This window comes from Mustela erminea, chromosome 18, assembly GCF_009829155.1.
Source record: "Mustela erminea isolate mMusErm1 chromosome 18, mMusErm1.Pri, whole genome shotgun sequence".
Classification (NCBI taxonomy): Eukaryota; Metazoa; Chordata; class Mammalia; order Carnivora; family Mustelidae; genus Mustela; species Mustela erminea.
Genome location: NC_045631.1, coordinates 23,802,311 through 24,053,380, shown reverse-complemented (window position 1 = coordinate 24,053,380; position 251,070 = coordinate 23,802,311). Strand labels below are relative to the sequence as shown.

Here is a 251,070-nt window from a genome sequence, read left to right as displayed (position 1 = left end):
ATGATCTCAGAGTCCTGGGATCGAGTCCCGCATCGGGCTCTCTGCTCAGCAGGGAGCCTGCTTCCTCCTCTCTCTCTCTCTGCCTGCCTCTCTGCCTACTTGTGATCTCTGTCTGTCAAATAAATAAATAAAATCTTTAAAAAAAAAAAAAAAAAAAAAAAAGAGTTCTAACTTCCTATCCTTTATTGTATGTTTGATATGAAGTAATAAAAAATCACGTGCTTTTAAAACTTCTGCAATTTCCTGAGTAACAGGTATGATAGGAGCATTTTTTGGGTTATAATATTTGGTCTTAGTCTCTATTTCCAGAGAAAACAGAGCTTAGAAGCTTAGAGCTTCAGGGGCGCCTGGGCGGCTCAGTGGATTAAAGCCTCTGCCTTCTGCTTGGGTCATGATCCCAGGCATTGCATCAGGCTCTCTGCTCAGCAGGGAGCCTGCTTCCCCGCCCCCCGCGCCCTCCCACCGCCAGCCCCGCTCTGCCTGCCTCTCTGTTTACCTGTGATCTCTGTCTGTCTAATAAATAAGTGTATTTTTTAAAAAAAAACCAAAAACAAAAAAGAAGCTTAGAGCTTCTAAGACCATTGGAATTTTTGGAACTAATGATTGTCTTTTTGTATGCTAATTAGTGACTCTTGATGGGCCCTTAGGAGGGCAACTGGGTGCCAGAGCAACTGGGTTAGAACTTTCAGCCTCTCCCCACATGTCCCACTCCACCCCTCTACCTCTATCTAGGGTAGGTAGAGGGGCTGGAAATTGAGTTACCAACCAGTCATGCCTATGTGATGAAACCTCCGTAACAGTTTCTAAACTGTGGGATTCAGTGACCATCCAGATTGGTGAACACATCCATGTGCCAGGAGGGTCGGCCCAGTCCAGCTGTCTTCGGGACAGAAGCTCCTGTGCTTAGGAATCCTCTGGACTCGTGCTATGTACGTCTTCCTTATGTTGTTCATTTATACCCTTTATAATGTCCTTTATAATCGGCTAAATGTGTTCCCATGAGCTTCTGTAGCAAATGATTGAACATGAGGAGGCAGTGATGGGGAACCCCTGATTTGTAGCCCAGTTGGACAGAAGTGTGAGTAAAATGGGTACCCACAGCTTGCAATTGGTGTCTGAAGTAGGAGTCTGTCTTGTTGGACTCAGCCCTTGATCTGTGGGGTCTGCCCTTCCTGCAGGTAGGTAGTTGTCAGAACTGATTGTAGAACACCCACTGGGTATCTGGACAGTTGGAGGATTGGTTGGCATACGGAATCCCCGCACATTATTTGGTGTCGGAAGTGTTGTGAGTAGGGGAAGCAGTGTTCCCTTAGTAGGCTACTGCACTTTTCATAAAATTGAATCTATTGGGATTCTTAGACTGTTGGACAACTTTTAGTGAACAAAATACAGAGCACAGGTTTTTGAGTACCCAAGTCAATCTCCGGTTTATCAGAGGGTATAAATGTAACAGGACAGCATTTTATTCTCTCTCAAGATTCCTTCAGTAACTTCTTACTGCCACTGATTCCGCTTATAAGTATGACATCAGTTTGTGATGATAGCTTCGGATTTCATTGAAACCTGACGTTTTATTTTGCATATAATGTATTATATTTTATCTGGCTCTTTGGTATATATGATCAGCTGCTTACACTTCTGTGCTAGCTCTCTGACCAGGTGGTTAAATGGAGCAGGTCTCATCTGGAAAGCTGGGGGGAGTGTTGGCACTAATATTGGTAAATAATTGTTTTTGGCTTTGAATGGAGCTTTCTGTATCAGTATTATAGCAATAGCTTTCTTGTTTGAAACACTAGAGAGAATTAATCTGTTGTATTCTTTATTATCATTAGACTGCTTGTAGTTAATTTCTTTCCATGGATGTAAGTTCATAAGAGATTAAAAGCCAAGTGCATTTAAAGGAGCTTTGGCCCGTTAGTGCATAAAAGAGGTTTGTTTAACCATTTCCTGCCTGAGTTGAAAACCTGTACTTTCATACCGCATTTCCCCCGACTTGATACGTTGTCAACATCTTTCCAAGTTAATAACCATCCTTCTGAGCTGTAATTTCTTTGTGGTTACATGATATTTGATTGTATAGCTATTCTGTGATTTATTTAATTCTGTTTTCGAATTTTTTTTCCCATTAAAAACAAACATCTGGGGGTGCCTGGGTGGCTCAGTGGGTTAAACCTCTGCCTTTGGATCAGGTCATGATCTCAGGGTCCTGGGATCAAACCCCGCATCGGGCTCCCTCCTCTGCAGGGAGCCTTCTTCCCTCTCTCTCTCTGCCTGCCTCTTTGCCTACTTGTGATCTCTCTCTGTCAAGTAAATAAATAAAATCTTAAAAAAAAAAATCTCCTTTTTTAGTTTCTATCCTTGTTTTATAGGATAGGTCTTTTAAGACGTGCACACCATGCATACTGCCAGACTTTGTTCTACATAAAATGTTTAAATTATGAAATATTTTAAATATACCAGAAGGACAGAAAAAATATAAACTCCTTTGTATCCTCCACCTAGCTTTAACAAATAGTAACATTTTGTCATGTTTGCTTCAGATTTTCTTTGTTGTTAAATTGCCACCCTTCCCCACCCACATCCCATCGCATGCTTTTCCCACCATTCCTCCCTAGAAAAAGATTGCCTAGAGGTAGTCTTTGATCTTCGATATATATCATCCCCATGCACTTAAAAAAAAAAAATCCACCCTTTTTATATGTATGCATATGCCCGTAGCAATGTAAAATTATTCTTTTTGGGTTTTTAAAATGTAGAGAAAGAATATACTTTTGCTGCTTTTATTTCCTACTTGACATATGGTTTTGAGATTTATGTATTTGTTCGCTTTAGCTGTTTTTGAGTATTCCAGTGTATTTCTGTACTATAGTGTATTGATCCATCAGTGGGCCTTTTGGTTATTTCTAATTTTACATCACTTTAAACACCACAGCATTGACTTTCTCTGTACATGTCTCTTTGGGCGCATTTGTGAGAGTGTTTCTAGAGATTTTACCTACAAATGGAATGGCTTGGGTTTAGCATTCCTCATCTTTATATTTACAAAGTGATTATACCAGTTCACATTCTCCCTTGCAATATATAAAACTGTTGTTCCATGCCCTTACAACCTTGCTAAGTCGTAATATTTTTAAAGTTTGAATTTTTGCCCATCTGAGATATTTAAGTTATAGGTTATCTTACACAGTTGCCTTAATTACTAGTGTAATTGAACATTTGAATATTGGCCATTTTCAGTTCTACAGAATTGCCTATTCACACTGTTGACCATTTTTTTCATTGGATTTGTCTTTCAGGTTGGCATATTTGGGGTTCTGCCTCTACTTATCTATCTATCTGTATTTTATAATATTTCCTTCCAGCCTGAAGCCTTCTCACCTTTGCAAAATACACAGAAGAATTTGATACACATTTTTATTTTTTAGACTGAAATTTGTCATATTTTTCTTTTCAATTTTTTTGTGTCTCCACAAGAAATTCTCTACTTCAATAATAAAGATCTTTAAAATAGTTTATGAGTTTTCAGATTTTATCACATTACGCCTTTAATTCATCTGGAATTTATTTTTGTGTATAATGTGTGTTGTGGATCTGGTTTTTGTCCCCCTACATTGCCAACCAAGTGTTTTCAGACTGACTGATTTATGTTATCACCTCTATCATATATTGTATACTCTTGGATTGAAAAAATTTTAAAACTTGCATTTGTTTCTGATTTAAATATTTTGTTCCCTTGGTCTGGGTAGATTGTTATTCTAACAATATTGCTTTAATTCTTAAAACTTTATTTAAAAAGTTTTGATATGTGGTAGGGTGGCCCCCAACCCCTTCTTCATTTTCTTCAAAATTATTTTGGCTATTCCTGGATCTCATCTTTCCCTTCTTCCATATGAATTTTAGGATCAGCTTGTTGAGTTAGTGTTTTGATTAGAATTGCACTAATTTTATAGGTGATTTCAGGTTGAAATGGATATGTAGGTGTATATACACACTTCTTACTCATAAAAGTTTAATATCCCTTCATTTCTGTCTTACTAAGTGCTTCAGGTTTTTTTTTTTTATTTTTTAAAAAGATTTTATTTATTTATTTTGAGAGAGTGAGTGGGGTGAGTGGCAGGGGGAGAGGAAGAAAGAGAATCTCAAGCAGACTCCATGCTGAGCATGGATCCCGATGGGCGCTTGATTCCACAATCGTGAGGATCATGACTTGAGCCAAAATCAACAGTTGGATGCTTAACTGACTGAGTCACCCATCCACCCCAGTGATTCAGTTGTTTTGTATTAGTAAATGTTTTGTTTACAATAAAGCTTTAGATGTTTCCTATAAAAATGCATTGGCTCTTTGGCTAGATTTATTCCTGTTAGTCTCATTTTGGAAGCTATTATGAATTGGATATTTTATAAAAATTGTACTTTTTAATTGTTCATTACTGTATTGTAGGCCCTTTGTGGAGTCTTCATATTGGGTTTGTATTCCACAACCTTGCCAAACTCTCTTATTAGTGCAGTAGTTTTTTGTAGCTATACAGGGTTAAGTCTGTTTTTTGTTTTGTTTTGTTTTGTTTTTAAATTTATTTGAGAGAAAGGGAGCGCATGAGCCAGGAGAGGTATCTCGGGAGAGGGAGAGAGAGATTCCTCAAGCAGACTTCTTGCTGAGTGGGGAGCCTGATGTGGGGCTCAATCCCAGGATCCTGAGATCATGACCTGAGCCAAAATCAAGAGCTGGCAACTTAACTGACTGAGACACCCAGGTGAGGTGTCCCATCAGATAGCATAAATTCTTCATCTGTGCGTGAGCATGGTGCAGACTTTGGGCTTTTGTTTCTTGTAGGAGCCCTGAGCAGAGCAAGTTTCCTTACTGTTTACTTGGTAAGTGGGTAGAGTTTGCCTAGTATCATGAAGAGGTGGCTTTCAAAGGCTCTTCTTTCCCTTGGGGCCTAGTATCAACTCCTTCCTTCAACGGTGGCCTTCCTTCTGTGTGAGCATCAAAAACTTGACACCTGAACTAGATCTTACTACTAGTTTCTTATTTTCCTGGGCTTCTGCTATTCACCTTTAGAGTTTATCACTCTGTTTGGGTTTCCTCATGAGGAAAACCTCCCTCCCTTTTAAGTTCAGTATAGTTTTAAAAAATAATAAAATAATTAAATAATATTTATTTATTTATTTGACAGGGAGATAGAGCCAGAGAGCACAAGCTAGGGGAATGGCAGAGGGACTGGGAGAAGCTGGCTCTGTGCTCGACATGGGGCTCAATCCCAGGACGCTGGGATCAAGACCTGAGGCAAAGGCAGACGCTTAACGGACTGAGCCACCCAGGTGCCTCTGTAGAGTAGTCAACTTTTAGTATGTAAAAAATTCACGACAGTTCCCTTAAAAAAAAAAAAGACTTTGTCCCAAGTTTGTTTCATAAACCTCTCAGTTTCAGTTAAAGTTTCATGAGCCAAGAATTGTTATCCCTCGTCTGCCATTCTCCTAACAGTTTGTTTCTTACCTTTTTTTTTTTTTAACAGTCTTTTCCATAACAATAACTCTCTCTTTGAGATCACATTATTGGTGCCATCACTATTGTTTTATGTTTTGATCCTATCTGATAGTCACACATTACTCTCTTCCCAGCCTCCCACAATACCACTGAGATCCCAGAGTTTTGGCTCTTGAATATAATTCAGTTTAATATCTCTAAGTATTAAGGTCTTGTAACAATCCATTCACTCTTCTTTTACAGCTGCCTATATAATTGTCAAAGAGATCTAGGGGAACAGGAATACAGTCATTAAGGACATCCCCAGTGACTCTATAAATAGACTTGCTTTCCTTATCCTATTCTAGATTGAGGTCTTTAAGCTTATCAACAAGGAAATCAAGGGCCTCAGGAATTAATCTTCAGCCGTACTTTTCCTGGACAGATCTTTAGGCTATAAAGGAAAGGGACAGAAATGGAAAACTGGAAGATCAGTGTTTTAGAGTTTAGAAGATCAGTGATTTCAGTGCTTTAGTGAAAAACAAACATATGGCTAAGCTATTCTTAAAGATTGCCTTGCACCGTAGACTTGACTATGGATTCTTTAAAGATTTTATTTATTTATTTGACAGAGAGAGTGAGAGCAGGGGGAGCAGGAGCAGGAGAAGCAGGATTCCCGCTAAGCCGGGAGCCTGATGTTGGCTTGATCCCAGGACCCTGGGATCATGACCTGAGCCAAAGGCAGATGCTTAACTGACTGAGCTACCCAAGCGCCCCTTTATTATGGATTCGTGACTACATTGCTGTTTAGTTATTTCATAAATATTAGCCCTTAAGGGTTTTTAAAAAGATATATTTATTTTACCGAGAGAGGCCCAAGCAGATTCTGTGCTGAGTGTGAAGCCCAGTGCAGGGCTCAATCTTATGACCCTGAGGTCATGACCTGAGCTGGACCAAGAGTCACATGCTTAGCTGAGACACCCAGGAGCCCTAATGTTAGCCTTTCTTTAAAAAGGAGACTTGGGCATCTAAATTGGAGCCTTTACTGAGGGGGGGTTTTATTTGAGGACAGAGAGAGAAGTACCAGAGTGCTGATATTTCCCCAGAGCCTACAGATGGTAAGAGTGGTTTACTCATGACCAGATTTGCCATCTTCTCCATGCTCAGTAGAGTTCTTGATGGTATAGAACCGAGCTGATGACAGTCACAATGAGCAATGACTGCAGTTTCCTTCCTTCTGAGATTTTCTCAGCATTTCTCAGTTACTTGGTCCCAGAGTCAGCTGGCATAGCCCTGTGTCTGCTCATTGCCTAGGCCAGGATGGAGCCAAGTGTCTTGTTGGACAAACAGCCTGTGGGCCTAAATCTGGCTCCTGCCCATGTCTTGGAGATAAATGTAGATGCAGAGGTTACAGAACAGGTTTGGGCCATATGCTTGCCTGGCAGGTGCTTCACAAAAAGCTCAAGATGCATAGGGGAAAGCTGCAAAAGCAGTGAACTTAAAAGGATCTTTCCTATTGCCTCTTTTCTTCTGTAGCCCTTGAGTTATATGCAAGGCCCCTGTGCTGTATGCCATTTGTTGGCGGAGGCGCTACTGATGTATGGGAGGCACTATTCATTGTGCTTGACTGTTCTATCTATTGTTGAATGTTCCACATCCCTGGCGCTCAGGCAGTATACCCCAATTTCTTATGACAACCAAGAATGCCCTTGCATTTCCAGATGTCCTCTGAAAGATGGTACCACCGGAGAAAACTCCAGCCGTTCAGGAATCGACCCATTTGTATATTGTTTTATTACCTGGCTCTTTGTCTTCACTAAACTTCAGCCTCAACAAGTACTGTTTTCTCCTTCACCCCCAATCTGGGTCAGAGAATGTGACGGGCTGTCCTCTGCAGAAGATAGTGCTGGAGACTCCCTTTGTCACGCGCTTGTCTTTGTGGAACGGGGTTGTGCTGGCAGTTAAGAACGCTCATCCTGGAACCAGACTGTGTGGGATCATATTCTGTTTTGATCATCTTTTAGCTGTGGGGCCTGGGGTCAGTTAATTAACCAAAGTTTTCTCATCTGTTAAAGAGGGATAATATTGTACCTATCTTAGAGGATTCTTGTGGGGATAAGTTAGTATATATAAATTGCTTTACTCAGTGCTTGGTCCATGTTTTATAATTAACAGCTGTTTAGCTATTATTTTTATTACCATCGATGGTATCCGTAAGAGAAGGGTAGTTGGTGACATAAATAGAGTAACATCAACTAGTGACAATAACTCTGCAAGCTTCTGGCTTTAGCTGCTAGAGCTCAAGAAGTGTCAACACTGCTTCAGCGGTAGGACCGCGATCCTGCTGCTTGGAGGCAGGTTGGATGCTCGCGACTATGCCAGAGGGGTGTGTTAGATGAGTGTTTTCTTTCCTGTTTCCCCGTTGGACGCACTGTTAGTCTCTACCGCAGACTATGACTGATGAAACTTGTGTAGGTTTTTTTTTTTGTGTGTGTGTGGAGGGTTAGGTAATGTTCCTGAAAGACCATAAGGTCTATAAAGCCATTTTCCCTACAGTGTAGGGAAAATATTTCTGCCTAGGCACTGTGTGACATTAGCTGAGAGTTCTTTTCTGTCACTCCAAATTAAACTTTCTAGAGATGCAGGCTTGACCTACGCATACATGTGGGTAAGCTGGAAGTAGCATCCTCAGTAGCATCAGGGGCCCAGGACCCTAATTTTTTAATTGCACAATTCTAAACATAAGATTTCCATCCTCAGGGTTGCCTCTATGATCCATGATGTCTTCTGGAACTTCAGCCATCATAACTGAGTTCCAGGCAGGAAGCAGGAGAAAGGGCCCACCTCAGGAGTCTCTTCAATTTAAAGATCTTTTCCAGAAGTCCCACACAATGACTTTGACATTTCCTTGGCTATAGTTAAGTCTTATGGCTATACCTAATTGCAATAGAGACTTTAAAAAAGTGGTCTTTAGTTAGGCTCATTGACATTCTCATTAAGACCAGAGTTCTCACGCTATAGAAGTACGGAAGCGTGGCATGGGATAGGCAGAGCAGTCCCAGCCACATCTGCCTTGCTGAGCTAGCTGACGGAAGGGTTCCTGGATGTCATGCACAAAAAAACCAAGCTCAGAGCAGGAGCTCAGGGGTTTTCTTCCCCACCCTCTGGCTCTTGCTAGCTGTGGCCAGGAATAAAATGAATGTTCCTTAGGGGGCTGAGTAGAGGATGTCGGTGACAAGGGCACTAACCAAGGGCTCCTTCTAAGGGCTGTGTCTTTCCCCACGTTTGAATACTTGGTTCAGTGCCACTTCGTCGATGCCCATCAGTGCTTTTGGATGAATGGAAGAGCAAGGGATCTGGAGTCAGGCAAACCTCGTACTGGAATCTTCTCTTTGCCTCTCCAGTACTTGGGCTGCTGTTCTGGGAGCCCTGTTTTCTCTCCTGGCTCCAGCCAGCACGGCTTGGCTCTCTGCTCTGTCTCTTAACTGGCTGGTACTTAACTGTTCTGTGCCCCAGTTTCCTCATCTATAAAATACACAGACCTCAAAGGCTTGTTGGGAAGATGAGGAGACTTGATACAGAGCTTTAAGAACAGTTCCTTGCGCATGGCATTAGCTGCTACCTTCATTTGCCATTCTCCTTCCTCTGCCCGGCACCTTGTCTCCACCAATGCTCTTTTCTCTTCTCCACGGTGATTCACATCCTCTTGTCTCTCGTGAATAATGAGAGACAGGTGCTTGTGGCCACCTGGGCAGCCCTCCCTCATCACCCCGCTTCTCTTTGGCGATGCCTCAGTGGGTGACAAAGAGTTCTAGTTCTAGTCCTCGTCCTAGAACCTTAAGCAGCAGCAGAGCGTGCACAGAGAGTGGGGGGTGTTGCTGCGGTGGGAATGGGAGGAGGGCTCCTGTCAGGAGGGCTCTCCTCCATCTTCGGCCTCCACCCAGGACTGTCGCCTAACAGGCCTTAACCTTGTACCACCCCACCCACGTCTGCAGCCTCAGCTCTTGCCTCTCCCTCCCCCCCCATTCACTTCTCTTTAGCCACACCGCACTCCCTGTTGTTCCTCCCCCCACGCTTGTTTCTGTCTGGGGAACTTGGCTTTTCTCTCAGCCTAGAACATTCTTCCCCCAGGTCCCTGCATGCCTTACTCCCTCACTTAATTTAGTCACACTTTTTTTTTTTTTTTTTTTAAATTACCCTCTTCCTCCCATGTTCTGTATTGTCTGCTTTATTTTTCCTCAGACCAGGCATCACTGCCTGGGATTTCAATAAAAATGCTAATTGTTAATTGTTTATCTCCCCTGCACTGGAATGGAAAGTGCTTTCTATTTCCATCTGAGTGCTCAGTGCCTAGAACAGTCCCTGGCACATAGTAGGAGCTCCAGCAGCTTTTGTTGATGGAGTGGGATGCTGGTTAACGCTGACCTTTCTCTGACCATTTTTTCCTTTTTAAGCCTAAGGTTGGGGTTGAACTCTGGGTTGAGATTGGGGGTGGGGGAGGCTGATTGTCACCTGGTGGGCTTCAACATCAAGGCTTGGGGTGCTGTTCTGGGACCCCTCTTTTCTCTCGTGGCTCCAGACCCTCTGCTCCTGTAATTGTTTATTTTTAGAGAGCGAGAAAGCGTGAGTGAGATCAAGCGGGGAGGGGGGGGCAGAGGGAAAGAATCTTAAGTAGGCTCCATGCTCAGCCTGTGATGTGGGCTTCGATCTCATGACCCTGACATCATGATCTGAGCCAAAATCAGGAGTCAGTTATTTGACCAAATGAGCCACCCAGGCGGCCCTCTGTTCCTGTAATTAAAGTTACTTACAATTAGCTTACAAAGTAAATTCGTATACATTGTCTCCCTTTTAATATCCACAAGGATCAAACAGTTGACCTCAGGTACACCTGGTCGCTGTGTGAGCTGCTTCCCCTCCCATCCTCCTTTACTGCATGCTGCTACAGCACAGAAAATCCAGGGTGCAAGACTTTCTCATCCTCAGGGCAGGCCCAGGGGTGCAGACTGGGCTGGCCACAGAGCGACAGGGCTGAAGGGCAGGGCTCCTTCTCCAACTTGGGCATCATCCCCTGACTGAGGGCCTGCTCAGGGCCAGCCTACTCCACCACCATCCCCAGCCTCAGCATTTTGCTGCAGGCTTTTAAGGACCCCCATCTGCAAATCTCTCATTAATTAAAAATGCTACAACCATCTGTTTTGAGAGGAAGCCTCAGAGAGGGGCTGCCTGCCCGAGACTGCTTTTTCTCATGCCTCTCAACTTTAATTGAAAACTTAATTTTAGAATACAACCCAGACCCATAAACCCTTCTTGTTGCCAGTGGCAGTGATGATGGAGGGGGGTGGGCCAGGCGAGTCCCTAGGTTACAGAGGCTTTGGGGTCCTGGGGTCCTGGTGGTGCTGGGCAAAATTTAGGAGCTTGTGTTAGCCAGCTTATCAGAAAGGGTGGAGAAAGGAGCTAAAAGCCAGAAGCTGGTGGCTAGGGGAACAAGGCCAGAGATGCAGGGGTGGCCCAGCTTAGAGGAAGGCACCTTGGACATGAGGGGAACCAGGAACCCCAAAGCATCTCCTAACTGCCCCGTGTCTGGCCAGGCCACTTCCCCAAGTCAGCTTCTTCCCCTCCCTGGGATACTGGAGTCAGGATGGGTCCTTGGCTCTGTGCAATGGGATGGTTTAGGGATGAGGGCCTTCTCAGGGAGTGGGGGCAGACCCTGGTTTTATCCTGCCTCTGACTGCGTCCTTACACCCTCAGTTTCTTTTCCTGTTGCTCCTGCCCTCCCTGTTTCCCTGGGAACATGTTAGGCTTTGAGGTCACAATCATTTATGACACTTATGGCAGGGGTGATGGAGATGTTATCCAAGGCTTGATCCCCTGGATATTCGGCCCCATGGCTAGAGTTCTTGGAGATGGGGAGGGCAGCTCCCTGGCAATTGAATAGATGGCAGTCCTTCTCCACCATCACGTACAAAAGGCCCTTGGGTTCACTAATGACATTCTTTTTTTTTTTTTTTTTAAAGATTTTATTTATTTATTTGACAGAGAGAAATCACAAGTAGATGGAGAGGCAGGCAGAGAGAGAGAGAGGGAAGCAGGCTCCCCGCTGAGCAGAGAGCCCAACGCGGGACTCGATCCCAGGACCCCGAGATCATGACCCGAGCCGAAGGCAGCGGCCCAACCCACTGAGCCACCCAGGCGCCCCACACTAATGACATTCTTTTCAATAGTAGCCCTCCCTGCTCTTCCCCCTCCACTCATCCCCCCGGCAAGATAGAACAGGAGTCATCATCCCCGTTTCCCCATTTTCCAGAAAAGGAGACTGGTGGGTAGGCATAGAAAGTGACTTGCCCAGGTCACTAACACAGACTTAGAGCTACAGCTGGTTCCAGAACCCAGGCCTGGCACAAGACCAGTTCTCTTTCTGCCCCATCTCACAGTCTCTTCTGGTCCTTGCACTGTGAGTCTTGGAGCAGAGGGAATGATGGAGGCAGGCAGTGTACTCTGAACCTGGTGCAGAGCTCAGTCCATGGTGAGGGTGACTATGCCAGCCAGAGGCAGCTGATTGACACCTGTGTCCTCAGGGCCCACTGCAGAGCCTCCTACAGGTCCTCAGTCATGTGGACTGAGTGCAGAGGTGAGTGAATGGATGGATGAGGGAAAGCAGGAAGGAAGGAAGCTCATTTCCTCCAAGGCAAGCCATTCTAGCATCCTCTGAGACTTAGACACTGGAGTCATGCAAGCCAGGAGAAATCACTGGTAAATCTGGACTAGCCCAGCCTTCTCATTTTAAAGGAGAGGCCCAGGCAGGAAGTGACAGGCCTGGGTCACAAGCCCGCTTTTGGAGAGCCAGGCCCGGAACCCACATCTCCTGACGGTTTTTTCTTTCTCCTCTTGCCCTGGGTGGGAATCAAGGGTGGGAGGAGCTGAGCTGCTTAGAATGGGCTTCACATCAAGTCACACCAGCCTCTCTCCATCTAATCTCCCCAAATCAATTTGCAGAACTTCCATTAATGCTGTCAGAAAATCTGCAAGCTGTTTAAAGCCAGGGCAGCACCGTAACAGCCGGCATAACAGCTACCTGGGGGGAGACCAACATTAATGGCATAATTAAAGATTAGCGTGGCCTTGGGCAGTTCAATAAACTTTACCTTTCTCAGCAACTGCTGGTAGAACTTGGAGTGGTGGGAGAGCCCCACACTCGCCAAGGCCTGGGCCAGGTGGCTTTGCCCCTCTTTTACCGACACTGCGCATATCCCCAAGAGGCTGGCATCTTCTGGGGACAGGGATAAGGAGCAGCAACTTGTTTGGCCAGGTAGAGTGAGGTTGATCCAAAGAAACACTGTAGAGCAGAGCTTCTCAGACTCTGGTGGGGAGCCACACCACCTGGGCATCCTGTGAATGCGGGTTCTCATCCAAGAGGGTTGGGGTGGGGCCCAAGATTCTGCATTCCCAACAAGCTTCCTCCGGGTGATGCTTGTGCTGCTGATTCTTGGAACATATAGTGAAGAGCAGTGCTATAGAGCCAAAATCCAGCATGAGGACAGGAGCTATAGCTCTAACACTCACGAACACAAGGTTGTTTCACAGGTGTTTCCAAGCCAGCCCTGAAAGGGGGTTCTTTCTTATGTGGGAACCATGGCACAGGGCTTAAGACATAGTTCTGAAACCCCAGCTGCCCCAGTTCAGAGTCTTGGCTCCAGCGTTCAGTGCCCAGAAGATGAAGATAGTAATTGTAATTACTATAGAGTTGCTGAATGAGATCATTCATTTAAAGTATTAGTTCTGTGCATGTAGGAAGTCCTCTGTGTCACTGAGATTTCTTTGGAGCCTGAAGACAGTTTGCACAGAAAGGATGTTAAGAGGATTCTTACTTTTTTGAAAGGAATATCTAATTCATCAAAGTTAAAAGTTTTATAAAAATATGAATTTTAAGATTTAGCTTAAAAAGATTTTTCTTTTTCTTTTTATGTCTACCAAAATTTTAATAGACATTTCAAGGGGCCTTTGGATGATATTTGTTCCACTTACAAAGTTAGGCAGACGTCCTCAAATACTTAAATATCATTTGATAAGTTTAATATCTTTCATCTTATTTTTAAGTACTACAATTTACTACCTATCTGACAAAACTTCCCAAGTAATTAAGTAATTCTTGTAAATGCAAGGGAATCTTAAGTTATCTTAAGTGTTCTAACACTTAACACATATGAATTTTAAGATGATTTTTTCACCTTAAAATCACAAATCTAACTCAATTATTAAATTACATTTTAGATTGGAACTAAAGGCCAACTTGCTATTCAAATAGGCCAGATTCTCAAAACATTACAAGTACTTAAAGGTGCCAATATGCACGGACCCTTTAACATCTAAAAATATTTATCCCGTGAGTTTGAATTTCTATCCTTGAGGATACTTCTAAACATTTCTATATTTGAGGATGGAAGATTTTTTACCCAGTAAGGAGATAATTATACCTTCCTAAGTGGTTTTGGGGGTCACCTTCTCAAACAGTTGAGGTTGCATAATAATCAGTTATTGGCCACGATGCTGGCTGGATCCTTATCAGTGGCCTTGATGGAACCCGCTCAGCTCCATATTGAACTGCTTTGTCAGGGACTTCTTAAGTAAAAAGGAGGTGGGTATGCGGTCTGTGCCCCAGGATTGGGGGCCTTCATTATGCAGTTCTTCAGTTCACTACAGAAGGGTGAGGCCCCTCCTAAGCCACCACAACATATGGTCAGTCTTTGCATCTGTTGGCCTCTTGAGATACTGAACTATCCTCTTGTCCCCAGGTTTCAATAACCTTCGACCTTGAGGAGATGCTGTTCTGTTTATATTCTTTTTATTTCTTGGGTTCACACTTCCTTAGATAAGAAAATGGTATCATTTGGGAATTTTGGTTCTCTCTTGTGATTTGGTTTAACTTTGTGCCTGCCACTCCCAGGGTCATGCTCTGATAAATCAATGTTAGCACTAAATTAAGATTATCATTTTTTTAAAGATTTTTATTTATTTATTTGACAGACAGAGATCACAAGTAGGCAGAGAGGCAGGTAGAGAGAGGGGGGAAGCAGGCTCCCCACTGAGCAGAGAGCCCGATGCGGGGCTCAATCCCAGGACCCTGGGATTATGACCTGAGCTGAAGGCAGAGGCTTTAATCCACTGAGGCACCCAGGTGCCTCTAAGATTATCATCTTAAAAGGAAGGTGAGGTGGTCTCTGTGCAGATCCCTAGGATATCCAGGAGGATGTCAGATGATGGTCCCCAGCTCCTCAGGTCCTGAGCACTTGTGGTTGCTCCTTTTCTGGATGCTTACAGTGCAAGGGAAGGATCATGGGCTCAGGTTCTGGGTGGTCACTTCCCTGAGCCTCAGTTTCCTCTTGTGTGAGATGGGGATTGTGGTATTTCCCTTGGTAGGGTAATCAGGAGAAGCCAGTGAGAATGAACAATACAGTATAGTACCTGGTACATTTTAGTCCATTTCCTTTAGTCCATTTTCAAAATGGCAGCTGATTATGTATATCTCCATAATTACAGGCAAGAGAAATCTAAGCTGACAGACCAGACAGCATCGTCTTTAAACGGCATTGTCTAACCATGGCCACTGTCCACTACAGCTGTCTGGCTGACTGAGAATGTCACCCCAAGGACAGGGTATTGCTCAGCTCAGACCTTGCAATGTGGGTGGATTGGCCTGAGTCTGGGGGTGGCAGCTGACCTATTTCGGGGAGCCATGGGCATTTCTTCACAGCCCTCCCTAACCCTGCCTTGGGCCCACTCCAATCCCACTGCCTCCCCTGCAGCACCCTCCTCCTGGGGATAAATTGGCTTCCTTGAGAAAGAGCACAGGTTCATGGAGTCAGAGAAACCTGAGCTTGAATTCCATTTCTGCCATTGATTGGCTGGAGTCACTTCACCCACCCAGGCCTCTGTTTCCTCATCCACAGTGAGGGCTATAGAATAAGCCCTGCTTCACAGGGGTGGTACGAGATGAACTAAGATGATCGTACCTTTGCAAACTGTAAAGCCCTGTACACATTTACTGTGCAGTATTAGAATGCCATTATGAAATGGACATTTTATCCTCCCCATATCACTTGCCTTTCTGAAGAGCAGCAAAAATTCCTTGTCCACTGCAAAGTCTTCCATAGCCAGAGTGAAGCCTTCCCTGGTCCTTGCTCCCTGAAAGCCCAGACTTTCCCCTATCTGAGTTTGTGGAACACTATAATCTGTATAGCTAGTGGCTTATAGGTTAGTGTCCCCCATTACACTGTGAATCCTGAACTGTGTCTTTCTCTTTTCTGTCTGTCCAGCATAAAACGGGGCCTACCTCAATGGATACTGGTTGAGTGAAAGCATGATGCACGCACTAAGTACATAGTAGAGAAGCAATGCCCTGTCTCCCCAAGAATTTCGTTTCCAGCCATCTTCCCCTCTGAGTCTCTTCCTGGACTCCACTGGCCCTGGGCTTCTCCACCCCTCTTCATTTCAAACCTGGAACTGGATGCGCAGCTCCCGTTCCCTGCCTGAAGGATTAAACGCAGTGATGAGAAATGTGTTTTCTTATTGTTTTAGGAAGCCCCATAGGGCGGGGGCGAGGGAGGGAGAAATGAAATCAGAGGCAACAATTTATCTTGTGCTAAAGGGTTCCAGGAAGCTGTGCTCTTACTGCACACCTCTCCCCCAGTGCTGACCCTATGAGCTGGGACAGCTGGAAGCCCAGGTGTGCCAGCACTTGTGCCTGAGGGGATGGGGCTCCCTGGCCCTGGATGGAATTCTGATTCTGTTCAGGAACCTCTCATTGTAGGGGCAGGCTGGGGGTCACACTTCGCCCTGCCTGCCCTCTGCCTGCCCGTGAGGCCTTTGCCTCGGTTTCTTAGGCATTGAGGTGCCATAGAGAGATGCAGTAGGAAGGAGGCAGGAGACAATTGCCATTCCTAGGTATGCCACCTTGAGCCTGTTTGCCTCTTTGAAGTGGGGATAAGGACAGAGGTGTGTGCCTCACATGGGCTGGATGAGTCCTATGAGCTGGCCCTTGCCTCCTAAGCTCCTAGCCCTAAATTTGTCCTGTGCTGAGAAAGTTTGCCTTTGGGGCTGATTCACAATGACACATACATGGAAGAAGCCGATGCACACCAGCCAGGATGCTATCCTGTGGCTTATACAGAGAAATACAACTACCAGGTGCGCGGAATAACCACCTGGGTAGGGCTGATGTAACAGAGACCCAGGCCCAAATGTGGGCTCTGCCACTTACTTACCTGCAGTGTAAATCTCTCCAAGTTGGAGCCTCAGTTTCCTCTTCTCTAAACTGGAAAGAATAACCATACCTACCTGATAAAGTTGTATGAGGAACGAGGTAAATGCTTACCTCTGTGGCTTTTAGAAAACACATCACAGTATGTTAGCTGTTACTGTTATTATTAGTTGGCCTTAATTAAGGCTTTCATCCATTGCTTGGGTAGATTTTCCAAGAAAGAAGGAATAGGTTCCACCTGCTTAACCAAAACATTCCCAGGGCAAGAGCTGGGATGGGCTCTTCAAAATTTGCTTCTGGGAAAGCCATTCTTTCTGTTCCCATTGCTGACCAAGCTGCTATGCATATTGGACAGAACACAACAGCTGGGGGCATCTGGGTGACTCAGCCCATTGAGCGACTGACTCTTGGTTTTGACTCAGGTCGTGATCTCTCAATGGTGGGATCGAGCCTCGCATTGGGCTCAGTGCTCAGCGTGGAGTCTGCTTTAGATTCTTTCTCTCCCTCCCTCCCCTCTTGCCCTATCCCACTCCCCACTTCCTAAAAATCAATCAAGTCTTAAATTTTTTTTCCAAATTGCCTTCTATACCCATTTTGTCAGTTCACCAGCAAAATGTGACACTTCCTGTTTCTCCAAGAATGTTCTCAAACTTTAAAGTCAAATTTTTTTTTTCCAGCTTTATTGAAGTATAATTGACAACTTTTTTTTTCAATGATGGATAAAAAGCCATAGGTATAGTGCTTCTGGTTTTGTGTGTTTCCTTGTTAATGAGGCTGAGGATCTCATGTCATATGTCTGAGAACTATTTTTGTTTCTTTCTCTGTGGATTGTCTGTTCTTTACCCATTTTTTCCAAACTGGGTCTTTGTTATTTTCTCATTCATTTCTGATTCTCTAAGAAATGAGACCTTTCTCTGAAATATGTATTGAAATATGTTCCCTTGACTTTATCATTTGTCTTTTAATTTTGTTTACAGTTTTTTTTTCATGTAAAAATAAATAATTTTATGTAGTTAAATTGATCTGTCTTTTCTTTTACAGTTTCTGGGTTTTGTGTCCTACTTAGAAAGGTGTTTTTCCCACTTTCAGATTCATTTTTTAGAAGTACATTTATGGTTTCATTGTTTACGTTTAAATCTGGGATCCATCTGGAATTTATTTTGGTGCGTGGAGTGAGGTAAAGATCTAACTTTAAATATTTCCCAGATGGCTAGTTTCTCAAATAAGAAGAAATGGAAGTCCTTCATATTTGAAATCAAACCCAAACAAATCAGAGGCTGTGATTTGTTTGAATTTGTTTGAATTGAGCCCAAACAAATCAGAGGCTGTGATTTGTTTGAATTTGTTTGAATTGAACCCAGACAAACCAGAGGCTGTGATTTGTTTGGGTTTTGGCAGATGTTAGATGTTAGGACCCACAATATTCCTGGGTCCATATGAGCAGTGAGAAGCCACAGTGATGGAACATGTCAATAAAGTGATCTCCCATGGCCCAGCCAAGCGACGGGCATTTGCTACAGGAATTTTCCTGAAGGCTGGCAAAAGATAACTTAGTTAACACTTAGTGCTTTACCACAGGCCAGGCAGTATTCTAGGTGTGTTTTAGGTATTTGCTCATCCAAAGCTCACAGCATCAGTAGGAACTACTGTTTTATTCCCATGTTACTGACTGAGGTTTGGAGAAATGACTTGCCCAGGCTCTCACTGCAGAGGGACGCCCCAAACATAGGCTCTACTGCCTTTCATAGGGTATGAGCAGTGATAGCACCCCAGAGTCTGAGCCTGGAGCTTCCCAAAAAAAGGCGGTGGGGTGAGCAGTGGAGGCCCTGTCCTGTAGGAGCACGTCAGAATCTCTGGGGAGCAAAGAGGAGTTAGCACAAGAAAAAGCAACTTCGGGGGCGCCTGGGTGGCTCAGTGGGTTAAAGCCTCTGCCTTTGGCTCAGGTCATGATCCTAGGGTCCTGGGATCGAGCCCCACATTGGGGGTCTCCACTCAGCAGGGAGCCTGCTTCCTCCTCTCTCTCTCTGTCTGCCTCTCTGCCTACTTGTAATCTGTCTGTCAAATAAATAAAAATCTTAAAAAAAAAAAAAGCAGGGGTGCCTGGGTGGCTCAGTGGGTTAAGCCGCTGCCTTTGGCTCAGGTCATGATCTCAGGGTCCTGGGATCGAGTCCTGCATCGGGCTCTCTGCTCAGCAGGGAGCCTGCTTCCCTCTCTCTCTCTCTCTGCCTGCCTCTGCATCTACTTGTGATTTCTCCCTGTCAAATAAATAAATAAAATATTAAAAAAAAAAAAAGCAACTTCGGTGTTAGAATCTTTGGAAATGGAGCGTCTCTTTGAAAACAAAATTTTGTTTTGGGAAACAAAATATCCTTTACTTTTTCCATAGTGTAGGTCACTGCAGGGCATGAGATCTTGATGTTGCTTAAACAGAAGTGTATATTTAAAAAAAATATATATATATATATATATACATATATATACACGTATATGTGTGTGTGTGTGTGTGTGTGTGTGTGTGTGTGTGTGTATGTTAGGGTGCCTGCGTGATGCAGTTGGTTGAACATCTGACTCTAGATTTTGGCTCGGGTCACGTTCTGGGGTCGTGAGATTGAGCCCCTGTTTTGGGCTCTGCACTCAGCATGGAGTCTCCTTGAGACTCTCTCCCTCTGCCCTTCCCTTCCACTTGAGCTCTGTCTCTCTCTCTCAAATAAATAAATACATAAATAAGATCTTAAAAAAAAAAATATATATATATATATATACACACACACACATACATTGGTCCAAACCAATTTGCAGTCAAGAAAAGGAAGGTCTAATGAGGTGTCCGAGGTGGTGGTTGGGAAGCACGCCAGCTTTAGCGTCAGGGAGTCAGGGACATGAGAGGTCCAGCATCGTGTCCTACTAGCTGAGTGACTTTGGGCCTCCCCCGGGGCCTTCTTCAGACATACCCTCTCCTGTAAAATGGGAAAAAGACCTGACTGTCAGGGGAGCCAGGAGTAAATAAATTGGCCCAGCTTTATGGGCTGCATGTGCTGCATGCGATGTGCTGCATTGTTACCATATGTTAGAGGAAGGCCCATACAGCAGCCAGGGTCATGAGTCACTGCTGCGTGCTCTGGCTGACATCTGGGGAGCACATGCGGCAGAGTGCACCCCGAGGGTTCTGCCGCCTGGGTCTCTTTTCTGTTTCCTGGCACTGTGCTGACCTCTTCCCAGGCTAGTACTGCTGAGCCTGGAGTGAGGCTGGAAGGTGGGTTCCCCCTCCTCTGCAGGGGTGGAGTCGGGGGCTCTCTGCCAGCAAGGAGATGGTCAGTGGGGGCTGGGAACCTGCCTGCGAGCTGCTCAGGAACTGCGGCTCCTGTTTGGAAATACAAATTGCTGCAGATTTGTCATCTCTGGAGAGAAACTGCATTTGGTAATTTCAGTGTTTTTTGTGCTTTGTTGCTCCTGCCTGTTTAAAGGGAGGGGAGAGTGTGCAGAGCCTTGGTGGTAGTGGGGGGGGCGGTGGCAGTTTGCAGGCTGAAAAGCAAGCAGGAAAAGCAACCTGATGTGTAGGAAAAGGCTCCTCTCCCTATCCTGATGGGTGGGCCTTCATTCTGGGGCTGAGCTCTGGGGTGTGGATCATCCTCCAGCCCCGGTCCTGGCTGGGTGCTGGCCTGGGTATATCGTGGCTGTCTTTACAGAAATATCAACAGACTCAGACGAGGGGCTAGAAGTCCCTTGCTGGTGGCTCTGCCTACGAGTAAGGGCTTGGGCCGAGGATGTAAAATAATGCACCAGGTTGGAAAAGCTGCAAGCCTAGTGATTGGTCGATAAGAGTGCCTAACAGACACTGTGCCTAGAGTTACTTTAAGGCCATGCGTCTCTTAACTCATGAATCCCCACAGCAACTCTATGAGGAGGGTACTATTATTTCCCCCATTTATAGATGAGAAACCCTAGACACAAAGAGGTTCAGTCACCGGCGCAGGGTCATACAGCAAGTTGGCGGCAGGAACTCAGGTCTTTTGACTCATAGGCCTGAATTTATTGCCGAGCGTCATCTGTGAGGTCAGTCCAAGTGCTGCCCCTCTAAGACCAGGTGTTGGGGGAAAGTGGTGGGAAGTAACCAGGGTGTTTTAAATCCAGGAGGATTGTTGGGGTCCACCTGGTTAATTGTGGGTGCCTCCTGAAGCAGGTGAATCTTGGGGAACAGGTAGGATGATCTGAGAAGTTGACGCCTGTGTGCTGAGCACCCCTGGCATACGACCCTGCATCGGCAAAGGCTGGGCGGCTGGAGTGGGATGGTTACGCAGAGGGGCCTTTGGGCCACTTAGCCATCTGGGAGGCTTGTGTAAGGAAGAATGGGAAGAGATACCAGTAGTCAGAGCAGTGGCACCTGGGCTTGTTCATTCATTCTTCTATTTACCAAGCATTTCTGCAGCCTCTTCTTCATAGCAGGCCTTAGGTGCTGGGGCCATAGAAATGGGGAAGACTTAGTCCTGGCCCTGGACTTGACTGTTGTCTTTGCAAGACAGGTTGGTAATAAGCTCAGTCATAGTATCATGTGTTAAGGGCTTTGGTAGTTGGAGGTATTAGGGGACCCGGGAACTCAGAGGGGAGGTGACCTGTCCAGGCAGGGAGTGGAGGAATGGTTAGGGAAGGCTTCTGAGGAGAGGTGACTTTGGGGCTCAGGTATGAGGAAAAGAGGCAGTTCCACTAGAAGAAGTCCTCATATTGGCATGGTGGGACCTGCCTCCCACACGCGTGAGCTTTTAAAAGATGCTAATGCCCAGACCTTGCCCGGACCCTCTGAATCAGAATGTCCCTTCATGATTCTAATGTGCCACCAACAGTGAGAGCGGCTGAGCTGTAGGGAGAAAGGAAGAACTGATGATGGGGAGGGGGAGAACAGTGTGAGGCAAGGGATGGCATGGAGGTGGGAGAGAGGGCCGCGTGTTCTGGGGGCCGCAGACTGGATCACAGGGGCTGTGAAGCAGAGGCCAGGAGGTTGAATGCAAGAAGAGCTATGAGGGCTGCAACCGGGGCCATGGTGGGCACATACCCAACAATACAGCTCCTGGCGTCCTGGGTAGGGCTCTCCATGCTGCCAGCCCATACCCTGGACCTATCCTGGGGGTGCTGGCCGCCTCGATGAGGGGCAGGGGGAAAGTACCTCTTTCCCCCTCACTGCCCCTCCACGGAGCTGCCAGCCGTGCTGCTAGCTGCGTGCAGAGCTTAGCTTGCAGAATGGTGCTAGTTCAGTAGTAGAGAGCCCTGGGCTCCCAGAGTCAGCTCAGGGCTTCCAGAAGGGCATGGAGGCCTCATTGGGTGGATGGCCATTGCCTGTCAGAGACCTTGGGATTTGGAGGAACCCTGGAGGGCCCTGATGACTCACCATGGGAGCCCAGAGCCCAGGGCTACTGGGAGGGGTGGGGAAGGTGGCTGCGCTGACTTGGTTAAGCTCTGACGGCCCTGTGGGTGCTGGGCACTCTTCAGAGGCCTGTTTTTGAGCAAGCTCTGTTTCATAGACTCCTGGCACCAGCCCTGAAATTCTGGATTCCCGGGGTCCGCAGATCTGAGTTCCCTCCCCAGGGCTGTTACACATCTGCTCTCTGACCTTGCCCAAGGGACTTCTCTCCTCTGGCCTCAGCAGCTTTATTGGTAAAATGAGGGGTTGAAGTCCTAATCCAACAGGGTGTGGGGATTGAGAGAGTGTGTGTAAAATGCTCAGCACACAGTCAGTACAGGCTCAGCGAATGTGCTTCTCACTTCTTTCCCCTGCTGCACTCGGCCTTTCCCTAAACATTGGTCCCTGGCGTTACACAGCTCTGGGTCTTCACATCTATGTCTTCCGAAAAGTGTTCTCTGATGGCTCTGGATTCCTGCGGGATGGTTCGGAGTGGGCTCTGCCCTTTCTCTCTTCTCAGGGCAGGACTGTGGGCTTCCTCATGGGCCCTGATCCTGCCCAGCCCACGCCGGCTGCCCCTTCCCTGCACAGGGAACAACCTTGTCATCGAGGTCACCGCAGTGCTTCCCACTGAGAATTGGGCACAGGGGACACAGCAGGGGTGGATTTCCAGGCAGCTTGTGCCTGGAGGGTGGGTGATGGGGAGTATGGGAGGCACTGCTGAGGAGATTGAGGAAGGGTTCAGGATAGACGCTTGTTGCTAGGTGACCAGAGGGGCCGGTTGGGAGAGGTGAGCAGGATTGCGGTGGAAAACCCAGGTCCCTTTTTTGTTAGCTCCTAGGTGAATTCCTGCCTCTTGTCATGTCTGGTCCTCCTACTTCCTATTCTCCCTCTTTTCCCTCTCCCCCAAGTGCCATCAGAAGCAAATTTGTACAGGGATGAGACAAAGTCCCAGGTTTTGGCTTAAGGTTTTAATTTTCTTCCTTTTCATTAATATTTACAGTTTGTGGTGTGCGTGCTTGTTTGAGTGGGCATGTTTGTGTGTGTGGGGTGTGTATGCACATTTGTGTGCAGGCATGCTGTGTGTGCCTCTGTGTGTGTGTGGGTATAAAACAATTCGTAGAGGGATGGTCGTGGCAACTGCTCCCCCATGTTGCATGCTTCTCATGTACCAGGCACTTACTATGTCCTTTTCCCTAACTCATTTCCATCATCTCTCTGAATCCTCCCAGCCTCTGGTAAAGGAAGCAATTTTGCCACCATTTTACAGATTACATAAATAAACAAATAAATAAATAATCCACAGAGGCTTAGAGAGTTTAAGTGGGTTTGCGTGAGGTACCTGGGAAGTGGGAGAACCAGACTTTGAACTCAGATCTGCCTGCGCACTTTAGCACTGAGTAACGCACTGTTGAGACAGGGCTCCCCAGCTCAGGGAAGCCATTCCCGGCCTCGGGAGAAAGGCGGGTGCAGAGGAAGTACTCTGGCCAAGGACTTAGCAGGCATGAGGTCTGCTCTCAAGTCTGTCACTGGTGACTCATTCTCTGACCCTTATTTCTCTGGGCTTCTCCTGTAAGTGGCCCTCTCCCCAGCCACAGCCTGACTCCTGTAGACATGGCAGCTCAGACGGACTGTCTTAGCCAAGGGCTGGCCAGCTCTGGGGAATCCTCAGGACAGAGCCCTGAATGGAGCCAGGCAGAAGCCCACTCTCTGTGTCCTCCTGGAGGTTCCTGGGCTCAGGCAGGCAGATGGAGAGTGAGTTGATACAAATGGTCTCAGAGCTAGAGTTTAGGGCGAGTCTAGCATGGTGTGAGGGCCCTGCGGTGCAGACAGGTAGCTAACTTGTCCACACCACACCAGGGGACCAGTGGTGATCATCACCAATCTGCAGACACATCTTTTTGCTTCTTCCCCAGTAAGGGGTCAGGGACTCTGACCCTGAAATCCTGGGCCCTAAAACATTGGGTATGACTGCTCAGGTGGAGGAAACAGCATTGGAAGGGCTGTCAGGAAACCCCTCAGCTGGCTTCAGAATTCCCTTTAACATGTCAGAGTTCCTTGCTCTGTCCAACAATTGGCTGATGGCATCTGGTTACCAATGATTCCGACTCAGCACAGACCTACTATGTGCCAGGAGCTTTTTACCAATGCTGCCTTATTCAAGTGTAATGGCAACCTTGTGGTGGGTATTGTTGTCTGTGCTCTACAGATGAGGAGACTGAGGCACAGAGAGGGCAAGTGAACCAAGATGTCTGGATAAGCAACCCAGTCAAGGCCATGCCTGGAAGGACTTGCTGTTGAACGTGTATGGAGCACTGAGAATGTTGGTTGGTATATGGCTTGGTGTTAAAACCTTCCAAAGCAATACCCCACTTAAATTCTTCCCAATACCAAATGAGACAAGGACTATTCTTCCTCCTAACAGAAGAAGAAACTGTGGCTCAGAAGGGAAGTGGTAGAGCTGGCATTCCAACCCCAGGAGAGGCTGCTGTGTCCAGGCCCTGGCCTGGCCACAGGGGCAGCCACAATCTAACCCCTGCTCATGCCGGCTAATGATGTTCCCGCTGGTGTCAGCACGCGTTCCTTCCTACAGACATGTTCCAATTAGGCGAAAGAGCAGTGAGGGTATCTTAATGGAAATGGGACTTTGGGCTGTAGGAAGCAGAGACATCTGTCTTAAGGAAATGCTCTGTTCTTGGCTTTGCTGCCCCTGTCCTGAAGATTTCCCCTGGGACTCCCCCACCCTGCTGGCTCCCTTCCAGTACTTGCCCTGCCTGCTTCTCTACTCCGGGCGGCCCTGAGGGTGCAGCGCTGTGCCCACTCACCCGTCTCCCCCAACCCTGGACTGACCGGGACCAGAGAATTTGGGCCTGGGCTTCAGTTGCAGCAGATGGGATTCTGATTGGCTCCTAGGAGGCACTTTGGGACACTTAGGAGTTGTGGGAGGGTACACGTGGGACGGGAGTTTTTAAGCCCCAGAACAGGCAGTAGGGACAGGGAAAGGGGTGGGGTTGTGGTTGGGGGGCGGGGAAATGTCCTCTGACCCTGCTCTTGGGGAGAGTTCTGCTTCAGAAGTTATGTCCCCACCGCCTTCCCCAGTTCACATCCAGGTGCTGGACTTAGAACCCCTTCCTCTGCAGTGTCTACTCTGAGCCTGCTCCTAATATCCTTTTAAGTGGATTTCTCCCAGCTTCAGGGTTTGGGGGTGAGGCTTAGGGTTCCAGCTACAATCCAGCATAGAGACACCCGACCCCAGGTTTACAGAGATTTCAGGTTTTCTGAGCAAAGCAACCTCCTCCCCTGACTGCCTGTGGGGGGCAGCCTTACCCTACGCACCCTCTGTAGAGCCCTGTGGAGCCCAGTTGCTCTAAGGTTAGCGTGGGGCTCCTGGAGGAAGAGGCAGAGGAACTTGACCCCCTCCTCCCTTCTCCTGGGCTTGTGAGAGGGGAGAGGAGGGAAGATTGCACCCCGAGTCTAACCAGGGGCACAGCTGGGCATGTGGGTGGGAGTGTCTGGGGATTCTGAGGGGCAGCTCAGCCAGGTCCAGGGGAGCAATTCTCACCCATAGCCCAAAGCTCTCCAGTGCCAAGCTATGGCCCTGCCAGGCTTGCCCCCCCGCAAGGCTCTTTTGGGTGCCCTGGACAGGACAGGCAATGGGAAGAGAAGGTAGGGAGCCCAGCAGCTGGCTACCTGCACAGGGAGAGATGGACCCTGTGGCGGGGGTGTGAGCATGGTGTGGCCGATGTCCAACCTCTAGTCGCCTCACTGCCCATCCCCCAGGGTGCAGTCCTTGGCACCTAGGAATGCAGGGGATGGGAGGGGGTTTGGGCTCAGGAAGACAAAGCTGGGGACGAGTGGGAGTCAAAGGAAAAGGGCAGTGGGAAGACACGGCTCAAAGCCCTATCAGCCAGGAGACCTTGGGCTTTCTGCCCCTTAGTCACCTGGGGTAGTGTTGGGGAGGGTATGGGTGGACTGGAGGGTGAGGATACCTTTCCCCCAAGGCTGCTGGATGGCCAAGTGAGGAAAGTGCTTGGCACATGGTAGGTGCTCACCCAGGGGCAGCTCCCTCTGGCCATCTTGTCTAGAGAAGTTAACTCCCTGATCTTTCTCCCCATAAACTGCAGCTCTGGAGAGGCAGCATGGTCTAGTGATTAGAGCAGAGTGTGGAGCCACACTGTCCTGCTTCACAAGCCTGCAGCAGCCACACACTAGCCAGGTGAGCCAGGTAACTTACTTAAACTCCCTGTGCCTCAGTCTTCTCATCTCTAAAATGGGGTAATAATAATTCCTACTTCAGAGGGTTGTGTTGAAACTAAAATGAGTTTTAAAAAAGATTTATTTATTTATTTGAGAGAGAGTGCATGAGCCAGCGGGAGGGAGGGGCAGAGGGAGAGAGAGAGAGAGAATCTTTTTTTTTTTTTTTTTTTTTTTTTTTTTAAAGATTTTATTTATTTATTTGACAGACAGAAATCACAAGTAGACGGAGAGGCAGGCAGAGAGAGAGAGAGGGAAGCAGGCTCCCTGCTGAGCAGAGAGAGCCCGACGTGGGCCTCGATCCCAGGACCCCGAGATCATGACCCGAGCCGAAGGCAGCGGCCCAACCCACTGAGCCACCCAGGCGCCCGAGAGAGAGAATCTTAAGTAGACTCTGTGCAGAGCGTGGAACCCAACATGGGACTTGATCTCACGGCCCTGAGACCATGACCAGAGCTGAGACCAAGAATCCAACACTCAACTGACTGTGCCACCCAGGCATCCCTAAAATGAGTCTGAATGTTTGGAAAGCACTTAGGACAGTGCCTGCTCCATGTGAGTACTCTGTAAGGGTATGTACTATTGTCACTATTAATTGTCACAGTCCCATGTATGTGCACGACCCTGGGCTCCCTGTAAAGCTTTCCCCTAAGTGAGCTGTGTGAATTCCCCACAGCAGCCTCTGAGACAGATCCGTTAGGACTCCCACCCATTTTACAGGTGAGCACGTGGAGGCTCAGAATATAAAGTGCTCAAGATCAGGCTGTCTCCTTCACTTAAAAGTGACTCTTAAGTTCTTTTCAATGTGTGTGTGGCTCTGAGTACCCTGTAGCTGCCCTAGATCCTGGGACCTTTGCCGAGCCAGGCCCTGGGCCTTGGGCCAGCAAAGATATCTCTTCGTCCTCCAGGTTGCCCATCCATCCTGGCCAGTTTGCTAGGTAGCCAATTAACTGTAGCTTTGATTTGACCTTATATGTTAGTATCTTTTCCCACTCATCAAAACAAAATAAAAAATAATAATAATTTAAAAAAATACAAGGGAGGCAGTTTTAAGGCTCCGGGTTTGGGAAAGGGTCTAGAGGCCTGGGTGACTGCAGTGAGGAGGGAACAAGGTGAGGTGCGCCTGTGGGTCTGAGCCAGGAGTTTCAGCTGCCTCTGAGGCCCTGGGCTTCCCTTTAGTTATGATTTGCAGGTGGCCGTGCGCCCAGGGTAAGGCTTTCATCTGACAGGTGAGGCTTATCTGCTGGAGCCGGAGAATTGACTGTGTAATTGACCAGGATGTTTTACCTTTGATGGTGTCCTCCGGCAGTCTGAGTCCCAGCACAAGGGACCTGGGGCAAGGGAGGGCGGGTGGGTGAGGGTTAGGGGTGGCATTGTCGGTTTCAGCCGAGCCTCTGGTTCTTTGCATGAGGGACCCTCACAGATCCTAAAACCCGAACAAGGGGTCACTGTGTGGTGAAGTGGGGTGTGAATGCCCAGGGGCTGGTATGGATAAGAGCCTGCACTCCAGAGTCAGACAAGTCCAATTTGAAGACTGGATCTGCCGCTAAGTAGCAGTGTCACCCTGGTCACCTTAATTAACCCTCTGATCTTCCATTGCCCCATCTGAAAATGGGGCTAATGGTGTCCATGTGACATAGTTATTGTGAGGAGTAAATAGGATAATGGGTGTAAAGTGCTTCGTGCAGCACCCAGCACCCTTGTAAGTGCCCAGTTAATGTTAGCTTTACTCATGGTCTGTGCATGTGGTGTGCTCTGTATATCCAAGCCCTACCCGGGTTCCGGTGGATTCGGCCCCAGGCCCTCTTGTAGTGCTAGATCTGCAAAGGCTTGAATCCAGCCTTCCGAGGGCTCCCCTCCCAGGCAATGGGAAAACTGTGTCATCGCCCAACCTTTCCCGGGCACCTGCTATGTGCTGGCACTGCCCTGCTGTCAAGGAGCTCAGTCTTTTGGGTCTACAGTTACATCACAGGGTGATGGGGATGGCAAAAGCGGGAGTCCTGGTGGGCACTGAGCAGGGAATGATGAACACTGGGTGTGATTGGTGGGGAGCTTCCCAGAGTGGTAAAGCCATTCACATGTGCTCTGTGCATTGAAGGAAGATTTGCGGGGCAGGATGGGTGAAGGGTTTTCCTGAAGATGAGTTAGCATTTATAAAGGCCAAGTGATAGAGTTCAGGTAGCTCCCCCGCTTGGTCAAGGGCACTCAAGCTCCAACTACAGTGAAAGGACACATCCCAGGCTGGGGGATGCAGACTTGGGGCGACTATTCAGTCCCTTTTCTTGGAAGAGGCGGTGGGAGGCCAGGTTTGACAAGACTGGTGACAGGATCTGGGAGCTCGAGGAGTGGCTCTTCTGACTGGGAGAAGGGGATTTATTTAAACAAAAGAGAAATAGGAGAGTGAGGGTAGAGGAGGAAAGCTCTTTCCTCCTGTGCTGGGGCAGAGCATGAGGGTTGAGGGGGAGTACAGAGCCCCTCGCCTCTGTTTGGGGCCATGGCCCTGGAGTGAGTCTGGGCAAGGTGCTTAAGAGACACTCCCCACACGTGGTAGAGGGGCACCTGCCAACCTGAGCCCAGGAGCCTGTTCTCAGGGGAGCAAAGGACCTGCTTGTCAAGCTTGGAGGGCCTTTTAATTAGTTTTACAAGAGGCCTCCATCTCTGTGTGTCTCTCTTCACCAAGATTCCCCAGGGAAGGAACAGGGTGGAGGGGAGAAGGGTACAGCATTCAGACAATTTCTCCAGGCCCTCGTGCCCCCAGCATTTGCCTGCCTGCTTTTTCCTCTTGCCTTTTGTCTCCCTTAGAACAGAGACCCCCTGCCACCGACACACACACACCAGGACCAGAGCTGGAGAAGGGAGAAGAGTTAGGGGTGGGACCTCTGCCTATCAGAATTAAATGCTGGCTATTTGTGGAGAGGGGATGCTGGGTGGGAGGGAGCAGGAGGACAGGTTGCCGTGTATTTCCTAGCTTTGCCACTGACTAGCTCGGTGGACCCGGCCATGTCCCTCCTGAGCTTCACTGTTGGAATTTACGGATAGTGCAATAATGCTCATTGCCTGGCTCACTGTCAGAAGTCATGTTGGGGATGAAATAAGATGTAGGTGAGACATCTCCACAGACCTGGCAGGGTCCAGTCTTCAGCTTTGCCACCAACTGGCCATCTGATGTCCAGGGGAAGTGTGAGATGAAGGGTCAGCCTTGCAGAGGTCTGTTAGCAGGTGGATGGGAAGGGCCATCAGCCTTTGGGGTATATTCCTCAGCTTTCAAATCTGCAAAGTGGGGTTAATAATGTATTTATTTCATAGGTGTGTGAAGATTAAATGAATTCTATGTAATAGTGTTTGGCTATAGGGCTTAATAAATATTAGCCATTATTACTGATTTTATTATTGCTGTTAGTTAGCTGCTGAGGCAAGCTCTCCAGCCCAAGGATTGGGTCACAGGTCTCAGAATGGGATGGAACTTGGCCTTAAGGTGGGAGGCCAGAGAAAACATTCATTAGAACCCCGGTCCAGGTCAAAGTTGGAAGCGTTAGGTCATGCGAAGGTGTGGATAGGTTGTCCTGTCTGGGACGTGTGTGCCCAGTGTTGGTGTGTGGCTTCTGGTAACACCCTCCTACCCCTTCAGAGTTTTATTTTCTGCTCACCTTGAGTGCCACCTGGGATGGCCGTGTTAAAGCTCCCAGGCCAGGAACACCTTCCTCCCGGGGTGCTTCCACACTGGGCTCAGAGAGGAGCAGGCCTGGCTCTGCAGGAGAGGCGATGTCGGAGGAGGGGCCTTTCATCCCAGCTAGAGCTTCAGTGACTTTTTCTCACAGGAGGGGCTGAGAGTGGAAGAGGGAGACAGCCAAGTCTGGGGTGGCCCAGCTTCTGATGTCGCTGGCAAGTGACATCACTTCGAAGTGATGATCCTTCTTACCCTCAGTATCCCTGCATTCGCCAATTCATGGGAGAGGAAGACTTTGCTGGTGGGGAGGAGGGCACTCAAAGCCTTAACTCTGTCCACAATTGGGGTAACATATTTAGAGTTGTGTCTGCTGGGCCAGTGGAAGGGGCTGTGGAAGCCGGGATGTTGGGGAACAGTGGGGTCTAGGAGGGAGAATTCATCACAGGGGGCTGAAGAGGTCTGGTCTTGACGTCTGGCTGCTGTGCATGCCTGAGGCCTGGAGGGGCGGTGGTTCTGGGAACAAGCTGGTCATCAAGTCTGTTTGAACCCATTGACAGTGCTAGTCTGAGTGTCCCCAGAGAGAGAAAAAAAACAAAAAACAAAACTGTGTATATGCCAACGGGAAGAGTCATTTCATTTACTTTTTAACCTCTTGGGGCCCAAAGAACACTGCAGTGGGCTCCTTCCTGCCAACACCCGAACATAACACAGGTTGCGGGAATGTTCTTCCCACCCCGGAGGAGAAGGCTGAATTCTTAGCACCATGCCTGCTACAAAGTAGGTGCTCAAACATACTTGGTTAAAGTAATGATAAGATTAAAAAAAAAACAACCCACCTCATTTACTGAAGGGTTTTGTTGCAGCTAATTTGCAGAGCAATCAAGAGTGTGGAAACCCAGGCCTAGTCATGAGTGAGATGCCCGTAGGGGCTCCCAGATACGGGAGGGAGTTGGCAAAGGATTGAAATCCCCGAGTTGGCAGGTAGGTGCTTGGAGCTAGCAATATTTTGTGTTGTTTGTGCCATTCATGCCCCCAGGCTGGTGAAGAAGGGTCCATCTCGATATTCTCCGAATGAGGGAGAAAAGTAGTTTGTCCATGGGAGAGGTGGGATCTAAGTGAGGGAAATGGAAGTCATTTGGCAACGTGGGAACAGGCATTACACACTTATGACTCACACATTATTTTTTCCTTTCTCTACCCTGCTCGTCTTACTGATGCACTCACGATTTCCGAACTTGTTCATGTAGCTCTTGACATCCGGGGGTGTGGGCCCTCCGCGAAGAAGGATCAGCGGGTCTGCCAGCGTCGCGACCGTGGGAGCTTGTCTCTGACGGGGACTTGACAGGCCAGAGAGCCTGGAAAAGGGTTATGATATTTCCCTTCTCATCTTCTGGTGCCCGGTGAGCTGATGGTCTTCTCCCTCTCCCTCCTCAGCAGTGTTAAGATTAAAGGCTGTAAATTATTCATTCCCAGTTAAGTGGAGCACATTTCAAAGTCAGGGCTTCCGGGCATCTTGTCACAGAGTTGCTAAGGGCAAAGGCCCACACTTTTGGGCCCATCATCTCTGTCAAGTCAAAGTCTGGGGGGCCAGCCCTGCCTGCACCCTGGCCTTTGCACCTGATTTCTTTCCCTGTTTAGATTTCCTGGCCTGCCCCTTTACCCACCCGAGGAAGTTTGGTTGTCAGTGTGACCACTTACTGGGCCTGTAGCTGTGGCTTGTGGGCTCCAGGGTTACTGTTGCCCAGGGCTGTCAGGCTGTCCCTTCCGGTGGGAGCAGGGAGCCCTCGCGTTTGAGAGGAGGGCTTCAGGTGTGCTAGGCATTGAACAAGCAACGGGACTGACAGGCACTTCAGGAAACAAGAGCGTCAAGAGCAGGATTCCAGGCACTTGTTGCATGCCCTCTGAGCGTCAGCCGTTCTCCCTAGCACTGTGCTTGCAATGTCTCTGTCGAGCCCCACCACAATCCCAGAAGTTAGGGACTGTTTCTATTCTGATTTTGCAGACAAGGAAACTGAAGCTCAGAGAGATCAAATGACTTGCCCAAAGCCACACAGTTGAGGGAGAGCCAAGTTGGGATTTCATAGCCAAGCAGTCTGATGCCAGAGTCTGCACAAGGTGCTGCTCTGTTAGTTTGTCTGTCCTTACAACGACCTCAGGGAGAGATGGAGAAACTAAAATCTTGGTAGACAGGTGATGCATTCCAGGTCATGTACAGCTTGTAAGGGGGCAAGGCCAAGGTTTGAATCCAAGGGATTCCAATTTAGAATCCTTGCTCTTCCCGAGACCAGTGGACAAGCTGACATTCTAGACACCCTGAAGAAGGGAGGAAAGGAAGGGGCACTTGCAGATCCGGGGAACCTCAGCCTGTATGTGTGGGTGGGGTTGAGGGCCACAGGGAGCCCTGGTGGATGGGTCCAGGCTCTTTGGAATTTCCTGAGAGCGAATCTCAGTAGATGTGTTTGTGATACAGATTCAACCTCACACCACAACTACTTAAAGATTCAGAACTGACAGAGGAAAAACACAGATGCCTCCTATCTGAGCCATTGCTTATCATTGAGAGTTTATCACCAACAAGCAGAATAATCATAATACACAGACCCCACATGTGGCTGATTAGCTTGGTTGTGTGTTTTATTCAATTACAATGTGAACGTTTGTTCATGACTTAGGGCACAGCTCTGTGGCTGCCTTGCTCACAACTGAGAAATAGAAGTAGAGGCACCCGGAGGGCCCAGGAGCATCAGATACTGAGGCTGGTGCTTTAAGAACAGTTAGTTGATGGAGACCACTGTGTAGCTCTTCCAGTGTGCAAAGCCGTCCACATGTCTTCTTCATGGGCCGTCACAGCAGCCTGGAGCTTTCTTCCCAGGGAGGCACTGGCAGAGGTATGGGCCATTCACAGAGGGTAGGGAAGAAGGGGAGTAGGGCGAAGGCAGAGTCTGGTTTGTGTGAAAACTGTGAATGTGGGGTGTGGAGGGTGTGTTTTATTTTTTAGACGAATTTAAAAAACAACAGCAATCTTCTCTTGTGCCTGAATCCAAATAATACTAATGTTATTTAAGGTTTTGTTGTGTGGCGTGTTTTGTTTTGTTTTGTTTTTTGAGCACTTACTATCTGTTGGGCACTATGCCAGGTGTTTACAGTGCAGCCTTATCAAGTAGGGAAAATCATTAAGTTCATTTTACAGATGAGGTAAGTGCCTCTGGAAGGGGCAAAGGGAGCTGCCCCAGGAGTAGTTAGTAAGGGAAAGAACCTGGCAGGCTGATTCTGGAGGCTGTACACCTTTCTTGCTTGGCTGTTCTGTTGGACGGCATCTCTTGGCAACCCAGGCTTCCCCTCCAAAAGCCTGGTGGGCAGTGGGAATGAAGGGTCTTCCAGCAGGAGGGAGCTACTGTTGTGGCCTCAACTTTCCCAGTTAGCCTCTCTGGGAGCCTCCTGCAGTGACCAAATGATATATTCTCTCGAAGGAGGGGGTATGGCTTGTTCCACATTATGTGTCACTCTATGTTTCTAAGGCAGACTTTCCTCATTGCTAATTTTTTTTTTAAGATTTTATTTATTCATTTGACAGACAGAGTTCACAAATAGGCAGAGAGGCAGGCGGGGGGTGGGGTGGAGAGCAGGCTCCCCGCTGAGCAGAGAGCCCGATGAAGGGCTCGATCCCAGGACCCTGGGACCATGACCTGAGCCAAAGGCAGAGGCTTTAACCCACTGAGCCACCCAGGTGCCCCAACGCTCATGTTTTAATGATCTATCTCAGAGGCGGTCTGAGACCTGTGGCCCGGGCCTGGAGTCTTTGCACATGTCATTCTCTTGTTGGAAATGCCCTCCTCTCCCCTCTTCCCCTGACTGGGTTTTTTCAAACTTTCAGCTGTCAGCTTCAATGTCATCTTCTCAGAGAGACACTCCCTTCTCCCTCCCCTGATGGACTGGCCTTAGCCCCTACCTCTGTCAGTGCTGGGGGCTTTCCCTGGCTCCTCTACTTCATCCCAAACCTTTCTAAGAGACCCAGGCCTACCTGTGTATAAATTATTCAGGTAGAGGCTGAGAGCTCATTATGGGGACAAATATTCCAGCAAAAGCCATCTGGCTAGAACAGAAAGAGAGAGTGGGGTAGAATTTAGTGTCAGGAAGTGATTTCCCATGGTAATTAAATGCCCACACCAGTGTGTGTGTGTGTGTGTGTGTGTGTGTCTGTGTGTGTGTGTGTGTGTGTCTGTGTGTATTGGGGGAATGTATTTTATCACCGTTCCCTCCCAGGATCTAATCTAGCCTGTGTCACACAAGACTCCTGTGTCTAAACAGAGCACCATCCCTCCCCTGACTTGAGGGGGATTGATGTTTTCAATTAAAAAAAAAATAAGAGGAAGAATCAGGGCCTCTGTGAGGTTCCCTGAGAAATGATGGGAGCAGTGGGGTCAAGGGGAGCTGATTATGTAGATGGATTTAAGCTCTCAGCAGGGAATGAATGGTTTCCATAAACCTGCTGGGGGCCAAGACCCCCACTGTGTATGCTGGCTCAGATGCAGCTGGGAGTGTTTTCTCAAGTTACAGAGGAAGGGGATGAACAGGTGTAGGGTGAGGGGCTGCCTGTCAGGTGGGGGACCTGGTGGGGTATGGAGAACAGTGGGAAGAGCCCTTTCTCTTCTGGAGCATACACTCAGCCCCCGTCTCCATAGGGGTCTGCCTCTAGGTGACACTTCACTGGACAAATTCTAACTTGGTCTGTGCTGCAGACATGCTGTGTAGCCCTGCTCTGGTCCTCTTGTCGTTCTGCACTAGGTTTTCAGTGTGTAAAATCAGGTAGCAAGGGGCGCCTGGGTGGCTCAGTGGGTTAAGCCACTGCCTTCGGCTCAGGTCATGATCTCAGGGTCCTGGGATGGAGCCCCACATGGGGCTCTCTGCTCAGCGGGGAGCCTGCTTCCTCCTCTCTATCTCTGCCTGCCTCTCTGCCTACTTGTGATCTCTCTCTGTCAAATAAATAAATAAAATCTAAAAAAAAAAAAAATCAGGTAGCAAGTTCTAGAATTAGAAGGTGGTGATGGTTGTACAACAATATGAGTATACTTATCGATCCACTTAGATGTGGTTAAAAGGGTAAATTTTGTTATGTATCTTTGAGACACACACACACACATACACACACACACACACACCCTCACACCCTCAAAGAAAAATTAGGTGTATCTGAAGTTTCCTTCCAGCCTTAATGCTGTAGATTGATGACCCTGGATTCAAAGAAATGCCAAGAGCTTTATCATTATTTGAGAAAAAGCTATGTGACCTCTGCTAAATTTGTTTCCCCCTCTGATTCTACCTCCTTTGGTGGTGGCCCAGTAGTTTCTCCGGACCTGGCCACTTGCTTCCCCTCACTGTTTTCTGTAAGTTTCCTGCTGTATGCCTGTATCCCCCTCACCACACCAAACTGCTTTGGTACTTCCACCGTCATTCTTCTTGGGCTCTGTTGTTTCTTCTAGGGACCAAGGGGGACCTCTGCTTGGCTGTTCTTTGAGCCATTGAAAATTTCATGGATAATTCAGGAACACAAATCAAACAGGAGGCTGTAAGCTCTGGATTTATGAAGAAAAATGAGTCAAACTTGGCAATTTATGAGCAGTTCAGAAGAACAGCATGGTGGAGGTAGGGGAAGACTGGAGGTCTGGCCTAAAGGGCTGGAGGGCATAGTTAGGGGAGGCAGAGATGGGAGTAGGGCTGGAAAGAGTGTAGCAGGCCTGGGCCTAAGCACCCAGACCACTAGCTCTGTGGGAATTTGTTTGTATCCTGGCAAAATGGGGCAAGTGGAATCCAATGAGGGGGCAGGGATGCCTCAGGCTTCAAGGGGAGTGGCCAGCCCCCAAATCTGAACTTGGTCTTCCTGTGGCCTAGGCTTTGCTTGGGTACCAAGGAGAAGGGAGGTGAAGGGAGGGGGCATATTCTCCATCCTTAGGGAAGTACTAGGCCAGAACTAAGAGGCTTGCTTGGCTTGAGAGAGGAAGACAGACCCCCCAGTTGTCTAAGTGGCTTCTTTGAGCCTTTTCTAGTATCCCGGGGAGTAGGGAAGGGATCCCTCAGTCTGAGGGTGGTGGTAGACTCCATGTAAATCCAACTCCAGGAACCCAGAGGGACATCCCAAAGGCTATCCCCAAGGTCAAGGCCTGAGAAATGTATGGGTCCCAGTAGAAGTGGGGCAGGAATCTGACTGGCTTTGCTGTCATGGCTAATCAGTAGCACCTGGTTCCTGCCACCTCACCAGCATGGTTCCTTCTGGATAGTCCCACCTTCTATCCAGGTCCCCTTGCTTGGGGTGAACTCCAAGAAGGGCATTTGCAGATAAATAGCCAAATAGAAAGGGCTAGATCTGAGGATCAGGGAGGGAGAGACCAGGATGAGACCCCAGTAGACAATGCTTGACAGGATAATACAGAAGAAGGCGCATCTTCTTCTTCTGGAAATTCCTTTCCATCACCCCTTTTATAACTGTGTGTGTGTAGTATGGATGAAATAAAATTATGAATGAATGTGTGCTTGGTATCCTCTAAGGTATTGTGTCAAGGTGGTGGATTCACTTAATTTTCCGTGGAATCTACCACAGTCACTTCTTCCCTTCCTTTTCTTCTTCAGGTTTCCAATGTCTGAAATGAAGAGATTAGATCAAGTCAACTCTCAGTCCCCTTCTGACCTGAACAACAGCTGATCCTTTGACTGTCTTGGTATTTCAGTTCCTGATCAACCTGTTCCTAGTTGAGAGTGTTGCTTTCAGGGTCCAGGGCTTTCAGTAGGCAGGACTTAGTTCAGATAGCCATTTAACAAGATGATATCTAGGTAGGGAGCTTTGCTGGTTTCTCTTAATCTCTTCTAGGGCACTACTGAAGGTGTGGCTGGATGTGTGCATTTGGATGACTTAGATGGGTGGGGCTGTCCCTTAGAATGTATCAGAGACATTTCTCTAGAACTCCAGTACTTTAACATAAAACATTCCCACTTCGAGAATGGAAGGAGGTGGCATGTAAAGAGTTTAGACTCACTAGGTAGGGGCAGAGATGCCCTATTGACCTGGGAATCATTATTTAGAGTCAGTGCATAGTTATTGAGCTCATACCACATTCCAAAGGCTGTTCCAGGCATTTTCATGTTCTTATTAATTTTGGTTCCAAGATAACCACGAGAAGAATGTGCTGTTACTCTGTTTTGGCAAATGAGGAAACTGAGACTGAGAGAGGTAAAGGAACTGTTCAAGGTCACACGGCCAGGAATAGTACAGCTGGGACACAAACCAGGCCTATCTGACCTCAGAGCTGGAACTTCTCCAACAAAGTGATGTCTTATTCCAGGCCCACTTTTGTGTCTGGTAAAGCCCCAGAGTCATCTCACCATTGGTCTTCTTTGATTTTTTTTTTTTTAAGATGGTCACATTTTCCTGTTTCTTCATATGTCTAGCAATTTTGGATTGTATCCTGGACATTGTTAATGAACTACTAGACTTAGATTCTATTATATTCCTCTAAAAGACTATCAATTTTTTTTTAATTTTTAATTTTTTTTAAAGATTTTATTTATTTATTTGACAGAGAGAAATCACAAGTAGATGGAGAGGCAGGCAGAGAGAGAGGGAGGGAAGCAGGCTCCCTGCTGAGCAGAGAGCCCGATGCAGGACTTGATCCCAGGACCCTGAGATTATGACCTGAGCCGAAGGCAGCGGCTTAACCCACTGAGCCACTCAGGCGCCCCAATTTTTTGTTTTTAATTTGACTGAACTCAAACTTGAAACTCTGTTTCCCATATGATTGGCAGCAGCTGAAATCTGAGTTCAGTTCATTTAATTTTAGCTGGGGTTTTTGTCTGTACTGTTCATGTATGTTGAAGGATCAGCCAGAGATTTGGGCAGAGATTATACAAAGAAATTGGGGCTTAATCTCTGCAGCTCTTTCCTTTCTGGGGTTTCTGCCATCACTTTCCAGCTGCTGTGTTCACCCACATTTTCTCTGTTTCTTTGAGCCACTATGATTTCAGATTTCCTATAAATTTAGTTATCCTGTTTGACACCAGCTATGGTCTATTTTCAGGGAAGATGCTTTAAAAACAAAATACACACTTGTAATTCTTCCAAGTATCAATTCTTCTGCAATTTCTGCCTGTTTTTTGTTTTACCAGTGCCTCTGGATAGTTTTGAAATATTTTATACAGAGTTTGTAGTTGTTACCTATGGGAGGACAAGCCTGATAGAAGCTACTTGAAAGTCATTAGAAGGTTTGTTCTGCTTTTGAGCATGTAGTTCCTTCTATGGCTCTCACCATGTGGTCCTGTTGATTTGTTCATCCTTTCTTCCCTTCCTTCCTTCCTTCTTTCCTTCTTATTTTATTTATATGTTTTAGAGAGAGAGAGAGAAAGTAGGGGAGGAGTAGATGGAGAGAGTGTTCAAGCAAACTCCCAACTAAGTGTAGTGTCTGATGTGGGGCTAGATCCCACAACACATGAGATCATGACCTGAGCTGAAATCAAGACTTAGATGCTCAAACTCAAATGCTCTGCAGGTGGGTCTGTTCTTAAAGGTATATCAGGCCTATCAGAGTCTCTAGGATTCTAGTCTTTAAGTCATAATAGCAGATACTTATACCAAGACAATGATGTGTTGTAATTGGCTCTTGGAAATGTCATGCAACTGTGTCCAGGACAACCTTCAGGCTTTGCTTCATGTGTATATCTTGCCTTCAAGGAAGGTGTTCCTTGGGAAAGAGTGCTTCTAGGCTGCAAGGGGGCATCTACCCTCAGACCACTGTTCCAGGTACCATGATGTCAGGAGTTGGAGCGGCAGGCTTTTTCCCTCTCTCAAGTACATTTTTGGCCAAGTCTCTGGTGGAAGGGTCAGAGGGGTCAGGAGGGAGAAGGAGGCAGATTCCCCAACTTGCCAATGTCATCTGAGTGTATGTCTGCTTAAACTTTGCCTTAGGGAGTTTGTCAGATGGCCGCCACCTGTTTAAGTTCCCCCAGACACCTTCTGGAGCTGCAGGTGTGTGTCAAGGGCTGGAGGAAATTGGCTCTTCCCCAAAGTTCCTCTTCTCTTTCGTTGGTGATAACAAAAAAGCCAGAGCATGATGGAAAAATCCATGTGCTTTAAAAAAATATTACTGCTTTGTAGAAGGGTTGTTTTTCTCCCCCCTTTCTTCTTCTTCAAAAAAATCTCTTGTGTGTCAGAAAGATGAAGCCAGAAGAGAAATGTCCCTTTGATGGCTGAGAATTATTGTTTTAAAGGCTTTATTTAAGCTGCTCTTAACAAAACTCAAACATCTGGCTTGTGGCGCTTGTGTGCCAACTTTCAGCTTGAATGGAATGCACGAAGATGGCAGGCTCCCAGGCTGGAAGGAAGGAAGGCAAAGCCTGCTGTGGTCTGCTTGGCTGCTGTGATTGCTGTGGCCACTGTCTGCGTTGTGCCTCCTCAATGGGGCAGAGGCGGAGGAAGAAAATCACTTTCTTGAGCATGTTTTTATGCTACAGACAATTTGCCAAGTTGAATGTATCTGTGCCTATCTCTCAAGACTTATGATGTGTAGAGAATCAGGACTTGGGCTTAAGAGAAGCTGGGCTGGGGGGAAAGGAAAGGAGGGTTGTGTTTATCCAACACATATTCTGTGCCAGGCATTTTCTTATCCATTGTTGGGTTCAGTTCTTACAACAACGCCAAAAGGTAGGTGTTTCTGTCCTTTCATTCCAGGTAAGAAAGCTGGTTAGACCTTGCCCAGGTTTACCCGGTTAGCAAACGGCAGAGTCAGGAGTCAGTCTCAAGGCTGGTGTGTCTCAAGTCTGGCTTTCTTTATCTCTGACTGCTTCTCATATGAGCCCTGGAGCCTGGCTTCTCTGAGCCACGGGCCATCTTCCTCCTTCTAAAATGGAAGGGGCTAGTCTTTGACTTGGAGCCCGGGGAAGAAGGAGAGAGGGGATGGACTCTCACTGCAAGTGACTTCCTTGATGATTCCGTAGAGTCAGAAATAGATTCTGTACCCTAAATTTGTGTGGGGGAGGCTTATGAGGGTGTGCCCTCAGGAAGCATACACTGTTTCAGGCTGAACTGCCCACCGAGAGTTGTGTAATGTTGAGCAAGTTACTTGACTTCTTTGAGCCCTAGACTTCTCAGGTGGGGATAAAACTATCCATGGGAAGGACCTAACTAGAAATGCATATAGGAGCCCGTGGTTCTGGGCCTGGCACCAAGTGTTGGTCTCTCTTCTTCTCTTGAGCTGTGAGAGGTCCGGATTCTGACCCCAGAGCCAGCAGCTGAGATGCAGAGAGCTCTAGGAAAGCAAGGGAGACTAGACTGGGAGGCAGATGCCTTGAGGGGCTTCAGCTTTATTAATTGACTGGTCAGAGATGGCCAGTGTCCAACCCGGTGAGGAGGGCTGGGTGAGAGAGCGGGAGGCTCAATGTGGGGCTGCTCATATGTCTTCTACCTGGTGGGCCCCAGAACCTGGAGGCCTTCTTCCTGGAAAGCTCCCCTGGAAGCCATCATGTCCAGCTTTCACATTTTACAGGCAGGGAGAGTGAGGCCGGAAAAGGAAGAGGCCTTGGGGCCAAGGCTCTGTAGCAGGTAGGAGGCAAAGCTGGTGCTTTGCCTCAGCTCTGAAGGCAGGGCTGGGTGCAGAAGGCAAATATAGAGTGGCACAGCCTGAGGGCATCAGGGCTGTCACCCCCTAGCTACTGCACAGGTCCTAGGGCACAGCAGCAGGAGTGGGGGCGGGGTTGGTGGTGGCAAAGAAGCTGGAGTAGCTCCCGTGCCTGCTGATGCACTTCTGATCTGGCCGTGAGTATCTGTTTGCCTGCTCTCCGATCACTGTGTGGGCGGAACCTGCCCATTAGTATTTCACACTCAGGGTCTTAGCACAGCCAAGCAATTAGGATGCCCAAGATCTGAATCTCTTACTGCTGCCTCTAAATGTACTCAGGAAAGCTTTCTCTTGTTTTCTTGAGACTCAGTGTTTCCAGCTGTAAGATGGAGGCAAGTGGCCTGTCTTGGAGGATAGGGGCGCAGGAGAAATCCCTAAATGGTGCACTGGACACCCTAGAAGTTAAAACAGATAAATATAGGGCATCGCTGTCATGAATTGGTTATTTGGTCTTTTTCTTCTCTCCTCCTCCCTCTCCTCCCCTCCCCTTCCCTTCTTTCTTCTTTATTCCTTTTCTCACACACATTGAACATCTGAGAGGCCTGGTGTAGTGGCAAAAGCCAGGACTGGGAGGTGGGACGGTGTAATAGAATTTTGCAGAAAAGGATGAATATGTTTGGAGAACTTCTTGAGACTTCCAGGAACCCAGGGAGACATAGGAAAGAGTGGAAGGAAAGTATATAAAAGATAAAGTGGCCTTCAGATCCCCAGGAGAGGCTGGATGAGGGGAGTTCAGGGGAACATTGGATCTTCACTGTGCTGAGGGGACAGTGGATACAGTGGATACAGAATTCCATATCCTTTCCCAACAAACAAGACACCTAGGGGTCCTTTTGTCCAGGCTTACCCTAAGGAGCTCAGGTAGCAATGGCTGCTCTAGGTCCTGCTGTCTGGGATCTTTTCTGGAGGTTGCAGGGTCTATGCTGAGCCTGGGGGAAGCCTGGGGGAAGGAACCTGGCAGGAGCATTTTTGTGGTCTAGATCCCAAGGCAACCAGTCCTGGTGCGGCTTCCTATGGGTTTCTCCAGCACTAGTCCACTCTGTCCTTTGCATTCTGTTCCCACTGGTGGGTTGTATGGGGAACTGTCTTTCCGTGAGCACCGAGATGACTCAAAGACAAGGACTTTGTCATATTCACCACAGGTAGCCTACCTATGGCTGACCAAAGTCAAGGCTAAGGCCGTGTAGAAGAGCCAAAAGAGTAAGGATGTTGCAGTTGATTAGATCTGAATTAGAATTCAAGTTCTGCTAGTTTCAAGCTATGTGACTATCATAGGTCAGGTTCCCCTAGAAATAGATTCTGTAACCTAAATTTGTGTGTGAGAGGTTTGTGGGGGTGAGAGCTCAGGAAGCATACCTGTAATGGAGTGAGAGAAGCAGGATGGGGCAGAGCAAGAAGTTGAACCAGATCAAGAAGTTGCAACAGAAGCCTCAGCCAATCCCTAGGGGAGTCTTAGGGCCAGAATGGCTCTTGGGTATTGTCCTAGACTGAGGGAACCGAGCCAGAACTTTGTTACCCACACTGACCAGTCACTGGGTGTAGGCTTCCCAGGGAAGGGCATACACTTTGGCAAGGCAAATTTTAGCTGAGGCCAATGCCGGAAGCAGAACTCAGTAGTCAACAGCCCTGCTGCTGGGGAGGTGGGCACCTCAGCCCCGAGGGGGCAGCTGGGAAGCACACCACATCACCCATTACAGCGACCTTGGGTGAGCCATTTAGCCTAACTGAGCCTCAGTTTCCACAATTGTGAGATGGAGATGACCGATGTACTCATTCAGAAGTTCTTTTAGGTGTTGGGGAAAACTCAGCAAACAAGACAGACACAGCTCACCCCACCCCCCTCAGGAAGCTTACATTCTAGCTGGGAAGAGAAATGACTAGAGTCAGAGAGTACTAAGTTCCAACCAGAAACCCAAGACAGTAAGGAGATAGGGGACTGCTGACCTGGCCAGTTCTCTATTTTATATAAGAAGGACAGAGCAGAAACCTGAAGGAAGGGAAGGAAGGCACCATGAGACACCTAGGTCAAGATTTCTCAACTTTGTCACTCCTGAGGTTTCAGGTGGGATAATTCTTTGTTGTGGAGACTCTCCTGGGCATTGTTGGCATCCCTGATCTCTACCTACTAGGTGCTAGCAGCACCCTCTCTCCAGTTGTAACAACCCCAAAGACACCTGACTTAGTGTCAGATGTCCCCTGGTTGAGAATTACATGTCCAGAGGAAGAAAGTTCCAGGCCCAGGGAATAGCAAGAACAAGGGCCAAGAGGTGAAAGCATTCTTGTTACACCCACAGAACACTGAGGAGGCCAGGGTGGCTGCAGTGATGTGAGAAGAGGGGAGAAAGGAAGCAGAGGGGAATGGAGAGATGGCAGATCATGTAGGATCTTATAGGGTGTCAGGATTTTGGCTTTGACTCCAGGTGAGAAGGAAGCCCTTGGAGGGTTTTGTGGAAAAAAAAAAAAAAAAGATATGATCTGGCTTATATTTAAAAGGGATTCCTCTGGCTTCTCCTTTACAATAGTGATGGAAGATTAAAGACAAGGTTTCTGACACACAACAGGGCCTGTCATCCTCAAGAACAGGTGTAGTGTGCCCTTTGTTGGCATTTAAAGTCATTGTGCAACTTGGCTACCGTCCCATCCCAGGCATATTATAGTTGCTTTTTTGTGACTCAGGCCTTGATGAACGCCCACGAATGTTAAGGGCTAGAAGGGGCTTTCAGGAGAGTGGAACCCAAACTACTTATTTGAGGAAAAAAACCCCAAAAAGCTAAGCCTAGGGATATGAAGCAACCTGGACAAATCCACCCCCTGCATCAGTGGTAATGCTAGGGTTAATATCTATAGAGTTGCTCTTTGGGAAAGAGAGTCTTTGATGGTGACCTAATTTGTGCTGCCTTATGTGAGTGCTTTTTTTTTTTAATTAAAAAGATAAAATTCAAAGACAAGAAGAATGTGCTCAAGGCTGGATGGGCTTTTGCACAAATAAAGGATTTGTCGGGAAAATTGGTTGTAAAATAATAATAATCAAAAGATGGGTTTGGACCCTGTCTTCCTAGCAGGAAGCCAGATTGCCAGATCAGCACCTGACAGTTACTCCTTTCTGAAGCTATGGAGCTACCATTTTGTTTAAGCAGAATGGGCAGAAGGAATGGTTGCTGCGAGACCCACTTGTGGCCGCCTTTGTTTTCTTGGGCTTGGACAATATTTCTTTAATGGGCAAGTCACATTCTTAGATGGGATATGGAAACAGAGGTAATCCTGAGTTTGACCCCATTGACTGATGTTCATTATAGTGTAGATAGAGCCTGAACATAGGGCCCAGAGCTCTGGACTTTATTAGGTCACCACTGTCTGGTTTTATCGCTTTGGTGAAGTTATAAAATGTTCTGGTGCCTCCATCTGCTCCTCTGTAGACCAGAGACTTTAGTTTCTCCCTCTTTTCAAGGTGATCTAAAGAGAAAAACACTTTATCTCTTAGTTTCTCTGCTTAGTGCTTTGCATCAAATGGGTATGTGATACACATTTGTTGAAAGAATGAATATTTACAGGGAAAAATGAGGTGATATATGGGAAATATTAAAGTGAAGCATGAAGGACTTTGTAAGACTCTCTTAATACTACTGGGTGAGGTCTTGGCCTCTGGCAAGTTGATGGGTCCTAGATTGAGAAGTTCCTTTTATCCATCTACCTGCCACAGGCCACCCTGTAGAGTGTACACACATTCCAGTTGGAAGAATTTCTCTTCTGTGCTTTGTGGCCCTTTGAAGCAGACTTGCTGTGTAGTATCAGTACTTGGGATAGGGTAGCCCTATTTTATTGCCAGGGCCTGATGCCTTGGCCATTCCTGACTCCCATGGGCAGGGTTAGGATTTGGCATTCTCTCAGGGCTTGGAGACCTGCCCAAGTTCAGGCAGGACTATGGGAGACACAGTGATTTCTTTAGGCCCTCAAAGGAAGCTTTGGAGTTTCTTCAGAGTGATTTGGCTCTGCCAGTTACTATTATATGTTCATGGGTAACTTTTTAGCAATCTGCCTCATTTTTTTCATATGAAAATGGGGTTATTATGGGCAACAAAAACACAACAGATACATTGGACTTGGACTTCATCAAAATGAAAAACCTTTGTGTTTCGGAGGATTCTATCAAGAGAATGAAGACAGCCCACAGAATGGAAGAAAATATTTTCAAATCATATATCTGATAAAGGACTCATATTTCAAATACACAAGGAACTCTCACAACTCAATAAAAAGACAAGTAACCCAATTAAAAATGGGCAAAGGATCTGAATAGACACTTCTCCAAAGAAGATGTACAGATGGCCAGTAAGTACATGAAAAGATGCTCCACATCATTAGCTGTAAGGGAAATGCAAACCAAGCCCACAATGAGATAGTGTTTCACAATAGTAGGATGATTATAAAAAGAGAAGAAGACAGATACTAACAAGTGTTGGGGACATGGAGAAATTGGAGCCCTCATACACTGGAGTATATAAACTGTTGCAGTCACTTTGGAAAGCAGTTTGGGAGTTCCTTAAAAAGTTCAGCGTGACTTACCATATGATTCTGCAGTTCTACTCCTATGTGTATACACAAGAGAATGAAAACATATGTCCACATAAAAACTCGTACACCAATGTTTATAGCAGCATTATTCATAATAGCCAAAAGGTAGAAACACACCAAATGGCCATCAACTGGTGAATGGATAAACAAAATGTGGTCTATCCATGCAATGAAATATTTTTCAGCTGTAAAAAGGAAAGAGGTATTGCTACATGGTGCAACATGGGTGAATCTTTTTTTTTTTTTTAAGATTTTTTTTAAAATTTATTTGTCAGAGAGAGAGAAAGAGCGCGAACACAGACAGACAGAATGGCAGGCAGAGGCAGAGGGAGAAGCAGACTCTCTGCCAAGCAAGGAGCCCGATGTGGGACAAGATCCCAGGATGCCGGGATCATGACCTGAGCCGAAGGCAGCTGCTCAACCAACTGAGCCACCCAGGCGTCCCACATGGGTGAATCTTGAAAACATGATGCTAAGTGAAAGAAGTCAGTCACTGAGGACCACATGCTGTGCGATTCCACTTATATGAAATGTCCAGAAGTGGCAGATGTATGGAGACAAACAGTAGATAAGTAGTAGTCTGGGACTGGAGGGGTGGAGGGATTGGGGGAGTGATAACTGAAAAGGTATGGGTTTTTTTTGGCAGGGGGTGATGAAAACATTCCACGACTGTGCAGCCATCCTCTGAGAATGTACAAGAAACCACTGATTTGTGAACTCTAATGGGTGAATCATGGAGTATGTGAATTATATCTCAACAAAGCTGTTACCAGAGAAAAATGGGGATATTAGTAGGTCTACCTCTCAGTTTTGTTGGGAGGGTCAGTGAGCTAAAGCACAGTGTCTGGTTATATAATTATCTCCCAGAATATGCTAATTGTTTTACCATTAACATTATCACTGGGCTGTTGGAGATTATAGGAGATAAGGGACAAACTAGCATAGTTTCGGACACATAATTGGTGACTGCAGTGTTAGTGCCTGTCCTGTGCTTCTTTTTATAGGCAAATTTAGGAGATGTAGGGAGACTCCCACTGAATCCAGGACTCTGGTCAGCTCACCCCTAGGAGGGGATCTTTATGGCTCCAGCTGGGAGATCTACCATGAGAAGCAGCCAGAGGAAAGTGTGGTTTGGGCCCCATAACAGGGTTTATTAAAACCATGACATTTACGTTTCTTTTTAGAAATTCAGAGGGACAGACATTAGCCCAGTCTGTCAGCTTATCTCTGTCTCACCTCCTCTTGTCCCCCTTACTCATCAGCAGCTTCTCCTCTTTGTTCTGGGATTGCTCAGTAAGGAGCTGAATTATTGTTTTTATTAATGGGGCCCCCTGAGCATTTTCAATTTGAATCATTCCCTGTAGCCTAAGTCTCTCTCCCCAATTTCTCTTTGTAGTGCAGATTAGCTACAAGGAAGGATATTTTACATTATTTTGCTTCCAGGAGGGTTGGGGAAGATGGGGCTGAGCTGGGGTTTATGGTGGGAGGCTTTGGTGCAAAGGTGTTAGATTTAGTGGTTTTATTTATTTATTAAAAAAAATTTTTTTTTAATTTGACAGACAGAGATTGCAAATAGGCAGAGAGGCAGGCAGAGAGAGAGAGGGTGGGGAAGCGGGCTCCCCGCTGAGCAGAGAGCCCGATGTGGGACTCGATTCTAGGACCCTGAGACCAAGACCCAAGCTGAAGGCAGAGGCTTTAATCCACTGAGCCACCCAGGCACTCAGTTTTAGTGGTTTTAATTCTCTCCCCAACCTGTGGTCCAGGCCAAAGCCCTGTAGTTCACCCTCTTTCACCTCTAGTCTTTCTCTCTTCTAACCCATTCATCAGTTCAAAATGGTAGATGTGGGTGTGGTGGGAGGGAGTTATGGGGCTGAGGCACATGGTTTCCTATATTTCCCTGTAATAAGGCATAGTACAGAGAGAGGTTTCAGGGTCCTGGTTTCACATAGGGTGTGTGTGTGTGTGTGTGTGTGTGTGTGTGTGAGAGAGAGAGAGAGAGAGAGAGAGAAAGAGAGAGAATGAGATTGAGTGTATTGGTGTGCTGTACTGCTCAGATGCCCCCTTCAGGGCTGAATCATTCATTTCCCTAGCAGATGGCTCTCAGTTGAGTTCTCTGGAATTGCTTCAGCCAAAAACGTGGTTGACTCACCCAAGGTCTTACCCCCTCCCAGGAATGGTGTGCATCCAATGACTGCTCATTGTGGGGAGGGGCAGGTATAAGGGATCAGCCCCTTCCTCAGAGCAGGACAGCTTTGAAGGGCCATGTCAACTCCATAACTCTCTGTGGGATCTGCTGAGGCCTAAGCTATGACTACATCACAATTCTGTTTCACCCTCCACCCAATCTTGCCTCCTTCACTTCTTTTTTTTTTATATTTTATTTATTTATCAGAGAGAGAGAGGGGGAGAGAGCAAGCATAGGCAGACAGAATGGCAGGCAGAGGCAGAGGGATAAGCAGGCTCCCTGCTGAGCAAGGAGCCCGATGTGGGACTCGATCCCAGGACACTGGGATCATGACCTGAGCCGAAGGCAGCTGCTTAACCAACTGAGCCACCCAGGCGTCCCACCTCCTTCACTTCTGACAAAGAGAAAAGCAGCCTCTGACATTCAGGAGCTGGCCCTGCACTCATACCTAGGCCTTGGTATTGCCCTGTTAGACAGAAACCTTCTCACAGAACACTGGATGAGACAGAACACAAAATAAGACCACACTGTAATCTCATCTAAGCAAGGACAAAAACATGATCATTGTCCAACAAAAATACCAAACATTCCCCTGTCCTGACTAATGTGCATGACGCTGCTTCTTTACCAACTATAACTTTAGCTTCATTGTGTTCTTCCTTCCTTCTAGATAAGATTTATTAAGATACCCAATCATAGAATTACCCTTGCTTGCTAATAGCAGCCAATTCAGAGCAAAGTCTTACTTCCTTGAACCATCTCCCAAATCACTACTGTAAGCCCAAATCCTATAAGAAATCCTTTTTAACACCTTCTTACTGAGATGCTCTACAGGTCCCCATGATATCTGGTCATCCTTGTTGTAGCAAGCAAAAAACCCCACTTGTGCACCTGCAGAGGTGTTCCTTGAAGTCTTTGGCTGGAGGGAATTGACACTCCCCCATGGACATTCATCCCAAGGAAACTCTCAATAAACTTTCTGAACATGAATCTCTTTCTTAAAGTCTGCTTAAGTCGGCTTAAGAAATTAGTGCCAGGAGTGGTCCAAGGAGGAAACCTTTGAAATGATCTTGGAACTGAAGGGCAGAAAAAGCTGAATATCAAGTCTAGTCTGCTACTCCAAGATCATAACTATGACCAGGAAGGAGTGGGCTGCCAGGTTTGTGATTGGAGCATTTGGGTCCATGCACTTGAATACCATGAATCTTCAGGTCCTTTTGGTCTCTTTGGGCCTGCAAAAATGGCTTGCTCTTCCCTGTTTAGGGTGAGGAATCTCACCTGCTTTGCTCTTACAGAAGTTGATGCAGAGTCCTGTCTTGGACAATATGCACTGCTTTCTGGATCTACCTTCATTTCTCCTCTGGCTATCAGACCAATAACCAGAGTTAACATACAGCCTGGCTAGAGGACGTGCTGGGCGTGCTGTAAGAGGAAAGGGACTATCTACCCTAGTTGTTGCAGACCCAGATGACACTTTGAGCAAGGGTGAGTATGTATGGGACTGGATCCCTTAGAGTGCAAGGGGGATAGGCAGCACTCAGTTCCCCAGGGGAATGTGTATAGCTCTCAGCTCTTAGCTGAGATAGCTCTCAGCTGAGTCATTCTCCAGAAGTTTCCCTCAGTTGAAGAGAGCTGCTTAGCCTTCCCTGGCATAGTCTATATTCAACAACCAGACAATGGGATGGGGAGGTTAAAATTCATGGCCCCTCTCCTCAAGCTGGCATGATTCTGAAGAACTATTTCAACTCCAGAGCTATCTTTGGGATCAGCTGGTGTCTTTACGGCAACTGTATTACAGATCTCTCTGCCCATTTCTACTTCCTTCACCCTCTCCTCAGGGTGGATCCAGGGGCATTCCCAGTAAGTTCCCTGCATGTGAATTGCTGTTTCAGAGTTCACTTCCTCAGGGAATCTGACCTTAGACAATGAGAAAGAGAATGAGAATAAAGAAGACACAGAAAGCAGGAATGGTGAAAGGAAAGAGATAGAACCTCTGAAGCTATGCATCCCTCTCTGGAACTTCAACCAAGGCCAGATGTTCCAGCTTTTTGCTTCTGTGCAGAAAGCCCTGCAAGCAGTGGCAGTGATCCCCAAGTGACATAAAAGGGCAACTCTCCATTAACAAGTAGAAGGAAAGCAGATCTGTGGAATAAGGACAATGGGAAAGCAAAATAGAACACTAGGAAATTAAAAAAAAAAAAACTATTGTTGAAATAAAATTCAGTACAAGGATTGAAAGGTAAAGTTGAGATTTCTTAGAAGGTAAACAAAAAAGAAAAAAGGCAAAAAAAAGTGAGAGAGAAAAAAAGTGACCCAGAGAAAGAATCCAGAAGGTCTAACATTAAGAGTTCCAGAATAGGGGCACCTGGGTGGCTCAGTGGGTTAAGCCTCTGCCTTCGGCTCGGGTCGTGTTCCCGGGGTGCTGGGATTGAGCCCCGCATCGAGCCCCGCATGGGGCTCTCTGCTCAGCGGGGAGCTTGCTTCCTCTTTTCTCTCTTTGCCCATCATAAAGACATATAGCTATTCTTCTCACTTTTTTTTCTCCTAGATATGTTATTGTCTTACTTTTCACAATTTTTGTATATGGTACGAGGTCAGGATGAAGGTTTATTTCTTTTTCATAAGGAAACCCAATGGGCCTAATATTTTCAGTATGCAGACCTTTTCAATATGTAGATTCAGGTCTGCCAGCTTTAGAAAGTTTTATTGCATTGTTTCTTGATAATCTTTACCCCTCCCTTTTCTCTATTCTGGAACTCTTTTTTTTTTTTTAAAGATTTTATTTATTTATTTATTTGACAGACAGAGATCACAAGTAGGCAGAGAGGCAGGAAGAGAGAGAGGAGGAAGCAGGCTTCCTGCTGAGCAGAGAGCCTGATGTGGGGCTCGATCCCAGGACCCTGGGATCATCATGACCTGAGCTGAAGACAGAGGCTTTAACCCACTGAGCCACCCAGGCACCCCTGAGCAAAGATTTCTTAAATAAAACTCAGAACCACTAAGTACAGAAGAAAATATTGCTAAATTTAGGACCTATTAAAAGTAAGAACTGCTTATATGGAACCACGAGAGACACTGGCCATAGAAACCGTGAATAAGAAAAGCAAAACTGAAGGCATCAAGATTCCAGACTTCCAGATATATTACAAAGCTATAGCCATCAAGACAGTATGGTACTGGCACAAAAACAGACAATCGATCAGTGGAATAGAATAGAAAACCCAGAAATGGACCCACAACTATATGGTCAACTAATCTTTGACAAAGCAGGAAAGAATATCCAATGGAAAAAAGACAGTCTCTTCAACAAATGATGTTGGGAAAACTGGGTGGCAAAATGCAGAATAATGAAACTGAATCACTTACACCATACACAAAAACAAATTAAAAATGGATGAAAGACCTAAATGTGAGACAGGAAACCATCAACATCCTAGAGGACAACACAGGCAACCTCTTTGACCTCAGCCATAGAAACTTTTTACTAGATACATCTCCATAGGTAAGGGAAACAAAAACAAAAATGAACCATTGGGACTTCATCAAGGCAAAAAACTTCTGCACATTGAAGGAAACAATCAGCAAAACTAAAAGACAGCCTGTGGAATGGGAGAAGATTTTTGCAAATGACGTATCTGATAAAGGGTTAATATAAAAAATTTATAAAGACTTTATCAAACTCCACACCCAAAACAAGTAATCCAGTTAAGAAATGGGCAGAAGACATGAAAAGATATTTCTCTAAAGATGACATCCAGATGGCCAACAAACACATGAAGAGATCCTCAACATCACTCATCATCAGGGAAGTACAAATCAAAACCACAGTGAGATACCATCTCACACCTGTCAGAATGGCTAAAATTAACAACACAAGAAACAATAGATGCCAAGGGTGAGGAGAAAAGGAGAACACTTTGCACAGTTGGTGTGAATGCAAACTGAGGCAGCCACTCTGGAAAACAGAATGGAAGTTCCTCAAAAATTTAAAAATAGAACTACCATATGATCCAGCAATTGCACTACTGGGTATTTATCCAAAGGGCACAAAAATACAGACTTGAAGGGGTACAGGCACCCTGATGTTTCTAGCAGCATTATCAACAATAGCCAAACTATGGAAGAGCCCAAATGTGAATAAAGATGACTGATGAATGGATGAGGGATATGTGATACATGCACACACTGGAATATTACCCAGCCATCAAAAAGAATGAAATCTTGCCATTTGCAATGATGGGGATGGAGCTAGAGGGTATTATGGTAAGGGAAATAAGTCAGTCAGAGAAAGACAAATACCATATGATTTCACTCATATGTGGAATTTAAGAAACAAAACAGATGACCATATGGAATGGGAAGAAAACAGAGAGAAAGGGAACCAAACCATAAGAGACTCTTAATGATAGCTGATGGAGGGAGTTGGGCAGGGGATGGGCTAAATGGGTGATGGGTATGAAGGAGAGCGCTTGTGATGAGCACTGGGTATTGTATGTAAGTAATGAACTACTGACTTCTACTCCTAAAACCAATATTGCACTGTATGTTAACTAATTAGAATTTAAATAAAAAGTTGAAAGAAAAAAGATAAAATTAAGAACTCCTCTTCAGTAGAGACAATATTGAGAGTGAAAAGCCCAAGACCTGAATTATTTGTAATACATCACCCAACAAAGGCTGAGTATAGAATATATACAGAAATCCTACAAATTCACAAACGAAGAGAACTTTGCTTTTAAGAATGAGCAAAAGATCTACAAAATAAGTCACTAAAAGAAGTACAAAAATGTTTATTGAAACATATGCAAAAATGCCCGATACTGTTAGTCATTAGGAAAATGTTAACAAAACCACAATAAAATATTTCTCCATCCCTACAATGGTGAAAATAAAAGGTCTGAGAGTAGGGTGAGAACGTAGAACAAGGGGGACTCTTGGGCATTGCCACAGGTAGTCTAAATTTGCATACCACATTGGAAGACTGTTTGGCAGCATCTACAAGAGAGCTCAATGTGTGCCTACCCTGTGATCCAATAATTCTTCTACTAAATGTAGCCTGTAAGGACACGAATACTTATTTCCACTGAAAGACATATGCAAGAATATCACAGAAGTGGCTCAAAACTAGGGACAGTTCCAAATGCCCATCACCATTTGTATAAATAATTGTTTGTGTATGCTCACAAGGGAATATTATGCAGCAATGAAAAAGAACCAGCATTCTGTACATGGGGTAAAACATGGGTGCATGTTAGAGACATAACATTAAGACAAAGAAGCCAGACACAGAAGGGTATTCACTGTGAAAGTCCATTTATATAAAACTCAGGAAAGGCAAAACTAGTCTATGGTGTTAGGAGAGAATAGTGGCTACTCTTGCAAAGCTACTAACCAGGAGGAGGCACAGAGGACCTTGTTGGGTACTGGAAATGTTTGTATCTTGATATGTGTTTGTGCGGTTTGCAATACATAAGATAGAAAATTACATGTGAGTTACATCTTAAAATAAGAAAGGGCCCATCGGGTGCTCATCACAATAAATGGAAAGAGTTCATATCAATTTTCACACTATTTTGAGTCAGGACAGCAAGAGAAGAGAATATTCTGAAGATCTCCAAGAGGGAAATCAGCTCACTTACAAAGGAGTAAGAATCAGATGGGCATTAGATTCTCATCAGCAATATCAGATATCTTCAAAATTCTGAAAGAAATTATTGTCAGCCTCTGATTTCTATATTCAGGCCACCCACCATTCAAGTTGCAAGAACCCAGGAAATTTATGTTCTACAAATCCTTTTTAAAGAAGCAACATGAGGATGTGTTACAATATTGGAGGAGTAAACCACAAAAGGGGGAAAACTGGGAAGGCAAGAAGCTGTAGATAGAACCAGAAGAGCAGGGGTGAATCCCAGGGTAAGTGCTAGAGAGCACCCAATCTGGACTGAAGCAAGAGATCCAGTGGCTGGGAGTGGTGGTCCCTGATGAAAAGGGAAACTGGGTAGAACACGCTTTATAAAGACTCTTAAATAAAAGAATTGGGAATATGAGAAAGACAGCCACGACAAAAGAATAAAGAAAGACAACTGGAAACTTACAAGTGTGCATGTGCGTGTGTGCCTGTGTGTGTACGCACACAGTTGCACACAGGCACAGCTGTACCTGGAAGAAACCATAATCCCAGTACACCACTCGGCTCTGCAAGGAGTAGTCTTTAGTGAGGCACAAATCTGTAAATGCTTTTCAGTGATCTTTAACTCAGAATCAGTCTGAAAGACCTATATGTTACAGGATAAATGTAAATGTTAGCAACTTTACCAACATAAGGGTAAAAGTATGCGCGGCAGAAGTTAGGAGGTGGAATGGGAGAAGTGAGGTGAAAGCAAGGATGGGAATATTAATATTCCATTTACAAAACACAGATTCTCTTTTTGCCAAGTGCCACTCTAGAGCATGGAAGATGCCAGGGGTAACTAATGATGAACGAAAAAGAGAGATATGGCAGGGGTGTGAGGGAGATAAATCCTCATCTATTACAGTAGCAAGTCAATAGATTGTGTCTAAAATTGATGAATCAAGAAATATCAGCAGAAGCATATTATGTGGAAAAATGGAGGTAAATATAGGTAGAGATGTTTTAAAAAGGCACGACTGCCTGGGGGAACAGAGCTGGGAGTAGGAAGTAGTTTAGCAGGATACTGTATTTAAATTTGTGCATATATTATTTTGTGTAAAAATAGTTTTTTTGTTTTGTTTTGTTTTTTAAAGAAGACACACGCAGGTCAAAACGAGGACAGTTTTTTTCCCCTAAGGACAATCAAAGGCATCACGGAGCTCCCGGGCAGCCCCCACCTGGATTTGAAGTCATGGCTTTGACATCTGGGGGCTGAACTCAGTCACTTTTTATAGGAGCAGGGATTTGGGGACTTTGAAGTGTCACTAATTTTCATGCCAATGCTTCTCTGTGATAAACTTCAGCCCTCCCCTTCTTCCCCCTCCAAAATACAATTTTCAATAAATAGCAAGCTCATAAATAACATGGGGCACTGCGGATCCTAATGAAACAGTGACAAATGTTATATCTTCATGGGATCAGGAGAAATAACAAAGGGGAGCATGGGGAGGGGCCTGGAGTTCCCAGAGCTCCCGAGATTTTATTAAAAATCCTTTTAAGTTTCATGTGGCCCATTAAAGCGATTCTCCTGAAAAATAATTAAACATCATTCAGAGGCGTTGCTGCTTTATTAGGAGGATGCAGTGCCCAAGCTTCGGCGGGTGAGGGGTGTATTTTGAGTCTGTCCAAGACATGGGGGAAGTGGGGTGGCCTGGGTCCTCACCCTAGCTCCCCTCCTGGATAGTTGTATGGCTTGGGGGACCCTTGCCACTTGGGCCTCAGACTCCTCATCTATAAAATGGGGGAGCTGGATTAGATCTCTGTTCCTCGTCTGTGTTTTGGGGGATGGGCAGATTTCTCTCCCTCCACAAAATCCTCAGCCGCACACACAATTTTATACATAATTTCATGGCCCCTTCATGACCATCTGTACTCCTCTAAAGTCATTTCAGCTTGAGTACTCCAGGATTCTAGTCTTTTCCTTTTCTATGGCTTACAGCTTATAGCAGCTGGCTTCAGTCTTAATCATAGTTACTTTAGTGTGTTTTTTTTTTTTAAAGATTTTATTTATTTGACAGAGAGAGAGGTCACAAGTAGGCAGAGAGGCAGGCACAGAGTGAGGGGGAAGCAGGCTCCCTGCTGAGCAGAGAGCCCAATGCGGGGCTCGATCCCAGGACACTGAGATCATGACCTGAGCCAAGGGAAGAGGCCTAACCCACTGAGACACCCAGGTGCCCCTACTAGTTGTTTTAACAGGGTGAAGCAGAACTCTTCATGGAAGTCCTTCCCTCTCCCCAGACACTGTTTTTCACCAAGCACTGGCTTGTGGTATGCGCAGGCTCCCCGGACTTGCAAACGTAGGAACATCCTGTGTGATCAGCCAGATGGCCCCTGCTGGACCCACTGGTTCCATTTAGATCTCCCTGGGGGAGACCACTTCCTTGGGACTCCAAATCCCTGCTTCTGAGAGAGGAGGTCCTAGTCTTCAGGGTTCCTGGGCCAACATCTGCAGGGTCCCCTGTGCTTCTATGCCCCAAACTCTTCCGGTTACACTGCCTCTGGACTCCAACTAAACCCCTGATTTCCTTTTCTCCCTCCAGACCAGGAAGGCCACATTCCTGGTCCTCCATCCTGCACTGCGTCCCTGGGTGTGCCTGGCAGCTCGTTAGCCCAAAAAGTCTCTCCCGGAGTTCAAGCCTACTGATAGTACTTAGAAGACTAATAACCCCATTGGCTGAGTACTCTCTATGTGTTTGATGCTGAGCACAGGATACCCTGTCTGTGGTTATAGAGGAGGAGACCGATACTCAGCAAGGTGAGGGAGTGTGGGCAAGGACCCACAGCTAGCAATGGCTGTGGCAGGGCGACTTAGAAGATGGCCCCCAGGGATCTGGTGTTCAGTGATCTGCTTCCTGGTGTTCATGACCTTGTGTAATCATCTCCCCTTCGGTGTGGGCTGCACCGAGTGACTTGATTCTAACTGAGAGAATATGGCAAAGGTGATAGGTTGTCACTTTCATGATTAGGTTACCAAAGCATGTGACTTTCTTCTTGCCCTCAGACTCTCCTTCTTGCCCTGCTGGCTTGCATGCTTTGAGGAAGCGAGCTGCCATGGGTGGGCGGGGGGACACGCAGCAAGTTTCTGAGGCCCTCACCGCAATAGGCAACAAGAAATGGAGTCTTGCCAGTAGCCAGGTGGGTGAGCTTGGAAACAGATTCTTTTTAAGCCAACCGTCAGCTGAGGCTGCAGACCATGGGCTGACTCCTAAGTTGCAGCCTTGTGAGAGACCGTGGCTCACAGAGGGCCCGGCTAAGCTGTAGCCAAATTCCTGCCCCACAGAAATAGTGAGATAGTAAATGTGTGTTGTTTTAAGCTGCTAAGTTTTGAGATCATTGTTGTGTTGGTTATGGATAACCAGGATAATGGCCGAGCTGGGGTTTGAAGCCAGGTCTCTTTGGTGCTAACGTTCTGGGTTGGTCCTGTTGCTGCTCTCTCTCTCTATCCTTGCCTCTTAGCCCCACCGTGGAGGAGCTCTTGAAGTTGGCAGGCCCTCTAGCATCTTGGCTTCCAGCTCCAGCACTCACCTATGCAGTGGCAGACTGGGGTGGGGGTGGGGCGGCAGTTACATAGTCCAGCCTGAAGGCTCACGGGATGCCTAGTGAGGGAGCCCTGGACCAGGAGCCAGGAGACAACTTCTCATCTGAGCTTTAACCTAACGAGCCTTGTGACCTGGGACAGGCTGTCCACTCTTTGGGCCTCTTTCTCTCTGTGTGTCAAGGAGGTAGTTGGTTGAGAACATTGTGAAAGTTCATTTTACCTGGGTCTTCTGAGTAGGGATGAATCATCTAGCTGCAGGAGGCTCTGCCAGGCAGCCCCAGGGCCAGGGTGAGGGACACTTCACCTGCAGAAGCTTGAGGGCTGGACAGAGGCTGTGGGCAGCTGCCCTGTTTGATTCTGGGAAGGGAGCAGTTATGACTGGAACCCCTCATAGGGGTCCTGCCTTGGCCCCTGAAATTCCTATTTAACCACCATTTTCTGGGGAACTTTCAGGGACCTTTGGGTGGGGAGAGCCCTCTGGAGTGGAGGCTTTGTTCCCAGAGCAAAGGGCAAGGGCGGTGGGATTGCACGTATGTGCGTGCATGTGCGTGTGTGTGTGTGTGTGTGTGTGTGTGTTGAAAGGAGTGCTACTCATGGGCTTCAACAGGGGGCATTTATTATGAACAGGGGAATGTGATAAATGGGGACCCATCCTCCTGTCTTCTTTCAGTTCCCTACCCCAGGGGTGATTTATGCTGCTCCATTTGTGGTCTTGGGAGGCTAACACAAAAGTTATTCAACTTCTTTCTTTCTCTTTCTCTTGCCCTTTCCTGTGTCTAGGCGAGGCAGGGGTGAGAGGAGTTCTTTAGCATCTTCAATATAATTATAATTATAAATTATAAGTGTGGATGCTCATACGGGCTTCTTTGCTGTCTTTGATCTGCATGGAGTCTCGGGTTCAGAGGGATTTGCTTTAATGCTCGAAGGAGGCAGAAAAGCAGAAGGCTTAAGGGTTCAGGCTTGGAGGCAGACCACTGTGTCTGAATCCTTGCTCTAGCATTTCCTAGCTGTGTGACCTCAGGCAAGTTACTTAATCTCTCTGAAGCTGGGTTTCCTCATTCTGTAGGATGTTGTCTCATGGAGTTGTTGTAGGTACTAAATGCGACAAGGTGAGAGGCTCGGCCTAATGCCGGCATATAGTACGCAGTCAATAAATGCTCGTGCTGGTGAGCGTCCACGGTCCTGAGCTGGGACGGGCCCGCTGTATGCTGACCTTCAACTCTGCTTCTTCCAGTAAGCCGTGTTACCTGCTGTCTCTCGGTGGAGTACTGTTGTCCTGAAGGTGGCTCTTTGGCTTGAATTGGACCTTGTTTTTCTGCGGCTTGTTCAATGTGTCCTTCAGTCTTTTCCTGGAGGCAGCAGAGGCGGGAGGAGGGGGTGGGGGAGAAAGAAGAGAGCGCGGTGCTGGGAGCCAGAGCAGGAGGCCTGACTTCTAAAGCCCACCTCTGTGTTCCTATTTATAATTCCCCAGGGGTTTTTGCTTTTCTCGCCTCCTTCTTTCCCCATCTGTACATTGGCATTTATCAACATGTGTTAGGCTTTGTTCTGTCATGACAGAAAAGAAAAACGAAGACTCAGAGACGAAGTGGATTGTGCAGGGTCTTATGGCTAGAGAGAGGTAGAGTTGAAATCAGTCCCTGATATTTGGACCCTGATCTAGAACCTTGACCCTTTTCCCAGAGCTTCAGGCTCTGAGTGACCCTGAGTGCATCTCCCTCTCTAACCCTCATTTCTCTTGCCTGGAAATGAGGTATGGGGCCCAGATCATCCCTGACAGCCCTTCTGGCCTGGGTTTCCTGACCCCAGGTGGAGCCCAGGTCAATCTGATTCTTTCATGGGAGGAGCAAACTTCTCCAACTTTCTCTGGCTTGGTTGCTGATGGAAAGTTTCTGCCTCAGCTTCACTGTGCCTTTTGGAGGCTTGGGCCCTGGAAGCTGAGTGTCGTACTTAATTATTCAGAAACCCATATATCCTCTGTAAGCAAGAAATCCACTCCGACAGGCGAGAAATGCCAAAAATTGTTTATTGCTCTTTGCTTCAAATCTGGAGTAGGAAGCAAGGTTTGGGAGGTGTCTCCAGCTGCCGAAGACAAATCTCTGTTCACTGCCGGGTTCTCATTCTTCTATCTCTTCCAGCTTTTTTAGGAGCAGGGTGACCCCTGGGTCAAGGATGGGAAGGCAGGAGTCACATGACCCAGGTCCCCATTTTTCCACAAACCTGCTGACTGGCTTTTGGAGAGCCATTATCTCCTTGGAGCATTAGCTTTCTCGTCTGGAAAATGGGTTCACATATACCCTGCCCCATAAAAACAATGAGGTTGTGAAGATCGCTCAGGACCTGAGGGAATGCTTGAGCCTGTGGAGTTAAGCATTGCCAGGCAGGAAGGGAATAGAAAGCAGACAGAGAATGGGCAGAGATCGCTCATTTCAGAAGTTTTCAGAGAAGCAGGATGCTCAGCCTCCTCTCGCAGGATTTCCAAGATTTCTCCTTGTGTGGGTTCTTGGAAAAATTCCACACCATCTCTGTCCAGGGCCTTTGGGGGCAGGGTGGTAGGAGGTCACTGTTGATTCTCCAGGTCAGGCAGGAAGTGAGGAGGGAGACAAGCGCTTGCTGTGCATTGATCACCAGACCATGGACTTGGCCTGGATTTCTTCTCTTTCAGAAACTTTGTCCATTTTGCAGATGAAAAAACTGAGGCATACTAAAATTGACACTTGCACAGGGCCACAGAAGGATAAGTAGCAGAGCAAGGATTGAAGCACATGGGTCACCTAGTGTCCTTCCCCATCAAATCACAGAACACCATCAGGGAAGTTCACTTTGCAAGTGGAAAAGAACTTGAATGGCACCCAGAGGCCTGGCTTTTTAGATGGCTGCAGTTCAGTGACAGCCAGCTAGCTGATGGTCTTTGTCTTGGTTCCTTGTCTCTGTGGCTGGGCATGGCTCAGGTCGTTGGTTTTGGAGTCAGAGCTGTAAGAGGAGGGAAGAATGTGTGGTGTTGGTGGAGTATGTGCCCCATGCAGCCTCTCATCATGGACGCCTCTGATATACTTTCTGCCTCTCCTTCTACCGGGCCAGTGGACTCCTGGCCACATGTGGCCTCTGGTCCAAAGAATTTCTCAAGGTGGGGTCATAGCACTAGTCATTACTCAATTCATTAATTCATTTACTTAGACATATATTTGAGAACATGTGGTAGGCCTGACTCTGAGTCAGACTCTCGGCTCAGCTCTGGACAGTGCATGCCCACTAAGACACGGCTAAGACTCAGTCTCCCAGGGAGGCCGCCTTGCACTAGGGCTTGGAGTAGGAGCCTGTACCAGACAGAGCGAGACTCCCAAGGAGGGCAAGGTCCTTTTTTAAGTAGAAATGGTGGGGAGGGGCTCTCAGGGAAGCTGACCTTCCCCTCACCACCAAGGAAGTTTGCTTCAAATCCAGCACAATTCGCTGAGCACCTGCTAGAATCAGATCTCCCAGAAATGGTGGTAAGACTAGTCGGGGAGCTGCAGGGGCACAGTGGCTGATAATCCCAGAGTTTCCCATGACGTCGTGAGCATCCCTGGTTCCAGGATTCTGTTCCACCTGCTACTCGGGTTTGATCAGCCCCGGAGTCCACCTGCCATGGGCCTGAACCCCTCAAAACTCAGTCATGGAGCCTCATCTCACGGTTGCTTACCCCACCCCCTTTTGTGCCCGGGCTTCACCTGAGATGCTAAGGAAGGATTCAAAGATAATCCAGACCCCATGGTCTCTGCCTTTGTGTGGCCAAGGATGTTCCCCAGCCACCAGCCAGGTGTTGTTCTTGGTGGAGGGGATACTTTTCCAACCCTCCTTTGCTATGTGGACTAAGGTGGAACTGCATATTGGATATTTGGAGCTGGGGGGTCAGTCAGATGGGGCGTCAGTCAGATGGGGCAAACCCAAGGCGGGGGGGGGACCAGTTAGGTGACTGCTGTGTTTATATGGTGAGCGATGACAGGGGTCCAGATGGGGGCCTGGGCAGGGAGGCAGTTGCTATTGGTAGCTCTGCCCAGGCCTCCCCTGTACTCACCATTTCCATGTCCCTAGACCCGGGCCACCAGCTGCAGCTTGCAATCTGGGGCTCCTTGCCCAAGGCTTTCTCTGCCGACTAGAACCTGCTCAGCCATCTCAGCAGGGCGAGAGAGCATCCACTCGTGGTTGACGGGAGTTGATGGAGACAAACCCCAGCTCCCTCACTCATGGGGCAGGATTACCCTGAGGTGTGTTCTAAACTGTCCCCAGAACCGCTTGGTCATCTTCTGTGAAGCCAGCTTGTAACACATTCTGCGTTGGCATTACTCTTTCCCTGTCTCATAGCCCTGCTCTCCTCCTGAGACTTCCTGGGGCTGCCTCCCAAATACCCATCTCACACTCAAATCCTGGCCTCAGGATCTGCTTCCGATGGAGCCCAGCCTCAGACCCGTAACGAGGAGGACAGCGTGGTGAGCCAGGTCTGCGTGAAGGTCTGAGGCCACCGCATAATCACTGTATGGTCCTGGGCAAGTCGCTTAACCCTCTGGATTCCAGTGAACCTCTCCTGTGAGCTGGGGGTGGCAATAATGCCAGGGGTGGGGGGTGCTGTGGGAATTCAGTGAGCAGTGCTCCTCACCCCTGGTAGATGTGGAGTAAACAGAAGCTAGTACGATTGTTATCTCATTGTGAAAAATTGCAAGGCGACCTAGACGTCCAATTATTGAGCTGAGATATGTGTGTCCCCTAATCATAGAGCATCATCAGTGGGGAGGAGGGGGGCAGGGGAAGGCGAAGGAGGATGCCCTTTAAGACAAGTCAGAGCCGGATGTGAGCATGAGGAAGAGGATATCTATGGACTTTGGACTCAGGCCCCAGTGGCCTCTGGGGGAGTCGGGCTCCCAGAGGGAGATTCTTGATCTCCCAGAAATGGCGGTAAGACTAGTCGGGGAGCTGCAGGGGCACAGTGGCTGATAATCCCAGAATTTCCCATGACGAGGTGAGCATCCCTGGTTCCAGGATTCTGTTCCACCTGCTACTCGGGTTTGATCAGCCCCGGAGTCCACCTGCCATGGGCCTGAACCCCTCAAAACTCAGTCATGGAGCCTCATCTCACGGTTGCTTACCCCACCCCCTTTTGTGCCCGGGCTTCACTGGGAAGTATTTATTACACGTCAGTGTGATAAATGAAAAGTCATATTTTACTGTGAATTATCCCCAGCCCATGTGAAGTTCAGATCTATAGCCTGGAGAGTTATTAAGTGCTTACCACGGAATGCTATAAAAATCTCATCATTTTCCCCGGGGGCCTCTCCCACCAGGGAGTGAGGAGGGAAAGGGGCCGGGGAGAGGAGGGCCTACTGCCTCAGTTGTGGGAGGGGGACAGGGAAGGGTGGCCGGGGCTGGTTGGATTGCTCCGTTCAGGGAAGACACCCTGGGGTGGGATCCTGGGGTTCCTGGCTTCTTGTGTTTGGCTGGGTACCGTGTTGGAGGCCTCAGTTTCCCTATTTGTAACCAGCAGTCGAGGGCAGCAATGGTATTGAAAGTTGTGAGCCACAGGCCACATCTGATAGCGGCTGACAACATAAAGTTTAGTACAGTAATGAGATAAAGCTGACGACGAAGTGAACCTGATTCACGTTTCATGGAACTGCTGAATTAATTGTACAATGTAAAGAGGCCATATAGTTTAATTTTATTTTTTGTCAGATTAGGAACTCCCACGTATCAGCCAGGATCCCAGCAGGAAACAGATGGCACATTCACATTTGGATAATTCTGGGAGGGTTTTAATAAAGGAACAATTTACAAAGGTGTAGGCAGGGTGTAGGGAAACCACAAGGGTGGGCGCCATACCCTTAGGGTTAGTGAGAGTGACTCCCTGGCTATGTCCCTCCTTGGGCTGTGAGAGATGAGAGAAGAGAGCTGAAGCCAGAAGCCGGAGGGAGCTGGGGCTGTGTGTTGTAGGCGCGTCCAAGGGCAGCTGGGACTTTCTGTTCTGAGGCCCAAGGAGGCCCTTCCTCTCTCCTGTGCCCTGCCAGGGCTCCCGCTGGCCAGGCCCAACAGAAGACAGAGGGAATTGGGGCCTGGGATCAAGGGTCCATGCCGGTCAGCCTCTGGGGGTGGGGGCAGGGTGAGGATGGAGAGGGGATCCGAGAGGCAAATAGAAGGGACCCAGCCAGCCCCCCATTGAGGCTGGTTTTCAGGATGGGGTGGGTGCAGGCAGGCACGTGTCCTCCCTGAGCAACAGGTCCCACTGTTAGGCTGCCCTAATTACTGGGGAATTCTTCCTTAGAGTTAGCTCAGGTCGGCTTTCCTATAAACCCTCCCCATTCCACAACAAATACAACAGTTACTAGGCTGCATCTGAGACATAAAGGGTAAACAGTGTGACTACGGTTAGTAGCAGTTGTTTGCTTTGCATGACCTACGCTTGTTTTTATGGCTTTCCTCTTTATCTTTGGTGACTCTCCTGAACCTATAAACAACAGTGATGTGGACGTTTCCACTAATTACGTGCACAGACTGGCAGGTTTGTCCTCCAGACACTGATATGTGAGGAACAGGAAGGGGCATGGCGAATGCCTTCACCAATTTCTTTTTTAGCTGGGCCCCTTCTTCCCTGCCACTATTGCCTGAAACCTCCTGTTCATCGACTCTGGGGATCTCGTGAATGGGAGGGACCCTAGAGGTCTGTCTTTCTGATGCGGAACCCTTGAGAAAAGGCCAGGATGGTGGCCCAGTGTCTGTCTGCATACCTCCAGAGACAGGAAGCTTGCTACCTTTTAAGGATAGCCTGTGGATGTTGTAGAAGCTGGGATGATTATCCAATCGAGGAGGGTCCTGATTGTTTTAAGGGTTTTTCTGCCAATGAGGGTGAACACGAAGTGTGAAGAGAACAGCAAACACATGAGTGAGTGACACAGGCTATTGGTGCACCTGGGTGGGTCAGTCGGTTAAGCATCTGAGTTGGTTTCGGCTCAGGTCATATCAGGGTTGTGAGATCAAGCCCTGTATTATGCTCTGTGCTCAGCAGGGACTCTGCTTGAGATTCTCTCTCTCTGCCCTTCCTGCTTGTGCTCTGTCTCTCTCTCAAATAAATAAATAAAATCTTTTTTTAAAAAAAAGATTTAAAAAAAGATTATTTATTTATTTATTTATTTGACAGACAGAGATCACAAGTAGGCAGAGAGGCAGGCAAAGAGAGAGGGGAGGGAGCAGGCTCCCTGCTGAGCAGAGAGCCTGATGTGGGGCTCAATCCCAGGACCCTGAGATCATGACCCGAGCCGAAGGCAGAGGCCTAACCCACTGAGCTACCCAGGTGCCTCAATAATAAATCTTAAAAAAAAAAAAAAAAGACACAGATTTTCACAAATGTGGCTTCTGCTCTGTTTTTCCTATCTTGTTTCAGAGAAGACCAGGAAGGCAGTTCACCTACCACTCCCTTCCCATCCTGGATCTCATCAAACTTCCGTGCTTCCCATCAGATCAGGAGCTCCACAGAGCTCCCCACCCATCGAGCTCTAAAGCCCCCAGCGGGGTGCAGCACTTGGAGAATCTGGATTTACCCTCCCAGCTGCCTTACCCATCATTCTGGGCCCCCTGCTCCCTGCCAGGTCTACTTCTGTCTCTGAGGCGGCTCCCAAGCAGCCTCACGCTCTCGAGGGAAACAGCGCAGACACACGCAATGGTTCCGCATCTCTACGACCATTCTGTTTCTCCCTTTCGGTATGGTATGCAGTACGTTACACGAGATACCCAATACTTTCTTATAATGTAGGCTTTGTGTTAGATGATTTTGCCCAACTGTAGGCTAATGTGAGGCTAAGTACGATGTCTGGTAGGTTATAGGTACTAAATGCATTTTCAACTTATGATGGGTTTATTGGGATATAGCCCCACTGTAAGTTGAGGAAGATCTACATATCCTTCCAGACTTATATAAAGATGTTTTTCTCCCTTGAAGAACGGCATCATACCATACATATTATTTTGGAACCTGCCTTTTCACTTGAAATATATGTGCACATTCTTCTATGACAATAAATATCCTTCCCCACATTGCAGTTTACGGCTGTACAGTGTTCTACGCATGCACAGGTCACAGCTGGGGTTTAAATACCTAAGGTGCTGGGGATAGTGTGGAGATTGCCCCCTCCCCCAACATATGCAGTCTGCCTTGTTGCTGGTCTGTTGGCAGTTGCCCCATTGCCCCCCTGAGCTTTCCGTCTTGCCCTATTTCTAGGAGCTTAGCCAGGCCTGCTTGATGAAGTGTTTTTATTCTCCCTGCCTCCTCCCTCTCACTTTGCCTCTCATCTTTCTTGCACCTTCCATCAGTGCTGCTGTTCAGAGGGTGGTGCTGAAGTCTGCCACTCTTCGGGGGCCCTAGTAGGTGTTTTGGCAGAGAGTGGGAGTCAAGTGCTCTTGGAATTTTCAGTTAATAGAATTACTTATTCCCCCTTCCCTAAATGTTTGCATGTCCCTGTCTTTCAACGGCCCATGTCTGAAGCCACTTCCTCCAGGAAGCCTTCCTTCTCCAGAATACTCACAGTATTTTGTATTTACTCTTATCCTGACTCACTACTTACTAGCTGTGTGACCTTTGGGCAGATTACTAAACCTCTCTGAATCTGTTTCTTTGTCTATAAAAGGAGGATAATACTAGTTAGGATTCCCTAACTGTTAGCTGTTGGTAATATTATCAATCTTAACTTCTCTATAGACTGCAGGTGCTCTGAGAGCAGAGACTGTGTCTTTCTTAGTCATCTCCTGGTCTTAACCTGTGCTCTTCATTTGCAGGACCTAACACAGGGCCTGGCACCTAGAGAGCATGTATCACTCACTCCATGAATAAGTGAGTTTGAACGCAGATCTCAATGTGTAGACCAGGAGGGACCATGGCTTGCCAGGATCACACAGCAAGCTGGTCGTGGGGCTCAGAGATCCTGCTTTCTACTCATTCTCCTCTTCCTGGCTGGCCTCTGCACCATGGATCTTATCTCTTTTCAGCAGTGGTTAGTTGTTTACTCTATTTAGGAGTATTTGGTCTGATGGCTTGGGTGACTGGAGAGCTCCTTCTAAGAGCCTGACTCTGTGGTCCCAGGAGGTTAGGTGCCCCTTCCTGTCCCAGTATCTATCTCCTTATTCCCCAATCCTTAAATCTGTAGTCTTCCCCTCCCCACCAGTCCTCTGCAGGTATGGGAATGGGATGGAGCCCTTGTCCCTTCCCCTGGTTCCAGCTCCCTGGCCCCCTTTTCCACCCCTGCATCTGTCCCTTGGCACCTGAGGTCTGTCATTAGGGGATGGGATCAGCCTGCGCACTTTATTATGTGGGGTGGTCATGGGTCAGGCAGCTAGGGGGTTGGGAGCCCAGCAGGCCTGTGGGCACAGCGCAGCATGGTAGAAATGGGATGGCAGGGAGACACTGCTGCCTAGTCCAGAGGTGACTGAAGTGCCCAGAGAGGACATGAGTGTCTGATCGTTGACCTCCCAGGTGTCTGGCTCAGAGCCAGAGGGACACAGCCGTGGCTAGGCTACGTGAACCTCCTGGGAGCAGGACAGGTGTGGCGGGGGAGAGGGACAGGGGCCTGTCTCCACATACCGTGGGCAGTGACTGCCCACCTAGTGCATTGAAGGGAAGCATGGTGAGGCTGTATTCTGAGCTCTCTAACCACCGTCCTCTGTGGACTATTCCATGGAAAGAACCTGTACTTTGGAGTTTTGAGTCTTTCTGCCATTTCCTCGCTATGTGATCTTAAACAGGTCATTTGAACTCCCTGAACCTCAGTTTTCTCATCTGTAAAATGGGGCTAGCAATAGTACGACTTCATAGGGCTGTGGGGATTAAGTGCCGTGATTTGTGTGCCTAGCAAAACCTCAGCAAGCCTTAGTTTCTTCTTACATCCTTTTCGCTTTTTGGCACTTCCCTTCCTTCTCCACAGGATGAGCCCTGAGGGCTCAAAGAAAATCACAACTGCCAGGTTCCCAGGGCCCTGTCTACACCCTGCTCAAGTTTTCACCAGCCATACCCTCCCCTAACAGAGACGGGAATCTAAGAGTTTAATCCCCTTTGCTCCTACTCTCTGCCCGAGCTCCCCCTAGGGGCCAGGCTGCTGCTCATTCTCCCACACAATTAAAAACTCCTCCCTAACGCAAATGCCCAGTTTGGGGAGCCTGTGGCTCCTGTCCTGGGGCCTTGGGAAGACCAGACTAATATCCTGAGGTGGATAAAATGCTCCTGTGATGACTCCTCCAAGCCCGGACCCTCTCTGTGTTATAGACCCCCAACAAAGACACACAGCTGTGATTAGCACTCACGTGATCCAGTCCCTCCCTTTATAGACGGAGACAGTGGGGGACAGAGGGGCAGTGGCTTATCCAGGTTTGAATAGTGAGTGCAGGGGTGACTAAATTGGGATCTGTACCCTGTTTTCCCAACTCCCAATCTGGAGCTCCTGATATGTCTTCATCCAACATCCTCTGTGGGTCTCTTGGTGGTTTCTAAGCCCTGGGAGGGCACTTAGCCTTAACCTTGTCCCCTTCCTTTGGGGAACTTGGCTTCCAGAGCTGTGCACAGGGTATGGTTGGTGGGGCTATGCATTAAAATGAGTTCAGGGTCTCTGGGGGGCCACCACATTTGAGGCTGATGGCTTGTGGTAGGTGATGTCTTGGAAGGTGATGGTAGGTGGTAGGTGATGTCTTGGAAGTGCCTAAGTCCTTTCACTGAAGTACTTTGGGGCCTTTCCAGGTTCAGAGAGCTGGAGATTGAGCAGGGGGGAGGGAGGGATTGGTGTTTGGGGGAGGAGGGTGCTCAGTGGGGCCATTTGATATTATAGGGTTACATCTTCTGTGTCTTGTTCCAGCTCAGAAAACATAAAAATGGCCCTATCTCCTTTATCCCTTTCCAGGTGGTGGAAGCAGAGGTTCCCAAAGGGACAGATTTTTAAAAAAGATTTTATTTGATTATTTATTTGAGAGAGAGAGAGAGAGAGAGAGAAGAGTGCAGCAGGGAAGGAGCAGAGAGAGAGGGACAGGCAGACTCTGTCCTGAGTGTGGAGCTGGAACCCATCCCACGAACCCAAGATTGTGACCTCACACAAACTGAGTCAGACACCTAAATGACTGAGCCCCTGGATGCTCTCAAAGGGACAGACTGAGCTTAATTCCCTACTTGCCTGCCTGTTTCCTGGGCTGGGGTGGAAGGGGAGTGTGTTCTGTTTCTCCGTGTCCACTGTGGGAGCCACAACCTTCAACCTTTCCTATGTGGCAGGCTGAGTGCAGGGTCCCCCATAAGGAAACTTAGCATGCACTAAGGGTGTCAGTACAAACCAGACACTTAGCTCTGATAAGTGTGTGCATCACAGAAGCTGCGTCTGAGAGTTCAGTGCTGTTTTCAGTTGCATCCCCTATGATGGGTGCAGGTAGGGCTGTACCATGGTTTTTCCAGAGCTTGGTGCTTCCAGAGGCCTCATCCTGGCTCTGAACAGATCCATCTGAGGATCTCTTGAAGGCTATGTACTCTTTTCCCTGAAATTGCAAATATGTACAGACATTTGGTGTGTACTTTCAGACTTCATAATATCTCCTCTTGCTTCAGAAGGTGGAATCAGGGCGCTTCCCCAGCTAAAGCAGGGTGAATTGACCTGCCAGAGGGATAAAGGTAGGGAAGCATGTTTTCTGTTCTTAGTAGTGCCTGGATTGATGCGGGAGACATATCCTGCCCTGGGGGAGCTCCTAGTCTGATGGCGGAGGCAGTTGGTACTGTCTAGGAGTTTCTGGGCCAGTGTTCATGGACCGAAAAGTGATGAATAGTTACAGAATGACTTAAACTCTTTGGGGGCTAAGAAGGGGCCAGAGCTTGGGTTGGAGGGCTGGGAAAGCGACAAGCATAATCGGGGAGGGCTTCCTGGAGAAGGGGTTGAGGCTGATTCAGAGTGAGGGAAGAGGTAGGGGAGTCAGAGGAAGGTGGTGAGATGGTGCCTGTCAGTGTGCATGCTCAGGTATTGGTGCAAAAGCCAAACCCAGCTGAGTTGCCAAAAAAAGGCACGAGGCCCCAACACATCTGCACTGATTTACAGGGTTCACCTTTAGGAACATCTGCTCATTTTCTCCCCCGACAAAGGAAAATGGTTTCAAACATAAATCCTGGAATGGCTTGGATAGATTTCTTCACCCCTCCCTCTCCCTGATTGCAGGGCCTGAGGGTGTAGGAAATGTGTTGTCTTGTGTTTATCATAGCCAAGCAGAGCTCGGGGTGGCAGGCCTGACAACCTGGTCGTGTGGAGGTGATATACGGAGGTTCAGGAGAAGGCGCCGCAGAGGGGCCTTGGCATTCGTCCTTCAAACACAAAGTCACGCTTGCTATTTATTTATTTATTTACTTATTTGCTGCATGGGGATAGCTTGCTCCCAAGTCTGTGGTGGGCACGAAGCACACACACTGGGAGACGAGATGCTGGGGGCCTGCTCACCCGGGTGTCCCCAGGAACGAATGGGCCAATGGCCCCGGTGTAGGGTAGGCCTTTCTGGCCAAGCAGGTGAGTGACCCTGCTCTCCTGCTTTTTTGTTTTTTGTTTGTTGTTGTTGTTGTTGTTTGTTTGTTTTATTTTTTTTCCAGGACTGTTCCATGGGTTTCAGATTCCTATGACTCTAGAATTCTGTGCTGCTACTGTAGACTCTGTGATTGATACTAGGTCTTTGATTTTTGGATTGGGATAATCCAGAATTATTTCCTCCATCAGGAAGTTCGTGATTTTCTTTCTTTCTTTCCTTCTTTCTTTTTTTTTTAATGAGTCACAAGTTCTTTAGGATTCTTTCACTCTGTAGCAATGAGAAAGGATCCATTTCTTTGTCATATCCTGGAGTCCCCTCCAGGAGAAGGGAAAGAGAAGCCTGGGCTGAAGGTCTGCTGCTGGGAAGGAGGAAAACCCAATGGTACTTAATTCTTCTTTGATATCCTCGGGATAGAGGGAACCCCAGAGTAAAACCCACACACAAACACTTTCTTCTTGACTCTGAAATCCATACCATGATTCTTCTATCACTAGACCCAGTTTTTCCTTTGTAATGTCACAAGGGACCACTCCCCACTGGTACCTGAGAATGTCTGGTCCCTCACTCTTTACCCTGGTCCCCACCCTTGGGGCTGCTTACAGATTGCAGTGCTCGAATCTTGGTTTTGAGCTCATCATTTGAGGGGTTCTGGGGAGCACGGTGGGGTTGCCTTGTGGGGAGCACTCATATCGCTGAACCACCCTCTTTGTTAGGAAGGCCTCTCTCTCTTGCCATAGTATCGTTCTTCTCTTATTAGCAGTAGGAGGCAATTACCTCCAAATCCTTTATTTAGGAAAATCATCATTTGACTTCTTGGGGGACAATAACCTCAGGAGGCAAGAAAAGCTAGGTTATGCTATGGTAACAGTAGCCTGCAGATCCTCATGACGTAATACTACGTCGAAGGCGTCCCTCTTCCCTTGCAAAGTCCATTGGGCATGGCCTCCGAGTGGCAGTTTGACAGTCTGGGCTGCTCCTGTCTCAGCTGAATTCCGCCATCTCACCACGTGGTGGTCTTGGCCACAGCGTGGGAGAAACCACCCCGGGGGCAGTCCCGTCCTTGGTCTTTGGTGCTTTGTCATGGAAGTGATAGATATCTTTCTGCCCACAGCCTCTTGGCAGGGCTCGCCCCAGCCAGGGTCCCCGGATGACTAGCTCAGCATCCTATCCCTGCGCTCTGTCATGGCCCGGTCTGGTGGGGCGCTTCGGAGGGCAGGTGGAGGCCTGGGAGTTCTCTGGGGCTGCGCAGCTCGGGGTGCTGGGGCGCGGTCCTGGCCAGTCTCTAGCCTCTGACTCCATCCATCCAGGGCACGAGGGCCAATTAGTCAGCGCGCACCATTATGCCTCCTTAACAGCCACTTTAGATGCAGCCAACATGGGCGTCGGGAGGCAGCTGCGATGGACGGCGGCAGCTGTAATTAGCCGAGAACTCGGGGAAGGACAAATGGGAGGCTTTTATAGTCAAGCAAACCTCAGAATTGAAATAACTCTGCTAATTGTGCTTCGTGTGCTTATTAACATGACTTCAGGCAGTCAATAATGCCCCCATCCGCGGGTCTCTCTTTCCATTGTCTTTGGGGCTGAGAAGAAGAATGGCGCTCTCAATGACTGACCACCTCCTACGTGCCAGGGACGGTTCTGACTAGTTTACGTGTGTCCCTCATTCCATTCTCACAGGAAACTGAGAGGCCAGACAGCGGGGTTTCTTGCTCAGGGCTCAGCAGCCTGGTGTCCGCGCTCTTCATTGCTGTTCCCCAAGAACAAAGCAGATTCTTTGTGTAAGGTGGAGGCTTCTCTCCTCGTGTCTTGGAGATCCCAGGAGGTGTGGAGGGAATTCTGCAGGTCCGTGAACTTGGAGGTGAAAAAGTCATGCAATCGAGTCTTGCAATCGAGTCTTTCCCTTTAGTATGAATGCAGGGGGCAAACTGCTGTAAGCAGAATGAGCAAGACTTGGGATTTGTCACCGAAAGAAATCACAGGCATTTTCATATTATATTTACTGTCTTGAAAAACGTTTGCTCAGCATTACTTCCTGCCACTAGATCTTGTCATTTAATACATTGTTAAAGAGGTACATATATTACACTGAACACACATATATTTATTTGTTTATTTAAATGTTTTGAAGTGTAGTTGACTTGCAATACTGTATTAGTTTCAGGTGTACAACACAAGGATTCAACATTTCTATTAGGAGTGATCGCCACGAGAAATCTAGCGACCACCTGTCACATGCAAAGCTGTTAGATATTATTAACTGTGTTCCCTCTGCTGTGTGTTGTATTCCCAGAACAGATATGTATTTTTTAAAAAAGTCTCGATAGTAACTACTTTGCTATAATTGGTTCCCTTTGCAGTTGTACATACTTTATTTTGTGTTTTTAAAGGCGACATCCCGTAGGCTTCCACACACTGTCAGAGGCTTCCAGAGCACAAAGAGGGTCATGAACCCCTCTGAGAGGGTCTCTCTGAGCCTCACTCACTTGCCCCAGAAACCATTTCATCTGGAAGTGAGTGGGTTACATCCTGGTTGACGCTCTTCTTACTTTATATGAAGCTAGTGGCAATTGCTTGAATATGCCAGGTTCTCTCTCTTTTCCGTACCTTTGTGCAAGCTGTTCCTGTTGCCTGAGCAGCTGCTCCTCTGCCCCCACCCCATCACCTGGCTCCTTGGGTTTACTCCCATCACCTGGAGCGCAGCATCTGCCTTTGGCCTCTGGGGTGGCCTCCTGGCTCCTCCAGGCTGGGTTAAGTGGGCCTCCCTTGTGCCTCCCCAGGGTAAGCTCCAGGGTAGTAATGATCCCATTAGATCAGCTTAGAACATGTTAACTGTGATGGGGCACTTTGGAAAGGCAGCCTTCTGGAACACTGAGGTGCTGGCCAGGGTCTGGCTAGGCTACCTGGGTCCCTACTCTGCTTTCTCCTCTGGATGACAGTGCAGCCCTATTAGTGCCAGGTCGGCTTTACAATAATCCCGAGTGACTGTGAGTTTCCAGAAGTGTGAGCACAAAGACTGTCAGGGTCAAGTGTCTGGATGGTGCCATAGCCCTCAAGCAGAGAAAGCTCGTGGTGTCACTGGGGTGGGAGGACTCTGTTTTTGTGAAGTTCTCTAATAGCCATGCGATTCTGGGGACCCTCTGGGCAGCAGCTCCTGCTTAACAGTGTGTGTCCAGGACCCCTTCCTACCAGCTCACTGCAAACACCCCCGCTGCAGGAACTTGCCAAGAACATCACATGGAAGAATGCCTGTAATCCTCATAAACCCCTTAGAGGGAGGCGCTGTTATCGAGATTGTACGTATGAGGAAACTGAGGCAGAGGCTTCATCTGTGCCTCATCCAGGATCATACAGTGGCAGAACCAGTAGCAACACCCCCACACTCAGATTCTGCAGCCGCAACTCTGAACACCAGACCTGTTGTGTTGCCTGTGAGACACCCGCTGCAGAAGGCCTTGTATAATTCAGAAACTTGCCTAATTTAAGACAATCCCTGACATGCCGGTAGGTGTTTCTGCTTATCAGCTAACGTGGCATTGCTGTGTGGTGAGCACGCAAACACGGTTCACAATTCACTGGGCCTGCCAGCTTCCACAGTCTTCATGCTTAATAAATATTTGGGATAGACATTATTTAAAATTTTGCATATGAAGTGAGACTATATTAATATCTTCATCAGGGTGTCAAATCCACATATACACAATCTCGTAAAACGGGAAGGTACTGTGCTGCTGAGTAACTGGATTTTAATCAGCAACGGAGCCTGGACCGGGAGCTGCTACAGAGAAGGTATATCTTAAATCACGTGTGTTCCTGTGCCTAGCACGGTGCCTGGTGCCTGGCACGTGCTCAGCAGCAAAGGGTTAAGGGAACGCTGTCTAACTCAAAGCAGTATAGTTCGATTGGTTGTGATTTCTTCTTTGGAGGAGAGCCACTTAAGCTTGTATTTCTTTGTAGTTTTGTTAATCCTGGATTTACCACCTCCTTCTTTTCCATCCTTAAAAAGGGGAAGAGAAAGAAGAGACATCAGTAACTGATAATGAAAAGGGACAGGGACAGAAGACCCGAGGATGAGCAACAGGGCCAGCGTGTCATCTTAAAGATTGGGGGCTTCTTTGTTTAGGGCATGGGCATGGTTTACGTACCTGTTAGGGTGTCTGCAGCAATGGAAACCAATTCTGCATAACTTAGCAAAAAGGGGATTCAATTTAAGGTTCGTGGAGCTAACTTGGGGGAGGGAGCCTAGTCTTGGGACAGCAGGAGCCCAGGGGCTGCTGCTGAAAAGGAAGTAGGAAGAGGACACGCTGCAGCCTGGTCAGGATGCTCCACCAGAAGTGACCTCTGACCCTGCTACATACAGTGGGAGGTTTCCTCACAGGGAGGTCAGGTGCTAAAGGGAAGGGGATTTGAGTGCTGGTGTGACAAAGGGGACTTGTATCCACAACTTGCATCTCCAAATCATCAGGTGGAGGGGACTGTGAAGGTCGTCTAATCCCTGCTTGTGTCACCAATGAGGGAATGGAGTCCAGCTTCATTTCCACTTCATTTCCAGTTGGTGACAGAAGCAGGACCCAAGCTCTCACGAGGTGCTCTGTGCAGAGAGGGGGCAGAAATGTTTTAACACTGGAAAGGCCTTCAGAGCACCATCTGTCTTTATTAAGATGGGTCAAAGGCCTGCTTGTCAACATGCCCTGATGGGGCCTCCCTCCCTCTCACCCCAGTTCCCTCCACCCAGAGGTTAGAGGGTAGAGACCCTGGTCCACTGTATGGGTAGAGCGCACTCTCACACCTGGGCATGTAGGTGGTGGGCGGGTTATACAGTCCTGGTAGTCCCTGGCCGAGCCCACCCCTGCCACGCTTCTGGGTGAGCAAGAACGAAGATGGGAGGAAGGCCTCGAAGGGCAAAATAAGAGGGAGGGACATCCCGGAAATGTATAAACCCTAGGTTCATGTAAGAAGGGTATTTTTACATCCTCGTGTGCTACTTGCTCTAAATACATGAATCCCAGCTAACTTCTACTGCCAGAAGACTATATAACCACTGCTCTTCTTGGCCATTCATTGGGCTTTATCCTGGGTGGGGATAGAGGAAGGGCAGGGAAACTAAGATTAATTGAACATCTACTATATGCCAGATTTTCTACTTAGATAGTCTCATTTAATCCAATATTCCTACCAGTCCCTTGAGACAGTTATAATGGCTTCATTTTATAGCTGAGGAAGCCAAGTAAGCCTCCCAACTGAGAAGGGTAGAGCCCAGGGCTGGCACAGTGAGCTCCGACTCTGGTTCTCATGTAGGTATGTGTATTATTCAGGGTTCTCCAGAACAATAGAACCAACAGAACAGAGAAAACATAAGTATATTGTATTGATTGATTGTAAGAAATGGCTCATGTGCTTATGGAGGCTGAGAAGTCACCAGATCTGCAGTCAGAGAGCTGGACTCAGGAGAGCCAGTTATGTCGTTCCAGCTCAGGTCCAAAGACCGGAGGACCAGATGAGCTGATGTCTGAAAGCTGCCAGGCTCAAGACCCCAGAGAAGCCCATATTTTGAGTCCGAAGTCCCGGAAAGACCTATCTCCCAGCCCAGTCAGTCAGGTAGGAGGAGTACCCTGTCACTCAACTTTTTGTTCTATTCAGATCTTCCTCTGATTGCTCAAGGTTTGCCCACATTGGAGAGAGCACTCTGCTCTGCTCAGCCTACCAGTTCAAGAGTCAGTCTCATCCCAAAACAGCATCACAGACACATCCCAGAGAATATGTGACCAAATGTGTGGGAACCTTGTGGCTCAGTGAGGTGAACCCACAAAATGACCCGTTGCAGTGTGGCACCGGGGACAGTGAGAGGAGGGGCCTTGGATGCCATTCTTTTCCCTCTTTGCAGAGGAGGTTTTGAGAGGGAATATGTGTGTGTTTGTGGGGGGCGGTTACTCTTTACTCTGCCCTTCCCGATGAGGGTACCTGGGCATTCCCAGCACACAGCTAGATCAGCACCGCAGGTGGAAGCCAGATCATCCTTCTTACGGATTAGCTCCCCGGTGCTGAGTTCTCCCAGCCAGAAACAGCAGCCAGGGCCCCCCGGAGAGGAAGGGAGTCAGCAGGGGACCCATGATTTCTTATCCTGTGACTGAACCAAGCCTGCAGTCCTAGTGTCCGTCACCTTGGCAGTGTGGTCACAGGCTTGTTACTTGGACTGGGAGCTGGGCCTGACTGGTTCCTGGCACAGGCCTCCTATATACCTTCTCTCCTCTTCCTCTGTAAGAACCCTGCCCAGAGCCTCCCAGAGTAAAGACTGCTGTTCCTAGCGTCCGTTGTGAGTAGGTATGGTCTTATGACCAACTTAGGGACAATGGGCTAGAAGCAGAAATGGTTTGTAATCCTTCCGGGAAGTGTCCTTAAAGGGAGGGTGACATTCTCCCTCCCAGTTTCTTCTGTCTTGCTGGCTGCCATGCAGCTGTCATGACTAGCACCAGCGCAGCCACACTGGGCCACAGGGTAGACGTCAGAGAGGTCGTGAAGCCACAAGGCAGATGGAGCTGATGTCCCTGACCCCAGAGGCACCATAACAGCTCTGGACCCCCACCTGGGAAGTGACACCTAAACTCCATCCAGATTTTTAGAGCCTCTCCCTTGCTGCAGGACCTGGAGCAGTGGCTTGGCCTCTCTAGACCGCGCCTGATTTTGGATAATGATAACTGCATGTGGTGTGACTCCTGTGCGGGGTGTCAGGAGTGAGTGGGCAATAGGGGACAGGACGTGGAGAGGCCAGGGGCTTGGTTCAGCATTAGCTGTTTGGGAAGAAGGTGGCGGAGTGAATGCGGAGGCAGCCTAGAACAGCGTTGACTCTTGGTTTGGGCTTGCTGTCCATGAACCCGAATGTCCTCATCTGTAAGTTAGAGACGGTGGTGCCTGCTTCACAGGTTGTGTGAGAATCAGAGGCAATGTGTGTCGGGAGCCTGTGCTCTGCGGGAGGCAGGTGCTCTGTGAATGGTAGCCCTGACTTCCGTCCTTGGTCTGAGGGTCCAGAGACCTCAATTTTTGAGGGTGCCACTGAGGTCATGGGAAGTCACTTAACTCTCTGGACATCTTTACTCACTTGGAAAATGTGGGGAGAGCTGGTGATTGGATTGCGTGAACTCAGAGGGTCCTTTTCAGCCCTGGTTGTCAACCCCCTTTGCCCACACTTTTTAGACAGTAAAACTGAGACTTCATGTGGCAGAGACAGATCGCTATGCTTCCTTTCAGGGTGGGGTGAGTGGGGAGAGCAGCTGCCCCACAGGGGAGCATCGCCCTGTTTGCTTCTCCCAGAGGCAGCGTGAGCTGAAGGCACGTGTACTGTTTCTGGGCCAAGATGGTTACCACACGGATGTATCTTCCCCACCCTCTCTTCCCCACCTGCCAGTTGGAAATCCAGGCCCAGGGCAGCCTGGGAGGATGGTAGAGCCCCTCTCGGCCTGCGCTGTCGATGACGATGGGGGACGTGGTGCACGGCACCCTCCCCCGTCCAGCCCTGCTTTGGCCTTTGTGCGAACAAGACATCACTTGGCTGAGATTTCAGGGTTCACCTGCGAGAGCAGCCAGTGTTCTCTTCACCAGTACACTCCGGAGCTAGAGTGACTTGTCCAGAATCTATGCCTTCTCTCTGGTTCTTGGTGCCATCCTGTTTGACAGTCTTCTCCATGAGGTTGGCTTCCTTGAGAGCCAGAATAGTGGCTCATACCACCGCAGACTGATGACACCCAGTGCGGGTTGTCTCATCCTCCCGCAGGGATGGCCTGCCTGCGGGCACCAGGCAGGGGCTGATAAAGACCTGGTAATTTGCACTGAGCATCTACAGGGCACACACCTGAGTCCTACCAGGCCGCAAGCTGATCCCACAGATCAGGTGCTGTACCCCATCACGTCCCTGCAGGCACCAGGGTGTGGGAACCCCAAAATAACAGGCAAGGGAGCAGCTAAACTCTCAGATGAGGGAAGCCGGATTAGGGTAGGACCCAAGGCCTTGAGGATCTAGGAGGGGTGTCTGTGAAAGGGGGATTACTTTGATACTTTGTGGGATTGAGGACGGACATCTGGACTGGGGCCAAAGCCCTGATCTGAGTCCAGCTCTGCCCCCAACTTGTGTGTGACCTACAGAAGACCAAGGTCACCAGAGAGTTGGTGATAGGAGCAGGGACCAGAATCCAGGCTCCCCTCCAGCCACGGATGGGTTCTTTCTGGAAACCACCACCCCCTCACTCTCTCTTGCCTCCAAGCCTGGGCATCCCTGATTAGGATGCTAATGGAAGGAGGGGGTGAGGAAGTGAGGGAGCCGCAGAGCAGGGAGAAATACCGGGGGACTGGGGAGCCAGTGGCTAATTAAAGTCTCCATGTCAAAGAGGAATGCCAAGTAGGTAATTTCCATGCCATTTGAATAATGGGAAAACATTTACCATTTCTCAAGTTTGCTTGTTGAAGAGAGAGGAGAAGAAGGAAGGAGGGGAGAGGATTGTGGCCGGAGGGGCCTCTCCACACTACTGGGGAAGGTGGGCGTGGCGCAGGGGGCCCGAATTGCTCCAGGGAGGCAGAGAGAGAAAGGGAGCAGGAGGGGGCCAGTGCTCTGCCTTTCTCCAGAAGGTCCTGAGAAGTTCCTGAAGCCCGGCTCAGGGAGAGGGCAGCCATGCTGCATGGTGGTGATGCTAGGTCCTAGCGGAGTTCGGGAGAGCCCTCCCATGGCTGTGCCACACTTCATAGTTGGCATCTTTTGTCCACCTAGATTGCCTTGAGGGGCTGCAGAGTAAGCGAGGAATGGGTGATGGTGATGATGATGGTGGTGATGGTTCCTATCTTAGAGGTATGTAACTGAGCCCCAGAAAGCAAGAGCGCATTGCTTAAAGCCACATTTATGCATTTATTCATTCATCAATTTGACAAAACAGTTTCTTGGGGCAGGAGGGCATGCCAGGCCCAGTGCCATGTGACAAAGGCTGTGGATGAGGAAGATATGGCCCTGCCCTCCAAAAGCACAGTCTGCAGGGGAGACGTGGAGGTGAAGGCACAAGTCACTGGGTGCTGTGGGTGCCAGGCCAGACAGCCTGAGCTGCTTGCCTGAGGCAGCTGGGTGCATCCCAGAGGGACAGGCATTATGCTGAGGTTTCAAGCAGGAACTTGCCGAGTGACTGAAGGGACGGGCATATTCCCGACACATGCAAAGGTGTAGAGTCCCAGGAGGGCTTTTCTTGTCTAGGGAACGGTGAGAGGCCCCATGTGCGGGGACAGTGGGGCTCTGTGGGGTGGGGTGGAGTGGGAATGTGGCTGGAGGGCTTGGTGGGAGAGGTTGAGACCACTGAGGCAGATCCTGGCCACATTGTGGAGGGCCTGTGTGCTTTGCTAAGCCACGAGGATTTGATCTTCCGGCAACAGGGCCTTAGGGAATGGCTGAGCAGGTCCTGGTGTCACATAGCTGAAGCTACTGCTATCTCCTTGCTTGAAGCCAGCCCTAAGAACCTGTTTTCCCAGCCCAGCCTGCCCAGCCCAGGCTCCTGGGCTCCTGCAAGTCATGGAGGCCCATGCATAGAAAGCCAAGCCGTGGGGTAGAGGGTCCCTGCTGCTCTGGCCTGTTCCTTCTTATAGCAGTTAGCTGTTGATGCATAACAAATTACCCCAAAACTCAGTGGCTTAAAGTGACAAGCAACATTATTGTCTCATGCTTTCTGTGGGTTAGACATTTGGCAAAAGCCTAGCTGGGAAACTCTGGCTCTGGGTTTCTCTTGAAGTTATGGTCAAGATGCTGGCCCAGGGCCACAGTCATCTGAGGGCTGGGCCGGGGCTGGAGAGCCCACCCCAAGATGCTTCTTTCCGAGATGGCTCTCTCACATGTCTGGCTGGTGTGTGCTGGTGGACCCCTCTAGGGCTGCTTAAGGTCTTCACAATATGGTGGTGGGCTGTCCCCAACGTGAGAAAGAGAGAAAAAATGGCAGTGGCAATGGCGATGTCTTCAACGACCTAGCCTTGAGGTCACATGCCATCATTTTGCCATAGCCCCTTGGCTACGCCATGTGGGAGAGGATTATCCTAAGGCATGATCCAGGAGTTGAGGCTAATGGGGGCCATCTTGGAGGCTGCACACCACTCCCTTCTTAAGGGAATTGCATACAGCAGCTCCTAGAACCCCACTAAGCAGCCTGGGCTGGGGAGATAAGGTGGCTTCCTTGGAGACGGAGGGCAGGTCACACCTGGCTCTGCCTCCAACTTGCTGTGTGACCCTGAGCAGTTTCCCAAGCCTTCCTGGCCTGTTTGCTGTCTCTGTGATGCGGGAAGAACTCGTCTGCTCTGCAGGGCTGAGGAAGGCATAGAGGACCCCGTTTCTGAGGGATGGATGAGAATTGCAGAACATGGAGTCTTCTCTCTTCTCATTCTTAATCCTGTTTCTTCACACAGTTGGATAATCAGTTTTCCTGGAAGTCTTTGCAGCAGTCAATTTGCATAACCCCAAAATAAGCACGGTTCCTTCCTTTAAGCTAACTCTCAGCTGTAAATATCCAGCTGGCTTTTTGGAATTTGAACCAGTGTGGTTTAACTTTCCTCTCCCACAGACCACCTTGCTCCCTGGGTGGCTTGGAGGAGAGGCGCAGCCCTGTGTCCCTCACATGACCCCAAGCACTGTGTGGCTAATGCCCGGGGGTCAGTCCAGGCCAGGCCAGCTGTTTTCTCCTCTCCTTCTCAGCTCTCCTTTGTGGTGAGAGGGGAAGGGGGTGCTTAGTGGTGAGGGCCTCAGGATGCCAGAGCCAGAAAGGACTTTGGGGACATCTCATGCAACCCTTCCGTTTTTCAGATAAGACTCAGAGAAGGCCAGTAAGAGCCCAGTGTCACACAGCAAGTAGAGAGCAACATTGGGCCGAGAATCTGGACCCCATGTAGAGCTCTTTCTGGTCTCACTCCTGGGCATGCCTGGGAGGTGCTCTGTGGTTATTGTAGTTGGGCCCTGGGCCTCTGTGGCTTAGATACCCTCTCTAAGAGTCAGGGCAGGTGCAGGGTGTAGTGCAAGGGTGTTATCAGTTTGGGCCAACCAGACCCACACTTAATGCGCACACAAGAGGGGTGGGGGTATAAACAAGAGAAGAATAATAAGTAGACCAAATCTTTGAAGACTCATGCTCCATGGAAAACAACAGAGAAGGAAAGAACCAGAAGACCAGTGCAGAATGACCTATACTCCATGAACCTGGGTGTAGAGGGGCTTGGAGTTTGGCTTAAATCTGAGAAGCCCATGTGAAGGGGCAGGGTGAGTTGAGTTCCCAGTCTGTGGAATGTAGAAATGGGCAAGGCAGGAAGAGGCAAAAAGGCATGACCCCTCAGTGGGCCAGCAGCTCCTTCTCCCACCTGGCTAGGGACATCCCTGCTGCTCACAGCAGTGGGGGTGCCATGGTTCTCTCTTGCACGAATCAGTAACCAGCCCTGTGGCCTGTGGCCAGTGCTTCCTTCTTGGTCTCTGAGGTCCTTAGGGTGGCCTCATCATCTTCTTGTCCCTTTTACTTCCTACACTGCTCAGTGGGGTGAATGGTCCTGGCCCACTTCTGGCTGGTTGACTCAGTAATTTCTAACTCTTTGCTTTTGGTCATTCCTCTTCCCTAAATTGTCTTTCATTGTGAGCTCAGAGAGGCAGATTCACTTGGATCTTGGCTTGAGTAAACTTCAATCTCAAGGAAAAAAAGTCAGCTAGTGCTAGGACAGTATCATCCCAGGTACCCAAGAGTAAAGGGCTTCTGAATTACTCAGGCACGAAACTTCTGCAGCCTAGAAACTCCCCAAGGGCAGGGTTGTGCCTGTCACCAGATGGCAGGGAAGAGGGCAAAAGGTCACACGCACTGAAGGCCTGTTTGTGCCAGGCACATCCTACCTTTGTCTTTCATTGAATGTTCCTTGGTGTGGAAGAATTTGTGTCTCCATTTTATGGCCAAGGAGCCCAAAGACCAGAGAAGGCAGACACTTGCCTAAGGTTGGACAGCCAGTTTGTGGCAGAGGTGGGTTTGGGAGCTAGGCTTAGGTAACACCAAAGTCCAGCTGCTTTTCTGACATGGTGCAGGCAGGAGGAGTCCGCCCTTCAGGCCCTAGCTCTGCAGTTGCTGGTCTTGCCAAGATCCTCAGGGAGCTGGGGAGGAGAGGGGCCCCTCAGGGCAGCTAGATTTGCCACCTGCACAGGGAAGGGTGAAAGAGAAGCACTGACACTAATTAGGGAGCAAGAGCCCCCAACATCTTTATTTCTTGTTTCGGCTGCTTGGCCTGACAAAAGGCCTTTGTCTTATTTGGCGCAGTGACAGCATCATGTCATGTTCTTCCTGCCTCCTTCAGCCTGGCTCCTTCTCAGGGCTTTTCATGCTTCCCTGACTCGCCATCACCATTTCATACACAGTCGTGGGCAGGAGACCTGGGGGGACTGCCCAGCCAGCTACCCTCTAGCTGTGTTATCTTGAGCAAGTTGCTTAACCTCTCTGGGTCTCAATTTCTCCACCTGCAAAATGGGGATAGAGGCTGGAGCAGATATTTGTTAAGTTTCCCTGGTGATTTCCTTCCCATCTTGATGACTGGTGCTTGGGAAGGCAGTGGGACATTAAAGTCGGGGCCACTTCTGAACTCTGGCTGCGGGATGGGGGACATCCCCAAGCAGAGGGGTCTTTATCCAATCGCATTATTGTTAGAGTGATGCTATTTGCATATAATTTGCACTTTCTTTTAATGTCCAAATATTCTGACATACTTACCCTAATCTCTCCTTCCCTCCTTCTCACCATCTGTTTTCTTCCTTCCTTCCTTCCTTCCTTTCTTCCTTTTTTTTTTTTTTGTTTAAGATTTTATTTATTTGAGAGAGAGAGAGGATGAGCAGGGGCAAGGGCAGGGGCAAGGGGAGGGGCGGAGGGAGCAGCAGACTCCCCATTGGGTAGGGAGCCCTATACGGGACCCCATCCCAGGACTCCTGGATCACGACCTGAACCTAAGGCAGATGCTTAACCAATGAGCCACCCAGGCACCCCTTACCACCTATTTTCTATTGCCCACCCTGTGTCAGCCCTAGTCCTGTCTGGCCAGCTTGCCCCTACCGCAGCCCCTGCCTGGCTTTTACAGTGTGACTCAGCCTGGTAGCGTCCACAGTATGTCTGGACACTCTGTGCAGTGATCCTCATATTCAGCTCAGAGAGGTCAAGCAACTTGTCCGAAATTCCAAGTGAAGTGGCAGAGTCAGCATTCAGAGCCCTGAATGCCTGACTCTGGGACAGTGCTTTCCTCCCTGCTCCTCAAAGTGAGGTCTGTGGGCCAGGGGCATGGACATCGCTGGGCACTTGTTAGAAATCAGGCCCCATTACAGACCTGCTGAATCAGGTTCTGCATTTTATCAGGATCCCCAAGAGGCCACATGCACACCAGAGGTGGAGGGAAGCACTATTCTAGAACTCTGCTTGCCACGCTGGCTTCTAAGTTCCAGAGCTACTTGATGCTTTCTGGGGGCAAACTTACATGGTGTCAGAGCCAGAGAAGCCCTCAGATCTCTTTAATGCTGGTGGTTTCACCATTTGTGCTCTTTGGAGTACTGGGGTTCCCAGAGGTGTCTTTGGGGCTTCTCTGGTGTGGGGTGGGTGCCCAGCAGGCAGGACTGCCGAACTCCCATGCTTGCTTGAGCATTTACCCTTGGATTACATTTATAAACTCATGGAATACAATTTCACCGGAGTGGGTGTGATTGTTAGGTCTATTGGCTAAAAAAAAGTCTTTTTCAAATCATGCTTTATTTCATCCTTCTATTTTATAAGTGAGGAAATCAATACTCAGAGATATGTAGGGATCTGCACGAAGTCACACAGAATGTGAGACCAGAATCCGGCGATATCAGTTAGGATTGTTTTTGACTGCAAGTAGCAGCAAAGTTGACCTACAGAGACTTGTGTCAGTAAAGAGTTTCTTACAAGAAGTACCATGTTCGGCTCAATGAGGCATCAGGAGCCCTGGCTCTTCCTGTTTTCCATTTTGCCTGCTCCCCTCCCCATCACAAAACATCCAGCATGGAGTTTTTATCCTCATGGCAGAAAATGGTTGCTTTTGCTCCATGCCTTACATCCATGTTCCCGGTGGGAAGAAGAGGGATGGATGAATGTGCAGAAGGCATTTTTCTAGTTAGTTTCATTTTTTTTTTTTTTTAAAATTCAGGGAAGGATGCCCTCCCCTGTGGCTCCAATTTGTTGTAGGCCTGAACTGGGTTACATAACCACCCCTAGCTGGAAAAGAGTCAGGAGTAGGAGAGTGGGGAACGGGCTTGGGTGAAACCATCAGATGGTGAATGCTTCCCTATCTAGGGATCCTGTCCTGGTAAGCTGAGAGACTCTTCAGGGTCCAGAACTGCAGGCTTTGGGATGGGCTGGGCTGGGATATGTCTGAATCCGAGAGGCATATGTGCTTAAACCTCAGGGCTTGTCCTCCCCCACCACCATCAACATGGTCCTTTATGGGAACCATTTGGTGTGGGGACCAGAACTTTGCCAAACAAAGACTTACATACTTGGGGGCTTGGGGGCAGAAGGGTTGGATTAGAGGGAAAACCACAAGGGCTAATTCTAATTCTCTGACTATCTCCACTGCTCACAACCCCTAATGAAAACATGTGTAAGAAACCCGCAGGGTTAATTTTGCCGAAAAAAATTCCAATAAAGCCCCATTAGATTTTCACGTTAAATTAATGTAATGGATGCTTAAAAGCCATGCTAATTAGCCTTTGTTATTAACAGGAGTGTCAGGTGGATGGGATCTGGCCCAGAGCTTACATTTTTTCCTGGCCACCTATGGGAGATGGATTTGTCAGTGGTCGGAAAGCACCACACCATCTGGCCCCAGCAACCCAGCTCCTGCTCATGCCTTGGAATGTCTTTAGTCATTTAAATTCATTTGCCTGGAACTGGAATATTTGCCTCATCAAGATGACAGGCAATGAACTCTGTTTTCTGTTGGTTTTTATTTTATTTTGGGGGGACATTTCCCAATTTTCCCTGCCAGGAGCTGTCCTAATGTTTCTGCTAGGTACATGGCTCTCATGGGTTCCTCCCTTGCTCAGAAACATTTGATAGCTCCTCGTTGCCTATCAGGTATCTCCAGAGTCTCTGATTTGGCATTCAAAGCCTTCTGGGATTTAGCCCTAATTCACTTTTCTGGGCCCCCATTCCTCTCCATATGTACTAAGGGCAGGCTCCTCGCTGAACTTGGCCTTTCCAACTCCTCTTGACTTTGATTACAACCCCCTAACTCCATCATCTCAGCCTTCCCACACTTGTGCTGTTCTTTCCACTTTACAGATGGCAAACTTCACCCTGATCACTGATTTCCTTACATAAGGCACCTGGCATGTTTCGGGTGCTGAAATAATTTCTGTCTCTCATTTTTCTCCCTTACCCTCAACCTGTCTGCTGGGCCGGGCAGGACAACTTTAGGGTGGCTACTTCTCCTGCACCAGGGCTTGGGACTTGGGAATTCCAAATGCCAAGTGTGGCATTTGGGAAAAGGCTCTGTTTCGGAAAGGGGAAATGTACAAAGCCAGGATGAACAAGAGAAGGGAAGGCCAGGGCCCCTGCTCCTCCCATCATCCTGGGTTTTCTGGGCCTTAACACTAGAGGGAGTTTGCATATCTTAGGGAGGCACTGACCCCCAACTCCAGGCTCATCTGCTTGTTTATAAAACCTCTACTGCTTATCTCCAGGCAATCTGGACATGAATACCAGCTGTTGAGAGGAGTTGGCAGTATATCTGGGCTGCTGGGGCTGTGGGCAGTTGCAGGTCAGAGGTGGGCCGGGGGGAGCCTCTGCCCTGTTGGAAGCTGAGCCTGAGGACAGCCACCTGTGGGCAGAAGGACACTCTAACCTATTTCTGCATCATAGTCCATGCCCACCCCTCAAGTTTCAAGGACATAAATCTCTTCTCTGGGACCACTGGTCTCTCCAATCTGAACTAGGACAAGCAAGAGGTCATTTAAACCCCTTCCTTCTCTGTTCTTTGGGATCTCTCATGTCTGTGTCCAACCCATGGAGTTGGCCATTCCCCTTAGGGGTGAGTTAGATTTTCCCTTTAGGGTCACCACCAGGTTTGGGGTCAATTGCACAGCATCTGACAGGAGAGCTAAGGGGTTGACTTTGGTGCAGGGGCGAGTCTCACATGGCTAGGATTATTTGGAAGGGAGAGGGCATGAGACTTGGAGGCTCATCAATCATCCAGATGCCTGTTCGTTGAGCCCTGAGAACTCAGAGCAAAGAAGAAGGGACAAAAGAACCCCCTAGTCTCCAGGAGGCAGCTGGAGAAGCTTAATAGTTGAGTGCTCAATACTCTGAGTGCGGAGGATTTTTGAGGAAAACCTAGCCATGATAGGGATGTAACAGGACAGGGAAAGGAAACGGGGCTCCTCTGGGCCCCAGTTGCCACAACTAGAGGAATTGCTTAAGATTGAGATGTTTATTTCTATCCCAGCAGCCAAGTCAAGTCAAAGGCCAGCAGGCAGAGTGTGTGTGTGCATGTGTGTGCATGTGTGTGCATGTGTGTTTGTGCATACACACACACACACACAGTGTAGTTAATGCAAGGCCTCCCACCGCAGAATAAATTGCCCGACTGACCCCAGGTGCGAGGGGACATGCCTCGCTTCTCTTGCACACTGGAGATTTCCCCATGACTGAGCCTGTCAACCACATTGCCGGAAATGCAAACCTACACTGGCCATCAGTAGATGGCCTGACTCTGGTGCACCATCAGTGGAGATGACGGGAGGCAGGAGGCCCAGGCCTTCCCCAGCTGACTCCATGCCTAGTCCTCCCTACCCTCCACTAACGCTTCGTTCTTAATGAAGGCCATGTGGCCTTGTGGAATTTGCCCCTGAGCCTTTGTATGACAGGTGGCACCCAGATGGGACCCACCTTGCCTGACACCCTTCTCCATGAGCCTTCTTTAAATGCCTGGGTAATCTCTCTGCCTCACAAATCCTGCCCAGATGGCAGGAAGGAAGTCCTGGCAAAGATGCATGAACCCAGATGTCCAGGGTCTAAAAGAAATGAAGGGGGGAGGGGGAAAGGGAGAGGTTGGGGGAGAAAGTGTGCTGGGAATCTAGGAGGAGAGGGTATGAATTACTAGCCTGTGCAAGGATGAAGGGGAGAAGGAGTCTCCATGCACCAGGACATGCCCTACCCAACCCAGGCCAGGCCATCTGCCTGGCTCTTCCATCTTGGCATTTGGCACAAGTGGACACAGTTCTGAGTACCTCTCAGAAAGGGGGGGGCATTGGTCCAGCCCACTGCCTGGGGCCACTCAGGCCTCTACTTCTTGATGCACAGCTTATGGCTTGTGAGGTCACTGAACAGGAAGGTGAGAGAACATGAACTAAGGAGGGAACACTGTGGGGGGATGCCCATGAAACCTTGGCTTTTCTGGGCGGGGGTGTGGGGAAGGGGAAGGGAGGACCAAAGACCAAAGGGTCTCTGGAGGGATCTGTGCCTATGCTCTGGGTTAGAGTCCAGGCCCCTGGGGAGATGAACCCTTCCCCTGGATCTTCCTGCCTCCTGCAGTAAGAGGAGGCAACAGAACATTGAAAAGAGACATGAATAAGGTGGCCTGTGTCTCTTTCCTAGACCTTGGGGGTTAGGACTCTCCACATGACCAATAGAATAGGAATCCTAAAGTTTCCATCTATCGGCTTTTTGACAGCCAGCCGCCCTCTGCCTGCTTCTTTCTTGCTGTCAGAACTCAGGTGCCAGCAGCCATGATTTTCAGGGAAGCCTGGGATCCTCCTGACCTCAGGAGTGAATCCCGACTAATCCGAGCCAAGCATGGCAATCCCATTTCCTTGGCTGGTGATGTTCACGCACAGGCACGTCGTGCAGTTCTGGCTAGTGACAGTTAAGAGAGGAAGCTTGTTGGTGGAGAAGGGGTACATCTTCTGGGAAAAGCTTTCTGGATCTGAAAAACTGGCTAGACAAAAGAAGCAGCTACTCCTGTCCACCACCTTAGGATGTTGTTAGGTTGAGGATGTGATGTCTGGAGCTTTGGCAGCCACATTAAGATCACAAAGGAGGTAGTTAAGATGCTGAGGAATGAATGGAAAGAGAGAATGAATCTGGGCTCTGGATAGTATCCTAGGACTCAGCTGAATTAACCCAGACTTGGAATTGCCTTACCTCCAGACTTCTTAGTATAAGAAATTATGAACTCTTTATTTTTAAAATGACTAATAATTGAGTTTTCTATTGATTGTTGCTGAAAGCAGCCAACCTCATCAAATTTCTGAAGTTTGGATGAAATAATTTGGATTGTCTGCTCTGATTCTGTCTTTGGGGCCAATGAAGATGTCTCTGAGCTCCCTGGAAGCTTAGCTTAGCTGGAACAGCCTCCTTTCCCTCTGGGCAAGTGTTGCTGAAGAGTCTGGGAGTGGGAGCCAGAAGAATTGGGTTCAAATCCCACACCTTTATGCAGGCACTGTGTGATTTTATGTTAATTAGTTAATTAATTATTTAAAAAATTATTTTATTTATTTATTTGACACAGAGAGATCACAAGTAGGCAGAGAGGCAGGCAGAGAGGGAGAAGGAAGCAGGCTTCCCGCCGAGCAGAGAGCCCGATGTGGGGCTCGATCCCAGGACCCTGAGACCATGACCTGAGCCGAAGACAGAGGCTCAACCCTCTGAGCCCCCCAGGTGCCCCTATGTTAATTATTTAAACCAGGAGTTGGCAAACTGTTTTCTGTAAAGGGCCAGATAGTAATTATTTTAGACTTGGTGGGCCATACGGTCACTCTTGGAACTGTTCCACTTTTGTTTCAGTTTGAAAGCAAACTGTGGATAACACACAAATAAATGGGCATCCCTGTGTTCCAATAAAACTTTATTTACAAAAAACAGGCGGCCCACTGGATATGACATGCAGGCCACTGTAAATCAACCCCTGATTAAACTCTTGGAATCTCAGCCTCCTCAGGAGGAAAATGAGGTTAATTTCTGTTTTCTTCATGGGGCAAATCTGTACATCAAATGAGTTGACTTTATCACTATATAAAGTATAATGTACATGGGGCCCCCTTTCCTGAGAATCAAAGGTCCTGACACTCAGGGATGGAGAAGTGCTTGACTCTACCACCTACTACAGCTGTGTGGTTTTGGGAAAATAACCCAACTTCTCTGAGCATCAGTTTCCTTCTCCCAAAGTGGGGATTCTAATACCGACTTTATACAAGGTTGCAAGGGTTAAGTGAATAATGTGTCTAAAGCTTTGCACAGATTGAGTACCCAAGGAACCATAGTAAGTGTTATTAATGAGTAAAGCCCCCCTTTTACTGACCTGGCAGATGCCATCTTGTCTCACTCTACCCGTGTCTTGACATTTGGTAAATCTCCATTCCTCCCATGGACCGCAGAGCCCTTGGGGGCCTGCAAACCTCCCCTTGCCTTGCACTCTCTCTTTCTCGCCACCACCCACCCAATGCCCTCCCCACCACACCCGCTTCCCCATTTAACAGAACGAGTAATTAACAATGTTAATTCTAATCTCATTTGCTAATGAAGGCAGTCTAATTGCACCATAATTGGCAGCGGCAGCAGCAGAAAAACACAAAATAAACCCTGCGTGGGTAATTCGGTTTAACTTCTTTATAATTACCTTGCAGGCCGGGACCGGGTGACTGTGAGTGGGATGGGGAAGTTGGGGAATTAGGAGAGGGGAGCCAAGACCTGAGGTTGGGGAGAAAGGATGAACAGAGCCCCTCTCCTGTCCCACTCTCCTGCTTACCATGAGACCTCTAAGATAAACTTCCTTCTTGATTCCCATTTTCTCCTTTGGTGGGGGCTCTTCTACAAGCTGATTTTCAAGTTGTGACTTGCGGATGCACCAGATACACTGAGGCTCAAGGACTTACCAGCCCTCCAGTATCTTTATGAACCCACCTTTCCCCGGTAGCACCTCTGTGAGACCCGAATGCAGGTCCGGGATCTGGCCTAGCCTGTCTTCCCATCTGTATCTCACAGCTCTGACCCGATATTCCACACAAACCCAACTGTTGGTCCTGCTTCTGCGTAGATTCTGCCCTCTGATTGGAACGCCAACCCCACACTTCCCTCCACCCCCTTGGACAATCCACCCCTTTAAGCCATGTGAAGGAAGCCTTCCCTGACTCCCAAAGGCTAATTCTTACTCCTTTTCACTTTACCTAGTACAAACCTGCACTCTACCACACATCCCATTATTTTACATGGGCCTGTTTACTGTTCGCAGGCTTTCTTTGTCACTAGATTGTGTCATTTTATTTATGGGCCGCCAGTGCCTGGCCCAGAACACATGCTGGATTCTACTTTCGCAGAATGAGTGAATGAGATGTAGGTGATCTTGAAGAACATTCTGGAAGCTTATGACAAGGCCCTGGGTTCCGATCCTGGCTCTCTGGCATAACCTGCTGTGGACCCTGAGGCACTGCTCTGTCTTGTGAAAGTCTCATGCTCTATAATTTCTTCTTTTCCACTTCTCAACGTCGAGGACTTCTTGCATTATCATAGTTGAAATTCTTTCTCTCTTCATAAATAAATAAATAAATAGATAGATAAATAAATGAAATGTAAAAGTTAGCCAACCTTGTAATATCCACTCCAGGCCGTCTTTGTCACTGGATGCAAAGTTTCCGCCTCAACTTCTTGTGCATTCTTCTCTATTTCTGCCAGGTAACCTCACTCTGATGTTGAAGGTTCTGCATAAGTAAGTAAACATCTTGTCTGGACCCTAATAGAATGTCTCCCACATCTCAGCAAACTAAGCCATACCTTAATAGCATCCCGTGCCCAGTTTTGGAAGAGAGGAGTACCCCAGGTGTTTGCTCTGCTTATACATACAATCATTTCCATAGCAACCAGCTGTGATTTAGGAGGAGCTAGGAACTGCTTTCAGTGAAGGGGTGGAAGCAGAGGAAGTCTAGCATTTCTGGTCTAAAGAAAACACTTTATAATTCTTATGTTTAAAGATTTTATTTATTTATTTGACATAGAGAGATCAAAAGTAGGCAGAGAGGCAGGCAGAGGGAGAGGGGGAAGCAGGATCCCTGCTGAGCAGAAAGCCCGATGGGGGGCTCGATCCCAGGACCCTGAGATCATGACCCGAGCCAAAGGCAGAGGCTTAACCCACTGAGCCACCCAGGTGCCCCAAGAAAGCACTTTAGAAGGAGGGCCCTTTTTCTGAGCCTGGAGTCCCCACACACTGTATCAAACGTGGGCATCAGCTCTCTGGGTGTTTACAGGCATCTGTGGTCTCTTGGTTTCATTTTTTTCATTGGAGACATCCCTTGTAGAGTCCTCCATCCTTCTGCTCTCTCATTCCCTGGGTGGACCTGCAGTCGTTAATCCTGGGGTTTCTTCGATACTGCCTGGAAATCTCCTTTGCCTCTCTTCTGTCTGGATATCATGTTCCCTGGTCCCCATAGCTCCATTTCTACTTGGTTTATGCTCTTATTTTGGTGCAGCATGGGAGATACAATTTCTGAGACTGCTTATGAGAAATTTAATGCCATGCAGCTTCCTGATCTTTTTTATGGAACCAAACTTTCCCCCTTTCTCTCTGGTGGCTTTAATAATTTCATCCTCAGTGTTTTGAAATTTTCCCATGAAGTGCTTTGGTATCAGGGGCCCATTAATCTGGAAACTCATATCCTTCAATGCTAAGACATTTGCTTATGTTACTTCTGTGATCATTGTCTTACCTCTGATTTCTTTCCCTTTCTGTATTGCCTATGAGTTAGATGTCGGATCTCCTGACTTGGTTTTCTGAATTTTTAAATCATTTTTCTCCTGTATTTTATTCTCACTCTTCATGTTCTAGGAGATTTCCTCAATGTTATTCATCAACCCTCCAGTGGATTTTTCTCTCTCTCTTTTTTAATTCCAAAGTTCTTTTTATTTCCTGAATGTTCTTTAAATTTTTTTTTTATTTTAATAGGAGCCTGTTCTTTTTTCAAGGGTGCAGTATCTTCTCTTATACAAGGATAACTCTAGGGTTTTGAGATATCCTCCTTCCTAAATTGCTTCTCTTTGATCTGAGCCTCTTTCTCCCAGTTTTTTTATTCTCTGTCTTTTGTATTGGATGCCCTGGATTCCTGGAAAGCCCATGTGCATGGGCCCTGTGTATGACAAGAGAGTCGAGGGTGTTTGGGGGGACACTTGCTCTTGGTCTATTCTTGGGCTGTACTGTTCCATCTGAGATGAGTCCCCCTAAGCTGCAGCCTGGGTGGTGGGAACTGTGCTGCCAGCACTCAGGAAATTGCGTGGGTGTACAAAGCATGTAGACTTTTCCTTAATACCTGTGTTTTCTGTCATCACCTTGCCCTCGGTGAGGACTTACGTTCTGAAATTTAAAGCCTTTCAGATTCCATTGCTCTTCTCTCTTATGAGGAAGAATGGAGGTTGTGCCTGTAGGGTCTGACTCCTCCATATGCAGATTTTCCGTCTATGTCTGACTTGAGCCGAGCTCTCAGAGCAGCTGGTTTTCCTCGTATTTGAGACTTTCTGGGCTTCTGCACGAGGAACCAGCCAGCACCTGGACTTCCCCACGGCCAACTTAGGTTTCAGCCTTTTCTGGCCTCCTGAGTCAGTTGTTACTCACCCATCTGCTCCTCAGCCTTGGCAGTTTTGTTGCTGTTGCTTCCTCTCCTTTTCTCTTGGTCTGGTTTATGTCTGAACAAAATCCCTTAGTCATATTAGTGGGTGTTGGGAGGAAGCAAGGTTAAGAGTGACTTCCTCGTGTGTGCACAGCACCTTAGCGTTTCTGCAGTCCGTCCCCATCCACCCTCTCATTTTATCTGCACAAGAGCCCAGTGGACCAGGAAAGGAAGGAGGTTTTCTCTACCACGTTTAGCCAGAATTCTGAGCATCACCCTTTCAGCAGCATTTAAATGGAAGTGAGCAAGAGTTGGAAACAGAGGTGAGGGGTGGTTTCACCAGCATTTCCCCTACTTCTCCATGCTCCTCATGTGGAATTTGCTGAGAAGAGAAATGCCATCGGCATTGTGGACCCAGTGGGAAGAGGAATTTGGAATCAGAGCTGCTAGAAACTCTGGGTCTGGGGCACCCGCGGTAAAACTGCTTTGATGTAGTAACTGGTGATGTGAAAATTAAATGTTTGAAAATAAAAAGCAAAGCCAGATAGTGGTGCGGGAGGCATTGAGGGGGGCCTTTCCTCAACTCCTGTTTTTCTTTCTGGACCAATCATTTCTGCTTGTTGGCACAGGTGTGTATGTGCGTGTACATATATATATGTATTTGGGTGCACCCTTGTATGTGTGTGAGCACACCTGAAAATCTGTGTGTGTATGCTGCTGTGTGTGCCTATGTGCGTGTGTGTATTCATCTCTGTGTTTGTGCGTACAGATATGTGCATATGCATGCACGTGTGTGTGTGTGTGTGTGTATGTGTGTGTTGGGCAAGAGTGACAGTTTGTGAATTTCAACTTGGTGAAGTGGGAAAGTGAAGGATGTAGAACTGGATTCAAGGACACACCTGCTCATGTTATCACAGGCAACTCTTGCTTTTCTCTGAGTCCCTACTTTCTTATATATAAAATGAGATTTATGATGTCAAATCTGGATACCACTTGTGGGGTGGGTAGTGTGAGAGTTCTAGGGGGAAGCTTTGTAAAGTGTCAAGGATCATGCAAATGTCCTTCGTTCATTCATTCATTCATCTGAGACATACTTTTTGAGCTTTTCCTACTGGGACCCTTGTTCTGAGGAATATACTTTTACTTGGGATAAATGAAGACACAGGCACCTAAGATACTGTACAGAGCCTGGAGGAGCACCCAGGAGAGCACTGAACCCAGTGAGAGGAGGAGGAGACCCCTTAGAGGTCAAGGTTGGAAGTAGGGGAGAGGGCATGTGTGAGGGACTGATATTGCAGACAGATGGAGGCAAGAGGCCTGGGTTAAAATCCCTTTAGGCAGAAGAGCAGAGGGACAAAGGCGTGGATGTGAGAGTGTAATCTCTCCGATTTACCAGGGAGTCGGTCTCAAGGGGCTCGGCACCGTGCGGCGCAGGTCCACTGCCTGCCCTCCTACTAGGCACAGTCAGGCAGTGTTTACTCTCCAGTGGTCATTCTTTGATTCACTCTTGAATGTAACAAGCATTTATTAAGCCCCTACCCTGCTGTCCCAGTTGCAGGCTTTGGGGATGCAGGAGCAGGCCGACCTGATGGAGCCCAGAGCTGTGCAGGGCCCCTCTCAGCAGCCTTCCCTGCAGGTGCACCTTCCAGGCACAGGCTGGCTGGGAGGGTTCTCCCGGAACAATGTCACTGTGGAGTTTTATGCTGTTTTATCCCCTTCCAGGGGAACGTCTGCCAATGGCTTTTACGATGCTGAATAAAAAGCCTCTTTTTTTTCCTTTAGATATTTTTATTTCACCTTTAAAGGATGTACAGTAAGGGTGAGAACATCTCGATGAAATCTCCGCAGTAAATAACTCTTGGATCCCTTTCTTATGCAAGCAGGAGGACAAAAGGACAAGGCATGCTGGGAGTGGCCTCCTCGCCTTCCTCATCCTCGAGGGGCTTGGGCTCAGTGAAACCACAAGTAGGTGGTGAGGGTCTGCCCCTGCTCTAGAGGAGGGGTGGCAGAACCTCTCTTTGGCCCCTAGGGTCCTTCTCCCTCCTCCGTGGGAAGGGGTAAAGTGTGGTTGGCCACCTCTGGTGTGTGCCACACACTGTGCCAAGCATTTACCTTGGTGTGAGAGGGTTAAGTGGTCACAGCTAGATCTGGTCTGCTTGGATTTGGCTCCTGCCTTACCTGCTTGCTAACTGTGAGACCCCGGCCGAGTGATTTTCTATCTCTGTGCTGAGTGGTCTGCCAACATCAGCTGGTGGGACAGCAGAGGACAGTGGGGCTGAAGGAGAAGTCCCTTCTTGGCATGCAATTCCCCAAAACTTCTACTCTTGAGGAGTCGCTTTGGGATTTACTCTGGGAGCTAGAAGGCAAGCCCGGAAGGGGGAATGACTTCCCCAAGGCCAGCATTGCCCCAGCACAGAGCTAGGGTCTGTGCTCCTCCGTCTGTCCTGACTCCTGGTCCCAGGCTCCTTCTTCCCTGAGGGACCCCTATCGGATGTGGATGCACCTGTTGGGGGGCCTCAGACTGGAGAGCTTTCCCCTCACTTCCAGACTCAGGGCAGTGTGGCAGGGGAGGGGCCCATGGTGGTACCTAGTGCACCCTCAGACATGTAACTCAAAGCTGGGGTGTCCTGTATGTTGTTGTGGGGGTGCGGGGAGGCGGCCAGGGCTCTGGGGTCAGTGATGACACATGCCTGTGTGGTCTGCTGGACTGAGAGGCACCAAAGGCTGTTGTTAATGAAACTGTCAGCTGGGTCACTGGTTACTGGGGAGCAGACTGGGCATAAAACCATCAATTTAAACAGAATATGAGTCAGAGGCTTGGGTGGGGTGAGGGCCTGGAATCATCAGGGCAGTCCTGTAGGAGCTCTGTGGGGAGACCATGGCACCACAGACAGGCTCAGCTCTGGTGGCCCGAACCCTCCCCCTTGCCTCTGCTGCAGGGGCCCCCCATGCTGTTTGGGTCTGGTCTTGGCCTTGGCATTGTGCCCAGAACTGAGCCAGTGCTGGGGGCAGAGGTAGGAGACGCATCCCTACCAACAAGGAGCTCGGTCCTAAGGGGGAGACAGAAGCTGGAGTAGTCCATGGTTGTGGCTGTGAGAAAACAGCAGAAGAGGGCTGACTTTGGAACTTGACTGACTGTCTAGCTTGTGGTCTTGGCTTAGCTCCCTCCTAGCCTTAGGGCCTCGGGTAAGTCACCTAGCCTGGTGGTGCCTCTGTTTTCTCATCTGTAAAATGGGGTGGGCTCGCATAGATTTGTGACTATTGTTGCCGTGTAACAAGCATCCCCAAAACTCAGGGTACAAACAAGCACCACGCTATTGTGTGTTGAGAGATTCTGTGGTCAGCAATTTTGATAGGGTGCAGTAGAGATGGACTGCTCCACAATGTCTGGGGCCTCTGCTGGAAGATGTCATTGTTTAGGGGCGATGAGCATGCTGGGGGCTTCTCTCTCATATATGACTCCAAGGCTGGGCTCAAGTGGGGACTGCAGAGCAGGGCTTGGACTTGGACTTAAACTTCTTCCCATGTGGTGGCTGCTGAGAGGGAGCCTCCTGAGAGAAAGTGCCTGGACAGCAAGAGTCCAAGGTGGAAACTGTGTGGTCTTCCGTGACCCAGCCGGGGAAGGCACCCAGTGTCACTTCTGCTGCACTCTGTTGGTTGGCAGTCACAAAACCACCTAGGTTTAAGGAATGGGGTGGTAGGGGTGCATTGTCAAAACTGACATGCTACTCATAGTGCTGGGTGATTACATTAAATGAGACACATGTAGTGGGTTTAGGATAATGCCTATAAGCATCCAGGACATATTAAGTATTAGAATTAGTGCTCTCATGGGGAGGAGGTGGTAAGGAAAGGCGTCAGAGTCAAGGTGGTGTCCTAACAGGGCTTTGAAGGATGAATATGAGTTTGCTGTGTACCCTAGTGAACGCAATTATTCATGTGGAGGAGACAACTTAGGCAAAGTGAAAGAAGGCTTGAGACAATGCTGTATTCAGGGAAACATGAGTAATTTGGCATTGAGAGGCTTTGAAGGCAAGGAAGAGCGGCCAAAGATATGCTTGAAGGGCGGCAGGCTAACAGGAGCCAACACAGCGTCTTGTGGGCCTGACTGAGAAGTCTGGGTTTTGTCTAGAGGGTGTCAGCGAGCCATGGAAGGTTTCAAGCAGGGAAGTGACATGGCCAGGTTTGTCAGAAAGATTATTCTGGCAGCCTTGTAGGGCATGGGTTGGCAGGGTAAAAGCTGATGCTGGGGACCAGTGAGAAGGCCGTTGCAGAAAGAGACGAAGAGGTTCTGACCTAAGTGGGTAACCACGAGGACGAACGGAGCCAGAAGGATGCAGTGCCACTTGAGACATAACATGAGCTAGATTAGGGGTAACTGGAGGTGGGAGGAGAGGGAGCGGCCTGCCTGGGGGTGGATCTGTGTGTGGCAGGAGGGTCAGGCTGGATTTGGGTGGGTAATATTGACCTTGCCCCTAAGGGGGGCCAGGGCACCAGGACAACATGCAGCCTCCTCAGCTAGGCCTGATCCTGCTACTGCCTCCCTGGAGGATGCCTTCAGCTTACCTCTGAATCCTTCCAGATCGACTCGGGCCATACCACTTGGGGTCCAGCTGGCTGTGGAGGTGAGGGAGAAAGAGAAGTCGAGGATACCCCCTCTTGAGGGCAAGGGCATTATCTTTTCCCTCCTGTGTCCAAAGTTTGGGAAGCCCTTCCTGAGAACAAGAAGTCTCTCTTCTTCTTCTTCTTCTTCTTCTTTTTTTTTTTTTTTTTAAGATTTTATTTATTTATTTGACAGATAGAGATCACAAGTAGGCAGAGAGGCCGGCAGAGAGAGAGGAGGAAGCAGGCTCCCTGCTGAGCAGAGAGCCTGATATGGGGCTCGATCCCAGGACCCTGGGATCATGACCCCAGCCAAAGGCAGAGGCTTTAACCCACTGAGCCACCCAGGCGCCCCAGGAGTCTCTCTTCTTAGAGCCTTGTCCCAGGCTGAGTTCAAGAGTGTCGGTGACTTTGGCTGGGAGTGGCTCTGGCTCAGAATGGCAGAGTTCCAGAGTACTGGAAAGGAAGAGTCCTGGGAGGAAGCCCTAGGTCTGGCACTAGACAGGACCGTGTTTTATCTGTGGCTCTGCTTCTTCTTGGCTGTATGGACAGGGCACCATGTAGGACGGAGGCCATGTCCTCACCTTCCTCACAGGATTGATAAGGGGTCTAAATGGGACCGCAGATGGGAACAATGGGTGGGTGGGGGGAAATATATATATATATATATATATATATGCACATACACATATACATACATACATACATATACTACTGACCCTTGAACAGCATGAGTTTGAACTGTGAGTCCACTTATATGTGCATTTTTTGCAATAAAGGCAGTACAGTGTTGTAAATGTATTTTGTTTCTTGTGATTTCAACATTTTCTTTTCCCTCATTTACATTGTTGTAAGAATAGAGTATATAATATGTATAACATGCAAAATATGGGTTAATTATTTGTCTATGTTCTCAGTAAGGGTTCCAGTCCACAACAGGCTATTAGTAGTTAAATTCTGGGGAGTCCAAGGTTATGCATGGGGAGAGGGGATCAGTGTCGCTAAATCCTGAGTGATTCATGGGTCAACTGTAAATGTGTATACATATGTGTGCATCTCTAGCTATGTATCTATAGCTCTCTCTCTTGCTTATTATGAGGACTCGGCTCACACAGTTACAGAGGCTGAGAAGTCCAAGATCTGCAGGTGGCAAACTGAAGACCTGGGAGCCGACAGTGTGAGCTCCAGACCCGTGTTCAAGCTCAACAGTCAGGCAGAGAGAGTGAATTCTTCCTTACCCTGGCTTTTTGTTCGATTTCAAGCCTGCAACAGATTGGATGAGGCCCACCCACACCGGGGAGGGCAAGCTGCTTTACTCGTTCTATTGATTCCATTTTTAATCTCATCTAGAAATACTCATGCAGACAACTCCCAGGATAATGTTTAACCAAATATCTGGGCACCCCGTGGCCCTGTCAGGCTGACATACAAAATAAGCCTACCCACAAGAGATTGCTAAGGGTTATGCTGCAAACGTGTGGCAGACCCAGAGCAGGGTCTGATCCAGGCAGAGATGGGGGAGGGGAGTGCAGAAAGCAGAGATTTTTTTTCTTTTAAGATTTTATTTATTTATTTGACACAGAGAGATTACAAGTAGGCAGAGAGGCAGGCAGAGAGAGAGAGAGGAAGGGAAGCAGGCTCCCTGCTGAGCAGAGAGCCTGATGCGGGGCTCGATTCCAGGACCCCGAGACCATGACCTGAGCTGAAGGCAGAGGCTTAACCCACTGACCCCTCCAGGTGCCCTGAAAGCAGAGATTTTTGCCAGCATCTCTACCCGATGGCAAGAGGACAGAAATGGCCTTCTCCCCAGAGAGTGCTGCATCTGCAGCCAGGTGGCCTGGGTTCTAGTTCTGGCTCAGCTGCTTTCTAGCGGAGTGACCCTGGGCAGTCCCGTGTTAGGGCCCCAGTTTCCTCCTTTGTGTAGATAAGATGTGTTGTGAATTTATTACTGTTGAATGGCCATGTTGCATGTGACAGGATGATGAGGGAACTGGGGACAAGAGACTACCATCTAGCAGAGAGTGTAGAAGAGGGCTCAAGATGCTGCTGGAGTCCGCCTTCCCCAGCCACCAACTCTGCGTCCTTGCAGGAGGTACTTAATCTCCCTGCACCTGAGTTTCCTTATCAGCAAATGGGGATCCAGTGAGATAATGCATTCTAAGTGCACAGTGTGATATGGAGCTCATGCAGACCTTCCAAGAATATTAGTCATTAGGATTTGTTGAGAGCCTTCCATGTGCCATGCATCTTATTTATTTTATTTACATAAAATCCTAGCTCATCAAATCATCCCAATAGCCCAAGAGGTGGTATGGCAGAGGCAAGACTATGTGTTCCACCGTTTCCTTTTCCTCCAGGACAAGCCGTGGACTACACTTCCCAGCCTGCCCAGCAGTAGGGCCATGTGACCTTGAGCTGGCCAATGGACTGTGGGCAACATAATGCGCTCTGCAGCTTCCTTGGCTGGCCCCTATAAACTGCCTGTGTGAGATGCCATGTGTTCTCTTTTTTCTCCTCAGTTGGTTAGCTGTGGAGGGCCCAAGCAGAGGTTCTCAGAGAAGGTGGTTCTGTTCCCTCTTCTGCTGGGGATGTCCATTTGGCAGTATCTGGAGACATTTTTGGTTGTCAAAAGTTGAGGAAATGCTACTGGTGTCTAGTGGGTAGAGGACAGGGACGTTGCTAAACATTCCAGGATACATAGCACAGCCCCCACTGCAAAGAACGATCTAGCCCTGATGTCAGCAGCACTGAGATTGAGAAACCCTGGTCCAGAGGTCCCAAGTCCCTGGGGTAGTCTAAGAAGAAGAGCCTGGGTTCTTGAATGGCTGTAGGGGGCACAGCTCTCCTTCCCCCAAGGTGTAGATTGCAGGTAAGAAATAGGTCTTTAGGGCGCCTGGGTGGCTCAGTGGGTTAAGCCGCTGCCTTCGGCTCAGGTCATGATCTCAGGGTCCTGGGATCGAGTCCCGCATCGGGCCCTCTGCTCAGCAGGGAGCCTGCTTCCCTCTCTCTTTCTCTCTCTCTCTCTGCCTGCCTCTCCATCTACTTGTGATCTCTCTCTGTCAAATAAATAAATAAAATCTTAAAAAAAAAAAAAAGAAATAGGTCTTTAAACCACAGAGATTTCAGGGATTATTTGTTAGAACAATTGACCTATCCTGACTAATGCATGTGGCCACTGCTATGCCCATCTCATTGATGAGACAACTGAGACGGAAGGTCGCAGAACTTGTAAGTGACAAAATACGGGTTTGAACCCAGGTTTGGCCTGCTCTAAAACCCATGCTTGCTTCAGTGTTCATGCGGCCTCTTTTTGGCTCCTGGTTTCAGGGAGAAGCCTCATCATAATTTCTGTCCCCTCTGTCACATCCTCCCGGGGATTTAGGTGGAGGCAGCCATAGAACAAATCACTAATTTGCTTCCCGGGCTCTTCTGCTCGGAGGCCTCCTGCTTTTGGGTGGAGCACGCTCCCCAGGACAAGCTGGCTGTGCCCTCCTGTCCCAGCCCAGGCAGCCCACGTCGAGTGATCGGTGACACTGGATATCCCCCTAAAAAGGGCTGGTGCCCACCCCCTGCCTGTGTCCCCTGTCCAGTGCGTGGAGACCCGTCCCATCATAGGCCCTGCCTCCTGAGCCATCCCCCACCTGCTCCAGGTTTGAATTTCCGGGCAGGTGTCTGCAGGCGTCTTGGCTCCCTGTTAATTTCCTGACTTGGCTTCCTGAAAGGCCGAGGGCTCCGAGGTGGCTGCCTGGAGTGATGAGGAGATAGAAGTGTCTGCTCTGGCTTCCTGCCTGTCTGTGGGGGCACCGCTGCCCGGCAGCCCGGATGCGGGGCCCTCCCCTCGCAGTGCCGCCACATAGAGAGAGTTCAGGAGCTGGTGAGTCTCTCTGGGGTGGGCTGCAGAGCCTCATCAGGGAGAAACACATGTGTTTCAGCCTCCAAGATACGTGTGTGTGAATGTGTGTGGTGGCGTGTGTACCTCCACTGAAACCCTAAAAGATTGACCTACACCTCTGCCCACTAAGAACTATAGGAGCTGCCAACAGGTCATTCGGCGTAGAGGGTTTTTCTGTGCCCACACAGGTTAGCACCGTTGTAATGCTTTTTAGGCAAGGAGACCCTTCCTTCACAAGGGTGAACTCAAGCCGGGGCGGGAGGTCCTTCCTTTAGTCTACTCCAAGTTCCTCTTGTTGCAGTCTGCGCCCACCATCTTCATGTTGTGGAAAGAGATGACATCTTTTTGCCTCCCTGGTGTCCATGCTGCAAGTACCCGAGAGCAGAAATTGAGCTCCACCTTCAAAATACTTCCCAGATTCTCTTTTGCAGTCCTAGCAAACCCACCTCCCCTTACCTTTTTCCACCGAGAAGGATGACTTCTGGGGACACGCACAGTATGAAAAGTGTGTCTGCGAGTTTCCCTTCCTTTCTGAAATTCTTCTCTCCTGGTGTAAGTCGCCGTGGCTACTGAAAGGCCATAGACTTTGGGAGCCAGGCAGACAGGCATGCCGACTCCGACACGCTCATTTACAAGCTGGGCAACCTTAGCAAAGTTTTCTCTGAGCAAGACTCCATTCCTGTACTTTGCCCTGAGCAAATCCCAGAACACATGCTGGCTAAATGTTTATTTCTTGCCCCTACCTTCCCCCTCTCCTTGTCAGCTCACCAACCCAGGGAATCAGGTACCCATGCTCTCCACGCCACCTCTCTCCTACTTTCTCTCTGGCCCTCAGCTGAGAAGGGATCAGAGGTACTCAGGCCTCCTGCCCAACGTGGGTGCAGGGTAAGCATGGGCCAAGTGTGTTAGGGAAGCTAAGCGGTCACGGTAGACATCCCAGTCATCAGCCATGGGGTGGATGAAAGGGAAAGGAGCTTTCCACCCAGGAGTCACCGAGTCACTCTCCTGGCATCTTCTCTGGGGGCTTTCGTTGGCCCTGATACCTCCTCTCTTAAAGCTGTGGCCACAGTCCTGCCTGTCATCAGGATGTGCTATGGTCTGGGGTCACTCGATTCCCCTATAACAGGATGCCCCAGGTTAGAGTATTGTAGCTGTTTTCCAGATAGGAGACAGACTCAGAATGGGGCCAAGATCTGCTCAACGCTTCCTTGAGTGGGGTGAGACTCAGGTATCCCGACCCGGAGTCCAGTGCTGTCTCCACTGTGCTAGTTAAAGGGGGAGAGCAACTGTGACTCTTACTCCCTGGGAACCGGGTGGTGCAAAGGTCCCTGAACACAGCAGGGGCTTGAGGATATTGTGTAAAGAGTTGCCTTTCTGGACGCCTGCGTGGCTCTGTGGGTTAAATGTCCGACTCTTGATTTTGGCTTAAGGTCATGATCTCGGGTCCTGGGATGGAGCTGTGTTGGTTTCCCTTCTCAGCAGGGAGTCTGTCCCTCTCCCTCTGCTGCTCCCCCTGCTTGTGCTCTCTCTCTCTCTCTCCCAAATAAATAAATTAAATAAAAATGTTTAAGAAAAAAATCAAGAGTTGTCTCTCTTCCTTTTCAGGAGGAGAGAGAAGGTCCAGGCATCCCTGAGCAAAGGAGCTCTCGGGAGGACCACAGCTCATTTTCCTGAAGCCTAAGGTAGCATTAAGTTCTTATATCTGCAAGCAGCCTTTCAAATTGGCTACTGCCACTGCTGTCTGTGTGTTACATAAATCCTCACAGAGACAAGAAGCAACTAGGGAGCGGGTGGGGAGAGAGCGAGCGAGCACAGAGATTCAGGGAGAGGTGGAGAGAGAAAGTGAGAGCTAGAAAGGGAGAGATGGTAAAACACAGAATCATACTCAGATACAGAGACACAAAGATAGGTAGCAGGACAGATGGGTAAACAACAGAGAGACTGAGGAGAAGAGAGAGGAGAGACAAAGCAGGAGACACATGAAGAGCAAGGGTAAGACAGAGGGACACACAGATGTACAGACAGAGGCAGAGAAAGCAGGAAACAGGGAGCGCACGGATGGACAGGCAGGCAGGCAGACAGCCACACACCGAGACACAAAGAGAGGTCAAGGGAGAGAGAAAAAGACATCGAATTAATTAGAAACCCAAAGAGACACAAAGACATAAAACAAGCAAAGGGATCCAGAGAGATGAGCTTTCTTTCTTTTTTTAAAAAATAGATTCTTTATTTATTTGACAGAGAGTGAGAGAACACAAGGAGGTAGAGCAGCAGGCAGAGGGAGAGGGAGAAGCAGACTCCCTGCTGAGCAGAGAGCCTGACATGGGGCTCCATCCCAGGACCCTGGGATCATGATCCGAGCAAAAAACAGATGCTTAACCGACTGAGCCACACAGGTGCTCCGAGATGAGTTTTCTTTTTGCAAAATCTGGGGTTTTAAATTGGTTTGCACATGAAGGGGAAGAGGAAGTGTTTGTTCTTAGAATGATGAAGAAATTGGTTTGGGTGGAGGAGAGTTCAGGGACCAAATGCTCACCTGCATGGAAGTTTCCATGTTCACTCCCACTTGGGCTTTGTAGGAGCTCTGTGAGTCCGGCAGACAGGGATCACTGTCTCCCACATGCAGAAGGCGGGAGACTGGAGAGGCAGGGAGTTCCCGAGGCCCCCGCCCAGTAAAAGCCAGCGGTATTGGCACCTGCATGGGTGGCACCAAGAACTTGCCGCGGGCATCTCTTGGAGTGCTCCCGGGGAGGCTGATGGGTCATGGGGCTGTTCTGGATTCTGTGCCTCGTGCATCTGCTCATGGGTGGGGCTGGAGGGCACTGAAGAATAAGGGCAGATTTGCGATCCATACCGGTATTTTCCGTGGGGGTCGCTGGTGATTGGAAACTTGCCTTCCCCCTCTTGGAAGTCAGAATCCTCCCTCTGGGTAGTGTTGAGCATTGGATGTGCCGAATGAACTGTGTGCTTCCCGTCCACCTAAAATCCCAGCCTTGATTTGACACCTGCCTTTTTCTGAGAGGAAATGTCCAGTGCCTTCAACGGCAACCAGGGACTTTGGGAAGATACTTTCCTTCTTCCCTCCTCTGCTTCCATTCATTTCCCAAATGCTCTTTATGTGCCAAGTGACTGTTGGTTGTCAGTACTGAGGGATTCAGAATGAACAAAACCAGTAAAAAATAAAATAAAATAATAAAAAGGACACCTTGCCTTGCCCCTAAGAACTTTGCATTTTAGAGGGGGTGACAAAAACAAACAAAATTAATTTTTTTTTTATTTATTTGACAGAGAGAGATGACAAGCAGGCAGAGAGGCAGGCACAGAGAGAGGAGGAAGCAGGCTCCCCGCTGAGCAGAGAGCCCGATGTGCGGCTCGATCCCAGGACCCTGAGATCATGACCTGAGCTGAAGGCAGCGGCTTAACCCACTGAGCCACCCAGGCGCCCCACAAAATTAATTTTTAATGATGACTCATGTTATGTAGGAAAAAAATAAAGCACTGAGGGGGAGAGAGGGGGTGTTGGTGGTACAGTTCATAGATGGTGGCTGAGAAGGCCTTACTTGGCAGATGATCTGATTAAGGATCTGGAAGGGGGGAGGGGCATGTGAGTATCTGTGTATGTGCAAAGGCCCTGAGTCAGGAGGCAAGGCGTAGCGAGGAGGCCAGTGTTGCTGGAGCAGAAAGGACTCAGGGGAGAGTGGTAGGTGATTAGAGCAGAAGACCATGAGGCCTAGAGCACGCGGGGCTCTGCAGGTCATGGTCGTGACTGGCTTTTACCCTGAGTGAGACGGAACCATTGGAGGGTTCTGAGCAGAGCAGTGCCCTGACCTGACTTCGATTTTAATGGGATTGCTCTGATGGCTGGATGGGCCTCGTGTGAGGAGGGCAAGAGCTGAAGCAGGGAGACAAATTTTTCCACATTAGCGAGGCTCTGTGAGGCCACAGGATGAAAAGGCACTATTTCTGCTCTCAGAGCGAGTTGTACTTGGTTGAAGGTGTGGGGTTCATGGGGACAGGGGACCTTCACCTCTACGCTGTATGCCCCAGAGAGAAGAAAAGGCTGAACGTGCAGCGCAAGCTTCTGAGTTAGGTGTAGGAGGAAAAAGCAATTGTGTTAAGTATATGGTAGGTATTGAGCACTGTTCCTACCAACGCAATTTAATTTAAATCATCACACCAGCTTATGAGGTATTTTCTCCTCTCTCTAGACAAGGCCCCTGAGGCTCACAGTAGTAGTCAAGGAGCTTGACTGGGCTTCCACAGAAAGGCAGGAGCTTTGCTATCAAATAGAGTCAGTCCACCCGGAAAGGCCTGATTCGTGCGTCTGGGCCGGTGGCCTTACCTGGGCATGCTTGCCCTTGGCCCCACGGCACAGAAGCCTCAGGGCCTCTTGGTTCCTCCCAGCTGCCTCGGCTCCCTCTCTCCCTTCAGGGGAGGCTCAGCATCGTCCTTGAGTGAGTGAGTCGAACTTTTCTCTCCCAGGGAGCTTTGCGCAAGCTGTTTCCATGGAACACTTCTCTCCAACCCTCTTTCGTGGACAAACCTCACCCCACCCCACCGCCCTGTCAGGTCTCAGATACCAAGTTGCCTTCCTGCGGGGCTTCTCCAGGTCCCTGCGTGACTCAGCTTTCCCATCCCGTGCCTTACACTGCACTCGAGATTTTTCCTTAAGCGCTCATCCCGGGACAAAGGCAGGAATAGAACGGGGAGGGATGCTGTCAGGGAAGAAGTGGGATGTGAGGCATGGGGAGCCCGGCAGGGTCAGGAATGGTCTGCTGCTAGTGCTGCGGAAGGCTGGGTCCAAGGACGCGTGGACCTGGCCGGGTCACACGCGCGGTGTGCTGTGCACCGTGCCTGCACTCTGTCCCTCTGACTTTAACACAGTAAGATGTCTGATACCTCTTGGCGTTCTCAAGCAGGTGGCGTGGGCGAGCCGGGGAAGTGGGACCTGAAAAGGTAAGGGCCTGAACCCATCCCACCTCCCAACTGGGCCCCTCCCTGTGAGCCACAGCCCTTCCCTATAGGTAGGGCGAGGCATTAAGTTTCCTTGCTCACGTTCTTTCCAGCAGTGGAGAAATGGAGGGAACCACTCAGCCTGCGCTCTGTCATGCAAGGGGACTGGGCTTGTCTCTTCTCTTATTGCCCCCTGCAGTCCCTGTCCCTCCCACGGCAGCCCCACAGTTCCTGGCTCTTCCTATTGGTCTCTGGCAGGGCAGCTGCTGGCAGAGGCTGTGGATGACCGTGACAGTGAGTGACTTTGGGGCGGTCAGGGCTACCCCACCTCTCCTCTGGGGAATCTCAGAAAACAGTATTGGAAATGGAAAGTGACTTTGGTTGTACGGTGCAAGAGAAATAAGACCTCAGGCCAAATGAAATCAGGGATCAAGCTCGAAAGAAGTCAAATTCCCTTTTCTTCCTTTTTAATCTCTTATGTTCGGTGCCCCTGGGACTCCAAGTTTTGAAAGCACCTGCCGGCTGTCACTTAATCCTAGCAAGTGGGGGTGTCCCGGGGGCCAGGGCAGGGAGACAATGCTTGTAGGTATTGAGGAAGGTCAGTGTTGGTGAGAGACAGTTTTTCCTGGACTGGTCTCAGGCACTTTGGTTTTGTTTTTGTTTTGTCTAGAGAAGAGCTGCTCTAGCATGGTGCTTATTATTTCTGTCTTTTCCTTACTGGAGATAATTGCAGTTGGTGCTGGTTTCTTGTAGCAAGGCATCAGAGAGGGGTACAGTGGAAAGGCCAGGCCAGGTAGTAGGTGACTGCGCTTTGCCCTAAATGCTGTGTGATCTCAGTTCCTCATTTGTCCTCTCTGGTCCCTATGTCTGTGGGGCTAGGTTTGACCCGCAGTCCTCAGGCCCCTGGACTGTGACAGGTTAGTATGGGAGAGGATGTGGCCAGACCTTCTGGAAGGTAAGTCTGGATCCCTTGGGAGGTGAGGCTTCCTGTGGCCACCACATCCTGAGTGTCTGGTGTCCTCTCCTGCTAAGAAACTCCAGGCTGGTCTCCTTTTGCTTGGCTTACTCCCCCCTGCCCAGGCATCCTCAGTGAGTCCCTGACCTCCATCTGTTTCTCATTGCCTGCTGGGAATTTCCTTCCAATAGTGGTGGCCTCCATGAATCTCAGCTCCTCCTGGACTGGGGACACTTTATTTGGCAGACTGGAGGCTTCTGATCCTGTTTCTTTCTTCCTGACCCTCTGGCGAAGGATAAGTGTGGAAACAGATGGAATGTCAGATTTGAAGAAGGATGCTTCTCTCCCAGGCCTGAATATCTCTGCTTCATGGTAGTGGAGGAGGAATGGGCTCTCTTGGGAGAAACTGGTTCAGAGGGATGCTATCCCTGGAGTTGGTAGTAGGAAGGAGTACCAGGGGCTAGAAGACAGGGTGCCAGTCCTGGCTTGGGTTCTAACTCACCTGAGCATCTCTACTCTTTCTGGGCCTCAGTCTCCCTATCTGTAAAATGAGGGGATTGGACGATGTATGCATTCTTGAGTGATCATTCTGGGCGACTGCCTTAGAGCCACCTGACTGCTTGTTAAAAATGCAGAGGACTGGTGCCTTCTGTAGACCTTCAGCATCAAAGCTTCTGGGCAGGGCCTGGGAATCTGTATTTTAATAAATCCCACCCTGTGATTCTGATACACGTGAAGTGTGACCCTGGCTGGAGCAGATGACCCCAAAGGGCCCTCCAACATTGCTGTTCTCCTAGCCCGCCTGCCTCGTGCTCTGGCGTGGGATGGAGTGTTGAGTGCCATGTACAAATGTTGCGTCACCTGACATCCCATAGGAGGATCTAGGGGGGCTTCTCTCTCTCTTAAAAAAAAAAAAAAAAAAAAGGGCACGGCACTTTTTATTTTCTTTCATCCGAAAAGAAGCCCTTCATTTCTGGGAGGGAGACTCTAGGTGGGGACCAGATGCCTCACCTAGAGAAGAGATCATGGAGAAGGAAATAGTCACAACTCCGGGAGATGCTCCAGGGGACAGAATGGCCTTGTTCTGCGAGACCCCGGGGGCAGGTGTAGGGCTATATGGGCAAATGTGGAAGGAGGGAAATGCTTTATAACAATGAGAGCTGCAGGCTGCCTTCTGCGGTGGTGAGTGCTGGGTCAGGGAGGAGGGTGGGTTGATGTTGTGTGCTCTCTTGGGGGAAATATGGTGGAAGGGCCTCAAGCAGCAGATGACTGTGAAGACATTTATGAATTGCATAAAAGTCAAGCGCGCTTTGCCTGCCTAGGATTTAAAGCAATGTGCACATACCCAGCACACACACGCTCACACACACACGAAGAGACACTCATGTGTGCAAACCTCCAGGCACTCGTGTACACATACTCCCAAGTGCATGTTTGCCTACGTGTGGCCGAGGCATGTTCTCGTATGCAGTGAGTGCACACAGGCACACGAGAAGGAATACATGTGTAAACACACGTGGCCAGACATGTGTTTTACATGCTGTATACATCTGTCTCGGCTTCCCTCCTCTGGCTGTTTATTTCCCCTCCCCACCAGAAAACCCGGGGCCTCCCTGTGCAGCTTCCAGGCTGGTCTCTGGAGTCAGAGCCTTATTTAATCTCCATTAGCTCTCTTATTTCCGGCATCAAATTAAAAGTGTGACCAAAAGTTAATTATTCTAATTCAATTTGGCCCTAATGCGGTGCGTGCGTGATGGGAGGCCCTGGGCGGAGGTGAGGCCGGGTGTGGGCAGGAGGAAGAGACCTCAGGATTTAATACGCCTTAATGATTCTTACAGGAAAATGCCCCAAAGCCTTTTTTGCCTCTGCATCTTTCCTTGCCACTCCCCCAGTCTAGATTTCTTAGAAATCTCAGGGTGCTCTTGGGAGCTTGGCTCAGGGATGTATTTGAGGAGATAGCAGTCCTCTCTGGAGGCCAGAGCAGAGGTGGAAAGGGCTGTGCACATGTGTGCATGGGCTCTTGTACACCCACACGGGTGTGTGCCAGTGGAGAACATAGTCCAGACTCTCATGTCAAAAAGCCTCAGGAGAACCGAGCCAGAGCGTCTCATGAGAATACACTATGGAAATCCCTGGTGAGCCTTTCCCCTGGGATAAAGCTGAGAGAAATGAAGATTACTGACTTTGCTGGACACTTGGGAGCAGCCAGCTCTCTTCTCCTCCAGCTCAAACTGCTTTTCAGATCAGTCTCCTGCTCCTGCCTCCACTCCCCGCTCAGACTTGGCTGTTCATTCCCCTCCCTCTCCCGCTCAGAAATAGAGATTTTGGGCTCAAATCCAGCTTTCCCTAGTAACCAGGCATTCCCCAAACACTGAGTCTTCCCCCACATGGGAACATGGGGCCCTTGATGGGTGCTGGGGCTTGGAGGAGCTGGAGTAGAGTAGGAAGGAGAAAGTTTTCGTGCCCTGGGGGCTTTCTGTCTCACTTGAGGATCAAGCCTGGGCTTTGGGGAGATCCTGAACCCACGGAGGAGGCAGCGCCTTGTTTGGGAGAGACATATTAAAATCATAGAATCTAAGTTTTTGAACACAGCTTCAAAATAGGAAGCTGATGTCACGCTGCGAGCTGGTGCTCGAGTAGCTTCTATAGCATTCCTACCTCTTTGCACACCCCCAGTGATGGGAGCTCACTATTTCCTCGGGTCTCCCTGTGTCCACTTCCTCCTGCCCTGTGTCTAGCTGTGATCTGCATCCTTGTCATTTCCACCCCTGTTGGTCCTACAACGGCTTTCTGGGGTCACACAGGACGACCCTGCCCTCTAACTGTGCGTAAAGTATTTGAGGATAATGTGTGATGTTCTCTGCGAAACCCCCTCTTCTCCAGGGCAGCAGTTGCTCAGTGGTTCCCCTCACGATGGGCCTGCAAGTCCACCTGTGGTCATGGGGACAGGCTAACTGCTGTGACATACCGTGTCCCAATCTGCAGGGCTTCACTGACACAGAGGAGTTGACTTCTCATTCACGTAACTACTGTTCCGTGCTGATACTCAGCAGGCAGGCTTTCGTCTAGTAATTCCACATCCTTATTTCCTTCCTCCTTGGGTTCTGCCCTCCTGTAGAAGGAGTCTTCTCCATTAGCCAGGGAGCGGGTCATGCCTGGAAATGATGCACATCCCTCTCGCCCACACTCCCCTTGGCTGGAAGCCAGTCACATGGCTGACCCTAAGGGCAGAGCAGGCTGAGAAGTATGGGCTGGTGGTGCATCCAGGGAGAAATGGGAAATGTTTTGGTGAGCTAGCCAGTCTGTTCCATATCATCCTTAGGTCACCCTTCTCAAAGCATGCTCCAACATGTGCAGGGGAGTGGGTGGGATCAGTCGGGCCAAAGCAGGGCTATGGCCCTCTAGACACTACCCACTGGCATCCCTGTGGTCCTGCACAGCAGGGGCTGGGGTGTAATCATTAGGAGCACTGATCTGTAACATGCATTAAGAGGAAAAGAAGGGAAATTAAATTTTGTTTTTAATCCAATTAAGGAAAAATACCAGGGATGGCAGGTTTGTGTGTTTGTTTCTCACTGGCTCATTCAGCCATTCATCTAAACATTCTGGTTCAGCTACATCACTACAGTGAGGCAATTGGCTTAAGGAATAAGTTTGCAGCCTTTGGGGGCTGATGGATGAATCTGGAAGGAGACTGAGGGGTGCTTGGCAGGGGTGCATATCTGGGATGAATGAGAGGTGGCCTGAACTTTACCTTTCATTAAGGGATTCTAACACTGGCCTGTGGGCTGAACAGTAGGTTTCTAGGTCCCAGCCAACAGGATGGAACTTGGCAAAATTTTTCCCTGTCCTTGATGGTTGGGCTGGATTTATGATTTCTGGTCAACCTTTCTCCTCTTCTGCTTCCTTTTATCCCTCTTCCTTCTTTTCCTTTTTTTTTCCATCCTAGAAGATGGTGAGGAGTGGCGAGGAGTTTCCAGCAAGGGATTCAGCATGAATAAAATCAGGGAGAGGCAGAAGGCAAGAGGACGGACCATCCTAGCTGGAGGAGGATCGCGTGGGAGAACACCAGGGGGTGGGAATGGACCAACTGTGAAGGACCTTGGTTGTCAGACTACGAAGTCCTTGATGTGTATTGTTCACTGTTGCATCTCTAATACCTGGCACTGTGCCCAGCACATTGTAGGTGTTCAAGAAATATTTTCTGAGTAAGTGAATGACGTTCTGTAGCCAACGTGAAGCCTCAACTTCAGCCAAATGAAGCTGGTTGAGGGGTACAGTGGCATAATCCAGACATGTATCATGTGCCCACAGATTGTACAGTGGAAAAGGAATGGGAGTTTGGGTTCTTGCCCTGGAGGAGCTCGCTGTCCATTTGGACGGCTAATCCACTCATGCATGAAAGATTCTAAGGCAATTTATGTGAGAAATAGCACAGACATGCTGAGGCCCGCCAAAGTAAGGAGCCTATAATTGTGAGATACGTTAGGGGAAGATTCTTGGAGAAAGTCGGACTGTGATTTGATTGGTGGAAGGGTGCTGGGAGGGCACTCCTGGTAAGGAACAGCCAGAGCAAAGGCAGGGAGCAGTAGATGTTTGTTGGGAGGGGACAGTGAAGAGACTGACCCGTCATTTTTTTTTTTTTTAATGACCCGTCATTTTTAATAAGATCCTAGAACCCAAAGACCGTTTTTTTTTTTCAGAGCAGCAAACTGAGGCTCAGAAAGGGTAAATAAGAAGCCCAGGGTCACCCAGCCAATGCTAAGAGGATCAAACTTAGGGCTCTCAGTCCAGTGCTCTTTCTTCTACACCACGCCACCAGCTACCCTTTCAGGCAGAACATGGAGTAGAAATTTAACAAACCTAGTCACAACATGTCAAAGAAGGAGAAGAAAATCCCCAAACTTTGGGGCCTTTTCTGGGCATGTGCATCATTCTAAATGCCTTGCATTTTCAAAATATTTTCCTTTGGAGATACTGAAAAGACATGGGCGATGGGGGGGGCGGGTAAGGAGGAGAGAGAGAGAGAAAGAGAAGAGAGAGAGGTATGGAGAGATGGTGTAGTTGGGGTAGTTAGTTTGCCATATGGTAACTCTGGGCACCTGTCTCTTTGGCTTTGACCTTGACAGTGGAGGTAGGTAGTTATGCACAGCGTAGGCTCACTTGCTCCTCCTCTGGGATTTAGGAAGTTGGTCTAGAGCTCTGTATTTGAGCTGTTAATCTTTTTTCCTTTTGTGGTTAAAGTTTTCCCCATTATGATGGCTTTGGGGTAAGTTTTGCTTTTCCTTCAGCTGATCCCCCACTGGCTCAGACTTTGCGGTATGCATATCCTATTTCTTGGGGCTGATTCTGGCTTTGTTTCTGGGACCTCTGCTGTTTTTTTTTTTTTTTTTTTTTAAGAACAAAGCTGTCCTTTCACTTCCAGGGAGTGAGTGCAATTTGCCAGTATCTCCAGAAAGATAGTGCTATGAGGAGTGGTAAGGAATAGATTATGGGACACTTCTTTTCCTTGATACTGTAAGAGAAATATCGGAGTCAGAGCCTGCCACCCATTATCTGTGTAACCCCCTTCTCTGAGCCTCAATTTTATTCCTGGGAATATGAGACAACTGGAATAGATTTTCTCTAAAGTGCATTTTAGTTTTAGCCATTTAGAATTCCATATTGGTGCCTCAATTTCTCCCTTGGTTAGAAATATTTATTGAAAATATCTTCTCTATAAAATACCCTGCCTATTTTCCCTCTCTACCACCTCCATACATGGAAAGACTTAAAACACAGTTGCAAAGTAATGTAGCTCATTACACATCTCATTACATAAGCAATGAGAGGGAACGTTAGCATTAGCATCTCTATCAAGGGCATGGGCTCTAGAGGCAGACCTCTTTGGTTAGAATCCTGACTCTACTACTTACTGGTCTCTAACCTTGGGCTAGATCCATAATCTGCATGGATGTCAGTTCCCTCATCTGTGAAGATAAGGATGTTAATAATATTCATCTATGTGGAGAGTACCGAGGTTATCTAGGTAAAATTCTTAGCACAAATCTTGGCACATAAGAAGTAGTCAATAAATGTTAGCGATTAGTATAATTTAATGACTGTTTTGCTATATATCACAACACTCTCCTGCCTAAAATTCCCCATCCCCTCCCTCTCTGTTGCCCATACCTACAGTCTAGACCACTTAGTGTGGCTCACGGTGTTTTCTCAGACATGAGCCCTGAGTCTGTTTTGAGTTTCCTGTCCCTCTTTCCTCCAAACAACAACAAAAACCATGAAAACTTTATGCTAACAATTCTCTGAAATTATGATACCAGTTCACCCTCAAATGTCTTTGTGTAAGTGATTACCTTTGCCAGGAATGTCTGTCTTCATTTCTCTTCAATACCTGGTCCAGATAGCCCCTCATTTGTGATTTCTCCAACCCTTCAAGCCGGGACCACCACTTTCACTGGAGGAAATGAGGGGCCCAGAGCACACTTGTTATCTGATGGATTCCCCTGGAACTGACAGTAGTTACTAATCTACCTTCTTTTCTATGAGCTTCCTGAGAGTGGAGACAACTTCATTTTTATTTCTATCCCTGTGGTAAATACAGTGCCTGAGTTCACTCTCCTCCCAACCAAGTCATCTTTCGATTGCACATAGAACTTAGAGTTGGTGCTTGATGAAATTTTCTGAGCTTTGTATGAAACACTGAAAATGGATGTTGGATATGGAAAGAGCAAAGAATAAGTTGAATGGTGTTGGATATGGAGATGCAGGAATAATCCAAGAAGCTTTACTGAAAAGATGAGTCTTGAGCTGGTTTTGGAAGCTGGTTCAAGATCTCCTTCATGGGAGCAGGTGCATTTGGGGGCTTGTGTCTCGGTCACTACTTAGAAACAAAGGAATATATTATCTGCTCACCTAATCTTCATGCCCAGTCTAGGTCCCATTACTTCCTTTGTTCATACCTAGAAGCTGAATGAGTTAGATTGCTCTTTCTCTCTCAACCCCTTTGTTCTCCCCCACTCCAAATATTGAGCCATAGGTTTAACCTCTAAAATATTTCTCCAATTCATTCACTTTTCTCTCTTTCCACTGCCACCACTCCAATCCAACCTGCCCTTACTCTTTGCCTGGATTCTTGTAATAATTTTAGAGTGGATATATCTGCAGGCACTCTAGAGCCCCGTATTAGTTAGAATTAGCTTAGAGTGTGAGTATCAGAGACCCAAAAGTCTGTTAGTGGGCAGTTCAGGACTACTATGGCGGCTCTTCAGGTGAGCAGTTCGGGGATGACATGGTGGCTCTGCTCCACAGCATTGTCAGGCCCTGAAGCTCCTTTTTATTTTAGTGCTCTGTCATTTTTACTTTGTGACCTCATGGACCAAGATGGATGCTTCAGCTCCAGCTATTATATCTGCAGTCCAGACAACAGGGAGGAGGATAGTTCCTTTAAAGATACTTCCTGGATAGTGCTTCTGCCACTTTTACTCACATCCCATTGTCCAAAACTGAGTCATATGGCCACACCGAGATGCAAGGGAGACTTGGGCTGGAGTTGTGTGCCAACTGGCAGAGCAGAAGCACTGAGGAAGGAGGTGAGTGGTAGCACTGGGGGACAATTAGTGGCTTCTACTACAAAACTCTACAACAAATTCACCATCATTTCACTTTCCTGCTTAAAACCCCTCAATAGCTTTCAGATTCTTTTAGGGTAAAATTCAAAATCTTAACACAGCTTACAAGATTATGATCAGATCCTACCTTTTTGGCCTCAGGTCCTTCCCCAGACCCTTTGTGTTCTAACCATCTTCTCTTTCACCTTTGGGGGGATAGGTAGGGGGCAGGAGTCAGTGAACAAATGTCTCCACCTTCTGTCCTTAGAGAAACAATTATAAAGTGTATTCCACATGTTTCTTCAGGGGATCCCAGCAGGGCTGAGGCTAGCTGCCCACAGTGTAACCAACTCAACCATGTACCTTTTATTGGTACCTTTATTGGTTTTTCTCCTTCCTTGTCTCACTGTCCCTACTCTCGTTTCCTTACTCTGGTTTGCTGGGATCATCTTCTAAGTAAACCATCTCCCAAGACCTTGTCTCAGGTTCCACTTTTAGGGGATCCTCAAGTAAGACAGTTAATACTTGAAGTGGTCCTAGAAAGTACATCCTCCACATGGGATTCTGGAACAGCCCTTACCAGTGAGATGGCAACAGGGACTCCATTATAGGTGGGTAGTGAGGGTTGTGAATACTTTTGATGTTCTGAAGCATCCTAATTACTGAAACTTTGACTTAGTGGATTGGGTTAGGTACAGTTAGAGGCCAGACAATGCTGAAGCCCAGGCCCAGGAGTTAATGATAAGAGAGGCAGAACTGCAAAGGAGACTGAGTGTATAATCTCCACAGGCCTCCTATGCTCAAGTCAGATCTGTGATAGAGAAGGAATGAGACCGCAAGTATGGACAGGGACATTGGATGATGCACCCAAGAACACTGAACTCTCAGATTCCCCTGAACTCTCTTGGCTGATGACAGTAGTTCCCTCCCTCTATTAGAATATGTCAGCATCTCTTTGAAGACCATGCAGAAATGTCTTCTGAGGTGGCTGCCTTGTAAGCTGATGCTTGTCCAACCTCAAGATCTGCCCTTCATATTCCTACCCAGATCAGTAACTAGAGTCAGATCTTAGCCTAGCTCAATGGAAATATAATCTCTATTGTGGGAGGAAATGGCTTTTCACTGAAAGAGTTGCAGAAGAACCTGGCTAGTATATGACAGTATGAGCTGGGAAGTCTGTATGGGGGTAGAATTTGGGGGTCGACTTGGAATGGCGTGGAATATAGCCTGCAAACAGATTTAGTGATATAGGGACACTGTCTCATGACTCAGGATTTAATGTTCTGGAGAGGGCTCCTGGAGCCAGTCCTAATCTGCTGTTGGGATGGCTCCTTGAAGATGTCAGAATAGCCAGAGGAAGGGGTCCAAAGGTTCAGAGAGGTGGATATATTAGAATGGATTTATTACATGAAACCAGGAAACCACCACCTAATCTATATGCCCAAGGAAGGCTGATAGAACATTCACCATTAAATTGATAAGGAATGCACTAGTGAGGGAGGCTCTAGCACCATTGAACTGCTCAGTGGGGTTATCTTCTGGAGGCCAGGGCTGTAGTGGGAGGTGCAGCCATAGGACTGGTTCCCTGTGTCAGTGGGGATGAGAAAGTTCTGGACTAGCAGAGATCTGGTGGTGGCATTCATCATCGGAGGCAGAGTGGACATAATGATCATAGTGGGAAGCAGGACACACAGGGAGCCGTGGTGATGGGTAACACACTATGGTGTTCCTAGGGACTAGATAGGTAGGTGGCCAGTTAGGCCATGACTTGTATAATCAGGAAAAAGTAAAAAAGTGGTTATCTGATGATCAATATCAGCCATGGCAATAGAAAAACATGATTTCTCATTCATGCTCTGGATTTGAGTGCATTCTCAGACCTAGTGTTCATCAAATGATGGAAAGACCAGGTTCTCTTGAAGAAGAACCTGCAATGCCACAAATATATACAGTAAGTATTCCCTTAATTCCTTCCCAAAGAAAGAGGAATGCCCAGACCTTTTAAGGAGTATTGAATACAGGGTCTGAACTACCAGTGATGCTAGGGACCTGTAATACCATAAAAGTTCCCTAGTTATACTGGGGGTATGTGGGAGCCAGGTGATAACGGAGTCCTGCCTATCTTCACCTTACAGTACATCTCGTAGGTCCATAGACTGTTCTTGCTGTCATTTCTCTAACCCTTGTGTGTATTATTGGGATAGATATACTTATTCATTGGCAGACTCCTTACATTGGTGCCTTCAACTGTGAAGTAAGAGTTTTTATTGTAAGAAGAGCCAACCCGAATGTCCTGTAACGTCCCCTCTATCTAGGCAACACAGAAAGTGGAAAGCTATCCAAGTGGAATTGCAGGAATTAGTGCCACCCTCAAAGATCTAAAAGATGCAGGTTGGTGGTCTTCATTTAACTCTATTCAGCTCACCTGTTTGGCTTTATCCTCATTAGATTTGATTTGCTGTTCCTGGTTACAGTGCTTCCATTGGCATTATTATCTGAGGGACTAAAGTGTGCCTGATTTATCTACATGGGATTCCACAAAAACATTATCTCAGACCAAGAGACTCATTTCACGGTGAAGGAGGTCGACATGATCATGAGATGTGTTGGTGCTGTGCCTCCAATAGCTAGAATACACATGTCTGGGAAACAAGGCATGGAAGTAGGGTTGGGTCCACATATCATCATTTCTAATAAACTTTGTGGAGAATGTGTGCTTTCTGTTGCCACAAGTCTAGGCTCTGGTTCCTGTGGGGAACACTTTCACTAGGAGAGAACGTAGAGGTCCACTGTGAGTGACACTATGAGTATTCCTGGTCACATAAGTGGAATAGCAGGGAAGAAAGAGGTTGGGGTCATTCACTATGATTTTCATAAAGCTGGGTTTGGTGTTACCTAATGAGGGAAAGGAGGACTCTGTCTGGAGCTCAGGGATTCACTGGGACATCTTTGGATGTTTTCATGCCTGATGATAATAGTGAATGGGCTGTTATAGCAACCATAGCATGATTAGGACAAGGCAACCAAGGGTTTACACCCCTCAGTGAGCAAGCAATGCAAAGCCTCTGAAGTCTGACTTGAGGATGTAGGAAATATAGGGTAAGTGGTAAAGGATGTAGATTATGAATATTGATGGTAACTTTAGGATCTCTACAGCAGTTGGTACTGTGTCTTGATCCACTAACCTTCCTGCTTAAAGACTTTTTTTTTTTTTTTTTTTAAAGATTAAGGCCAGTTATATCTTGAAAAATCAGTGACAAGGCGCACTTGTTTTGGGTCATGAGCAGATCTGAGCACTACAAGGGGCGGACTGTAGCAGACACTCCCTGTGCCCCATGCCACATTCCCTCAGTTGACCTGATTTCAGTTCAACTCTGGTGGACAATTCTGGGCATGCTGCCAGCATCTTATCTCAAGCCTGCAAAGTGGTGTGTCTGCTTTTTTAATTCAGGGCTTTCTCTAAAGCCAGAGAAGACTGCTAAGCCTGCACCTATGCAGTGTGGATGTGCAGGAAAATGCATACCTCGAGGTCACTCTGAAACACCGGGGACAGGAGTTGGAGGTGAATGTCCCAGCTTCTTCCCTTCAAAAGGAGAATTCGGAGATTCATTTTGCACGGTTATTCAGAGGGTCCTGAGTTTTCTCTATAAGTAACTAGTTCAAGGGACGCCTGGGTGACTCAGTTGGTTAGACGACTGCCTTCGGCTCAGGTCATGATCCCGGAGTCTTGGGATCGAGTCCCGCATCGGGCTCCCAGCTCCATGGGGAGTCTGCTTCTCCCTCTGACCGTCTCCTCACTCATGCTCTCTCTCACTGTCTCTCAAATAAATAAATAAATAAAATCTTAAAAAAAAAGTAACTAGCTCAATAATCTGCACTTTCTTTGCTTTTTTCCTTCTCTGTCTCACTCCCCTTACACCCTTGCTCTGCTTTCCCAGGATTATCTCTCAAGTGAATTACCTGCCCCCGGGGACCTTGCTTCAGGGTCTATTTTGAGAGGAACCCCAACTAAGAACCCAAACTCATTTTCTCCTTTGAGCTTGTATGATTCCTATTCAGATTTTCACCTGTGTCACTTCTTCCCAAATTCTTCCCCAACCCCTAGGTCTTGGTGAGACACCTTTCTTACTATGGCTATGCTCCCAGCTCCTAGAAGAGACCATAGTCTATAAAAGGCTCTCAGTAAATATTTGTGGAACCAATGCCTCCCCCCATGGTCTCCTCCCAGCAGGACAAGAGTCCCTGAAGACAATTCGGGGTCTTGGCACCCTTTGACAAAATGCTGCAGTCCCCAAATACACCAATGCCAGCTCCCTGTGTGGGACAGAAGTCCATTATCCGCTTATATTAGAGTCTAATACTCCTCAGCAAGGGGCCTTGGTAACTAGGCTGGATAAGTGGCGCACAGAACACCGTCTGCCCCTCTCCTGGCCTCCTCCCCTCTCCCCTCCTCACAGCCAGCCACATTAAGTGAGTAAGTAATGAGAATGGCTAGAAATTGAATTTTATGAAAAAGTAATCTGCAGCTTAGAGAACAAGCAGGGAGGAAGGGGGAGAGATTTGATGAGATGGGCCAGACGATTTTAAGGGCCGTCAGAGGGAATGAAGGAACATGGGAGCCGACAAGGAGAGTCAGGTAGGAGAGTCATTCAATTAGGGAGGCTGAGACAGTGGCGGAATTTTGTCCCCTTTTTCTGTTCTTTGCTTTTTTCCCTCCATCCTTTTCATCGTATCTGTGGATATTTTGTCTCCGTGTTCCTGGGGTGGAGGGGAGGAGGACTAAGACAGAGATGGCAGTCGGTGGAGGGCAGAAGATGCTCAGACTGTGGGATAAATTACTCTGCCTGCAGCTCGGAGAATATTGGCATCCGGGGCATCAGGAATGAACAAGGCGGGAGGCGAGGGGCTGAGGACGTGGAGGGACGGCTGAAGTGCTGGTATGGCCTTGACTCGCCCCATCCCAATTTGACCTCCCTCCCAGATGGTCTCCGTGGCAGTCCTGGGACGGTCACTGTGGTTGAGTCACACTGGGACGGAGAAGTTGTGACCAAAGTAAGAGCAAGCAAGACTAGGTACTTGTTACAGGGAGAAGAGTATATTTGTCATGGATCCTATGATGTGTGAACCCCTCACTGGGTGTGTCTCTGAGTGATCACATGATATCCTGACAACAGCTTTACAAGGTTTCCACTTTCAAAATGAGTAAAGTGAGGCCCGCAGAGGTTAGCTGAATTTCCAGGGACTCACAGCTGGTAAGATAATTAGCGCACTCCTGGAAGACTGAGAGCTGCCTGGATATACCCCTGGAATTGTGCCAAAGCCTGTGCTGACTGATGTCTGTGCTTGTGATTAGAAGATGGTCACTTTAGGGCTGTGATTGTGGTCAGGGCAGACCTGAACCCTTGCTGTATTCCTCACAGTTAACCAGCCTTCCTGACATGCTTACACACACTTCACCTGCCTTGCCAGCAGTCCCCCTACCTTTGTGTCTTCTTACAAGCCCCCCCAGACCCCCTCTCTGGGCTTCAAGCCTCTCACTCACACACCCACTCCCCATTGCCATTTGCAAACAGCTAAGTGGAGCACAGCTTGAGTCTGATGCTTGGTGATGATGAGTTTCCCAGCAGGGGAAGGGTTTGCTTTGCAGAGACAAAGACCAAAGCAGCAACATTAAATCTTCCTGCTCGTCCACACTCAGAGCTGCAAGGAGGCCCAGACAGCTGCCTTTGGGAAAGCAGCCATGGGGTAGAGCCAGAGCAAACAGAAACCCCAGGGGGTTAAATGCAGCCACAGAGATGCCCAAAGCAGGGCTGATGGGATAATGGAGGTGGGTATATGCATAGCCATTAACTGGCCTATGCAAGGACAGAACCACAGAAGGAAAAGGCCACAGGGAGTGGAGAGACAGGGTAGTAGGGGGCTGGCTTCTAGCTGGGGCTCTGTCACCTAGTCATGGGATGATTCCTTGTGTCAGGGAGGTGTCAGGGAATACATGTTCTCATGGACTAGAATGTACCTTCTCCAGCTTGGAGTGTCCACTACATGCTAGGTCCAGTAGACACAAAGATGTGTTCAAAAGACAGTCCCAGGCCCGGATGTGCTCACGGCCTGGTGGGGAGTAGGCCCTCGACTCCCCCAGGACACAGTATGATAGCTGTTAGAGGCTGGCACTAAGGAAGCAAAGAAGAGTCGCCCCAGAGCTTCCTGTCACATGCGTACTGATGGGTTGGAGCTATTCAAGAGGATTTATAGTTCCCTGCAGCCCAAATAGGCCAAAGGTCCAGGTGCCCAGCTTCTGGGGCATGGCAGGTGGGTGCGGGAGCCGGAGGGATGATCACCGCAGCCCAAGGAGGCCAAAGGTCCAGGTGCTCAGCTTCTGTGCTGGCAGGTGGGTGTGGGAGCCGGAGCGAGGATCACCGCTCCTTGTGCCTGGAGGCTGCGACGCAGAAGCGCAGGCTGGAGTGTCTCCGCTGGCCCTGGCAGAGGCATGGCTGTGCTCGCAATTTACAGCCCGCTCTCTGCCGCCTAATTGCACCATCAGCGCTTGGTGTCGCAGGGCCGGGGTGAGGATGGATGGGCTGCAGTCAGGGGCCTAATGGCCGCAGTAAAGTGTGGTGTTTACAGCGTTAAATAGCCCAGCCCACCCATGCTTGAGGGCCACCCTCCAGCTCCGTCTTGGGGCCAGGAGCTCGGTGCATCTGGGCTGGGTTTTGAGAGAGATTTGAGAAAGGACTCCCTACTCTGTCCCTGCATTTCCTTCCTAATGTAGGCAGCAGAGCTCTGTGTTGGAAACACAGGCCTGGCAGTGGTCCTCTTCCCCTCCTCTCTCGGGGTCTCCGAGCCAACTGGCAGCTCTCCATGGGTAGGGCTGTGCCCTTACCAAAAGGCTGGGGCTCCCCGCTGGGCTCCCCCCAGGGCGATGTCTGCCTGACAGGACTAGGGGACTCCCACCAGCTAGGGCTTTATACCCATTAGCCTAGTGGGGGCTACATCTCTCTCATCAGACTTGGGCTCCCTGAACTTGGGGCATGTCCATCCTGCATCAGACTGACTTCTCTGAGAGGATGTGCTCTGTCTCCCACCAGAGCCCCTGGGGTGAGGACTCTATGCTTTGGTTCTTCGCCCCTTTAAGCTTCAGCTTGCTCATCTATGAAATGGACTCCCAACCCTCTTGCAGGTTTGGTTGTTTTGTTTTGCTTTTACAGTGGGCATTCAGAGCTGCTCCTCAAAGCGTGGTCTGCAGACCAGCAGCCGCCTGGGCGTCACCTGCGAGCTTGTTAGAAACGCCGTGTCAGGGCCGCCTCACACCTGCAGAATCAGGGTCTGATCTGAACACCACCCCAGGGGACGGTCACGCACACTGCAGTCTTCGAGGTATTGATTTCCAAAGCTCCGAAGGCGGTGCCTGCCATATGGGGGCCTCAATACTGCTTGTTTCTTCTTCGCCCTTTTTGGTGTCCTGGTGTCCGTGGAGAGGCACTGTCGTGGTCGCGAGTGGGAGGAGATGGGGAGCCAGTCTTGGGGGCTGGGCCATAGTACATGTTCAACAGATACTTGTTGAGTGCAAGAAGGGGCCACTGCCTCTGGGCTCTCCAAAGCATCCACCATGCTCGCTAGAGCTTGGCCCCTGCCCTTCACTCTTTCTTTCCCAAGTACGTCCCCTCTTGCTGGCCGGAGAAAGGGTTAAAATCCAAGGACCAGCAAACCTTCCATGTCATGCTGGGTGGTGCCTGCTCAGGCCACATCACTGGGGATCTGGCAGAGGAAGGGTAGTGGACAGGTATTGTGCTGCCCTCCGAGAAGGGACTTTAAGCCCCTGGACACGGCGTCAATCCACTCTGGGGAAAGGGACACCAGCCCCTCTAAAATATATGGGCTCAGAGGGTGTGCCTCCTGACCTCATACGCAGTTCCAGAGTCCCCTTTGCAGGGCCCCCGATGGGGCAATGCCAGTCTCTGCTTGAGCATCCCCAGTGCTGGTGATGAAGTTTTAGAATGTAAGTGAGGTTCGGTGGGGTGAGGTCTGGAGCCCATGACCAAGAAAGAATTCTTGAGACATCTTTGGTGCAGAATGGTGGTTTATGAAAGCCCGGGGTCAGGACCTGTGGGCAGAAAGAGCTGCTGCCCCGGGATTGTGAGGGGTGGCCTGTATGTACCAGGGGGTTGGAGAGGTAAGGAAAAGAGAGGTTTCAACTTTCATAGAGAACTTTCATATAGAAAGTTCAAGTTCATATAGAAAGTTTCAAGTTTCATATAGAACTTTCATAGGCCACAGAGGACCTACAAGATACCAGATACCAGAGGCCTTGCCATTGTCAAGGTCGTCTTTCCCTTTTTAGCAAGCTATTAACATTAAGAAAGTTGGGAGATTCCTGAAGAATGTCACATATGTCCCACCCAGGAGTGGGGTGGGGGAACTTTGCAGGGTGTCAGCTTTTACTTTGTCCTCAGCCAACCTTCTCTTCTCTCCTCACTGGGGAGTTCCCTCCCTCACAGGGGGGCCTCTCCACCTGTGGAGTGCCCCCATGTCTACCAGGTACCTGAGCTACATCCCCCCCTGTGTTCTAGTTCAGTGTGACTCAGACAAAATCAGGGCACGCGTTAAGGCTCTGGGAGAAGACATTGTCCCTGCTTTCAGGGAGTACTCAGGGGAAAGAGGGGCAAGTTAGACTCTAGCACGGGGCAGAATGCGGTTATGGGTTTGATAGCGATATCAACGGTCTGAGAACATGGAGCAAAGAAACCGTTATTGTTGTGGGTGTGGAGGAAATCAGGGAAACTGCACAAAGGAGAGGGTGTTTGGATTGGACTCTGAAGACTGGGTGAGATTTCAGTGGATGTGTCTGCCCTTGGATGTCTCTCAGATCCTCCCCTCGTGCTAGCTGCCTCTGCCTTGGTTCCAGCCTCAGCCCTTCTCACCTGGACCAGTCCAGTGGCCTCTTAACACTGGCCCACCGCTCTGTCACTTGTCCCAACGCCTGGAGCCATCTTGCACTCAGCCTCCAGGGCAAGGGACCCTGGCCCAGTGGCATGCCCCCATGCACTGTCAGACCCCGATGTTCCTTGTCTCACCACTACTCCCCCACTCTTCACAACCCAGCAACCACAGACTGCTCCAAGCTTCTCCCGCATGTGTGTTCTTTCTGACTCTCACCCACTGCACATGCTTTTCTCTTTGCACGACACATCCTATCCTCAGTTGTCTTACCCAGCTGCTAAATCTCTCTTCACCCTTCAGGATCCAACCCTGGACTGAAGGCGTCCTTGGTAGCCCTCTCCCTCCTGTCATGGCCACCATACTATTTTTAAATTACTTTTGGGGGAGAAGGTCTTCTGCTCTATCAGGCAGGGACTTGTTAATCTCATGTTATTCGGTGTTTTATTAGTAGTGCCAATGGTAGGTGCTTACTGCGTGTTGAAGGCCCAGATGACTAAGTGAGTGGCATTCCAGGCAGAGAACACAGTCTAGGCATAGGTGTGGAGGACGGACAGTGCGGTGAGCTGCTTGCTGTGGCCGGAACGGGAGGTGAGGGAGGAGGTGGGCTTACAGGCAGAGGCTGCAGCCCTCTGGATCCTTACCCTGCCCTTTGGGGAGGGCCCTTCAAGCCCTGGGTCCTACGCTGGAATGGGTGGGATCCGCCTGCCTCCTTGGCCTCTGCCTTCCTCACTGAGCTCTCTCGCCAGAGACAAGGGGGAGGGAGAGGACTCTGGGTGGCGGCTCTCAGATGCATCCTTCCCCAGCACAGGGCGTGCGTGGCCGCCCGTATATCAGGGGCCGTGTCGGCTTGTTGCTTGCTGGAAAGGGAAGTGGGGGAGATAATTGTGTCTCCTAGGGAAGAAATATGGGCTTAGACAGCAGCATCTTTCTTCCAGCTTTGGGAGAAGAGATGTCTACTCAGCATCCTTCCCCAGAGTGGGGTGGGGTAGGAAAGAGTGTTTAACTCTTTCCCTTTAAATGCCCTCTGCAAAATCAATTGCCAAAGGTGCATTGTGTCTAAGGAATTTGGAATCATCCAAAGAGGTGGTAGAGGGAGAGTTCTTGGCATGGGGTGGGCTGATGGCAGGTGCAGGATCACAGTGGTCCAAGGGGGCGGTGGGCAACCTGGAACAATATCGGTTGAGGGAGTGGTCATGGTGTTCATTTCAGTCTTCCATGTTTATTCCACTGTCATCCTTGTAGATTCTCCTACTTCACCCAGCCTGGGGCATCTACTTCCTGCATCACCCAGGGGGAATCTGAGCCCTGCTCCAAAGCCGGAGGCTGGCTCAGAAGGTCCTGGAGGGGCTCTTGCTCCAGGCCAGGCAGCCCTCCTTCTCCATCACTCGGTTAATTTGATTTCCAAATGAGTTTATTCATGCCATTCTCCTTCACGGCCCCAATCTGCAATTTCCATTAATTAATGATTGTAAATTGCTAAGTAACGAACCACTTGGTTGTGCTGCTATTATTAATGGCTGGGAGTGGACCTAGATCAGAATGTGGGGGAGAAGGTTCATTAGCCTTGTATGGAGAGAATATGTGCCCTGCAGACAGGGCCAGCGGGCCATGGGGAGGGCAGAGTGAGGGCATGACGACTCTCGGGTCCCATCTTCTCACCAGCTTGGGAGGAAGGAAGCCTTGGGCCATGGGACACGCCCTGGTCATAGTCCCAAGATCCTGGTGCCAGGGTTGGGGACTGAGGGAAGTTGTGGTAAAGCTAACCCTAGAAATGGCAGGTTGGGAGATTGCATAGGGTCTGGCCAGCTGGAGCAGTGAAGTGATCCAGCAAGATCGCTGGTGAGGGCTGGGGGTGGGATGGGGGTCAAGCCTGGGCCCCCAGCTCCTGCCGGGAACAGACTCCAGGTGCTCAGAGTTAACCCAGTCATTCATGAAACATCCAGACGGGAGCTGGGTTCCAAGGCAGCTCGAATTACATGCTCGGCAGGGACATGACTCTAGGGACAGGGACATGACTCTAGGGCCACCAGAGGTCGAGGGAATGGAATAGTATATTCTGCCCAGAAGAAGCTTGGGGTTCTCATGGAGAAAGCGCTATTTGAACAGGAGCTCTGAGGGCGGGAAAGAACTAACATGGTGAGCGACAGAAGGGCATTTCTGGAGGAGCTTCTGCAGAGCGAATGCTGGCATGTTCTGGTGGCAGCGAGGGATCCAGTCGCCCGGGTGGACGTGCACGTGTGCGCACGTGTTTGCAGGCACGTGCGGGGTAGGCGATGAGCAGGGAGGCTTGAGAAGCCAACCTTGGTGAAGTGGGCAGCTCGGAGCCCAGCCTGGCATGGTGGTTAAGAGTTTAGTCTCCCCGTGGGTTGAATCCCAGCTCTGCCACTCACGGGCCATGCTCTGGGCCTGTGGCTCAACTTCTCTGAGCCTCCTCTGTAAAATAGGGGTAACGGCAGTAGCCAACTGACGATAAAAGTTGCTGTGCGGATCAAATAAATTCATACACGTACAGTATTCCGGATCGTGCCTGTCATAGAGAAGGTGCTCTACGAGGTCAGCTATTACTGTTATAATTATTCTGTAAGAAACACAGTGTCACTGCAGGATTTTCCAAGGAGGACAGACACAGAGGAACTGAGAACAGAGGGCCCAGAAGGGCATCCAGAAGTGGGGTGTTTTGGAGTCTCACAATGACTGGGGGCCACTAGTTAATGAGGGTATGCTCCTGACTGGTGGTCTAGCAACACAAATTTGCAGATGTCACCCTTTAATCCTTCTTTCCTTTCTTTTCCTCTTTTTTCCCTCCTCTTTCCCTCCCACCCTTTCTTTTCCTTTTTCTTTCCTTTTCTTTCCTCTCTCTCCCTTTCTCTCTCTCTCTCTCTCTCTCCCTCTCCCTTTCTCTTTTTCTTTCTTTCTTCTCAAATACTGTGAAACCCCGGGGACAAAATGGCAAACAGGTCAGCATCTCATGGAGCTTAGATTCTAGAGGGAGAGACAGACAAACAGGGTGTGATGGGGACGTGTAGCATGGGAAACTTTAAAAATGTGAATCTAACCCAGTTCTGGGTTCTGTCCTCAGACCTTTGGACTGCAAAGAAACAGAGACATTCACTCAAGTTTTTCAACAAATGGAACTTATTGCAAGGCTACAATCACAGCCTGATAGGAATCCTACGGGAATTACAGGATTGCAGCCATCCTAGTCATTGGATCTGGGGAAAAATTCTGGGTCCGTGGCAACTACTGGGTCTAGTTTTCTTGTTTCCCCAGCAGCATTGAGCACTGCTGAGACTTCAGGAATATAACTCAGCCATGCACCACATGGGCGCTTCTCTCTGGCTCTAGCAGCTTCTCTCAAGAGCTTTCTTCTCCTTTTTTCAACATCTGGGTGCCTCTACTTAACTTGTAACTTTATGTCACCCCAGGCAGCTTCATGGCTTTACCAACTTTGTGTATCCTCCCATTCAAATTCTGTGAAGAGAATCTGCCTAGCTGAGTCCAGCCCTTTTAGGGTAGACCATACCTAGGTTGACCACCGCTGAGGAGAACACACGCCGTGCAGGTGATGGTGACTTGGCCATGCGGTATGTGCCCAACTCAGCACAGCAAGCTTCACTGTCTTGTCCAAGTTACTGGGCTCTTCTCAGTCAGTCCCGAAGCAGTCCAACAGGACCTTACAACCACATGCATGGTAGCAAGGGTGTTGTCCTTCTTTCCGAGAATGGTGATGACCCAAGTTGTAACTGTAACCAGAGGTGAGGTCAGACAGTCTTTCTACGAGCTCTGTCTGAAAACTCTGTTCTCTCAAACTCGTCTAATTCCTGCTGCCCCGATGGTGAAACTCCAGAGTTTTGTTCAGGCCATATTCAGCCTCGAGTCCACTGGCACAAAGGCCAGAAGAAGTGGGACATAGCATGATTTTCCAGGGACTTGTCCCTGGTGGGCCTCTTTCCCTTCCTGGAATGTGGTCTGGCTGAAAATATAAACTTTGGGATTAGGCGGGGGCTCTGTCCCTTACGGGGCTTCCTGAGTCTCGGATTCTTCACCTGTAAAACAGAGACCCCCATAGGGACAGCAGAGGCGCCTCTTGAGTGGCTGGCCCATGGGAGTGCTTGTAGGCTCTGCTTGTAGGCTCTGCTCAAGGAAGCTTGACACTCACTGTCTCCTTCCCCATGGCTGTCTCCATGTTCATTTCTCTGTGTTTCTCTCTACTTCTCCCCTGTTGTGAGGACTCACGGCTGAGATGCCACCACAGGCCCTGTCCTCACTTCTGCCACAGTCTCAGGGAACTGGGTAGACATGTGGAAGAACTTCCTGACGTCCCATGTCGCTGGGGCAGCATGTTGACCAACCTTCCGAGAAGGTGGTTCTTGGGAGACAGATGCTGAGCTGCGCGCGTGTCTCATGGGAGCCAGCGGGGTTGGGGGCAGGGGTGGGCGAGGAAGAGAAGCTCAGCGGGATTTAGGACTCTGCTCTGGGGATTCGAATGCAGTATTGTTCTCTGATCATTCACTCTCCTCCATTACCGCTGGATAACTTAAAAATCTCAAAAAAAAAAAAAAAAGAAAAGAAAAAAAATGATATTAAACAACTCTTGGTGAAAAAAACCAAACGTATCCCAATTGAACAATAAGGATATTTTCATCTCTCCTCATCTCCTACAGCCTTTGTTAATGCACACATTTGTTTTGCTTGGTGGTAAGCAACGTGTGAAGACATTTTCTGCCTTTTCCGCTTATCATTATTTCACCTGAACGTTCCTCTGTATCTACTTAGTCCACAGAGCTGTCATTTTTAATAACTACAGCACATCAATATGACCACCGTTTGCCTACCGCTGTAGTTGAGTATTTGAGTGCCGGCCAAATTTCCAATCTTGTGAACAGCGTTGCCTCGAACACCTTTGTCAAAGGGCTTCCCCCTCCTCTTTCCTTTGGATTATTTCCCAAGGGTTGATTCCCAGAAGGAGAATTACCAGGTCAAAGGGCACACATAGTTTCGTAGCTCTTTTTCCACATTGCAGATCTCTCCCCCTGCCGATAGACTTGAGTGGTAACACTACCACCGGCATCCACAGGGTTGGAACAGTGGGGACGAGGGCTTCCATTTCTTGGGACTAGAGTCTGTTCCCAACTTGCTGTGTGATCTTGGGCAAGTCGGCTCCCCTCTCTGGATCTGGGTTTTGTCTGGGAAATGAAGGAGTCGGACGAGCTGATCTGTAATGAGGGACCCTGGACTGCAGGATGGTTGGGATGGCAGACACTGGAGCATCAAGCTCCTTGGGATTTGCATTCCTTTCCTCAGCAGTGAAGACGAAGCTGGGATGATTTGTGGTTTATATTTCAGATAGATTGTATTGTGTATGTGTGTGTGGGGTTGGGGTTGTGCTGGGTGCTGGGTGCTGGGGAGATGTAGCGTGACCATCCGGGGGCCCAGTCACTTAGTATCTCTTCAGGTTGGTCAACACCCGTGCCATGTTGCTGGTTAATATTTTGAATTTCATCCCTGGGCATTCACTGGGGGTCAGACAGAATCGAGTTTGAAACAGACCTTGCTTGACACTTGTTGGGTTTGTGGGATTTGAGCAGATGACTTAGTACCTTAGTTCCTCATCTGTAGAGTGGGACTCGAAACACCCACCTCACAGATTGTTCCAGAGCGACACGAGACAATTCATGTAAAACACTATGACAGTGATTGTCCCGCTGGAGCCAGACCAGATTAGTAATGTTTTCCAAGGACCTTGTGCCCTTCCCAGTTTGGTGTGACACTTGTCAAGCTGGATGCCCATGGCCCAGATTGCTGCTGCCTCCTCTCCTGAGGAGGACAGAATGGGCAGGATCTTACAGGGTGCCTGAGAAAGGCCTTATCTTCCTTGAGGGTAGCCCAACCCTGGCCTTCTCTGAAGAGCCCTGAGCTGGGCTGGCCCTCTGGCTGCTCCTCCTCCCTCTGCACTCACCAACTCCTCACAGAGCTTCTGGGCTCCCAGGGCACTTGGAGGAATCAGAGACGCAGGGGCCCAGCCAGCATGGCGGCAGCCTGTGCTGGATTTGCTCCGTCTCCAACTCCCATTTCCAGCCTATGCTCTGTGCTCCATCCATACCTCTACCTTTTCCTGGAGTCTCTCCCACAACAGAATTGGGAACCCCTGGAACAGCCTCCCGCTTCCTGGAGAGCCCTGAGCCCATCCTCAGAGCCAAGCCCCTGCCATTTGTGACTTGCTCCTTTTCCTGCCTTGGCTACAAGCCGCTGGCCAGGCTCTGCCAGGTCCAACTGCTCAGGCTCTCCCCTTCATCCATCATAGTCTGTAGATTTTCCCAGAATGCTTGCCTTGCCAGTGCCCCTCTCCCTCCCCACCCCTGCCATGGGAGTGTCTGCTTGAGGACAGAAGCTGGGGGAAAGGCCTCCAAGGGATGGCCCATCCCCTGGGAGATGAAACCAGGGCCCCAGGACAAGAAGTTTCCAGGCCTGTAGTTTTGACAAGGGTGGTAGCCCGATCCGGACAGTAAACCATGGAACATATTGAGGGAGGTCAGTGGGGAGCAGCCGGGAGACATCCGCATCTGGGGCCCGATGAGGACTTTCCTGTTTATACAGGCAGTCCTTCCCATACTGTTCTAATGCCCAGACGGGAGGAGGATATGGTACCACATCACAAGAACTGTGCTAAGTCCACGGACGGACACTGAGGACAAGATGAGAGGCCACCATAGAGCTTATAGGCTAAGATTCAAGTCCTCACCCTCCTTCCTACATGGTCACTGTTAAGCCCTTAAGTCCTGCTTGGCTTGCAGAACCAGCCTCTATAAGTGCCTACTTGTGCCAGGGACAGAAGGATTGAGAAGAGGCAGCGTCCTGCTGTTGCTTGCAGGGAACTTTCTCTATTCCAGGGTTGGAAACCCCTGGCCTGTGGGCAAATCTGGTTCACCATCTGCTTTGTCCATCAACTTAGATTATAGCCAAGACCGTTGTGTCTACACTGTCCAGGGCTCTGTTCCCCCAATAATGGCAGAGGTGAGCTAGTGGTTGTGACAGAAACTGGATGGCCCATAAAGCTTGAAATACTTACTGCTAGCTCTTTACTGTCTCCTGAATGTTCAGGGAGCAAGTTGAGCCCCCTGGAAATTCAGGGACTTGCTGTATACTGGCTGTGAGGGGACAGCCTGAGGGCTGCCTGGGCCCAGGAGGACCAGGCTGGAGCTAGCAGTCCAAGCACAGACCCCCAAGCCCCTCTGCTTGCCAGGCCCCTCGTGAGCTGAACAGCCCCCCACAAAAGGGGAGGTATTCCTCACGCTCCACTGGAACCTTGGACCTCCCCTACCTCTTTGCACACATTTCCTTCTTCATGAGTGGAGGGAACTTTGGGGGAGAATCTGCCCTGATCCTGCCCTCGGCCCTCCATCCTGCTCTTTGGGTTCCTTGCAGACAGGAGCACTGTGGAAAGGTGCCCACGCTGCTGAATCATTGTGTTTCTCTAGTCTCGGTTGATCCTGTAACATGGAGATGAGAAGACTGCTGGGTTCTTGGGTCTTCCAGAAGGAAATGCACATCTTCATTTGGCAGTCAGGATGGCTGCAGCATAGTTCATTTGTTGGGGAGGAGAAGAACAGGGTCTCTTCAACCAGAGACCCATGGTTTTTCCTACAGTGAGCCCAAGGCAGTAGACTCCCATTCCTAAAAAGTGTCTTTCCAAGTAACGGAAACAATGTAATTAGCAGCCTCTTTGTTCAGGGTGTTAATTAACTTGTTTTTTTCTGAATACACCTTTTTCCAGGTACAGCCCATCATCTCTAGGGTGCTGGCAGGGGGAAGGCAATTAGATCCTCGTTACTGTGCAATTAATTATGGCGTGGAAACAGCTCAAGGAGGCTGGGGGGAATTCCTCAATAGCACCAGCCCCAAGAAGGGGTCTGGCTTAGAGAAGATGCTGAGCTGAGCCTCTTTCGTGGCACTGGAGCAAAGGCTGTGGAGCCTAGTTCAGGGCATTGCAGAAAGGCAGATCTGAGCACCTCACTCCCCTGCTCAAGATCTTTCAGTGGCTCCCTAGTCCCTATCGAGTCAGAGCAAACTCCCTACTTGAACATTGAAGGCCATCTATTACCTGGCCTAAACCCACCTTTCCAGAGTTATCTGCCATTATAGCTACCCATAGTCCATTTTCCAGACTAACATGGACTCAGCTACTTGAATGTGTTTTCCATGTCTTTGCCTACACTCTTTCCTTACTTGGGGAAAGCTCTCTGTCTTTTAGCTTGAATGGCATGATCATCCTTAAAAATACCTACTCCATCCTGGAGCTTTTCCTAAGGGCAGGAGGGGTCTTAGAAGGAGTAAGGGCTTTGGACTTAGATAAACTTGGCCGCAAGTAATTAACCTCCTAGAGATTCAGTGCCTGCCCCTCCACTGCTCCCAGTACAAAGAGTACCCTGGCACTGGCCTCATGGACAGTGTATGACAAGTGCCCAGCTTGGACATGTCGCCTTTGTGCACAGGCGCCCCAGCAATCCGCCCCCGCCACCCGCCATCCTCGCCCCATGATCATGCTGTGGCTGTTAGCACTGCCTTGGTGGGAATGGTGACTCCTCACTAGATCATAAACTCTGCTTTTCTCAAACGGGTTTTCATCTTTTGTCCGCAGAGGTGGGCAGCTGCACTCTGGACACCAACTCTGAGAGAGGGTCCAAGGTGGTGGTTCTCAGTGAGAACACTGCTGCCCCCTCGGGGGAATTTGGGACAACCACCATAACTGGAGGGCGCCTGACCTCGGGCGGGGCTAAAGATGCTTCATGTCCTGCCAGATGTGATGCCTGGAAAACATGTGGTGTATATGCCTGGGGCTAGAACTTGACTCGGTGTTACTTATGGCTCCACTATTTGGGGGCATGAGTTTATATATAGATATAAATATATTATTGTGTATTATATATAATTATATATATTTACATATGAATATAGATATGTCTAATTTTCCAGCAATGTAACAATGAAGTGCAATCAAAGGAAGGTTGGACTTTGTTTAGATGAGTATTTTACTAGGAACTGTTGGTCAGCTGGAAAACCACATCACAGATGGCGAGGCTGCTCATGGTGTCTCATTCCCCCAAAGAAGCTACGGAATCTATCAGCATTTGTAGGTTTTATGTTCATGAGGCATTCAGAAGCAAGTGTTTGACTCCTTCCTGGGTCTCCACGGGTGCCCGCGCTCAAGCATGTTCATGCTGAAATACATAGTGTTTTATTATAATCCCCCACTTATTTCTCCTTTATAATACAATTAGATCATTTAAAAATTATGTATGGAAGCAGGTTGTATTCTCTATGAATTCCATTTCACTTCAAGAGGGCATTCCCAAATATTTGTTATAAAAAGGGATGATGGTACACCTGAGGCTAGCCCAGCCTGGAAAAATTCCTGGTTGGGCCCCATCCCTGTTTGGTGAGGACTAGGGACCAGGTGGCACATGGGGAGGGGGTGCAGCAGGTGGCCTCAGATCTCCACCTCCCCTCCTCCCCACCCCCTGCACCTCCACTGCTCTATGTGTGTGCATATGTGTGTGCACATACGTGTGTGTGTGTGTGTGTGTGTGTGTGTGTGTAGATGACTGCTACGTGTGGCTGTTTTGCAAGGTGTGCCCGCAGGTGAGCCAGCCTAAACATATTCCTAGGTGGCAGGAGTGTGTGTGAATGGCAAGGCAGGCCCTGTGAAGATACACACTCTCCCTGGGGCACACCTGTTTCTGGGTGTACCTGCAGGAGTCCTGCTGGCGGCAGTTGCCAGCTGGTCCCACTTGGGACCAAACAAGAAGGAAACATTTGTTCAACTTCGAGGGGAGTCCATCACACAGCCTTACTGGGAAGTGACAACAATTTCCGCTAAGGAGAAGCCTCCTGCCCTGCCTGCTGCTGCCAGCCACCCCCTTCTCTAGGCTCCCTGCCTCGGGTCCCTTTTCCCAGCAGATCCCTCCACTCCTCACCTCCTCCCGGGGTAAGTCCATTAGCCAGATCCCGGTTCCTCAGGGCTCCTGGCTTAAACCGAGCTAACCCAGGAGAAGCTCCCCTGCCCCCACCACATCAGGACTTCGGACAGCTCCTTTCCCCAGCATGTGCCTTTGATTCCCCACCTGCACAGTGCAGGTGTCTCCCTCACTCTCACATTTCCCTAGTCTGTCACTTTTTTTTTTTTTTTCCTTTCAATTTCAAATCTTCCTTCCACACCTTTACCCCTCTCTTGGGCTCCCTGCTGCATGTGAAGTGACTTAGAGTTTAATAAAGGGCTTCCAGAGTAGGTTTTCTTCTTGCTTCTTGTCCCATTCCAGGCCAGCCCTACCCTGCCAGTCCTTCTTCTGGGCTGTGTCTGTGTTTGGAGTGGGACGCAGCTCCTGATAGGAAGCTAATGTTCCAGAATGGCAGTGCCAACCTTTTGGGAGTGCAGGGTCCTTGTTACCCTCATAGCTAACTAGCCGGTGGCTCTGAGGTGACAGCTTTGGGGGCTGTGGGTGGAGTTGGAAGCCTCTTTGAAGATCAGGTTTCTTCCTTCCTTCCTTTTTTTTAAGATTTTATTTATTTGAGAGAGAGAGAGAGTGGGAATGAGTGGCGGGGAAGGGCAGAAGCAGATTCCCTGCTGAGCAGGGAACCCAGACACAGACTCAGTGTCAGGACCCTGGGACCATGACCTGAGAGGAAGCAGATGCTTAACAGCTTAATGGCTAACCTAACTGACTGAGGCACCCTGGCGCCCCGTGTATCAGGTTTCAGTTTCCAAACAGTGAGGTGTTTTTCTTTGCACTTGGGAGAGCAGGGAACTCGGCAGTGCTGGGAATATTAGTCCATGCATGTTCGTGTGTGTGTATGCATGCACGCACATGTACACTTGTACCTGCTCGCAGGCATGTGTTTAGGGATGGGCTATGGGATTGAAGGGATTTACACAGTTGTCTGTGGATGGCGATCTTGAACTCCTTCTCAGACCTGGGCCTGCAGTAGGTCAAGAGATTCTGCCTTTTGGCCCATCATTTCGGGTTGGACCACCCAAGGCAGGAGCCCCTTAAGGTATAACCAATTACAGGTCCTTCCAGTCTGTAACCTGGCAGCCTTGCCCTAACCATCTGATCTCATGCCCACCCCTTTCTCCCTGAAGAGTAGGGAGTCCTGCTTTGCTGCTGAGGCCTGTGGGGCCAGGAGCTGGTCGTTTGGGGGGCTGTGCAGTGGTTTGAGATGATTGTCACTAGTGGCTAGTGCTACAGGCGGCTGGAAGCTGATGCCCTGGTCTTCCTTCATAGATGATCTCCCTGTAGTCGTCCTCCTGTTCCCCTCTCAGAGGCAGCAGCAGAGAGTTGCAGGGGAAGGCCCCTCCTGCTTTCAGAAGCCCAGAGGCTGGAAGAGCCTTTTTTTTTTTTTTTTTAAATTTTATTTATTTGACAGAGATAGAGATCACAAGTAGGCAGAGAGATAGGCGGGGGTGGTGGGGGGAAGTAGGCTCCCCGCGGAGCAGAGAGCCTGATGTGGGGCTTGATTCCAGGACCCTGGGATCATGACCTGAGCCGAAGGCAGAGGCTTTAACCCATGGAGAGGGTTTTATCAGATGAGGCTTTTATCAGATTGTTGGGCCCATGCTGAATGACACATACTTCTACCACACACATTATTTGTGGTTGAAATTCCAAATTAACTGGGTATCCTGTTTTATTTTTGAAATCTGACAAGCATGGAAGGGCATCTGGTCCACCAAAATTAGGCAAACTAGGGTGATGCGTTTTGACCTTGAGTGTGGCCCATTGTGCTCCTGAGCCTTCTCATCTGTAAATGGCACCATGATGACAAGGTGGGCGGCTGAGGAAGACCACGGGTTTTAAGACTTGGGTCTGACAGCCTCCCGGGCTCCTCTTTTGCCCCTTGTGTTCCCAGAGGCTCTGGGAAGGCCAAGGCTGAAGAGGTCTGTAGAGGTCGCACAGCTTCCCAAACTTGGCTGATCCCCATTCTCGGAAGGACTGATTCCCCAAGCCGGGGCTCAGGCACCTGTGTGACTGACAAGCTATGAGGTGACTCCAAGGCTCTCTCGGGACAGGCAAAGGCAGATCCAGGCTGGTGTCCCCGCTGCACTGAGGAGGACACAGAGGCAAGACCACACCATGAGCTCAGACTGAGCCAGGTCTCAAGGTCAGCTCTCCTGCTTCCAAGCTGGAGTTACAGGACCTCGTTCTCCCTGCCTCATCCCAAGCAGAAGCCACAGGGAGAGGCACCGAGCAGAACCGCACATGGAGGCCCTGGAGAGACAAGGCATCTGTGAGCCCGGGGCTGCGCAAGGGGCTCAAACCCTTCATCTCACCGGTGCCCCCCGCCTCTCCCCAGCCTGGGTTTGCCACTCACAGCAGCCCCCTCCTCACTGCCTTGCGTGCCTTCATCCCAGCACCAGATCCTGTTCCTCTCATTGCCCCTTTTCTTCCTTTGTGCCTCCTCTTCATCTTGAAATTGTCCTGGACGTAGTATGTCAGAACTCAGCCACGCAACCGCAGTGCCCAGGGCATTGCATGCAGTGGTGCTCAGTGAGTAGCGGCTGAACAGATAGATGGGTGGATGGAAAGAGCCTGGAGTTAGAGTTAGGAGACCTGGATTCTTACTTCAGCTTGACCCCTAACTGGCTGTGTGTCTCAGGACAGATCACTGAACCTCTCTGGGCCTCCACTGTCCACTCCCCAAAGCTGTTAACACAGAGTCAATGAGGAAACACAAGTGACTTGTTATTTCCTTATTAATGACGTCTTCTTGGCCCTGAATTCTCAGGACATTTTCTTCCTTGTGCTTAACTGCATGTAACCACAGGAGAACTTGCGGTCACATCCTGTGTGTGCCTCGTCTTCCAAAACAGGCAGGCTCCAGAGAAGCCACCTGTCTCCAGTGAGCACCTGTTCCCTAGAAGTCCCCAGTCTGAACCCCCAGTTCTGCCTTCTCTCCTAAGCCGTCCTAAGGCCCAGCCACCCATTACCTGACACTCGACGGGACAGAAGCTAAGCTTGGCATCCTCTTCTCCAGACCTGCTTTCTGCCCCTCGGTGCTCCCTCCTTGAGGAATGGCCCCATCATCCACCCAACTGTCCGGGTGGAAGCCCAGGAGGCAGATTTTCCTGTAGGTCTCCACCACACGCATCCACCTAGTTCTGCTGACTTCACCTCGTACCTCCTCTCCGGGCCTGGCACGGCCTCTGCTCTGTCACCCAGGCCTTGGGTGCAGCCTCCAGGCTCCAGGAATAAACCCCTCGAGGCCCGCTTCTGAAATGCACATCCGATCCCGGCACTCCCTCGTCTCTTGTCCTTCAATGTCTCCCTATGTTCCTCAGGGTCTAATCCCAACCCTCTCAGGGTGCCTTACCAGTAGCCTGGTGTGTTCTGGCCCGTTCCACCTCTCCAGCTTCAGCTTTCAACACTCCCCTGCACCCCGACTTCCGACTCCTGATTCCACTGTTCTGAAGGAACTGCCTGCAGGCTCCTAAATCTGCGGTCCCCTCTCCCTCTGCTGGTCCTTTGCAAGAGCTCCTCCCTGCCTCTTTACCTGGATGACCTCAAGTCAAACTTCAGGTCTCTTGTTTCCAGAAACTTGCCCTGACCGAAGCTCCCCACCCCTCCAGGCTCACGCAGGGGCTCCTTCTGTAGAATTCTACAGTACCAGGCTCTTATCACATCTTGGCATATCTTACCTTATCGCCGCGCACCACAGTGTGTTGTCAGGTCCCATGTATCTTCCCTAACAAGTCGTGGACTCCTTGAAGGAACTGGTCTGGTTCGTCCTTGTGTCCTCAGTGTGCAACCCTGTGTCACATGCCAGATGTGTGGAGGCAGTCGTGCACAGTGGTAAAGAATCAGACTGGCTTGGCACCATCCACCATAGCCGCCGCTTGCTGCGCGCGTGTGGCCACGGAGCCCTTGGCGATGTTGCGAGTCCACACTGGGAACTGTAGTGACTGGCAAATGCACTCGGGATTTTGAAATTTGGCTTAGAATGAAAATAAGAATGCGGAGTATCTCATTCATACTTTGTTTTATATTGATTATATGTTGAAAGGACAAAATTTTGGCTATGATGCGTCAAGTAAAAGATCTTATCAAAATTGGTGGCATCAACTTATTTTTACTTTTTGGAATGGGATTCCTAGCAAATTTGAAATTGCACACACAGCTCACCTTATACTTGGATTGGACAGCACTGCCTGAGCTCCATGCCCCTGCCAGGTTCAAGTACCCACTCCTGGGTTCCTCCTGGGTCACATGGCCTTGGGCATGGTGCTTAGACAGTCTGCGCCTCAGTTTTCACATCTGTAAAATGGGGATAGTATTTGAATCCTCTGCACAGAGTTGTTATTAATATTAAATGAGTTAACTTGTGCTATGCAGATAGGAAACCCAATATAAATATTAACTGCAGCCATGGTGATTAGTTACTCAATTAACATTTGTTGAATAAAGCATTGAATTCCTGAATCCTAACCTCCTTGCCTTCACCCTATCCCTGCAGCTACCACTTATCTGTCACTCAACATTTATTCAGCAAATATTTATTGAGAAACTACAGTGAGTCAGGCATTGTGACGGCCACTGCCGGCAAAGAGGAACATTTAATCGATCAATTAATTAATTCAGTGAATCTTCGGGTAGCGTATCTTTTGTGCCAGGTGCTGGCTGGGCTCTGGATACACAGAGGCTGAATGATGCCCTCCAGGCACAGGGAGGAGACAGATCTCAGCAAGGTCGTGGCTGGCACTGTGGGCTGTGCGTGGGGACAGTGCATGCATGGGGTGATGGAGACAGGATGGACCAAACCCAGCTCGGGAGAGGAGGGCATCAGAAACGCTCCCTGGAGGGGGTGACTGCTGTGTGAGCAGGGTCCAGCCGGGCAGAGGGGGGCCGTGCCTGGGAGAGGAGAGACATTTCCTCCACCATCCATCAGATGCTGAGCAGAGAGAAGCAGGGTCACACAACTTAACCTGAGCCCCGCAGCCCACATCAATATCAGTCGAGGCGCCTGTTTGTTCCTAAGTGGACAAGCCAGCTGGTTGATTGAATTTTTCACTCATCATTAGGATGTTGAACAGAATCTAGAAAACACAGCCCTGCGGCCAGAAGCCTGGGTGTCCCTGGGCTTAAGCTTGGGCTCCCAGACGGCGGTACCCCTCCAGCTCCCCAAACCTTTAGAACCAGGCTCCTCTGTCGTTTAACGCACAGCTGGGAAGTTAAAAGCAGTTTAGCGATAATGCCACCTCCGCACTGAAGACTTCCAGCGACTGTTAATGAATTTAAATGCTGGGGATTTTCTCTGATGCCTCATTGCATATGCGCCTCACATTAAGATGCTAATGAGGGATCTGTTGGACAGAGGTGCTGGAGCTAGACCCAGTCCATGGCGGGGGTGGGGCCGCTGGCTGGTGAGGCCTTTCCTCTTTTCTTATTGGCCCTTCATCAGGGAACTCGCTTACCAGGTTATCTGGCTGGACCCTCTGTGGGGACTGACATTCTGTCACCTGGGGCTGGCTTGGCCTGGCTCAGAGAGAGCTTCTCTTCAAACTAGAAGGCTGCCAGTCACGGGCCTTAGGAGGCGAACAGGGGAGTTGCTGTGAGACTCCTGGGACCCCCATCAGAGAAGCTGTGCCTTCCTCGGGGACTGAGCTGGCCTGTGGGGAAGGGTGTGGGCCACAAGTCCATGTTCTCGGGAAGCTTCCCTCTGGAAGGGCTGCACGGGTTCTCATAGGTTCCGGCTCTTGAGATGGAAGTGGTCTGAGAGATGGTAGGGGTGGGAGGAGGACCGGGAGGTGTGCAGGAGGCCTTGACCCTGACCCTGAGTGGCAGAGGTGCTTCGAGACTGGGGGATGGCCAGATGATACTAGGTGCTGTTCCTGAAGACAGCATGGGAGGTAGCTGGTCCCCAGGCCCAGGCGGATGGGAGAAGGAGCCGGGGCTTCCCTGGTCTCCCCCCTTTCTGACAGACGCCAAAAGGAGGAGAAAGAGAGAGGCAGGAGACAGAGGGGAGGTAGAAGAGCCAAGAGTTTAAGGGAGTCGATTTCCGGGGGCCACGCAGCCTGGCTTAGGTCCTGTCCTATCTCTACCACTTCTAAGCCGTGTGACCTTGGGCCGTCAGTGACTTAAGCTTTCTGTGCCTCAGTTTCCCCATTCATGCAATGGGGAGAGTAAGAGCATCTGTCTCATTTATGAAGGTGATCTGGTCAGTTTTGTCAGTTATGCCTCAATAAAGCTGAAAGAAATTTAAAAAAAAGAGAGAGAGAGAGAGAAAATGAGTTACTGTACGTGTGGTGTCCAGCATGCTGGAAACACTTCCTCTGTATCTTAGAATTATTCTTATTAGTGGCTGAAGTTGTCCCTGACTGACCAATATTGGCGTTCTGTTTCCTAAAGAAGAGACTGGGGCAGTGCAGAGAAGCAGGGGCCCCACCAGGAGGTGCTAGGAAGGGGCCCCTGCCTCCTCCCCAACCCCCCGGCCGCTCCCCCCACAGCAGCTGCCAGGTCCCCCCAAAGCCACTTCCCTTGGCTTCCTGCAAATCCACTGACAATTTTGTAAATTTGCTTAAGGATTAAATTAATAAGCTCCTGCTTCTTGGCTCCCACAACTGTACAGACTGGCAATTCTGTGCTCTGGGAAATGCCTTCTGAGGCAGTGTCTGGAGGAAGTAAAGCCATTTTTAAGCTTACCTCCTCCTCAGGGGTGGCTCCAGGATTGATCTCAGCCCTTCCTTCTATCTACATGCTCCTGTCCTCAGCACCCACCCACCCACCACCCTCTGCCAGTGGGGCAGAGGGCAGGGAGCCGTCTCACTGTGTGAGCCTTTGGGGGTCCATCTCTGTGTGTTTGTCTTCCTCCTTCAGACTGGGTTGTTGACCCCACAACTCCGTCTCCACCATTGGGAGCTTTTGTAGGGTAGGGTCTACATCTCTTCCATCAGACTGCACTTCCCAGACCGGAGCTTCCCACACCTCCCAACAGGGAAATTTAGGGCCCAGAACCCCTGCCACCTCTGAGTTCTTCTGTGAGAAGGGGGCAGAGGAAGAGGGGCTGGTAGAGCTCCTAGCACACCCTGTTCTGGACATTCCCTTACATGGCACAATCCCAGTTAAATACCAAAGGTGAGAAGGATCTTGGGGGTTGAGTGTGGGGGTGATCTATCCATGCCACCTTTCTCCACATTTAGGGCTGGTGGCTAAAGAACCTGGGTGATGTGGACAGGAGGCTCCCCACAATCTCAAGATGGCCCCATGTACCACCCAACCCCAGCACGAGGCTGTGCTTAGGGAGCAGTGATGCTATGGCCTCAGTGGCCCACTTCCCCACTAATACCAAGGCCAGGCCTCCCTCAGCTGGGCTGGGGGCCTCGCAGGTGCCTGAAGCTCTGGTTCCCTAGGGCTATTCCCTCTCGTCCATCTCTGTCTCTGTTCCTTCTACCTCTTGCCACCACGTGCACTTGCTGCCCAGTCACTGGAGCTGGAGAAAGGGCTGCATCCATCCAGTCACTGTGCTCTGAGCCTTTGATTAACGGTCAGGGAGTTAACTTGTTGCCATTCAACATGCGGAGGGGAGGGCTGGAGGCGTCCTGATCCCTCTCGTCTCCCAGCTAGTAACTCTGCCGGGAGAGCAGCAGATGAGAAGAGGATGTCCTGCGGCTCTGGGGAGACCAGGGGAGACAGAAAGTGGGGAGCAGGGCCCCTCCATTAGTTACCAAGCTTCCTGTACCCCAGCTCTGTCCCTGTACCTGAGAGGCACTCAGCCCAGCCACTCCCAGGGAACCTCAGGCTTTGAGAAACTGGAGAGATCAGGTCTGACTTTTCTGTAGAAGTTCCTGTGGTGAAGGCTGTGAAGATCCAGCCTGTGCTTACATGCTTACAGGGACGGGGAACTTACCACCTCCTCATAGGGCCCGTACATTTCAGAGTGGGACAATTCTGTCTGTTAGAAAGTTTGTTCGCTCGTTCTTTCTTTCTTTCTTTTTTTTTTTTCTTAAATATTTTTATTTATTTATTTGACAGACAGAGATCACAAGTAGGCAGAGAGGCAGGCAGAGAGAGAGGAGGAAGCAGGCTCCCTGCTGAGCAGAGAGCCAGATGTGGGGCTCGACCCCAGGACTCTGGGATCATGACCTGAGCCAAAGGCAGAGGCTTTAACCCACTGAGCCACCCAGGCGCCCCTAGAAAGTTCTTTCTTATCTCAAACTGGAATCTATTCTCTGGCTGGGTGTTGGCCTTTGGAGACATGTAGAATAGGACATGGCCCTTTTCTGTTACTGGACTTCATGTGTTTCTTCGCTTCATGAGAGCATCGTCTCTTCTTTGCTGTCTAGACACTTCTGCCTCCTGCTCTCCTCCTAGAGAACCCCCATGGACTTTGAAGCCCAGAGAGCGTGGTCCCTGCTCATCCACGTGGCATCTTTGTGCTTTTGAGTATAGTATGTCCTGCCTTTGACACTCAGCTTCCGGATCTGTAACATGAAGACAGGTTAGATGAAAATGGGCATGAAGTGTCTTGCACAGCATCTGATGCCGAGTAGGTCTTCAAGACTCCATGGTCTCTCCTCCTTCTTCGGCAGAAAGTGAGCCCTCCCCAATCCGCAGCCTTACTCAGACACAGACCATCGCTGGCAGGCCATCTCACCCTTGTCCTGTCTCTGCCCCAGCCAGGCTTCCCTCCATCTCTTCTCTGCCATCCATCCATGGGTAAAGGAGACATTCCGGGCTGTGGTCTAACAGTGGCCCCTGGGGTTGAGAGGGGCCCACGCTGGCACTGAACTCTCTCTAGGTGCTGCACTTGGGTATTCTTGTGGTGAGGCTTGTTGGAGAGAGTTCTCCAAGGAGGGCTGCTGGCATCCTCCTCCTCCACCTTCTCCTCTGTCCTGAAGAGCCCTGACTGCACCGTGGATTCAGCTTGCACAGGGGCATACGGCATACTGTTTTCAGAGGGTGTTTTAATTACCCCTGGAGACAAGCCTGAGTTATAGAGCCCCGCGGGCATGTGACACACACTGTTTATGTTCTGCCCTAAGTCATCGTATCTTTGGTGAATTATGCAGTCTCATGGAAAAATACAAGGTTGGTGGTGGAACGAGAGATGCTAAGGGGGGTCTTGCCTGCCTCCTGGCCCTTGTGTCTGCCAGCTCCACTCCTGAGGTGGCACTGGCGGCTTGGGGCCTGCCCTGGTGTTTCCAGAGGACTCCTCACCATCAACCTTCTGCCACTCTGTCATGCCGGTAGAGCTCCTCCGCGTCCCCATTTTATCACTTGGTCTGGTTGGTGCCTTCATTTGAGACTATCCCCCTTCCAGCAGACCCCAAGTAGAGGATTGCCTAATGTGCACTAATCCCTTCCATCCCTGTGCACACACCCCTTTACCACAACTCCCACCCATAGAAGAGTCTGTTTCCCCAGCCCCGCCATGGACTGTGACTTGCTTTGAGCTACAGAATGCAGCAGAGGGTGTCTGGGGAAGGCCTCAGGAAGCTTGCCGCTTTGCCATCTTCGGGGACTATCGGCAGATGTCACGCGAGGAAGCCAATCTAGCTACTGCAGAATGAGAAGTCAGGGGGAGGAGAGGGGAGTCTCTCTGGCCGACAGCTAGCACCACCTGCTCGATATGTGGGTAGGGTCCTTTGACCTCCCAGCAGAGGAGACCTTCTAGCTGAACGCAGCCACATGAACAAGACTCTGGAAAACCTCAGAGGAACACTGCCCCCTTCCTCCCTACCCAGAATCAGGGGCAATAAGAAATCCCTGCTACTTCTGGCCATCTGGGGGTGGTTTGCTAGGTACCAGTCGTACATGACACAGAACCTGGGTGTAAGTGATGTTTAGGAATAGTCGCAGGAGGCTTAGGAGGGGGGCAGTGAGCCTGTGGTCAGCATTTAATGAACACCCACCATATCCCCAGCTGCTTCTAGGTTCTGGGAGGAACACGTTCATCTGACCTCTGATGACTAACAGTCAGGAGAAAGAGACAGACAAACTAGAACAGGAATTCTCTGCAGTGGGGGACGCCTGGGTGGTTCAGGCAGTTAAGCGTCTGCCTTCGGCTCAGGTCATGATCCCAGGATCCTGGGATCGAGTCCCACTTCGGGCTCTCTGCTCAACACGGAGCCTGCTTCTCCCTCGGCCTCTGCCTGCTGCTTCCTCTACTTGTGCTCTTGCTCTCTGACAAATAAATAAATAAAATGTTAAAAAAAAGAAAAAAGAAATTCTCCATGGGGACAATGCCAGCCTTTAGGGAGAGTTTTAGGAACAAGTAGGGACATCTTCAATGGTCACCATGATGGTAGGAGATGCTCCTGCATTGACTGGGAAGGGCAAAGGCTGCTGAAAGTTCCACAACAATGGGATAGCCCTGCCCAATGAAGAATCGCTCCATATCCTGCATGAGTTTCCAAGATCCTGGTTGACATTCATGAAGGTGAAAAACCTGCCTATAATTATCGGAGCCTAGGACCTTACTTTGTCTTGTCTGTAAACACAGAGCATTTGTGTCATGGATTTAATATACACTGAATTTTCCAGGAATACAACCACTGTGTAAATTGAAGGAAGATTATACTTTGTTCTGTTGGAAACATTACCAGGAGTTATTCATCATTTTTGGAAAATCACAGTTCCAACGGCAATGCTCATCGTGATATTTGAGTTCCAGATGCAACCCCTGAGTGTCAGGCTGTGTTTGAGGCTGAGACTGAGGCCCTCCTGGTGATCCAGCATGTGGGGACAAAGCTCTGATTCTCCGCCATGTCTTCCATTTACATATTGAAATACATATTTTATTATAAATGATCTTCATTTTACTTTTCTATTACAGTTAGGACATTATATTGATTTATTTTCAAATGATGTGTCTAGGTATGTTATACTATCCATGAATTTCATTTCAAGATTGTAAAGGAGCCATTACAAACTATTTTTCTAAAAGTTGGGGGTGGGAGATTTGATGGGGCCCCAGCACTAAACCAGCGTTTCAAGCCAATGACACTACCGTGGGGTGTGAACATGAGGCTTGGGGGCCCTGAAAGAGGGAAGGTTTTTAGTGGGGGTGGGGAATACTGGGAGGTGGACAATCAAGGAGGACTTCACAGGGGAGGCGGCATGTTAGCTCGTCCCAAAGGGTGAATCTGTGGAGCTCATTATCCCCCAAACAGTTCTGAAGAGTGGACCGGAAGGGAGTCTCTGAGCTCTTGGTAAATTAAACCCTGGCCCAGGAATGAATTTCACAAATGAGCAAATTGCAGACGGAAGCTTGGAGAGGGGAAATGACTCACCAAGATCATACAGTTCTGAAGTCACTGAGCTTATCGCGTATTTCCGCGGTGAACAGTTTTGGCCTGCCCGCGACATGCTGTGTACATACAGGAGCTGTCAGGCAGCGTACATGTACTGAGCATCTACAGGGTGTCAGTATGGTGGTCTAAGGGAGAATAAGACCTTCTCAAGTGGGGGAGATGGAAAAGAAACGTATGGACCAGGACTTGTCAGCCTTGGCACCGCTGACATTTCAGGCTAGACAATTCTCTGGGGTGGGGAGGCTGCCCTGTGCATTGTAGGAGGGTTAGCAGGGAAGTGGGAAGAGAGTTTCCTCCACTGCTGTTGTTGTCATCGCTGTCACCACCGTCATCGTCACTTCTGATTATATATCAGTTGCATGGGCCAGGCACTGCTCCTTACAGACACCGACTCACTGACTCCTCTCAAGCCCCTTCTGAGACAGGGGTGGCTATTGTCTCCATTTTGCAGATGGGGAAACCGAGGCACAGAAGAAGCAGCAAAGATCTCGAGCATGGCATGTCTTAGGGGCCAAATGATGGTCGGTGTGGCTGGTGTAGGGAGTGGTGGGAGATGCCTTGGGGGTGAGGAGGGCAGAACGCACAGGTCTCGTGGGCTGTATGGAGGGGATGCTGGGCTGCCCTCTTCTGCCAGTGGCAAAGAAAATCTCAGCTAAGACCCTTCCTAGGAACTGTGGTCAGCTCAAGAGAGCTGCCTGGTCCATGGAAGGGTGATGGGGGGAGAGAGCCCACAGCTGCTGTGATTGGTTGATGTGGGAGTATAAGGCTTGACCACCTTCCCAGGACCGCTCTGAAGGGCCACCCCTACCTCAGAGATCCCGTGGGACTGGCTCCAACTGTATCGAGACTCACCCTTACCCCGCATCTGTCCTGTTTCCTTCTCTGTCCCCACAGGTATGAACCCGAATGTAGTCCCTGGTAATGTAGTTCCTGCACTCTCTTTTCCATCTCAGGGTCAGTCCTGGGGGAGCCTGATCTGCCAATCATGGTCAGGTATCAGGGTTTTACTCTGGTGTTTAAGCAGGGGCCACACAGTGGGACCCGTGTGCATTGGGGATGTTTGCTCTGGCCGCTGTGTGAAGCAGTGGGGAGAGGTTAGGTGTGAGGGTTGGGGGGCACGCAATAGTACAGGTGAGAGGGTAGCAGAAGAGGAGCGTGGTAAGTGGTCAGTGTGGGGCTGTGTTTAGGAGCAGGAGCTAGGAGGACTCACTGTCCGGTGTGACAGAAAAAAGTACCCAAGGATACCTGTTTGGGTATTTGAACCACACTGGTCGATGCAGGTGTTACTGCCCGAGACACAAAGGGCCTAGAAGGAGGAGGAGGAATGGATTCAAAGCGGAAATCAAAGGTTCTTTTTGGACAGGTTAAGTTTGAGATGCCTCAGAGATTCCAGGGCAGATGCTGAATAAGCAGGTGGATAAGTGCGTCTGCAGGTCGGAGGGATGGTCAGAGCCGGAGCTATGCGTGTGACGGTGGTCCGCACACAGATGATGGATGAGAGCCCCTGGGGAGACTGGGTTCCTACAAGTAGCAGAAGGGGGCTGGGGCTCCCCCAGATTTAGGGCCCATGCAGAGGGGCAGCCGGGACTGGAGATGGGCAGGGAGTGTCCCTGAAGGGGAAAAGCAAGCAAAGCAACAGTTTCGAAGGGAAGGAGGCTCAGCCTCGAGGAAGAGTCCCCAGCGGTTCACATGAGGTGAGAACAAGGAGGTGACGGTAGATTTTGATTAGGTGTGGGTTATTGGTGACCTGGATCACAGCTGTTTCAGTGGGCAGGCGGCCACAAAAGCTGATTGGAGGTAAGGGAAGAGTAGGGGGTGAGGAGCTGGGGAAGTGAATGTGTGTGAATCTGGAGGAGGTTTTCTACGAAGGCAAGTGAGAGAGATGGGGCACCGGCAGGAAGGGATGGGGGGGCCCTGGTGGCATTTTTATTTATTGATTTTTAAAAGTTTATTGTTTGTTTGTTTATTTAAGTAATCTCTACACCCAAGGTGGGGCTCAAACTCACAACCCTGAGATCAAGAGTCACATGTTTTTCCAACCGAGACAGCCATGCACCACCTCCCCGCCTTGGGGGCATTTTTCAGACACACTCTATGAAGGCATGTTTGTGTGGTGATGGAATGTTCCAGCAGATCAGGGAACGGGGACAATGGTAGAAGTGACATCCTTACGTTGGCAAGAGGGGGTACAGAGAGCCCAGTGGGGGAGGCTGGTGACAGATGGGAGCAGAGGCTTTCCCTGCATTATTCTGGAAAGGAGGACCTAGTAGGTGGGTTGAGATGCGGTGAGAACGAGGGAGTCAGAGTGGGGAAGACAGGCAGGCTTTTTATTTCTGAGTCTATTTTTCTCCTGTGAAACATGAGACAAGGTGACGGGGTGAGAGAAGCGTGTTAGAGATTTGAGGAGAGATGTGGGAACCAGTTGTCTCAGGCAGTGGCAAGGTGAATTTTCCAGGGGGTTGTAGGAGAGGCTGGCAGTTTTGAGTGCCCATCAGCATGATGTAGGTCCAGCCATCATGACTGCCTGATTTTCCTTCGTGGTTTTCAGCTTTCGGGGGCCGGCACAAAGTAGGTGGGTAGCTGGGTCTGACCGCAGTCAGGGTCGTGTTGGGTAATGTGGCAAAGGCGAAGAAGGACAAGGGTGTGGGGGGCACCTGTGGTGGGACCTGGAGTGCCGCCCTGGGGAGAATGTGGAAGGGCGTCTCACGGAGCTCTGTGCCCTGCCAGGACAGGGAGCCAGAGTAGGCCAAGTGGAAGGAGAGGAGGTGATGGCCAGAGGCTTCTCAGAGATGTTGACGATCCAGATCCCAGGGAAGGCACAGGTGAGATGATGGAAGGTTCGGAGAAGGAGTGTATGAGGGGAGGGAGGAAAAGCTCACAGGCTCTGAGGAGATCAAAGAACTGACAGGTGTATTGACTAGATCCTCTTCCTGGATGCTGAGGCGGGGTGCTGATGGAGGGGAAGAGGGTGAGGGAAGTGTTCAACTCACCAGCGTGCGCGGTCTGTCCAGGACTGCAGGGAGTGGGGCGGGCGGCAGATGTCTGCGGCTGCGCCCTCCCAAGAAGTTAATAGAGGAAGCTAGGGACACTGCTGGGAGGTGACACCTGGAAGTAAGGGGATGCGTGTGGTGTGGGAGAAAGTAGACATCATTGAAAGGGCTCTGAGAGAACCCGATTCTCCGAGAACCAGTCTTCTCGGAGCAAGAAGGCCCGGAGAAGCGCAGAGGGCAGGAGTAGTGCGTTTGCAGAGGGTTTGGTGGGAAGGCCTGGAGTCTCGGAAGAGGTGGGAGTTGGGTTGGACTAGGCCATGGGCAGGACCACATCGGGATAAGCCCTGGGCCAGGCTGGAGGCTTATCAGAGGCCGGAGTGTATCAGCAGGGGGCTGATGGGCAGGGAGCCGAGGGCCGTGAGACCTATGCTAAGGTCTATCCTGGAGGCCCGGTAGCTGTTCTGTCCTGTGGCAGGGCTTTGAGCTCCTGACGGATGGCAGAGGTCCCCCGTAGGGGCAGCCCTTTGAGGCTGAGGCCGGTGGCTTGTGGGAGGGGGTCCTTGGAGAGGGGTGGCAGCTGGAAGCCACATTCCCTTTATCTTCTTGCTCTGACCGAAACTGGATTTTCCCCCCAGAATGTTGATGCCCCTGTAGCCCTTTTAAGGGGCTTTATCTCACACTGTATCTCTTGGCCAAGGGTGGGACCCATTACTCCTTGCTTGAGGGCTTCCGGCTTCCAAGTCCCCTCCCCCAGGGAGAAGGGGCTGACCTCCCAGGTACGAAGCAACTGAAAGGGGGTTTCCCCCTGCAAGTAGCCTGCGTGCCCAGGGCGAGTCACCAAAAGAGGAAGTGGGCCCCTGTCATAGATGCAGGGCTCAGGGGCTAGGCTATGAGTTTGTTCAGGGGTAGGGGCCTGGATTTGACCTGAGTAGGCAGACAAGTCCTCTTGGGGAGCTGAGGGTGTGGAGTCCGGAGGGCAGAGACGCTGCACTCTCAGTGACAAGGATGGGGAGGACAAGGACCAGAACAGGTGACTCCAGCGCCAGCCACATGGTTCACTCACTGATATGCAGACAGTGGGTGGCACAAGAGCCGGTGCTAGGGGCTACATATACCATCGGGTTTGTGTTCTAGAAGCTTCCTCTCAGCAGCGGCATGGGGATGAGGGAGCAAGTATTGGAGAAGAAGGCAGCATGAACCTAGAGAGAGGGTACCACGTTGAAGATTGAGTTGAGAGCTTGGAGTGAAGTTTTCAGCTCCTGGCCCAGGGGGCTGCTCCTACTCCATGTGCCTGGGGGTGGGGGAAGGAGCCTCTTCCTCTGCTGAGCACCTTCAGGTTCCTCTTGGTTTCCTACCTGCCTTCACCTAAGGTTCCTCCCCAGCCTGGAGTCTCACTTCCCAGCTCGCGCTTTCTGCCCCCACCCAATGGGAGCCGGGGGTTGGGTGTTGCTGTCTTCTTCCACACTCTTGAGAATCCTGGGCCCTGCTCTCTGGCTTTGCATTGGAAAGGAAATGGAGGGATTGCTTGGGAGCAGGTCTGAAGGCCCCTGTGTCCACAGTCAGGGTTGCTGGGGGAACCTCTGACCAGGCTCTGGCCCACTCCCTATGTCCCTTAATTCCCAGGGCTAGAGCCCACTTGGCTGATTGTTTCCCTGCTGCATAGACAGAGGCATCTCAGTGCAGATGGCCTTCCTGGGATCTGAAGGCAGCGGGGTGGGATGCCCCCGGACCTCAAGCTCTCCCCGATGTCATGGCGGAGGGCGAAAGCCTGACTCACAGAGGGGGCATGGTGTATGCCAGGTGACACAGCTTCTCCTCCCGGGCTCCCGAGTCCGGGCCTGGTCTGTGTCCCACCCCATCCCCGCTCAGCTGTGGAGGGGCGCCAGCAAGGCCAGGGGACACATAGCGTCTGGACTGGCTTTTCATCTCCCTTCTGCAGCTAGTGCCGCAGGTGCCGCCCTCACCTGAGCCCAGTGGAAATCACACCTCCTGTGTCCGCTGCTCTGTACCTCAATGCAGCTCCCCCATGCGGGCTTTCTTTGTGCCCGCTTCACAAATGAGGAAACTGAGGCTCAGAGGGGAGAACCGACCTTTCCAAGGCCATGTAGTAAGTGAAATAGGTGTGTTGGAAACAGGCTCTCCTGACTCCAAATCCGGGGTTCTTTCTGGTGCACGGGGCTTTGGTCTCTCACCTGTCAACGGAGTCTGGACTGTTAATCTAGAAATTTCCTCCCTGGTCTGTATTTTGTGGTATCTCGGGGGAGCAGAGCTTGTCACGGTGGGAGTGGGGGGCAGGAAGGAGCAGGAGGGGCTTTCAGGCTGGGTCCCTCACTCTCTCATTCAGCTCCTGACATTATTTCCGAATGAGGTATTTATCCTTATCTCAGAGATACCCCGACAGGCTCAAAAGGAACTGCTCATCCTATAACTCAGCACTTGGTCCTATTACCAGACCATACCATCTGCAGCATATTATGAATTAATTAAAAATAAACCTGTAATTATCATGTTAATAGAGCAATTATATTACATTGTAATTTTTGTGTTAAATCATTAAATTGTTAAATGTTAAGATGTACTATATGCCACGCTTTTTGTAAGCCCACTGTGGCAGTGTCTTCATTGTTTGCACATGCCGGGAACCTCTCACAATGGAGGAGGCTCCGAAGGGCCCCCCGTGGTGGCAGGATGAGTCCCTGAGCCTGGTCAGAATGCCGGCTGGGGAAGGACGTGGGCTCTGGACTTCCTGCCCTGTGTTCTTTTCAATTATTTTTTCCTTCCAGAGAGCTGCCCTTCACCCCAGCCTGGAAGTCCAGGCTGTCAAAGGACCTGCCGAATCAAAGCAAAAGGAAATTGGAAAAGGGGACAGAAGCCCTGACTCCCGCGTTTCTCTAGTGGGCCTCGGGCGGGGGTGGAGGTCAGCCTGGTGGGGACACGTGGTCCATCAATGGAAGACATGGGCTCCAGAGGCAGGGGTGCCAGCGTGTGAGTGCGAGGAGGGGGCACCCAGACAGGAATGGGCTGGAGATGGGGGTGGGCACCATGCGTTCGGCTAGTCCGCGCCCACAGTACTCACTGGTGCTTCCTGGAGGAAGTGGCATCCTGTCCCTAGCTGATCCAGACTCTAAACTGGAGATGGTAGAGCCTCTCCCTCATCCTCCTCTCAGCAGCCATGTGGCACCCACATTGTCTCCCTCTGGAGGGTGCTCTACCCCAGGAAGAACTGAGGTAGTACTGCTCCCACCTTCTCCCAGCTTTGATCCTCAGAGAAACACATAACCTCATGGAGAAAGAAGCTTCACTTGAAGGCTGGAAGCCTAGGCTGGCAGAGCTGGACCTTCCACCTCCTTGCCACAGTCCGCATGCCCTCATTTTACAGAAGAGTTAACTGAGGCTCAGAGTAGATCAGTGACTCTCAATCTGGTATGTCCCCAATGCTCCATTTTCTCAGGTATCTGGGGAGCTGGAAGGGTGAGTTTTGGGGTGTGGGAGATGGAGGTCAGGAGGCTGAGGGCCTTTACATTTACTTGGAGTTCTGGCTCTCTGTAGTGAAGCTTGTGGAGAGCTGGCTGTGTACCATACCATCACCATAATACCTGTTTCCTGTGTTTCGCTCTGCCACAGGCCAGTCTCGGGGACACTGAAATAGTGTAGTGAGGCTGGAGGTGACCTCGGGGAGCATCTTCACCCTACTCCCCATCACCCTACTTCTCTGCTCCATTTTATTTTCAGTGGAGGAACCTGGGACCAGAGACTTGCCCAAGATCACACAGCAGGCCCCCGGGGACTCTAGTCTGCACTCAGTGCAACTTTTGTCTGTCTCCACTCTGCCCTGTGCCACCCACACTTCCTGCCCAGAGACCTCCCCGGTCCCTACCTCTCTGTCCCATACACCTGCTTGGCCTCCCATCTGCCTACATCAGCTCCTCTCTAGAATTTTCAACAACAAAAGAATGGCTCCCTAGATGCCACCCAAGTCCCAGGGATGTAGGTAGAATCCACCGTCCAGCACTCAGTCTATGGTGTGCTCCGGCAGCCATATTCTCAATTAGCTTTTTGTACTGTGCTGTGGGCCAAGTGCTGTCATTGTCCCCATTTAACCCCAGAGAACTTAGGGGCAGTGTTAAGACTTGCCCTCAGAGTATTTTTGGAACTGGAGAAGGTGTAGGGCACTGGTTCTGAAGCTGAAATGCTTGGGTGTGAGTCCAGGCTCTGCCTCACCCTGGCCACGTGTGACCTTGGGCCAGTCCCTTGCCTGGAAAGGGGAGCTCATAATTGTTACCATGTGGTTATGTGAGTTGATTCATTTCTAGCAGAGAGGAGAGCCTGCCAAGGAGAAAACCTCCATAATATTAACCCTCATCACTATAATCGTTTGGGAGGCTTTGCTGCCCGTCCTACTGCCTGGGTGGCATTTTCTATTCATGGTAGGGACCCATTTACATTTGTTCTCCCCTCTGAGTCCCATTTTGCACAAACGCAAGAGGGGCATTGGGAGGTGACCAGGCTTTTCTGTACTTCATGTTGGACCAGGTTCTAGCACTTACCATGTGAGCTGGGGAATGTCACTTTCTCTGAGTCTCGGCTTCTTTCGTCTGAGAGATGGGGCGAGTGCCGTTACGAAGACCCAAGGAGAACGGCTGTACAATGGCAAGCAGTCATATTTACGGTGGGATTTCTGACTGGCAGGTGAGGAATTTATCTGAAAGGAAAGGAGGGGTCCCAACAGGAGGGCTCTCTGGAGGCAACAGATCCCAGCTCCCAGGCCTCAACACTGGCTCAGACACCATCAGTCACCGGGGCCAGGCCCACGTTGAGGAAATGCCAGGCCCCCAGTGGTCCCCGGTTAGGCTGAGGTCACAGCCCTGGAGCGGCCCCATCCCTGCCCCAAACTGGCAGGGCTAGTGGGAAGTCACCTAGAGAAAAAACCTAAAATCACAGCAGCGCTGGGTTTTAAGTAACATTTGCTTCTAAGTACTTGCTTCTCAGAAGGAGGAGGGATTCCGACGGTGCAATGCAAGCCACTCATCAGTTTAAACCTTTCCCTCTCTCCCCTCACGCCTGTGGGAAACCCAGCTCAGCCCAGGGCTGTATTCAGGCTTAGGGCTGAGTGTGGAGGAAGGGGGAGGAGGAGGCTCAGGAAGGCCAATGCTCCTGTGGGAGCCCCTCAAGCTGCTTTGCCTCTCACCCTCTTTCCCCTGCTTCTTGGACTGATTCATTCATTCATTCGTTCATTCATTCATTCACTGGATCATTCATGCATTCCTTCAGTTGTCCACCCACCCTCCCATCAGGCCGTCAGCATTCGCTGACCACAAACTGATGTCAGAGCAAGTTCCAGCTGCTGCGTCATGGAATCGGCAAACCTGCCTGCAGTTCACGCCCTGCTATCTGGTCAAGGTCCTGGCGACCTGCACCTCAGCCTCTGCAGGAAGGCAGACCAGGTTCCAGCCCAAGTCTGAGCTCTTTCCAGCACGCTGTGCTCTTCCCTGATGATTCTGTCTCTTCAGGGTGGTTGGATTCAGCTCGCCATCCCCAGGGCCGTGCCCTTCTCGGGCCTCCTTCAGGCTCACTGCCTTTCCTGTTAGCCCCCTCCTAGCTGGCCTCTCCCTCCTCTAGTCCGCTGTAGGTGTGGCTGCCACCTTACTGTTGCAGTCCCATGTGTCACCGTCTTGCTCAGAAGTTCCCAGCGGCTCCCCACGGTTGGCTGAATGATGCCCAGGTTTTTAGTCCTGGCGTCCAAAGCCCTCAGCTTGTTGCTTCTAACTTACTTCTCTGGTCTTAACCTCTGTCTTTCCCATTCACGCACACTACCTTTCAGAAAAGTGGGTCCATTTCCTTCTTCCCACCCACCCCACTGGACGCCCCACCACCGGGTGTTTGCTGACACTTTTGCATCTGCTTGTCGTGCTCACTATGCAATGGCCACACCACATCCACCAGTATACGTCTCACCTGTATTAAAGGCCCTATTAAGGGCCACTTGCTCCGTGACTCCTTCCCAGGTGCCCTCCCTCCCCTAGCTAGAATCATCTCTCTCTCCTCTGGGTCCTGGAGCACTTCACCTGAGCCTCGGTTCGGACCCACAGACTTGGCGGTGTGGGAGTTAGGGACATGTCTTGGAGTTCCTGGAGGTTCGTGGCATGGCTTGGCCCCGTAGTCTAGCGAGGGACTTCTGTAAATTAAAATTGCCTTTACAGAGCTGTCAAGTGGCATTGTTTCTATTCCTATTAATACACGACTTCGAAAGTTTGCGAGAATCACTAGGAGTCAAGGCAGTTGGGAGAGAGGGAATGGGAAATCAGGATAGGAAATCACAGAGACCAAGAAGTAGATCACTTACCAGTTGGTAAGAGGCTATTTTGCAGATAACTGTCTCATGCCATCTTCACGATAACCTATCCAAGTGTTGTCGAAAACCGACCTTTGTGCTTCAGAGACCAAGTATAACACAAAGACAGAGTTTGGGATGAAGAGGAACCAGCGCTTTCTTGCTTCAGGGGCACAAGAGGCCACACAGGCCATGGCTTTCAAAAACCCTAAGCCCTTCAGGTGGAGGGGGCGGGGGTGGTTTATAGGGAAATAGAGGATCCAGCGGGTTTTGACCGGAACTGTGTAGGCGCTACCAGCCTCCTGCATCACGTCTTTAGGGTGGTACCGGTTCCTGAAACAAAAGGCTAAGAGGAGTGGAGGGGAGCTTGGTGGAAGAGAGGGAAAAGAGTACTGCTAAATTGAGCTCGGCTGAAGCATTAGTGCGGCCATTTTGATTCTTGTTCAACTTTGTGCTCTTAAGCGGGTTTCAAGAGTAGGAAATAAATCTGCATTTTAGAGGTGAAGGAAGAGAAGCTCAGAGAGGGGACAATGACTCCCAGAGGGCACCTGGCTAGAAAGTGGCAAGGCTGGGATCTGAATCCTGGTTTGTCCCGGCGGCACCCCATGCTTTTCGCTCCGTCCCGGGAAGTGGCAGGGGGTGGTTGCCTTAGAAAGGTCTTCTGCTCCTTCTCAGAACAGCTGGCGCATGCTTAGGAAGCGGTTGGGGCTGACAGCTGGGAAAAATCAAGAGTGGAATGAATAAATGGCCAATAGAGAAAATAATTCAGTAGGCAGGATTGAAAGGGAAGGATCCTCGCAGGGGTGGGGTGTGTGTATGCTGGGGAGGGAGGGATCCTGCGCCTGGGTCCCCTCCTCCCTCTCCTACTTCACCCTTTCTCATCTTCAACCCAACTCCAAGTGGCAGATTTATTAGTTTTAATTAACATCGCAAATGCTGGGAAAATGTCCAAATTCAAGCTCCCGGCATCACTGGGTTTCCTCGGGAGGGGGAATGAAGGGGCGGTGCCAGGAATAGCATCAGGGGTGGGGTGGAGGAGGGACTGCAGGAGGGGTGGTCATCCCTGCTTGGACCTGGCCTGGGACTCCTCCATCCCTCTTCCTCTGGCTCCAATCTGACCCCGCCTGGCTGGAGCTAGGATGGCTGTGGCTTTAGGGGAGGGGGGAAGCCCAGCCCAGTGTGGGATAATGGGGGTTGGGAATAATTGGCTCTGGTCTCAGCTCCCCTGCTTTGTGACCTTGGCCAAGCCCCTTGACTTCTCTGGGATGATTGTGAAATTCATCTGTGAAATGAACAGGATGATTTGAAGCCCTGTAAGAGTCTTGGCAGCTCCAACGTGTGATTCAAAGTTTCTTCCAGATCTTCTAACAGCTTTCCCGACTCCTCCCCTCCAGGTAAACTCCTTGGATTCCTCTGTTGGACTCTGCCCATCTCTTGGGATGGTCTTCCAGTCTGGCATCTCCACTCCCAACCTAGATCCACTGCCTCCTCTCGGACTCCTGAGCACCCACCACCCACCTCCTTGATGTCTGTCAATACTGGGCTTGGCCCTGGCTTCATCAGCTCTTACCGGGCAGGGTTCTCAGGCAAGTCTGCCCTTCTGTTTCCTCCTTGCATAGTAGGGATGACAGTGCTTGCGTCCATGGGGTGTGTGTTGAGAGGGTGGGGTGGGGGTAGAGGTGGTGGAAATTCAGTGAGGTAATGCCAATACAGTGTCGAGGGCATTTATCGACCTGGGACCCACCCGTGGCCACACAAGGCTGGGAGCCACCCATGGGCCCTTTCCCTTTGGGAGCCACTCAGAGCAATGCACAGAGGGAGGGGCTGGTGTAATGAGCAGACCAGCAACCGCTGCTGTAGGAAATTCTAGTCCCCGGCAGAGACCGATTTGTAGGGAGCTCTTTAGATTCCAATTCGACCCTTCGCCTGCAGTGCAAGCCCCTCGTCCTTAGCTTGGCACTCTCTCGTGCTGTGCTGAGATCATGCAAAATTATTCAACTAAAATCATCCAGCAGGAAAAGCAACCGAGCAATCACGCTTTACTGCTGAGAAGCCATGGCCTTAACCCAGGCTGGGCAGCAGGAGCTCAGCAGGGCTGAGAGGCCAGCTTGTTTCAGTGTTTTCCAGAGATGGGAATGCAGGCCCCGCTGGGCTCCTCTCCTCCAGCAGGTGCTTAGCAGAGAGCCCCAGGACCGAGTGGATTCACCTCAGCACCAGGTCTGGATTCACCTCAGCACCAGGCCTTGCGGGTGGCTTCAACCAAGGCCCCAGGCATTTCTGAGCCCCCACTCTGCCAGATGGAGTTGCTGGTGTAAGTTAAGGAGTTTGTAGTTGATGCCATTGTTCCTGGGCCCAGAGAAGCATGCCTCCTCTCAGGGTCTTGAGGGCAATGGGGAGAAGAGAGGAAGAAATGAGGGTTAGGAGTAAGAGAGCAGAAAGGGGGAGAAGGAGGATAGGGTTAGGAGGATATCCAGGAATATTGTCCATGGGAGCACAGTTAGGTATCTCTGGATGTTATGGTTGCTTATAGAGTCCTTACTCCAAATTTGTTTGTATCTCTCCATCCCCGTCTGGAATGCAGGGCAGATCCAGAGGATCCTTTGCCCTAAATGCGCTCACCTCTCCACCCCTCTTTTCTCTCAACTGATCACCCATCTTGCCATTCATCCATCTACCTACCCACCCATCCTCCTATCCACCCACCTATCCATCCATCCATCCATCCATCCATCCATCCATCCATCCATGCACCCACCCACCTGTCCATCCATCCAACCATCCACCTATCCACCCACCCACCCATCCATCTATCCAAACGTCCACCCAACCGCCCATCCACCCATCCATCCACCTATCCATCCATCCATCCATCCATCCTTGCACCCACCCACCTGTCCATCCATCCATCCATCCATCCATCCATCCATCCATCCATGCACCCACCCACCTGTCCATCCATCCAACCATCCATCCATTCATCCATCCATGCACCCACCCACCTGTCCATCCATCCAACCATCCACCTATTCACCCACCCATTCACCCATCCATGCATCCATCCCCCCATCCACCATTTATAATGTTCACATTCCATAACAAGCTTTTTGCAAAGGAAAAAGAAGTGAGAAATAAAATGCTAAAATCTTCAAAACCAAGCTTCTCCCCCATCAAAACGGCTCTTTCCTATCTTGGATTTTGGCTCTGCCATCCACTGAGTTGCCCCAGCTGGAAACCTCAGCCTGTTCTCTGCAGCTTTGCCTGCCCCCTCACCCCCTCACCACCCCCCACAGCTCTCATTCTTCCTTTTAATCCATTTCACCTTCCATCACCCTGACTTCCTTTGGCAATTTCTCCTCCCCTCCATTCATAAACACCACCACCTCCTGGCCAGGGCAGGAGGGATCTGGAAGCTGGGAAGAGACTGACTTCCTTTTTTGATTCCAGGCCAGGACTGGGCATGGGGGGACAAAATAAAGAGCTGTGGGATCAGACAGGCCTGTTTCTAAGCCTGCTGCTGGCACATGCCAACAGTGTGACTTTGAAGAAGTTGCTTCAACCCTGAGCCTCAGCGTCTTCCTTTGGAGGATGGGGGTGTTAATATTGCTTCCAGATGTGTGAGGAGGTGGATCCAACCAGACATTGAGTGCCCAGGGCCCCTGCAGGGCTCAGCACACAGTAAGGGCTGCACCTTCCCACCCCCTCCCTTCTCTCTGTCCTCTCCACAGGCAGGTGCTTCCCAGCCATCATGCTGCAGAGGGGTTGCTGGGTTAGGCATCCCAGGACTGGGACAGGCAGGGGACCAGAAGTCACATCAGAGCTTGTGACAGAAGGAAAGAAGAAACCCTGCTTGGCTTCTGGGTGCTTACCTTTTTTTTTTTTTTTTTTTTTTTTAAAAGAGAAATGCTCAGAAAAGTCTTCTTGGCAGGGATGGGGTATAAGCTCAGAGAACCCCAGGGCTCCCCACAGGTCTTTGGGCAGGAAACCCCAAAACTGCATCTCCAAGGCAGACACAAAGAGGCTCCCCCTAATCACAAGCGCCCAGGGTTGGTGGAAGAAGGACATCACCACTTCTCCGGAATGAGGGAGAGGGAAACAGCACCCTGCAAACATGTCGAGGGGCCTCTGATCCCTACTCCTCCCCTCTGCACACATAGAGTCCCCCAGCAGAATTGTTTTCCTGCTGGTTTAAGCTTCTAGGCTGTTGATGGGTCTAATCTTCCACTTTACGGATGCAGAAACTGAGATCTGAGAGGGGATGGAGCTGGAGCCATGCCTCTTGCCTTCTAGTTTGACTTTCTTCATTCCCTCGAATTTCCAGGTGAGTGCGCTCAGTACAGGATTAGAAAAATGTCCTCCCATAAAAGCCAGGATGTGGTTTCCCTGAGCAGGGAGGGAGGAGCTGGCATGGGGATGGGTGGCTTCTGGCAATGTCTTATTTCCTGGGGCCTGAGAGGTGGTTTCCTGGGTGTTCACTTTATATAACTCATTAAGCTCTACAGTTATGGATTATTCACTTTTTGGTATTTGTGTTATATTTCACAATAAAAAAGGGTTTAAAAACCTCAATAAATCTCACTGAAATCAATTACACATGCAAAAAGAAAGCTAAAGAGGCCTCAGGTATGAAGAAGACCCCGTACAAATTCCACTCCTGGCAGGTGGTCTGTGCCCAGTTACCCTCCCTAGGAAACAGGCACATCTGCCTTCACCCCTCAGCCTTGCCATCCAGAGCAGAGAGCTCTGGGCAGGGGAGGTGGGGGTGGGAGCAGGACATTTGCTAAGGGGCCCCGCTGTGCTTTAGGACGGTGATGGTTATCCTGGCTCCTGGATTAGGGGTCAGGTGGCAGTGCCATGAGGACATTTTTGTAAACGCCATCCCTGGCCTCACCCTCAAGGTGATGCCTACTCTAAGAACCTTTTGCACTTCTGATCTTTCAGAGCAGCTGTTGCTCGAAGTCTGGTAGCTAGGGTCCCCTCTGGGTTCTACTTTCCTTTTCTGTAAAATGGGAAGATTGAGGGGAGGTAAAACCTATCTTCCGGGAATGTTCCCAGGAATACCTAGACTCAGTTCACCAAGAGGAAGTATGTCATCCAAAGGCCCAGAGAGGTCATTTGAATTTCCCGAGGTCACACAGTGTTCAGGGCAACCCAGAACTGAGGAGCCTATTCCTAGAAGTTCTCAGGGAAGTGTACCTCCCCACTTCCCTCCTCTCCTATGCTTTCGGCCTGGACCCTGGGGGGCACAGGGCAGGGCTCTGCCCGAGAAGCAGCATTGCTTTTCTTCTGTCCCTGGTGATGCAGGGCTGACCCTGAGCACTTGTGACTTTTAGATTTCCTGAGATTTAAGGCCAGGCTGGCTGGCGGCCTCCACCTCCCCAGGCTGTGGGTGGGAGGAGGGGGTATGATTCATGTCTCCTCTCCTGGTGCTTAATAAGAACATGGCTATAAATGTAACCGGGCCGTTTATGAGCTCTGCTGGCCTGCCTCTGAAAGTCAGCCTCGCAGCTGGCTCCCAGCCTGGCTCAGCCAGTGCTGCTTCTTCCTGTGGAAGTAAAAGGGGGTTCCCTCTCTGGCCCCTCTGCCCCCACACCAGGAACCAGGAAGTCTCATGGAGGCAGGGTGGGGGGGGGCAGATTTGCTTGGATATTATTAATTCTGTTATTATTAATTTGTTCAGCATTTGCTAAGCCCCTCCTAGGTCTCTCAGGTGCAGTGCTAGGGCCTGAAGACACACTGATGGGTCATTTCCAGTTCTGGCCCACAGGGGGTTACTGTATCTGGCGCAGACCCATGAGAGGGCCCGTAATGACTACTCCTGTGATAAAGGCTCTGATAGCCATCCGCAGGAGGCCATGACCTGCTGCTGGGCGGGGTGGCAGGAAAGAGTCCCTGAGGGAACTGACCGCAGAGACCGAGGTGCGGGGAGGGGCTGTCTAGTTTAGGTGTGCGGGGGTGGGGGGTTGACCCAGGCAGAGCGAGCAGATTTAGAGAAGAATGGCTTACAGGAGCTAAGAAAGGAGGGGGTTGGGGAAGGTGTGACTGGGAGGCCACTGGGGCAGGGCCACACCCGGGGTCCTGGCCTTTATCCCGAGGGCCAAGAGGGGGCCTCTAAAGAGTTTTAGAAAAGGGCGGAGGCTGGGGCAGGCATTGGGAGGTGTTCACAGGACGGCCTTAGAGAGATGAGTCTGGCCGGTGCGCAGTGGGCTCCCGCTCACCGTCAGATGACACCACCTTGCTCAGAAGCTTCTAAGGCATGGCCCATGCTGGCAATAGTCCCTGCATCATCACATGGCTTGCGAGGCCTTGGGCAACGTGGCACTGCTTGCTTGGCCTCTTCCGTCACGCCGTCCTGCGGCCGTTTGGACCAAGGAGCGGGGTCCCCACTACAGAACCCTGTCCTTGTCTTGCCGCTCCTCTGCATCCCTCAGTTAGGTCTCTGCTCAGATATCATCTCGTTAAGCAGGCCTCCCTGACCGTCCTTGTGGAACCCTTAACTCTGCTTTCTTTTTCTCCAAAGCACTTATCTCTTCCACGTGAGATCTTATTATAGATGATGCATTTATTGAACCGTACCCAGTTTCCCTAGCTCGTAGGTAGGCCCCACAGAGGCAGAAATGCTCTCTGTCCTGTTTTGGATCCCAGCACCCGGAACATGTCCTGCCTGTGGTTCATCTCAGATATTTGTGTGTTGAATGCACGGATGGGTGGATGGTAGTCAGGCCGAGGTTGAGGTCAGGAGACATCTCAGGAGAACATGAAGGTTGTCAGGACCTCTCTGAGGGCTCCCTTGGGGCTCAGGAGGCTGTCCCCCTCCACCCCCGCCACGATGGGCTCTGGCAGAGCTGAATCCTGCAACAACAATGCTCCTCCTTCCACATGCACATGCTACACACACAGCCTTTCTCCTTACACACACACACACACACACTCCTCCCTTTTACACACGCAGAGTCCTCCCTTTCCACAGAGTCCTTCCCCTTCCATACACTCTTGTATACACACTCACACACACTATAAAAACGATTTTATTGTCTTTACTCTGTTTGATCTTCACAAGTCCCTTCTATTTTGATGGATATGAGCGAGGATCATGCTCTTCTTAGGGCTATCTTGAGGACTAAATGAGTTAATATATGGAAAATGCTTAGATCCATGCCTGGAAAATGGTGTTATTTTGAAGGCACTGAGAGGTGAAGTGACTCATCCAAGGTCACATAGCTGAGAGGTGTGGGAATGGAAGGGGCTCATATCAGGTTTCCTGACTATTCAACCAGTGCCCTTTCTACTTCACCTTGTTGTTGTTCCCACAGAGTTCTCACCCATCTCCCTCTCCCACCCTGGCCAGTGGGTGTGGCTAAGCCAGTCCTAAGCCCTGTAGACACTAAAGCAGGGTCAGCTGGTCCACAGAGAACCCCATACACTTACTAGGAGTTGTCAGCTTGCTAAATCCCAAGCCTGAGGTATCACAAAGCACTTCTTCAGTCCACAGGAATCTTCTAACTGTGAGTTCTTGAGGTCCACCCTAAAGGTGGGTGTCTGTAATACCTAGTCACTGGATGACGGCATGGGAAAAACAGTCAGACATCCTGTTTGCTGCTGTGGAGACCAGGACTGATGGGCCTGGGAACCTGCCCAGCCAGCAAACACATTTGTGAACCAGACCACTCCGCTGTCCCCCAACTGGTCTCCCTTCATCCCTCCTTGCTCCCCAAGACTGCCATGCTTCCTTTCCCCCTCACTGTCACCATTCCCTTTTCTTCTGACCTTTCTCTAATGAACTCAAGGTTTCTCCATCTGGGGGAATAACTCACACCATATTGCTGGCCTCTGAGAGCCTTTGGGCTCTCTCTGTGTCACATAGGGACAGCATGAGGTCTACAAAGGACCACTCGTTGAGGCCCACATGGTGAACTGACCAATGATAAAACACATGCATCTTGTAGGGAAATCAGGGGAAGATCCCCACGTGAGCCTGCTGACTTCTGGTTATGCAATTTTGAACAAGTGTTGGAACCTCTCTGAGCTCCAATTTTATCTGCAAAATAGGAAAAATAATACCTACCACATTGGTTTGTTTTGTTTTTATTTCTGAAGGTAGAATGAGACAACGGGCATAAATCACATGCACAGTGCCTGGCACTAATAAATGCTCTGTATATGTTAGTTCTCACTCTCCCACAAATATAGAAGAGGGAGTCGAGTTGGTGGGTGGGGGGGAGTAGTGATGGTGGTGGTGAAAAGCTAAACAAAACAGAAAACCCAGCAAAAGAACCCGAAATCCAGGAGCAGTCCAATCAATGCAACTGCAGAAGCAGACCATGCTGTCATTGCTTAACCAATTTTGCAGAGAAAAAAAAAATCAAAGGATAGCTACAAATGAAAAACAAACAGAGCAAAACCAATACTCATTTATCTACAACTAGTTTGCTGTCAGAGGAGGGGCAAGTCCCTCTGCCCAGGGACCTGTCGATTCCAATTGTGCAGAAAGATGACAGGCAAGAGATGCCCTCTCTTCCTCAGCCCTGGAGGATGAGGGAGAAGAAAGGAAGGAGGGAGTTCAGCTGAAGAAAGAAGGGGGGACAGCCAGCCAGGATGATAGAGATGTCAAGCTGCTCCTGTAGCATACTGTGTGAGCTTCCCGCATCTGGCTGGTGTAGCATTGCTCAGTTTGCAAAGACATTTCTGGCTCTACCCAAAGACCCAGAAGGCTCCAGAAAAGCAGAACCATTACCAGCAGAGGTGTGAACCCAGGGCAGGGCTGTCATGAAGTGCAAGTGGCAAGTTGTGCACAGCACAAAGACTCCTAGCCTAAAGAATATGTAGGAGCTCAAATCCAGTGTGTTTTCCTTTAGAGTCCTGCTCTGATGGGGTGACCTGGGATCTCCTTCCTATTTCTGGAAGTCAAGGCATTTTACAGCTAGCTTTGGGCTCTTTGGAAAGCCCATCCCATGGGACTTCTCTGCTGGGCCATATTGGAACCAGGAACATCACTGGGAAGTAGATATGCTCTTGGCTTTGGTTCCAAGCTGCCTGGGGGATTCTGGTGCTGCTGCTCACTTACTATGTGACTTGGAGAAGTTAGATATATGCAATATGTGTCTAATATATAAGACAACTATAATCTAAATAGTTGAAGATAAAGGAATGTAAATGGTGGTAAGGTTCCACATTCTGCTTGAAGTGACAAAACAATGATTCTAAGTAGACCATGATAAGTTAAGTATGTATAATTTAATTCCTAGAGCAATCAGTAAAAGAACATTTAAAGAAGTTATACAAAGAGATATAGTAAAAAAAAATATATAAATTAAAATAGAATACAAAAAATGTTTACGTAACCCAAAATAAGTCAGAAAAGGAGGAAACAGAGAAACAAATAAAAGAGATTAGAAAGATTAAACGGGAAACTGATAAAATGGTAGATCTAAATCAAAACATATCCTTAGTTACATTAAATGTAAATGGTCTAAACATACACATTTAAATGTGAGATCATCAGAATGGGTGAAAAAAAACCAACTCTGACCCAAATATAGACTGTCTACAAGACACTCTCATCATATATATATATTTTGATATAGATAGGTTACAAGTAAGAGGGTGGAAAACATATATCATGCAAATACCAACCAGAAGAAAGTTTGGTGGCTTTATTAAGATCAAAGTAGACTTCAGACAAAAAAATCATCAGAGATAAAATGGGTTTTTACATAATGATAAAAGGATCAATTCATAAAGAAGACAAAGTCTAAATGTGGATGCACTTAACAACAGGTTCAAAATACATGAAGTAGAAGCTAATGGAACCAAAAGGAGAGATAGACAAATCTGTAATTGTAATTGGAAACATCAACACTCCTTTCTCAGTTATTGATAGAATTAGTAGACAAAAAATCAGCAGAACTGATTCGATCAACTGGATCTAATAGACAATTGTAGGACACTTAACCCAACAAAAGTATAATATCCATTCTTTTCAAGTACACATAGAATATTCACCAACCTAGGGAATATTCTGAGTCATGAAACAAATATTAACAAATTTTAATTGAAATCATGCAAAGTATGTTCTCCGAGCACAATGGAACTGAACCAGATCGGTAATGGAAAGATAACAGGAAAATCTCCAGACACTTTGAGTTGAAAAATATACTTCTAAATAATCCATGAGTCAAATAAGAAGCCTCAAGGGAAATTAGAAAATATTTTGAACTGAAAGAAAATGAAAACACAGCATATCAAAATTTGTGGAATGTAGTCAGGCAGTAGTTAGAACTTACAGCATTAAACACTTATATTAGAAAAGAAGAAAGGTTTCAAATCATTAATCTTAGATTCCATCTTAAGAAACTGGAAAAGGGAAGAGCAAAATAACCCCCAAGCAAGGAGGTGGAAGATAGAGCACAGAAATCAACACTATTGAAAAGAGAAAAGCAATTTTAAAAATCAATGAAACAAACAAACAAACAAACAAATCAATGAAACCAGAAGCTGGTTCTTTGAATACATAAATAAAATTGATAAATTTCTAACAAGACTGATAAAGAAAAAGGAGAGAAAGAGAAGACAAAATTACGAGTATCAGGAATGAAAGAAAGGATATCACAATAGACATTAAAGGGAGAGCAAAGGAATAATATGAACAACTCTAGGCACATAAATTTGACAGATGAACTGTACAAAACCCACAGACTATCAAAACTTACCCAAGATAAAATAGATAACCTAAATAGTCCTATGACTAATAAAGAAATTGAATTTGTAGATAAAAAAATCTTTAAAAAAATCAATCACCCAGTCAAGATGATTTCTCTGGTGAATTCTTCCAAACATTTAAAAAAGAAATAACACAAACTCTACACAATATCTTCAAGAAAACAGAGGAAGAAAGAACACTTCCCAATTCATTTTATGAGGCCAGTATTATCCTAACCACAAAACCAGACATCGAAAGCATAAAAAAAGAAAACTATAGATCAGTTTCCCTCAGGAATATAGATACAAAATTTCCTAACAAAGTATTAGCAAATTGATTCCAGCAATACATAAAAAGAATAATACACAATGACTAAGTAGAGTTTATCACAGGAGTGCCAAGCTGCTTAAACATTTGAAAATTAATCAATGTCAGCTACCATATTAATAGGCTGAAGAAGAAAAACCAGATAATCATATCAACTAATGCAGAAAACACATTTAACAAAATTCAGTAGTGATTTATGATACAAACTCTCAGGAAATTAGAAACGTAAGGGTATTTCCTCAACCTGATAACGGATATCTATACTAAACAAACAAACAAACAAAACAAACCCTACCACTAACATCATACTTAATGGTGAAAAATATGTTTCCCCCTAAGATTGGCAACATGTCAAGGATATCCACTCACCAATGGAAGTTCTAGCTGATGCAATCAGGAAACAAAAACAAAGGCATACAGATTGAAAAGTAATAAAATAGAACTGTCCCCATTCCCAGACCATATGTTTGTCTATGTGGAAAATTCTAAAGAATCTATAAAAATAAAAACTCCTACAACTAAGTTGCTGTTTGGCAAGGTCACAGGATACAAAATCAACACAGAAATATCAATCATATTTTTATATACCACCAATAAATAACTGGACACCAAATTTTAAAAAGTATTATTTACAGTAGCTTCCAAAATATGAAATGCTTATATATAAGGTTAACAAAAGACATTAAGAGTTCTGTATGCTGAAAACTACAAAATAAAGATGAAAGAAATCAAGGAAGCCTTTTTACAAGAAAGCATAGGCGAAAACTTAAGTGATTTTAGGATAGGCAAAAGAATTCTTAGCTATGACTTCAAAAACATGATGTATAAAATGAAAATTTGATAAGTTGGATTTCATCAAGATTAAAAACTCCTACTAAATTAAAGACACTGCTAAGACAAAAAATAGGCTGGGAGCAAATATTTGCAAATCACTTATCTGACAAAGGACTTGTATCCACAATATATAAAGAACTCTCAAAACTCCGTTATAAGAAAATGACCCAATAAAAAATGAGCAAGAGATATTTTACCAGAATACACAGATGGCAAGCAAGCACATGAAAAGATGTTTGGCATCATTAACTGCTAGGAAATGCAAATTAAAACCACAATAAGATCTCATTACCCACCTTTAGGATGGCTAAAATAAAAAAAATACCGACAAAAACAAATGGGGGTGAAGATGCGGAAAAAGTGAAATTCCCATACATTGCTGGTGGGAATGAAAATGGTACAGTCAACCCAGGAAACAGTTCGGCAGTTTCTTATTAAATGTATATGTCCTACAACCCAGCAGTCCTGCTCCCATGTATTTACCTAAGAGGAAGGAAGACTGTAAGTGAGCGTTCAGAGCAGCTCTGTTTATGATCTCTCCAAAGTGGAAACAACCCAACTGTCCTTCAGCGAGTGAATGGATGTGTACATCCACGCAACGAGACACTCCTCAGCAATAAAAAGGAATGAACTGTGGACACACATACCACTCTAGATGCGTCTCAAAGGCATTATGCTGAGTGAAAAAAACCAATCTCACAAGGTCACATGTTGTATGGTTCCGTTCATATAACATTCTGGAAGAGGCAAAACTATTGTTTTCTCTATTGTGATAGAGAATAGGTTTGTGGTTGCTCAGGAATGGGAGTGGGGGAAATGTGGAAGTCTGGGGGGCGGCAGGAGGGGCTCTTCTCTGGTGCTGGAACAGCTCTGTTGCCATGGGCACATGAATCTATGCATGTGTTAAAATTCATGGAATTGATATATATATATATATATATATATATATATATATATTAAATTAATAAGTTAGTAAATAAAATATATAAGATAAGTCAGGGAAAGAATGAAAAGGGCATCAGTACCTTGGCAGGCCAGTGTGTGGGAGGCCCTGGGATGCAAGAAATCAAGTTGCAGAAGGATGTGAAGGCAGAGGTGTAAACACCCCTCCCTGGCAGAAGGTCCCATTCCGGAGCCAAGTCTGGGAGGTCCTAGGTTTTACTGTCAGAAGAAGACAGTTTCTTTTTCGATCATCACTTCCCATTGTCACCATCTCATCAGGTCCAGCCTGGGAGCACTGGGAAACCCATGTTTATCTGACTTCACACATTAAAAACCTCCTTCGACCCCACAGGGACATTTATCTCCTCTTGCCTTCCTCTCGGGAAGACTTGTCCTGCTGCTCCAGCCACAGTTGCCTGCGTTGGAAGCCAGGGAGCATTTTTATGTTTCCCGACCTCTGTAAGTCAAATGAGAAGTTCCTTGATATGTTTTGAATCTCTGCGGCTATCTTGCCTAACCCAGGTGGCCGTCCCTGCCTCCCCAACTTTAGCCTCCCACTGCTCTTCCCCTGCAGTCTTGTGGGCTCCATCCATGTACATCCCAGCCAAGATGCTCTTTCTGGGGCACACACTTCCCTTCCCTGCTTAAAGCCACAGGGGCTTCTGGTACGGATGGTGAGGGGGCAGAAGGGGTGAGGGAGATGGGAAGTAGGGGCACAACTTCTTCCTTAGTCTGGCTACGTGGGGTCTGGCTCCTTCCAGCCTCGGTTTCCTTACAGCCTCTCTCGCCCATGCCTCTCTTTCTGGATGTCAGAGACCTATTCAGTCCTCCGCTCCAGTGTTCTGTCCTTACTGTTCCCTATGCCTGGAATGACCTCTCATTCCCTCCGCGTGGCTAATTCCCACTTTTCTTTCAGTCCCATCTTGGGCAGTTTCTCCTCCCAGAAGTTTTCCTTGACCTCGTCCTACCCGGGATAGCTCATGTACCTGTAGGGTGAGTTTAAAGCTTTTCGTTGCCAGGGCATCCATTTCAAAAGACATCCATCTAGAAAGAACATATTCCAGCTGTATGACCCAGCTTCTAGCAAACAACCAGATGATGAAGTTGGCTACCCTCCCTCATGAAGGCAGGCCCCACCCGGAGTTGGCCAGGCTCTGCCCTGTGACTGATGGCTGGGAGTCCACGTGGACAGTGGGAGGAAGATACCTGTGTCCTTCTGCCCTGCAGGCCATCCATGGCTGTTTACAGAGCTCTATGTAGCCGGAGAATCCCAGTTTGAGCCTGAAGCCCGAGGTGCCAATGTGGGCTTTCCCACTAGATCCCACCATGACCTGGGATAAAGCACCACCCCTCGCCAACCTCAGTTTTCCGTCTCTGGGATAGGACGCATGAAACCTGCCAGCTTGTGTCTCAGAGGGCTTGGCTCACGGGTCCTAAAGCTGTGGGGGAAGCCGCAGCCTTGGAAGTGGGATGACCTGGAGGACAGGCCGCCAGGGGCTGCACATGCCCTCTCTGAACATGCTCAGTCAAAGGCATGCAAGGTGAAGGCATGTTTGTGGGACGGCTGAATACCCCCTGCCCCCCTTTTCTGGCACCCCCTCTTAATTGCAGGGTGGGCAGCTGCCATCGTCCCCCCCCTTCCCTTACCCGCGTTTTGTTCAAACCCCTAATTTGTCAGTCAAGGAAGCAACAGCGCATTAGCGATGGGTGGAACGTGCCAGGCAAAAATGTGGCGTTCATTCAGCCTGGGGCCAGAGTGGGGAGGGGCACCGAGTTATTTCCCTGCCCGCAGAGTTGGAGGTCGGGATGGTGCCTTTCCCCTCACACCCTTTCATTTCTTCACCTGGAGAGCGTGCTTCTGAACGGAGGCAGTCAGCGGGCGCGCAGTGGGCGCTTTGCTTTCCTCTAACAGTTGCCATTAATAAAACATGACATTAAATCGGAGCTCGGAGGGGATAATTGGATCCATTTATCACGCCTGCAGCCAGAGAGAGGGCTGGCTCACCCGCACTGGGGCTGGTGACCAGGCACCAGGGGGCAAGCTAAGCACCCGAGGACTGGGGGTGTATGTGGGGGGGGCATTAGGAGAGGCAGGGTCTAGGTTTGACACTTCGGACCCTCCCACCCAACCCCAGGGTTTTTAGCAGTTTTAGGGACCATCCCTTTGGCCTTGACAGAGGGCAGGAAGCCAGCTCTGCTGCCAGACAGGAGACGTTCGAATCCTGACCCGACTCCTTACCACCTGGGCAAATTCTCTAACTTTCCCCAGGCTCAGTTTTCTCATCTGTAAAATGGAGACAAGTTAGTAATTCTTCCATCCAGGGCTTTTGTATAGATGATGTGAGCTCACGCGCTGGAAGTGTGTAACAGTTACCTGGCACACAGGAAGGGCTTAGGAAACATTAGCTGTTATTTTATTCGTTGAGCTCGCTGTGGGAGGCATGGAACGTAGGATGGGTGTCGCCCACTTCCAGGGATGAAAGTTCATGGTCACTAAGTGGGGAAATCATGGGCTTCATCCTCAGGCAGACCAACTGGGCACTTGCAACCCTGACTACTCAGCTACTTTCTTGTTGCGAGACTGTAGACGCGTCATACAACTCCTCCGAGCCTATTTCCTCTTTGTACGGGGGGACACTCACATACACCTCAGAGAGCTGTTTTGCGGTGCCAGTGTGAGCGGAGGTACAGCTCTAGCTCAGAGCCTATCACACTGTGGGACTCACTCGGTAGGTGATAAAGCTCTTCCTTTCTCTCTTGAGAAGAGAATTGCCTCCATTGTTAAAAAAAAAACATGTTATCTGTTAAGGTATGTAGAGGGCAGGGTTGGGGAAGGCAGATCAGTCAGAGTGCTTCAGGCTCAGCTGGCTCCAGGGGTTCAAATGAGACCACTTAGAGTAGATGGCCTTCCAACCCCCTTTTAAACCTCTGTCCGTACCCATGCCCTTGGTAATAGGACGTTGCTGTTCCTTAGACTTAAGGGCCAAACTGAATTTCAGTTCCCCTTGACTCTGGGCCATGTGACTTATTTTGGCCCATGGAAGGGGCAGAGTGATAGTGTGACCGTTCTGAGACCAGTCCTTACAAGACTTTGCGTGTTTCTGTTTGATTTCTTGCCCCTTCGCCATTCTATGAGAAGCACTATCTAGCCTGCTGGTCCAAGGAGGATGAGAGCCATGTGTTACTAAGTCAGCCCAGCTGCTACTGTTCCTACAACAGAGTGGCCCAGCTGAGTCTGCCCCCCAGCTCAGCCAAGCCCCAGCCCATTTGCACATCCAGAGGAACAGAAGCTTATTGGGATATCTTGGGGCAATGGTGTGGTTGGGTACTGCACATAAAAGCTACCCGATAACACCAGGAGCACCCCCTCTCCATCTCTCAGTCTCCTTTCTCAAGAAGGTGCTGCCCTACTCTGGCAAGCTGACCACCAGCATATCCAGCTTACCTACAACAATGAAGACACAATCCCCAGTAGGTCCTATAAAAGTCCAGGTCCTGACTCTAATTGATTTAGATTAGGCCAAATGTCTATCCTCAAAATGTCATTGTGACTGGGGGTGTAGATTTCTTTGGTGGGCCTAGATCACGTGCTTACCCATGCACCGGGGGCCTGGGGTCAACCTAGAGCTCTCCATCAATCCACATGGACTGAGAGGTGGGAGAGGTCACTCCCTGAAGGAAATCAGGGTGGCCTTATCAGAACAGGGAGGGATGGACGGTAGGCAGGCAAGAGCCATAGATGTTCACTACTGGAAGGCAGGGAGGACATAATTACATAGTCAGGAAGGAGAATTTATGGCTATTGATGGCTGATTGAATAGTCAGAACACAACTGCAAGGTTTCTAACTGGTGGAGGACGGGTGAAGTCATCTTCAAGAAGAGACCTAGCGGTGGATGGAGGAGAGGGAAGACTTCGGGATAGAATCCACATAGCTTATTTGGAGGGGAAAACAGTAACCCAGCCTGGCTAGATTGGAGGAGTTCTTCCTTTGTGTTTAATTTTAGGTTCCAGAGAAGTCCCAAGACAAATGAAGCATTTCACATTCAATAGGCCTCCCTGACTATGTGTTTTTAGGACTAATGAAGGAGTCCAGGAGGCTTGTCCCCAACAGGTGGGATGGAGTAGGGCACGCTTCCATGGAGGAATCTGTACCTTGAGAAGAGGCAGGTAAGTCCCCTCTTGAGCAACAGAGTCTTTAGGGAGAGACCAGGATGTCAAAAATCAGTCCTGATACCTGGAGAAAAGTCCCCCAGCTCCGGGGGTCAATTAGAATGGTCAGGCACTGAGACAGCAGTCTGGACACTGAGCTGGACTCCCTTCTCTCAGCAAAGCTTAGGCTGGATTCCAAAGCTGAGAGGCTGTCTCTAAAATGTGAGCGGTAAATATGTCTACCATGTTGCTTTCAAATGTGGATGGACTGGATTTGATCTTCTGGGACCTCCCAGGAGATCGCACAGTGAAAAGACAGCCATCAGCAAGCCAGGAGGGGAGCTCTCAGAAACCAAACCCTGCTACCACCTTGATCTTGGACTTCCAGCTTCCAGAACTGTGAGAAAAGAAATGTCTATTGTTTGAGCTACCTAGGCAGTAGCATTTTGTTATGGCTGTCCAAACAGAGGACTCTAGGGAAGAGAGTGGCAATAATCGAGCTACCTGGGCCATGTGTTTGCTGAATATCATTCCATGTGGCCCTCAAGCGACCTGCTGGAGGAGAGGTTCTTATTCTCCCTTCCCAAGTGACGAAACCGAGTCCTAGTGGCCAGATCTGTCCGACTCCTTCCACATTGGCACCCTCCAGACCCAAACTACTGATGGCCTATGGTTCTGACCGAGGAGGACCTTGGGCACCTTGGTGGTATCACGGATATGCCACAGGACCTCCCTCTCCCTCACCCCTTTAATTCCCTAAAGAATTGCACAGGGTAGATGCTGTCAGCCCATTTTATCATTGGGGACGCTGACATTTGGAGGAGTTCAGTGTCTTGCCCATGGTTCCATAGCTGGTAAGAATTTGAACCTATGCCTCTCTGATTACAGATCCTGCATTTGGGACCACAGACCAGAAAAACCCTTGTGGAGCATTCCCCCAACAGATGGGATCCTGCCTCCTCCAGACTGATTCTATTCTATTGATGTCCCTTGAGGAAAATGGTAGCTGGCAATGTGATACACGTGGAGTTAGGCCCATGAGAAGCCATGATGTAATTCGAGGAAGATCTCAGAAGGCGCCAGGTCAGAGAGGAATTGGCTCCTTGCCCTGTCTTTCTTGGATCTCATCTTCCTCTAGGGAAGTCTCTCACTTTGACCCACCCATGCCCTCTTGGTGGCAGAACTGCTGCTCACCGCCCCTGTTACTCTTTCGGTCGTCCACCAGCCCAGTCACTCTGGTCTTCAGACAGCCAAGCCTCTTCTCCTCTTCACGGGCCTTTGCCCACAGCTGTGCCCTCTGCTCGGCTCCACATCCTCACAGGACCAACCCCAGTGACAGAGGCATCAGCTCCTCTGTCATCTTCTCTCGGGGCCCATTCCCAACCACATCCCCTAAATCTGCCCCCTGCTCCCATCTCTATCACTTCATTGTTTCCAGAACATTCTCACGACCAGACATCATCTTGTTGATTTACTTGTTTGCCGCTCTTGCCACTGTCTCTCCCAGCATCCAGAGCAGCTCAACATCTCAGTGCCCAATAAAGAATAGTTGAAAGGACAAATGAATGAAGAAGGGCCCTTTAAGGTGTCGGCAGCAGGAAGTGGGTTGGGGAGCCACAGACCCCTCTTTGGGAGAGCTACATGGTTGGAGAGTGCCCTGGAGATTGGGGGAGACTTCTTCCCTTCGGAGGTGCTTAGCAAAGGAGCAAATGGGCCGATATGGACACAGCCTGTGAGGAACTTGACCGGAACTGGGGAGCCTAGCCCAGCTCTGCCATGCCAGGGAGCCCCAGGAGATGGTGTTCACTTTGTAGGAAGCTTCTCTATGAGGCTCCTCTCCCAGGGCCCCTCCTTGGCTCCTGGGCTGAGTGGGGCTGGGCCGGGCTGGGCCGGGCTGACTGATTCCCGCTTTATTATGTTATGATGATTTCCCCCTCCCTGGAATGATTAGGCCTTAATAAATAACATTTCTTTCCGATATTGTGCCATCATTAATTCTGCTTAGCTCTCCTCGGAGAAAATTTTGTGGAAACATTCTCAGTGCTGCTATTTAAAGCTAAATTAATTCGGCTGATTATTTCTATCCAAGTAGATTTGTGCCCAGGCGGCTGGGGCCAGCCCGGAGAGGAAGCGAGGTGTGTGCTTGTCTCTCTCCCCGCGGCCTTGCTCAGGGTCTCTGCTCGCCCCTTGCTGGGCAGAGCTCAAGCTCAAGTCCTCCCTGGAAGGGGGAAGGAAGAGCAAAGGGGACCAGGATCCTGATTTGGGGACACAGGTCCTCCCAGCCTCACCTAAGGTGAGGGCAGAATTGGGAGGGTCCATCAGCCATTCTTCCTGTCACTGGCCTCACAAAGGCTTGTACAAGGGCTGTGTCCTTACAGAAGCCACTGGTGGGATCCCAAAGGGTGTGGGAGTCTGTGAACCAGGACAGGGTCCTGCCAGCCAAAGCTGAGCACAGTGGAGCCCACTAGGTTTCTATTACCAATTGTGGGGTGCTGTGTCAAAATTGGGGTTCTGAACCTACTGGAAGGACTTGGTGCAGCCAAAATGGGTCCTAAAGAACCATGAGATTGGCAAACAACAGTCAGGCGGACAGCAGGGTTCTGAACCCGAGAGCACGTGTCCGAGTCAATGATGCTGGTACAAGTCTGCTGACTTACTCTTAATGGGGCAGGGCTATTAGAGCTGGACAAGTTTCTCTGTAGCAAATCAGGATTCTGTGAATTCAGAGTTCTATGAAATCACCAAGGGTTTGGCACAACCAGGCCTGGTTCTGAGGAAAAAGACAGGATTCTGTGTAACTGGGTAAGTTTCTGTATAACCAATCAGAGTTTCGGTGGAATAAAGCCAGTCTCTGGATGTCAATATGTCAATTTTGGAACCTGTTTTTTTTTTTTTTTTCTTTTTAGCCAAGAGCAGAGTTCTGGGAAGCTGGGTAGAGTTCTGCAGAATCAAGCAGAATTCTGCATAAGAGAGCAGGCGTCTGGTCCATGAAGAGGGCTCTATGGCAAGTGTGGGGTTTCTGATAACCACGGTGCAGAAAGCAGATTTCTGTGATATATATCTGATAGATATGTGATATATATCTGAGATCCTTACATAAGGATCCTTACGTAAGGATCTCAGATTTCTGTGATATGTAAGGACGGAGGGCTCTGTGTGACAAAGCAGAGTTCTCTAAGGGCTCTGACAGATGATCACTTTCAATGACCAAGAGCCTTGCATATGTGCTGTGTCCCTCAGGCATGGTCCTGGGTGGCAGAGCAGGGCACAGCATGCCTCAGATGGCCTGACCCAGGCCCGGTGCCTGCATCCTGGCTGCAAGGGAGACCAGGAATGTGACTATTGGACCTTTTTAATAACTGTGGTGGGAAACTGGTCTTGCCAGAAGAAGTAGGGAACTCTTCAACATAGCAAGGGTGTTCTAGTATGGATCAGCCAAAAAGAATGGTGAATCTCCATTGTATACGGCTTCCATTGTGCCCAGTCTCTCCAGCCCCAAGGCCTTTGTGCTGTTTTCTCTGCTTGTCCCCCCACCCCCACCCCATCGCCCTCCTACCACGTACCTGCAAACTCTCCATGTACCCGAGGTCTCAACTTAAACCTCATGAACTCAAGGTGCTTGCCCTGACCTTTCTCATGCAACCTTCCTGCTCAGAGGCAGCACCTTATTCTTTCCCTTCCTTGTACCGATCACACCGGGTACGTACATATGATCTCAGTGTTTGTCCCTCTCCTCTCCAAATGCTTAGTTCACCCCTGTGCCTGGGCTTCAGCTCCTTGGAGAGATGATCCCTAAGTCTCCCCATCCATCCCCCAGGTTGCCCTGCATCCTGGACAGCACCACCTGGAGGACCTGCATACACTGCAGCTCCCTGTGTCCCAAACTGGGCTCCCCCAAGGCGGGCTTACCTCATAGTCACGCCATGTAACCAGCTCTGTCATCATCCTTCCATCCTCCAAACAACACACCTTGGACTCTGCCTCCATCACCCTATGGCTAACCCAGTCTGTCCAATATTTGTGACCCAGCAGTCTACTCTTCTCCTGCTCACCCTCAGGCAGACCTTTCCCCACATTATTTTTCTACTCCTTTCAATTGAGGCAGTGGCGGGCTGTGGTGACCCAGGAAAAAGAGTGTTATCACTTTGATGAGGGGGGATACCTTCCATTGCAATATGCAGGCCTAGGGTAGCAGTAGCTTAAATGATTTTGTTTTCATGTTTATAGGCTGGTATGAGCCGTTCAAGTTAATATGGCAGCCCCTTGGCATTGGGGATCCCTTCTATCTAACTGTTCTCCTTTACTCAGGGTCCTTAGGTCCTCTCCAAAGCATGGGCAAGATGACTCACCAGCATGCCCACTGGGTCTGCTTTCCTGCCAGATAGAAGGGAAGAGAGGGAGCCATGGAGAGGAGGGCCAACCAGCCTCCTTCCTCAACAGCATACCCAAGAGTTGCACACGCTACTACTTCTCACCCACTGCTGGGCAAACCTACCTGCAAGGCAGGCTGGGAAATGTGCTAGCTTCTGGGGGTCCATGTGCCCAGCTGAAATCCAGAGCTTCCACCACCAAGGGAAGAGGGAAACACAATGGGCAGTCTCCACGGCACAAGTTTAAACACTAAAATAGCACAGACATGAAAAGCAACCATTTACTGAGCCCCCGGCAGGCACGTGCTTTCATTTGAACCTTAGGACCTCATGGCAGGCGGGAGTTTCGTCTCCTTTTCACAGAGGAGAACAGAGGGGTGGGGGGAGGCGGGGGCATTAAGTGACTCACACCGGATTGCAAACCTGAAACTGACAAGACAGGGTCCAAAGAGATGGCACCTGATGCCGGAGCCCAGGATTTACCCATCACGCCATACAGGAGGGACTTTCCAGGGAAGGAAGGACATGCGGGTTTCCCCCAGAGCCCTATTCCTTGCACTTCAAACAGGAGGGGTGGCTCATGGCTCATGAATATTTTTGGACTGATTGGATCTTCTCCTTTCTTTCTATTGGTGCCTTGACCCACCGGAGGGGTGGGACATCTACCCGTTCCGGCAGGAGGGTCTTCGCATTCCCGAGGGAATGTGCTGACAGGGTCTCCCTTCCCTAACTTATCCCTCCCAACCCCAGGCACTGGCCCTGCGTCTCTACTTTCCCTGCTGTGCATGCGTGTGCATACGTGCAGGCGCATGTGTGGAGGGCACACATTCCACCGTCTGATTTTTCAAGAGTGAGAACTCAGCTTGAAAGAATTCTTGCCGTGGTATCCTGGACCTCAAATTGTCTCTGCGCCTTCCCCTTCATAGAATACAGGCAACAAGAGGCTGAGGAGCCTGAGGGGGGCTGTGTCTCTCTGGCTTCCTCCGGGATAGGTCAGTAAGAGCCTGCATTTATCAGCCCCGTAGCACGGACTGGCCCTCTCCAGGTTCTGCATTTATGTCTCACGCGGTCCTATGCACTGGGGGCTCTTTTTAGTCCTGTTTTAGAGACAAGGAAACCGAGGCACAGAGAGGTTAAATAACTTGCTGAAGATCACACAGTGATCACACAGTGATGGAGCCATGAGCAGATCCCTGAGACTCTACACTGGAACTGCAACAGCTCACTGAGAGATAGTCAAATACTTTCCTGTGTACAGGGCCTTGTTGTAGCTCTGGTTTATTGTCATTTGCCTGATAAGGAGGCTGAGGCTCAGCGGGGCTAGCTCTGCTCCCCAGTGGACCAGTCTGCTGCTAGGCCTCTCCAGGGCTCCATGGGGTCTCCAGTTGGTGGAGGCTTGCAGAAGAATCTAATCCTGAGGTCCTTTTGGCTCTGAAGGCAGCTGTCTGGCTTGTCTGCCTCCTTTCCCTCCAGGGGAGCTCCCTGGCTCTCCTCGGGCTACCCACCCCCCGGCAGCCCTCTCTCCCTTCCAGCTGTTCCAGCTGTGCACGTGTAGGGCGGAGCGGTGGTAGATGGTGGGCGTTGAGTGAGGGAAGAAGGCTGTTTATTTACGGTGTGACAATTTTGATGTATTTGCTAGGGGGAAAAACACCCCAGCACCACACAATTAAAAGACTGGCGGTTGTGGGCGAAGCTGGTCTACAGCTGACTTAGAACCCAGTAGATTGGAGAAAAACAACAGCAACGGCTGCGGCTTCAGTCCCTCAGCCAGGCAAGTCCCCTGTAGCTCTTGGAGGCTGTTCTGGACAGGTCCCAGCCTGCCCAGGTGGGTGTCCTGACTAGGACCCTGTTTATGGGGGGTGGTGGGGACCTGTGGAGGGGCAGTTCTATGTGTTTACTGTCTTTCATGGTACAGTGGTCTTCCTGGGGCATCAGGGAACAGAAGGTCGCCATATTCTCTATGGACTACTCCGTCTTTTCTCTGCCATCCAAAAATGTGGCCATTATAGTCCTGTGTCTCCTCTCTCGCTTCCCTGCCTCCAGTTTTGCCAAATTCGATCTTCTCTCCACTCAGCTTTTATTCTCCTACCTGCCTGGATCCTAAATGTGTTAGCATGTCATTCAAAGCCCTTGTATCAGTCAGGTTTCTGCTGTGATAATGCTGTATAACAACCCCCCCCCCCCACACCAATCCCAGGGACTTATAATCACAAGCCCTTACTCATCTCAGTCCTGGGTCTACAGGTGGGCTGGGGCAGTTTTGCATCAAGCTGTAGGGTGGGTTCAGGTATGCAAAACATAGCTCCCATCCTGGGATCAGCAGATGCCCAAAGCACGCTCTTCCATGCAGATCCCAGAAGCGCAAGATGCCATGCTGAACCACATAAGCAAGTTTAAAGTCTCTGCTCACATCAAGCCCACTGAGACTTTATTGGTCAAGCCATGCAAATCATATAGTCAAGCCCACTGGGGGCAGGGAATATACTCCACCTCCTTTAACAGGAGGAGGCAAATCACATGGCAGAAGGAGCAGATATGTCTTTCTGTTACAAGGAGGAACTGAAGAATTGGGAATAATAACCCAATCTGTCACAGTCCTTTATAACTGTCTCGAAGTCACAGGCCTGGGATGGGTATCATCGGCATCACCTTGACCCCACCCCAGACCCACTGAGTTACAAATCTGGGAATGGGGCCTGGTAATTTGAGTTCTGCTTAGCCCTCCAAGTGATGTAGGCTGTAGTTGGAGAACCACTGCTGGACAACCAGGCTGACCCCCTCACCCCATTTTTTTTTTTTTTTAAATCCCTGAGTCCCCTAAGCTATGTCCCTCCCTGGAGCCTTTACCTTCACTCTTTGTTGGAATGCTCATTTCTCCTCCATCTGGCAAATTCCTGCTCATGTTTTAAGGCCTGAGCCAAATGTCTCCTCCTCTTGGAAGCCCTCCTCCACCCCGATGCCAGGCAGAATTAATTATTTCCTCCTCTGTGTTTCCACAGAACTCCTACAGATACACTCCATCCAGCCGGCCTCGGATTGTATGATGACTTTGCCTGTGGGACAGGGTGTCCCCCAGGGCCAGGACTCTGCCTTACTGGCTGTTTCATCCCCAGCACACTACATACACCAGGCACACAGTCAGCACCCATTTACTATTCAGAGATTCTGTTGTTGATTTTCAGGTACCTCTGCTGGGCGGAGGGGGTGCCTTGCTTCTGCCTCAGGAGCCCGGGCTTCCCAGAACGTTAGGTGGTGAGTGTGGAAGGGGGGTTATCGGTGAGAATGGTCAAAACAGCCCAGTCTGGGCTCTGCTCGGTCTCCAAGAGTCGAGCTGCAGGGAGGTCCTGGAAACCTGGGCATGGGCAGGAAGAAGATGAGGAGAGCATCTGGTGCCCAGATGTCCAGCAGCTGTCCTTGCTTATGGCAAATCTGGTAAAGGGTCACCCAAGGGACTCTGCAGGGCTAGAAAATCTCTGATTGTTTATCAGATGTTGGGAAAGCTGACCAACCTTCAGACTGGGGGATCTTGGCAGAACTACCACCTCCATCAGACTAGGAGCTCGTCTGAGGCAGGGCTATGTCTCCTCTGTCAGGCTGGCAGCTCCTGGGCAGTATGAGTTTTCTCTGCCCCATCAGACAAGGAGAACCCTTCTTCTCCAGTTGGGCTGTGTCCTTCCCATCACATGGAGGGCTCCTGGTTCAGGGACTGGGTCCCTCCACCAGACTTGGGCATCCCTGGGATGGGGAGGGGTGTGTCCTTTTTAGTCCTCTGCTCAGAGGTGGCAAAGAATTCTCAATTGATTTTCTATAACTGAGATCCTTGTAAGGCTCTGCTCCCTCAACACTCACTGCTCAGCTTTCAAACCCAATGCGTATCCAAATGAGCTTTCTCCTCCTTTCCTGAAAACACAGAGAGAATGAACAGTCAACCCAAGGAGGAGGAGATTTCGGTTGCCCTGTGGAGGAATGGGAGCTGGGGCACCGGGTCCTGGGAGGAAGGTAGATGCCAGGAAGCCCCCCACACCCCACCCCACTCTCTGATCTTTGCCTTCGGGCTGACAGGTACATTTCAAGGGAAATTGAATCTGTACCTCTCAGCTTCATTTGCGTTTAACGCATCTGGTTGGCAGTGGGCAGGAGGCTTTTGATGTCTGCTTCTCGTTGCCCAAGACTTTTTAAGCCTTTTTCCTTCAAAGCCAAGGAGACTTGTGTTTCTGCCAAGGAGTAAATAGACTTGCATACCCTCCAGTGCCTTAGTCTTTGGAGACCCAGCTCCCAACGTCCTGAGGGTTGGAGGCCCTACTTCACTCGCCCAGCCTGCCAACAGCTTGTGCGGGTCTTAGCTCAGGGAAAGCTTTCAGAAAACGGTCTTTGCTAGCATGGGATCAGGAGCCACCGTGGGAGATTTCAGGATTGAGCTCACCGAGCTCATCCTTCTAAGAACTGAGGGAAGGGCCTGCATTCCTGCCAGGGCTTCTTGGCAGGTGTTCAGCTTCCTGTGATTTCCCCAGTGTCCCCATCTCCCCCGCCTCTAAATTCATCCTTAAAATGGTGTTCTTGTTCGTAATATGGGCAATTGATGATTTCTCAATCTCATGGAAAGCATGAATACAGCCCCTTTAAAAAGCTTGGCTATTTTTATTGATCTGGAAGAATCTTCACGATTAACAGGCAGGCTTGCTGTGAGAGGCAGCTTAGGTGTGGCGGGCTTCCTTCTGGAATAAATTGGTGCCCCTCCCCCCGGTAGAAATTTTGCAAGAAACACAGGAAGACATCTAGGCCACCTTTGTCCAGTCCCACTGACTCTGCTTCCTGGCCCCCAGTCTGATCTCAGCCCTGTCTCTACTCCTCTGGAGATTCTGAAGGGAGGAGTCCCACTGTGGACGCTGCCCGGAGTTGAAGGCAGCTGTGGCCATTTCTCTGTTTGGAGCAGTGAGGAGCTTCACAGGAGGGGGAACTGTGGCCTCTTCCCCTGTTCACATGGTGGGCCTATGGACACTGGAATTGGGGGAGTCTTCTGATATCTGGATGGTTTTCCATACTTTACCAGGGACTGGGGCATCTCTGTGTCCTCGTTTCCACTCTCTGTGAACCCAAACATCTGCATGAGGTGTTGGCATGTGGCTCTCGGCGGGACTAGCCCAGCCTGGTGCTCCATGGTCTGGAAGGAGGTGGAATGTGAGCCTAATGAACAGTGGTCTTGGGCTTTCTGAGAATAGAGGAGGAGCCGCCCATATGGAAAATGGGGCTGTTGTGTTTGATTGTGGGAGCCTGAGCCTAGGGGAGGCTCCATCCTACATGGATAGGCCCAGTTCTTTACAGGGATGGAGGGGATAGTTGTCAGCCATACCGTAGTGTTGGAAGCAGGGACCGCTGGAGACGTTGGCCCCAGGAGCTGAGATTGGAGTAGATGGGATTAGTTCCCTTTTCATTGTTTTATGGTGACCGAAGTGGGCAAGGCAAGCAAGAGAAGGGGCTCCCGGAGGGCTGAGCCACAGAATGAGCGTGATCTACAGGACCTCTTAGATGTCAACTAGAAATTGAAAGAGCCTCAGCAGACCCCAGCTAAACTTCTGTGACCCAGGGGTGGGCACACAGCACGGTGGGGATGGAGTCGGGGAATGAGACTTGGGTCCCTTGACCTTCAGCCTGGTGTCTTAGCCCTGATCATTCCAGGTCAAACTTGAGAAAGAACTTCCTGCTTCTGTCAGTTGACACAAACACATGGGCATCTCAGAGTCAGCTGACAGAGAGCTCCAGGGAGCTAGGCAACCAAGGGCAGCCAGAGAGAGCTTCCCCTGGGAGGCAGGAAGGACGACCCTGACCCCTAGCTGCGTACAGCCCCCTGGCCTGAGCAGAAGTTTCCTGTGACTCGGAAGGGCAGCCTGTGGAAAGCAGGCCTCACTGTGGATGGAGCTGAGGTCACTGGAGGAGGGGGCACCTGGCACCAGCTTCCTGCTTAGAATAGACACAGACTCATTATCTAGCGAGTACCTATCATAATCCCAAAGATGCGCGGTTCCCCTCCGGTGCCTTCAATCACCACCCTGAATGCGAGCGGAAACTTAAAGCAGGCGTCAAACCCACGCAGATGGGAGCTGACAGCTCGGTCTCCAGCCTGCTCCCCGCTCCCCGCACCGAGACACCTGGCTTGTGAGGAGAGGATGCTTTGTCCTCACCAAGGCTGGTCCAGCCTGAGGAGGGGGAGGAGGGAGCCCCGCTGAGTTGGGGTGTGAGTCGGGGTCCCTGACATGGCAACTCTGATCCTGGTCAGGCTACGACAGGTCAGGGAGGCTCACACCCATCTCTCACTTAACACAGGGCTGCTGGAGATGACGAGCGGGATGCCTGGCACATAGCAAGCCCTTTATCACGGCAGCAGACCTACTATGTTCCTAGAGCTCCATCCTCCCAGATGCTGGGGCCTGTCACCCCCACATAAACCCTGAGGAATCAATACAGCTGGCCCAAGGCAACCATAATCCTGTCCTCCCCTCAAAGCCCAAGGACCCAGGCTTCTCAAAAGGCCTGTGGACAGAGGAGCTCCCACCCAGTGCAGGGGTGGGGCAGGGCCGGAGTGCCTTTGCCTCAGCAACCTGGGCTGGGAGGCTTGGCTAAACCCCTCCTCTTCTCTGCACCCCAACTGCTTCACCTACCAAATTCTAGGACAGTTGGCTGGGGTGGTCCTGCAGATGCAGATCCCCGGGCTCTTTGAGCCTTCCCTGGAGTCCCCGGAGTCCCAGAGGAGACAGGGTAGAGGAACACGGGCTCTCCATTACTCAGACTTCCTCTCAGGAAGGAGGGATCCAGGAAGTGGCCCCTTCCATGGGTCCAATCTGCTGGGCGACTGCCAGGAAGCCACACGCCCCCTCCTCACTGGTCTCCCCGTGGACACGGTCCGTGTGGCTGCTGGCACCTCCAACAAGGGATGTTTAACTCAGGGCTTCCACTCATGCAGCGCGATGTCACAGAAAGAATGTAAGCTGGGGTCCAGACAGACCTGGGTTCAAATTCTGATTCCCCTACTTCTAGACTGTGTGGCTTTAGACCTGTCCTTCTCCCGTCTGTGGCCATAAAGTGGGCACAGGAGCGCCTTCCTCCCAGGGCTATTTGAGGACCCAGGGAAGCTCTGGGCATGGACACTACTTGTTTCTCTTAATCCCCTCTTTCCCTGGGCACCTGGTCTCAGTTTGCAGGAGGGTGAAGCTGCCACCTGGGGGTCACGCGGTGCCTGTCTCCCCAGGACCTGCACCTTCCCTGCCTGCATCTCTTCTGTGACGCCCAGCCTGCTGCAGAAACCCCAGACACAGCGCCTTTCAGAAGCAAGGCCCAAAGGCCAGATTTGGTGAAAAAGTCATCTTTGAGGGATTTTTGCTTCCTTGTGAACATTTCTTTTTTTTCTTTTTTTAAAGATTTTATTTATTTGACACAGAGAGAGAGAGAGAGAGAGAGAGAGAGAGATCACAAGTAGGCAAAGAGACAGGCAGAGAGAGAGGAGGGAGCAGGCTCCCTGTTGAGCAGAGAGCCCTATGCGGGTCTCCATCCCAGGCCTGAGATCATGACCTGAGCCACCCAGGCGCCCATGTGAACATTTCTATTCAGGAACACAGAAGGAGGCACCGACCGGGAGCCAGGCTGACATGAAAGCTGGTGCTCTCGCTGCAGAGCTGTGCCAGGAGAGGATTCAGGGCCCCAGGGCTGTTCCAGGAGGCCTGGCTATCAGAGCTAGGTGCCCTCTCCCCTGCAGCTCCCCCCATCAGGGGAAGGGTGGCAAGGCGAGGAGGGACAACCACAGTTCAGTCAGGCTGCCCTGGGCGTAACTCCCAACTCAGTCACTGGAGAGCTGTGCAACCTGGGGAGATGAAGTAAACCTCTCTGAACTTTGGTGTCTTCTCCAGCAAGATGGGGACAACCACAGTTCTCTGAGCACATTGGAGTGCAGATTAAATGAGGCAAAAATCTGTGAATCTTCATAGTAGGTGCTTAATGGATACTTGTTTTTTTCCTCCTATTGAGACGTTTTTGTTGAAATTTGATGTAAGGCGATTTATTGATACTGAGGACCCAACAAGGAGTAAGATCTAATTGCTGTCTCTCTGGGTGCCACAGTCCAGTGGGAGGAGCCCTCCCTTCCCTCCCCTTCCCCCCTCTCCCCTTCCCCCCTCTCCCCTTCCCTCTGCTCCCTTCCAACCCCTCCCCTCCTTCCCTTCCTGCTTCACTCGGGGGCGGCAGGTGGGGACAAGGGGAGTCATTGGAAGCTCAGAAGGGCTCAAGCTGGCTGCTGTTGAAAAGGGGATGCTTGGGGGGCATCTGGGTGGCGCAGCTGGTTAAGCGTCTGGCTTGGGCTCAGGTCATGATCTCAGGGTCCTGGGACTGAGCCCTGTGTGGCTCATGTCCGGCTCTCTGCTTAGTGGAGAGTCTGATGCTTCCCTATCCCTGTCCCTCCCCCACTCCCTCTGCTCCTGTTCTCTCTCTGTCTCTCAAATAAATAAATAAAATAAAAATAAATAAATAAATAAATAAAGAAAAGGGAAGGGGATGCTCACAGACCCAGTGTATATAAGCTTGTGTTCTCTGTCTCCCTAATCCCCAGTGGAGTGAGGTCCCTTTCTAGGGTTGTGTTGCAAACCCTTTCTATTTTGAGCCCAGCTGAATATAGGTAAAATCCCGGGCCTGTGGGGGAACTGGAAATGGCTGATCTTTGCTCCCAGCGCTGAGTTTCGTCCCCTTCCTCCTGCCATTCAGAACCCTCACTTGATTTCCTCAACCAAACAGAGCTCAAGACCAGGTTGGAAGAAAAAAGATTTTTAAAAAAGAACAGGAGTTGGTCTGGCTCTTCAGCCGGCCCTAGGGTTGGGCTGGCGCTGGGGTTCTGTGTTGGTAGGGACCATGTTGTCCCTTGGAAAGGTAGGGAAGAGGGCCCGCTGGCGAACCCCAGGAGCCCACTGCTGCTGCTTGCCAATATACAACCTTGACTAAGTCACTCCTTGGCCCTCCCATTTCCTCATCTGCAAAATTCATCTGCAGAATTCCGGAAGGATGAGCTTGTAGGCTCCCAGCAGAAACCCTCGCCGCCCCCTTTTCCTATTCCCTGAAGTTCCAGGAGCCCCAGGCCTCTGAAGCAGGGAGGCTGGGGAAACCAGGGCGGCTCCTTCCTAGAGGTGGGACTGCAGTTCTCCAAGGTCCCTCCACATCCTGGCTCCTGACTGGGAGTCCGAGGTGTGACTGTAGCATGCCGCACCTGGAGCTTCTGGAACAAAGAGACGGGAGGGCCTATATCCTAGTGAGTGTCCCTCAAGAGCTGATGTTCTCGCGCCTTCTCCTAGGAGACACAGCACTTACTCCTGCCATGCTGTGTTTGCTCAGACTATCCGGGGGGGAGGGTCCCCTTTGGGAATGGCCATCAGAGCCCCTGGGAGACGTGGGGTGGGGAGACTCACAAAGGCATCGCTCCAGGCACCTGACTTGGCTAGTTCTTCAATCCCTAACCCTAACCCTGTGGGCTGCAGAGCCTGCCGGCAGCACCATGAGTCACAGGTCATGCAGTGGGAAGAGGATGGGGGTGCTTCCTTGACGTTCCCACTCTCTCTGGCCTCTGCCCCAAACATGGCCCTCCTGCTGCTCTCCTTACTTCTGCCCTCACCCTCTCCAGGTGTCCCCTGCTCCCCTGGGGTGAACTCCAGGACCTCAGAAGCTTGCCTGTGCATGTGTGATCCCTTCAACCTGTGCTCTCCGCATCGCCTGCCTCAGATCCCTACTCTAACCCGGCACCCCGCCTGCTGCTTTATGAACTCGAGTTTCGTTTTCATGCTTTCCTGGGTGCATTTGTGGATGTGGAAGCCTGCAAGGGCTTCCTGTCCCTGGCTGGGCCAGTTTCTTATTCAAACCAGAGCTCCGGCGTTAGTGACTCAGGACTGCCTCCACTCCCCCCGCCCCCAACCTTTCTGGTCCCCTCTTGCTTCCATCCAGCACAGGCCCCAGTGTGGGCTTCTCCTCTCTGTGGGCTTCCGTGGCCTGCCACCTCCGTGAGACCCACAAGTGAAGAATTATTATGTTTTTTTTTTTTTAAATCTCTGTATCCCCAGGGCCTCGAACAAAGCGTGGCAGAGTGTAAGGTACACAGATAACTGTGAATGCATCCATAGAGAGGGTGCGGGCTGTCTGGAGCCTACCAGTATAGGGAGGAATGAATAATAAACCAGCTTATTGAGTGTTTACTATGTGCCAGGCATTCTAATGACAACAGGTGACATATATTGTGAGGGTATACTGTGCAAGCAGGATGATATTTATTCCTCACAATAACCAACAGAAGTAGGTAGTTCCGAGATCCCTCTTTTATATAGATATGGAAACCGAGGCATGGGGATATGCCAACACTTTGTGACAGCTTACTCACCAACTGAGGCTGTGCGCTTCAGAGCCCGAACTCTGCCAGGCTCTGGGTCTACCCATCTCCAGCTACGGCACCAGTTGTGAGGCCTGGAAACGTCTCAAGGACCATCTGCCATGGTCTCTTTACGTAGTGGGAAACTGAGGCCAGGGCCAGGAGAGGCTGGCTGGGCCGCCCCACTCTTGCTGTCAGCTGTGTCTGTTGCCTGGTTGCCCTCCTGCATCCTTTTGGCTTCCTCTTCAGAAAGAGGAGATGGGGGTCCCCCTCATTGGACCATGCTCATTCTCAGCCGTTTCCAGACCGCTGTTTTTTGGACAGCGCCCCCCTGATGCGGCTTTGTTGCCATGGAGACCATGGTGGGTACAGGTGCATCTACACGATGGTGAAGGATACAGCTCCAGTTCCTTCCCTCTGAGAGCTGAGAGGTGCACGGATAGGTCCTGGGACATGCAAACTCGCCAGGCACATGCCAAAGGACCGGGTTAGGCTTCCGGTGTGGGCGGGTCTGGGCGTCGGGCGGAGACTGGAAGGGCTGGGAAGGGAGGGTACAGGACTCAGAGCCTGGTTCACTCGAGTGGAAAAATTTCCCCTCGAAATTCCTGCTTTAGAGTCCACAGCACCAGAACATCAGCATCTAACCCCCAGCCTCATCTTCCCAGAGCAAGGAAGAGAAAAGGATTTCATCTTCTTTGAAGGAGGGGTCACCTTTAATTTTCTTTTTTAACTTGAAAAATATATTAAAAATTCACACCCCAAGGAAAAAGTCACCCCCAGGGCCACTACATAAAATTACCCCAAAATAAATTAAAATAGACACTCCCCTCCCAAGCAAGACCTATCGCTCAGAGGTTAGAAACTAAGTTTGTGAAAACTACTAATTATTTCTATGCTTAGGCAGAGATACCCATCTCTCTCTAAATACATTCATATCTGTAAAAACACATTGTATCGAATTAGAATCATACTCTGCAAATTGGCTTACTTCTTGCTTTTTTAACTTCACAGTGTATCCTGGAGATTTTCCCTATCGGTAAGCATCGATCTATTTTATATTGGCGTGGAGGGGATTAAGAGTAGAGAAAGAGGAGGACTGAAGCAGGACAGTCCTGGCGGGGGCAGGGGGGGGCGGTCTCTGAAGGAGGTAGGGTGTGACTGATGAGCTGAGCGACAGAAAAATCGTGTTTGTTATAATTACAGTGTGCGAGGTATGGTCATCCCATCACGCCACTTCCTTCCCTCGCAACCCACACAGGAGACCTGATCCTCCCCTGCTTACAGATGCAGCAATGAGGCCCAAGTTCAGAACGATGGGATGCGGAGAGAAACCAGGTCTCGATTCTGATTCCCGGCTGGCAACCACCAAGCCTGTGGGATTCCCCCCACCCCAGCTAAGGCAAGCTGTGCAGCCTCTGGTGGGTGGGATCTTGGGGGGAGCCTCTTCCCCTTTCCGAAGACCCCTCTGTCCTTTCTCTTCCGGGAGTCAGAGCCAGGTGGAGCTCTGCGCTCCACAGAGCACTTTGGAATTCATAAAATGGTAATTTATTGAACAAGCCTTTGGAAAAGGGAAGTAATGAAAACCGCTATATAAATTACGAGGCCATTGGTGTTATATGGCTGGAGCTAATGCTGTTAGTCCCCAGAAGGGTGCAGGGAGCCTCCCCCGACTCCACCCTTCTTGGCCAAGCTGTCAGCCCCTGGGGAAGAGCCTCCAAGAACAACGGGCCGATGGGTCCCCGACACAGACGGGCCTACGCCTGGGCTCAGCTGGGGAAGCTCCTCCTTGCCACGGTGGCGAGAATCGTGATGGGACCCAGGGTGCTGCGTCGATGGACCAGGGCCCCGTGTGTTGGGGTACTCACCACAGCTGCACCTCCCCAGCCTGAAGATCCCCATTCTCTTCCCTGCAGACATTTTAATTCTGGCATCATGATGCCTCTCCCATGTAATGTGGCCCCCCTTTTGCTCCCTGAAAAGCTGTTAACTGGACTTCTCCTAGAAATCAGTGGCCTCTTAGAATTGAAGAAAGGTCACATTCTTGTTTCTCTTGTATGTTTATGGCCATTAGGATTTGCAGGCCTGGATGCCACCAGCCGGTCCTTCCCTCATAGGAAACTGGTTCCTGGGGTGGGGGGGGGAGAGCATGTGCCGTGTGACCCCAAGCATGAGGCCCTCAGTCTGGTGGGTCTGAAATTGAGGATTTTCTCCGGATGTGGGAGCTTTAGGGCTACAAAGGGGCAAGTCCCGCTGCTGTCTCTGGGCCCTGACTTCCTTCCCCCATCTGCTGGGGACGACTGCCATACGAAGGCATGACAGGTTTGTCAGAAACAAGCAGCCCCCCCCGCCATGCAGGGTCCCTCTGACGTGGCCACGAGGTCTTAACCTGAATGACCCGGATGGCAGTGTCTGTGAGGGGGAACCCGAGGCTTTGGGGGTGGCTTGTCCTCTTGTCTGGTGACCCATTTCCACGTGGCCCAGGGAGCTGGCCAGAGTCACCGCTTGGCGTTTGTGGGATTTTCCTTCTCACTGGGTTCTCCCCTCCAGGAAATAGAAAGATCGCATCTCAGAGATTTGAGTGACAGATAGAAGAAATGAGGCTCAGAGAAGTTAAAGACTTTCCACACAGCACATCCTTGCTAGGCCCAGAAGGGGAGGGATGTGGAGTCAGGCCACTTGTTCCCTGCGAATGTCCTGCTCTAGCTTTCCTGACTCGGTTACTTGAGAAGAAGCAGGGCTGGAGGTGAGGGGGGGTGGTGCTTGAGAAGGCCTGGGGCCTGGCTGCTCTCTGTTAATGGCCCTCCAGGTTGAAAGGGAGCTGGGATTTAGGTCTTATTCCAGGCTTTCGCTGTGTGATCTTGGGCTGCTTGCATACCCTGTCTGGGCCTCAGTTTTCCCACCTCTAAAATAGGGAATTTGGGCAAATAAAGTAGTTTCTAAACCCATTTGCAAACTGGAGCCACTAAAGCAGGTTGTTAAAATGCGATTCCCTGGGCCCCACCCTTGGCCAAGTACCCCGGGGGAGAGGGCTCAGGAACCTCTGAATTTAACCAGCTTCCCAGGTGACTGGATGCAGTTAATGTCTGAGCTGATATTTGGACACTGTGGGCTGGATGACCAGGAGGTGGGTGGGAGAAGCCAGACTGTGTGAGCCTGGTTGGAGTGGGGTTTGAGGAGGTATTATAGGGGAACATGGGAAGTGCAGGGCTGGGCTTCAGAACAGCTGACATTTTTGTCTCTTGGTTGTGTGACCTTGAACAAGTTACCTAACCTCTCTGAGCTGTTGTTTCCTCATCTATAAAAAGTGGAGTAATAATAATAATTCCCTGGAAGGGCAGGAGAGAGGATTAAATTCTATGATCGATGGGGGTAAAATTCCTATTTACGGACCACACATCTCCCATGTCAGCCCCTCCCAGTTTGACCTACCCCCCCTCCTGTGGTCCTGACTGAGTCTGGCTCATAGCTCTGTCCCCTGGAATCTGGGGGACCAGAGGGTGAGCCACAGGGCCAAGGAGAGCAGGGGAGGGGCTTGGCAGAGAAGGAGAAGGAGAGGAACAGCAGAGAGAGAAGGGAGGGAGTGGGAAAAGGCGGAGGGTCCTCTGGGGACTGAAATATGGCTCCTTCATTCCGGAATGTGCTTCTTAATCAACTTAATGGGCCTCTGACTGAGCAGGGGCCTCGGAAGCTAGGAAAGATGGGGATGGCAGCCCAGGCCGCCCACTCCAGGGCTTCAGAGAAGGGTTCTGCTGTGGGGGGGGGAGGGAGCCTGGGATCTGGGCTGGCTTTTGAGACCTTCATCATTTTCCCTGCTGACCCTTGCCCTAGCCCTGGCCTGGCTCCTCCTGGATTTGGTGGGAACTGGGAGCCCCGACCCTGGCCTTTAGATTTCCAACTTCTGACTTAGCTTAGCAGCATCATGAATTCAGGGTGTGCTGGAGGGAAGGTGGAGAAGCCCACCTTCTCCACGGTCATGGGATGGGTCAGCGGTCATGGCCATGGCTGGGGCACCCACGGGTGGCTCTTTCAGATGCCATCCATCAGGAGAGCTCCAGAAATGTCCTTCAAGCCGCGGCAGTGACTCTCAGCCTGAGTCACTGGTGGTGCCAGCTTCTCGAGCAGGACGCCTTGTGGGTGCCCGAGCAGGGACGCGATGGTGGGAAGGGGGGCCACAGCCATTTCTCTCCATCTCCTCTCCTTTCTCTGCCCCTCAAACTACTGCCCATGGGAAAGAGTTGGGATCTCCCCCGCCTGGCCAACCATTCTAGCAAGGTAGCTGCTTTCTGATGGCTCCGGTCTGGGCCTTGAGCTTCCTGACCTTAAACTGCGGATCCCGATGCCACCCTCCCAGCAGCGAGGGAGAAGCGTGATAAGTGAGTGCAGCGCTTGAGCACCTCGGTGAGATTTGTTCCGCCACTCGGGGCCTTCTGCCTACGTGGGAGGCGTCTCAGATCTGGCCAGGTGGCGGGACAGGGCGCCAGGGCAGCAGGGGCAGGACGGTGTGGAAGGGGAGGGGTGGAAGCGGGAAGACGGAGCTTTCCCCGGGTGGCTGGGCAGTGCCCTTCCCGCGTGTAGAACTGAGGAAAGCGTGTCTTCCATGTGCTGCGTGTGTGATGGCCAGCAGCCCGTGGGCAGGCTGGGATCTTGTGCTGCCTGACCTTGTCACAGCTCGAAGGGCGCCACGGCCATCCCTTTGGGGGTACAAAGGCCGAGGGGGCCAGAGGACGAGGGGCAGGGTCAGAGCAAAACCCTAAATCTCAGGCTCCTGGTCCTGGGTGCATTTTTTACCCCATAATGATGATGGCAATGATGGGGATGATGACGGTGATAAAACGGTAGTACCAGCATCTGCTTCCCAAGGGTTTTACTAAGAATTGTACCCACGGTCACTCATTCAATCCTCACACCAACCCTGTGGGGTCGGTGTTATGCTTTACGCCCATTTGACTTCTGGGGGCACCGAAAAACGGACAGGTTAAGTGATTTCCCCGAGGCCGCAGAGCTGAATGCGGTGAGAGCTGTGATCCACATCCACAGGTCACATGGCCCACTGCGGCCTGTAATGCAGTTTCACCGTGAAGTGCACAGATGTCCCTCCTTGCCCTGGCCCCCCCACCTCCTGGCCTCTCGCTGCCCCAGCACAGACCTGGGGACCTGGTTGGGGGTAGGCGGGTGGGAGAGGCAGGGTCCTGATGACTGAGACTCCTTCCTGGAGATGATTAAGTTGATTGCCTTGAGAACATTTTTTGTCTCCCTGGTGTCAAGCCCAGAACAGCCAGGGAGACAATGGCTGCAGGAATCACATTTGTTAATCTTGCATTCGTTAATTTATTTTATTTTCCATCCTTAGAATTAGGACGAGCCTCTTGAACTCAATATGCAAATGTATGCAAAGCAAGATGAACAGACATCTTTAAAACCTTGGCACTTTGTTTCCCCTCCTTTCCATTAATGGAATTGCAGACCTCCCCAGGCAGTGGGTGGAGGGGTGGTGGCAGTGGGTGGGCCTGGGGGAGGGGGTCTTTTGTCATGTTTCAGGGCAAGTTTCTGTCCGTGAACTCATCTGACCCTGGGACGCTCTGCCGTGGGTCCACATTTTACCTGGGAGGCCAATGAAGGTCAAAGCAGTGAAGTTACATATGCTCGAGGTCACGTAAGAAGGAAGGAGCGGAGCTCAGGTCCGGGGTTTTGGACTCCAAACCCCATGCTCTTTGCTCTGCACACACCCCCCTTCTTCTGCCCACGGCCCCAGCACTAACTTCTTTTCTAGCCCTCCTGCAAGGGGGGACATGCAGCTCAATGGCCTTGCTAGGGCCCAGCTGGGCCTGTGGTCCTTGAAATGTGGCATGCAGGGAGGGACTTTTGAGGCCTGTATCCCCACCACAGTCCCCAGTACCTTCTCCCCTGCAGCCCTTCCTGCAGTTGGCCTTGGCCCCTTGGCCAGGAGGTGGAAAGAGGCTCTGACTGCTGCCCTGCCCTCCTCCTGCCCTCCCCACGGGGCCCAGTGGAGCGGGTTATTGCTTGCCAGGTGTTTAGCAATCTCTCGGATCAGAGGCCTTGGCCTAATTGCTAGAAAAGCCTCCCTCGGCTCCCCAGGAAGCAAAAGCTGACAGATTTCCCAGCAGCCGTCATGTTGCTGGAGGGAAGATGGAGAGAGAGGGAGGAAGACAGAGAGAATCAGAGAGGGGCACAGAGAGAGGTGAGTATCAGGACTTGCATGTCTCCAGAAAGGGGGACCCTTTCTCCCTTCTCACCTCTCCCCCTCGCTGTTTGTCCCCTCCCCTCTCTCCCTTAATCTACCTGGAACCCAACTGCAAAGCTAACATCCTGAAGGATGAGGACAGGGCCACAGAAGGACCTGGGGACTGTGTGGGGCAGTGAGCTGGGTGGGATGGATGGGGAGGAGGGAGCAGGCCCCTGAGAAGAGGCAGAGAGCATCAGCGAGTCTGGAGGAGCCTATGTAGGCAGAGCAATGGTTCTGCATTCTTTAGACCAAGCCCCACAGTGGGTTTGTGTCGACTCTACACGCTGAGCAGGGAATATTATCTGACCCTACTATTATCTGCCCTACTTCCCTGCTCAGATGGCTCCACCCTTGCCCAAAGCCCTTCCCTTCCTTAGACCCAGGAATGAGGAGTTCGGAGGCCCAAGGGAGAGGTCATGCAGACAGACCAGCGCCACCTCCCCGGGCATCTTGCTCCTGGTTCCTGCACCCATGGAGCATGTTCTAGGCATCAGCCTGTTGCTCGGGGAACTATGCCCAGACCCAAAGTGAGGCTGCAGGCTGGTGTCAAGGGAGAGGTGCCCACCATCTGTTCTGCAAAGAAACAGATACCACCAGCTCAGCCAAGTCAAACAGCCTGGATGAAAACAGGTTCTCCCGGAATCCCAATACCAACAGCCAGCGTCTCAGTGAACGACCCAGGGTCCGAGGCCGAGGGAACAGCAACAGCCCTGCCCCGGGGTATCAGCGAGCCGGACCTCTCCACAGCAGGTGGGCACCAGGCCACCCAGCCCCATGACGCTTCCCCACCCCCCATCCCCTTCCCTTCATTGAATTATTCTCCAGTGTCAGGTTTTACTGGGAAAGAATGAGAGGGAGTTTGAAAAATAAATAAACGTTTAAAAAAACAAATCAATAAATAAGAGAGCAGGCCACTCTTTTCCCCTTTAATTTTTTAAAGGAAAAATTAATTTTCCCTTCGCCTAAGTACCTGTCACCTTAAATTAATGTCTCTGAGAGCGAAAATGACGGAGAAGTTGGGTCATTAGGCAAATTTTAATTAGAGGCTCAGATGTCCTTTACTAATAAGATGCTACATATATTTCCTTCTGTTCTTGCCTCCCAACAGCCAGGACATCTCTGTAATGCAACCAAGGCCCCTGGGGGGTCAAGAAGTTGGGGCCTTGGGGAGATGGGTGTGGGGCAAGGGAGGGGAATGTTGGGGGCTTTTTCCATGCAGGGGAGGGAAGGGCAGGGGAGGGGATTGTGAGGAGAGGGGGTCCACTCTAGGGCCCAAATCAGCTTCCCTTTTCCTAATGTATGTTGTGTGTGCTGTGTGTGTGTGTGTGTGTGCACAAAGAGACAGTGTATCAGAGATAGCAGAGTGCTCAAGAGGTTGGGTTCAGAAGCCAGACTAGTCCAGATTGACATTTAAGCTCTAATTATATGTCCTCGAATGGCTACTTAACTTTTCTGTGCCTCAGTTTCTTTACCTGAAAAGTGAGGTTGAAATCGTTCAAATTGACTTAAAAAACCCTTTGAACAGGTCCTGGTGGGGGTAACCCTTGATGTTGGCCACACCCAGGTGCTAGGGAGAAGGGGTGAGGGCACACGTGTGTGTACTTTTGTGTGTGTGTGTAACATTTCAAAAGAGACAGCACTGATTTTGGACTCAAGGGCCTGACTTTGAATAGGACATCTGCTACTTCTAGTCTGGGTGATGTTGGTAGGTCACCTTCCTTCTCTGGTCCTTTTTAGGTTTGCCATCTGCCAAGAAGCCAAGAGATGAGACCTGGGACTCTGACCGTCCCTCTGTGGGTAGGACATGTGAGATGAGACACGTGACAAATGCTGGGAAGCAGCGCCGTGGATCAAGAGGCGTGTCTGCTCACACTGGCCCTTGAGGGAGCCCCGATCAGCACGCAGGGCAGGATGCCTGGCCTGCCTCCAAGCAGGTGTGTAGGAGTGTCTGTCTGTGCATGTCCTCAGGGACAGGCTCTTTGAAAGTTTCCCTCTTCATCCCTCAAGGACTCCTCTGTGCTCTTCCTGATCAAGTCCATCTCTGGCTCTGAAAATGGGCATCATTTCACCCAGGCCCACACCAGCCACGGTGCGGCCATAGAGCCCGGCAGCCCCTCTAGGGTGTGGTGGTGGTCAGACACAACCACGTATGCAGAAATTTAGCACATCCTACACTTCTCTGTCCAGATCTAACATTCTCAGGCTTGGGGCTGGAACATGATTCAGCAGGAGCTTCTCTTATCTTGTTGTGGGAACTGAGCCCCAAGGGACACCCTAGACTCCTCTGGCGATGGGATTGTCCATTTCTGGGCCTCCGTTTCCTCTGGAAGCCATTTAGCATGGGGCAGGAGGACACTGGCTATGAGCGTCACTCTGGATATTCTTGGATATTCTTGCTCCCCCTGGCCATGTTTGGGGAGAAAATGGAGAGTGGAAAAGTGCACAGGCTCTGTGGATATTAAGCACCTACCATGTGCTGGGCTGACCTTTTTATTCCTTTAACCAGCCTAGAGAGACTGTCATTACCACCTTTCATAGAGGGAAACACTGAGGCTGGGTAATTTTCGTAGGTCCCTCTGCTTTTAGTTCTTTCCTTTGTAGATAAGCATGGAGGCTAGTGGCAGGGCCCTGGGAGGGTCAGAATGTTCCACAGCCTCTGTGGATGGCAGGTGGTAGTGTTCTGAGCAGCTGTGTGCCTTCAGATGAGGCTCTGCCCCTCTCTGGGCCTCCAACTCCCTCTGGTGCTGAGAATCAAATGAGCTCGGGCAACATCTCCTGAGACCAGGTCTGGAGGACTCCTTGGAGAAAAGCAGTAATGCAGGGCTGAGGGGCTGATGTAGGGTTGGTGGAGCTGAGTTGAGGCTCATTGGCCCTAAGTTCATCTTTGGGGCATGAGGTACAAGCGAAGGGCAGAGCCATTGCTGGACCATTACTCACCAAGGCAACACCTCGCTGCTGCTGGCTCCCTGGACCCAGCTTCCTGCAGAAAGGAGGGAAATTGCACTCATTTTCCAGGAACAAAGAGGCCAGCTCACTGACCCTGTCAGTTTCCTCCCACATTTACTCTGTTCCCTACCTCTGCTTGGTTGTATAAGGACTTCTTCTTCCTCTCAGAGATGGGTGGAAAGACACCCCCCCCCAAAAAAAAAAAAACAAGCAGTAGGGCAAAGAGCTCAGAAGTGGGGCAGAGACCTCGAAGTCCTGTTCATCAATCCCTCCTTCCCCAGCTCACTCTGGTGGGGAGGGAGTCAGGGGCACTTAGGTAGTAGCAGGAAAAGTAAGGGTAGAGGCCCTCTAGGGAGAGCAAATTTGCTGATGGGGTTGAGAGGGAGCTGGAGGTAGACTGCAGGTACAGAGGAAGTCCAGACTAGGAAGAGAGAATTTGCTTTTTTGATCATTTGCTGTGTACGAAGCTCTTCTGCTTGTGCTATCTCATTAAATCCCCACAGTACCCACCATTGGCCCATTTTAAATACTGAAACAGACTCAGAGAGGTTAAGTGATTTGCCTAAGAACACAAAGCATCTCAGGTGGCAGGCTAAGGATTGGAACAGCAGCCCTATCTGACTCCAGAGCCTTCTCCATTCTCCCATGATGCCTCTGCCCTGCCCAGAAGGTGGGAGTTCTGACAAGGAAAGAACGTTACCTTACTATGCAAATCTCTCTGAGCCTATGTTTACCAATTATGTAAAATGAGATTAGACTAAATGATTTCTAATGTCTCTTTTAGTGCTGTCTTTCTGTGCTTAAGAGGGGAGAGTTTTGGGGCTCCCCAAACCCAGAGTCGAGAACCACGAATAGCTTGGAGGGACATTAGGGCATCAGGACTGTGGTGAGTGAATTAGAATGAGGTCTTTTTGACTCTCAGGACTTCATCATTACCACCTTCAGACACAGAGTACATTGTCTACTCATTCTAGCTCTGCAGACATATGCCTACCCTAGGAAGGGAGGAAAGAGACAGCCCCATCTCTGGGATCCAGCAGGTGAGGAAACACGCCAGTACTTTCTCTGTGACACAAGAAACCCTTGTCTCCAAGCCACAGACCCCAATTAACAGCTTAGCACCAAAGTTCCCAAGATGCTTTCCTGTCTTTGGATACACTGAATAATGGAGATGTTTCTGGGGCTGGGAAGAGAAGGATGGGAGGTAGGATGTGAACCTGTAAAAATGTAGAAAGAGAGATTTCAGACTCCTGGGTGTTACACTTCCTTCACACTTTTAGGAAGGTGTCTGGCTCCTGAAAGGACTCCTGACCCAAGTATAATTTTCTTGTAATTAAACCCCTTCCTTTGAGCTCACACTATCATCGTAAGTATTGAGGAGTGAGAGAAAGAGGCAGGGTTCTGCCTCCTGGGGGAGACCAGCCGTTGTCCTGTGGGAATGTGAATCCAGTGAGGGTGACATAGCTCCCAATGAGGAGGAGCGTCCAACCCAACAAGCTATCATGGCTGCCTCCCTTGGGGCATTCTTGGGTTGGTGGAGAAGATAGAATCCTTGTCTAGTGGGGGTAATAGGGGGCTGGACTGAAGGAGTTAAAGGGACTGAAGGCAGAAAATATAAAGTTCAAATGCAAAAAGATGATATAACCGAGGAAGAGCATTCAACTCGATGCTGGAGGGAAGAGGGAGAGAGGTAAGTCACCCTCAGGGAGCCCAGGGGTAAAGTCGAAGGGTGTGTGTGTGTGTGTGTATGTGTGTGTGTGTGTGTGTGTGTGTGTGTGTGTATGCGCACACACGCAGTCACATACCCAGGGCAGGAACTCCTTTGTTTGACAGAGACTGTAACAAGGAAACTTCAAGAAAAGGATTCTCTTGTCTTGTTCCTCATCATCTGGGGCAGAAAAGCTCAAATTGGAAACACGTATAAATATCATGCTTCCCTCTACCAAGTTGAAGTTGTTAGATTTTGTACTCTTTGTTGAGTTATGAGAAAAATGTCTGGAAGTCTCAAGAGCATACTTGGTCATTGTGTGACTTTAGAAGGCGTCTTTCCCCATTCTGGGCCTTAGTCGGGTTGACGGTATTTAGAAAGTCTCTCAGATCTTTTCTAGTCCCCGACATTCTTGTTTTTATTTTTGTTTTGTTTTTCCCCTTGTAAGCCTTCTCAACCAGCTTCCTGAAGGGGGCAGGATCTGTCCCTGGTTCTGAAGACCATGGGGCCAATGAGAATCTCCCATCTGGCCCAATCACAGTCATGATTGAAGTAATCTGAAGTTCAAGTGGCCTTTGACTTCTTGCATTTCTGCGGCGGTGTTCAAAGTCTTGTTGCATATCTGAGATGAGTGAAGCAAAGAAGAGAGGACAGAAGAGAACCTGTCATTCACTAAGTCCTCAGGAGAATCCTGTGAGGAGGGATTGTTATTATCAGACTAGTTTTACTGATGTGAAAGCAGAAGTCCAGACAAATTAAATATTTGGTCCAAACTGACCAGTTAGCAAGTGGTAGATCTTAGTTTCCAGTACAGAACCCATACTTCTTCCACTGCAAAATGAATGGCTGACTAGGTGTAAGAACAGAATGGGTCTACAAGAACCTCTTAGTGAGTCCTTTCAGATTTCCCATCTCTTTCTACCTGCACCCCTGTCTTGGTTGTGACAGGCAAAATACCAGATTTCTTCTCAGAGTCAGTCCATCCTTCTCCCTTCTCTGAAGAGTGAAGCTGGGCGGGGCTTCTCTCTCTTTATCCTTGCCCTCCAGATCTCAAATATGCCTCTTGGGAGAGTTTTTGTCACACTAAGTGGCTTTGCAAGATTGGAAATGTTCAAACAGCCCACTCTTCTCCACAAGGGTCATTTGGTGGCTCCCTAGAATACTAAATCTGCAGGTGGGGAGACATCCTGCTGGGACACACTCTACTCACCCAGTATCTCCTGCTGATGCCGTTCTTTCTCCACTTCTCACCTCTACATTGTGTACAGGGAATTTGTGAGTAGTAACTGTGTTAAGGGAGAAGAGCCCCCTCGAATGCCCAAAGGAAAACACTTTCCTGTAAATGTTGGAAATGTGATGGATTTGTCAACATAACTAGAAACCAATTGCATCAGTTGTGAAACACAAATCAGGATTCTGTTTATTCTGCTTCAGTGTAAAAATTCTGTTTATTCTGCTTCCGTGTAAAAATTGCTAAAATGTCATCAAGAAAGGAAGTAAAAGCAAAGGAAGCAGGATGAGAGTCACCAGAATCCTGGGTTTAGAAAACAATCAGGATAAAGTTTATTAGCATGAGTCAGCACCTTGGACAGAGACAGAAGCTTGTTACCTGCCCTCCCCCTTTCTCTCTTTTTAACGATGCTGTGCCTATGGCTAGGGTCAGGTCCTCCAACTGGCAGGCCTCCTTTTCCTGACCCTTGCCTTCCCTTTGCCCTAGCTTTAGCATCTCCTGGGGGCTGTGAACAGCTGGCACTGTCCTGGCACACTTACAGGATGAACTTGCTACTTTTCAAAGCTCAGGCCTCCGACACGGAGGGCATCTGGGCTGCTCAGGCCTCCTCCCCACAGGGTAGGTGACCTTCTTCTTTGATGAAGGAGCAGGTGGGTCGGTTTGGCTCTAGTGAGGATTTTTTGCTGTGACAGGTGGCCTAGAGCGATTGGACAGGAACCCTCTCCCTTCCCCCACATCCAGGAGACTCTGGCTACAGGGAAGAAGGAGAAAAATTAAAACTACAGTTTATTATAAAATTAGGGCCATAAAACCACAGGCTATAGCAATGTAACAGCCACAACCATAAATATGGAGCTCATCCGATCATCGAATAGGTGATTTTACACATTAAGCAGAAACACTCATGTACAGGTAACAGAGAGCAACTGTCGTGTTTCTCTTTGTGGCAATTACTGCCCCTTTATGGAGTTCTTGTGACTGCTTATTGTTGAATGGATGGAGGTCTGGGATGGGGTAGGTCAGTGTATATAAAACTGTAGCCAGCCTCCAAGGAGCATGGGCCCAGTGTCCAGGTCAGATGGGTAATGATAACGTTGGGATGTAGGAAGCAGGATGTTGTTTGCTTGTTGTTCTTTTTCTAATCAACATTTTCATTAAGTTTTGCTCTGTGGTATGCAGTGTAACCCTATCTTTCATCTTCCAATGAAATCTTCAGTAATACTGGCTTCACTTGCTAAGACTTTATGATGGATTTGGATCAGCTTTGGGGGCTTGGCCCTCCTTAAGGGTGGGTGCAGGTTGCCAACCTGGAGCTCTCAAACTGGTTTCCAACTCTAGGTAATTTAAAAATGGTTCAGCATAGAGCAGAAGCAGAAAGAGCTTTTGTCTTGAAACACCATGAATAATGAAAGTCCTGTTGTGTTTCGTGAGCTATCATCAAATGTGATACTGGTCCATAAGACTGGAGCATTTTGGTGGCAGGTTATTTTCCCTCCTAGTCCTTCTGTTTTTCCTGGCTCCAGCCTCATCAGTAGAGTACCTCTCTCTCTGCTAACTCCAAGGACAATGCCAGCCCAGGCTCTTCCAATTGCCCAGATTCCAGCTTGCCACATGGAAATAGAATGTTTTGAAGTATTCCTTGGGTTTTTCTCCCCCCACCAACCCAATTTTTATTCAGTGAGTCATGGCCACTGTCAACATTGAGAACTCAGCTCTGGGGCTGGTTTTTGAGCTTAGGCTCCTCTCTTCCCATCTGATAAGGGTTTCTGTGACCTCCCCTGATCTGTCAGGTTCACAAGACAAAGGTGGATTTGTAGAGTAGGGTTTTTTTCCCCCCTCCCTGAGTTCTAGAAAAGTCTTAGAGGCACAGTTGGCCATTATCCAGAAATGTCTCTAACAACGAGTGATTCATTCTAATCTCTAAATTCAACAAACATGCTTTCAACAAAATTTGATGAGCACCTATGGTATGCCAGGCTCTGGACACAGGGGTGTAAAGTGAATTAGACACAATCCCTTCCCTCAAAGCATTCCCAATCTGATGGGTGGGGGAGTTGTGAAAGTAATAAATAAGTGATAACGTAATAGGGGATGTTATAAAAATAAGACTATGTAATAGGGGTTGTATAACAGTAAGACTATTGCCATGTCATTTTCTGGGGGCTAACTAATACATTACCTGTGGCTAAAATACTTTAAGAACTGGGATGTGCTTAACTCCCACAAAGGGACCTAGAAGAGGTGAGTAGTGCATATTAAGACCTCTTTTGTGAAGGGAGAATGTCTGTGATTCCTTGTCGGAGGGTCATATCCAAGCCCCTACTTATGTCCCAGCTGGAAGAGCCCACCTCATCTTTTCCATCCCTTCTCCATCTTGGGATCCCTTCTGATCCCAAGGTTAATTCCTTTCTGCCATTGCATTCATTACCCCTGCCCCCAACTTCCAAGCCCCTTCTGAGAAGTGAGTACCTCTGGGTCCAGTGTTCCCTTACCCACAGATAACATGTGATAGAGGACTGACTACATTTTTATTTGTAACTCAGCTCTATCTGTGGCTTCCTTCCATGCCCAGTTAGTTGAGATTTAGCCATTTATATAAGCAGCAGAACTATCCTGGGGAAAGGACTGAGGGTCACTTGCTGGGGGACTCTAGGCCATCTTTCTGAAGGAGGGGTAGCATGAGATATGGGACTTTGAAAGATGTAGAGATATATAATTAGCTTGGTTTCATATCTGTGAATGTTGTAGGATGTGGAGGTTGGTGTGGGACAGGTAGCTGACTTACCCTCTTCCACCTCCCTTGTGTGTATTCTGGGGAGGACCCTGACCAGGCTTATGCCACAGAAAACCCTGAGCATCCTTCCCCTGTCAGATGGCAACCCAATATTCTCCTCACCTCCTCTCTCCTGCAACAGTTATTTCAGTGATCTATACTGCCAGGAATAATCTTAATATGGCTGCAGAACTTTGTAGTTGATGAGTCTTTCCACTTGGGTGTAAGCAGAGCCCTATAGTATGGATAAGTTGGGAAAGAACTGTCAGTTTCATTTTACAGACAAGATGCTAGAGCCTCAGAAAGATTGCCTCAGGTCAAGAGCTGGGACCAGAACTCAGGTCCCCTGACACCAAGGAAGGACCTTGTTGTTCTACTAGACCGGAAGCTCTACCTCATCTTAACCTGAATACCTATTGCTGAACATGACTCTCACTTCTTCATTCTTGGACTTGGAAAGCTTCCACAAGGGGAATCCCCACATAATTTAAAATCTCTGGGTTTAACCCATATCCCCGGAATAGTCGTGATAGCTGGCACTTACTAGATGCCATTTGTGGGCATTGTTCTAGGTTCTTCACATGTATTAACTCATACAGTCACTCAACTCTATGAGGTCAGTCCTATTATTATCCCTAATTGACAAATGGTAAAATCGAAATACAGGGACCTTAACCAACTTACTCTAAGTGGCAAATGGCAGACCGAGCAGCCTGCTCCAAAGTCTAAACCGTTAACCGCTATACCACATTGTCTCTGGAGGCCACATGTGTTCAAGCCCTTGTTCTGCATTTACTTGCAGTGTGACTTTGGATGAGTCGCTTAACCCCTCTGGGACTGAGCTTCATTCATTGACAGATAACAACAATACCTCACATTCATGTGGTACTGTGTAGTTTACAAAGTGCTTTGTCAGGCACCATCTCATTTGATCCTCACAGATGCCAGCGAAGATGACAATCTTGACTTTCCCCACGAGAAAGCCCAAGGCTAACTAGTATGCTCTGACGTAAGTCCTAGAACCCAAGCCTTGGTGGTTTCCTTGATGTGGATTATGTGTGTCTTGGACTAAATGCTGTCCAAGGGTCCTTCCAGCTCTTGTCTTCTCTGTGCTGGGAAAATAAGAATCTGAGGTGGTCTCAGTCAATTTGGGGTGCTACAATAAATTACCATAGATCAGGATGACATAAACAACAAAAACTTATTTCTTGCCATTTTGGAGTCTGGATGTCTGACATCAAATTGCCAGTATGGTTGGGTTCTGGTAAAAGCTCCCTTGTGGGTTGTAGACTACCCACTTCTTATGATCTCACATAGTAGAGAGAGTGTGAGAGAGATCTCTACCAACTCCTTTGTAGGAGAACTAATCTCATTCATGAGTGTTCCACCTTCATGACTTAATTACATCCCAAAGGCCCCCACTTCCTAATACTGTCACACTCAAGGCTAGGATTTCAACATATGAATTTAGGGTGGACACAGACATTCAGGCTATAATAGGGGTTAATAGTGAGCTCTTAGCTTGCGGCCAGCCCAAGCTAGTGGTACGGATAGCAGATCCTTTGTACACAGCATGCAGACATCTGAAGCTGTCCTTTGTAATCCCCCACCAACCACAAGGCTTAATGGGAGCCTCCCACAGACCATCCTCCCAGTAGAAGCTGGCATTAGAGAACAGCCGTGAAACCACCTCTTGACCTTCTCTTCCTCAGTCTGAGAAGCCTCCTCTCCCTTGCCCTTTCATTTTTTTTCAGATATCAACCCTGGGGATGACCAGGAAGCATCTCTGAGCTGAGGCTTTGTCCCCAGAGAGGCAAAGGGAAAAAGGGCAAAAATATAAAATGAAGATTGTACAGAAGAATTACCCTGTGTGTTTCTCCCATCTCCCTCATCTCCCCGTGTAAATTACCCTATTATTCTGCTCCCTTAGGACGCCTGATCGTCCTTATTTCTTCTTTTGAGCTAAAGTCATTCATGCAGTAAATTAGTTCTTTGCTTCGAAACAGCTCTGATTGTGGCAGTTGCCACCACCAGTAGCAGCACCACATCCCCCGGACAGTTTCCAAAAACAAAAAACAAAAAACAAAAAAAAAAGGAGAAAAGAAATTAAAAAAAAAAAAAAAACCCTCAACAACTCTCCCTTCCTCCCACTCTATTCACATGTATGGAAAGACATGGGGTGCCTATTTCCTGGGAAATGTTTTCTTCGAAAGGCAAGTAGGTGTTGAGAGGGAGTCCAGATGGAATCTTAACTAAGAAACAACTCAAGTTGGACATGGCCTGAAAACTTCCACTCTCCTGTCTCCCTTTAAAAAAACAAACCTTGGGGGCGCCTGGGTGGCTCAGTGGGTTAAAGCCTCTGCCTTCGGCTCAGGTCATGATTCCAGGGTCCTGGGATCGAGCCCCACATTGGGCTCTCAGCTCCGCAGGGAGCCTGCTTCCTCCTCTCTCTCTGCTTGCCTCTCTGCCTACTTGTGATCTCTGTCTGTCAAATAAATAAATAAAAATGTTTAAAAAAACAAACCTTGGTTTTCCTTGGGTTGCTGGGGAAGCAGAATTATAACATAGAGGTTAAGGACCCAGTGTTGGTGTCAGACACTCCTGGACTGAGTCCTGGATTCTGCCACTTTTTAGCTGTGTGGCCTTCGGTAAATGTCTTAAAAGGCCTTAATATGCAAGTTTCCTTTAAACATTTATTCATATTCATTTTATTTTTCTATCTGACTGTCCATCAAGTATTTATTTAATGCCTACTATGTGCCAGTTTCTGTTGGAGAAGTAGGAGGTTCAGCAGTAAGGAAAATATATAAAAATACCTGCTTTCATGCAGCTTACACTCTAGTGGGATAATTCCAGTATCTGAGGTCAAATGATTTGCAAGTAATTTCTCTTGTTCTTTGGGTTGTCTTTTCAATTTTTTGATAATACCTTTCAATGCCAGTTACCATATTCTTGCTTATTATGGTTTTGTAGTGAGTTGTGATATTGAGGAATTGTGAGTCCTCTGACTTTGTTATTATTTATCAACATTGTTTTGGCTGTTCAGGGTCCCCTTACATCTCCACATGAATTTAAAGATTGGTTTTATTTTTATTTCATTTTATTGATTTTATTTATTTATAATTAATTACGGTTATTAATTATGATTCTTTTTATTTCATTATTATTTTATTTTTATTTCAGAAAAAAAGGCTACTGGAATTTTGATAAGGATTGCATTGAATCTGTGGATCACTTCAGTTAGTATAGTCATCTTAACAATATGGTCTTCTTACCTATGAATATGTGATATGTTTGTTGGGGAGGGAAAATTTTCCTCTACTTTTGAGGTTCTTTTGGCTGGTCTAAGAATTAAATTGATATGAATAGGCTACAGGAGAAAATCAGGTTTAATCATGCACTTACAGGAGCTCCATAAGAATATGAGGCCTCCAGGCAGTCGGGCAACTGGGGCTTATATGCCATCTAAAGCTAAGGAGAGGGGGTATGGGTCTGGAAGAGAAGGAAGACAATTCACAGGAGCATGAAAAGGAGTAAATATTTGGAAAACAAATATTTGCTGGATTGTGCAGAAACAATGGGACACAGAGGAATTTTAACATGACTTTGTTGGGTTCCTTCCTGTCTACCACACCTAGTTCACATTATACTGTAGTTGTCTAGGGTGATACCTCCCTTCCTGGAACAGTTTCTCTGTCTATATTTCTTTTAGGCAGCAAGAGGGGAGGCAATAAAGAAAAACTTCTTGAGTCTCCTATTTCTTAAAAATAATCAACCTAAAATAACCCACATGCCAAAGAGATGCCTTTTGGGGTGGTAAATTTTGCTCCCTTAAGTTTCCATTTAGTTAGGTCTTCTTTAATTTCTTTTGACCATTTTTGTGGTTTTCAATGTATGAGTCTTTTATCTCCTTGGTTAAGTCTATTCCTAAATATTTTATTTTCTTAGATGCAATTATAAATATTTTTATTCTCTTAACTTCCTTGCCTATATTGCTGGTACATAGAAACACAAATGATCTTACACCATACAACTTTGCTAAATTGCTAGCTCTAACAACTTCCTTGTGAGTTATTTGGGATTTTATACATATGGGATCATGTCATCTATAAACATAAGTAGTTTTACTTCATGCCTTCCAACATGGATGCTTTTTATTTATTTTTCTTGTCTAATTGCTCTAGTAGTTTAAATAGCAGTGGTGAAAGTAAGTATCCTCATCTTGTTCTAACACCTGTCTTTTGAGTTACCTTGATTCTTATTACTCCTTGCCCTAGTTTCAGTAATTTTGGGGGATGGATGGTACTATTACATATTTTTCTTACTTATGTTGACCCTAGAAATGCACTTAAGTCTGTTTTTGCAGGAGCTAGTCATTTTGTAGAAAAAGACCTCTTAGGCTATTTAGTCTCCAATGACTGGAAGCAACACAGGATGACATTGAAAAACTCTGACATAGAAAATGGGAGATTAGTTCTCATGGCCTAGCTTAATGGCCCTCTCTCCATCTCACCCAGAATAATAAAAACAAGCTGTATTATCACATTAGAAACTGAGTCCCAAAGAAAATCTGGAAGTTAATCAAACTTATAGGGGTCTAAGGTTGGGGAAGGCTCTGGGAGAAATAGGCTTGAAGGATGGGAGATGAATAGATCCTGTATCCCATACAATAACCAAGTTTGTTCCATTTCTCAGCTAGGTGTCTGTGGTCCAATCATGGAGCCCCTTGGAAATGTGTCATCAGTTGCTAGGGAACTTACCCTTGAGAGCATGAGTCATACTTTAAGCTGTGCATCTGTATATTCATGAGACAGTGGCGGGGGTGGGGTGCGCAGGAAGAGAGGGAGAGAGAATGAGATAAGGGGGAGATATACTAGTTGTCTCATGGAGTCCTCTAAAGAAGAGAAGCAGAGAAAACACTTCGGCTCTTGCCCCTCTTTCTTTTCCTGTCTGTTCTTCTTCCTGGGGCCTCTGCACCATCCTCCTTTCTCTGGATATCTGGGCACCCTCCCCCCCCAACTCCTGTGAGCCCAGGTGTGTGAGGGCGGACGTGCTTCCAACTGCCCAATAAGCTGTTGAGCTCTGTGACCTGCTGCCAATGCCTGGGGGTGACGTTGCCCAGCTACAGTTGCTGGGGGAACCTCAAGTTAGAATTTCTTCACTTCAGGGCGTGTAGAGTCTCAATCACTACCCTGAATTAATGTTGCTGTTCCCCGGCTAAATGTAAGTGAGTGTCGGCTTCTGGGATGATTGAAGTTAGAGTGTTCCTGCTTGGATACTGTCAATCACTCCTCCCTCACTCTCTGCTGTGTGCGCTCAGCCTGCACAGCCCAAGCGAGAATCATGGGGGGAAACACAAGAAACCACGGGCAGGCCTCTGAAAATCCCCTATCAAATGGCAGGTACATCCAGAGAGGTCTTCCGGTGGTGGAGTTAGTCCCCATGCTAAGAGCATTCCCAAGCTGATGGAAAAGACAACTTCTAGCCTAAGGAAGCTCCTGGTGTGATGGGGAAAGACCAGGGTCCTACTTAAAGTAAGCACTTAGTCTGATGGGGGAGACCTAGTCCCTGCCCTGGGGAACCTCCAGTCCTAGGGGGAGGGACACTCATTGGGAGATAGAAAATGTGGATGGCACCATGCTGTCCCTCAGATGTCCTATTTGATAGGTGTGATCAGGCTGACTGGGCATGACTGTTGACAGAACTGCTGGGACTCATGCTGACTGATTTTCTGATGCACAAGGGCTGTAGAAGCCTAGCTGAGCCCTTATTTCACCCACGAAACCCTGACCACTCCTTCCTGCTCTCACCCCAAGGCTCTTCTGAGTTTTTTCCATTTTTGACCAGCTTTGCATCCCCTCTTTGGACTCCCCTATCCCCCAAATGTTTATTATGAAATTTTAAACATGAAAAGAACTCTAAGGACTCGCCATTGAGTACTCAGCATGTAGAGTCTACGAATGTGAACATTTTGCTCTATCTCCTATCTATATGTCTACTCCTCAATCATCTTATTTTTGGCATACTGTAAAGTAAGACACAGACCATCAGTATATGTTACTCCAAACACTTCATCATGTATATCATGAAGCAGAATTCAGTGTTTGCTAGTGGTTCTTTGTGTGTGTGTGTGTGTGTGTGTGTGTGTATGTGTCAGGGGGTAAGTTTGTATCAGTAAAATGGTTAAAAAACACAGATTATAAGTATATTCTTCCAGAAGATTTGACAACTTCTTACACATGTGTAACCCAAATCCCTACCAAGATATGGAACATTTCTATCACATAGAAAGTCTCCTCATGCCCCTTTCCAGTCAATCATGGATCTTATCTTGCAGCAGCAATCAGTTTTCATTTTTTTAAAAAAACCTTTCTAGGATTTCATGTAAATGGAACCAAATAGTTTGTACTCTTCATGTTTTGGGAATTCACCCATTTTCCTGCATGTGTTGCCACTTTCTTCCTTTTCCATCACTGAGTAGCAGTAACAATTTGTTTTTCCCTTTTCCCCCTTTGTGTGGGGTTGTTTCCAGTTAGGGGCTACTGTGAATGTTCTTGTAAAAGTATTTTTGTAGATGTATATTTTCTTTTCTTTTGGGTAAATACCTCAAAGTGGAAATGCTGGGCCATAGAGCAGGATACCTTTAATATAGCCACCTTATTTTGAAATGTCTGTTCAAATATTTTGCCCTTCTCTTTATCGGGTTGTTTGTGTTTTTATTGTGTTTTTGTTCCTTATATATACTTGGTATAATTTCTTTAATGGACATGTTTTGCAAATATTTGCCCCTAATCTGTGACTTATTATCCATTTTCTTTCTTGGATAGGAAGTAGGCTTTATTGGTGGGGCGTGAGTAAGGACGGCACGATGCAGAATCTGTCAGGAGTGCACAACTCACCATTTGTCCATTTGCCCAAGGGGAGCCATAATTAGGAATGTATTTAACCTCACAGCCAACCAGGATAAACTGCTTTTCAGCTGCTGTATCTCCAAATTCATCCATATCAAACTTGATAAATCACCACTTCTTGGAGATGTGGGGTCACCTGGCCCCGGGGAACTTGAACTTGGCTCTGTGAAGGGCTTCAGCCACATGTTTCTCGTTCAGTAGCTTGGCGTGGAAGGACATGATGACTTGGCGAGTGTGGACCATGGTCACTGTGCCCTGGGGCTTTCCAAAGACACCCCAAATACCTGACTGGAGCCTAGATTGGGAGACAGTGTGAGATCAGACATGTTCACTGGAAAATGTAGTCTCCAAGGTCCCTTAGGACAGCCCCTATGCAGCAACAGACTGCATACACCATTGAGGAGGCTGCTGTGTGCAGCCACCGCACACTATCATTTTCTTAATGAGGTTTTTGATGAGCAGAAGTTTTTAATTTTTATAAAATCTAAATGGTGATTTTTTTACTTTGATAATTATTATTTTTTGCTTCCCGCCTAAAAAACTTTTGCCCATTTGTAGGTCATGAAAATACTCTCCTGTGTTTTATTCTAGAAGCTTTATAGTTTTACCCTTTACCTTTAAGTCTGTCATTCACCTCAAATTAAATTTTGCGTATTTTGTGAGGTAAGGATCAGAGTTTATGTTTCTCCGTATTATTAGCCAATTGTGCCAACCACACCTGTTGAAAAGATTGCTTTATCCATAGAATCATTTTGGCTCCTCATTGAAAATCAAATGGTCATATACATGTCAGTCTATTTCTGGGATCTCTGTTGTGTTCTGTTGAATTATACATATTTCTTTACACTACCATCCTGTCTCCAAGACAGTTTACCAGCTTTATAACAAGCCTTGAAGTTAGGCAGTGTTAAGTCCTCTCACTTTGTTTTTCTTTATCAAGATTGCCTTGGATAGTCTAGGTCCTTTGCATTTCCATATAAATTTTAGAATAAGTCTATCAACTATTACAAATAAAGCCTGCTGGAAAATGGGATTAGGATTGTGTTTGCACATGTAGATCAAATTGGAGAGAATTAATGTTTGAACAGTATTGAGTCTTCCCAGAAGACAGAAACATTTATTTAAGGCTTCCTAAATGTATCTCAGTAATTTTTAAGCAGTTTTCAGTGTATAATTCTGGTACATCTTTTGTTAAATCTGTTTTTAAGTATTAAAAAAATTTTTTTGCTGTATTGTTAATGAAATTTTAGAAAAAAATGTCTTCGTCCAGTGGTTTGTGGCTAGTATGTGGGAATATAATTGATTTGTGAGTATTGCTCTTTTATCTTGTGTTTCTTTTTTAAGATTTTATTTATTTATTTGAGAGAGAGAGAGAGAGAGCTAGAGAGAGAATACAAGCAGGGGAAGAGGCAGAAGCAGACTCCCTGCTGAGCAGGGAGCCTGAAGGGGGCTTGATCCCAGGACCCCGGGATCATGATCAGAGCTGAAAGCAGCCGCTTAACCTACTGAGCCACCCAGGTGCCCTTACCTTGTGACTTTGCTAAATTCATTTATTCCACCTTGTTGCTATTTTGTTGGTTACTTGGGATTTTCTACATAAAAAAAAATCATATCACTTGTGCATAAAATTTTAGTTCTTCCTTTCTGATCTCTGTGCCTTTTATTTCTTTATCTTGCTTTATTGCCTTGGCCAAAACCTCCAATGAAACATTATATGAATGTAGTGAGAGTGCACATCTTTGCTTTGTTCTTAATCTTAGGGAGAATGTATATTAACTATACTAAATATAGTGTTAGCTCTAGTTTTTTATAGGTGTACTTAATCAGGTTGAAGAAATTCCTTCTTCTCCTAATTTTCTCTGATTTAAAAACAAAGATGAACAGGTATTAGATTTTATAAAAACAGTCATGGTTTTTCTTCTTTATGCTGTTAATATAGTGAATCACATTAATGATTTTGAGTGTTCAAACAATCTTGCATTCCTAGGATAAACCTACTTGCTTGTGATGTATCTTTCTGTGTATTTCTGGTTTTACTTGCTAATAATCTGTTAAGGATCTATGTTCTTGAGGGATATTGATTTGTCTTTCTTTCTTTCTTTTTTTTTTCCCTTTTGTAATGTTTTGTCTGGTTTTACTATCAGGGTTTACTATCAGGGTTATTCTAGCACCATAAATCAAGTTGGGAATGCTCATGTTCCTCTATTTTTCTGAGTTTGTATAGGATTAATATTATTTCTTTCTTAAATGTTTGATTAAATTCATAGTGAAAACCTCCAGTTATGGAATTTTGTTTGTGGAAAGATTTTTGATAACAAATTAACTTTATTTAGTAGATAAAAGGCTATTTAAATTTTTCTATTTTATCTTGTGTCAGTTTTAGTAACCTGTATTTTTCAAGGAATGTGTCCAGTTTGTCTAAAGTTGTTCATAATGTTCTTATTACCCTTCTAATGTCTGTGGAAAATGTAGTAATAGTCCCTCTTTCAATAGGCCCCCTTAAGTCTCTGATATTAGTAATTGTGCTCTTTTTTACCCCTCTTCAACCTATGGACCCTCCCCCATTCCCTACTTTTTTGTTTAAACTAATGCTCTTGGGGCGCCTGGGTGGCTCAGTCGCTTAAAGCCTCTGCCTTCAGCTCAGGTTGTGATCCTGGGGTCCTGGGATTGAGCCCCACATCGGCTCTCTGCTCAGTGGGGTGCCTGCTTCCCTTCCTCTCTCTTTCTGCCTCTCTGCCTACTTGTGATCTCTGTCTGTCAGATAAATAAATAGAATCTTTAAAAAAAACAAACGAATGCTCTTGGCTCTGATTTTCTGGGAAAGTCAAGGGTGGACCTCCTAGGCAAGTCAGTTCACCCCTCTTTACTTCAACATGATTTTATCTTCTCTTTCTTCCTTCCTTCTGACCTTAAAGGAAGAATTGTCCTTAATTCTTCCTGTTTGAATGCTCCTCTGACAGGAAACCCATATCCTGAACTCCCATTACGGTTCCAATACCTCCAACACAACATTCTTCTTGATGCTTCCCTCTTTCCCTTTTATGGCCCACGCTGCTCTCTGTGCCACGGTGTCTGTAGGCATCTGCAGCCTTAGCTCTGGATATGACAGTCCCAAGTATCAGAGTGACTTCTAAGTCTAGAACATGTCATGTTTCACTCATTGGTATTTTTCTCAGGCTTTGCCTCCATATGGAGTATGTTTTTCCCCCACAGTCTTCCTGGAGAACATTTACACAGTCCTTGAGTAACTTCCCCCTTGAAGTCTGATGAAATCAATCACCTTTTTGTTCTGCGGTCTACTTGGACTGCTACTGTGGATAAAAGCATCTGTTCAACTTCATTGTGTGCATTTGTTGATGTCTTTGCTTCCCCCACTGATACCATAAAGTCCCTGGGGCAGGAACCATGTCTGTTTATATTTATATTCTTAGTGCACATTGTAGGCTCGACGTATGTTTGTTGACTGAATATAGAACATTCGCATTTTGTGAAGATCAGGGTTTCCAATGTGGAACTATTCACCCTTTTTCCCATCAGTCCTTTCTTCTCCTGTTCTCTTAATCCCCCTCCCTTTCTTAAAAGTATGATGCAGTGGCAGTATCATAGCCAATGAGGTTTATCCGAGGCGCGATTATTGCTAATTGAAAAGTGTGATGTCACTGGTGAGTTCTTGCTCTTCATTATTTGCCGATTTCTGCTCTGCTGGGTCCTTTGCTTTTTCCTCCTATCAGTCTGTATTTTCTCCACTAAATTTTGAAGCAGCATTACATTATTCATGAACCACTATCTCAAAATCTAGTTCTTAGATGTCTCCTTGCCCCACTCCAATCCATCTTTCCTACCATGCAATGACTCATTTCCTTAAAACATATTGGGGAAAATGGGACTACATCAACATAAAAAGCTTCTGCTCAGCCAAGGGAAAGGTCAACAAAAAGAAAACACCCTGCTGAATGGGAGAAGATATTTGCAAATGACATATCTGATAATGTGTTAGTATCCAAATATATCAATACAACTTAGCACAAAAAAACAAATAATCCAATTAAAAGTGGGAAGAAGACATCAACAGACACTTCTCCAAAGAAGACAGACAGAGAGATGGCCAACAGACACATGGAAAGATGCTCAGCATCACTTATCAGCAGGGAAACACAAATCAAAACCACAATGAGATATCATCTCACACCTGCCAGAATGGCTAAAATAAAAAACACAAGAAACAACAAGTGTTGGTGAGGATGTGGAGAAAAAGGAACCCTTATTCGTTTGCTGGGAATGCAAACTGGTGCTGCCACTGTGGAAAACAGCATGGAGGTTCTCAAAAAATTAAAAATAGTATTACTATATGATCCAGTAATTCCACTCCTGGGTATTTACCCAAGGAATATGAAAATATTAATTTGAAAAGATATATGCACCCCTATGTTTATTTTATTTATTTTTTAAAAGATTTTTTTAAAAATTTTGTTTATTCATGAGAGACACACAAGGAGAGAGGCAGAGGCAGAGGGAGGATCAGGCTCCCCACTGAGTAGGGAGCCTGATGTGGGACTCGACCCCAGGACCCCGGGATCATGACCTGAGCTGTAGGCAGATGCTTAATCATCTGAGCCACCAGGTGCCCTGTGTCCCTGTGTTTATTGAAGCATTATTTACTATAGCCAAATTATGGAAGCAGCCCAAAAGTCCACTGACAGATGAATGGATAAGGACACATGTGCGCGTGCGCGCACACACACGCGCACACACACTAGAATATGATTCAGCTGTAAAAAAGGAATGAAATCTTGCGATTTGCAACAACATAAATGGCTTTAGAGTTTATAATGCTAAGTAAAATAAGTGAGAGAAAGACAAATACCATATGATTTCACTCTTATGTGGAATTTAAGAAACAAAATGAATAAAGGACAAAGGAAGCAAGCCGAGAACGAGACTCTCAACTACAGATAACAAACTGATGGTTGCCAGAGGGGAGGTGAGTGGGGGAATGAGTAAAACAGGTGAAGGGGAGTACATTTATTGTGATGAGCGCAGTAAGTAAGGTATGGAAGCGATGAATCACTATATTCTATATCTGAAACTGATACAACACTGTTAACTATACTGGAATTAAAAAATATATAACAGGAAAAAGCTTCCCTCACTCTTCATCATTCACAGGCCAAACCATAGTTCCCACTGAGTAGTACCCTTGCCTTCCATGTGCTGCGTATGCATGTTCGCTTAGTGTTACATTTTAGGGGCATGTATAAGTGTCCTGGTAAGGATAAGAAAACTGAGGCTTAGAACCATAACTTACTCAAGGTCGTTCAAGTACTAGGAGGAAATGGACCCAGATCCCTGCCTTCCCTGGCAAGCTTGAACCTTGTTTCTGAATTCTCTGCTCTCCCCATCTTTAGGCAAAGTTGCCAGTAGTGGAAGCCCTCACAATTTTTTCTTCTTTCTTTTTTTGTAATGCGAAGGCTGGCTTATGCTGTGATTACTAGAGCATCCACTTCAAAGACCGCGATCTCGCCATCTGGAATAAATATTTAGCTGGCCACAGGCTGGATAAAAAGCCGGGTCACCTCCTCCAACTGAGGCTTCTCTGTTTTAGAGATTGTGGCCGATTTTGATAAGTGACAATTGGGGCCACTTGTGTTTTCTCTTCTCTGTGCTTTAAATTCCCGCCTGTGTATTTTAAATTCACCAATAAAGAGTGAGCCTGAGAGACGCTCAGCCTCTAACCTTGACCCTCGTGAAAACAGAAGCCCGGTCCAGGTGGCCTCTCTCCACCTGTGACTTTACCATGTGGCCCCAGGTGTGCTGTGTAGTTTCCAAGTCTTATAAGAAATAATCCTTTTCTTTTTTCTTTTTTTAAAAGTTTTCTGGTGGTTGTTGCTGAAGCAGATCTTGCAATTGTAATGAGAACCACAATGGCTGATCTAGTCATGACGTTGGTTTGGAAAGGGGAGACGTCTGCAGGATGCTCACCCAGGCCCAGGTGAGTGCCCCCAGGCATTTCTAGCCCATAGCATTACCACTGATAGGTTGAGACCTCACACAGAAATGCCCTGTAGAGAACCCTGGGGCCTATCCTTGTGTGTCCTTCACGGTCTTCCTGAAGGGCCATGTGCTGCTACCCTGGGTCTTGGCTCTCACTGATCCCCTTGCCAGAATGCTCCCTCCCCTGCCCCCCCCATTTGTGGATACTTGCCAAATTTCCACCCCTCCTTCATGCCTCATGCAACTCTCACCTCTTCCAGGAAGCCTGACTGCTTATACCGTCAGGGATATCATGACCCTTTCTTTGATTGTTCCTTCCTGAAAGTGCTGGTTGCCTGAACTCTGCATAAGCCCTCCAAGAGCGGCTGCTGTTCCTCCTGTCAGCCAGCACAGGGTAGGTGCTCACAGACGCTTCTTGTCATGGAGGGTTTCCTGTTCACCTCACAGCTGGCTCATTCGCTCACTTGATCTTTGTTTCCTACCCCCCAGCTTTACTGACATTTAATTGACATATAATATTGTGCAGGTTTAAGGCATACAACGTGATGGTCTGATACGTGTATACATGGTGAAGTGATCACTACAGGAGGGTTAGCAAACACCCCCATGCCCTCACATAATTACCATTTCCTTTTTATGGTGAGAACATTTACGATCTACTCTTTCTGCAGCTAATACAGTCGTCCCCATGCTGTACATTCAGTCCCCAGAGCTTATTTTCTTTGTAACGGGAAGTCTGTGCCCGTTGGCTGACGTCTCCCCATTTCCCCACCTCCCAGCCCCTGGCAACCATCATGCTCCAAGGTGTTTCTACCTTGTTTCTACAGGATTGGCTTTTCAAAATTCCACGTGTAAGTGAGAGGATCCAGTACTTGTCTTTCTCTGTCTGACTTACCTAACTTAGGATAATGTCCTCACATGCCATCCTGTTGCCGCAAAGGTCAAGATCTCGTTCTTTTTTAAGGTCAATGAATATTCCGTGGTGTATGTGTACCACATCTTCCTTATCCACTCACCCGCAGTAGATGTTTAAGTTGTTTCTGTGTCTTGGCTTACTGTCAATAATGCTGCAGTGGCCACGGGAGTACAAATATCTCTTCAAAATTCTGATTTCATTTCCTTTGGCTTTGTACCCAGAAGTGGGATGGCTAGATCATAGAGTAGTCTTAATTTTGTGAGGGCCTTCCTCCTGTTTTCCATAGTGGCTGCACCAATTTACATTCTCACCAAGAGTGTACAGAGGTTCCATTTTCTCTGCATCCTCGCCAGTGTTTTTTATGTCTGTCTTTCCCCACTGCCCCAGCTTTATTGATGTATATGGACAAAATTATAAGATATTTAAAGTGGTATGATGATGATATGCGTATACATTGTGACCCGATTCCCTCCCTCAAGTTAAGCAATACACATTCCCTCACCTCAGATAGGGTATTATGCTAAGTGAAATAAGCCAAACAGAGGAAGACAGATACTCTTTGCTAAAAAAAAAATAATAATAATAATAAAATAATTGAGCCCATAGAAATAAAAAGTAAGGTTGTTGGCAGGGACTGAGGAGTGGGGGAAATAGGAAGAGGTTGGTAAAAGGGTCAGACTTTCAGGTATAAGATCACTAAGGCCTGAGGATCTAATGTGTGACACCGTGACTGTGGTTGATAACATTCTGGTGTATAACTGAAATTTACTAACAGGAGAATTTAAATGTTCTCACCCTTCCAACAAAAAAACAAAACCCTGTTCTCACCCTCCCAACAAAAAAACAAAAAACCAAAAAACCCGACTTTGATCTTTGAATAAGCCCGGTCAAGAACCAGTCTTTGGGAAGGTGACCCAGAGCTGAGACTGGTGACCGGATGCTAGGGACAATGACATGAGCACACAGGTTCTGGGACACTTGTTCTGTGCTAGGTTCTATTCTAAACCCTTTGCATGGATTGCAAATTCAATCCTCAGAATAATCCCTTGAGGTAAGCACTTATTAGCCTCATTTTACAGATGAGGAAACTGAGGCACAGAGTTTTTTTTCTTTTAAGAAATTGGTCAGATGGTAGCCATGCGTGTGGTGAGCAGAGCGTAATGTATAGAGATGTTGAATCACTATGTCATACACTTGACACTAATGTAACATTGTGTGTCGACTATACTAAAAAAAAAAAAAGAAAGAAAAAAAAGAAGAAAAGAAAAGAAAGAAATCTGCCCACAATCACAGGGTGAATGGCAGATCAGGAGCCAGGCGTCTTGGCTGAGTCCAATCCAGACAGCTGTGGAGCTCCCGTTTCTGCGTAGGTTTACTCATTACAGTCTAATAATGATAACCGCCACTTATTGGGTACTTAAAATGTGCAATATATTATTCTAAGCACTTTAGATGCCTTGTTTCGCTTTAATCCTCCCCCCCACCAAAATCCCATGAAGCCGGTATTATGACTCACATTTCGCAGGCGAGGAAATAGATGTTCAGGGAAAGTTAACTCCTCAAGGTCACACAGAAAGTAAGATGCCGAGTTGGGACCTGAGCCCAGGTCTGTCTGACTCCAAAGTGTGTGCTCGAGACCGTCCCATCCCGCTGCCTCTGCTGTCACAAGATCTCGGAATTAGAAGAGCCACCTTTAGAATCTCCTACTGGATGTGGAAGTTGTTCTGAGAGTCTCTGACAGAGGATCTTCTCAGCCCAATTTGAATGCTTCCAGGGGTGGGGAGCTTGCTCCCTCCTGGGGCAGCCCACCTGTGGTTGCACAGGGCTGATTGGCAGAGAACTCTTTTTTTCCAACAAGCCCAAGAAGTCAGTCTCCCTCGGTCCCCAGAGAGTCCCTTCCCGAGCAGCCTCTATCCCCCGTCCTTCAGGACAGACTGTGTGCTCCTCCAGCTTTGCCCATGGGAAGACAGAGTCAAATCTCCTGGACCAGAAAGGGCCTGACTGGGCTAAAGTTGTGCAGTGGGGGTGGGGAACCAGGATGTAGCAGGCATCCATGGGCAGAGATGTTCTGGGTCTTTCATCTTAAGTGGTTTCTGATCTGTCTGGCTGAGCCATTGCCTAGAGCCACTCCTGTTTAACAGTCCTGTAGACTCCAGGCTGGGCTATTGCAGGAGTAAATCACCCGGGCCTGACTTAGCCCCCACCCAGTCCCAGCCCCGCAGGACACATAGCCCCCTGGTCTCCATGGCAACAGGGCCATCTGTTTCACACAGCATCCCGGGCCAGGAGAAGTTCATTCTGTCCCAACTCTGCTAAGTTATCCGTTGTGTAGGAAGAAGAGGGAGAAAGGAGCCTCAGGGGAGGAGGGCGGGCTTTGTGGTTCCTTGTGATTGCATTTAGAACAAGGCAGCCTGTTAGAGCTGGAAGAGCCCTTAGAGGGCCACTGGCCCAACACCCTCACTTTATGTACAGAAACTGGCTTGAGAGAGGAAACGAGTAGTTAGGGACAAAGCTGGGGCTAGCGGGTAACCAATAAACATTTGCTAAATGAATGAATCACAGAATCAAAGAGTTGGAGGCAGGCAACAGATTATGCCAAAATTCTCATCCAGTGCATGCAAGTGTCCAGAAATTATACTCTACAACAGATGGTCCAAACTGGGCTTGAATGCTTGATCTGTGCTCGATCACTACCTTAACTGCTTCCATTACTGGACGCTTTGAATAGAGAAAGCTTCTACATACTGAGAGGACGCCTGAGTGCCTGTCAGTTTACCCATGGGTTGTGATTCTGTCCTTGGAGTCCCCAAGATTCCAGCCCTTCGCAGGTGTTGTCTTGTTGGACTAGCTCTGGGCAGGGGTGGGTGGGGGATGGGGAGTGGGGGATGTCTGAGAAGGATTCTTCATCTTCTAGGGGTCTCGGGGGTGAAGTAATTGACCGGAGGTTGAGCGAGAGCTAGGTAAGAGTACCCTGGCCCTTGGGTGGGGGCAGTTGTCTTTTATCTCCTCTGGGTGCTTCCCATTTTCCTCCCATCAGGTGGGCTGGCCCAGCCCTTTTCTTGTCTGTACCATCTGTGGAGTTAGTTTTTGAGCTGCCTTGGCTCCCCTCCTGCCTGCCCTGGCCTCCCAGGGACCTCCTGTCTTTGTAAGGCAAGAAAGCAACCCCCTCCCCCTCCCCAGCCCAACCTCAGGGCCAGGTCTTGTGAATGAGTGGAGATGGTGTCAGATCCCAAGTCCCCAGCCCAGCCCCTCCCGCCAGAAGCCCCTGGCCCCAGCTGCCAGCAGCCTCCCTGATCCCAGGTGTGGAGGCTGAGGACATGCCAAAGGGCCAGGGGTCTCTCACCTTCCTGCTGTAGATGCTCTGTTGTGTGATTTGGCGGGAACTATAATCTCCTCCCAACATTTCTATTTCCCTTCTCAGTGTCCCTAGTGTCTTGTATTTCTCACAAGAAGCTCCACGTGGGGAAGGGTTTGAGCGGGTGGGCTTCCGGTCACAGTTCCATAAGGGGGTCGCCTTGGCAGATGGGGACAAAGGAATGAGTGTTTGGGGCAGAAGGCAGAGTTAGGGCTGAGAAAGGGGCAGCAGAAGGTGATTTGGGGAGTAGCTCCTCTGTCCTCTCTTCCCACACATCTTAAATTCTGCCCCTCCTTCCCATCTTCGAAGCTCAGAAGGGTAACAGAGCGTCCTTCCTGGACCTCAAAATAAGCCCAAAGCCTTCACGTGGATTGATAACTGGATTCCCTCCGCCTTAACTGGGAGCTTGCTTTCCACCACAGGGGGCAGTGGTTTAGCCAATCAGTGCAGGCATGCAAATGAGAGACTCCCGAGTAGCCATTTCCCTGGCCATTCATAGGCCAGACTTACACCCTCAGCTCTATGATTGGTCCATCACAAGACTGAGCTTGGGAGTTCAGGCTGTTCTTTTCTTGAATAACTGGACCAGTGGGCAGGGGAGGGAACACGAGAGTAGATAATTGGAACACACACACGCGCGCGCGCACACACACACACACACACACACACACCTCTCTCTCTCAGTTTACTTTGAAATGCGTTATATCACAATTTTACATCCTGTTTGACTTCAAATAATGCAACCGTTAGTTAACTTCTGTTAGATGGTGTGGGGCATTGGGAGAAGGTTGGGAAGGGCAGACAGGGACAAACATGGGATGAATATGGTAGCTGCCACTGCCACCCCTACCCAGTAACACCTACCCACATTATATCCTGTCTCCCTTCTGATTGGTGTCAGATCCCTCTCTGTGGCCCCCTCCCTCAGATGTGTTCACGGAGACCGCTCCACCATTTAGCACCAGGGCCTCGGGTGCGCCCTGAGTGGGGCTCTGTGTGTACAGACCAGACATGAAGATGGATTGCTCCCCGCAATAAATATCGACTGATTCATAAATCTGGTTGCCAGATTCAATCAAAGTAGCTGCTTGCATAATCCAGGAGCGTAAGATGCCAGCTAATTCTGTGCGGGGCCTGCTGATTCCCAGCGGAAGATGTTGTATGAACGTCAATGTCTCTCAGCTCCGTGCAACCTGGAGGCGGTGTGCGAGGGCTGGGGAGAGCACATTTTCCCAGCCGAGGGGGCAGGTGGTGAAGACAGAGTGAGCCAGGGGCAGAAGGTTCCACAGGGCAGGACTACCACCGCTTCTCTCTCACCATCCCCTAGGCTCCTCCTCTCGAGCCTGTCACGACAGCAACCGCTGTCAGGCTGAACCTAGGGAATGCTGAACATCTGGACGAAAAGCACAACCAGCCAGCCCATCACTCAGATATTTTTAAATACCCAGAGCTTTGTACTGAAAACAAAAAACAAAAAACAAAAAAACACCCCACCTTGACGATGATGATTTTTCACTTTTCATCCAGATGCTGGATGTCAGGTAAATACAGCCTTGGGGGCCCTTAATTGCTCTTTCCTAGAACCCTTCTTGTTGATGTGGGGCCCCACAGCCCTGTGAGGGATTTAATAAGAGGGAGAAGCCAGTTGTTCTTGCTGGCACATTCTTTTTCAGGTGCTTTGAGGCGGTTTCTTCTTGCACTGGGGTTGGCTGTGTGGCTGGTGCGGCTGGGGTTGTTGGAGGGGGAGATAGAGGAGACAGCCCCATCTGCCCTCCATCACCCCTCCAGCATTTGGACCCAGCCTCCGCTCACCTTCGCCCTCTCTCATTCTCTCGTGAGGCATCCTTTCATTCTCTTGCTTTGTGCAGCCCTTCTGCTCTTGTTCTCTTCTGAGCTCAGAGTCAGTAATCCAAACTGCTCTCCCCTCCCCAGCCTATCACGGAGCGACTCCAAGAAACCAGCCCTGCCCTGCCCAACCCTGGATGAGGCTGGGTTCCTGTGCTCCTGATGGAGGAGAGGCAGGGCCAGGAGGGTACAGGAGCTGGGCGTGGCCAGGCCGGGGGCTTGGGTAGGGGTGGGGGGGCTGCAGTAGGTGCAGCTGCTAAGAAGGTGGGCTAGGCTGCCAGACCCTCTGGGCTCTCATCCCAGCTCTGCTACCAGCTCTGTGGTCTCAGCAGGTCTCCTGAGCCTCAGTGTTCTTATCTGGAAGACAGGGGTAGTAATAGTGCCTGCCTCACAGGATCATCATGGGGTGAAGTCAGTCAGTGTGTGAATGAGCCGGGGCAGTGACTGGAACAGGACACACAGTCCGGCGTTGGTGGGGACTTCTGTCCCGGGCTGGATCTTTGCCACCCCTATTCTACCAAGAGTGTGGAGCATCCAGAGGGTGCAGGTCCCTGGCTGGTATACACGAGGGTGCAAACGTCCGTCAGAAATAGTCTCCGTCATGCTCCTGTGTGATGTCCATAACGACTGCAGGCAAGGGGCAGAGGGCAGGCCTGGGTCGAATGTTCCAACCGTTTGGAGACTCAGGGAAGGTCTGATGGGGAGAGGGAGGATGGCCTCTGCTGGGTCCTTGGAGGATGAGTCGTTATGATCGGTGTGGGAGGACACTTGGCGGGAGGGCACTAGCGTGAGCAAAGGTACAGAGACAGGAAAGCGCAGGGTCTGGAGAACAGAGGATGAGAAAGGGAGCTCAGCAGGAAAGGGAAGGTGGTGCTGAATTGTGGAGGCCCTAGACTGCTCCGTGAAGGACTGTGCCTGATCCCACAGGCCTCGAGAGCCGTCGAAGGCTGTGCAGCAGACTGGGGGGCGGGGGGCGGGGGGAATCAGAGCCGCATGGTGATATGGTCTCTGCGGCGGAGATGTGGCGGCAGGAGAAAAGGGGGCAAGACTGCCTTGGGGGTGGGGTGCCCCGGCCCTGAGCGAGGGGCTGTGGAATGGAGTGGACAGCGACCCCACGTAAAGTGAAGGGCGGGTTCCCGAGAGCTGACACACCCCGCCAGGAGAAGTAAGGTGTGAGCAGCAGGGTGGGACACGCCACGACTTTTGTGGTAGTTACTCAGTTTCCCTCCGGGGAAGGGCACAGCCGCCTCCCTCAGGAGGTAGGTCATGGGATTTGGAACAGAACTCTCCTAAATCCAGAGAACATTAGAGCTGGAGACACCCAGAGAGACCATGTGGTGCAGCCCTTGGATGAGGTCTCTAGAGGGTGGAGGGCAAGGGATAAGGAGGGGCCCCCCGCTGCTCCCACCCCCGCCTGGCCACTTCAGTCCCATTCAAAGCTAGCCAGGTCCTCAGAGGCGGCCGGCTGGAGCTGCCCGCCAGACACCAGTGAGGCACGCGGGAGGGCAAGGTCAGAGCAGTGCTGGCCCCCCTCCCAAGAGCCCGCGCTGCAGCAGGAGGGGGACGGGTGCTTCCAAGTCCACGCGTGTGATCCATGCAGCAAGAACTTCAGCAGCATGAGGTGCCGCCGTGTTCCAGCAACTGTGAGATATTCTCGGCAACTTGTGCTCTCCCGCTCACCCCCTCTGCTTTCCCGTCAGTCTCTGGCTGCCTGTTGACTCTGCATATCTTTTTCTAAATTTTCCCCTCTCCTTTCCCTCCCTCGCACTCACACCCTCTGTGGCTTCTAGGGACCCTCCTGATGGAACAGCTGCTTGTGCTGCAGTGGGGACAAATGGGCGGTCCTAATGGTCATGATCCTTGGGACCACGCAGCGAAAATGTCCTGCCTGGGTTGGCCTGGCTCCCGCCGCCCTCACTCCCACACTTGCTTGCAGCTGGGTGGGTTTACAGGTGCATGGTTGTGATATCCTCCCGTCACTTCCGAACATGGACCCAGACTGTGTCCCAGGTGGTGCTGGCTCCCACCTTCAGAAGGCGAAAGACCCGGGGAGGGTGCACATGTGTGCCAGGCAGGATGAGACGCTCCAGGGATAAAGCAAGCTGGACGAAATCCATGCTCTCCCAGACAAACACATCCGTGCATTAGGACAAAATATACTGTACTAGATGGCCAGAGGTATTAAGGAGAAAAGACGAGGAAGGGGGGTTAGGTCATAGTGGGGCTGACTTGCAATTCTAACTGATGTTGCTGGGGGAGGGGGCTCTCTGAGAGGATGATATGTGAGTCAAGACTGGAAGAAAGTGAACCAGCCATGTGATGTCTAGAGGAAGTGCAGGCGGAGGGAACCGCAGTTGCAAAGGCCCAGAGGCAGGACTGAGCATGTGGTGTGTGAGGAATGGGGAGGTGGCCCATGAGACTGGGGAGGGGTGAGCAGCCTGGACTAAAGTAGGACATAAGGTCATTGAGGTTAGAGGGCCTGGGTCATACAGGTCCCTGGCAGCCAGCACAGGACTGTGGGCTTTTCCTCTGGCTGAGCTCTGATCCCTGGGGGAATCCTCCTCAGACCCAAGCCCTGCAGGAGTGCAGCTTCCATGTTCTCTGGCAAGAGCCTCCTCCTCTGCCCCTTCTTCCTCCACCTATCCAGAACTTTCTGGAATGGGGGTGGTGGTGGTCCTTCCGTGCTCCTGGTGCAGTATGTGCGTTTCCATCTAGTCTCCATGCCTGTTCTGGGGGCGTCCAGTTGCCTTGGCCTTGGCACGGCTGGGCCATGCACACAGGCAGGGCGAGACTCTGCGGGGAGAGAAGAAAGGCCAGATCCCAGGCAAGTGTCTGATCTGCGGGTGCCGTGGGCTGGGGTCCACCTTGGCCGGAAGCAAGGTTAGCTGTCTGCCGGCTTGCTCAGACCTAGCACTTGTGACCAACAGTGTTGTTTTTCAGTGGATGAGATGACCACCCCCCCCCCAGCCCTACTCTGACCCTCTCCACCTCTCCACAAGCTTCCCAGCTTGTGGGATTTTCAAAAATAGTATTGGGGAGAGTGTGGGCTCTGAGGCCAGACAGCTTGCAGTTCTAGGTCTCCCACTTGCCTGCTGTGTGATCTTGAACAAGTGGCTCAGTTTCTCTGTGCCTTAGTTTCTTCATCTGTATAGTGGGCAGAGTAGAATGGTGCCGCTGTGGGAGGGCTGGGTATGACAATCATGCCTGGCACAGAGCAAGTCCTCACTGAATCTTGGCTTCTGTTGTGGCAGCAGCCAAAACAAAGGTAGATCCTGGGATCCTGGCCTCACTTGGGGAGGTGGGAATAGAGGCACCAGAGCCACTATTGCTCAGTGCCCAAGGTCCTGCTTGGTGCGCCAGGGGGCTCTGGAGGTGGCTGTGGTTCTCGCACTGCGGGTCACCCCAGGACTGTCCTCATATTCGTGCTGCTCTCTGTGCAGCTTCTGCCTTCTCTCAGGTGCCACTTGCTGGTCCTATTACCTCCTGCTTTTCTCTTTAAGTGCATGGTTTGTGCATGTTATAAAAAATGGGAGCACCTGGGTGGCTCAGTGAGTTAAAGCCTCTGCCTTCGGCTCAGGTCGTGATCCCCGGGTCCTGGGATCGAGCCCCACATTGGGCTCTCTGCTCAGCGGGAAGCCTGCTTCCTCCTCTCTCTCTACCTGCCTCTCTGCCTACTTGTGATCTCTGTCCGTCAAATAAATAAATAAAATCTTAAAAAAAAAAAAAATGACCCTCTGCAGGAGAGGGAGGAGAGAGAAAGCCACACAAGGGACCTCAGGAAATGTGGGTTCTCACCCTTCCTGTGCTGTGTGGCCTTCGACGGGTCACCTCTCCTCCCTGGGTCCTGAGCAATCATTTATGTGAAAGCTCCAGCTTGGCCCAGAGGATCAGGGGGTCCCTCTGGCTGGGAAAAAAATCTATTCTGAGGATCAAAAAATGAATCAAACCCAGGTTCTAGTGCCAAAGTTGAAAGCCTCTCATCCGGGAAAAGAGAGTTTAAATTACCCTGTGTTTAAAAAAGAAGAGAAAGGGGGAAAAAAAAAATTAATGGGGCTTAGAATGGAAAGTCTGAGTGCAACCTGCTCTGTGGGCAAAGAGGGCTGGGGGGGAGGGTTATTATCTTTAGCATCTGAGCTTTTGGAATCTGTTATCTCTGATTTAAAAAGTGTTGCAGGTGTGGGGAGGGGGTGGGGGAGTTCCAGATTAGGTGTTAGACGGGAAACAGGTAGGCCTCAGAGTGGGAAACAGGGGAAGATGCAGGTGGGGAACAGCTGGAGGAATCGGGCCAAATATGGCTGGTCTGAGGGTTGGGGGTGGCTCGGAGGCTGGACTGGTGAGAAATTTTCTCAGTCTAGAGAAGGAGTAAGTTTTGCTGAGGAAAAGCCTGGCAAATGGTTTTTGCCAGTGAGGCAGCCTCCGTTCAGAATTTGCATCTGCTTCCCCCTGTAGAATTTGCTTGAACATCAGTGCCAGCCACTGGGGTCAAAGTGAGGACTGGCACAAAAGATGTTGTGCCCAGTGCAATTTGGGGCCAGGCAGGACCGAACCAGGCTATGTCGGGAAGAGCCGGAGCAGGCCAGGAGTGAGTCTTTGGCCGTGGCCATGGTGTCAGAGGTGGGGGTGTATGGGGCCATCTCAAGTGATTGGGGGACCAGGGTTGTCAACTAACTGGAGGACTGGAGGAATCAGGTCACTGAGTGCTGACCACGAAGGACAAAGATTTGTCGGCAGGGTGTTCCAGGCCAAGGGATGGCATGACGCAAGGCCTGGAGGCGGGCAAGTGTAGGTCTGTTGGAGGAACAAGAGGTGGCCCGATGTCAGCTATAGTTTCTAGGCCCATTGCTCATTCTAGAGACCCAGGACCCTCTGACAGTCCAGTCTTATGTCTAGGGAACTCTGGCTCTTATTGGCACAGCTGATTGGATTACGGTATGCTGAGCCAAGCAGAGAGCCCTGCTCCTGGGAATTGGGAATTTGGACTCAGAGCTAGTCAGATGGATGGTGGGGAGGTGAGCGGGCAGGAAGCCCATCATGGCGGCAGAGATTGGGGGCAGACCAGGTAAAGCCGCCTGCCAGCCTAGGGCTATGGGGCCCTGAGTAAGCAGAAAAAGCCGGCGTGTAATGAAGAGCAGGAGAGGATAGTAGAGAGAGGACGGAGGCTGATATGACCCTGGAGACCCTATCCAAGGTGTCCTGTTCTGCTTCCATGAAACTCCCTTGAGTTAGTTAGTACCAGCGGGTTTATGTTCCTGGCACCTACAAGCCCTGGTGGGGGGGGGGGCGGCTCTGGCTTGCTACAGAATGGCGCATGTGTGCCGGGGAGGGGGCAGGTGTTAGAGAGGAGTCCGAGGTGTGGGGACCAGGTTGGGCAGGGTTTGGAACAGTGTGATTCCAGATCACATGTAACTCTGTGGGTTGTATGCAGACGGAGGGTCGCTGAAGTTTTCGAGTGCCTCGGAAGCCCAGATGTAGTGGAACGGAAGGGGGCAGATGGAGCCTGAAGTGAAGGCTCTGAGGGTTCCCAGACGGAGGGCCTCAAGGGCAGGAGGCAGCTCAGAGGGTTGCTGGATGCTCCTTGCAAGGGCCCGGGCCCAGGTCCCCAGTGGATGTAGGAGGCACCTTCTGTCAGATTCCCTAGCATGCTCCCTATCCCCAGGACCGGCAGTCTTGAGGAACCTGTCCCGGAACCCCCACACCCAGGAACCCCAGCCATCCACAGATTCATGCCTGCATGGCCCAGCCCACAAAAACAGGGGCCCTCCAGCTCCCAGCACAGTGGTATTAAAAGAGCCCGGCGCTTGGATCCTGACAGATCTGGGTTCCTATTCAAAGTCTGTGTGACTTTGAGCAAATCCCTTATCCTCTCTGAGCTGCAGGGACCTCATCTGTAAGTCGCGATCGATAATTTCTGCCACCTAGAGTTGTTCTGAAGATTAAATGAAGCACAAATGAAAGAGGCCCAGTGGGTGTCCAGCACGTGGTGTGTACCCCGAATTCCCTTCCCTCCGCCTTCCTCCTTCAGGAGGTAGGGTTGGTCCCGTCTGTCTACACTGCTGTAATCGCTGTGCTGTAGGGTCCAAGAAGGTTTTCCCTCTTCAATGATGAGGGCGCGCCTGGTACTTCTTGAGTGTTTAATATGTGCTTGCTAAATAAAAGAATGCATGTAGAAATGATTCCTAGAGATGCCGTACCTGGAATCTGGAGGCTACTACCTCTTCACCTAACTCTTCCTTCTCTCCACTGTGAGCGTCCAGTGTATAGAGTTGGTTCTCTGCTCGGTCTGGGGAGACCAGTCTGCTGTCTGCTATAAGCTGGCAGTCCCCGGGGGCTAGACCCAGCTTCTAGCTCCTTCTTATCTCCCTGTCCAGTGGCCTCTCCCACTGGTGTCTGGGTACCCTGTCCCCCCTGCTCCCTGCCCTGTCCCCACCCCAGACTTGGCTGAGGCCTCCAGCCTCCCTGAAGCTGGGTCCCTCTGAGGATGTGAGTGGCCCCGAATTTGAATCCCACCCTATAACTTGACATTAGTCTTGCTGTCTCTGATACCCTGTCCTTTCCTCTTCTGCCCCTCAACCCTCTCTCCTCAGTGATAAACACTGTTCAGAGCATGACAGGTGTTCCTCCAGACCTTTTTCTTTACATAGCTTGAAATCCTTCCCTTAACATAAAATCCAAACTCCATACTGTAGATGACCAAACCTTTTCTGAGTCGGCCTCTGCTTTCCTCTCTGACCTCACCCTCTGCTCCCTTCCTCCTCTCCCTCCATCATGCACATACCAGGCTTCTACCTGGCTTCTAAACACTAAATAAACTCCTTCCCACCTCAGGGCCTTTGCACAGGCTGTTCTGTCTGCCAGGAACAATCTTGGCCTTATGGTCACATAACCAGCTCTTCATACTTAAGTTTCCACAAAATGCTACCTTCTTGGAGAATTCTTCTCTAACGACACTCCTTATTATTATTATTATTATTATTATTTTTTCACAACGCGTATTATTGTTTAAAATTAGAAACTGCTGATTTACTCCTCTGTGGGTCCATCTCTCCCTCTGGAATGATGTAAGTTCCACGAGGGTGGGGCCTTACTTTTTCTTTTTCTTTTCTTTCTTTCTTTCTTTCTTTTTTTTTTCTTTTTTTTTTTTTTTGCTACCCTGTGTTCCCTAGTAGCTAGATGAGAAACAGCACACAATGGTCCGGTGAATATCTGTTAAAGGAATGAATCCTTCCGTGTGTGTGTGTGTGTGTGTGTGTGTGTGTGTGTGTGTGTTTCTGTGTCTGTGTGTGTGTGTCTGTGTGTGTGTAGTTTATTTAACTAAAGTGGGAACACCCTGTAGGGTTTTTTTTTGTTTTTTGTTTTTTTTTTTTTTTAACTTGCATCTTTCACTCAGTCGTGGGGCAGGGCTGTCTTCTTCCTTCAGAATTCACTGTCATTTTATCTGCCTGTTACTGTTAGTCTGAGAGCTCCCAAGGCAGGGCTTGCCCAGGGAGGAGAGGGAGGCAGGGAGGTCTGCCTGTAGTATCTTCTGGATCTGGCTTTAGTCCTGCCTCAGGCTGGCTCCTTGGCCCCAGGCAAGTTCCCTGGAAGCTTCTTTTGTCTAAGCTGGGATCCCCACGGGTCCCACTTTGCTTTCCGGCCCCTGAGGTTGAGTGTCAGCCTGTGCTCCAGGCCCGGCCCAGCTGGCTTAAGGATACACCACCCGTAAACCAACCTAGGGTTTTAGCTGGATCTGTGGCACCAGGCTCTGGCTGTAAACCCAGAAGGTGGCCCTACCCTTTGCCCCCACAGCCCTGGCCTCCCACCTCTGTCTCCTGGGAAGCAGAAAGGCTGTCCCTGAGGAGGCCAGATAGCCCTGAGCAGCCAGCCTGGCCCGCTCTGCAGCATCTGCCCCTCTGCTGGGAAAGAAAAGAACAAAAACAAACCTTGCTGTCATCATGCAATTAAGTGGAAATCAAATAATCCCAAGAACAGAAAAGCCAATTAATAAAGGAGCAATGAAAACTAACAGAACCATGGGGGCTGCAGAGAAATGTTGCACAAACACAGACCCGGACGCTGGAGCTCGTCTGGAGACGACCGGGCTCTGGGCTGTGGCTGGGGTGGGTGTGCGGTCTGAAGGTGCCCTGCTGCAGGGGATCCCCTTGGGCACAGCACAGCCCAAGGGGACTGCCCAACTCACTGAGGAGACGTGGTCTCTGTCCTGGAGGTTAAGAATTTGAGTTTATTAAGTGACTGTTATATGTCAGACCCGGTGCAAGGTATTTTTACACAACCTTAATTCCCCAAAGTTATGACGCTCAACTTGACCATCTCGCTTGGCATAAAACTCAATGTGCTCCCTCCTGTGGCTGGCACGTCCTACTCACTGAGGTCCCCATTGCCTCTCCAAAGTCCTCACCTACAGTTTGCTTCCTTCTACCATCTTGGTTTCCCTCACGCTCTTTAAGCACTGCAGGCACACTCGCGCCTCAGGGCCTTTGCACTTACTGTTTCTGCCTGCCGGGAACCTGCTTCCCCTGGACACTCACAGGCCTTGATCCACTCACTTCATTTTTTTTTTTTTTTTTTAAAGATTTTATTTATTTTTCAGAGACAGAGGGAGAGAGCGCGAGCGAGCACAGGCAGACAGAGAGGCAGGCAGAGGCAGAGGGAGAAACAGGCTCCCTGCCGAGCAAGGAGCCCGATGTGGGACTCGATCCCAGGACCCTGGGATCATGACCTGAGCCGAAGGCAGCTGCTTAACCAACTGAGCCACCCAGGCGTCCCCACTCACTTCATTTTGCTCAAGTGTCACCTCATCCTAGAGGCTTTTCTTGACTGTTTTTCCTAAAGTAACACCCTACCCTACCCTTCAGTCCTCAGCCCCTTTCCCTGCTAACTTTCCTGCATAACAGTTATCCCCACCACCTGACCTTTTGTATGTTGATTTGGTTCTTTCCTCTCTCCTTCCTACTAGAAGGTCGGAGGGAGGACAAATCCTTGCTTTATCTCCAGCTTAGACCAGCCTAGAGGGGGTATTCTTCGCTTAGGCATTGCATGAATGAGACCCGCGAGGCACAGGGAGGTGGAGTTACTTGCCTAGCTCCAGCCCAGCATTAAGTGGCAGACCTCACCTGCTAGCCTAGACCCTTTTGCCCTCATTACGTGGCGTTCCAGGCTTCTGTGGCTGCTGGCAGGATGTAGACGGACAGCAGCCTCCCCAAGATGCTCGCATCCTAACCCCTGGAACGATGACCATGTTAGATGAGCAGCAAAGGGCAAGTAAGGCTGCAGATGGAATCGTTTGTTCTTGGCTAAGCTTACGACGAGGCAGCACAGTGCCGCGTTATGCACGTGGGCCTAGAGTAATCACAAGGGCCTTTCGACATGGAAGCAGAGGGCAGAAGAGGCAGGGGGGATGTGATGGCAAAGGCAGGAGTGAAATGACACAATGGGAGGGCTCCGCTGGCCCTCCACGCCATAAGCCAGGGATCTTCCGGGGGCCTCTAGTGCCTCCAAGAAGGAACCCAGACCTGTGACATGTTGGTGTCAACCCAGTGAGACCCGTTTCAGACTTCTGACCTCCAGCACTGTAGAATATTAAATCTGTATTGGTTAAGTCACCAAGTATGTGGTCATTCGTTACGGCAGTCATAGGAAACTAATACACATCATGTCTGGAAGCTGCCTGGTCTCAGGGCGGGAGCTTGAGCAGAGGGGGTGGCTGGGCCTGGGGACCGCTCAGCACGCAGGGTGGCATCTGGGGGAAGGGGCTGGCCTCTGGGCTGGGCTGGAGGGGAGAGCTGGGGGGAGGCAGGCAGGAGGAGGTCTCAAGCCTGTGCCCTTGGCCTGGTGACTGCGGTGGGGGCTGGGGTGGAGAGATTTTTCCAGAGCACTGTGAAGCCATGCCCCGGACCCCCAGTCCCTCGGTCACTGCAGGCACTCTGTCCTGAATCCTCCCTCTCCATGCTTGCCTTTGGCTCACAATGAAGCCCACACATACCCCGGTGGGTACCAAATGCAGTGGACCTCTGCCCCTCTGCCTCTGAGTGAGGGGACAGTGACAGAGGTCCAAATTCCTTACCTGGAATTCAGGGAGCCTACAGTCCCTGAAAACTGAGCTGTTTCTCGAAACTCATTTGGTGACAGATTTGATTTGAATTGACAAGAGACTATGAACACCGAGTTTACTTATTTTGCTTGATGTGAAGCGTCACGAGTCTCACTGCAGACACGTTAATGTATCTGATGATGGGGTGCACCCCTGGAGGCTTTATCAAATAAACATTTTATGCACCAAATTACTTTTAAAACATCTGGTTCCCAGGGTTTTTGAAAACCATTTGGACCCATTGCTTCCACGCTATGGGGCTGAAAGGAAGCAGTCTTCTTAGGGCTCTTGGGATGCTGTGGGCACTCGACAGATGCTCAGATGACCCCTGGAAGGAGGCGGTAGTGTTCTCATTCTACACGTCAGAAAACAGAGGCTCAGGCAGGTTAAGTAACTTTCTCGGGGGTGTCTAGCTGCTAAGAAACAGAGCGGCACTCAAACACAAAATTCCTGGGCTTAGTCACTCTACAAGTCACTGAATTAGAATGTCCACCATCAGGGGACTCGTTCTTCCAAGAGTCAATCCAGGGTAAATTCTATCCCATGACTTCTGTCCTGTGCATCCTCCACTTTGGTCCTACTGGACCTGGGACTCAGAGGAAGGCTGGCTGGAGTTCTCAGTTCCTCCTTTCTGATCAGGTAGAGGTTGGGAACCCCTAACTTCCACATTCCTGGATGACCTGTGTGCAGAGAGCTCTTGAATGCTCCGTCAACCATGACCCTCCTCCCCACCCTACCCGGCCATTGACAGTGGCAGGCTCCTGCTTCATCACAGCTGTAGCTGGGAGTGGGTTGGGGGTTGGCGTTCAAGCCCTCTTTGCTATCTGAAGTCTGTGTGACTTCTAGGTTCATAGAGTCGAGGAACTGTGGGGTGCTTGGGGGTCAGAAAGGGCTGGCTGGAGGTGCCTTGGCACCACAGGACCACCTGGGGCCATGCGGGGGCATGTCTTATGAAGCCAGGGTCCCCATTGAGGCCCTCTGGCGCGATGGCAACAACGTGCGGTAGGAATGGAAGGCCTGCTGGCAGTGGGCAGTTTAAGGAGCCTGAGCAGCCCACGCGTGGATCACCCCTGAAGAGTCAGGGGAGATGGGGTTGTCTTGTACCCAACAACACTCAAAGAGTGTCCGCATCGGAGCTCAGGAGCCCAGCAGCCAGAGTGGACTAGAGGCAGGAAGGACTAGGGAATAAACTGGATGCTCCAGTCAGAGTCCACGAGGATCTCGGATGACTGGAGCAAACACCAGAACTGAACAAGGTGAGGTTTAGCAGGGACAAAGGGGGCATCCCGCTGTGGGTGTCCCAAGAGCCAAGACAGGGCCCAGCAGCAGGAGGGATGGTGACCTGGGGGCTTTAACAGATAGACAGCGGACAGCAGGCAGCAATGAGTCTTTTGGGGGAAGGTATAGCTATCCAGGCAGATGTTCTCCTAGGCTCTGCTGATGCAAGAGCCAAGATAAGGGGCCAGAGGGTTCTTCTGGGGCCGAGTCCAGTTCCTAGTGGAAGATTCAGGAAGGATATTGACAAAGCAGGATGTCCACATCCAGGGGTAGCCCTGGGGGGGGTGGGTCTGGACCTGGCACTACACGTCGGGGTTTAGAGTTAGGGATGAAAAACTTCCTGGGAGGCACTGGCCTCTGCCTGGTTTTAGACAGCAGTGACCAAGAATGCCTTAGACTAAAGGCTGTAGGGCATGGGAAAGCAGGAGGGACAGGGCCAGAGACAAAGCACATTGTGAACTGTTAGGAATACCAGGCTCAGGCATCTGTGGGGATGAAGATGCCCTCCGTGGGTGGATGGGCTGGCTCAGGGCAGGGCAATGGCCCTGGTGCCCTCGGGGTGTCCCTCTCAGCTCCCCCCCAGGGCATGGCTGTGAGCGCTGAGCCAGGAAGAGAGGAGCATAGTGGGGAGTGGGGTGAGGAGCCCGGGGAGTGCTCTGTCGGAGACAGACTGGCAGCCTCAGCTGGCTCCGAGGCCCTGGGAGGGAAGGAGGCGGGCAGGGGCCTAGCGGAGCGCACTCTCCCTTTTAATTACCCCCTCGGCCTAATTGGTCTCCCAGCCTCCCCTCCCTCTTCGAGGAAGAGGCCTTTGTTTGCCGCCTGCATGTTTACCAAGCAAATGGTTTTTAAAAGCTTTCGTAGACACAGAGAACCCATTTAGGAGGCTCAGCGGATAAAATTATTTATAGAGATGAATGGTTATCGTTCTTGTGCCTTTAGGAAATCAGGAGCCATATGCCCAGGCAGGCGGGGCCGGGGCGCCTCTGCTCGGCTCCCCGCTGGCCACACTGGCCCCGCGCCTCCCTGCGCTGCTGGACTGTCTCCTGGCCCCGGTCCGTTCTGTGTCCTCCGCATCTTGTCTGTTTCCTTTCCACGCCTCGGCTCTCCTGGCCCACCTTTCCCCCTCTTCCCCAGTCCACTAGCCGCTGCTTCCCCTGGCTGGCTTCCTCAGCTCTCTGTTTGCTTTTTTTTTTTTTTTTTTAAGATTTTTTATTTATTGGACAGACGGAAATCACAAGTAGGCAGAGAGAGAGGAGGAAGCAGGCTCTCTGCTCAGCAGATGTGGGGCTGGATCCCAGGACCCTGGGATCTCCTGACCTGAGCGGAAGAGTCTCCTGACTCTTCGACCTGAGCCGAAGGCAGACACGTTAACCCACTGAGCCACCCAGGCGCCCCTCTCTGTTTGCTTTTCCCCAGGTGTCTCTACCCCTCTCTGTGTTCTCGGCCTCCCTGCATCTCTGGCTGACCTTTCTCTGCTTCTATCTTTGTAAGCCTGCAGCTCTGTCTCTATCTCTCTGTCTCTCTCTCTGTCCTCCATCTTTGTCTCTCCTCCATCTCTGTCTCTATTGCTCCTCTCTCTCTCTCTGTTCCCCCTCGATCTCTCTGTCCATTTGGTGCTGTCTCTCTGTCATTTCTCTCTCCCCCATGTCTTGGTCTCAGCCCCTCTTTCCTTTTCCCTCTATCCCTCTCTCTCCCGCTGTACCCCAGGTGCTTTGTCTGGCCCACCACACTGGGCTGCAGGCAGTGGGGGTGAGTCCCTCTCTGAGAGGGTCTCCTAGGCCCTTGTGACGCCCTGTGAGTGGCGGGGGGCGGGGGGAGGTGGCTCTGGAATGAATTGGGCTTGCCTGCCTTAGCTGAGGCGAGTACCTCCTGGCCGCATGTGTCTGGGGCCTTGAGAGGGGGCCCTCTGTTCCCCCCTGCAGAAATAAGGCCCACAGTAGAAAAGCTTGCCCCCCAGGGTCACCCAGCAGATGAGGAGGGGACTAGAGAGAGACGAGACTGAGAGCCAGATCACTCCCCAAGTCCTCACTTGTCCTTAGGCTCAGACTCACTGGGATGGTGTGTGTGTGGGGGGTAAAGTCTAAGGGGGCATGGGAGGCTCTCAGGGGTCAAGGATTCCAGGGGAGCTCTTGGGACCTGGGCAGAACTTTGTGAAATTTCTCTGAGATCTGGTCCACCGAGGCCTACCCCAGATAGGCTCCTGTCTACCTTCTAAGCCTACCAAATGCACCCCGTCCTTCCCTGTAGTCTGATGGGGTGCCTCAGGGTTGAGAAACCCTACTGTGAGTCTGCTAGTCTGCCTTTAGGCAGCTGTGCCTGAGAAAGCATCATCTCTTCCCTGAGCCACTCCCAGCTGGGGACCTTGTGTCTGGAGATAGAGAGGGGTCAAGCCTCCTGCTTTGGGAGGGCCTGGTGCGAGTGGGGAGATGTAGCCTCCATGCATGTGGCAGCCTTGTGGTATCCCAGAAAACAGTGGTCTTTGGAGAATGGGGACAGGCTGGGCTCCAGTGCTGATTAATGTGTCACTAGCCGTGTGCCCTGGACTGGTCAGTTGGCCCTTGAAAGCCTGGTTTCTTCCTCTAGAAGATGATCTGGGGATACTACATCTCAGGGTTGATGGCAATATGGCTTGGCGATTAAAGCCCAAACTTGGGGTGGGAAATCACCGAAAAACCCAGGTCCTAAGTCATATTTTCCCCTTCTTCTTAGCTGTGTGATATTAGGCAAGTTACTTAACCTCTCTGAGTCACAGTTTCTTTCTCTATAAAATGGTGATAAAAATAGTCTCTTTTACCATAGAGTCATCGTGAGCACAGTTCAATAAGATCTTGTATGCACAGTCTTGGCTTGGACAAGTTATTTAACCTCTTTGGGCCTCAGTTTCCTAATGTGTACATTGGGGATAATAACAGCACTCACCTTCCATGATGGTGAGGGTGGAAAGCCACTGGACCACTGCCAGGGACGGAGTAGGCATCAAGCAGAGGCTCTCCTGTTGTTACTAGCACAATGCCAGGCCCGCAGGAGGAGGTGGTCCCATCCCGGCCCCTCCCCCTACGGTCCTGGCTTCCTCTGTCTTCTGACACCCTTCCTCTGGGAGTTCCCCCTTTATCCCTGTCCTGTCTGCTATGACTGGAAAGAGGGGCAGCAGGGGGGCTGTGGTCTCCTGGGACAATCTCTGTCCACATTCCTATTCATCCATCCATCCATCTGTGAACTTGCAGCTGGAGCCTCCAAAAAGCTCTTTAATGAGCCCCTCTGGGGGCTTTCAGATCACCTGTTTCCCAGGAGGCCTATGTACTGCTCCCAGCGGGCTGGTGCAGCCCCGAGGAGGTGGGGTGGGAATAGGGTAGAGCATCTTGAGCGGAAGCCCCTTGGTGCAGGACCTCTTGCCCCCCTTCCTCCCCAGCAGGAGTACCTGGTGTTCCAAAGCCAGCGTTGGGAGCAGTGTGCTACCTGCATGGCCCTTCGCTACACCGTGGTGGACACAGCAAACTGGGCTCAGGGCTCCTGGGATTTGGGTGGCTGGGCCTCTGTGGTCATCCTTATTGTTCTGCCTGATCTGCTCTTTAGATGGTCCTGCCCGTCTTCCTCCCTGTGAAACTGAGGAGGGGAATTCAAATCTGGGTTAGGGGGGCTCGCAATTCTGGTTTTCTGACTTTGTACTTGAACTTACATTTAGAGACACTTTGTATCTCCTTATCATCTGGACCTCAATTAGCCGGTTTATAGGATGGAATTAACAACTCTGACCCCACTTAGCCTTTTATGGGGGGGTAGATTAATAATTAATAACCACACTGATGTCTGCCAGCATTTATTCCGAGTTCAGTGTGTGCTGGGCACTGTGCTAGGGCTTTCCGGCATGGTCCTATTTACTGCTCGCGACCTTATGGGGCAGGGGCTGTTATGGTCCCCATTCTCCATGTGGCAAAGCAGACAGGTGAAGCCCTTGGCCCAAGGTCACACAGCAAGCACCCTGTGGAGGAGCAGGGGCTCCATCCTCGCTTTGTCTGATGTGCTTCTGGTACACCTACCACTGAACCACACGGGGGACTCTAAAGACCCAGGAACTTTGGTGGGGAAGGGTGCCAATTTCTAATCTGGGGAAGGAGACCCCACTGTAAGGACATCTTCCCAGGGGATGCTGTGGTGTCAAGGCAGGCCAGCTGCCCTGGAGTCTGGAGAGCTTTGCCTCCCACAGGAGGATCTTTGGCTAGGCTTGCTTGGGCGGGGTGTGGTGGGAACATAAGGTCTCTCTGGTTCCTTAAGTCCCTACCTGATGCTGGGGGCAGCTGGAACATGAGTGACAGCAGAGCAGAGGTCTAGGGAAGTTGAGAGAGACCCAAAAGGGGAGCGCTCCTGGTTGGCTCTGCCCTCAGAACACTTAGCACATAGCAGGGACTTAATTACTGCAGCTCGAATGACAGAGGTGTCCAGCATAAAGATCCTGAGCTCATGCCCTGTTTTCCAGAGCCCTCTTCTGTGAAGCCCACGTTCTGGGCATGACTGAGAAGAGGGAGGTCCCTTTCTGCTCAGAATGTGGGGCTGGGGCCTCTCCTCAGGACGGAACCTGATGTCTTTCCATGTTTCTGTTAGCAACAACGTTGTGCAACAGCTGTTGGGAGAGATCACTGGAAGTCCCCCACCGCCTTGGCCATGCCATATGAGCAGCACCGGGACCGGTCAGACAAGTGGGGGCGCACCGTGCCCCGAGCCCCCCGCCTTCCCAGTTTCCAGATGAGTAACTGCCAGCCGTCTTGGGAGTATTCAAGGATAATTTATTTTGAAAAAGTACCATCATGACTCTCATACAGAAATAAAGTGAACACGTGTCAAGATTGTATTTAACTCATTAATTAGTGAGGGACCCCGTGAGATGTTACAACCTGTTCAAAGGAGAATTCGAAGTACCTCTCATATATAGTCAAATAAGGTATGCTGGAATGAATTTACAAATAGCTGCAAAAACTGGCAAGTCTAGTCAGTATCCACAGAACAACAATCAGTTGCATGCCTCCGAAAGCAATTTGCATTTCTATGAGCAAGAATTATTTACCTGATGATCACTTGGGATGTGAATGACAGCAGGGCAGGGGGCCAGGGAAGATCAGAAGGGCCCCGTGGTCTTAATGGGCTGCCTCCCTGCACTTGGCCGGCCCACTCCCCGTGGGCAAGCATCATCTGCAGGGGCTGTGCGGGGCCCACCTGTGCACAACCTGGAAGCAGGCGGAGCTGAGGGGTCCCTCTGAGACCTGCATTTCACCTGCTGGTGAGCAGTTTGGGGCCGGAGCACTCCACCAGGAAGAGCCGAACAGTGCCGGTGACCCTGCCCCTGGAGGTGCCCTCTGCATTATGGACAGAGCACATTTGAGGCGATGGGGCCAGCTGAGGGAGGGCCGGCTGCAGGAGGAGGTGGAGAGAGGAGGAGGGGCTCTGGTGGGGACAGAAGGTTGGGGAGGGAAAGTTTGCAGGGAGAGAGGGAGAAAAGCTGAGAGGTGGTTTGATGAGGAAACAGAAGTGTCAGCCTGGAAACCTGGGGCTGAGGTCCCACCCAGGGCCCTGGTGTTGGTGGGTGGAGCCTTTCTCTGGTTGAAGGGGTGACGTAAGATGGTAAGATCGGCAGGGCCACGGTAATTCTGACTTCTCTGTGGGTCTGGTGATACTTAGGAGCGTGCTGTTCCCCAGACCTGCCGCCCCCTTCCACGCCTCTGTGCCTTTGTCCATGCTGTTTCCTTTTGCTTAGAAGGCTGCTCTCTCTTGTCCACCAGCCTGAGTCCTATTCCCTGGTAGGGCCCATCCTTGTCAGAAAGTCACCTTTCTTTAGCGTTCCAGACTCTCCCAGGCGTCATCAACTCCTCGTCCCTCGGCCATGCCGCGTTATTAGGGTGTAGGTAAAGAACAAGGGACTTGAGATCTGACCCACTGGGGCTCAACTCCGGCTCTGCCACTTAGATTGTGCTACCTCTTAGATTGTGCTAGCCTCTCTGAGCTTCAGTGTTCCTGTGTCTGAAAATGGGACCATTTCATTCCAGTAATGGCACCCACCTGTCAGTGTGGTGATGTTTTGGGGGATCATGCTTGGAAATCCCCCAGCCCCGTCCCTGGCTAGAGCCCTCGAGCTGCTCATATACACCTGTAAGACGGAGCACGGCCCTCAGGTCACTGCGGTTGGTCATGACCATATGCCCCACCATGCTGGGCTGTGTCTCAGCTACTTGTGTGCCCCCCTGCCGGGCCCAGTGTCTGGACCTTAGCAGGCTCGCAGTGAATCCCAGTTGGGTACAGTGATTTTGGAAATAAACGGCAGAAGTGGAGCAACAGGGAAGGACTGAGAGGAGAAGAGGCCCAGCTGGGCAAGGTGTGGAGGTCTGAGCTGCCAAGAGGAGCTGCCAGGGACAGCAATAATTAGCTTGGGAGGGAGGGGTATGGGTCCAGCTAAGGCTGGCTGCCGGTAGGAGAGCTGGCATCTGGCTGGGGACTTATCTCCCAGGGCAGGAGCCCTCTGGATTTTCTCCAGGACACTGAACAGCCCCCTGGACGTGCCCAAGGATGGATGGAGACGAGGGTGTGGGTAAGAACCGATCCTTGGCTTTCTTGCAGGGAAAGAAAAGAAAACTTGGTGGCCATCCCCGGGGGACTCCAGCTAGGAGATGATCTCACCATTCTCCCTGAGATGGAGACCAGGGCAGGAAGGGGTGAAGCACTTACTGGCGGCTTTCCTCAGGCTGCCTCATAGGAACTAAAGCTCAGAGACAGGCAGTTACTTGCTTAAGGTTATGCAGCAAGTTGATCCATTCCATCTCATGATCGCATTTTACAACCGCAGAATGGTGGGAGGAAGGGAGGACAGAGCAGGTTCTTTCCATTGGACAGATGAGAAAATGAGCTCTTGGAAGAGGCAGGCACAAGCCTGGGACCAAGAATGAGTCAGCAGCGGAGCAGTGAGCTTGAGCTCGGGACCCCGGTCTCCTGTTTGGAACAGGAGGCTGTCCCTGGGTCTTGGCAGGGCTTTGTTCCACTTATAATCAAGTTTTGGACCCCAGAGCTCGGTGATGGGACGGTGAGAGGCTCTCCTGTCAGGGCTCAGGCAGGGGCACCTCACCCCACTGGCAACTGGCTTGGCAGAGTCCCAGGCTCCCAGGCTGCCCTGGAAACGGAGGGGCCAGGAGCTGCCAGGTTTGTTGGCAGTGTGGCGGCCCCACCCTGGGAATGGGGAGAAGATGGGTTTTGGGAAGCGGCGTTGGGCGGTGCTCCAGCGTCCTGACTCTGCTCCTGGCAGTGTCCACTTGGATCCCAGCTGCTCTGGGCCCTGTCCTCCTGCCACATAGGGTCCGTCCTGCCAGCTGATTCCAAGCCTGGATGCTGCCTAGAAAGCCACCTCTTCCCTACCCTTCACTACATCATAGAGGGGGAACCCATTCACCCCATCCCATGGTTGGGGGGCAGGGAACTCAGGGGCCTTGAGCCTCCAGCCTGCCTCTGCCCCCATCACTCCCTGTTCTAGCTGCCTGTCCGCTCTGCCAGGCTATGCAGAGGCTCAAAGGGCAGGTGAGGGGGTGGTCAACTCCCCTTCCATGGGGATCCTGGGCCTCCCAAACAAAGGTGGGAAGATGGGGGGTCAGGCAAACACAAACATGTACTAACAGTCTGTGTGTGCCTGTAGACATCATTAATCCTCCCGAAGACCCTATGAAGTAACTGTTCTTGTTCCTATTATACAGACAGGGAAACAGACGCAGCCAGACGCCAATGCACCTGCACAAAGTCATAGCTCGGAGGTGGTGGGCTCATCTCTCATGGGGGAGGCCTTTGGAGCTGGGCCTGGCTGAACAGGTAAAGACGTCTTCAGGCAGAAGAAAGAGCCAGAAGGCGCTGGGGGTGCAGCAGTAAGGCTGCAATGTCCATCTAGAAAGTTTGGGTTGCATCCTGTAGGCTTTATCCGTTGGGGACGTGACTATTTGATTGAGGTCTGTCTCTCTTCCCAAGTTGTAAGCTCGTTGAGGGTCAAGGGCTTGTCTTTATTTATTTCTCCTTCCCAAACTTGGCACACCATAGATGCTCAGTACATCTTTGTCCGTCGAATGAGAAGGGCCTGTCTGAGTCCTGCGCCCAGGACCTCTTGCTCTGCCCCTCCCTTCACCGCGCTCCCACCCGCCCTGAGCTTCCCACCCCTGGGTCCTTCGTATGGGATTTTTCTGCTGGTTCTGAGATGGCCAGAGGGCCAGAGGATCCTTCCCACTGGGCTGAGTCACACCACCCAGCCAGGGTCCTGGGCTCCGGTGGGGTGGCGGTGGGAGTGGGGCTGGGGTGGGAGGAGGCTCTCCTGCAGCTTTGGTCTCTCTTCTGTCCCTCCTGGGCCCACCCATGCCTACCATCTGTGGGGGCCCTGGGCAACGGTGCAAAGGGAGACCCACACACCACACGTCTAAATCCCTAAATGTCACTGAGAGAGCCACCTGACAGGCAAACATACCTGCGTAATGACAAAATTGCAGAGAATGTATGAGGCTACGGCAGTAAACTACCGAACAATTTGATGATGCCTATGCACATCCTGGAGTCCTGTTGGTGGGCTGCTGTCTGGATGAGTAATAAAATAAAAACATGTGAGGAAGCCGGACGCCAACGAGTAGGAGACACAGGATTCTGTTCACATGAGGTTCAAGAACAGGCAGGCTGCGTCTATGGTTACAGAAATCAGAACATCTATGGCTTCTGGGAAATGGGTTTCAGGGAGAAGGAATATGACGGACCTGTCTGGGGTTGTCTTCTATCTAGAGGGGGGTGTTGGGAGAATAGGGGTAAACACCGAGCCAGACTCATCCAACTGGGTACTTCCAATGAGGCCGTCACACCGTACGTCAATTACACCTCAAACACAGTAACAGAAAACCCCGTAACATCAGAATCATGAGAAATTTAGATCTTAGGATTAAAAATCATAAAAATAGCTGTGCGCAATGCTTAAACTGTCACATATTTACTCCACAAAATTTATTTCTCTTGCCATGATGTCATCAAAATCACCAATTTTGTTGTTATAATTAGGATATTTGTATAATTCGTGTTCTATTTACAGGAGTGATCTAAGGCAACCTTGCCCGGTAGAAATAACATGAGCCGAAGATGGGAGTCACATTTGTAATTTTCTAGCAGCCACATTTTAAAACGTGAAAATAAACTGATGAAATTCATTTTAATAATATATGTTATTTAATCCAAGGCATCCAGAATGTTTATTACAACAAGTAGTTGATATAAAAAATTACTGACAGGGGCTCCTGGGTGGCTCAGCGGGTTAAAGCCTCTGCCTTCAGCTCAGGTCATGATCCCAGAACCCTGGGGTCGATCCCCAAATCAGGCTCTCTGCTCCGCAGGGAGTCTGCTTCCTCCTCTCTGTCTGTCTGCCTCCCTGCCTACGTATCAAATAAATAAATAAAATCTTTAAAAAAAAATTGCTGACATTATTTTGTGCTCTTTTTTCTTACTAGATCTCTCTCTGGAATTTTGTGTGTATTTTATACTTAGAGTATATCTCAGTTCGAACTGGTTATATTTTATGGGCACCTGAGGAGCTCAGCTGGTTAGCGGTCTGCCTTTGGGTTAGATTGTGATCTCCCAGTCCTGGAATGAGCCATGCATCAGGCTTCCTGCTCAGCAGGGAGTCTGGTTCTCTCTCCCCTAGTGCTTCTCCCCACCACTCATTCTCTCTCTTTCAAATAAATAATATCTTAAAAAAAAAAACTGGTCACATTTCAAGTGTTCAATTATTGTATAGAGAGTGGCTACTGTCTAGGACAGCTCCGCTAAAGGATGAAAAAAAAATCACATGCAATCTTATTCCAAGTGTACAAAATTTGAATATACTTTCATTTAAATACTTAAGTCCAACTGATAGAAAAAAATTCAAAAATTAAATTTTGTTCATGTTTTTTAAAAAGCACGCAAAATGATTGATTTAAATCAAAAGATGAATTACCTATTGTGATTATTATTATAATTAACGAATATAAAAAATTTAAATCAAAATTGTTTACATAATGAAATTTTATTTTAATTTTTTGGAAAAGATATTTATCATCAATTATTTTGGAAGGTTTTACTTATTTATTTGACAGACAGAGATCACAAGCAGGCAGAATAGCAGGCCGAGAGAGGGGGAAGCAGGCTCCCTGCTGAGCAGAGAGCCCGATGTGGGGCTCGATCCCAGGACCCTGAAACCATGACCTGGGCTGAAGGCAGAGGTTTTAACCCACTGAGCCACCCAGGCGCCCCTCACTCAATAATTTTATAAAAAATTTTCATAGGGGCACCTGGGTGGCTCAGTGGGTTAAAGCCTCTGCTTTCGGCTCAGGTCATGGTCCCAGGGTCATGGGATTGAGCCCCGCATCGGGTTCTCTGCTCAGCAGGGAGCCTGCTTCCCTTCCTCTCTCTGCCTGCCTCTCTGCCTACTTGTGATCTATCTGTCAAATAAATAAATAAAATCTTAAAAAAAATTTTCATAAGAAAATGGTATTAACTGTTCCATTATTTTGGTTAATGTAATGAATCAGTATCGTGCTTTTTACATCTCGACCTGCCTATAGACCATATGATTAATTTGACTTGCTCCACGTAACAGAATGCTCCTTAGATGCTGTGTCAACTGTAGCAAATACTACAGGTAATAACTCCGTAATTGTGAGTGCTTCCAGGAGCATTAATTGGAGCAGTCAGATAGCTAGAAAAGGACACTCGGCATTACTTGGAAGCGATATTTGTTTTTCAAATATCGGATCTGTTGCATTCATGCTATCTAAAAGTGAGGATGTTCGAAGAGCTAATTAATTCTTCTTCTTGGTGACCTAAGCGGCTCCGTGCTTTCTCCACGCTCCCCGTTCCATCAAGTGGCGCATGATGGCAGCGGGGCAGCAGGTCCCAGAAAGCTTGGCAGGTTTCTGACTGGTGTTGTTTCTTTTGGAAACCTGCAGCAAACGACGTGGATGGGGAGATGCATGTCCCTGGGGCCCTCACCGGGCAATCATGAGGGCGGGCGCTTAGGATCATGGGTCGTCTGATGCCGGCCCTGAGCGTATTCTTCCTGAGTGGCAAGCGATGCCCTTGTGTTCTTTATGGGGCGAACTCATATGTAGTGAGTCCCAGCAGCTGCTGCCTGGTGTTATAATAAAGCGGTCGCGCAGTCACCCCCGTTTGCTCGGGGACTGTCTGGGGCCGCTTTTAAGCTGCGTGGGAGCGACCACACTGCATGGCCGCAGGCCTGAAATAGTTGCTACCTGGGGCTTTAAGATAATTTGTTGACCCAGGGCAGGGTCTTGCCTTGGTCTGAGTGGTTCTTCTCCTTGGGGCTCCTTGAGCTGAGACCTCCTATGCTGTCCAGAGTCTGGACAGACTTCTGCTATGGTTGCAAGCCCCTTAAAGGGAGAGATCAAGGGGACCAGGGAGGTCCCCCCAAAGCACACCTTCCAAATTAAAGTCTTTGGACCTGAGGTGTTTTCTGCAGTGAATTTGCTCTATGCATGGCATCTGGGATCATATTCTCTCCTTAGCAAGGCCAAAGCAAGCACAGGGTTGGGGCTGACCAAGAGAACGGTTTTTTCCTTCCCTGTTTCTGTCAGTCACTCCCCAGCCCTTACAAGAAGAGCCATGATGGAATTTCCCACAATTCTCCACTCTCCTCTGAAGGAGCAGAGCTGATACTAAACTCTGTCTTCTGGCCCCAGTGTCCTGGACGAGGGATATTGGTGAGCTGGGCCCCTTGCCTGCCTGGGGAAGCCCGATTCAGACCCAGAGGGGGGCCAATGTGGTCAGAGATGAGGGGTGAGTAAAAGGCAAAGTATTGGGGTAGGGGCTGCTCACCCCTATTGCAGTACTGGGCACCCCCGTTGGAGTATTTTGTTCGATTTCACACCCATCTTCCCAGTAGATGCATCTTTCTTGGTCAGTCCCGTTGGGCCTACATAGTACCCGGCACATGGCGGCTCCCCGGTCCTCACGTGTGGTCAGCCATTGAGCAGGTGCTCAATGCCAGGCACAGGTACGGATTACACAGATGACTCCAAACGGTCTGTGCCCTCAAGAGGCTCACTGTCCCGTGGGGGACACAGAGAGACTAGCAGCTTGGGTCCTCACTTTGAGGATAGAAGCCTTCAGGAAGCACTCCCTCTGGGAGCTCCAAGTAGGGCACCATAATTCAGCTTGTGGGTTTGGGAAGGCTTGGGCAAAGGGTGACAGATTAGACCACTTGTTGAATGAACGTGCGAACAAATGAGAGATGAGGGCCTCATGCTGGGTCTGTGAACTTTAAAAATGTGGGGAGGGATTGCTTCTGAAGTTTTAAAAAATTGAGTCCATTTAAAATGTTCCCGAGCTGAAAGTGGGACAGGAGGAGAGGCCTGGAGGGAGGGGCTGAACCGGGAGGGGCTGCCGGGAGCAGGAGGGCCAAGGCCAAGGGGATGGGCTCTTGGGCCTCCTGCCCAGACTCACAGGGCAATCCCCATAGAGCCACCAGCCCAGGGAAGTTGTTGCTGCTGGCGTGGAGAGAGATGAGCTGTCGCAGTGGCTCGAGGACAAATCTCTTTTAATTCTGTGCTTTGGAGGAGGGGGTGGGGTCGGGCAATGTCAGAGTGAGAGATTGGCTCTGTGAGTAATGGCCATGCCAGCTCCACTAACACCCCCGGTGAGGGATGAGGGGAGAGAGGCCCCCCTCCCCTCGCTTTTCCTGGGGGCTTGCCACCAGGGGACAGGAGGGGACTGCTATCCACCTGGCCCTGACCTGGGCACGCAGAAGCCAATCATCTCAGAGAGCTGAAGCTGGGAAGGTCCTTAGGAACCATCTTCCGAGGGCTTCTGAAGGGGCCTCTGAAGGGGTTTTAAGGAGGAGTCCCTGGGAGGGTCCTTAGGGGTCCACCACCCCCACTGAGTAGCTGAGGAAATTTTGTATGCATGGGAATTTGTTTGAGAGAAGTGGTGGGGATACATTCATAGTTGTCCTTGGCTTCTCTAAAGGATTGGTACTTCTCACCCCAAGTTAAGATTCTGTCCTCTTGCTTAGCAGATAGGGAAAGAGAGGGGCCTGTCCTATGTCCCATGGCAGGTGTGTAGATGCTAGGGGCTGGGCTGGTTGTGTTCATCTTCATCTCCCCATGATCTCTGCTAAAGGGAGGCACTGAATGAGAGCACCCCCAGTCTCCTGGTCCTCCCGGCATGGCCTTTCTCCTTGCACACCACGTGGCGAAAGGGCTGAGGGCAGTGAGAGGCAAGGGTGAGACCGGGAGATTCTGGCAAATCCTGTTATGTGTGGTGTGTGCACAAGCCTTCCTTCCTGCCTGTTTCCCCAGAGGTTACTAGGGGTAACCTAGTTACTAGGGGTTACGAGGGGGCTTTGGTGCTCCAGGAGGCAGACGGAAAGCACCTGTAAAGACCCCTCACCTGGGGCAGCCCATCTCTGTACTCTCTCAAAAGACACCTGTGTGTGGCAGGGGGAGGGGACAGAGGGCAGCCTCATGGAGGTGTGAGGCAACCACAGGCTGTAGCGAAGGCCAGGCAGGAGGGTGTCGTTGTGGTCCTGGTGAGAGGACTGAGAGAAAGAGCAAAGAAGTGGTCTCTGTCCCTTGTGGTGACCCACAAAGGAGCGGTGGACTTCCTGTTGGTGTGAGGAAGTTCCAAAACGTGGGAAGGGGATTGCTTCTGAGGGTTCAGACCATATCTAGCCCTAGTCCCTGCTTTGGCTTCGTGTCACTCTAGGCAAGACTGGTCCATGGGTTGGCCTCCGTTTTCTCGTCTGTTAAATGGGAAATAATCACAGTAGCAACGCTTCTTAGCAAACAAGGCCAGAAGGCAGGAGGGCGGGCATGAAACACTTGGATGCCTACGGAGAACGGATGTGGGATTGTGGACAAGCCTTCCAGAAAGGTTGCGTAGGAAGAAGCGATAGGGGCGGGGAGGGGAGGAAGGGGCCGGGAGAGCCAGAGAAGGAAGCCTCAGACTCCACTCAAGGTGTCTAGTTGCCTTCCCCAAAGCACAGCTGCTTGACAAGAGCCTCTGACAGAGCCTGACAGGAGACGGCCTTCGACCTGGGAGGGAAATGGTGAGCCATGATTTTCCACATGTTCTAGCCCAGCCCTCGACTGCCGTGGAATACAGATAACTCACTATAGGAGTAGACAGGAGGGACAGAGTCCAGAAATAATATGGCCACGGGAAGCAGAAGCGGGATAAGAATTATTCAATTGCTTAAAGCCAAATTGCTCGTAAGATCCATACTCAGAGCAGCGGGAAATAAAGAAAGCAAGCTGGGAGGATCTGGGCAGGCTCCCTGGAGGAGGTGACTCATGTGCTGGCTCTGGGTAGGATCCGGAGAGGGACCCAGGGAGAGGAACAGCCCAGTGCAGGGGATCTGCACAGGCAAGGTGGAGGCTTCAGGAACAAGGGAAGCCCAGCCATTTTTTTCCTCCTGGATCCATCTCAGAGGCGAGAAAGGTCACGACGTGGGCTCGTGGTCCTGCCGACTTCCTAACTTCGGCTTCTTGAGGGTGTGTGTGACTCCCCGGAGGGCCCCACCCCGCGGGCTCCCACGACTGGGAAACGCATCCCAGTGCTTTCTGTGGGCCTCCCAGCCCCTGCGGGAGGCACGCGGAGCTGGGCTCCGCTCCAGGCTGTTCTCCGAGAAGCTCGCCTGTTTACCACTTCGCTGCAGAGCAGATGGATGACGCGGAGGCCCCATTTTTCTCCGGGAGCAGCGGGGAGAATGAATCTCACCAAGTGTTGCCGACACCGTCCTACCAGGTTCCCCATCCATCTCGGACGGGGCGGCTGACAGAGCACCGGCCTATCCCTCAGCCCTGCTCTGGGGCCCAGCGGAGAGAGGAAGACCAGACAAACATTCCTCCCTGTGGCTCCTTCTCTCCCCACGCTGGGCCTCTGGCCTGGACGGCGCTCAGAAGCAGATGCGACTCCAAGACAGAGAGAGAGAGGAGGCTGTGGTCGGGGGCGGGGTGGGGAGGAGGGGGAGATGGACGGTTGTGCATTCAGGTCCAAAGGGCTTACACAGTCTTAAACCTTGTGCTACAAGGCCGTCATTTCACTGAAACCGCAAAGGGCGAGACTTCTCGGGGATGAGGCTGCTGGGAAGATGGGACGGTGGTCCAGAGACCCAGACCTGAGTCCTGGCTCCTCCCATGAAATTCTAGGACTTGGGGCAAATCATTCTACTGTTCTGGGTCTTGTTTTCTTCCAGAACTGGAATGGGTTCCTCCCAGTGTTTGTGAGTGATGACGAACAGGGGATTGAAAGATATGGTACGGATTCCCCCCCGCTCCCATTTATTGATCACTTACTGTGTGCTTTAGACTGCATGGAAAAGAGGGCTGATCGTCACAAGAACCTTGTGTTGAGGACAACTCCAGCCCTGTGGGATAACTGAGATGCTGAATCGAAGTGACGTTCGGGAAGGAAAAGCCAGACCCAAGACTCCAGCCCAACCCTGTCATTTCCACAGTCTTTTCTTCTCACTAGATGATGTGCCCATCCCAGGCTGCAGGGACTCTTGGGGGCCTGGCACGTGGGGAATCTCATGGAGAAATAAATAACTGAAAGGAGGGATTTGAGAGTCTTGAGAGAGCCCTTGGGGAAAGCATTCTCATTCTGGGACTCAGGTAATGCCTCAAGTAGTTCTATCTCTCAGTGAGCCCCAGGCCCCTGCTGCCATCTCTCCAAGACCTGACCTTCCGGGGCCACTCTGTCAGTCCCCACTGGTGCACACTGGCCCCAGGAGATTGCCCACACTCCTAGTTTGGCCCTGCCTGCCCCCCAGTTTGCTTGCTGAGCACCGGGAGAGAAGCCATGTGTGTCTCCCAGTCCCCAGGCCCTGCTCTTACTTGTCTGTCTCTCTGGAGTCTGGGTTTCCTTCCAGACGGAGTTCTCCTTACGAGGTTTCTAGAAGAAAGTTTTGACCTTCCTAAGGCCTTTTCTATGTGGCCATTGGACTTGTTCGACCTTCCTCTCTACCCCTTGGGAAACCCTCTAGGCAAAAAGGTAGAGCCTGTATTTACAGAAGAGCAAGGTGGCACCCGCAGGAGTGAGCCCGAGCACACGAGGGTAGGGGTTCCTCCAGGCTGTCTTTGAGCACAGCTCCGGCCAGGCCTGCTTAGGGCCTGTGGGTCACAGGAGGACCAGGGAGGTAGGCACCACCCACTGTGTCCCTGGGGCTGGCTGGGGCTGTCTCCCCACCTGCTTGCCCCATGGGCGAGAAGCAAGCTTGCTGCACATTTGTTCCCTTCCAGCAGAGGGACCTGGAGGGCAGAGTAGCCCAAATAGAATCACACACCCTATCCCTGTGCAGTCTCATGGGGGGACCGAGCTTCAGGCCGTGGAAGGGGAGAGGGATGGGGAATGGCGAGGGGAGCCCTGGCGGCAGGCCAGCCAGCCTGTGAGCACAGCCCAGAGAAATCCAGCATTAGATAAGTTCCCTGCTGTCAGGCTAGGCCTTCTCTCCAACCTGCAGATACCTATCTCTGCCTGCCTGCATGCTTACGGCCCACGGTGGTCCTCTGCGCCCTGTGCCAGGCTGAGGAGTGGGAGCGGGGTCCGTGTGGTCCGGCAGGCTGCTCCTTGGCCCACCTTAACCAAGGCCCTGCTTCTCTGAGCCCAGTGTCCCTGGCCTTGGCTCCAGGGGCCCGCCCTCTCCAAGCATTCCTGTCCCTTACGATGTCACCTGGACCAAGATCAAGGCACTCCAGCTTTCTCCTCCAGCACACACAAAAGATTCAGTTCAGACCTCCTAGTTTTAGAATAGCTCCAATGAATATCAGTAAAGAGTCTGTCCCGAAGACGATTTTAAATGTAGGAATTATGACACCAGCCCGGATTCAGATCTCTTTTGGGTTGTCAGACCAGTTGATTGAACCCCTCCTGCCCCCAGATTAGCAAAACATCAATATCTTTCTTTTAGGGACAACAAGCCTCTCCTCCAAATTGTTGAAGTACCCCAGAGAGGAGCCTCCGTCCAGGAGGGAAGTTCCACATCTAAACACCAAGCTGGACAAAATAAAAGGGGGAGTATCATATGGAGACTCAGATCAGGTGTCCTATCCCTTTAGGAAATCCATGTTCCCTGGAAAATGATAAAATAGTAGCTAGCATTTCCTGAGGTGTGAGCTACGGGCTGGACATTTTCTGTTCTTCCCATGTAATAACTCATTTTATCTTCTCAAGAACGCTGCAAGGTGAGTGCTATCTTCTCCCCATTTCATAGACAGGGAACTGAGCTCAGGGAGAAATCAATTTCCGCGGCTTTCCATGGCAAAGTCAGGTTGGCCGGGGTGACCCCCCCAAGTCACTTGGGGTGCCCTTCCTGTGCAGGTAGTCTCAGCGGGGCTCCCTCCATCCACAGGAAAGGGGTTAACCTCTCCAGATCTCTGTCCCCTTTTCCCACAGGGGTCTTCATGACTTCTGTGCAAAGAATGTTAGCCTAGGACCGGTCCTAGGTTCTACCTCACCAGGCACCCGTCCAAAATAAATCATTTCATTAGAGTTAATAACATAGTCCCTTAACCTGCACTGTTTCCAAATAGAGGGCCCTCCAGTCTGCTTTAATGAACAGATAAGAATCTTTGTAATTAACTCAGTGATGGCTTGCATGTAAATGGGACCACTTCTGATTGCCGGGAGACTAGTTATTTATTTATTGTTTTAAGTATGGGGTAGATATGCTCCCGACTCCGCCCTGACTCCAACAAGGTCCCATGCAGCCAACCACCCCTCCCAGGGTTATTTCTGCTGATGGGCAGTAGTGCCTCTTTGCAGAGATCCCCTGGGTACAGGAGAGCCCAGAGTGCGGCCTGTCTTCATTACACCAGGGCCCTTCTGGCGAGGCCCACTGTCCTTCCTTCCGTAACTCTGGGCCGCCCTGCCTGGTGGCTCGGTGGGGCTGGGGCGGCTCTGTCCCATTATGCGCTCAAGCATTAGCCGCCTCTGCCCATCACCATGCTGAGGCTGTAGCGGGCACACGTGTGTGCCGGCCTGTGTGTTCTTGTATGCGCGCTTGTGCGTGTGTGTGTGTGTGTGTGTGTGTGTGTGTGTGTGTGTATTGCATGCATGTGCATGCATGTGGCTCGGGCCAGCGAGCTTGGCGGGCATGTGGGTGAGCAGTGGTGCTCAGAGGGCACGCACTTCTGTGCTCTGTGCGCACGTCGGGTGCGTGTGCCCATGCGTGTGTCTGTGCGCTCTCCTTGCCCAGCCACTCACCGGAGCCCAGTTCCTCATCTTTTGACAGAGGCAGCAGTGGAGTCACCGGATGCTTCTGGGGCTTCGTGGTGTCTGTTCATGGAGCAGAATTTGCTGGGGTGGCTCTGGCATATCTGGAGTTTTCCCAGAGGAGCTCAGCTGCTGACAGTGCTCTGGGCTCCCCCCGCCTCCCCTCTCCCTTCCCTGGGAGAAGCCATCCCTGCCCAGAGGGTTAACCCTTGTCTAGCTCTCGTCCCCTGGGCTCACCGCGTCCCTGGATCCCGAGAAAGCCATCTCACCAGGGGACTGGAATCTGGACCAGAGCGGCAAGGAGGAGGGCAGAGGCAGGAAGACCCTGTGGGGTGGGCAAATGTGTGTGAGGGAGGAGGCCTGGGAGCAGTGTCCTAGCTCTAGGGGAGGGAAGACTATGTGTGGAGGTGGTGGGGGGCAGAGAAGGGGAGGCTAGGGGGACACTTCACTCTCTGTAACTCTCTCCCACTCTCCTCCCTGAGAGGTCCAGGGTGCAGGGCTGAAAGGGGAGTCCACTTTCAAGGCAAGCGCTGGGCTGCAGGGCTAGGTGCTAAACACGGGACCCAGAGAGCCACGCCAGGGCCCTGCTCACGTTCCCTCGCTCCCTGGGCTTGCTGTCAGTTCTCCTAGCGGGCGGGACCCCTCCTGGAGGGAGCAGCCCCAGTGCTCCTGCCTGAGGTCCATGCTTAGTGCCCAGGGCAGGGATGCCAGGCACCGTGAGGCCTATGTTTGAATGTATGTATATGAGTCTGCGCATGGGTCACCTTTGGGCTTCTGATGGGACGGCACAAAGGCACAGCCCTGGGAGGGTCCTCTGATGACATCTAGTCCACATCCCTTGTCTCACAAAGGAGGGCTACAGACCCATGCCAGGTCACACTGTGAGGGGGTGGCCCAGGGGCCTGGAAGCCAAGACTCTTGGCCCTGATGCAGGCCTTCCCGCTGTGTACCAGGCTCCTTTTCCCCCTTGAGGGGCAGAAAGGGTTAGGACCTCTCCCCAGGCTCTCCCACACCTGGACAGCGGCACTCTCCCCAGCAGCCCAGGGCTTCTCCAGAGTCACCCAAGGGACTGTGACTTCTTCCCCTCCTCACACTTGCTCCTCTTGGTCCAGTGCCTGCAGAGCTCTCTCCGTCCAGCCAAAAGAAATCCACCTTGCCTCTTGAGCTCCTAAAGGCTGGAGTCTGACTTCCCAGCCATCTGGTAGACCCTTCTTCACGACTCCCTTCAGCACCATGGACAACCTGGCTCTAGGCTGCCTTTCTGGATTCCTGCCTGCCTTCCCCATTTGCTTCGCTCTCTCTGCTCTGTGGGCCAGGGGCTTGCACCAAGTACTTTGGGCTTACTTGCCCGTTTGTATGTCCCTCTGATGTATGGCGTCCTTTCTTTAGGGTATGATCCGTCTCTCTCATCAGACAAGGTGTTCGTCAAGGGTAGCTTGGCTTGTTTTCCCCCTCAGACTGGGAGCTGCTGTAGAACAAGACCGGTTTCTCTTCTCTAAGACTGGGAGCTCCCAGGGAACAGAACCTGGTCTCTTCCCTCCGACCCGGAGTTCCCTGTCGGCAGCGGACCTTTCAAGCTCTGTCTTAGCCCCAAGACTCACCGCCCCTCCAGCACGCACAGGGATAGTTACCATTCCCACCCCCCTTTGCTCCTCTGGGCACTTCCCACCCCAACGTGGCAAATCCAAACTCACGGTGGCATCCGGGAGAGGGTGGCAGAGCTGGCAAAGTTTTGAGAACAGCCAAGGGCCGCTGAGGCCTGTTACCCTCCCTGCTGCCCCACAGCAGCTCTATCCTCCGTAAGGGCAGGGTGGCGGGGTTTGGGGGGAGGTGTGACCTGGCAGGGCGGGCTGGTGCCCAGGGCTTCACACCTCAAGACACACAAACCATCAAGCGTGCAGGCACTCGCGTCCCCCAGGTGACCATGGAGAAGCCCCTGGATTCTAGCTGAGGGTCCTGGCTTTTTCACACGTGGGGCTCAGGCAGTGGCCGAGCAAGAACCCACACCCAGCCCCTGGACTCCCAGCCCCGTGTTCTTACCTCTGCATCAGAATGATCCTCCGAGGGGCGCCTGGGTGGCTCAGTGGGTTAAAGCTTCTGCCTTCGGCTCAGGTCATGATCTCAGGGTCCTGGGATCGAGCCCCGCATCAGTCTCTCTGCTCAGCAAGAAGCCTGCTTCCCTCTCTCTCTCTGCCTGCCTCTCTGCCTACTTGTGTGCCTACTTGTGCCTACTCTGTCTGTCAAATAAATTAAAAAAAAAAAAAAGAATGAACCTCCGAACTCCAGGTCCCCGAGTGGGGGGTGCTGTGTGGCAGTGGAAAGATCTGGAACTTGGGGTCCTGTGCTCTGGGTTTGAATCCTGACGCTGTCTGCTATTTATTTGTTCTGTGTCATGAGAAAAGTGGTGGAATCCTCTCAGAAGGAGGGAGCATGGTC

General features: G+C 49.7%; 5 long non-coding RNA genes and 2 pseudogenes across 7 annotated transcripts; 6 read left to right on the top strand and 1 right to left on the bottom strand.

The window, feature by feature from the left end:
• The first annotated feature begins 69,781 nt into the window (after positions 1 to 69,781).
• On the top strand, positions 69,782 to 154,965 carry LOC116578389. Of its 3 annotated transcripts, none has more exons than XR_004280857.1 (4): positions 69,782 to 69,861; positions 72,543 to 72,702; positions 74,670 to 74,796; positions 154,782 to 154,965. It is a non-coding gene; the product is annotated as an uncharacterized LOC116578389 (long non-coding RNA). The 3 variants fall into 3 exon arrangements; XR_004280856.1 differs by having other exon boundaries at positions 69,792 to 69,861; positions 72,416 to 72,702; XR_004280858.1 differs by lacking the exon at positions 154,782 to 154,965 and adding an exon at positions 93,372 to 93,402 and having other exon boundaries at positions 69,792 to 69,861; positions 72,416 to 72,702.
• Positions 154,966 to 157,620: 2,655 nt separating this feature from the next.
• Positions 157,621 to 167,661, top strand: LOC116578390. Its single transcript, XR_004280859.1, has 4 exons — positions 157,621 to 157,705; positions 166,539 to 166,645; positions 167,103 to 167,179; positions 167,570 to 167,661. It is a non-coding gene; the product is annotated as an uncharacterized LOC116578390 (long non-coding RNA).
• Positions 167,662 to 177,896: 10,235 nt separating this feature from the next.
• On the top strand, positions 177,897 to 186,780 carry LOC116578391. The gene is made up of 3 exons (XR_004280860.1): positions 177,897 to 177,959; positions 186,106 to 186,130; positions 186,379 to 186,780. It is a non-coding gene; the product is annotated as an uncharacterized LOC116578391 (long non-coding RNA).
• Positions 186,781 to 191,592: 4,812 nt separating this feature from the next.
• On the top strand, positions 191,593 to 202,027 carry LOC116578060. The gene is made up of 3 exons (XR_004280717.1): positions 191,593 to 192,088; positions 193,076 to 193,272; positions 201,751 to 202,027. It is a non-coding gene; the product is annotated as an uncharacterized LOC116578060 (long non-coding RNA).
• Positions 202,028 to 205,130: 3,103 nt separating this feature from the next.
• On the top strand, positions 205,131 to 235,231 carry LOC116578059. Its single transcript, XR_004280716.1, has 3 exons — positions 205,131 to 205,219; positions 212,777 to 212,896; positions 234,979 to 235,231. It is a non-coding gene; the product is annotated as an uncharacterized LOC116578059 (long non-coding RNA).
• On the bottom strand, positions 207,247 to 207,369 carry LOC116578596 (annotated as a pseudogene).
• On the top strand, positions 210,488 to 210,639 carry LOC116578660 (annotated as a pseudogene).
• Positions 235,232 to 251,070: the final 15,839 nt, after the last annotated feature.